This window comes from Bufo bufo, chromosome 5 (genome assembly GCF_905171765.1).
Source record: "Bufo bufo chromosome 5, aBufBuf1.1, whole genome shotgun sequence".
Lineage (NCBI taxonomy): Eukaryota > Metazoa > Chordata > Amphibia > Anura > Bufonidae > Bufo > Bufo bufo.
Genome location: NC_053393.1, coordinates 210,570,750 through 210,859,107, shown reverse-complemented (window position 1 = coordinate 210,859,107; position 288,358 = coordinate 210,570,750). Strand labels below are relative to the sequence as shown.

Below are 288,358 nucleotides of genomic sequence, written 5' to 3'. Positions count from 1 at the left end.
TTGGGAACTTGGGTCCACACCAGTCTGATGGGGTGTCATCCGATGCGGCCTGCACCCGCCGCACCCACCTCGCACTGCCACTGGCGGCCAGACTCCAGAGCGCCGACGCCCCCAGCAAGAGTGGCGCTCTACGAGGTGGCCTACTCTGCTAATGAGTGGCGCCGGCCCTGGGTGCAGCACAACAGTTTACAGTCTTACAAAGCTCTCCCTTCCCCCTCCCATAACTGGTCTTGTAGCACGTGCCTGAGTATTCCTCCTGAGCAAAATGCCAGCCTGACTTGAGTTTGTGGAGAAGTTTATCAGCTGTCCTTTAAATTATGGAGTCCTTGCAATGAACAATAGCAACACTTGTGGCCTGACACAAACAGAGACCCTATCTATGCAGCGTCCCACATCAGTGTGTAAATGTACATCTTATTTATGTATTTATCTAATGTATGGTATTTCATATTATCAGTCTGGCATTGTCATTCCACCCATTCGCCCCTAGGTGGTGCTGGCACCACACTATATATAGCTTTGGGTGTGTCTAGCTTAGGGCAGAATGTTATGTTAGAGTCAGAGTGAGAGAGGAGAAGCAAGTTAATGGAGGAGAGAAACAGGCCTAAATCAACATGTAGCTGTTTTCCTTTCCTCTGGGCCCTGATCAAGCCTGGAGAAGACAACCACAGCAACCAAGCACCAGACAGTGAGTCTATGTCTAAATATGAAGTAATAAAAAAGAAATTAGTCACCAGTCCGCAACAATGCTGTGCTGCAGGTCCAAAAGTGTTGTGGGATCAATCACGTTTAAACAGATAAAAATATAGAGTTCGGACCGCGCATATCATCAAGGTCAGTATGCAAACAATTTTTCTTTCTTCCTTCTCCCTTTTGACAGAGAGCCAAGGGCTGCAAATACCCTTTTAATGGATATCCTGCAACTAATAAAAGTTTAAAATAGTGTAAGTCCGTATGATTAGGTGACCTGCACTGCACAGATTATACTTACACAGCGCTATGTCAACCAAGGCGTGTATATAATCACTCCGTAGCTTGCTGTTCTTATTTTGGCGGAGATCCACGTGCTCATGCAATACCGCAGGATCTGCACACGGACTTAATTCAGGTATACCCCAGGTGAATCTGCTGTTTTTCGATTTCTTTTCCTAGAGGTTCTGTGAATAAAAGTGGCTTCTGCAATAGTGAAGCTCCGTTGGTGTGTGATTAAAAAAAAATTATTTGCACATACTCACAAACACGCTCTTTAAAATTGGCATATAAAAATCCCAGCGTCTTAAACTTTTGCCCTTGGCTATTTGCAGCCCTTGGTTCTCTGTCAAAAGGGAGAAGGAAGAAAGAAAAATTGTTTGCATACTGACCTTGTTGATATGCGCGGTCCGAACTCTATATTTTTATCTAAATATGAAGTAAGCCTAGTGAGGGTTACAGCTGAATCTAGCTTATGGACCTCATTAGCACAAGTGCCTGAGAGCAACAAGTGCCAGGACATGAATGGATAATTAGTGTGCAGAATTGTCCTTATTCACTAGAAGTCTTCCTGGATATAGTGGAAAACCTAAATCTTTTTAGGAGAGCATCCCGCAAATAATGTAGCAGAAGACTGATGCTTGCCACGAGGGAGAACGCCCTTATAGGATAGCTCAAAGTAAGGCTACTTTCACACTGGTGTTTTGGTTTCCGTTTGTGAGATCCGTTCAGGGCTCTCACAAGTGGTCCAAAACTGATCAGTTTTGCCCTTAATGCATTCTGAATGGATAATGATCCGCTCAGAATGCATCAGTTTGCCTCCGTTCTGCCTCCATTCTGCTTTGGAGCCGGACACCAAAACGCTGTCCGTCGGATGAAACTGAGCCAAATAGATCTGTCCTGACACACAATGTAAGTCAATGTGGACGGATCAGTTTTCACTGATACAAAATGGCACAATAGAAAATGGATTAGTCCCCCATTGACTTTCAATGGTGTTCAAGATGGATCCGTTTTGGCTATGTTAAAGATAATACAAACGGATCCGTTCTGAACGGATGCATGCGGTTGTATTATCTGAACAGATGCGTTTGTGCAGATCCATGACGCGAGTGTGAAAGCCTAAACCGAAACCAGCATGTTTAGTACTAGAGTGCTATAGATTAGGCTGAGAATAATTACAGAAGTCTTGCCTGTAAAGTGTCAACTTTAAAGAGAACTCCTCAACTGACAATTGCCTAAACCTGATAAGTGGAATACAATTTAACTTTTTTCTGAGTCATCACTTATGCCATATGAATGCACTTTATTGATGGACTGTAACATCTGCCTTGAGACTATTGATTCAAGTAAATGTTCAATTGTTTAACAACAACTGACTCTTCATTACTACTACTACTACACTCAACATTTCCACCTTACGGTGCTGGCGTCACGAACACAGGGGCCCAGCCACCAAAGCACCTACACCATCAAGGGCACCTCAACTTCCATCTGGCTGGTGTTCCCTGCAATCGAGAGTGTCCCAGATGATTTAGTGCTGTGTTCCTTATCACTGCACGCTGGCCCAAGGAGGCTCTGCTAACCGTGAGTACATGAACTACTACCCTCATCGGCCCACCGTATCCTCCCGTGTTTTCCCCTCCACCTCTCCAACAAGCACAAGGTCCTGCAGTGTATGTCGCTTTGCTCCTCCGCTCTCATCAGCATTCCTGAAAGCAATCCTCGTTACTCTGGACAGGATCAGGGTCTTGGACACAATCAGCTTCACTTAGGGTACTTTCACACTAGTGGCAGTACGGATCCGACAGGCTGTTCACCCTGTTGGATCCGTCCTGCCGCTATTTTCCAGTGCCGGCGGACTGCCGCTCTGTCCCCAATGACTATATTCGGGACGGGGTGGAGCTCCGGCACAGCACGGCAGTGCACGGCGAAAGGCCGCAGGACTAAAAGTACTGCATGTCTGACTTTTTAGTCCGGCAGCCTCTCGCCGTGCTGTGCCTGAGCTCTGCCCCCGTCCCCATTATAGTCAATGGGGACGGAGCGGCAGTCCGGCGGCACGGCGAAATAGCGGCAGGACGGATCGGACAGGGTGAACAGCCTGTCGGATCCATCCTGCCGCTAGTGTGAAAGTACCCTTAGCTGCCGCTCTGGTCACTGAGGTATGCCCCCACACCTGGATGCCGTCGGATCCTCTGCTGACATTTCCTCAGTCTCAGCTCCCTCTAAGATGGCTGCTTCCTTTCTCTTCCTCTCCAGGCTCTGTGTAACTCCACTTCTCCTGAATATAGAAATATAAGCAGTCTGTAGCTGTGTTTAGCTACGGCGGCATCTTGTGGCCAAACAGCAGAATGTCAGTCCAGATCATTTAATTTTATCTACACAAACAGTGTTCAGACAAGAAGAGCTGTTTCTCCATCTCACATAGGTGAGGAAAGAGCTGATTGCAACGCACTCCTTAAATGTGTTTTTTTGCCACATGGGACAATCTGCTCCCCACTTACAGAAACTGTAGGCAGGGCCGTTTCTGCCACCAGGCGAGATGAGAATCTTGCCTCAGGCAGCAGTGTTCACTATTTTTGAGGGGGCGGCATCCACACAGCAGTTAAACATTGCTGGTGGATGCTGCCAGTGTTCCCTTCAAGCTGCGCCCCCCCCCCCCCCTTCCCCCTCCTGGAGTGCAGGGAGCTGTAGTCCTGTCACTCACTGACCGCTCAGCTCCCTGCGCTACTGCCCTTCTTCATGCCGGCAGTGCACAGAATGGTGAAGCATGGAGACTTCTCCCTGCTCCACCATTCAGCCTGCAGGCACAGATCGCGCTGCCGGCCTGTGTTGGAGGAGCCCAGAATCTGCATAAGCTCCTCCCAAACAGGGCTGCAGAGCGATCTAAGTCTGCAGGGGAGAGAGGACTGTGAGCTTCAGGAACAGGACAAAGTGAGTAGTTACTGTGGGGTTTTTTTTGTTTGTTTTTTAAACAGAGAGAGGACATTGCTACTACAAAGGGGGCACAGAGCATAGGGAATTACTACTACAAAGGAGGCACAGTGGGCATTACTACCATAAAGGGGCACCAGGGATATTGCTACTACAAGGGGGCACAGAGCAGAGGGCATTACTACTAAAAAGGGGGCACAGTGGGCATTACTATTACAAAGGGGACACAGGGCTTTTCTACTATAAAAGGGGCACAGAAGGCATTGCTACTATAAAGGGGGCACAGAGGGCTTTTCTACTATAAAGGGGGCACAGAGGACATTGCTACTATAAAGGGGGCACAGCGGGCATTGCTAATTGAAAATAGATTGAAAAATTTTTGACCAGAAGAAAATTCAGAAAGAAATTAAATGTATAGGCCCCCAGAGCGTTTAGCTTAGGAGACACATGGGGGCACATACGGGTCAGGTAGTTAAATGTTAGGGTTTTTTGGTTGTTCTTTGTCTCTTTCTGCCCCCCCCCCCCCCCCTTATTTTATATTAACAGGTAATCTACCTCAGGAGAAATTTTACATGGGTGAAGTAAAAAACGGTTTCACCTGGCTAGAAGTGATGCTAGCTGAAGAGTCCAGGCCCCTCCTGATTGTGGTTGCCATCGGTTGCTGGGGGAGAAATCCAAGTTCTTGATTTGTTGTGGCTGTGGACGGCGGGAAACTGACCCCTTTATATTGCGACATCTGGCTTAGCTGGAGTACCAGTTTGAAGAAGAACCCTTCTGTGTTGGACCTGCGTCTGACCTGCGCCATGGAAGAATTGCTGCGCCAGCTGATCCTGAAAGCCGAATCCGCCGGCGGGGAGGAATAGCTCAGAAGCTGCCTGGATCAAGCGCCGCCGAGAAGGGAAGAGCCGGAGGAAGAAAGCCCTGCTGCGCCGGTAGTGACGGCTGAAGATGCGGCGGCCTGTCAGCAGAGAGAGGAGGAGTTGTCGGCTTTTCCTCGCAAAAGAGCTAGGAAGTCTGAGAGCGCCTATACTCCTCCTCCTGAGGCGGGGCGCCGGCGAAACAGAACAAAGAGTCCATGTCCACGCTGTTGTCTGGGCTGGTCAAGCTGCTAGCAAAGGTTGCAGGTTACTATGAGTAATGCTGCACTTAGTGAAAGAGGTGATGGTATGTGAGATATCACTTCTTGGCTATCATTTGGCTTCCAGTATTAAAGAAAAGATTTGGAGATTGGAGTATATTGAGATCATGTCCATTTTGCCATCTGCAAAGGAACATGTGGTGCGTGAGAGGAAGGATGACAAAAATGAGGATGACAGAAAGCGTGCAATGACAAGGTCTTTTAATTATTGGCTGCAGGCTTTCTGTATATACTCTGCGGTTCTTGCTGAAAAGCATCCAGAATACTGTAGTGGTCTTTTCCAACACCTTGAAATTATTCTAGAAGCATACTGCAATTATAGCGGTATGGCTTGGTATCAATACGATAAAGTGTTTCAGCAGAAACTGGCGGTACACACATCACTTAAATGGGGAGTAAAGGATATAGGTCTCTGGGTGAATTGAATGTTGCCTCAGAAACCGTTTCAAGCTAAGTCTTATAATTCTCCTCAGTCTGGTATGAGAAAAGGGGTATGTTTTGCTTTTAATGAAGCATCTTGCAAATGGCTTTCTAACTGTCACTACAAACATGAATGTTATTTTTTGTGGTGGCACTCATCCCATGCTGAGGTGTTTCAAAAGGAACTCCCAGTCTAACCAGCAGCAGCCCGGTACCAGGGAGAAAATTTCTAAAAGCATGGACGCCAGTGAAGCTTTCAGAAATGCTACTATGGCTAAGTCAGATCTCAAATCAAACGATTTTTGAAGGTTTTTATTTTGGTTTCATAGTACCTGAATTTGAAGGAATTGGTTGCTGCTGGGTAGATAATTTAAAATTGGTTGTTTAATTTAAAGAGATAGTAAAGAGTAAATTGCATAAAGAATTGGAACTTGGTAGAATAGCAGGTCCTTTCACTAATCCTCCTTTTGTTAACTTCCATCTTTCGCCTCTTGGAGTGGTTCCTAAAAAGGAACCAGGGGAGTTTAGACTTGTACACCCTTTGTCGTTTCCGGAGAAAGGCTCTCTTAACGATGTGGTGGACAGGTCTGAAGCATCTGTAGAATATGCGTCATTTGATGATGCATTGGCTTTAGTGAGGCGGTTTGGAAATGGGGCCTTGATGGCTAAAGCAGATGTGAAGTCAGCTTTTCGCTTATTGGCAGTTAGGCCGTCTGTATTTAATTCATTAGGTTTCCAATTTGATGGGAATTATTATTTTGATAAATGTTTACCAATGGGGTTTACTTTATCTTGTTTCTATTTTGAGGCGTATTCTACATTTCTTCACTGGGTTGTGCAATCATTAGTTCCGGATGGTGGTTTGTTACACTACTTCAACAATTTTTTGTTTGTTGTCAGTTGTCAGTTCGGTTCTAGTTTATGTTCAGAGTTATTGTTTACATTTTTGGAGGTTTGTGAATTGTTTAGTATTCCTGTGGCAGAAGAAAAGACAGTTTGGCCCTGTACTTGCATAGAATTTTTGGGTATAGTTATTGACACAGTTAACATGGAGTTCCATTTATCGTTAGAAAAGTTGGATTTGATTAGGTTTTTGTTGGTTTCTTTAATTAGGAAAGAGAAATGTACTTTAAAAGGTACTGGGTTCATAAAATTTTGCCTGCAGGATTATCCCGATGGAAAGGGTTTTTTCCAAGCATCTATACTTTTCTACTAGAGGTCTTAAATCTCCTCGTTCACATATTAGACTAATTAGAAGTTTTAAAGATGATATGGCTATCTGGTTAGAATTCTTAGAGAATTTTAATGGTTCTAGTTGTTGGTAAGAAGAGTTACAGTAAAAGGTCCGCAGAGGTATGGCCAGCAGCATGGATTAATAATGGAATACCATGTAATATTGTTCTCTTGGAATTTTTTCCTGTTCTTGTTTCTATTGACTTATGGGGAAGTTATTTTAGGAATAAAAGGATCTTGATTAATACAGATAATAAAGGCGTAGTATTCGCAATTAATACACTATCGTCTAAATGCGAGTTAGTAGTTAAATTATCGAGACATTTTGTTTTATGTTGTATGAATCTTAATATTTGGGTTAAAGCTAAATATGTACAAGGTAAATATAATGTTTTAGCGGATTCTCTATCTCGTTTCCAGTTTGTCAATTTTCAGGAGCTAGCACCAGAAGCGGAATTGGAGGGAATGCCTTGTCCTCTGCATCTTTGGGACCTGTTATGGGATTGATATCGGAGAATATTAAACAGTCTGTAGCGCCTAAAACATGGGCTACTTATTCAGCCGCATGGCGGGATTTGCTAATTTTCTCTAATTCAATGTCCAGTGAGAATGATGACCTGGGTTGTGGCATGTTATTTGTAGCCAGTCTATTTGAGAAATACCTGTCTTTTTCTTCAGTCGCTGGAATCTCGTTTTTTCAGAAGATGTTTGGCAAAAAACCTTTGTCAGCTTATTTTCCTATTAAACAGATGTTAAAGGGATACCGTAAAAGATTCTCTGTTATGGATAACAGAAGGCCGATATCTGTCAAATTGTTGGGTAGTTTATACAAAATTTTGCCTTCTGTGTGTTTTGATTAATTTGAAGAGTTACTTTTTAGAATTAGTTTTGTACTTGCATTTTTTGCAGCTTTAAGGATTGGTGAACTAGTTTCAGCAAGTCATTCAGTGTGTTCTGGTTTGGAAATGTCTGATGTTTCTCTAAAAGTTGATTCTGTTGAAATTTTTCTGAAGCGCTCTAAGACTGATCAATTTGGTAGAAGTAGAATAATAAGGTTGAATGCCTGGGAGAGTTCATTACTTTGTCCCGTTCAGTTGGTTCATGATTGGCTTTCAGTTCCTCCAGCTGTGTCAGGCACCTTTTTAATTCATAAGGATGGTTCTCCGCTTACTAAGTTTCAATTCTGTTCAGTACTTAAAAAATGCTTGGCTTCTCTAGGGCTTAGCTCGTTTAAAATTTCTTCGCATTCTTTCAGAATCGGCGCAGCAACTGAGGCAGCTAGGTGCGGTCTAGATGAAGCGATTATTAAAAGAATAGGGCGTTGGGATTCTGATGGAGCTAAATAATATATTAGACCGGATCTGTTATTATAAGACTAAATTATTTTCTTTTTCAGGAGGTCATATAATAGTTTGGATTATTGGCCATTCGTATGTATTCTGGGCTCAGAAGAGAGCAGAGAAGAGAATTTATACTGCGAATTTATTGTTTGATTACTCATCTGCACATGTATATTAGAGGAATGGGTTGGAGCAGTGTACTTCGAGAAATTCGGAACTTAAACATCCATGTTATTGTGGGAAATGAAAAGAGATTTGTCACTTTTAAGGTGCATGTTGCCAGGCACTGTTTTGGTATTTTCTGAGATAGTGCCTCGCGTAGTTTGGTCTTTCAAGGAGAATTTGTTTTGCGAAAAGATTCATAAGAGGATTAATAGAGCCATAGAAAAGTTTATTCCATTGCTTGGTGGTTTTTCTTACAGGCATGTTGATCTGGAAGGCTGGGTCTTAGGTCTTTTCAGATCAGATAATGTGCACCTGTCAGAAATTGGTATTGACATTTTTAATTTGGGTTTACAGGTTGCTATTGAGAAAGGGCTGCAATGCTTGTGGGGGGCCTCGCCTTGTTAAGGCGTGGCGTGTGGGATTCATCACTCAGCTATAGCTGAGTGGATTGTGGTTTTAAGGGTTAATGAGTTGGTATTTTTAATGGTTATTTAATTATTTATTTATTTGAAATTATTAATTGATTAATTTATGAGATGATAACTTATTGGGTGATTCATAATAAAGCATTGCAGCCTTTTTTATCAAACATTAAGTAGTCTGTTTTTTTATTTAATAATTTCGTTAAGTATTATTAAGGGCTTACTTGGAGTAATGTGCCTCCATGAACCTGTCATGGTCCATTATTGCTGATTGATGTGAGCAGACCACAAACATCACTGTATCTCACGAGGAGATCTAAAAGTAGGATCCTCCTCTTCAGGGGCAGACTATCAGGTAACCAGGGGTAAGAGGGGGATTCTGTTAATGTTTTTTCCTAGAAACATTTGTCCAATTTAAGCTCCTTTGTCCCATCATAAGTACATCTATAACATACCTCTAAATATAAATAATACCACAGTAATATGTGACCAGTTATTGCCACTATACACTGGACAGTACTGATCTATTGCAGTCAAAGAATTTATACAATTAAATCCAATGTCTCCTCTTCTTGTAGACTTCCCTTTCCCCGTGTTTTTAATTTTGCCCAGACCGGCATGAAGACACTAACAACTTTAACATGGCTCTGCAGAGTTTGCGGCCTGGGTTCCTCATCTTTATATAAGTGAAAAAGTAAAAGCAAACACAATGCAACGACACTTTGAAAACATAGGAGCACATATTAACACTGGTGTTTTAGATGCCGGTCTTAATAAAGCCCTAAGCTGGCGGTGGTTCCGATAAAGTTATGAAGAGGCGGAGGCCTTCCCATAACTTCGGCACATCCAGAGCCAGTTCTAAATGTAAGACAGCTTCCTAGCTGTCTTACAATTACACCATTTTCTATGCCCACGCCACTCCCACTTACTTAGAGCTGGTGTGAGCGGGACAAAGCCACAGATTGCTGCGCAACTTGCACCTAAAGTAATCCTAATTTAGGCATATTTCAGAGTGATAAATCACCCCCATAAACTATATGAACTAATGCTATATTCCCATATAAAATGAATATGGAGGTACTTAGCAATTATATTTTGATCATAATTATTTGTGCCTATCCGCCACAGCAAGGTGACCTCTTACTGGATGGAACCCTACTCTATGATACCTCTCCTCTGATTTAGGCTCCACATGAATACTTTGTCTGCTCTATTTGCTATCTCTCTCTGTGCCAGCAGGCCGCCAATGAATTCAGGGACTGCAAACCACAGCTATATATATTGCACTAATTAAAAACTGATTATGGGAAAAGATGGGTTAGTTAGGAGTGCACAAACCTGATGGAAGCAGCCACTCCTCCAAGTGCACACTGCAAAAAAAAAGACAGTTAGTCAGCACATCCTGAAACATGAATTGAATGGTGTGCGTTGCCATGGTTGAAACCACATACCTCCTATTATCCATCCTAGTCAGCGATTGGTGGAGCAGGCATATTCTGGCATTCACAGAATGTCAAACCAGGATCGGAAAATGGAGAGCGGAGAAGAAAGCTGCATTTGAAAAACAGAAGCAAGAAGAGTGAGTATGGCTTCTTAATTTTTAAGCCACTGCGAGTCATACATTTTAAAAAATAAATACCTCTGGACATCCCCTTTAAAGTCTCGATATTTTTATGGAAAATAGCCAGTTACCAACCTTTTTTGTCATAACAGATAATGGTTTCTGTTACATAAAGAAGGAAATGGCCTATAATATTGCCGATAATGTTTCTTAAATGGACTTTCAACAGTCAGTATTTGCAGTAGGAAATTGCAATGAAATTATATTGCACTGAAATCATCTCTTTCTCTACAGATGCAGCATTTACATGTTAAAGGAATTAGACTCAGAAAGCAGAACAGTTAAATAGGAAAAACCATGTTAGTGGAAATGCTAATAATAGATACGTGAAAATAGGTGAAGCTCCTTCTCTAATACTAAAAATCTATAAATACAGTATATACATTGGGTGGGACTCTGTCACCTGGTATACATGCTTACAGGTAGCATTGTAAAGGGAATCTTTCACACTATATGGACAAAAATATTGGGAGACACTTCTTAATCATTAAATCATTTTATTCAGACCAATTATCTTTCAGCTTCTCATGCATTATAGGGGTTAATCGGTTCTCTGCTCTGGCTCAGAGGGGTCCCAGGTGGACATATGGACATGGGTTAGGCTCCTGGGACAACCCTTTAGTAGGGCATAGGGGGAATAGCTGTTTTTCTTTTGGATTTGGACAATAGTATGTCATTGAAAAAAATACAAAATATTGTCCTTCTGTAGCGATCAACACAAATTATAAGACCTCCCATATAGATGGGTAATCGGTTGTCAGTTTACAGCTGCCTGGAGGGATAGATGTTATCTGCAAGGCAATCCTCATCATTAATAGGTGTAGAATCAGGATAACATTATGATAGCTCTATTGTTCTCTTGATAAGGCTACATGCACACGAACGTTGTTTGTTTCCGTTTCCGTTCCGTTTTTTTGGCGGATAGGATGCGGACCTATTCATTTCAATGGGTCCGCAAAAAATGCGGACAGCACACCGTGTGCTGTCCGCATCAGTATGTCCATTCCGTAGCCCCGCAAAAAAAATAGAACATTTACAATTGATCCGCAAAAATAGAATAAAAATAGAACATTTACAATTGATCCGCAAAAAAAACGGATGACATATGGATGTCATCCGTTTTTTTTTTTACGGATCCGCAATTACAAATTACAAATTATTCATATGAAGATAAACATAAAAAAGAGTACAAAAGAATGAATATAGAATGAATAAATATACTTATTCTATCAGAAGTTGAATCATGCTTTGATCTTTAAAAATAATGTTTTTTCTGAGAATATTTAAAAAAAAAATTATGTTTCTGCTGTTGATAATGAAGTCTCTCTCCTATACAAAATGTATTATGCAATTGAGCAATCAAAAGTAAAAAAACGCACCAAATCTAAAAAAAACGCATGAGAATCGCAATATAAACGCAATTGATATTTTATTGTCCCTTTTTTCCTTTGTATGGCAGAAAGGCAATATCACATGATATATATGATAATAATGGGTACTTTATACATTTATAAGTCACAGAAATGGATACAAACAAAAAAAAATCCATTCCACATTTTGTGGAAAACTAAGAATATGGGGGTATAAAAGAGTAAGAGGGACCCAGTCCTACTTATGGCCACTGAGGAAGAGGTTGGAATACCTCGAAACGCGTCTGGCGGATATAGGACGGGACCCTCTATGTATTTAATCTGTATTTAATCTGATATCTGGCACTATATCATATGAAGAAATCAGACAAATATATTTATTGAATTACAATAGTAACAAGCGGCACATTACAAGCAGGAATAACACGTGATCCACCCCTGCATCACATGATCGGCTCCAAATCACGTGAGACGCCGTCTTTGTAGCGACATCTGCTGCACAAATTCATTGGGGACAGAGAAGTAGTGCCGCATAGAGAAAAAAAGGACGGGTGAGTGGCTGCGCGGTGGGTGGGACGCCCCCGCCGCCAGCCAGCATACAAAAGAGTCTCTTGTGTGTAGAGACTTAATAACTAACCTACTAATATACTCACCACGGAATTCAATTTATATTATCCTGTGGAACACATCAACTTGTTTTCTCTTTCTACATAGAAATTTTACTTTTATGTACTCAGCTTATATGTATTCAGCAAATTGGAGACTATACTGACCAGTGATACAAATATTCATTCCAGGTGGATTAACTCAGCATTTAATTTTATGCACAATATTGTATGTATTCAGCTCTAAATTATGTATTCAGCTACTAAGCACTTATAATTCATGTTGAAAGTATAGGCACAAAGTCCATAAAATTTTAGGTGGTATACCGTATCTGTACATTTTAATTAAAAAATTCAGATGGTGAGTGCCTGTTTTTCTTCTTTCTATATAAGATGCAAATGTCTAGCCATCATACTGCTCAGGAAGGAGACAGGTTCTGTGTCCCAGAAATGAACGTGCTTTAGTCCGACATGTGCATATCAACCCAAGAACAAAAGCAAAAGACCTTGTGAAGATGATGGCAGAAGCTGCTAAGATTGTGGCAATATCCACAGTGAAATGAGTACTGTATCAACATGGGCTGAAAGGCCACACTGCCAGGAAGAAGCCATTACTCCAAAAGAAACATAAAAAAGCCAGATTAATGTTTGCAAAAGCACACAGGAACAAAGACCAACATTTTTGGAGACCTGTGGTCTGACAAAACTAAAATTGAACTTTTTGGCCATAATGACTATCGTTACGCTTGGAGAGAAGCTTGGAAGCCTAAGAACACCATCCCAACTGTGAAACACGGAGGTGGCAGCATCCTGTTGTGGGGTTGTTCTGCTGCAGGAGGGACTGGTGCACTTCACAAAATAGATGGCATCATGAGGAAAGAAGATTATGTGGAAATACTGAAGCAACATCTCAAGACATCAGCCAGGAAGTTAAAGCTTGGGAGGAAATCGGTCTTCCAAATGGACAATGACCCGAAGCATACTGCCAAACTGGTTACAAAGTGGCTTAAGGATAACAGTCAATGTTTTGGAGTGGCCATCACAAAGCCCTGATCTCAATCCTATTGAAAATGTATGGGCAAAGCTGAAAAGGCAGGTGCGAGCAAAGTGACCAACAAACATGGCTCAGTTACATCAGTTTTGTCAGTAGGAATGGGCCCAAATTCCGACCAACTATTGTGAGAAGCTTGTGGAAAGATATCCAAAATGTTTGACCCAAGTCATACAGTTTAAGGGTCCATTCACACGTCTGTGGTGTATTGCGGATCCACAATACACCCGGCCAGCACCATTTGCGGACGTGTGAATGGACCCTTGGGGCAGTGGTACCAAATATTAATGAAATGTATGTAAACTTTTGACTTTGCAGAAAGTAATAAAAATGCCTTAAAACATTCTCTCTGTCTCTCTCATTATTCTGGCATTTGGAAAATAATAATAATTATGATAATCCTAACTGACCAAAAACAGGAAAGGTTTATTCTGATTTCATGTCAGATATTGAGAAAAACATGCATATGTGTCTTTTTATATACACTCACCTAAAGAATTATTAGGAACACCTGTTCTATTTCTCATTAATGCAATTATCTAGTCAACCAATCACATGGCAGTTGCTTCAATGCATTTAGGTGTGTGGTCCTGGTCAAGACAATCTCCTAAGCTCCAAACTGAATGTCAGAATCGGAAAGAAAGGTGATTTAAGCAATTTTGAGCGTGGCATGGTTGTTGGTGCCAGACGGGCCGGTCTGAGTATTTCACAATCTGCTCAGTTACTGGGATTTTCACGCACAACCATTTCTAGGGTTTACAAAGAATGGTGTGAAAAGGGAAAAACATCCAGTATGCGGCAGTCCTGTGGTAAAAAATGCCTTGTGGATGCTAGAGGTCAGAGAAGAATGGGCCGACTGATTCAAGCTGATAGAAGAGCAACGTTGACTGAAATAACCACTCATTACAACCGAGGTATGCAGCAAAGCATTTGTGAAGCCACAACACGCACAACCTTGAGGCGGATGGGCTACAACAGCAGAAGACCCCACCGGGTACCACTCATCTCCACTACAAATAGGAAAAAGAGGCTACAATTTGCACGAGCTCACCAAAATTGGACTGTTGAAGACTGGAAAAATGTTGCCTGGTCTGATGAGTCTCGATTTCTGTTGAGACATTCAAATGGTAGAGTCCGAATTTGGGGTAAACAGAATGAGAACATGTATCCATCTTCTGATGGCTACTTCCAGCAGGATAATGCACCATGTCACAAAGTACGAATCATTTCAAATTGGTTTCTTGAACATGACAATGAGTTCACTGTACTAAAATGGCCCCCACAGTCACCAGATCTCAACCCAATAGAGCATCTTTGGGATGTGGTGGAATGGGAGCTTCGTGCCCTGGATGTGCATCCCTCAAATCTCCATCAACTGCAAGATGCTATCCTATCAATATGGGCCAACATTTCTAAAGAATGTTATCAGCACCTTGTTGAATCAATGCCACGTAGAATTAAGGCAGTTCTGCCCACGTAGAATTAAGGCAGTTCTGGTTTAAACTGTATTAGACCTTATTTTAGATAAATGCTTACATATTAGACCTTATTTTAAGTTTATATATTGGCCACAGCGCATTAGTACAATCATGCATTTCTAGGGAAATGCTTGAATTTTGCTAAAACCTACTGCCATCAATGACTGTTTTTCCACCATAAATAACACTGGAGAACCAATAATTAGCGAGCCACAGCGCAGGCACCATTAGACTAGGCCGTCTATCCCTGTCATTCAAAGGCAAGGAGGAAGTGTACTCAGCATCGAGGGCCGTAGCAGTGCTCCAAGAGCTATGAAGGCCCCTTGATGCTCCAACTGCCTAATCTGCATAAAGATAAAAGTACTGTTATCTCCACAATGCTGCAAGCTACACAGAAAAGAAAGATATTGTTTTCTTCAGCAACCCTACTAGGCAATAGAGTATGACTGGTTTAATAGGGTTGATCATGCTCACAGGGGCTTTTTAAAGAGCTTGAATGGGGTTGGATACAGTCCTAGAAGTCCTCAGAGTGTCATACACAACTTTTCAGGGCACTTTTGATTCAGACTGAATTAGAATCTGATAGCCGATTCAACCTAATTGGACCTGAAATGAATTCTGGGAAATTCGTACATCTCTATATGGCATCCATCCAAATGAATGCCCAACCATGTGATATGCTTAGACAAGTCCTCAAGTTTGATAGCTGCTCATCACGGTCACGTATGGATGAAGTCCTGATTAGCGGACCCCCCACAATGTTCTTATGCCCTTATGGCATTTATTACCAACATTTTCTTTTGTAGAAGCCATTGACAGGTGATCCTCTATTGTCCATAGGAATGCAGAAGAATATCATCTGTAATGTCCTTTTTACAATGTGCTACATAGTAACGTCAGACAGTGTCATCCTGTTTATACACAGAATATTTCCTTTATGATATTATACAGATTCCTTGGTCACATTATTCTCCCAGAACCTGTTTATTTCTGGTTCTTTTCCATGATCTGAATGCAAATGTTCTCTGTCCACAGTGTGGGCTTACAGCTCTCCGAGTGTATATTCTGTATTCTGACACGTGGTTGTGATGAATAAGACCTGAACGTGCTACGACTTGTTAATATATTGTATCTGCAAACTTAACATTGAGATTGGATGCAGGGCACCGTGGTTGCAGGCAGATTGTGTGAAGAATACATGTACAACTGGGCGTTACCATGGATGCAAATGACACCATTCAAAACATAACAATTACATAACAATAAATAATAAATAAAGACAAACAAAAATTCGTGGAATAAAAATGGCCGCAATGCTTTATTATGGGTATTCTTAAAATACATACTTCAATAAATAACTGAACCACAAATACAACCAACAGATCATTAAATAAACCCATTCACATTGTACTCATCACCGAAATCCACTCAGCAATAGCTGAGGGACACAGCCCCTCTAACAAAGCAAAGCGACAAAAGCATAAACAAAGGGAGGGAGGGCGGGGCAACGATCCGGTCTTGTCAACTGGCCCAGAAGCGCCGCCACATCTGCAATATAAACTATCACCAAAAAATTTGCACAAAAATCTTCGCATAGTAAATATAAATAAACTTTATTGACAATATAAAAATACATACATGATGGTAAAGAAGGCAGCACAAAGGTGGAATACAAAGGAGAGGAGTAGGACCCAAGGAGGGGCTGGGAGGTCAGCACACCAGAAGTCAGGGAAAAAATATATATTGATCAGATGCTAGTCAACAAGAAACCTCAGGACAATGAGCCCCAAACAAAAGGAATTGGAGGCAAAAGTGAGGATAAACAGACTTGGTGATTAAAAGAAAAAATAATAAGCATACCCTGAGTGGTGTGTCGATCTCTCAGCCGCCTCCTGACCCAATGCCGTTTCGCCAGTGATCTGGCTTCTTCCGGGGACCTGCAATATAAAGACAGGGCACTTCCCGCCACAGCAATAGCCACCAACCAGGGTCCCTGAATCCCCGCAGCGGCCAACCAGCTGAGGCCCCAGCTGTCACCAGGGCTCACAGGTAAACCAAAACAACTCAGCCTGAGGTAACCTGTAAGAAAAAGCGGGAAAGAGACAAGAGAACAAGAAAAAGGGGGGGGGGGGGAGAGAGAGATGGAAGCCATACTAATAATGTATTATACACATATGTGAGGTGCCATTGCCCCCATGTGTCCCCCAAGCGAAACGCTCTGGGGGGCCCTCTCATTCTGCTTGCCATGAGGTTGTGCCCCTGCCAAGTCTAGCAATGTCATTCGTCACCAGGGGCAGATTGGCCATAGACCCTACAGGGAAATTTACCAGTGGGCCGATGTCCCAGGTGGCCACCCAAGTCCTCCTCCCTGCCAATGGCCAGGTACATAATGAGCTCTCAGCGGTAATTAACGCTGTGAGAATCAGGTACTCATGTATCTAGCCAGTGACCGAACATGTCCTCCTGAATTCAACTGCTGTGGCCCTCACCTCCTAAGCCCCCTGCTCCATAGACAACTGGAGGAAAAGGACAGAAGATGGTAACCATTGATTTCGCAAATAAAGACGGCACTCGCATTCTTGTAGGTTTATTCAGTCACATATTCCATCATTGTGACGCATGCGTTTCAGCAAATTATATGCTTTCATCAGACATGTGTAAATACCTTACCACTAGCTCTGATATATATACAAAAAGAAATGACATCACATTGTTACTATAGGCTCCTCCCACAATCAGGTGTCTGGGGAGTATGTGGATCAACTCAATCAAACAGGTGAAACATATTATGTGGGATCTACTGGGATCCCTGCCCGCAGACACGTGCACCGCGACATCCCTTGAGCAGGGCCGACCTTCTTTGGTAACCATTGATGGTCACCACAGATGGCCAGCTTTTGAGGCAGTATACTGTGTTATTCTGCTGGGATGGCATTTTGCACTATGTTATTGTGTTGCCCCGCCTTCTGTTAATTTGGACCTGTTTTTTTTCCAGGGCCACTTTAAGTTCCCAGTCCGCCTCTGTCCGTCACTAAACTGTGTCAAAGAGTGTAGGGACACACTCCAGAGGAATGATAACACCTAGTTGTCAAATTTATGTATACATTTCCAGAAGGAATAACAGAGGAACGGTACAGTTGGGAGAGCTGACTAGAGCACAATAAAGGCATGGTTTGGCATGCTGTAAGGCATATGAGCTTTTCTATTAGGAACAAGTCAATTGATAACAGAGTTTAATCCATTGCAGCCCCTCACTACCTTCATATGGGCATGATTTAAGGTATCTTTACATGAGGCGATGATTGGTACGATTAAGTGACGAACGAGTCGTTTCTTGGTGTAGCGAACATTTCAATTATGACCGTTTAGACGTGCCCATTATCGTTCACAAAACCGTAGTTGCGCCATGTTGCCATTCTCATTATTTTCATATCTCTTTATTTTACTCTAAAATAATAAACCTGCTATTTGTTAGATGATTTTAAAGGGAACCCATCACCTTATTTTTGCTTCACCAATGAATAAAATGTAGATTTTTTTTTCGCAATTGCAAATTTTTTATCTATTTACTTTACATTATTATGAAAAGATGCTACTTTGAGCTCTGGAAATGAGATTTCCTTTAGAGAAGGGGTCTGGCCATAACAAACCTCACCAGCCTCACTGACTTCTATGGAAAAAAGATGTGTCCTGTAATTCTCCTTCTGATCTCTACAGAACAAATACATTTTAATATTTTAAAATTTAGTTTTAATGATTATTAAAATGGAAAAAACAGCCAGTATCAAAGCAGTATCACAGAACAAAATTCTAAACCTCTATTAAAACATTTAATAGATATCGCTAAAAAATCAAATACAAAACTCCCACAAAAATGTCACTTAATATTTTGTATACTAAAGGCACTACAGTATTGAATATTGGTTATTTAGGTAGATAACAATTATGCTGTAGCCAGGACACTATATGTGTCCGGCTCTTCTGTACTCACGGTTCTACCAATTGGATCTTTTCATCAGATGATTTCTTGATGAATGTGGTTCCACTGCATTAGGGCTTCTTTTGTAGAGAAGTGGGGTCCACAGTAAAGTTAGGTCCGCTGTCCCTATACGTCCCTTCACTACCCCTGCCTACAAGAGGAGCACCCGCCTCGAAAGGGGCGACCCCACTTCTCGTGGCTAAAGCCTTGATGTCCCTACAATAACCCTCATGTAATGCCCAACTTCGATAGGTTGGATCCCAGGATTAAAACGTCCCGACGTATTTCTCCAGTGCCTAGGATATACTGGTTCTTAGCCTACATGTACACGAACGTGGTTTGGTTCCGCATTTTTTGCGGTTCGGGTGCGGACCCATTCACTTCAATGGGGCTGCAAAAGATCCGTTGTACCTTTCCATAGTCCTGCAAAAAAAAATAGAACATGTCCTATTCTTGTCCGTTTTGCGGCATTGTTACAATGGACCAGCAAAAAAAAATGGATGCCATACGGACGTCATCAATATTTTTTTTTGCGGATCCGCAATTTGCGGACCGCAAAACACATACAGTCGTGTGCATGTGGGCTTAGGCTTGGGTTTCATGTAATAGAATGGCTGCAGGATTAATGGGGCTGTGCCAAGTTTGAAAGTTACAACCTATTCCTAGGATAGGGGAGAACTGATCAGGGATGGTCTGATTGCTGGACCCCCACCGATCCTTACAATGGCGGTCCCATGTTCCCGTCTTTATATAGCAGGAGGTTGAACATTATGCCTTGCTGCTCTATCAGTACGGGGACATGGGGCCGCCATTCTCGGGATTGTGGGGGTCCAAGCGATCAGACCCCCAACAATCAGTTAATCTTTCTTTATCACAGCCCCTTTAAATGTATATGGCACTAATGACATATGTAGATTGTATTACAAGTAGAAAGTGAAAGGCTATTTAAACAGGCAGCTGGTGGACACAGGTGCCTGTGATTGGTATTCCTGCCTCACTAGCTAGTCCTGGTTTTGCTTGTCTGGTTTTGATCTTTTTGTGTAACGGTCACGTCCACACACACAGGGGGAAGGATAGTGACCACTGCGCTCCACCCTCACCCTTGGCCCTGCCTACTTGCCTCACGAGTCCTGATGACAGGGGACAACTGGACGACAGTCCCTAACTTAGGATACGTGCAGGGAAGACAGACAAGACAAAATACGGAACATGAACGGACCAGGTCAGAACCAAGAGAGCTATGCAGTACAAAGGGTTAAGCAAAGAATGGTCAGGAGAAGTCGGGGTCAAATACCAGGAGAGTTGAGAAGTACAAGAGGAGTCATAAGAGAGTAGTCAGGTGGGAGCCGAGGTCACAATACCAGGACGGATGTGCAGTACAGGAGGAGCAGGCAAAAGGATCGTCAGGGAACAGAATCAGGTGAGTATTCAGTAGTCCAACAAATAGCCAGGAACCTAGAAATTAACAGGCAACCTGTGGCTAGCAGGCTGCCTGTATTTATAGTGGGGAGTGAGGGTCATGTGACGTGGCCAGCGTCACATGACCAACAGACCAACCAGTTGAGCACCGAGTGATCAGCTCGGCGCTCAAGGCAGACTTAGGAGCAGGGAGCCACCCAGCAGTAAAGCCGCCTTGGGAATGAAGTCAAACACAGATACTCATTCCCAAAGCTAAGCAACAGTTCTGCGGGCAATGGGGGACCAAGTGCACCTTCGGAACCCCGTTACATTTTGACTACTCTTTTACTCCTTTAGGTTTAGGCCCCTGCACTTAGTCAAGTCAGGGACTGTGGCCAAGTTGTGGACCACCATTTAGGGTAGGGACAGTGGTGCAGGTAGAGCACAGGGCTCCACTGTTCCCAATCTTTCATGACAATACCATCATGGGCACAGTAATGCAAAGTATTTGTTCCTACCATTCTCACCCCAGATATACTCGGAGAAGAAAAGCAGAAAGACAGGAACATTTATCATCCCAACAGTTTATAGTTCGAATCCTGTAAGTTGTTCCTGTGGAGAGACAACATTGTTGAACTTCTCCATTTGAATACATAACCTAACAATTACAGTTGCAAGAAAAAGTATGTGAACCCTTTGGAATGATATGGATTTCTGCACAAATTGGTCATAAAATGTGATCTGATCTTCATCTAAGTCACAACAATAGACAATTACAGTCTTCTTAAACTAATAACACACAAATAATTAAATGTTACCATGTTTTTATTGAACACACCATGTAAATATTCACAGTGCAGGTGGAAAAAGTATGTGAACCATTGAATTTAAAGGGTTTCTATCACTTCGTATGACATATTTAGGTGTCAGACACTAGCGATCCGCTAGTGTCTGCTCTAACAAACCATCCTAATATAATAGGTTTTGGGGCAGCCGTTTTGCTAAAATAACAACTTATATCTATATGCTAATGAGCCTCTAGGTGCTATGGGGGCGTCATTAGCACCTAGAGGCTCCGTCTACCTTCATAAACTGTCGCCGCCCAGCGCGTCCCTCCAGCCCGCCCATCATCTGCTGAATGCGATCCTCTCCGTGCGCGTCTCTGTTCTGCGCATGCGCAGTGAATGTCTGACCGCTTCACTGCTCAGACATCTCCACTGCGCCTGTTCCTCAGAGCACTATGATGTCATCGGCGCAGGCGCAGTGGAGATGTCTGAGCAGGGAAGCGGTCAGACATTCACTGCGCATGCGCAGAACAGAGACGCGCACGGAGAGGATCGCATTCAGGAGGAGATGAGCGGGCTGGAGGGACGCGCTGGGCGGCGACAGTTTATGAAGGTAGACGGAGCCTCTAGGTGCTAATGACGCCCCCATAGCACCTAGAGGCTCATTAGCATATAGATATAAGTTGTTATTTTAGCAAAACGGCTGCCCCAAAACCTATCATATTAGGATGGTTTGTTAGAGCAGACACTAGCGGATCGCTAGTGTCTGACACCTAAATATGTGATACCAAGTGATAGAAACCCTTTAATAACTGGTTGAAGCTCTTTTGGCAGCAATAACTTCAACCAAATATTTCCTGTAGTTGCAGATCAGACGTGCACAACGGTCAGGAGTAATTCTTGACCATTCCTCTTTACAGAACTGTTTCAGTTCAGCAATATTCTTGGGATGTCTGGTGTGAATCGTTTTCTTGAGGTCATGCCACAGCATCTCAATCGGGTTGAGGTCAGGACTCTGACTGGGCCACTCCAGAAGGCGTATTTTCTTCTGTTTAAGCCATTCTGTTGTTGATTTACTTCTATGCTTTGGGTCGTTCTCCTGTTGCAACACCCATCTTCTGTTGAACTTCAGCTGGTGGACAGATGGCCTTAAGTTCTCCTGCAAAATGTCTTGATAAACTTGGGAATTCATTTTTCCTTCAATGATAGCAATCCGTCCAGGCCCTGACGCAGCAAAGCAGCCCTAAACCATGATGCCCCCACCGCCATACTTCACAGTTGGGATGAGGTTTTGATGTTGGTGTGCTGTGTCTCTTTTTCTCCAGTGTGTTTCTTCCAAACAACTCAACTTTGGTTTCATCTGTCCACAGAATATTTTGCCAGTATTGCTGTAGAACATCTAGGTGCTCTTGTGCAAACTGTAAACGTGCAGCAATGGTTTTTTTGGACAGCAGTGACTTCCTCTGTGGTATCCTCCCATGAAATCCATTCTTGTTTAGTGTTTTACGTATCGTAGATTCACTAACAGGGATGTTAGCATATGCCAGAGACTTTTGAAATTCTTAGCTGACACTCTAGCATTCTTCTTCACCTCATTGAGCAGTCTGCGCTGTGCTCTTGCAGTCATCTTTACAGGACCCGCCACTCCTAGGGAGAGTAGCAGCAGTGGTGAACTTTCTCCATTTATAGACAATTGGTCTTACCGTGGACTGATGAACAGCATGGTTTTTGGAGATACTTTTATAACCCTTTCCAGCTTTATGCAAGTCAACAATTCTTAATCGTAGGTCTTCTGATAGCTCTTTTGTGCGAGGCATCATTCACATCAGGCAATTCTTCTTTGAAAAGCAAACCCAGAACTGGTGTGTGTTTTTTTATAGGGCAGGGCAGCTGTAACCAAAACTCCAATCTCATCTCATTGATTGACTCCACTTGGCTGACACCACACTCCAATTAGCTCTTGGAGATGTCATTAGTCTAGGGTTCACATACTTTTTCCACCTGCACTGTGAACTGTTTACATGGAGTGTTCAATAAAAACATGGTAATATTTATTTATTTGTGTGTTATTAGTTTAGCAGACTCGTGATTGTCTATTGTTGTGACTTAGATGAAGATCAGATCACATTTTAATGACCAATTTGTGCAGAAAACCCATATCAATCCAAAGGGTTTCACATACTTTTTCTTGCAATCTGTATGTAGCACAGAGAAGAACCCTTCTCCTTTCCTTTCTATCTTTCTCTGAAGACAAAATGCTGAAGACACTTGATTGCTGAGACATCGTAATTCACACTTGGATGTCATTTCAGAGATTTTGAGAAATTAGTAGAACTCAATCATAAAAACACAATACAAACTGTTATGATGTTAGTGTTGGCTTGGGCGAACCCAAACTGTTCCTTACCTCTATAATGGGTACTGCCTATGATGCTACGTTTTTACTATGTCCCTCCTTCCAATTACCTATTGTCATTATTATCTATTAGATGAGGTTCTACAAAGTAATAGTATTAAAAACAGTAATATTTATTTCCATTGACCACACTCCAACATATTCGTCTGAAAGCAATGAACATACAAAATGATGAATTTATTAATCAAAACAGAAGAAGATCAACAAGCAATGAGACAAAAGGACACACAGTTGGTGCTACTGGGGCCAACTGTCACCTTGGAGCATACCATGCCCTCATCATCTCCCGCCTAGACTACTGCAACACTCTCCTCTGCTGGCCTTCCATCTAGCACTCTCGCCACCCCTCCAATCTATCCTCAACTCTGCTGCCCGACTAATCCACCTCTCACCCTATTTCTCCTCTGCTTCTCCCCTCTGCCAACCTCTTCACTGGCTCCCCATTGCCCAGCGAATTCACTTCAAAGTACTAACAAATACATACAAGGCCGTCCATAACCTGTCCCCTCCCTACATCTCTGAGCTATCTTCCCCGATACATCCCCACACGCACTCTCCGATCCTCACAAGACCTCTGGAACTCGCTACCCCAACATATCAGACTCTCACCCACAGTGGAATCCTTCAAAAGAAACCTGAAAACCCACCTCTTCAAGACAAGACTACAACCAGTGACCCTGCTGCCTCTATACCGCCATGACCAACTTCACCCTCACCCTACTGTGTCCTTCTCCCATACATGTAGATTAGTAAGCCCTCACGCAGGACCCTCTCTCCTTCTGTACTAGTTTGTAACTTGTCTTGTTTATGATTAGTGCATTCTGTATTATGTATGTATACCTCTTCTCATATGTACATCAGGCTTCTTGCTCCTCATCAGCACAAAGCAGGTAGTGGTTGACTGGATGAGATGTCTTTGAATGCAGCTGAAGGGAGGTATTGTTACTCATTGAGGAGACACTATCACTGTGTCTCCTCAATGAGTAACAATACTTCCCTCAGCTGCATGTCCAAAAAACTTACTTTTCAGGCAATGCTCCATGGGAAAGAGGCCAAAATACCAAAACAGAAACTGTCTACAGCTGGTTGTCTTTGATTTGACTGGTATGAGCTAATTTGCTAGCATAATATGGCAAAAGATTAAGGTACTGAAAGAAAGCATGTACAAGGTTGTAGACCCTTCCACCATCATTCAACTGGAGGCTCCATCTAGGTTCCCTAGCCTACCTATACAAACTGTACTATAGACTGAGCAAAAGGCTCTGATATAAATGTATTGGTGGGGAGTTATATTTTAAGGAGTTATCCATAAAACTGATTGATGGATATCTACAGCAATGGCTCATTCTCGGGTTCACCTAATCTAATATGAGTTCAGAAGAGGAATGAAATATGAATTAAGGTGAGCCACCAAACATACACAACCTAGAAATATGAATTAAGCCTTTTTTATTTTGGTGTGGGAAAAAGTCAAGATGAAAATGTAAGAAATTCACTTTCAATGACATTCGGCAGCCAAGTTGTTCAATCTGCATGTTGTCTACTAATTCAGCATAGTTGCAACTCGTCTGTTCGCAAGGAAGTTCTGCACTAACTAACACCAATGCATCCCAAGCTGCAAGTTCCAAGAGGGTTGAGTTTTGTTCTGAATGTGTCATCATGCATTAGTTTGTTGATTTCGGGGCCAATAAAAATTCTGGCTTTTATTTTAGCATCAGTTTTCAGTGTGCTAAACTTCTCCTTCAACCTACTGAAACCATTTCTATCACGATCAAGTTGCAATTACAAAATTTTTCATTAAACCAAGTTTAATGTGAAGTGGTGGAAGATAAACTTGAAGTGGATCGACCAGTGACTTGTGTTGTGCATTGTACTGACCAACTGTGTGCTCGACTCTGAGAGGCCACTGTCTCATTTTGTAATGATTTTTGTCATCACGAACTGTTCGATAGGCACAAAAAACACATACAGTCAGGTTCATAAATATTGGGACATCGACACAATTGTAACATTTTTGGCTCTATACAACCACCACAATGGATTTGAAATGAAAATTAACAAGATGTGCTTTACCTGCAGACTGTCATCTGTAATTTGAGGGTTTTTACATCCAAATCAGGTGAACGGTGTAGGAATTACAACAGTTTGCATATGTGCCTCCCACTTGTTAACCCTAAGGACACAGCCTTATTTCACCTTAAGGACCAGGCCATTTTTGCAAATCTGACCAGTGTCACTTTAAAGTGGTGATAACTTTAAAACGCTTTGACTTATCCAGGCCATTCTGAGATTGTTTTTTCGTCACATATTGTACTTCATGACACTGGTAAAATGAAGTCCAAAAAATTTTTTTTTTTGCATAAAAAAAATACCTATTTTACCAAAAATTTGGGAAAAATTAGCTAATATCAAAGTTTCAGTTTCTCTACTTCTGTATACATAGTAATACCCCCAAAAATTGTGATGACTTACCATTCCCCATATGTCTACTTCATGTTTGAATTATTTTGGGAATGATATTTTATTTTTTGGGATGTTACAAGGCTTAGAAGTTAGAAGCAAATCTTGAAATTTTTCAGAAATTTACAAAAAACCCAAATTTTTAGGACACTACTGCTCTGAAGTCACTTTGCGAGGCTTTACATAATAGAAACCACCAAAAATGACCCCATTCTATAAACTACCACCCCTCAAGGTATTCAAAACTGATTTGACAAACTTCGTTAACCCTTTAGGTGTTGCACAAGAGTTATTGGCAAATGGGGATAAAATTTGAGAATTTCATTTTTTTGCCTAATTTTTCCATTTTAACCCATTTTTTTCACTAACAAAGCAAGGGTTAACAGCCAAACAAGACTGTATCTTTATTGCCCTGACTCTGCCGTTTACATAAACACCCAATATGTGGCCGTTAAACTACTGTACGGCCACACAGCAGGCGCAGAGGGAAAGGTGCGCCGTTTGGTTTTTGGAAGGCAGATTTTGCTGGACTGTTTTTTTTGACACCATGTCCCATTTGAAGCCCCCCTGATGCACCCCTAGAGTAGAAACTCCATAAAAAGTGACCCCATCTAAGAAACTACACCCCCTCAAGGTATTCAAAACTGATTTTACAAACGTTGTTAACCCTTTAGGTGTTGCACAAGATTTAATGGAAAATAGAGATTACAATTTCAAAATTTCACTTTTTTGGTAGATTTTCATTTTAATATTTTTTTTCCAGTTACAAAGCAAGGGTTAACAGCCAAACAAAACTCATTATTTATGGCCCTGATTCTGTAGTTTACAGAAACACCCCATATGTGGTTGTAAACTGCTGTCGGCACACGGCAGGGCGCAGAAGAAAGGAATGCCATACGGTATTTGGAAGGCAGATTTTGCTGGACTGGTTTTTCTACAGCATGTCCATTTGAAGCCCCCTGATTGCACCCCTAGAGTAGAAACTCCATAAAAGTGACCCCATCTAAGAAACTACACCCCTCAAGGTATTCAAAACTGATTTTACAAACGTTGTTAACCCTTTAGGTGTTGCACAAGATTTAATGGAAAATAGAGATACAATTTCAAAATTTTCACTTTTTCATTTTTGCTGATTTTTCAATTTTATATTTTTTTTCCAGTTACAAAGCAAGGGTTAACAGCAAACAAAACTCATTATTTATGGCCCTGATTCTGTAGTTTACAGAAACACCCATAATGTGGTTGTAAACCTGCTGTACGGGCACACGGCAGGGCGCAGAAGGAAAGGAATGCCATACGGTTTTTGGAAGGCAGATTTTGCTGGACTGGTTTTTTGACCACCATGTCCCATTTTGAAGCCCCCCTGATGCACCCCTAGAGTAGAAACTCCAGAAAAGTGACCCCATTTTAGAAACTACGGGATAGGGTGGCAGGTTTGTTGGTACTAGTTTTAGGGTACATATGATTTTTGGTTGCTCTATATTACACTTTTTGTGCAGCAGCAAGGTAACAAGAAATAGCTTTTTTGACACAGTTTTTTTTTTGTTATTTACAACATTCATCTGACAGGTTAGATCATGTGGTAATTTCATAGAGCAGGTTGTCACGGACGCGGCAGATACCTAATATGTATTCAATTTTTTTTAATTTATGTAAGTTTTTACCCAATGATTCATTTTTAAAACCAAAAAAAGTTTTAGTGTCTCCATAGGTCTAAGAGCCATAGTTTTTTCAGTTATTGGGCGATTATATTAAGTAGGGTCTCATTTTTTGCGGGATGAGATGACGGTTTGATTTGCACCTATTTTGGGGTGCATATGATTTTTGATCGCTTGCTATTACACTTGTTTGTGACCGGTAAGATGACAAAAAATGGCTTTTTTCTTATACCGTTTTTATTTTTATTTTTTTACGGTGGTCACCTGAGGGGTTAAGTCATGTGATATTTTTTATAGAGTCGGTCGATACGGGCGCGGCGATACCTAATATGTATACTTTTTTTTTATTTATGTAAGTTTTAACACAATGATTTCATTTTTGAAACAAAAAAAATGATGTTTTAGTGTTTCCATAGTCTAAGAGCCATAGTTTTTTCAAGTTTTTGGGCGATTATCTTAAGTAGGGTCTCATTTTTGCGGGATGTGATGATGGTTTGATTGTTACAATTTTGGCGTACATGCGACTTTTTATGGCGTCACCGTTCGGGTAAAGTAACATGACCGTTTTATAGATCAGGTCGTTACGACGCGGCGATACCAAACATGTGTAGGGAATTTTATTTTTTTAATTTTTAATCAGTGATAAATGTGTTTTTTGATTTTTACTTTTTTTTCACTTTTTTTTTACTTTTTTTTTTACCCAGACCCACTTGGTTCTTGAAGATCCAGTGGGTCTGATGTCTGTATAATACAGTACAGTACAATATATAGGGTACTGCACTGTATTTTACTTACACTGAACAGATCTATGCTTTCAGCACAGATCTGTTCAGCACCATGGACAGCAGGACGCCTGAGACGGCGTCCTGTTGCCATGGGAACCTTCCCCGTCTGCCACAACTTCGCAGACGGGGAAGGGTGAGGACGGGGCTGGCGGGGGGCTGTCTGGGAGCTCTCTCCCTCTCCCATCGGGGGGGCTGCAAAGGCACAGCAGCCCCCCGATCGGAGAGGGAGGGAGCTCCCTCTTACTGTTAACTTTTTCCATACAGCGGTCCGTACGGACCGCTGTATGGAAAGGGTTTAAACCGGCTGACATCGCATCCACCGATGTCAGCCGCTTATACCAGGGTGCCAGCAATTGTGCTGGCACCCTGGTATACCCACTGTACCCAACGATTATTCAATGGGAGGCCGGCGGGGGATCGCGATCCGCCTCCCGCCACCGCCCCCACCACCCGCAACACCCCCCCCTGCACCTCCCACGGGCTAAAATCTTTCAGAGGTGCAGGGGGGGTGATAAATATATATTTTCGCCACACTAAAGTTTCTGATCGCCGCGGTCAGGGACCGCGGGGATCAGAAACTGCAGAAATCGCAACAAACCGCAGGTCTGAATTGACCTGCGGCTTGTTGCGATCGCGGACATGGGGGGGTCACGGGACCCCCCCGAGCATTTAGCCGAGGTGCCTGCTCAATGATTTGAGCAGGCACCTTGTTCCGATCACAGCCCGGCCGGGCGGCAGTGATCGGAACAACACATGACGTACCGGTACGTCATGTGTCCTTAAGGACTCGGGGAAACATGCCGTACCGATCGTCATGTGTCCTTAAAGGGTTAAGGAACCCAAAAGTAATGGACAATTGGCTTCTCAGCTGTTCCATGGCCAGGTGTGTGTTATTCCCCTCATTGTCCCAATTACAATGAGCAGATAAAGGTCCAGAGTTCATTTCAAGTGTGCTATTTGCATTTGGAATCTGTTGCTGTCAACTCTCAAGATGAGATCCAAAGAGCTGTCACTATCAGTGAAGCAAGCCATCATTAGGATGAAAAAACAAAACAAACCCATCAGAGAAATAGCAAAAACATTAGGCGTCGCCAAAACAACTGTTTGGAACATTCTTAAAAAGAAGGAACGCACCGGTGAGCTCAGCAACACCAAAAGACCCGAAGACCATGGAAAACAACTGTGGTGGATGACCGAAGAAGAATTCTTTCCCTGGTGAAAAAAATACCCTTCACAACAGTTGGCCAGATCAAGAACACTCTCCAGGAGGTAGGTGTATGTGTGTCAAAGTCACCAATCAAGAGAAGACTTCACCAGAGTGAATACAGAGGGTTCACCACAAGATGTAAACCATTGGTGAGCCTCAAAAACAGGAAGGCCAGATTAGAGTTTGCCAAACGACATCTAAAAAAGCCTTCACAGTTCTGGAACAACATCCTATGAACAGATGAGACCGAGATCAACTTGTACCAGAGTGATGGGAAGAGAAGAGTATGGGGGAAGGAAAGGAACTGCTCATGATCCTAAGATACCACCTCATCAGTGAAGCATGGTGGTGGTAGTGTCATGGCGTGGGCATGTATGGCTGCCAATGGGAACTGGTTCTCTTGTATTTATTGATGATGTGACTGCTGACAAAAGCGGCAGGATGAATTCTGAAGTGTTTCGGGCAATATTATCTGCTTATATTCATCCAAATTCTTCAGAACTCATTGGACTGCGCTTCACAGTGCAGATGGACAATGACCTAAAGCATACTGAAAAGCAACCAGAGAGTTTTTTAAGGAAAGAAGTGGAATGTTATGCAATGTCCAAGTCAATCACCTGACCTGAATCCGATTGAGCATGCATTTCACTTGCTCAAGACAAAACTGAATGGGAAAATGCCCCAAGAACAAGCAAGAACTGAAGACAGTTGCAGTAGAGGCCTGGCAGAGCATCACCAGGATGAAACCAGCGTCTGGTGATGTCTATGCGTTCCAGACTTCAGGCTGTAATTGACTGCAAAGATTTGCGACCAAGTTTTAAAAAGTGAAAGTTTGATTTATGATTATTATTATGTCCCATTACTTTTGGTTCCTTAACAAGTGGGAGGCACATATGCAAACTGTTGTAATTACTACACCGTTCACCTGATTTGGATGTAAATACCCTCAAATTAAAGCCGACAGTCTGCAGTTAAAGCGCATTTGTTTGTTTCATTTCAAATCCATTGTGGTGATGTATAGAGCCAGAAATGTTAGAATTGTGTCGATGTCCCAATATTTATGGACCTGACTGTATGCTTTGTGTACCCTAACTGTAGGCCAAGCAGCAGTGCTACCACTTTCAGGTCAGCACAAATTTTCCATTCATGTTCTGAGTATTTGATCATTTTCAAAATTAACTCCATAGAAGCATGAATCTCTTTCATTCCAATCACATAAGCCAATGGAACTGATGGTTTTTCGTTACCATTGTGCAACAAGACAACTTTCAAACTTGTTTTGCTAGAGTCTATTTATAGCCTCCATTCATCGGGAACATGTTTACCATCTAACTCCATCATAAGACCATTTACATCAGTACAGAAACAGACATCGCTTTCCATTGCATAGTACGCAGCTAACTTGGTGTGTCGATGACGAAAGTGTGAAGTTGTGGTGCCTCGTTGTAGCAAATTTCATTCCTGAAGTCTAGAAGCTAGCAGTTCTGACTTTAGATAATGACAGATCTCTTACCAGATCATCTAAATCTGATCGGCTCAGCAAGTGCGGCTGACCCTCCAGTTGTTCTGGATCAGGAAATACATTTTGACAATCAACATCTTCTTCATCAGAATCAGAACCGTCTGTTTAAATTGCCATTCCTGCTGTAGGAGGGGCAGGCACTGGATTCTCTACATCGTGTGGTACTGGTTTAAGAACAGACTCAGTCAAGATACACAATTTGTGATTTGTTTCTCTTTGAATATCTGGCGATTTTAGTCATGCAAAAGTGGTGTATTTGCCACATATGTAGCAGAAATTGTCTGGATTGTTAAGGCTACTTTCACACTCGCGTTTGGTGCGGATCCGTTCAGATAATACAGAACGGATCCATTTGTATTATCTTTAACATAGCCAAGACGTCTTGAACACCATTGAAAGTCAATGGAGGATGGATCCGTTTTCTATTGTCCAGATTGTGTCATAGAAAACGGATCCGTCCCCATTGACTTACACTGTGTGTCAGAAAGGATCCGTTTGGCTCAGTTTAATCAGACGGACACCAAAACGCTGCAAGCAGTGTCAGTCTCCAAAGCGGAATGGAGACTGAACTGATGCAAACTGATGCATTCTGAGCGGATCCTTTTCCATTCAGAATGCATTAGGGCAAAACTGTCAGTTTTGGACCGCTTGTGAAAGCCCTGAACGGATCTCAGAAGCGGAAACCAAAACGCCAGTGTGAAAGTAGCCTAACACATTTCCGTTTATCCATCTTAAGTTTCAAAACTGATAGCACTATAACAGATCACTTTATCAAAATCTGTCCAGCTTGCCTTATATACTTACTTCTGACATCAGACATAACTGAATAGGCTTTGCATGTACTTAAAATCTAGACATGCCAGGCAAATTCCGAGTTCATATTTGGAATCAGCGCGCTCATTTTAGTATAAATCACGTTTTTCTCTCAGTAGCAAAATCATTGTTGCGCGTGTTATCATAAATGACCCTGATTTCCCTATGCAGATAAACTTTAGAAGATAAGATATTACAGGGTGGAGAATACATGAAGTAAAATAATGCAAACACAGGCAGGGCAACCTCAGATGAACAGCCCTGGGAGCAGAACATTGCATTGTATGTTTAAGTAGGATTTGCACTACTTTTTATTTGTTTTAAAGAAATGTTGGAATATAAGTATGGTCCGAAGCTGAATTTTTGCAGTTTTTGCCTGGAATTATGTTTTACATAACAATAAATGTCAAGATTTGTTTTACTGACTACTCAGTGCCTAAGGAGAAATGTTATTTCCAGCAGCACTATGGTTAGACACATGCCTGCTGATAACATTTGTTACCCAACCCAATTTACCAAAATGGGCAGGAAGGGTTAGGGTACTTTCACACTAGCGTTTTTCTTTTCCGACACTGAGTTCCGTCAAAAGGGCTCAATACCGGAAAAGAACTGATCATATATATCCCCATGCATTCTGAATGGAGAGTAATCCATTCAGGATGCAACAGGATGTCTTCCGTTCAGTCATTTTGACTGATCAGGCAAAAGAGAAAACCATAGCATGCTACGGTTTTATCTCCGGCGAAAAAAACTGAAGACTTGCCTGAATGCCGGATCCAGCATTTTTTTCTATAGGAATGCCTGCGCAGACCGAAAAAAAAGGTGAAAAAAATAAATGCTGGATCCGTTTTGCTGGATTACACCGGAAAGACGGATCCGGCACTTCAATGCATTTTTTTGACTGATCAGGCATTTTTAAGACTGATCAGGATCCTGATCAGTCTCAGTAATGCCATCAGTTGGCATACGTTCGGCGACGGAACTGCTTGCCGGATCACTCTGCCGCAAGTGTGAAAGTAGCCTTAGACTAAGGTGAGTGGAGGCCCCTAGGCAAAAAATCTGGTTGACCTACAGGGGCCAACAACTGGGGCAATTATTGTGAAGTAGTGTCTCTAGGAACTCTTGTTCCCAATAATTGCCCTATGTAAGGTGATACCAATTTCTTGATGAAAGCTCGTTCACATTGATGTACCAAAATTATTATTTCTGTGCAGCACATTAACAATACAAACAGTGATTTGCTGCCCAGAAACAATGATTCTCTATGGGGGCTAGTGAATGCCGTAGTGATTGCTAGCCCCCATATAGAGAAGATGATTGCTGCATGTAAATGCAGCTCTTATCTCCTCTTACAAGTATGCAGGCAATTGTAGGGAAGGAAGCGTTCCTTTACTGGCAATCGCCTGCTTGTTAGCAGAGGAGACAGCTGCTATGGCAGTATGCAGCTCTGCAGGGTGAGCGAGTGTGAGGTCACAGGGGTAGTTAATAAACCGAGGGTTGCTCTTGGTACTCACAGTTTATAGAAGACCCTGGGCAGGTGTACAGCAGTGATGGAGAGGCTGGCACATGGATCCTCTGGGGCACTCTCTGTGTATAGGGACCAGGCCAGGTGGTAGGTGAGGTGCCCTGGGTGTTGCAGGTTTAATTTGCCGGTGGCAAGATCCCTTTAAGTTCATGACGCCAGTGCCGGTAACGGTGGCACACCATTTTCTTGTAGTAATAATTGAGGAACACACGTTGCAGTGAACCAAAACTTCATTTTACTGAACAGTTTAACTATTTACAGTCTTTGGTCAGTTCCACATGTAAAAGGTGGTGACAGGCAGGCTTTACATCAAATGGCAGGCAATGTTCTTTGCAAGATACTCAGAGGGTTAAACACTTACAGATCAGGCTGCACTTTTCCTCAGGATCCTGTCTGTCTTTCTCCAAGGCCCGTATGCCCTATTGCTGGCTTTATCCTTGGTTAGGGAAAACTTCCTCTCGTATATGTCTTCTTGCTTTAAATATATCCTTCTGCCCTTCAGCTCTCTGTTTGGCTGGAATAAACTTGGCTCTGCACTGTACTTTTATAGGAACTTACTTTCTCAGGAGGCTGCTTCTTCTCCTGGTGGCAAGCTAGGAGCCTGGGCTATCTAGCTGAATGTCAGAAACTGCTTCTCAGCTCTTTTCTGGCTGAAGTCACTCTTGGCTCCTGATTACGCACCCCCTCTCTGGTCTGGACCTGGCTATTTATACTAGGGGGTTCCCTAGCTCCCTCTACTGTCTAGGAGGAGGAACTATACCCCTAACAGGCCTGGTACATAGGAGATAACATAAATAACATGACAATTCACATTAAAATGCAATATAAAAGACAACCATGTTCCACAGGAGGTGGAGAACAACGTGACCCAATTGACCCTTGTGTAGTGCCCACCCTTACGTAGTGGGACACTACACTATTACATTCAGCAATCCTCTCCACAGTATTGCGATCGCTAACGCCATTGCTCGTTCCTATACTTAATCACTATTTACTGGCAGTAGATCTTGATTACACAGCAAGATCTGCCGCTGGCAAACTGTCACGGCGGACAGGATATAAGATACACAGATAACTAAACAAACAATATTTCTAGGCGAGAAGATGGGGATAAGGTCACCTCCTAGCGAATCCCTAACCGCTCTCCCTATTCTGCTTTGCCCACATTCAGTCCCTGAAGGTGGGAATAATGTGTCCTCGTACCTGGGCTGAGAATACCCTAGAATCCCTGAGATGGTGAAAGGGGAAAAGGGGCAGCCTGCTCCCTCAGAACCAGGAGGGGACAGACGACACTAAAATAGCCTAGACAGCAAACCAAAGAAATCAGAAACCAACTGATCTTATCTGAGCAGGAAAAGCCAATCCTCCACTCCTTGCTTCCACAGCCAGACAGAAGCTATAACCCGCACAGAACCCTGGGAGTGAGAGCAATTTAAACCAACGACCCCACCCAGAGCACCTGAAGGGAGGCGGATCTAGCACGACTCCAAAACAAAACAAATGACTAGACACGTGCTGCCAATCTGGCAGACCTCCGCACATAGTCTGAGCAGGGCATGACAGTACCCCCCCTTCTACGGGTGACCTCCGGACACCCCGGACCAACCTTATCCGGGTGGGATCTGTGAAAAGCCCTAACCAGTAGGCTGGCACTGACATCCAGCACCAGAACCCACATCCTTTCCTCAGGGCCGTATCCCCTCCAGTGTACCAGGTACTGAAGGGAACCCCGAAGAACTCTAAAGTCAAGAACCCTGGAGATCTCGAACTCTAAATTTCCATCGACCAGAACAGGAGGAGGGGGCAATGGCGATGGTTCCACCGGTTTCACATATTTTTTCAATAAAGACCTGTGGAATACATCATGGATCCTCAGTCTGCGGAAGATCCAGCCGAAACGCAACTGGATTGATCACTGCAGATATTTTGCATGGACCAATAAATCTTGGACCCAGTTTCCAAGATGGCACTCTCAGTTTAATATTTTTAGTGGACAACCACACCAGATCACCCACACACAGGTCCGGACCAGTCACACGTCTCTTGTCAGCCATTCGCTTATACCTTTCACCCATCTTCTCCAAATTCACTTGGATCCTCCGCCAGATAGAAGACAAGGCAGAAGAAAATCTCTCCTCCTCTGGCATACCAGAGGAACTAGTCCCAGAAAAGGTACCAAACTGAGGATGAAAACCGTATGCGCCAAAAAATGGCGACTTACCCGTGGACTCCTGCCTACGATTATTCAAAGCGAAGGGACAAGAATGAGGACCAGTCCTCCTGATTCTCAGCCACAAAGCACCTCAAGTAGGTCTCCAGGTTCTGATTAGTACGCTCTGTCTGACCATTCGACTGAAGAGAATGAAAGTTGAATGCCAAGCCGAGAGCAGAACGCCCTCCAAAACCTGGAGACAAACTGCGTGCCCCTATCAGAAACTACATCCGAAGGAATACCATGCAATTTCACGATATTATCAACAAAAATCTGCGCAAGAGTCTTGGCATTAGGCAGACTAGTTAACGATATAAGGTGAGCCATTTTACTAAAACGGTCAACTACCACCAAAATTACTGTTCTCCCGGAGGAACTTGGCAGATCCGTAATAAAGTCCATAGACAAGTGCGTCCAAGGACGAGACGGAATAGACAAAGGAAGACGTGAACCAGCTAGTCGAGTATGAGCAACCTTTGACCGCGCACAGGTTTCACAAGCTGCCACGTAATCCTCAATGCTCTTACGTAACCCGGGCCACCAGAACCTCCGGGACACAAGGTCACAGGTGGACTTACCACCAGGATGCCCAGCAAGGACAGTATCATGATGTTCCTTGAATACCTTGTATCGCAGTTTTTCAGGAACAAACAACCTCCCTGGGGGACAAGAACCAGGAGCCCTCTCCTGGGCTTCCAACACCTCCATCTCCAATTCGGGGTATAGAGCGGAGACCACCACCCCATCAGCCAAAATCAGAGCCGGATCCTCTGAATCACATCCCCCAGGAAAACTGCGAGACAACGCATCCGCCTTGACGTTTTTATCCCCCGGGCGAAAAGTCACCACAAAATTGAACCTGGTAAAAAACAGTGACCATCTGGCCTGTCTAGGGTTCAGACGCTTGACAGATTGCAGGTAAGCCAAGTTCTTATGATCCGTATATACTATAATGGGGTGAGACGCCCCCTCCAACCAGTGACGCCATTCCTCAAAGGCCAACTTGATGGCCAACAACTCTCTATCTCCCACATCATAATTCTTCTCGGCGACTGATAGCTTTTTGGAAAAAAAAAGCACACGGGACCCACTTGCCAGGAGATGAACCCTGCGACAGTACCGCTCCAACCCCGACTTCTGATGCATCAACCTTGACCACGAATGGCTGAGACACATCGGGCTGCACCAGAATGGGAGCAGACGCAAAACACTCCTTAATAGTCGAAAAGGCCTGCAATGCCTCATCCGACCAGACAGAGACGTCGGCGCCCTTCTTAGTCATATCAGTCAGCGGTCTTACAATGGTAGAATAGTTCAAAATACATTTTCTATAATAATTAATAAACCCCAAAAACCGCATCAAAGCTTTCTGATTCTCTGGTCGGTCCCATTCCAGAACCGACCGGACCTTTTCGGGGTCCATACGAAAACCAGAGTCAGAAAGCAGATATTCCAAAAACGGAAGCTCCTGCACAGAAAACACACATTTCTCCAATTTGGCATATAATTTATTCTCCCGAAGGATCGTCAAAACCTGTCTCACATGATCCTGATGGGTCTTCAGATCAGGAGAGTAAATTAAAATGTCATCCAAGTAAACTACCACGAACCTCCCCACCAAATGATGGAAAATGTCATTGACGAATCGCTGAAATACCGCTGGCACGTTCGTCAACTCAAAAGGCATAACCAGATTCTCAAAATGACCCTCGTGCGTATTGAAGGCTGTTTTCCACTCATCCCCTTCCTTAATTCTTATCAGATTGTAGGCCCCTCTCAAATCCAACTTGGAGAACACCTTGGCTCCAACAATCTGATCAAGAAGGTCGGAGATCAAAGGAAGGGGAAACGGATCCCGGACCGTAATACGGTTCAATTCCCGGAAATCCAAACAAGGTCTCAGCGATCCATCCTTTTTCTTCACAAAGAATAAACTCACTGCCACCGGAGACTTAGATGGCCTAATATGACCTTTTGCCAAACTCTCGGCGATAAACTTCCGCATGACCTCTCTTTCGGGTTGAGAAAGATTGTAAAGCCGAGACTTTGGCAACTTAGCCCCTGGGATGAGGTTAACTGGACAATCATAGTCACGATGAGGGGGCAATTCCTGAGCCCCCCCCCCCCCCGAAAAGACATCCGCAAAATCTGAGAGATACTGAGGTAGAGCCGTAGTGGACACACCAGAGATAGATGTGCCAAGACAATTATCCGAACAAAATTCGCTCCAACCAATGATTTGTCTTGCTTGCCAATCTATAATTGGGTTATGTTTTGTCAACCACGGTAACCCTAAGACTATCGGAGCGGGCAAATCCTTCATGACAAAACAAGACATAATCTCCACATGTGAATCACCCACCCTTAACTAAATACCATGAGCAATATGAGTGAGACTCCTTTGAGAAAGAGGGGAAGAATCAATTGCAAAAACCGGAATCTCTCTTTCTAAAGTGCACGTACTTAGACCCAGATTTTGAAGAAAAAGAAAGTCAATAAGGTTTACCCCGGCACCACAGTCAATGAATACTTCAACAAAAAATGTTCTTGAGTCTACCGCCACCATAGCTGGGAGAAAATGAGTATTACAGGGAGCTTGCATACCTGCTTGCTCCACCACTCCATTCACGCTACCAAGAGTCAGGACGTTTTTTTTTTTTCTCTTTCTTGTCAACATGTGGTTTAACAAAACGACAAGCAAAAATAAAATGACCACTTTTCCCACAGTAGTAACATAGTTTATGCAATTTCCTAAAGTCTCTACTACCAGAACGGAAAGATACCTGACCCAGCTGCATGGGTTCCTCCCCTACCCCAGAGTTCCCTGTAACATCATCCTGGGAAGTAGTAGAGACGAAACCAGTCACAGAAGGGATCCCTTGCACGGAGGGAGCCTTACACCTCTCTCTAATAAGTCTATCTAACCGTACTGCCAAAGACATAGCATTCTCCAAAGAATCCGGGTACTCATGAAAAGCAAGGGCATCTTTCAATCTCTCAGATAACCCCTGACAAAACTGACTACGTAACGCGGGTCATTCCACTCTGACTCGGTAGCCCATCTCCTAAACTCAACACAGTAAACCTCTGCAGTATGTTCACCCTGTAATAAATTACGCAATTTAGATTCCGCCATCGAGACCTGATCTGGGTCATCGTAAATTAATCCCAGGGCTTTGAAAAATTCTTCCACCGACCGGAGGCCCAGAGAACCGGGCGGCAGAGAAAAGGCCCAGGATTGTGCGTCCCCTTTAAGCAGAGAAATGATTATCCCTACCCTCTGACTCTCATCACCTGACGAAGATGGACGCAGCCGAAAATACAATTTGCATGACTCTTTAAAGCGGATAAAGTCATCCGCACCCCCTGCAAATCTCTCAGGAAGAGCGACTTTAGGCTCCCCACAAATTTGACCTGCACCTGATGCCGGAGCATTCTGACACCGTGTGACCGAACTACGCAGATCCGCAACCTCCAGAGATAATCCCTGCATGCGGTCAACTAGCGCATCAATTGACGCCATCACAAAACCGCTGAGTAATGGCAGTCAAAGTAGGGCAGGTTATAATGTCACGGCGGACAGGATATAAGATACACAGATAACTAAACAAACAATATTTCTAGGCGAGAAGCTGGGGATAAGGTCACCTCCTACCGAATCCCTAACCGCTCTCCCTATTCTGCTTTGCCCACATTCAGACCCTGAAGGTGGGAATAATGTGTCCTCGTGTCTGGGCTGAGAATACCCTAGAATCCCTGAGATGGTGAAAGGGGAAAAGGGGCAGCCTGCTCCCTCAGAACCAGGAGGGGACAGACGACACTAAAACAGCCTAGACAGCAAACCAAAGAAATCAGAAACCAACTTATCTTATCTGAGCAGGAAAAGCCAATCCTTCACTCCTTGCTTCCACAGCCAGACAGAAGCTATAACCCGCACGGAACCCTGGGAGTGAGAGCAATTTAAACCAACGACCCCACCCAGAGCACCTGAAGGGAGGCGGATCTAGCACGACTCCAAAACAAAACAAATGACTAGACACGTGCTGCCAATCTGGCAGACCTCCGCACATCGTCTGAGCAGGGCATGACACAAACGATGATTCTTGAACCTGTTGAAAAACTTCAATTGCCCGATGAACGAGCATTTGCTCGTTCATCAGGTAATCAGTGGCAGTATTACACTGACAGATCAGCTAGACTATGTGCCAGTCTAATAAACCTTTAGCACATCTCAACTGAATTGGATGCAAATTTTGGAGATAACCAAGCTAAGACTTCAAAGAGAATGTGTAACTTCATTCCTTTTGGCAGCCATCAGGTGCATCTCCTAAAGGTGAGCAGCTCCCATAAAAACCTATATACAAATTATACATATAATCAGAAGTTGCAGGAGCATACCTAGAAAATAGTAGGGGCATGGATGGTGGATGGCATAAGATAACCTAAGAATTCCCAAGGTGGTAGCATGTGCCTCTTGTTTCCTCCCTATAATCTTTTAATCTGGCCATGTTAGCAGAGATCCAGCAGGAGAGAAATTTCTAAGAAGCTTTTGAGATAAATTAGTAGCCACATAAATATCGATACAAGGCCATCTGCCCATTCTGTAAGTAGTGCGTCAGCAGGATCAGAAAAATTGAATACAAACAAGCATGACGAATAATTTCCTATTGCTCAGTTATGCGCATGTTAGACATTGGGTGTGGAACCACTGTGTCAACCAAACAGACATGGCTTGGGGACACCCCTAAAGGCATTATCCTGGCGAAACACTGGTCTTCACCTTTTAATACTTAAATAGGGATCTGGACTCTGCTGCAGGGGAACCACCAGGCCACTACCTCTCGGAGTAGTCTATGTTATAGTGACAGCTGACCTACAGGCTGACCATTAACAACCCGAGAACAAGAACATGCACCCTACGGGCTAAGAAAAAACAACATTTCATGATCATCGCCACTTTTTACAGTGATCTATGTTCAAGAGCTAAAAGTGGGATTAGACGTGGATTGTGGCTCGTTTACTGAGTGCGACTTTTGCAAAAGTCACAAAAAAAAGTCGCAACCAACACCAGGCAACCCCCTGGTCTACTTTTACACCTAAAAGTGTAAACCACATTGCACTCACGCCACATATATTATCAAGCAAAGTAAAGCCAGACTTAAAAGTGACATAAAAACAATCTTTAATGAGAAATGACCCCCTAAGAACACACAAACGCATAATTCACTACAGACTTTAACCCCTTCGCACATTCTGACATACAGTTACGTCATAATGCCCCCGGGGATGTAGAGAGCGGGCACTCGCTTGCACTAACAAGAAACGGCGATCACGCCGCCCCTGTCAGTTTTGAGGTGCCGCAATCAACACTGATCGTGGCACCTGCGAGTGAAGACAGAGGGATGCGGCTCCCTCTACCTTCTGATCGGATCCCCCGCAGTAAAATCGCAGGGCTCCGATCAGTTGCCATGGCAGCCTGGACGCTGCTAAGGCCCCATTATAAAAAAAGTAAAAAAATAAAAAATAATAATATATCACCCCCTTTCCTACTTTTACATATAAAAATATATAGACAATAACAAAACTAAACATATTAGGTATCGCTGTGTTCGAAAATGACAGAACTATTAAAATATTGAAAAAAAATTCCTGTATGGCGAATGCCATAATGGAAAAAAAAATTAAAACGCACGATTCGCCATTTTTTGTCAAATTAAATGACAGTGATCAAAAAGACATACATACCACATACGCAAAAAAACAAGCCCTCATACAGCTCTGTAGACCAAAATATAAAAAAGTTATGGCTGTCAGAATATGGCAATACAAAGAAAATTTAGATTTTTTTTCAAAAGTTTTTATTTTTTTTAAAGTAGTAAAACAAAATAAACCTATACAAGTTTGGTATTGCCACGTTCGTATCGAGCCCCAGAATAAGTACGTCAGGTCATTTTTAGCGCACAGTGAACGCTGTGATGTAAAAACTCCAAAAGCCTTGGCAGAATTTTTTTTATTTTGCCATACAAAGAATTTTTTTTCCCATTTTCCAATCCGAGATCTGGTAAATTAAATGGTGGCATTAAAAAATGCATCTTGTCCCGCAAAACATAAGCCATCATATGGCTATTTGAATGAAAAAAAAAAAAAAGTTATGGTTATTGGAACGTGGGGAGGAAAAACGGCGTGTGCATGAGGCCTTACAGCATCATAGGTTACTGTGATATTGTGCACGTCGGGCCCCCCGCGGGACTATTGTCCTGTACTCATATGATCTTATAAGTGCGGGATTATAGTCCCGCAGGCGGCCCGACGTGCGCAGCATCATTGTGATATATGATGCTGTGTGCTCCCGCGCACACGACCAATGCCGCTCATGGACCGTATGTCTCGGAGGGCCTATGGTCGTGTGCAAGGGCCCTTAGGGTGCTGGGACGCATTCAGGATACCGTTTTTTTTTAGCTAGGTGAAATGAATTAAATCATTCCCACTATGCAGAACACCAGGGGTTAACGAGACTGCTAAACTGAAAACTGCATCCTGAATGCATGTCAGAACCGCACTGTGTGCCAGCACCCTAACTAGAGATGAGCCAATTTCATATTATGAAATTCGTTCACACTTCGTTTACTGGTAAAAGGTGAATTGCGTTATAGATTCCGTTACCACGGACCACAACGCAATTCTATGATGGAGTGCATAACGGAATGCCTTTAGAGACTTTCCGTTATTCATTCCGTCATAATAGAAGTCAATAGGCTGCAAAATGGATCCGTCCCGTTTCCGTTATGCAGGTGGGTCCTCTCCTGCATAACGGAAATGGGACGGATCCGTTATGCAGCCCATAGACTTCTATTATGACCGGATGAATAACGGAAAGTCTCTAAAGGCATTCCGTTATGCACTCCATCATAGAATTGCGTTACGGTGCGTGGTAACGGAATCGATAACGCAATTCACCTTTTACCAGTAAACGAAGTGTGAACGAATTTCATAAGCGGAAATTCGCTCATCTCTAACCCTAACTAATAGAAATGTTGGTGCTTTTGTGCACAATGATTTTGATATTTATGATTTTACTAGTGATCACTGCTGATAAAGCAGAGGTGAGTTTGCTATTGGGCACCATGATCATGATATTTGTGATTTTACTAGTGATTAGTGTTGAGTGAACTTGTGTTTTCAAGTTCGGCGTACAAGGTTTGGGTTCGGGTTATCTATAACTTATGGTCCGTGGTAGCGGAATCCATAACGGAATTCTTAGATAACCCGAACCTTGTACGCAAACACAAGTTCGTTATTCCCTACTAGTGATCACTGCTGATAAAGCAGAGCTGAGTTTGCTAATGGACACAATGATCTTGATATTTGTGATTTTCCTAATGATCACTGCTGATAAATTTGAGTTGTGTTTGCTATTGGACACAATGTGCAAGATATGTTTGATCACTGCTGATAAAGCAGAGGCGAGTTTGTATTGGACACAATGATCAAGAAAGATATATGTGATTTTCCTAGTGATCACTGCTGATAAAGCAGAGCTGAGTTTGTATTGGGCACAATGATCTTGATATTTGTGATTTTCCTAGTGATCACTGCTGATAAAGCAGAGCTGAGTTTGCTATTGGGCACAATGATCATGATATTTGTGATTTTCCTAGTGATCACTGCTGAAAAAGCAGAGCTGAGTTTGTATTGGACACAATGATCTTGATATTTGTGATTTTCCTAGTGATCACTGCTGATAAAGCAGAGCTGAGTTTGCTATTGGACACAATGATCATGATATTTGTGATTTTCCTAGTGATCACTGCAGACAAAGCAGAGCTGAGTTTGTATTGGACACAATGATCTTGATATTTGTGATTTTCCTAGTGATCACTGCTGATAAATTTGAGTTGTGTTTGCTATTGGACACAATGTGCAAGATATGTTTGATTTTCCTAGTGATCACTGCAGAAAAAGCAGAGCTGAGTTTGCTATTGGGCACAATGATCTTGATATATGTGATTTTCCTAGTGATTACTGCTGATAAAGCAGAGCTGAGTTTGTATTGGACACAATGATCTTGATATTTGTGATTTTCCTAGTGATCACTGCTGATAAAGCAGAGCTGAGTTTGCTATTGGGCACAATGATCATGATATTTGTGATTTTCCTAGTGATCACTGCTGATAAAGTAGAGCTGAGTTTGTATTGGACACAATGATCTTGATATTTGTGATTTGCCTAGTGATCACTGCTGATAAAGCAGAGCTGAGTTTGCTATTGGACACAATGATCTTGATATTTGTGATTTTCCTAGTGATCACTGCTGATAAAGCAAAGCTGAGTTTGTATTGGACACAATGATCTTGATATTTGTGATTTCCCTAGTGATCACTGCTGATAAAGCAGAGCTGAGTTTGTATTGGACACAATGATCTTGATATTTGTGATTTTCCTAGTGATCACTGCTGATAAAGTAGAGCTGAGTTTGCTATTGGGCACAATGATCTTGATATTTGTGATTTTCCTAGTGATTACTGCTGATAAAGCAGAGCTGAGTTTGCTATTGGACACAATGATCTTGATATTTGTGATTTGCCTAGTGATCACTGCTGATAAAGCAGAGCTGAGTTTGTATTGGACACAATGATCTTGATATTTGTGATTTTCCTAGTGATCACTGCTGATAAAGCAGTGCTGAGTTTGCTATTGGGCACAATGATCATGATATTTGTGATTTTCCTAGTGATCACTGCTGATAAAGCAGAGCTGAGTTTGCTATTGGGCACAATGATCTTGATATTTGTGATTTTCCTAGTGATTACTGCTGATAAAGCAGAGCTGAGTTTGTATTGGACACAATGATCTTGATATTTGTGATTTTCCTAGTGATCACTGCTGATAAAGCAGAGCTGAGTTTGTATTGGACACAATGATCTTGTTATTTGTGATTTTCCTAGTGATCACTGCTGATAAAGCAGAGCTGAGTTTGTATTGGACACAATGATCTTGATATTTGTGATTTTCCTAGTGATCACTGCTGATAAAGCAGAGCTGAGTTTGCTATTGGGCACAATGATCTTGATATTTGTGATTTTCCTAGTGATCACTGCTGATAAAGCAGAGCTGAGTTTGTATTGGACACAATGATCTTGATATTTGTGATTTTCCTAGTGATCACTGCTGATAAAGCAGAGCTGAGTTTGCTATTGGGCACAATGATCTTGATATTTGTGATTTTCCTAGTGATCACTGATAAAGTACAGCTGAGTTTGCTCCTGGACACATTGCTCATGATAGAGGCTGCGCTGATTTCCACAGCAACAAACACTTGAATAACAGATTCAGCACTGCTACATCCACACATCTGCTCCTGTGTGATGATTACCGTGCTCTGGATTTCTTCTCCGTGTGCAGCAGTTCCTGGAAAACAGACGGAACACGAGATCGCACTGACCTGTCATGTGACTTCCGGCAGTGGCCACTAGGTGGCGGTGTGAATCACCCAGCCGGGTGCTACTACGGTAGTACAAGTGCTCCAGCCGGGAGGGGGGGGGAGGATTTGGGAAGGGTAGTGGAATGGGACACACCCCTCTGTGATGTCACGATCCAGGCATGCCACATTCCCCTCGTATCGTGATCAGACAGGGAGACACGGACCCGGCTGAAACTGTCAAAAGTTTACCAACTCCAGGAGGATGGTGTGTGGGTAAGAAGGAGGCGACCGAGACTGCAGACAGGAGATCAGCCCCTCTCTGCTCTGGATCTTACCCCTGTCTCCAGGAATCTGTGATATCTGATGCACTGGATGTGAAGTTTACTTAACTATCGGGGATAATTGGAATAAGAAAAGATTTCCCCCAAGGATCTTGGGATTTCTGTGGACTTCTCACTGACAACCTGACAACAGGATGAAGAGACCTGGTCTGAGCCTGAGACACCTAGGAGCTGCTTTACTCCTAATCACCTTGTTTCCTTTCATGACTTGTGATACCAAAGACGACAGAGTTGGTAAGGACCTGTATGTATATACCTTGTACCCTACAGGCTATGCCACTGGCCTTAGGTGAGCGTGTCCCTTTAATTACCTGCGCCTTCACGTGACCGCCCGCTCCTTGGGAAGTCAAGGAAGGGGCAACAGGTGACTTTGTTCCTTCCTACAGATCAGATAACGGAGAAGTATACAGGAGGAAAGGAGACCCATTCTCTACGATGGGTGTGAAATGTAGGCGCATGGGGCACGTGTGTCCATGTGTCGCAGTCCTTCGAGAGAAACCGGAGCTTGGAGTCTGCTTCTTGGCATTTGAATGGATGCAGTTAGATGGTAGCATACGATGAAATTTATCAAGGTGGTGCACGACGTCCCTTTATCAGATCGTTAGTCCTTTGTCCCGTATTCTGAAATTGTTGCGCCACATTTTGGTGGAAAATTGCGCACAGAGAATGCACTGAATGACCCCTCTCCCCAAACTTGTGATAAGAGGGCTATAATAGAAGGTGCCCCATCAAAAAATGGCTAATCTTTTCTGCTAAAGTAGTCCTCCGACCGGTGTTAAAGGGGCGACTCAGTGGATATCATATCACCATCTATTAGGCTACATGCACACGACGGTATGTGTTTTGCGGTCCGCAAAAAAAAACGGATGACACCCGTATGCCACGTGTGTTTTTTTTTTTTTTTTTTTGTGGATCCATTGTAATAATGCCTAAAACAGACAAGAATAGGACATGTTATATTTTTTGCGGGGATACACAACGGACATACAGATGCGGATAGCACAGCATTTTTTGCGGACCCATTGAAACGAATGGGTCTGCATCCTATTGGCAAAAAAAAAAAAAAACGGAAAAGACACAGAAACCAAATACGTTTGTGTGCATGAGGCCTTATACTGTTGTTAGGACCCATTTACAGAAGCATCTCTGGTGGCACATTTCCTTTGACATGATGGCCGACTATAGATTGTATAACCGGTAGCCATTACCGTTCTGGTGAGCTATAGGCCTTATTCTACGTGATCATAGTATTATCGTATGAGCAGATCCACACGCAGAGCTCAATCCCATCGTTGTGGTTTAGGGGTGAATTCACACCTGGCAGATTTGTTGCAGACATCAAGTATTGGACATTGGAAAATTGTTCTAATCCGAGGCAAATTGTGCCATGTGTGATCATGACAGAAAAAGTGAATATGTGATGATTGGATGGTTCATGCTGCATATATGTAACATGGATTACACATGGGCGAGTCATAATATCCTTATAAAGCAAGTGAACCGGTCACCTCATTATAGTGCGGCACGTGGTGCGGTTTAATAATGACGCCTGTTTCTCTTATTGCCTGCATGTGTACGGACATGTGCACGGGAAGCTTCCCTGTCAGAGGCCATCATGGCCGGTATATACCCCTGGTGGGGACGTTATTGTAGGCCGGTGTGACACCGTGCCGCACGCCTTATATCAGGGTCCCTATTACAGCCCTGAGGAAGCTTTACTAAACTGAACTTAGAACGGTGACTATATAGTAGGCACCCTAGAATGCGGCCATGTTACGTAAATGTGAAATTGGCGTAACATGTTGGGATCCAACATTTTAAATTTTCATTTAGTAGTTGAACAGAAAGCAGGAAATACGATCTGTAAACGCGTCGTCACAAGTTTTTGTCAGAAGTCTCAGTTCATCATCAAATGTCTCAGACTGGTACAATGCGCCATTTGTAAAGACGCCAGTCAGACATGAGCCCCTACTGTAATGGATATCAGCACCACGTTTAAAGGAGACTGGGAAGGGTTAAGACTGGAAACCGTCTTCGTAAAGCTAAATTATAGAGCAGCGCATGAAGACACGTTGAGGCGGTATTTAGCTCATCTCTTTTCTAGGGGTGTGAACTGCATGGCTTTAAACATGCGTGTTATGTATCGTAAAAAACGGATAATGTGGCTTTGTGGATTATACGGTATTGTACATAAATGACAAAGGTGTGTGTACCATCATAAGTACAGCGCTTACACGTGCGTGCCCTATGAATAGAGCTGCGAATATCCACAAACCTCTCGGTAACATATGTGAGGTAAAGTAGTGATCATGGAGAAGGGGATTTTTCTAGACCTTCCTTCTGTCACAAATCCCGTTCAGTCATCCTGAAATGGATGAGAACAGTGAGCAATTGTATTTATCGTAACATATTCTTTGAGGGCCGTTATATGTAATTCTATCCAGTTCGCTTAAAGCAAACCTGTCGCCATGAAAATGAAGTGTAGTCTGATATATATGGGGTCATTTATCAAACTGGTGTAAAGTAGAACTGGCTTAGTTGCCCATAGGAACCAATCAGATTCCACCTTTCATTTACCAATGGAGCTCTGAAAAATGAAAGGTGGAATCTAATTGGTTGCTATGGGCAACTAAGCCAGTTTGATAAATGACCCCAATAGTATTATGGGAAAAGATTTAGTAAAACCCTACACATGCTCATTCTGGTTTGGAGTCCAGGAGGCTGTCCTATCAGTGATTGACGGCTATCTGTGTATGCACGGTCATAGAGGGAAGGCTGTCAATCACTGATAGGACCACCTCCTGGACTTCAAAGCCCAGAATGAGCAGGAATTTATAGGCATAAATTACAAGTTTTACTGAAGCTTCTTTTATAAAACTATATAACAATCTGCTCAGGACCATGACAGGTTCCCTTTAAGTTCCGAAGCCAGACAGGCCAGTGAAGAAGAGGATGATAGATGGAGTCTGGGTGTGAATTCTGCCCTCCTTATAAGATTAGCCAACCTGTGAACAGTTCTCACCATTACATAAGTCCTTCACTTTCTCCCCCTGTTCATTCCCTCTTATTGTCTGACACTGCGGTAAATCTTGAACTTTGCCAGAAGACCCTTGGCCAGGTGCCAGAGCTAAAGTAGCCACTCTTGCCATGTTGTAAAACTTCGAAGCATTTCCGTGACTGTGCAGTGGCAGAAACACACCTCTGTTGTGGGTGCTGAAGTCACGTTCCTGACCTGCAAGTTCCTACCTGCTTCCTACCTCGTATTGTCAGGGAGTTGACTCCAGCTGCTTATGTCCTGGCTCTGAGACAAAGCAGTTTTGAAGACACTTAAAACAGAAACTGAGCTAAACGCTTGACTGTGTTCTGGGATTTTGGTGTATTTATGTGTCTGTGCCAAGGAAGAACTGCTTAATGGCATGTGCCCACTTCTATATCCGAGACTGATTCTGAACCTTTCCATAAAGTAGCACCTGGCTAATTAATGTCTCAACAGTCCTGTTCTTCTACCTGTGTCTAGCATGTCTCTTTAGGCGTTCACACATAGACGTGGTGTGGCAGGGAACTTCTCCAGAAAAGAATTCCTAGAAGTGTATCTATGAAACATTTTTTCCCTATATATTGCTATACAGGATTCGAGTTCAATGTTCTCGGTAGGTCAATATGTTGCTCTTTGATCCAGGATCTAGAAGAACTCTGTCACGTGGTCAGGATTTGAGGTGAATTCCACACCATAATCCTCCTCAAATCTGCTAACATTCCACATCCAATGCATAGGATTTCTGTAACCTGTTCACATGCAGCTGAATTTTGTCCATGTCCTCGAAAAAAAACCTACATGAATATGTGCCTAGTTTCTGAGTTTTCCTGAATTTATGTTGTCTAGTTGTATAGAGAAGATGGCCCTACACGGGTTACTCCATTGGATGGTGATAATTCTCATGTAGATCCGTTATCCCGGCCCATTAGAATCCATTTTTATAAATGCAGATATGGCATTGGGGTTCATGTACAGTAAATCTAGACATGGTGGAATCTGTTGGCCAGGTTCTTGAATGCATGTTCTCCACTGTGGTAATTGTGGAGAACATGCAGAAACAAGCAGGATTATTTGGATTGAATTTTATCCATATGAGCTCCCGGTTGTATGTAGTTGCAGTACAGCATCTATACAACTCTATCAGCTCATATTATACCTTGTATGCCCTTGATTACATAAAAATGCCTAGAGAGGTGCCATGTTACATCAGAGGCATTCTTCCCTAGAATCAATGCTTTTACGGTCAATGCTGAGCCATATGGTGGCACACCGACTGCATAAGAAATAATAATAAGAAAATATATACATGTAGTCATCTAACGGATGATCTAATGTCCTGTGATGTCACTATGTACAGTGCTCATGATTGTTACTAGATAATACTACAATTCTCTAATGTTTCCTAGATCTGGTTAAAGTAAAAAAATGCATTGAATTTATGAAGTTGTCCAATTTGGGCTTCATTAAAGGGAACCTGTCCCCTGGATTTTGGGTATAGAGCTGAGGACATGGGCTGCTAGATCGCCGCTAGCACATCCGCAATATCCAGTCCCCATAGCTCTGTGTGCTTTTATTGTGTAAAAAAACAAACAACTTTATAGATATGTAAATGAGTCGTAGATAAGTCTTGTCTCCTCCATGAATGAGAGATGAGTCCAGCGTTCTCTGACTCTGAGCCCAGACACGCCCACTGTGAAGGAGCCCAGCACCGCCCCACATCTTCCGAATCTCCTCCTTGTTCCCCGACGTCACAAAGCTAGAGCGCCGTAATCTCGCGATGCGCGAGCTAGCGCATGCGCAGTTTGTTCCCTGAGGCTGATGCCAGCACTGGGAAGGAACACTATTCCGACACTGCGCATGTGCCAGCTCGCGCATCGCGAGATTACACCGCTCTAGCTTTGTGATGTCGGGGAGCAAGGAGGAGATTCGGAGTATGCGGGGCGGTGCTGGGCTCCTTCACAGTGGGCGTGGCTGGGCTCCGGAAACATTAGTAGCCTCATTTACATATCTATAAAATCTTTTTTTTTTACACAATAAAAGCACACAGAGCTATGGGGAATGGATATTGCAGATGTGCTAGCGGCGATCTAGCAGCCCATGTCCTCAGCTCTATACCCAAAATCCAGGTGACAGGTTCTCTTTAAGTTTTCTTGCATGGCAAGACCACTTAGGCTACTTTCACACCTGCGTTTGGTGCGGATCCGTCTGGTATCTGCACGGACGGATCCGCACCTATAATGCAAACGCTTGGATCCGTTCAGAACGGATCCGTTTGCATTACCATGAACAAAAAAAAACAAAAAATTTTTTTTTTTTTTTTGTTCATGATAATGCAAACGGATCCGTTCAGACTTTACATTGAAAGTCAATGGGGGACGGATCCGTTTGAAGATTGAGCCATATTGTGTCATCTTCAAACGGATCCGTCCCCATTGACTTACATTGTAAGTCTGGACGGATCCGTTTGCCTCCGCACGGCCAGGCGGACACCAGAACGCTGCAAGCTGCGTTCAGGTGTCCGCCTGCTGAGCGGAGCGGAGGACAAACGGTGCCAAACTGATGCATTCTGAGCGGATCCGCATCCACTCAGAATGCATTAGGGCCGGACGGATCCGTTCGGGGCCGCTTGTGAGAGCCTTCAAACGGAACTCACAAGCGGAGCCCCGAACGCTAGTGTGAAAGTAGCCTTACTGTTATCTCACATATATATATTCTTATTATTATAGCCAAATTTACCACCCTAACTCCTCCCACAGTTTTTACACTACATAGACAGTAATATACCGGAACGTGTCACCGAATGGTTCCCAAAATATCGAAGTTTTTGTGGTGAAATTGGTCCCATAGGAATGAATGGCAGAATGTTCAAAAGCTAGAGTGTGAGCTGAAAAATCAGGACATGATTTCTAAACTGCCACCACTCCCTCACTTTCAAGCCCACCTACACAAATCGGCTGCTAATATTTTTATAAATGTATGCTTTAATGTAACTGTGAAGCACTTTGGGCAACAACATTGCAATTAAATGTGCTCTATAAATAAATAAAAGTTGAAATGCATTTCTCACTCTATCAAGCTTGCCATGTGCACTTTTTAACCACCTCAGCCCCCAGTGCTTAAACACCCTGAAAGACCAGGCCACTTTTTACACTTCTGACCTACACTACTTTCACCGTTTATTGCTCGGTCATGCAACTTACCACCCAAATGAATTTTACCTCCTTTTCTTCTCACTAATAGAGCTTTCATTTGGTGGTATTTCATTGCTGCTGACATTTTTACTTTTTTTGTTATTAATCGAAATTTAACGATTTTTTTGCAAAAAAATGACATTTTTCACTTTCAGTTGTAAAATTTTGCAAAAAAAACGACATCCATATAGAAATTTTGCTCTAAATTTATAGTTCTACATGTCTTTGATAAAAAAAAAATGTTTGGGTAAAAAAAAAATGGTTTGGGTAAAAGTTATAGCGTTTACAAACTATGGTACAAAAATGTGAATTTCCGCTTTTTGAAGCAGCTCTGACTTTCTGAGCACCTGTCATGTTTCCTGAGGTTCTACAATGCCCAGACAGTACAAACACCCCACAAATGACCCCATTTCTGAAAGTACACACCCTAAGGTATTCGCTGATGGGCATAGTGAGTTCATAGAACTTTTTATTTTTTGTCACAAGTTAGCGGAAAATTATGATTTATTTATTTTTATTTTTTTTTCATACAAAGTCTCATATTCCACTAACTTGTGACAAAAAATAAAAAGTTCTATGAACTCACTATGCCCATCAGCGAATACCTTGGGGTCTCTTCTTTCCAAAATGGGGTCACTTGTGGGGTAGTTATACTGCCCTGGCATTCTAGGGGCCCAAATGTGTGGTAAGGAGTTTGAAATCAAATTCTGTAAAAAATTACCTGTGAAATCCGAAAGGTGCTCTTTGGAATATGGGCCCCTTTGCCCACCTAGGCTGCAAAAAAGTGTCACACATCTGGTATCTCCGTACTCAGGAGAAGGTGGGGAATGTGTTTTGGGGTGTCATTTTATATATACCCATGCTGGGTGAGAGAAATATCTTGGCAAAAGACAACTTTTCCCATTTTTTTATACAAAGTTGTCATTTGACCAAGATATTTATCTCACCCAGCATGGGTATATGTAAAAAGACACCCCAAAACACATTCCTCAACTTCTCCTGAGTACGGGGATACCAGATGTGTGACACTTTTTTGCAGCCTAGGTGGGCAAAGGGGCCCATATTCCAAAGAGCACCTTTCGGATTTCACTCCTCATTTTTTCCTGAATTTGATTTCAAACTCCTTACCACACATTTGGGCCCCTAGAATACCAGGGCAGTATAACTACCCCACAAGTGACCCCATTTTGGAAAGAAGACACCCCAAGGTATTCCGTGAGGGGCATGGCGAGTTCCTATAATTTTTTATTTTTTGTCACAAGTTAGTGGAAAATGATGATTTTTTTTTTTTTTTTTTTTTCATACAAAGTCTCATATTCCACAAACTTGTGACAAAAAATAAAAACTTCCATGAACTCACCATGCCCATCAGCGAATACCTTGGGGTCTCTTCTTTCCAAAATGGGGTCACTTGTGGGGTAGTTATACTGCCCTGGCATTCTAGGGGCCCAAATGTGTGGTAAGTAGGTAAATGACCTGTGAAATCTGAAAGGTGCTCTTTGGAATGTGGTCCCCTTTGCCCACCTAGGCTGCAAAAAAGTGTCACACATCTGGTATCTCTGTATTCAGGAGAAGTTGAGGAATGTGTTTTGGGGTGTCTTTTTACATATACCCATGCTGGGTGAGATAAATATCTTGGTCAAATGCCAACTTTGTATAAAAAAATGGGAAAAGTTGTCTTTTGCCAAGATATTTCTCTCACCCAGCATGGGTATATGTAAAATGACACCCCAAAACACATTCCCCAACTTCTCCCGATTACGGAGATACCAGATGTGTGACACTTTTTTGCAGCCTAGGTGGGCAAAGGGGCCCATATTCAAAAGAGCACCTTTCGGATTTCACAGGTCATTTTTTACAGAATTTGATTTCAAACTCCTTACCACACATTTGGGCCCCTAGAATGCCAGGGCAGTATAACTACCCCACAAGTGACCCCATTTTGGAAAGAAGAGACCCCAAGGTATTCGCTGATGGGCATAGTGAGTTCATGGAACTTTTTATTTTTTGTCACAAGTTAGTGGAATATGAGACTTTGTATGAAAAAAAAAAAAAAAAAAAAAATAAGCATTTTCCACTAACTTGTGACAAAAAATAAAAAATTCTAGGAACTCGCCATGCCCCTCACTGAATACCTTGGGGTGTCTTCTTTCCAAAATGGGGTCACTTGTGGGGTAGTTATACTGCCCTGGCATTTTCCAGGGGCCCTAATGTGTGGTAAGTAGGTAAATGACCTGTGAAATCCTAAAGGTGCTCTTTGGAATATGGGCCCCTTTGCCCACCTAGGCTGCAAAAAAGTGTCACACATGTGGTATCGCCGTATTCAGGAGAAGTTGGGGAATGTGTTTTGGGGTGTCATTTTACATATACCCATGCTGGGTGAGAGAAATATCTTGGCAAAAGACAACTTTTCCCATTTTTTTATACAAAGTTGGCATTTGACCAAGATATTTCTCTCACCCAGCATGGGTATATGTAAAATGACACCCCAAAACACATTCCCCAACTTCTCCTGAGTACGGCGATACCAGATGTGTGACACTTTTTTGCAGCCTAGATGCGCAAAGGTGCCCAAATTCCTTTTAGGAGGGCATTTTTAGACATTTGGATACCAGACTTCTTCTCACGCTTTGGGGCCCCTAGAATGCCAGGGCAGTATAAATACCCCACATGTGACCCCATTTTGGAAAGAAGACACCCCAAGGTATTCAATGAGGGGCATGGCGAGTTCATAGAAATTTTTTTTTTTTGGCACAAGTTAGCGGAAATTGATATTTTTAATTTTTTTCTCACAAAGTCTCCCGTTCCGCTAACTTGGGACAAAAATTTCAATCTTTCATGGACTCAATATGCCCCTCACGGAATACCTGGGGGTGTCTTCTTTCCGAAATGGGGTCACATGTGGGGTATTTATACTGCCCTGGCATTCTAGGGGCCCTAAAGCGTGAGAAGAAGTCTGGAATATAAATGTCTAAAAAATTTTACGCATTTGGATTCCGTGAGGGGTATGGTGAGTTCATGTGAGATTTTATTTTTTGACACAAGTTAGTGGAATATGAGACTTTGTAAGAAAAAAAAAAAATAATTCCGCTAACTTGGGCCAAAAAAATATCTGAATGGAGCCTTACAGAGGGGTGATCAATGACAGGGGGGGTGATCAATGACAGGGGGGTTGATCAATGACAGGGGGGTTGATCAATGACAGGGGGGTGATCAGGGAGTCTATATGGGGTGATCACCACAGTCATTGATCATGCCCCTGTAAGGCTTCATTCAGACGTCCGGATGCGTTTTGCGGATCCGATCCATCTATCAGTGGATCCGTAAAAATCATGCGGATGTCTGAATGGAGCTTTACAGGGGGGTAATCAATGACAGGGGGGTAATCAATGACAGGGGGGTGATCAGGGAGTCTATATGGGGTGATCACCACAGTCATTGATCACGCCCCTGTAAGGCTTCATTTAGACGTCCGGATGCGTTTTGCGGATCCGATCCATCTATCAGTGCATCCGTAAAAATCATGCGGACATCTGAATGGAGCTTTACAGGGGGGTAATCAATGACAGGGGGGTAATCAATGACAGGGGGGTGATCAGGGAGTCTATATGGGGTGATCACCACAGTCATTGATCATGCCCCTGTAAGGCTTCATTCAGACGTCCGGATGCGTTTTGCGGATCGGATCCATCTATCAGTGCATCCGTAAAAATCATGCGGACATCTGAATGGAGCTTTACAGGGGGGTGATCAGGGAGTCTATATGGGGTGATCACCACAGTCATTGATCATGCCCCTGTAAGGCTTCATTCAGACGTCCGGATGCGTTTTGCGGATCGGATCCATCTATCAGTGCATCCGTAAAAATCATGCGGACATCTGAATGGAGCTTTACAGGGGGGTGATCAGGGAGTCTATATGGGGTGATCACCACAGTCATTGATCATGCCCCTGTAAGGCTTCATTCAGACGTCCGGATGCGTTTTGCGGATCGGATCCATCTATCAGTGCATCCGTAAAAATCATGCGGACATCTGAATGGAGCTTTACAGGGGGGTGATCAGGGAGTCTATATGGGGTGATCACCACAGTCATTGATCATGCCCCTGTAAGGCTTCATTCAGACGTCCGGATGCGTTTTGCGGATCGGATCCATCTATCAGTGCATCCGTAAAAATCATGCGGACATCTGAATGGAGCTTTACAGGGGGGTGATCAGGGAGTCTATATGGGGTGATCACCACAGTCATTGATCACGCCCCTGTAAGGCTTCATTCAGACGTCCGGATGCGTTTTGCGGATCCGATCCATCTATCAGTGGATCCGTAAAAATCATGCGGACGTCTGAATGGAGCTTTACAGGGGTTGATCAATGACAGGGGTGTAATCAATGACAGGGGGGGTGATCAGGGAGTCTATATGGGGTGATAACCACAGTCATTGATCACGCCCCTGTAAGGCTTCATTCAGACGTCCGGATGCGTTTTGCGGATCCGATCCATCTATCAGTGGATCCGTAAAAATCATGCGGACATCTGAATGGAGCTTTACAGGGGGGTAATCAATGACAGGGGGGTGATCAATGACAGGGGGGTGATCAGGGAGTCTATATGGGGTGATCAGGGGTGATCAGGGGCTAATAAGGGGTTAATAAGTGACGGGGGGGGGGTGTAGTGTAGTGTAGTGGTGCTTGGTGGGACTTTACTGAGCTACCTGTGTCCTCTGGTGGTCGATCCAAACAAATGGGACCACCAGAGGACCAGGTAGCAGGTATATTAGACGCTGTTATCAAAACAGCGTCTAATATACCTGTTAGGGGTTAAAAAAAACACATCTCCAGCCTGCCAGCGAACGATCGCCGCTGGCAGGCTGGAGATCAACTCTCTTACCTTCCGTTCCTGTGAGCGCGCGCGCCTGTGTGCGCGCGTTCACAGGAAATCTCGCGTCTCGCGAGAGGACGCGCCGGCGCGTCCAGGAGGAATGAATCAACCACCTCCAGGACGCGTCTGTGCGTACAGCCGTCCGGAGGTGGTTAAAGGGCTTCTGTCACCCCACCAAACTTTTTTTTTTTTTTGTGTACTTATAATCCCTATCCTGCCATATTGCCATACATTATGTTATTAATAATTTTCGTTCAGTAGATTTAGCAAAAAACTTACTTTTATGATATGCTAATTACCTTTCTACCAGCAAGTAGGGTGTCTACTTGCTGGTAGCAGCCGCAGAAAACCGCCCCCTCCTTCTGTTGATTGACAGGGCCAGCCGCGATCTCCTCCTCCGGCCAGCCCTGTCAGCATTTCAAAAATCGCGCGCCTGTGTTGATTCGGCGCAGGCGCTCTGAGATAAGGAGGGTAGCCTCCTCAGCACTCCCTCAGTGCGCCTGCGCCGATGACGTCTTCTCTTTCGGTGATGTCATCGGCGCAGGCGCACTGAGGGAGTGCTGAGGAGGCGAGCCTCCTTATCTCAGAGCGCCTGCGCCGAATCAACAAAGGCGCACGATTTTTGAAATGCTGACAGGGCTGGCCGGAGGAGGAGATCGCGGCTGGCCCTGTCAATCAACAGAAGGAGGGGATGGTTTTCTGCGGCTGCTACCAGCAAGTAGACGTCCTACTTGCTGGTAGAAAGGTAATTAGCATATCATAAAAGTAAGTTTTTTGCTAAATCTACTGAACGAAAATTATTAATAACATAATGTATGGCAATATCGCAGTATAGGGATTATAAGTACACAAAAAAAAAATATGAGTTTAGTGGGGTGACAGAAGCCCTTTAAATTTGATCTATCAATTGGTTAGTGTAATGTCTACTATCTTTACTCACTCCAAACACTCCGCACAGTTACTCTGCCCAGTCCATAAAGTTACTCTGCCCAGTCCAATCTTTCCACAGTTACTCCAGCCACTCCACCCAGTTACTCCGCCCACTCCAGTTGTAGACTACTGGTGGAGGCAAGAACACTTCACACAATTTCCCCAGAAATTGTAGCTTTTCTAGTTCACATTGTTCTTTCCATTGTTCTCCTTTGTTATTGGAATTGGTGGATCTATTACATGATGGATACAAAAGATGCTGATAGACCCCAATGGTGCCTATGAAGTTTTCATCATGGAGGCTTACTTGTCTAGAGAAACATGAGCCCCAACGCAGATGTAAATAAAGCATTATATAGTTTTGATATTGTCTTTATATATACTGTATATAATTCACTAATACTTCTTTGCATCATGCATATTTTAATTTAGCCCATATCCTTTAAAAATGGTGAATTCTAAGCATCATGTAACCTTGTGTATGCTGCATGGGCGATCAGAATGGTCACCAGTGCCTGTTATGGCTAGCTATGTGCTTCCTACACCCTGCAATGAAATATATGTTTATGTTTGCGTTAGAAATTTGTTAAAATTTTCATTAATGTAGATTAGACTTGTGGTTTGGTCAGAATTGCTCATTCATTTATTATAGAATTTACCGGGAAGGAGACCACAGGTATTTCCTCCTTACTTGACCGCACCATCATGGGATGAAATTAGCTTGAAGTATTTATAGTTTTTTTTTGTCGTTGTTGTTGTTTTTGGAGGCAGAGGGTATGGAGCTGTATTTTTTGCTAATTTTGCAAAGAGAGGGCATGTTTGGACTGGTGATTTTCTGAAGTGATCTGGGAACTATGCTTCCTTTTTCCGTTAGCGGAATTACATAGAAACAAGCTGCTTCTTGCACCTTCAGCTCCGTTTAGTCATCTTTGATGTATTAGGCTCATCAGCACATATACATCAAAGTATCACAGGAGCAAAGCTAAATCTGTGCAACCCAGCAGTAAGTGCTATAGGAATGCAAAATCATGCAGGGGAATATCTAAGGCTACGTCTACACGACGACATTTATCATCCCGCGACAGATAGGGCACAACTACACTGCAACATTTGTTGCGCGACATTTTGTTGCACCAATGTTGCGCGACAATTTTTATAATGGCAGTCTATGGTGTCGCACTGCAACATGCGACATGCTGCGACTGCGACACAACAGTCGCAGAAAAAATCCATTTCGAATGTAGACGTAGCCTAAGAAGGTCCAGAGGTATCTTTAACCCATATATCTTGGTGCCTGAGGGTGCCACAGCAGAACCAAATAACACCGTTAATACTTGGTAAATGGTGGTGAGGATTTAGGACCAAGAGCTCTAAGTTACACCTCTGACGTGTGAGCCTTGTAGGATTTACTTCAGTTCTAGTGTCCTGGATTCATAGATTTTCCTCCAACCTATTACTAAGGGAATATTTTTGGTCTGCACACAAATCTATAGGACTATTAACACCAACGTTTTTTGGCACGAATCAAGGGTGTGTGATGACAAACTCAGAGCAGGTCCTATCTTTGGTCATGTGTCACGGAACAGGGACCTGGAGACAATAGCCTCCAGTGACCGCCGAGTTTGTGTCCGACACAGGCATATGGACCTGAATTTTTAACACCAAATCCCGTCTTCCATGTTATTTGTACAGTATGTTTCTGGTGGCTTTTTGTGTAATCTTTCTACAGACAGTGTGTAAAGGTGAATCCCATCCCTGAGCCGATCAGCAGAGCGTTAAGTGGCTGTATGTGCCCTGCAGCCTAGCACATTCCTTCCTGCAGCATACCATGTCAAGTGAGCTGATGACCCTTCTCCAAAGTTACTATATAAAGGTACAAGGAAAACACCTCCACATGCTGGGTCTTTTCCGACTAAGGCTACTTTCACACTGGCGTTTTGGCTTTCCGTTTCTGAGTTCCGTTCAGGGCTCTCACAAGCGGTCCAAAACGGATCAGTTTTGCCCTAATGCATTCTGAATGGATAGGGATCCGCTCAGATTGCATCAGTTTGCCTCCGATCCGTCTCCATTCCGCTTTGGAGGCTGACACCAAAACGTTGCTTGCAGCGTTTTGGTGTCCTTCTGACGAAACTGAGCCAAACGGATCCGCTCTGACACACAATGTAAGTCAATGGGGACGGATCAGTTTTCTATGACACAATCTGGCACAATAGAAAACGGATCCGTCCTCCATTGACTTTTAATGGTGTTCAAGACGGATCCGTTTTGGCTATGTGACAGATAATACAAACGGATCCGTTCTGAACAGATGCAGACGGTTGTATTATCTGAACGGATCCGACTGTGCAGATCCATGAAGGATCCGCACCAAACGCGAGTGTGAAAGTAACCTAACTGAATTTTTCACTTTAAAAATGTCCAAAATGCTAATTAGTCTTAAGACTGGGCGCGGATCACTTTTTGAAGCCAACACTCTGCTTCGGGACTGGTTCTTTGCCCCATATGAGGTAAACATATCTATGCCTTTGAAGGACCACATTGTAGTAAAAGAGGGAACCCTTTTGAGGGTAGGAAAATGGCAAGACAGGCCTAAAACTGCCCCCAAAATCCACATTTAACTGATGCAATAGACAACTGATGAACTTCTAGTCTGTACATGGTCTGCACATAAGTCCGTACTCGTAGACGTAATCTACTCCCTTGATCCTGCTCTTTTTATTACATCTATATTCAACCCTTTGAGTTCACCCCTTCAATCATTTCATGGCTGCTTACCTCTCTTTATGTCTTACATGTGGGTGAGGGGAAGCTAATTATATATGTCATCTTTCTTTGATTGATGGCTTTTATTGCACTGGTAAAACTGAGCCTATAAATGCACTTTCCCAGAGAAGCCATGTAGAAAGGAAAGGTGCGACACGCATAGGACAGTCTCATATTCCGGAAGGATTAGTGCTTACTAGTAATGTCAGGAGTACCAGTATAATTAACCCCCCCCCCCCCCCCATCCATAGTCTTATTTGCCTGAATAGGCATGTACGTGGTATAGACCAATTATACTTCCTAAAATGCCCAAAAAGCCCCTATTGTTTTGGAGACTGTATTTTAAAGGGGTTCTTGGGAAGGATTTAAAATAACTACAGGCAAACTGTCCTAAAATGTGAGCAGTGCTGGACTAGGATTATTTGGGCCCCCTAGAGGAAATTATTCTCGGGGTCCCACCCCCATATCATCAATAAAATCTAGTAGTTTTTCATTCAAAGAACTAGACCCTAGTGGCAAGTGACTTGGTCCAAAGGCAGCTCTAAATGTTTTTTATTTCTCCTGGACCTGGTATCACAGTTGGGGCCCACCAGAGAATCCTCTTCCACTTGGAGATCTCCATAGGGGGTGAGGGGGGCATTGCCTCACTTCACACTGTGCTCTGGCACTTGCATATGCTACACATTGGTGAGTGTTCCTGTTAGGCTGCTCAGCCTGACCGCATACCGCACATAGGATAGCTCCATTACTATTGTAAGCATAATGTATAGCAAGACCCCATCCCCTTACTCCCCTGGGAAGCTCTGCAAATGGAGACAACCAGTCCTGCTCACTTTCGAGGACAGTTTGCTTGGAGAATCCCTTTAAGTATTGAAAATAGGACAAATATTGGTGAAGTTTCCACTTTTTTCCAGGTAAAAATGTTTTCTTTGCAATTGGTATTAATTTTTTCTTCCACATTTTTTCTGGCAACCACCGAGAGAAGAATAAATGAGATATGGGTGACAATAACCTGCACTGGTCAGCTCGAGGGTGGTGAAAAATGCTGCTTTTTTTCCTGGATTGTTAACCCCAGCTGTGCCATCCATACATAGCTATGCTGGTTGCATTACATAACATGACAATACATAACAATATATTACATGAAAAACCATTTGCAGATAGCCCCTGCTCTGCGGTACTTCAGTAGCATGTGTATCATATTGCTTCCAAGGGAGAGCATCTCTGTTGGGTGGCGCTGTAAAGAAGCGCTCTATAGTGGCCCACCTAATGCCTACAACGCCATCGGAGGGATTGACTGAGACTCCATGTGCCTCCACAAAGGCTGCGTGCACACGGCGCTGTCACATAATCTGCATCAACACTTTGGCAAAGGACTTTAATAAAGCAGATGTTTCTGGTTATTGTCTATCCGACTTTATTTCACAATGTTTCGGAGCTCCCCAAAATATTATCTCCATCTTCCATCTAGTGCCTGCTGCCAACAAGATTGAAAGGGAGACCAATTAACTATTAATTGGCGCTGCCCCTGTGTGTTCTTCTTTTTTTTTTTTTTTTTTTGTATCCAAGCTGCTCTAATTATGAAGCCAATGAATTATTCATAAGAGCGACCAGTGTGATACAGTATATTAACAGCACCAGCCAAGTGCTCAAAGAGCAAGTTCTGTTCTTCAGAATGATTGCTCAAGGTTGTCCATAGGAAGTGAAAGAATAACTTTGTTATCTCTCACTTCACTTTGTTGTTCAGGTTGTTTGGAGGTAGAAATGTTCTTTGCGGTTCTCTGACTTTGTTTTCATAGGAAAGTGCTCATTTCAATGCCCTGTATACACAACAGCAGCCGTCAGCCTACACGCAGATACAGCGACCCTTTCCGTCCAATGCCGTTTCGACATGCAGAACTGAACAGAGCTGTCAGGGCTGCGGCACTGTTTGCGGAATACAATGCAGACAAATATGTTATCTTAATATAACCCATGGCCTGTTCCACATGGCCACCCACAAAGCTAAATTATTAATCTTGTCCTTTTCTGTTTGCATATAAAGTAACGCAGTGGAGCTTCTTCCATCAGGTTGTTTTATGCAGAGGTATTCACCACATTATAAATCCAATGACAAGGCGGTTTTATTTATTCTGCTATTAAACAGCCCCAGTTTGTCTCTGATGCTGAAAAAACACCTTCCAGCTACTGCATACATTTCCAGAAAATATTGTCTGGTGCATACATCGAAACTAGGCAACAGCAAAGAACAAAAATTTACGGTATACCAAATAATGTCATATAAATAGAACACAAAACAGGCCTCAAAAGCGTATTTCCTGTTATTTGGAACATTTTGGCTAGAATGGAATCTTGAAACACTAAGCTACCTTTATTTAAAATTGTTAAATTAAAGGAGTTCTCCTGAGGATAGGTCATCAATATCCGATCGGCCGATCGGCTGTATGAGGAGACGGCGCGCGCAGTGTGCACGTGCCGACTTCCATCTCTCTTCCTGCTTTGACATAGACATAGCAGCAGCAGGAAGAGAGAAGGAAGACGGCACGTGTGCACTGCGCGCGCCGTCTCCTCATACAGCTGATCGGCGGGCGTGCCGGGTGTCAGGCCCCCGCCGATCTGATATTGATGACCTATCTTGAGGATAGGTCATCAATATAGGAGAGCCCGGAGAACCCCTTTTAAAAACTTGCATGTGGGCTGTCATGTGGACATTTATATGTCTAAAGAGGTGTGCCTTTACAATGTGTATTATTCCCAGTAGACACAGAAGGTGCAGGGAATTGACTACTAACATAGAACACAAAGAGTGGCAGAAATAGAGGAAAAGTCAGAATATAATTGTATGCAAGTTAGTTAATTAGGAAAAATAGCCAGTACCTGGTTTAATAACTCGCTATGGTTGCAGATTATTGTCACTAGAACCAGGGGCGGACTGGCTATAGACCCACCAGGGAAATTACATGGTGGGCCAATGTCCAGGAGGCCGTCCAAGCCCTCCTCATGTCTCCCGAATGGGTACATAATGATCCAATACTCTCAGCATTAATTTTGGAGAATCGGGTACTTATGCACCTGGCCGGTGGCACTGTGTTATTTGGCTTTACTGAGCTAGTATTTTGTGCTGTACTGTGGTATTTAGTTCTGCTAGGGTGGTATTTTGTGCTGCACTATGGTATTTGGTTCTGCTAGGGTGGTACTTTGTGCTGCACTATGGTATTGTAGGGCCCGCCTACTTGTTATGTCCCGCCTTCTGTCAGTTTAGACCTGCTTACAACATGGGGCCACTTTTAGATTGTTCTCCAGACCCGCTTTTAGTTCCTAGTCCATCCCTGCAAGTTACAGACCTAATTCCAGGGGCTCCACTCTCCATTCCAAGGACAAGAATGTTTATCAGCACATGTAAAGATTTATTATGCTTAAAGAGGTTGTCTGGTTTGTACAATACATTTTCTACTCTTCTTCTACAATTCTTAAAGGGTTTTTCTAGTAAAAAAAGATTTTTTTAACACGTTCCTGTAACATGGCCTCTGGAACAAAAGATCCTACTAACCTGCTCCATGCCTCTCTGGTCCTGCGTGCTGCCTCTGCGCTCTCCATCTTCCGATCCCGGCACTAATTACATCCTGCTGACCATGGACATTGTCACATGAACTGCTCCAGTCAATGACTTGCTTCAGTGGTGACCTACTGCTTGTGGTCACTTCACTGCTGAAGCCAGTCATTGGCCGGAGCGATGCATGTGACCATGCCCATAGCTAGCCGAATGTACCAGAAGGTGGAGTGAGTGTAGGCAGTGTGGATCACCATAGCAGCATGGAGCAGGTAAGTTTAAATCTTCAGTTTCAAGGGCCATGCTGCACGAAATTGTTAAAAAATATTTTTTATCGGAACTCCCCCCTCCATTTTCAGGGGGACTGGTGAGTCATCCCCAAACCCCAACCCCCCCCCCCCCCACCTCACCACCACCATCATCAGAGAAGGATCAGGTGATTGGAATTTCAGCACCCAATCCTGTATTCCTGGGAGATAGGCCACCATCAGAGGTGTCCAGGGCTGGGACAAGGCCATTTGGTGCCCAGGGCGAAGATGGCAAACTGCGCCCCCCCCCCCCCCCCCCCCCCCCCCCGTTTTTAAGAAAGAATCAATGTTGTTTCAAAACAAGAATATACTTAAAGCAATAGAACAAAGGACTGTGGGACTTTGAAAGTCACAGACACTATAAAGTTCCCCCCCATCATCATGTGCCAGTATAAAGTCCCCCCCATCATCATGTGCCAGTTTTGTAATAAGCCCCCCCAATGTGCCAGTAACACTATTGTAAAAAAAAACAAAAAAAAAACACTTATACTTACCTAAGTGTCAGCGATGCGATGCAGCCTCTTCCTGTGTCCCACTCTGTAATGTAAGGCTCAGGCGGCACGATGACGTCATTGCGCCGGCCTCTGATAGGCTGCCGGCCTAGTGCCTGCAGCCAGGGGCGTACATAAAAATCACTGGGCCCCATAGCAGGAATCTAAATTGGGCCCCCATTCCCCTTTTATAGCCCCTCCCTTTGTTCCATGAACTATTCTTGCTGCTGCGTTTTATAATTTATGCCATCAGGGCCGGAATGGGATTACAAAACAGCCCTGGCACACAAAAGAGGTATAATAGATGCAGATGTATATTATATACAGCAGTGTACAGTTATGTGAGGTACGCGGTATAATAGATGCAGTGTGTACAGGTATATAGTATATTCCCTAGTGTTCTGATATGTGAGGTACAGGGTATAATAGATGCAGTGTGTACAGGTATATAGTATATACAGCAGTGTACTGATATGTGAGGTACGGGGTATAATATATGCAGTGTATACAGTATATACAGTAGTGTAATATGTGAGGTACGAGGTATAATAGATGCAGTGTGTACAGGTATATAGTAAATACAGCAGTGTATTGACACCTCGTACCTCACATATCAGTACACTGCTGTATATACTATATATCTGTACACACTGCATCTATTATACCTCGTACCTCACATATAGTATATACAGAAGTGTACTGATATCTGTACACACAGCATCTATTATACCTCATACCTCACATATCAGTGCACTGCGGTATATACTATATATCTGTACATATTGCATGTATAATACTGTGTAATATATGCAGTGTGCATGTATGTGTGTGTGTATGTATGTATATATATATATATATATATATATATATATATATACAGAGCAGTGTATTGATGTGACACATAGAAGGTATAATACTGTAGATGCAGTGTTTATAGAAATATGTGGTCAGTTATGCATTATAGTCACTGTGAGGTACATGAGGTAGTGGTAACTGTCTGAAGTAGTATACATGAGTGAGCAATGAGTAAAAACAGGGCATGGAGGGGGGGGGGGTAAATGATGAAAAGTGGAGGACCTCCTCTTACCTCTCCATTCCAGTCTGTATGGATCAATACAGAGCTGCTTGTGAACTTTTAATACTTGCTGTTAGGGGTTGAAGGACCTGTGATGATGTCATCACAGGTCCTGGCAGATGTACCTTTGAAACCTAGGAACTACACCATTTTTGGTGCAGTTCCTTTGCTAGATTCTGCAGGACCTGTGATGTTGAAGATGATGTCATCACAGGTCCTGGCAGATGCACTGTTCTAACCTGGGAACTACACTTTACACTGTGCAGTTCCCTTACAGGACCTGTGATGACATCATCAAAGGTCCTTTAGCTTTAGAAAGGTAAACAGGAGTAATTAGGGGGCGGGGCCTCTCCTCCACTTCGGTGCCTGCCTGCAGCCTATCAGAGGAAAGGGAAGGGACACGCCTCTCCCTCCCCTGCACCTCCGCTGGCACAGACAGTTTACAATGAAGATGAGCGCAATGGAAGCGCTCATCTCCCTGTGCCCGGCGGCGGCTGCTCACTTGGGGGGGGGGGTCATTTTAGTTGGGGGGGCACATGGGGGGGCACAGCATGATGTAGGGGGGGCCGTGGCCCCCCCCTGGCGACGCCACTGCTGCTGGCACTTCACCTGCGCCCCTCTCCTGTCCGCAAATGGTAGCGCCCAGGGCACCCGCTCCTTCGGCCCCTGCCTTGTACCGGCCCTGGAGGTGTCTAGCAGCAGCTTTCTCCACTCTCCCTATTGAGAACACATGCATGCTTGGCAGAACTGTATGTGTATAGGGAAGTCGTCTTAAGCGTTCGGCCGACATCTGTCTGTCATTAGGGGAGCAGAGAGCAACTTCAAAGGGTCCTGACATATCTGTGTAGTAAATGTACAGCTTGTGTAATACTTTGTTTCTCCCGTGGTGGCACTGCAGGAAAATTGAACACTTGTTGCCAGGTTCCTCCATAGATCACAGCTGATTGCTGGAAAGAGACTTTGTAACATAAAGTGATTATGAGATAAATGAGTGAGAATTATGGATTTTTAAGCTTTTTCTTTTAGTATTCTGTGTTAATTCAGCCATGTAATTACCCACCTACAAACATCGGTGACAGTATGAGGCCTGAAATACACTCATGTAAATGAGGCCTTTGATGGTATCCACTCTCCCGACCTTCTTTTTACATTAGAAGACGCTTCGTTTTTTTTTTTTTCCTTCCTTCACAAAATGGCATGAATATAACTTGTAAAATACAAGTTTCAGCAGCCCCTGTATTTAACCATCACAGTTAATAATTTTCAGCGTGCCAGACTTTCGTCTATTCTCATTGTTCTCTGTTAGAACAAAAGCGTGTTACCATGGTTACTCCCCATCATAGGATTAGATGCAGGTTTTGAACTCCTGATGAAGAGCAAAGATGTCTTAATGTTCTTAATTATGATTAGTATAATGCTTCCAGCTATTGTTTCATTGTCTTGATTAACCAGTCACTTGCCAGCTGGAGCCGTTCATATATTTACAGTATTTACGGATAGTACTAGTAGGTCCTTCAGAATTTTAATGTCAAAAACTATAACACCAAAAACTATAACACTTTTATGGACCAGTAGACTTAAGCAGATTGTGCAGCTCAAATTGTTCAAAGGCCCAAGTAAAGTATATTGATTGCTCTTTTGATTCCCAGTTCATCATAAACATTAGATTAATGTTTGCTGAAACTGCCATTTTAGCGGATCGGCCGACCACCTAGTGTGTATTAGGACCTCCCAATCCTTCCAAAATGGCAGATGTTGGCGGAGATAAGAATTGGATTCAGAATACATGAACGCCAAGCTAAGTGTGCATGTGTATGGAGCAGTCAGGAGACACAGCAGTGGGGGAATGGATGTTCAGAGGAAAGCTATCTAAAATGTATGGCCAGCTTAATTCCACTAAGAACCCATTTCATAGTTACATAGTTGATACGGTTGAAAAAAGACATAAGTCCATCAAGTTCAACCAAGGGAAAGGTGGGGACGCGAATCCCAGAAGGATTCATGTTTTTGTTCCACCTGACTCTATCATGCCTAATGAAGGTGACTATTAAAGCAGTGTGAACTATTCTGGCATGACTCAGCTTTCTTCTTTATGGCCATAAGAAAGAAAATATATATATATACATTTTTATATTTTAAGGCATTTTTATTTTTTTGTAAATTGTGTCACATTGTGAACATTACCTACCCCATTTTCCCCATTGGAGCATGGCACAATTATAATAGGAAACCTGTGTGAGAAAATCTTTCTGCCTCCATATGAAAAATTTGAAAAACAAAATGATGGACCTATAATTTGGCGGCCATATGGGTTATTGGCATCATGTTCCAGGCCCAGATTGCACGTATCCCTAATACAGCAATGTACAGCTTATGAGCCGATAGGCCAGACTGACACATAGGAAGTTTAGTGCATATATATATATATATATATATATATATATATATATATATATATAGAAAGAGGCTTGAGGAAGGCTCGTGACTAGAGCCGAAACGTTGCACCACTGGGGTGAATAAAGGGTTCACTGCTTTTATTCTTTGGAGTGCCGCTCTTTTTTCTGCAATATTATATATATATATATATATATATATATATCTCCTAAAGGAAAAGTATAAATCAGAGTTAATTCTGCCATGTTTGTATTCTCTTTTCTACAGGTATGGTGAAGCCTTTCGAATACATATGACCTAATATTGATATGAGGCCTAAACCAGATGGCAATCTTAGTGAATAAGGATTTATTATCTCTTTCTAGAGCAGAGGCAGCTATATATGAAATGAGTCCTTGATATATACTTTTGGTTAGGGCATGTATTATAAATTGTATTACAAAGGGGAAGGTGTGGCATTTTAATCCCTTGATTGCTAACTCAGTGAAGGCGTAATCCTTATGCCAGAAAACAACCATCGCGTGATCACAGGCCTTCTCCTTTTTAACTATATGTATCTATATATCATATATGCAGCATATCCATTTTCTTAAAAGCGACCATCCAGTTCAAGAAAAAAATTCACAACTTGGCGATGGTCCCTGACTTGACTAAGTGTAAGGACCTAAACCTAGTGGTTTAAAAGAGTAGTCAGAGGTCAAAACCAGACAGGCAAGACAAGGAACGAATCAGAATCCAAAAGCTAAGTAAAAATCAGGACAGAGTCCAAACCAGAGAGATACGTCAGAACCAATACAATATACAAACATAGAGTCAAATAACAGGGTCAATCCCAGGAGATAACACCAGAGCAATAGTCGACAGTCAGGAGCAAGGTCAGGGACAATCTGAAAGTCGGAGTACCAGGAATCCAAACAATAGTTTAATACACGCTAGTGAGGCTAAGACTACCAATCATAGACACCTGTTGCCAGCAGCCCACTGACATGAGGCATATGACGCCAGCCAGTATGATTGGCATGGTGCCCCTGCTCCCTGACCAGTCTGACTTTCAGGAGGACTGGTTGACACAGCAATGGAACGACCCCGGCTGTGCCTCAACAGAGAGGCCAAGCTTGTATATGACAGTAATGCTTTATCCAAGTGATATGCCACCCCATTATGAGAAGTGTGTCTTTATTAATGTAAGTACCATTTCCACTAATAAAACAGATATGTGGAGCCCTTTACAAACGGTACCTCTGTTAAAAACCTGATGGCAGTGGTTATTGTACATGTAGAATATGGATAATCCATAATTTGGCTGTGTACTTAAGGCTTTTAAGAAGTCCCATTCAAGTGAACAAGGCGAAGCTGCAATGCCTTGCACCGCTGATCCTAAATAGATGAACTGAAGGTGAATGGATCCATTGAGTCCTTCAAACTACTGATCTGATCTCAATGGCCTATTCTGAGGATAGGTCATCAATATCCTGATCCTAGAAAACCCTTCAAAGATTATTGTACTGAGATACATTACTGTTTTCTCAGCATCTCCACTTTGCATAGGCAGTGGATGCATGTAAGGATCGCTCTCTTCTTCTCATCCCATCCTATTTCTGTTTCAGCCCTGAAAATAAGGTTCTTCTGTACAAAATTTCACACCGTCTCAAGAGTGGCACAACTATCAGGCTGCAAGCAGCTACGAAAGGTCTTCTACTGAACAAATACACCTGGAGTCACATTGCAAACACTACACTAAATCGTCATCTGGTGTTGTTAGAAGGGTTTAGTGTGACTGTATTACATTTCCTAAACTCTTTCTGTCATTTCACTTACACACACACACACACATCTGGAGATCGCGTTAGTAATAGACGGTATAATACCAGATTCATTTTTTACTGTATATTTAACTATTCACTTCTGGTGAAATAACCCAATGATGATCAGACTTAGTGGATCCACAAAAGGTCCAAGAATATTGCATTGCAGCCATTAGATCCTCTGAAGAAAAGAATATTATGCTCTGTGAAATAAGCTGTACAATGACAGTAATGTGAAATATATATATATACAGTACAGACCAAAAGTTTGGACACACCTTCTCATTCAAAGAGTTTTCTTTATTTTCATGACTATGAAGGCATCAAAAGTATGAATTAACACATTTTTTGCTCATTTGTCAGTTTATCGCTGTCATGATTACGTGGGCCAGTGATTGGAAATGAGGGGCCTTCAGAAGTGTTGAAGGACCTTCAGAAATTAAAAGAATTTGTCAACCGATTTATCAGGATGATATGATGATTTGCTTGACAGATTCTTTTCATGGTCAAAAATTCAAAATCTTGGGAAGATTGGCCATTAGCATTTTTTACAATGTGCACTGACGCATATTAACGTGCACACATACGCCGTGGATCTTTTATTGCTCTACTCTCCATTCACATTCTTACTTTACATTTACTTTAGCGGATATAGAATTTTGAGCTATGCCTAGCCCAATAAAATATGATGAAACCATCTGACTGATGAAGCAGAACTTACGTTGGTTTATTGCGTTATTAGTTTGCCCTTTTAAGTGGGACCAGTGTTTTAATTAGTTTAATTATAAAGTAACACAGCCATTGCCGCTCTGATGTTGACTTGGTAAACATGAACCTTTACATGTGTGTTTGCTCAGTATCTACAGGTGATGTTTGCTGAGCTTGTAAAACAGAATGTCTTCTTCACAAATTAATGTAATTTGCGGAATGCAAACAGTAGACGTGAAGGGTTAACCTTTTAACTCCGGAGCCTCATTTATTGTGCGTTTTATATAAAATTCAATTGGGTAGTATATTTTGATTATATTAAAGGCATAAAACTGGTCAAATACATCAGTGTCGGCAGAACGTACCTGGAACCAGATGGACATCTGTGGGCCTCCCGACTGTCCCCAATATATATGAACGAAACGTTTGGCCAGCTTTATACTATACTCCAATAATCTGATCACAGCTCACTGCTGGCATCGTGGTGATCTGCTTTAATCTATCGGCAACCTAAGCAGCAAGTGTTCGTTCTACCTGCAGAGCCTCCACAGGGTAATTAAAGCATTACACAACTAGAAGTGTACAGACTGACCATGGTATTCACTGGCTGGTCAGGTCCTCCAAAGCAAGACAGACACTTTGTAGCCTCTCTACACTACAGTAGGCAATATAAATGAGTGCCCTAACGGTGATCCCTAAGCAGACAGTAACTTATAGTATATATTATCCATTTTCACATACTGTCAGCATATACATTTGGTTTTGTGGGTCCATAACTGGGTGAGATATGGTAGGGATGGTCATCTCTGATTCCTAGGTCTTTTTATTACTCTTTTCACCAATCTACCAGATATTCACAATGGCTTCCTTGTAGTCATATTTCATCCTTCATCCTAAACTTACTGTTTATATGCATTATCGTTATCTTACACAAGAAGTAACGAGGTAAAATAAATACTATTACCAATACTGTTTCAAGGGTTGCTGAGCTTTCTCAAAAGGTTTGATATGCCTTTGCAACATATTAGAGGTTTCGATCTGTAGGGGTCTGGGCGCTGAGACCCACACCGATCACTAAAACGAGGAGAGAGAAGCCCTTGCATAGCACTCTCTCTGCAGGAGCCAGAATCGAGATGGGCTCTTCCACTTTCTATTGAGTAGTGAGGAGAAACCACACCTTGCGAGCAATTCTGTCTCCTAGTACTAGTACTCAACACTCAGACCCCCACCGATCAAGACCATGTCTCGGTGGGTTTAGTACACATTACAACAGTATATACAAACCACAACTATGACTGCGGTGACCTGGCTGATGACCATTTTCCAAACTTGTCAACTGTAGACTGCCAGTTTTTTTTTTATGGCAGTCTGTAGTCCGCAGGAATTGTTTAGTATATATTTTTCCATGTTCTCTATTTAACAAGTTCCTTACTTTGTTGTGATTTAAGGAGAACACTTTTTTTTTCCTTGGGGAAATGTAAGGAGGCGCTTCTTTGACTTGAGCTGGACTCCAGTGCGTCTGATACTAAGTCAAATGAATTTCTATCAAGCCTAATAGACTAATAAAGATTATACTAATGTCTCCATTTGAGAAAGCCCTTTACAAGAAGCCAGGATTATAGAGGTGATTCACTGAACATCCTAGCAGTTCCTTTTCTTTTTTGGTTGGTGATGATTTTCTGCTCCAAAAAGATGTTTTCTCAGCTCCACACCAAAAATGGAAAAGCTTGGAGGCCAGTGATTATAATTTATCTTGCAGAGGTTGCAAACAGCGCACATGGTTTAAACACAGAGGGGATTTATTCAGTCCGCTGTTTACAAACAGGTTGAAGCAGGGCGCTGACGTCTGCCTCTGAATCAGCCGCTCCGTTGTTTCATTGTCTTCTTATAAACAGTCAATGGGCTGCTAAGATGCTACAAATAATAAGAAGTGTCTGACCGGAAAGAGTGTTGAAAGAAGACATTTTTGTTCTTTCCCATATCAATGGACGCTGCATCATTAAACGTGTGTTACAAAGAAAATCTGCTGTGCCCTTTCTCCCATTTTGTATAGACGGCCACTGGAATATTCATATCGCCTTTTCCTGAAAAAAAAAATGCTGATGATAATGTCGATCATATAATAAATTAAAATTGGGTGATATCTGGGTATTCTGCCACTCCGGCTGACAATATGAATTTTTTGAGTCTTCGTCGTAGAATGGTCATGTCCTGGGTGGTGCAAATGTGGGCAATTTGGGGTGCGCAGGTTAATTTTGTGTGCCTTCTGACTCCCCAGATTCATAACACAAGCAAAGATAGTCCCCGATTAGAGCACTGTCCATATTGACAGACATTTGAGATTAATCATTGACTCCAGGGCTGATCTCTCTAGGGCTGGATTCTCACAGCGTTTTGCAGTGTTTTTTTTATTATTTCTACCAGATGTTAAGTTGGCCATAGCCTTTAGATAATTGCGGATTTTGGCTAGCTCACCATCTATTGTAATGGGGGCATAATGACTTTCCTCTGAGGGTGTGTTTCAGAAGAAAGAAGGATCAGGCTGGTGGGTTTCAACATGTCCAGTTTTTCAGAGTGTTTCTAAGCCAGGTACTCTTTACTCAAATAAAAGAAATTAAAGGACCCTCATGGATATGGCCATCGATTAAAAGCACCGAATGAGAACAGTGTGAGTACCCCCTAGAGACATGGAGTGTATGACATGGAGAACCTAGGTGACCTGGAGAGCTGCTTACAAGTGGTTCCTCAGATACTGTATAAGTTGCCGTTAATGGGGTAGATTGCTGTGCACGTCTATATTACATAGTTAATACGGTTGAAAAAAGAAATACGTCCATCAAGTTCAACCAAGGGATAGGTGGGGACGCGAATCCCAAAAGGAAATGAGACTCCGATTTCTACACGTTTTCATAAGCATTAATGTTTTTTACTTTTAGGAATTCATCTAAACCCTTTTCAAAACTGTCCACTGTTTTTGCTGTGACCACTTCCTGAGGAAGTCTATTCCACAGATTCACAGTTCTTACAGTAAAGAAGCTATGACACTTCTGGAGACTGAACTTTTTCTTCTCCAATCGGAGGCAGTGTCCCCTTGTCTTTTGAGCGCATTTTATATGGAACAGCTTTTCACCGTATTTTTTTTGTATGGCCCATTTATATATTTGTATAGGTTAATCATGTCCCCCCCTCCTTAGACGTCTCTTCTCAAGACTAAATAAATTAAATTCTTTTAATCTTTGTTCATAACGAAGACCCTCCATGCCCGTTATCAGTTTAGTCGCTCTCCTCTGTACTTTTTCCAGCTGCAGTGCATCCTTCCTATGGACTGGTGCCCAGAACTGAACTGCATATTCCAGATGAGGCTGCACCAACGCTTTGTAAAGTGGTAATGTTACATTCCTACCCCGTGAGTCCATGCCTCGTTTAATGCATGACAATATCCTGGTGGCCTTAGAAGCAGCTGATTGACATTTTATGGTGTTATTTGATCTACCATCTACAAGGACACCCAAATCTTTCTCTATAAGTGACTCTCCCAGTGTTACATCACCTAGGACATATGAAGCACAGAGATTATTGCTACCAAGATACATAACTTTAAATTTGTCTACATTGAACCTCATTTGCCAACTTGATGCCCAATCACTCAGAGTGTTTAAGTCAGCTTGTAGTATATCGACATCTTCCATAGACTGCACAGTACTACACAGCTTAGTGTCATCTACAAAAATAGATATGGTGCTAATAATCCCCTCCTCAATATCATTAATAAATAAATAAAATAATGAAGGGCCTAGCACTGAACCTACACCACTTATAACCTGGGACCATTCTGAATAGGAATCATTAACCACAACTCTTTGGTAACGGTCCTTCAGCCAGTTTTCTATCCAATTACAAACTATACTTTCCAAGCCTATAGACCTTACTTTACCTATTAAGCTTCTATGAGGGACAATATAACTGGTCTTTAATTACCTGTGGATGACCTTGATCTTTTTTTGAATATAGGCACCACGTTTGCCTTGCGCCAATCACTTAGCACTGTACCAGTACCTAGAGAATCTTTAACAATTATAAATGGACAGTTATATTTTATAACAAAGCATTGTGTCTGATTCATTTGCTTTGACCCTTCCATACCACTAACTGCTCTGTGGTCACTGCTATGGGTCCAGAATTGTTTTCTGGTGGGCATATCACTATGGCTAGATCAATATCATTACTGTACTGTCACTACTTGATATATGCATATGCTACTGTATAGGCACTGGAGAGTTAAATATCTGACAGTTAGCGCCCCTTTCTTTGCACTGTGATATCCAAGTGTGGGGACCATCTCCTGTGAGCAACCCTTGTGTCTGTGGAACCTTAAAGGCGTTGTCTGGGTTCAGAGCTGAACCTGGACATATCCCCATTTTCACCCCCTGTGCTCTCCCTTGCCTTGTTTGTTTATATTTTCACACTGCTAGGCGGAGACCTTCACCTAGCAGTGTTGCCGGTGATGTCCCCGACACTGACGGCGGGGTTTAGCACCGCCCTAGCCGTTTTACAGCCTACGGCAGCGCTAAAGGCCGCCCATCAATGCCGGTGACATCACCGAACTCAATTCTAGGCGGATCTAAAATAAAAGCCTTTGAAATGCTCCGATGCTTATATCAGTCGGGCTGCCTAGTTGAAAAAGGGGTTATATCCTGGTTCAGCTCTGAACCCGGACAACCCATTTAGGTTTTAAATTGTTACTTCTTTGCATCCATGTTTACGGCTCCCGATAAAGTAAATATAGATAAATACAGAAAAAGTTTAGCGTTGTTAGTTGTGGTTGGTCTTTCATACCTGGATCTGAATAGGTTTGGAGTTGAATGTAATTAAACGTTTAGTAAATCCACTGAGGTATTCAAGAACCTAAATCTATATAGCTCCACCAGCTGTTTGTGCTTTTGCTTATTTCTCCGTCCACCTCACTTAGGTGGTCACACACGCTCAGTTCAATCCTTCAACTGCCACCATTCGGTCTACTGTTAGAAACTGTGACCGTAACAGGGCGAGAGCTACAGCACAAAGGACACACTCCCTGAGCTGTGATAGGAAGAGAGCTGCAGCAGAAAGTGCACACCCTCTGAGCTGTGATAGGGAGAGAAAGAACACGCAACCTGAGAAAGGACAGACCTCAGCTTGAAGTACTTCTAGCAGAGAAGTTGGAGCAATAAATGGGGAGCTCTCAGGATCCATATGAAGCAGAAGGCTTAGAAAGACATTGACATGTTCTATATGATGTCTGATTTTGATGTTTTACATTAATCATTGGATAACCCCTTTAAATCTAAGTTCTTTAGCTGGTGTAACTGGCAGCAACCCCAGTAAAACTGAAGGGCATCTCACTGTAAATACACTGCAGCTGTATTATTTTTGCATTTTTATTAGCTTTTTTTTTAGAAAGTGTTATTATGAGACATTTATACATGGCTGTCCACTAAATGTCCAAGTATGAGATGCAAGAAAACGTCACTGCGTTTGAGACATTTTATCAAACACTTGCTACAGAGAGTGATATCCAGGTGATCGTCTTTCTTTCTAAGCGTAACTCAGCACTTTTTAATAAGATTCATTCATTTGATCCCCGCTTGCTATTGATTAAACAGTACAGTGACCCATTACTTGCGACCTCCCCGATCCTTTGTGCTGCGTAGTCGTTTCAATTCAAGAGAAGCCATCTGAGGAAGCATTGCCTTTACAAAAAAATAGTGTTCACTGGAAATGGATCCTAATGGTAAATGTTAGAAGCCTTCACCCGTCTGTTTATTATATTTTTCATGCTTTCATTTGCAGTATGGGCAATTCTCTCTTTGCATATAATGGAGCCTTCAAATAACTGTTTAGGCCCTTGCAGACGAGCGTTGGTCACGCTGCCAGTCCGCAGCGCAGCTCCCGGCCTGAACTCCCAGCGCTGACGGGGTCACATAGCATTATATTGATTTATAATGCTATGTAACCCTTACAGTCCTGGAATGTATTGGATAACACTGGCATAATACTGTCAGTTATATACAATACATTCCAGAACTATAAGGGTTACATAGCATCATAAATCAATATAATGCTATGTGACCCCCGGCAGCACTGGGAGGTCAGGCAGGGAGCTGCACTGCGGACTCGCAGCCTGAACCAACGCTCGTCTGCAAGGGCCCTTTGGTTACTATAATATGGACAGAAATAAAAGGAGTGAAGAGAAATGATTAATAGTGATGAGCGGCATAGGCAATATTTGTTTTCGCAATATTTGTTTATTAATTTTTTGCATAACATTCTAGATAACAATTATAACAATAATTCTAGAATTCGTGATCTCCAGTCATTATTTTCGCATTGCGCAAATCGGCACTAATGATGCGCATATTTTTTGAGCAATACATGCAACTTCCCATTTTATCAGGTCTGAGTAGATATCACTGATTGGTGCACTAATTATTGTTGTGACATCACAGCACTATGTCTGTAGCATGTATGTATGGACAGCAGAGAAACACTAATTCCTATCACACTACCCAACACCCTGCACTGGAACCTATCAGCTACACTATATCACTATCTAACCTACACTGACTGACTACTATCTCCCACTATATATATATATGTATATATATCTCAGAACTGCAGAAAATGGCTGCTGGGGAGGTTCTTATATAGTAAAGGGGTAGGCAACTTTCCTATTGGTTGCTAGGGATGTTGCTAAGCTCTGACAAAGACATTGCAGCCTTCTCATTGGTCCACAAGCCAGAAGGGAGGTGACTGATGAAAAACAATTCTATAATATTCGCGATTACGAATATATAGCACTATATTCTGCCGATATTCGTAATTAAAATTTGCGATTAGAATATTCGCGATCAACACTAATAATTAATATTATTTGTATTTTAATTGCTATGAATAAGCAAAAAATCTATACTAATGAATTATAAAGAACTCTCTAAGGGATTTTTATTGGCCTAGCAGCTAGTAAATATGTAACAGGAGTTGCTCAAGATGCAGCAGGATGTGGTACAACATTTATCATCCTCTGCACGCCAGAAAAAGGGTGTCAAACTGTCACAACGTTTGGCATGGTTGTGCAGAGTTTTTGAACTTATTGGGGGTGTAAAGCCCCACTCACCACTTTTCCAAACAGTGGGCAGAGGGGTGGGACGTGTCCGGTGCAAGGGCTGCTGTAGCTGGCACATATAATGTTATCTAGCCGGCAGTTAAGTATGATTCTTTCAATAGGGGAATCAGCCTGTGGACAACCAATTTAGTTATGCAGATGTGCTTTTATTTTTATTTTTTGTGAGTTGGATTAAAAATTGGCAAAGATAGGAAACGGCACCTTTATAAAATATGGAAATAATAGGGCTTGTCCGAGAAAGAATCCAAATAGGTCTGTTGAAAAAATTGTAAAAAAAAGAAAATTTTAATAAACTTTGCTCTGTTCCCTCAACTCCTCTTGTCCCATCTCTTTACATTTATGCATTAATGTCACATTAGAAATTATAAAAAATCCAAACACTGCTGAGCAACAAATATGCCAATATGGAGGAAACATCACTTAGGCTGGCACCATTTGGACATTGGATCTAACCTTGATGGGGTCTGGTTACAGGAGCATTTTCGACCATATATTCTTCTAGATCTGGAGATTTATCCCAAAATTTAAACTTTATATCACATATTAACAATCTATATGTAACTATTATGAGTATTTTTTTTAAAGGGTGGATGGTTTCCTGGATATAATTTTTTGAACTCACTCCATGTATTTGACCTCCTGTCCTGGTTCTTTAAATCTCTCCTTTGTTTGATCTTTTAGCGCAAACGGTCAGACCACTCACTCCAACCAGAGAGAGCCCCCCTATAATGACTCCATCAGAGCATCACACAATTGAAGTGATAATTGCAGTGCTCTTATGTGGGCATCTTTATCTAGGTCTCTCAAGAGAACAATAGAGCCATCCCAATTAGGCACCTACTTTTATCAGAAGGATTACCTTGCATCTTTCCTTCACAGCAATAAATTGATGATGGATTGGAAATAGGAGGTCTTTTCATTTGTGTTGATTTAAAGTATACTCAGAAGAAGCTACCACAGCCATCAACATTAGCCGTGTTCCTGGTACAGTATTTGGCAAGTGCCTGAAGCTGTCTACTTCATGATAAATATTTACTAGCAGTGCCAAGTGCTGAACTATGCTACTTGGCAAACTCTCATTTGTAAGTACGCTGCTTGTCTTTCATTATGGCTATCATTTTATTTAAACTGCATTACTTAAAGGGGTTGTCTGAACTATATAGAAACTCGGGCAACCCCTGTAAATGGCCTAAAATAACAAAGGAATGTATTTACTCTATTTACTAATTTTCTCTTCTGCTTCTTCCTGGCTGCAGCGGTGACGTTCTGTGCACAAAGATCATTGCTGCATTGGCAGTGACATCCCGTGCATTGATTGGCTGCAGCCATGACCTATGCACAGAATCACAGTCATCACTGCAGCCAAGAAGGTGACGTCAGCAGGAGGAGGATCCAAAACAGGTGAATATCTATTCATTTTTATTTGTAAGGGGTTGCCCGAGTTTTTATATAACTCGTGCAACCCCTTTAAAAGATATGCAGTTATTCTACAAGATGAAAGGGCCTAGAACACCTATAACTTAGAGGTCTAATACTTACTCGTATCAAACAGACGCATATAAAGGGTAAGATTAGTTTTACTTAATGTACTGTAAAAGTCAATGAAAACGTGTAAATTTACATCTTTATTTAAAGCCCATGTTTCATTAAAACATCAAACAATCTTTGTGTCGTAGATAGCATGAACCGTTTAAAGAACTTAAGTGAGATATTACAAATTACTATCTTCCTTGGGTGTGGGCTCATGATATCAAAACAGGCTGTACCACCTGCCACTTCATGAGAATTGTTTTTCAAACATTTCCCGTCTTCTGCAGTTCTTACTGCTCATTGTACTCATACTCTTCATACTCATTATTTCTTGTAGTAAAATGATTCTTTCCATACTATATCCACAATAATTTGCTTGAAGGAAAAAGGTAGACTTGAGTTAGTCAATGATCAACTCTATAGGTTTCATACAGTTTTTTTTCCATGTTTACTTTTACTTCCCCAGAGAGAATGCTATAGCCAGGAAAACCCTAAACTTTGTTGTTCCAGGCACACCATTCAGTCAGAGTTTTTCAGGTATTTTAGGTATCTTCCACAAAGGTCACCAGAATCGCTGGGTCTGTCAACAGAATCGTACACATTGTAGTCCACAAATTTCCAACTGTTTAAGCTGGCCATCCATGTTTAGTGACTCAAGGCAAAGGACATACAATCTTCTTGGAAATGTTCTAGGAACCTTCTTTCACAGAAGATCATTGATGGGCTAGTATCTTTTGGACAAAACATATAAATACGGCCAACTTCTTACCAAGCAATGACAATCTGATATTGAAGGGTTAAAGTGATCTGTGTTCTTAAAGGCTATGTACACCTTCGGATGCAATTTTTTTAAGATTGCATGTTACAAATTTTTGGCTAAAAATCTTTTTTTCAATTAGCCTTTATTAAAAATATTGAGCTGTTCTGTCACAAAGGGTGAACTATTTTTTTCTAGCTGTGTGACTAGTACTTTCACTTTGTGCCAGCCATCTAATAAACCTTATCTCTGAGAGGTCATAAACACTTATTTAAGCCACATTCTTATCGGTAAGATAAGAACTGAGCTGTAATGAGTGTCTATAATGTTAGAGATTAGCGATAAGAAGCCTGTCCGCTCCCTGTCTGACGGAAAAGACAGAAAATATAAAGGCTGCTACTAGAGCATCTCAGCTCTGTAAAGAAAAAAGGACTTCATATATTTATTAAAGACCAATTAAAAAAATGATTTTTAGTTCAAAATGTGTACAATGCAATAATAAAAAATTGCCTCAAGTTGTATATATCCTTTAAATTTCACTTGATTACCTGTTTGTTTGTTTTATATCAGTTTTGATCAACCTTAGATAATGGATTTAGCTATTTTTGCAGTTGTAATTTTCATAATACATGAAATGGAGACTTTTTGCTGGAGATTGATATGGTTCTGCAACCTCATTTATCGTTCCAGTTCTCCATTTATTATGAGCTCAGGTTGAATATGTTTGATGAAGTGTGCAGCTTCATCAAACTCCTTTGGTTGTTGAGACCATTAGATATTGTACATTTTTTGTAATTCCTGCTTCTGCTTTCAAGGTATGATATATGATGATCCTCCAGGCAAAACGTCTTATACGTGATTTAAGACAAAAATCAAAGAACACCACGATCACCAATTCCATTCTGATCTCGTAGGTGGAACAGAAAACTAAATATCTCATACTGGTTAAACTAGGAAACTGGTAAAGGACACTTTAGGTGACTCAGTTTTCCTGTGTCTCAGTACTGTCTAGGAAACTAATATAATACAGTATAATGACAATTCAACAAAGCTTATTTTGGGTAGGGCCCAAAAAAATGTTTGGGGTGTGAATTGTCAGGGCCATACAATGCAGGCTATTGAATAGAAGAAGACACTTTGACTTTGAGCCTGCATTCATGGTGCCTACCTGAATATTTGATCATTAACATTGCATGCATATTTATACATACATACAGTCGACCGACTAAAATGTACCTAAACGTGTGGGCTAGGAATTGTTTTCTGTGGGACTTGCGGCAAGTAGCCAGAGCCACTCTTCAATTACTGTGGTATATATCTTATATCATAGGTTATGTCTTAATGTAAAGACAGTATAGGGCAGGGGCAGCTGCCATCCACATGGGACATAACTGGAGCAGAAAACAATAATCTAACGGCCTCTAAACCGAAAAGTCTGTATCCCCCTTATATTTAAGAAGATCTGTCACCTCACCTAACATATTTGTTTTACTAACTACATGTATTCCCCATGTAATAACAATTCTGAAGTATCTATTCTTAGGACTCTGTGTTGTGCCATTCATTAATTATTCCTGCTAGAATTTATGAATGAAATGTCAATCGTCAGCAATTAAGGTCTAGCTCGGAGTTACCAGTTGGGGGGGTGTCCTTGCACAGTCTGACACTATCCAATCAGAGCTGCCAGTGTCAGACTGTGCAGGGACACGCCTCCAATTGGTAACACCCAGCTAGACCTTTATTGCAAACTCCTGGCAATTCATTCATTATTATTATTTATTATTAAAGCGCCATTCATTCTATGGCGCTGTACATATGATGAGGGGTGCACATACATAATACAGACAATTGCACTAAGTATGAACAAGACGAGTTACAAACTGGTACAGAAGGAGAGAGGACCCTGCCCGTGAGGGCTTACAATCTTAAACTTCAGGTAGGAATAATAGAAGAATGGCACAACATAGAGGCATTATAAGGCCCCTTGCAGACGAGTGTGTCCGGAAGCGTCCGGGTGCATTGCGGCAAACCCGCGCGAGTAGGTACGCAATTGCAGTCAGTTTTGACTGCGATTGCGTTCCGATGTTCAGTTTTTATCGCGCGGGTGCAATGTGTTTTGCACGCGCGTGATAAAAAACTGACTGTGGTACCCAGACCCGAACTTTTTCACAGAAGTTCAGGTTTGGGTTAGTTGTAGTGTAGATTGTATTATTTCACCTTATAACATGATTATAAGGGAAAATAATAGCATTCTGAATACAGAATGCATAGTAAAATAGCGCTGGAGGGGTTTAAAAAAAATATATTAAAAATAAATAAAATTTAACTCCCTTTAATCCACTTGTTCGCGCAGCCGGCATCTCTTCTGTCTTCATCTGTGAGCAATAGGACCTTTCGTGACGTCACTGCGTTCATCACATGGTCCATCACATGATCCATCACCATGGTGAGGGATCATGTGATGAGCGTGGTGACGTCATCAAAGGTCCTATTGCTCACAGATGAAGACAGAAGAGATGCCGGCTGCGCGAACAAGTGGATTAAAGTGAGTTAAATTTTTATTTTTTTTAACCCCTCCAGCCCTATTTTACTAATCATTCTGTATTCAGAATGCTATTATTTTCCCTTATAACCATGTTATAAGGGGAAATAATAATGATCGGATCCCCATCCCGATCGTCACCTAGCAACCGTGCATGAAAATCGCACCGCATCCGCACTTGCTTGCGGATGCTTGCGATTTTCACGCAACCCAATTCATTTCTATGGGGCCTGCGTTACGTGAAAAAAACGCACAAAGAGGAGCATGCTGCGATTTTCACGCAACGCATAAGTGATGCGTGAAAATCACCGCTCGTGTGCACAGCCCCATAGAAATGAATGGGTCGGTATTCAGTGCTGGTGCAATGCGTTCAACTCGCGCATTGCACCCGCGCGGAATACTCGCCCGTGTGAAAGGGGCCTAATAGATGCTCCAAAATTGTTATAACTTGGGCAATGCAATCAGTAACTAAACCAGACATGTCAGGAGAGTTGACAGGCCCTGTTTAAAGTACATATCTGTTTAAGGTCTTTTGAAATGAATTTTCCCAGACATCAATATGAGTGCAAATAATACTACACCACAGTGAAGGTTATCACATGCTAATCTTGCATTTCGTTCACTCTAGTAACTAGTAAGTGGTGTTGTGGAATAGTATTCCTTTGGAATATTTACTTTTTCAGTGTTCTGATTGCTTCAGCCCTCACCAATGTACTTATATGCCAGTGGCACGAGTTGGTGGAGCTGTAGAAAGTATAGGTTTTGCAAGTGTATAATCTGCAGCACATGCTACTGTTTTCACCCTGCAATCTCCCTTCAGTATTAAAGGCACACCCAGGTCATTAAACATGAAGGCTTTCGTGCAAGAGTGAGTGATATTTTTCCAATCCATAATTACACCCTCCCATGTCAGTTCTGTTTACAAAGGAATTGTACGGCAGCGAGAATCGGATATCTGCCTTCTTGGTATTGAGAAGCTTTTACATTCATCATACTGTTTTTACTTTCTGACGTAAAATGATTTTGGTCATTAACTTCACATCATTTATCTTATGAACACACTCAGAATTATTTTTTCAAGGAGTTTTTTTTTTTTATGTCTATTACTGGTATATAAATGATGGCACAATAGAAAAGTAAATCCAGCTTACCTTTTGTTCCTACCCCTTGGTGCACAGAGAGGTATAGGTCGGCCTCAGTTTTCAACATAAAAAAGAAGGAATCCAGCACGTAGCAATTCTTTTAAAATACATCCAGTGAACACCAACTTATCTCTCACCCTTGTAGACATTTAAAAAATAAAAAATAGACATTTAAAAAAAAAATACGAATAAGAACTATATTGTTCGAAACGCGTCAAGAGGGTGAGAGGGAAGTTGGTGTTCACTGGATGTATTTTAACGGTTGAAAATAAAGACCAAAGCAACTTAAAAGAATTGCTACGTGCTGGATTCCTTCTTTTTTATGTATAAATGATGTGCTACTACTGAAGAACCTGCCTCTGATCTCCCTGTCTGGGAAAGGTAAGAGGGTAAGGAATTGTATGGCAGTGAGAATCGGATATCTGCCTTCTCGTTATTGAGAAGCTTTTACATTCATCACACTGTTTTTACTTTCTAACATTGTAAAATGATTGTGGTCATTAACTTCACATCATTTATCTTATAAACACACTCAGAATTATTTTTTCAATTAGTTTTTTTTTTTTCTTGTAATGTCTCTTAGGGTTATATAAAATATGGGCAATTACTAAAGAACTGGCCTCTGATTTGCCTGTCGGGGCAAGGTAAAAGGACAAGCTGTATGTTAAAAAAAATTGCCTCCTGATTGGCTGAAAGCAAACATGTGACAGGTCCCATTGCACCTTTCTTGTAATGTGATATGATTACTAATTTTACCAAATTGGGAATCGTTTTTTGGCAAGGTCTTTCAATGGGGCATTAGTACCCACTGACTCTTTTTTTTTTTAAACCTTATTCATCACATCATTAGTTTGCTTTTGTTAATATAATCTGACCTTCCACTAACTGTAGTCATTAGATTATAGCACCTCTTATTCCATATTCAGCAGAGCAGTGCTTGGCGGGTACACGAATACGATTATGCTAGATAGTGCATATATAGTGGATATAAAAAGTCTGCACACCCCTGTTAAAATGTCAGGTTTCTGTGCTGTAAAAAATTTGAAAAATTTTAGGTGGAGGGAAGGGAAAAAAATAAAAATAATAATGTGGTTGCATAAGTATGCACACCCTCTTATAACTGGGGATGTAGCTGTGTTCAGAATTAAGCAATCACATTCAAAATCATGTTAAAGAGGAATTAGTATACACCTGCCATCATTTAAAGTGCCTCTGATTAACCCCAAATAATGTTCAGCTGCTCTAGTTGGTCTTTCCTGAAATTTTCTTAGTCGCATCCCACAGCAAAAGCCATGGTCCACAGAGAGCTTCCAAAGCATCAGAGGGATCTCATTGTTAAAAGGTATCAGTCAGGAGAAGGGTACAAAATAATTTCCAAGGCATTAGATATACCATGGAACACAGTGAAGACAGTCATCATCAAGTGGAGAAAATATGGCACAACAGTGACATTACCAAGAACTGGACGTCCCTCCAAAATTTATGAAAAGACTAGAAGAAAACTGGTCTGGGAGGCTACCAAGAGGCCTACAGCAACATTAAAGGAGCTGTAGGAATATCTGGCAAGTACTGGCTGTGTGGTACATGTGACAACAATCTCCCGTATTCTTCATATGTCTGGGCTATGGGGTAGAGTGGCAAGACGAAAGCCTTTTTCTTACGAAGAAAAACATCCAAGCCAGGCTACATTTTGCAAAAACACATCTGAAGTCTCCCAAAAGCATGTGGGAAAAGGTGTTATGGTCTGATGAAACCAGAGTTGAACTTTTTGGCCATAATTCCAAAAGATATGTTTGGCCCAAAAACAACACTGCACATCACCAAAAGAACACCATACCCACAGTAAAGCATGGTGGTGGCAGCATCATGCCAAGGGGCTGTTTTTCTTCAGCTGGAACTGGGGCCTTAGTTAAGCTAGAGGGAATTATGAACAGTTCCAAATACCAGTCAATATTGGCACAAAACCTTCAGGCTTCTGCTAGAAAGCTGAAAATGAAGAGGAACTTCATCTTTCAGCATGACAATGACCCAAAGCATACATCCAAATCAACAAAGGAATGGCTTCACCAGAAGAAGATTAAAGTTTTGGAATGGCCCAGTGGGGTGATCTGTAGAGGGCTGTGCACAGGAGATGCCCTCGCAATCTGACAGATTTGGAGTGTTTTTGCAAAGAAGAGTGGGCAAATCTTAACAAGTAAAAATGTGCCATGCTGATTACTCATACCCCAAAAGACTGAGTGCTGTAATAAAATCAAAAGGTGCTTCAACAAAGTATTAGTTTATTTTATTTTTATATTTTTTCTTCCCTCTACCTAAAAGATTTCAGTTTGTTTTTCAATTGAGTTGTACAGTTTATAGGTCACATTAAAGGCGGAAAAAGTTCTGAAATGATTTATCTTTGTCTCATTTTTTTACATCACAGAAACCTGACATTTTAACAGGGGTGTGTAGACTTTTTATATCCACTGTATTTATATACGTATAAACTCTCCATGCAAATTGTACACCCTGTTTTATGTCTAGTGCAGGACCTCTGGTGCAGGACACATAGACCCGGAAAAAGCTAAAAAGAAACTGCTTGTGTCACGCATTGCCCCCCAGGTCCTGCTCTAGACATAACACAGTGCATCAGTTTTGCCTGCGGTATGCTTCAAGGTAACTACGATGAGTCCCTTGATCTTCTGAGAACTACATTTCTTGAAGATCTCTACCTACAACTGAGTCTGTAACAATATGACATTTCTTTTCTGGCAAAAAAAAAATGACAAAGTATTTCATTTCACCCACATAACTTAATGATTTATAAATAATTGCTGTATTACTTGATATAATGAAATATACTGAATTTTTATCAGTGTGTATATATCTGGGGAACATTGTTTTTTTGTACGATGAAATACTCCAGACGGACAATAGCATGATGGACAATGGAGCTTGCAGTGAAGTAACCTGATTACATCCAAGCACACAGGAAGGATTATGCGTGTTCTTGGAAAAAAGCAGCTGCCGTATGAATCTGCAGATCAGTGTGCAAGATCTGCTGTAACCATCGAAGAGTATTTGAGAAGATAAGTCACGTTGCGCTGTGATATGCTTCATTTCCCGTTTATATGACCCCTCAGAAAGGATACATTAAAGTGTAACTGCCGTTTAATAATTATTTTTTTTTACTGTAATGGTATAGTGTACCCTACAGTATATGTGCATGTGTGTTTTCAGTTTTTTATGATAAAAACTCCCACAAATGTGTGCACTTTTATCTTCAAAACAAGAGACGGATCAGCTCTGGGAGGAGGAGCTCAGCGCTGGATGTGCGTTCACAGTGTTGTAGGACACTGGCTCCTCCTCCCAGCCTTCATGCGTGCAAGGAGTCTGTGATGAATACCCCTATATCTTATTTTATAGAGGTATGGCATATAATTAACATACCCTAAGTGAAAATGCATTATACACATCGCGCTGCTGGAGGAAATCAGCACTGCTTGTCTTCCGTCACAGCAGTGTGATGTGTAAGTGTAGATCGCGCTGCTGGAGGGAATCAGGGCTGCGCTTGTATTCCTTTACAGCAGCGTGATGTGTAAATGTAGATCGCTGCTGGAGGGAATCAGGGCTGCGCTTGTATTCCTTTACAGCAGCGTGATGTGGCAGTGTACTTCTCGCTGCTAGAGGGGATCAGGGCTGCGCTTGTATTCCTTTAAAGCAGCGCGATCTGACAGTGTAGATCACGCTTCTGGAGGGATTCAAGGCTGCGCTTGTATTCCTTCACAGCAGCGCGATCTGACAGTGTACATCGCACTTCTGGAGGGAATCAGGACAGCGCTTGTCTTCCTTTACAGCAGCGTGATGTGTAAATGTAGATCGCGCTGCTGGAGGGGATCAGGGCTGCGCTTGTATTCCTTTAAAGCAGCGCGATCTGACAGTATACATTGCGCTGCTGGAGGAAATCAGGGCTGCGCTTGTATTCCTTCACAGCAGCGCGATCTGACAGTGTACATCTCACTTCTGGAGGGAATTAGGGCTGCGCTTGTATTCCTTCACAGCAGCACGATGTGTAAGTGTAGATCACTCTTCTGGAGGGGATCAGGGCTGCGCTTGTCTTCCTTCACAGCAGCGCGATCTGACAGTGTACATCTCACTGCTGTAGGGGAGAGCTGTGTTGGAGCTTGCTAGAAGGAACTAGGTGAGTATTTGGCTGTGTTACTAAAGTATAGGGGACACCTGGCTGCAAAAATTATGATATAGGGGGGCACCTGGCAGAAAAAAATATTGTATAGGGGCACCAGGCCGCAAAACTATTATATAGAGGGTACTGGCTGCAAAAATATCATATAGGGGGCACCTATTGGCACCTAAGGTCACGTGTCTGCATTCTTTTTATGTTTATTATGGTATAAAACAGAAACGTGAATACACTTTTACAATAGCATAGTGCACAGAAGTTCAAGGAAATGATAATACACAAAATACATCACATACATATTGGATGGGCATATGTAAGACTTGATAATATTCAGTGATGAAGCATTGAAGACCGAACAAAAATAAAGCATTGAATTGAACTAACTGAGACTGCGTCTATCTGTAACCAGCCCGAGGAAGGACTGCTGTGCAATATATCCTAAACAAAGAGACATCAGGTAGAAGCGAGATAGCCATAAGGACCCTAAGGCACAAAGTTTCTCAACCAGTAATACCCAACCCAACAAATAGCCAACAGACATGACAAATGACATGGACAAAGACATAGAAAAAAAAAAAAAGGGGGGGGGTGTAGGGGGAGGGAACAGTCCTTTCACCAGAGATCTTCAAGGTTGCCTAGTGGCCCAATAACGTGTCTGCATTCTGATTGGTCCTGCTTGTGTGCTAGTGCATGTGAGGAGAGCAAGGGCTTATGGGAAGTGAGGGAAATACAGGACGGTCTCAAGGAAGGGCAAACATCACCACAGGAAGTGCAGCAGATGCCATTTTAGGAAGAAGCTGAAATAGAGGCACAGAAAAATATGGTTGCTAAGGGCTGAATACAGACATCAGAAAGGTAAAATTAGCTGAAAAATGAATATCTTCCCTTTAGCATCACATATGTTAGGAATTTCATTTTTGGTAGTGAAATGGCAGTTACACTTTAAAGAAAGACAAATTTGCATTGCAGAAATGTAAAGTTGAAAACGGGATTCTAATCACCAACGTGAATCTCACTAATTTATTAAACCTGTTCAGTCAGAAAGTCCTAGAGGCAAAATAAGCCAGTAACATAGTAACATAGTGTGTAAGGCTGAAGGAAGACATCCGTCCATCCAGTTCAGACTGTTCTCCTGCAAGTTGATCCAGAGGAAGGTGAAAACTCTTAGGCGGTAGAAGCCAATTTTCCTAATTTTAGGGGGGAAAATTCCTTCACGACTCCAATCAGAATAACTCTCTGGGTCATAGTAAATATAATCTGTAATATTATTACACTCCAGAAATACATCCAGGCAGTGTCGGACTGGGGTACCTAGGGACCACCAGTGGAAATCATTCTAGGGGCCCACCCTACAGCTGCCATACACGGAAATATTACTTGTTAATTTTTTGGCCTTACATACATGAATCTTTGCATTTTAGTACAAAATACAGTGTACAAAACAGAATGGTATTGTGCACTGCACTATATCAGTGCTTATCATTAAAGGGGTTCTACAGTTTGTTTTTAACTGGTGATCTATCCTCTGGATAGATCATCAGCATCTGACCGGCAGGGGTCCGACACCCGGGACCCCCGCCCATCAGCTGTTTGAGAAGGCAGCGGTGATCAAGGAGCGCAGCGGCCTTCTCACTGTTTACCGCACGCCCAGTGATGTCACAAATAGTATCAATGGCCTGGGCGGGGCTAAGCTCAATTCAAGTGAACAGAGTTTAGCCCCGCCCAGGCCAGTTGATACTTGTCGTGACGTCACTGGGCCTGCGGTATCGGTGAGAAGGCCGCGGCGCTGCCTTCTCAAACAGCTGATGGGCGGGGGTCCCGGGTGTTGGACCCCAAAAGGATGGATAGATCATCAGTTAAAACAAACTGCAGAACCCCTTTAAGCAACTCATTGTAGTTGATAATGTATCTGTTATTTACAGTCAGTAGTAGTTTGGATAGCACTCACACATGGAGATTCCTTATCCCGGATGAACCACCCCTTCCCTCAGTCATCCTGAATAATATCCAAAGTAAAGCAAATGTTCGCCAGCATCTTCAAATGGAAAAGTGTACTGGACTAAATAGGCCACCATGTAACCATCCCTATAGGGTCTTTCTCAAGTGTCTTGACCATAGGAGTCAATACGTGGTGGCAAACGGCATATCCACTCCAGTAAACTTTTTCATTTGACATGCAATCCATGATCCTATGGGCACCTCAGCAAAACTGACCCTGTGGCTACAGTGGTGAGGCAAGCCTGACCCAACAGGCACCGCTGTAAGCCTGACCCTATGGGCACGGTGTTTAAATAGGCAAGCCTGACCCAATGGGCACCGCTGTGAGCCTGACCCTACAAGCAAGGCGATGCAGCAGGCCTCACCCTATGATCACCGCTGAGAGCAGCGTCATTTTAATGCCATGAACAGGAATATTTTAGAAGGTGAGACCAGAGGATTGACGCGTGGGTCTTACATGTTCATGGAAGGACACAGAACTAAGACAAAAACCTGAAAATGGCCAGAAAACACTTGTAAAAAACATAAAAAACTGCAGGAGGCGAAATTAGTGGTAGTGGTGGGGAGAAGAGAAATATGGATTGTTTTCAATGCAATTCTGCCCAAAAATTGCCCCGAGGTATCGGCACTGTCCATCACAGACATAAGACGTCTGCGGCATCTTCAGCCAAGTCACATTTGCCATATGAAAGTGGCGTCACGAGAGTCAATACGTGCAGGTAAATCGTCTGACACAAAACAAGCAACTGAAGTCAATCTGTATAGACGTGATTTACGGTGAATTCCATGAATCCAGCATTCAAAGGTGCTCCATCCTAGTGATAAGTACGGTAATGTAACGGTCAGGTCCACGCACACACAGGGGGAGGATAGTGACCACTGCGCTCCACCCTCACCCCTGGCCCTGCCTACTTGCCTCACGAGTCCTGATGACAGGGGACAACTGGACGGCAGTCCCTAACTTAGGATACGTGCGGGAAGGATAGACAAGACAAATAACGGATAGTGAACGGACCGGGTCAAAACCAAGAGGACAACGCAGTACAGAGGGATAAGCAAAGAATGATCAGGAGAAGCCGGGGTCATAAATACCAGGAGAATCGAGAAGTACCAAAGGAGTCCGCAAAGAATAGTCAGGTGGAAGCCGAGGTCAAAATACCAGGAGGGATGCGCAGTACAGGAGGAGCAGGCAAAGGATCGTCAGGGAACAGGATCAGGTAAGTATACAGGTATCCAACAAACGCCAGGAACCTAAAATTAACAGGCAACCTGTGGCCAGCAGGCTGCCTGTATTTATAGTGGGGAGTGAGGGTCATGTGACGTGGCCAGCGTCACATGACCGACAGACAGACAAGAGTGATCAGCTCGGCGCTCAAGGCAGACCTAGGAGCAGGGAGCCTCCCAGCTAGCAAAGCCACCCTGGGAACAAGGCCAAACACAGATGCTTGCTCCCGAAGCTAAGCAGCAGGTCTGCGGCTGATGGGAGACCGAGTGCGCCTTTGGCGCCCCGTGACAGGTAATATACACGCACAGAGATGGGGGGGGTATATCTCATTGCTGGGCGCCATTATTTTGATTTAAGGCATGACTCAGCTTGAAAAAAAAGATCTCACAATAAATATGGTGTACATTACGTGACACCGGCGACAACCGTCACCTCTGACAACTACGTGGACTCCAAAATATGGCGACAATGACCGAATAACACATAATAAGTAATAACATTAACCCTTGCCATTCCAACACCCTGCACAACCACTGATCCTTACACCACAAAGCCACGTTGCATCTGGTCTCTGGAATATAATAACTCTGCTATAAATTATACAAGTCAGATGAAGCAGAGCTGAGTGTGTCAAGCGAGTGATTGCATGACCCTAACTCTTTAAAATAAGCTCATGCAGTCGGTTCAGCAGCAGTGCAAAAAAGAAAAAAAAAATGATGTGCTAGATGACAAACTCGACTTAGCTACAGCACAAAAAAAAGAGCAAGCAACTTGCAGAAGACATTCAAAAGGAAAAGTGCAAGAGACACAGCACATAAGTCACAGGCGACGTGAAAGAGCCAGAAGGTTACCTCCGGGAGGAGATGAGGTACAACCTGGCACCGCCGTGCACACTGTCAGCACCAGGCACAGCAGCTGCTGCAAGCTGGGCACACTATAAACCCGCCCCTACGCTCTGCAGGCCTCAGATTTTGGGTGGGCAGCGGGGAACCTTACTGGCTGTGCAGCCTGTGCTGCGTAGGGATGCAGACAGTGTACGCAGAGCGCAGGCACGGCACGTATGAGGAGGTGGGGCCCACCATGGTGGAAGGGGGACCCAGCCGCACTAGGCACCACAACTAGTGCTACAAGGGAGCGGAGGCACTGGGCAGTGGCAGTATTGGCAAGTGAAGTAGCTAGGTGATCATCAATCAGTACTTATTGAAGTGGCAGGCAGTGGCTCCAGGGGCCCACCGAGGATTTCCCTGACTCCCCGGTGGGCCAGTCCGAGCCTGCATCCAGGTCCCTCTTGAACTCTTTTAGTGAACTCACCATCACCACCTCCTCAGGCAGAGGGTTCCATAGTCTCACTGCTCTTACTGTAAAGAATCCTCTTCTATGTTTGTTTACAAACCCTCTTTCCTCCAGGCGCAGAGGATGTCCCCTTGTCACAGTCACAGTCTTGGGGATAAATAGATGATGGGATAGATCTCTGTACTGACCCCTGATATATTTATACATAGTTATTAGATCTCCCCTCAGTCGTCTTTTTTTTTAATTTTGATAATCTTTCAGGGTACTGTAGTCCACCCATTCCAGTTATTACTTTAGTTTCCCTCCTCTGAACCCTCTCTAGCACTGCTATGTCTGCCTTGTTCACAGGAGCCCAGAACTGTACACAGTACTCCATGTGTGGTCTGACTAGTGATTTGTAAAGTGGTAGGACTATGTTCTCATCACCAGCATCTATGCCCCTTTTGATGCAACCCATTATCTTATTGGCCTTGGCAGCAGCTGCCTGACACTGGTTTCTACAGCTTAGTTTGACCTCACCAAAATTCCTAGGTCCTTTTCCATGTCAGTGTCACCCAGTGTTTTACCATTTAGTATGTACGGGTGACTTGCATTATTCCTTCCCATGCGCATAACCTTACATTTGTCAGTGTTAAACCTCATCTGCACTTCTCTGCCCAAACCTCCAATCAATCTAGATCCATCTGTAGTAGTATACTGTCCTCTTCAGTGTAAATTACTTTACACAGTTTAGTGTCATCTGCAAATATTGATACTTTACTATGCAAGCCTTCTACAAGATAATTAATAAATATATTGGAGAGAATAGGGCCCAATACTGACCCCTGAGGTACTTCGCTAGTGACAGTGACCCAATCTGAGTGTGTACCACTAATAACCACCCTCTGTTTTCTACCACACATAACAAATCGACAGGTTTGGTGTTGTTTTTGGCATATTACAGCCATGTTTTTCTAATCTTGGACAACCCTTTAAAGCTGCTTACGAAGATGCCCCAACACAGGACAGTGGCTTAACATTTCAGAATGATCAATCACATTGCCAGAAGTGCACCACTACCAATAATGATCTGTCAGCAGTGTTTGAGTAAAGACACATATACACTTGAAATAACTGTAAGATGAACACTTATTGAGCCAACAGCTATTTCTTCCGATACCTCCATAAATATGCATGCTTGGCTCGAACAAGCATGCATGTGTTGGGAATAGTAGGTGGTTGACAGTGACTTAGGTCTCCGAGAACAAAAAGAATCAGGCATGTTACAATCCAACCTGCCCAATTCTTCTGTCTCCAGATATCTTGTGGCAAGAAAGAGCTTTTAGACCCCCATACATCACAAAATTGGTATTTTCTTACTTCAAATCCACACTTTTTATTGTCATATACCATAATACATTATTTTTCACCCACATTTTAAAAATGTAAAATAATTATAATTCACTAGTTTTGTTGCTGAGCCATTAAGCCAAATACCCGGTGTATTATTTTCATGAATGGTATGCAAAAATGTGCTTGTTTGTATTGCAGACCGCATGCCATACTATATTTTCAGTTGAATTGCAGGGCAAGTAGGTGGAAATTGTCCAGAAATCCTTCATGTGTACGGTAATACTTCAGTGGGTAAAAGGGAAAATACTACTAGAAACATGATGCGGGACATTTATCAAGTCAGATATGTCATTTTTTTGGGCTTAAAAATGTCGTAAGTCATAGCCATTGCTGTGTTTTTGCAACATTTGATGATCCTCGCCACTTTTCAAAGTGGTCTACGTTTAAGGGGCAAAAGTGAGATTAGATCTGGATTAGGTCACATTTACTATATGCGACTTTTGCAAAAGTCGCATCTCTACGCCAGGCAACCCCCTGGTGCACTTTTACAAATATAGGTGTAAACCACATTGCGTTCATGCCAAATATATCATTAAGGTGCTCCATTTCATAAATTTGGGGCAGAGACACAAAGCAAAGACAAACAAAAGACACAAAAACAACAGCAAATGATAAATGAAGTTACTCTTCATGTGGCCTATAGAATGGCTTCAGAGGTGGAGCCTGGCAATCATTTGGATGTACAACCACGATTATTGTGGTCGAAGGCTTCATAACAGGATGGGTGGACGAGATACATATAGGAGTATCCCTTGATGTTAACGGCACTGTAGTAACAGGATTCAGATTTTCTGAAATGTGATGGTCTCCTGATAACCTAAATACCCCTTCAAAGATCATCAGTGCTATGACATGGAAGAAGCACAGGTAAGTAAATCATGGCCTCACAAGTGAGAAAACGTTTGAACGTATTAAAGGGAACCCGTCACCACGAAGAGTAGTACAATCTTCAGAGAGCATAGTATAGAGCAGAAGGAGCTGAGCAGAATGATATATAGTTTTATAGGAAAATATTCGGGAAAACGTGTAATTTATACATTTATATCTCAGCTCTTTGTATGCATAGGAGTCATGTCGGTGGTCCTACTCGGTGATTGACTACTTTCCCTGTATGCTTAATCATGCAGAGTATTATTTATTTATTTTATGCACTTATATAGCGCTTTATCCAACTGTCCCCAATGGGGCCCACAACCTAAGGTCCCTATCAGTGTGTCTTTGGAGTGTGGGAGGAAACCGGAGTACCCGGAGGAAACCCACGCAAACACGTGGAGAACATACAAACTCCATGCAGATCTTGCCCTTGGCCGGATTCGAACCTAGGACCCCAAGGCACCAGTGCTAACCACTCAGCCACCGTGCTGCCTGAGTAAGCTGTCAATCATATAGTAGGACCGCCCACTTCACTCCTATGCATAAAAAGAGCAGCAGTTTAAATGTAGAAATCACAATTTACACAGAATCTTTTCCCATAAGACTATAAATGATTCTGCTCAGCTCTTCCTGCTGTATAACATGCTGCCTGCAGATTACACTGCGTTTCGTGGTGACAGGTTCACTTTAATTACCCTTAGAATGCGTGAGAATGTGGAAATTCTAGTTTTCACATGCAAAGCGCGATATGGGTTCACAATCCTCGCTGTTAGATGAAGGGCTGTATGTGAATGTTCCTTATGAACAGTGAAAAATCTATAAAATATGCATATAGAGAGCCCCTCCCGTTGCCGTCCGTGCATGCTTGTTCATGTCTGTTCACGCTACCTACTATTACCTCTTTCTTCTCATGAAATACTATCCCAGTATAAATCAACCTTTTTGCCTCAGGTACCATTCCGTTTACTGCTCTTGTTTGCCAACCAAAACACATACAAGCGGCAGATTTGTACTGAAATGTTCACATTTTCAAGAACTGCAGGGAAATCTAGATTATTAATAAATAAAATAAAAACTTTTGCTTTATAGGGGTTGTCTAAGATTGTGAAATGGATGGTCTGGTTCAGTGGGAGAAGCAATGCAGTTACCTGTTCAGTCCATGACCGTGGATGGAGCTGTCTTCTGACCAGTGGCATAAGGGCCCCATAGCAAGGATCAAACCAGGCCCCCCAAACAGGACAGACGGGTTTCCGCCTAAACCCTTTTCAATGACCCTTGGGCCATTTATTCCATTGCCTCATTTGATAAAAGTTGTTCCTTTTAGAAGGTAAAGTCCTGACCAAGTTTTCACCTCCAGTAGATGAGGAGATAATCCCAACTAAGACTGGGCCCTCTCTGGGCCCCATAGTAGTCTCATGGTCTGTCACTGTGGTAGTTACACCCCTGCGTCTGACCACATGGAAACAGCTGATTGGTAGGGGGTGCAGGGTGGAAGATCTGATATCGACGGCCTATCTTGAGAATATTAGGCCATCAACATCAAAATCCTGGACAACCCCTTTAAAGTAGACCTGGGTAAAATGTTAAAATTTAGTTTTTAGTTAGTCCCATAGAGTTTGACATCTCCCCCCAAGAATGCTACCAAATAACTACTGACCTATACTAAGTCAGCTGAGAAGCACCAGCATAAACCTTCTGGGCATGCAGTGGCTGGGAGTTGTAGTATTTTCCGTTGACTCATGCTGGTGCCATGGCCAGCAGAGGCTTCAGCTGTAGCTTTGAAAATGTTGTATGACTAAGCTACATGTTTTTATCCTTTCCATAGAGCATTTTGTTCGGACAGCCTGTTGTCTTTATTGGATCTGCTTGGACCTCGGTGGGATAGCAATGGCTGTAGTGTTCATCAGTTTTGCACCGTTTTACCTGTGGGTACAACATTTTGAAACAGTGTGTCACAATAGAGTGAAAGATGATGAGCAGTCTTACCCTGAGTTAGTGACATACATCTGGCATAAAAAGATAGAAATACAGGAATCACATCTTCCACTGGGGCGTTTTCTTGCTGATCTTGTATTGCAGGCTACTTATGTAAGAGAAGGCAATTTGTTTTCAACCTGTACAATTGCACGCAGATCACCTTGCTGCGTTGTTTTTGTGGAATATTAAGTATTAAAAGTAGGTATATGAGGTTTATATGGGTGTAGCACGCTTATCTGCTCCTGGTTTTTCACCCAGGAATAATTGACATACAGTATTGAATGTAAAATGTCCACCTCACGCTTGAGAGTTCCATAGGTTGAAAAAGACACATGTCCATCAAGTTCAACCCTTCTCAGATCAGTTATATGACATTAATTGTTAGATGAATCACAATTCTCAATGCAGTTTGCAATTAGACAAGCATCTAGCCCCTTTTTTTAAATGCTGATGTAGTATCTGCCGTTACTACCTCTTGGGGTAGGACATTCCATAGTTTGACTGCTCTAACTGTAAAGAACCCTTTCCTGTATTTAAGCTTAAACTAACTCCTCCACACATAATGAATGTCCCTTAGTCCTTTTTAAAGTCCTCGAACTGCATAAATCCTGTGCCAATTCTTTGTATTGGACATTGCCGTTTAGTAAGGTGTACAATATGTGGGATTTCCCCTCTCAATAGTGTCAAAAATTGATAATTGCTTCTTTGAACCTAAAGCTGTTGGGACACTACTCTCAGCATGCTCTCACAGTGGAGAGCAAAGAGAAATCGATCTGGTCCTTTTTTTTTTTTTCTGATGCCCCCCCCCCCCCCCCCCCTCAATTAGGCTACTTTCACATTTGCGGTAGTCTTTTCCAGCAGAGGCGGCTGGATAAAAACTACAACAGGCTGCAGTTTTTGTCCGGCTGCGCCTCGGCTTATTTGCCGTGCTGTGGTAAGACCTCAGGGAATGGGGACGGAGCGGACTTCTGGCAGCACGGTGGACTAGCAGTAGCATGGATCCAGCAGGCTGTTCCCCTACCGGAACAGCCTGTCGGAAAAGGCTACGGCAAGTGTGAAAGTGGCCTTCCACTCCATGGCTTGTATTGCATTGCTTCTTGAAGAGGACCTATAACCTCTCCTGACATGTCTGTTTGGTAACCACTTGCATTCCTCATCTAATAACCATTCCAAAGCATCTATTCTTATGACTCTACGTTGAGCCATTCTTTTCTTATTCCTGCTAGAAGTTTATGGTTGAAGGTACAGATGGGACTTAACAGTTGGGGGCATGTCCCTGCACAGTCTGTCATCAGACAAGAAGGACACAACATAGAGTCAAAAGAGTAGATGATCTAGAATTGTCATTCCATGTGCCATATATTTATTTACCTAAACAGACCTGTCAGGGGTGGAGACAGGTCCTCTGAGCAAAGCGCATTAGCAGGAAGAGTTAGTGCGTGTTTGCTTATCCAGTGCTATAGGTCACAATATCTTTATGTCACTTTTAAGTTAGAGCCTTTTATGATGGTCTGTATGCACCCTGGGAGTTATGCAACAAGCCAGTAGTAGGGCAGATGATAAGCAGGTGACAAAGGGTTCCTTTTCCAGGTTTTACATATGCATGAAATTTCGTCTAAAGTATTTAATAGATGTGTTTATTATATCTCTTTTTTACTTTTCTAACTAATGTTGCTTTTCTCACGATCTACTTGTTGCGGGTTGTAGTGAAAGTTTTAAGAAGCGACAAAGCAAAACCTACTAGCTATGTGCATACATAAAACCAGCTAAAGGAAACTGCTCTAGCATGCACTTTCCTAGAAAAGCGAACTAATCCTTGTATACTTGCAAAACTTACCTTGCAATACGGCCAAATGAAATGACAGCTAAAAACATCAAAGAGTTAAAGAGTAACACTACAGATTAGTATAAACTCACTCTTCCTGGTTTGCGAAACAAGGAAGCACTCAGTGACAAGCAGCAGCTGCAAATGGAGACACAAATGATTTAAAGGGATTAAACTTCACAATTTTAACTTCATAACTTGAGTTTGGGGTATAGTTTTTTACTATATAAAAGACATACAAGAGAGCTGGAGAATGACTGAAATGATGAAAGGAATGAAAAATATCTGAAATTGAAGATTTGAGTAGAAAAATAATCAGTTAAAGGCAATGGTATTAATATTTTTCAATAAAACATGTTAATTATTCCATCAAAAATTAATGGTGCATTACTAATTACTGTCATTTTAAAACAATCCTAAAAAACTTATACTGGGTGTTTCCAATTAGTCAGTAAATATAGGTAATTTCCATACTGATTTAGTCACGTAACTCAGTGGTGTTGAATAAATGCTCCAGTCATGTTTTCTGTCCATATTTTTTATGTTGAATGATGTAGATACTAAAAAGTAGGCCACGATTTGATTAAATTAGACATCTCAGTAGAGTCTGGTCCTCATACTGTTAGGTCACACCCAGTGTGTGCCAGAAATTAGAACCTTTGAATAATATTTTGTAATGCTGTACTATTCTCTTGTGCAGTGGAATATGGACTATGGAGGATGTAGATAGATTGACAGATGATGCCAGCTGATGTTATGTTTGCATATATTTTCCCCAGATACTAACAGAAGCATTGCCTAGCCTAAAATAGCTGACACATATATTAACTGGTCTCCATATAATAAATAGTACCCACCCAGAGGTCCCCCTAAGGCCTCTCAGCTAGAAAAGGCAATTCTGTTTGTTTTGTTCTGATAAAGGGCTTTTGTCCTGGTAGAGCTTTTTGCAGATGTTATTCTAGTCATGCTAGGCAGGCTGTTTAAAAGGCTGAGAAAGCGGGAGGTGCTCATGCCGCTCTACAGAGCACCAGTGAGACCTCATTTGGAGTATTGTGCGCAGTACTGGAGACCATATATCCAGAAGGATTGATACTTTGGAGAGAGTTCAGAGAAGAGCTACTAAACTAGTACATGGATTGCAGGATAAAACTTACCAGGAAAGATTAAAGGACCTTAACATGTATAGCTTGGAAGAAAGAAGAGACAGAGGGGATATGATAGAAACTTTTAAATACATAAAGGGAATCAACAAGGTAAAAGAGGAGAGAATATTTAAAAGAAGAAAAACTGCTACAAGAGGACATAGTTTTAAATTAGAGGGGCAAAGGTTTAAAAGTAATATCAGGAAGTATTACTTTACTGAGAGAGTAGTGGATGCATGGAATAGCCTTCCTGCAGAAGTAGTAGCTGCAAATACAGTGAAGGGGTTTAAGCATGCATGGGATAGGCATAAGGCCATCCTTCATATAAGATAGGGCCAGGGGCTATTCACAGTATTCAGTATATTGGGCAGACTAGATGGGCCAAATGGTTCTTATCTGCCGACACATTCTATGTTTCTATGAGCAATGACTGGATGCAATTCTATATCTGCGGATGTGAAACACTCAGCTTTTTAATCCTTTTGGAAAGAAAGCTGGATTGCACATGTTTATCTCTCTCTCGTTATTCGCCCAAAATGGATTGCTCATCTCTAATAAAATGTTTCCTACTGAGAATCTACTACAGTACTAGACAATCAACAAAAACAATGGTCTATCCCAAAATGAACCTATCCTTTGCCTAATAGTTAAAGAAGGCCTTTCACTAGAATAAAACATCTAAACTAACTATACAGACATGTAGAGCGGCGCCCAGGGATCCCCCTGCACTTACTGTTATCCCCGGGCGCCGCTCCGTTCTCCCGTTATAGCCTCCGGTATCTTCATAGTTCGGCTCCACCCAGGGAGACCTGCCGGCGTCTCCTTCTCCCATGCTGTAGCGCTGGCCAATCGCAGCGCTCAGCTCATAGAGAAAAAAAAAAGCCTCTCAGGCTATGAGCTGAGCGCTGCGATTGGCCAGCGCTACAGCATAGGAGAAAGAGAGGCCGGCAGGTTCCCCTGGGTGGAGCCTAACTATGAATATACCGGAGGCTATAACGGGAGAACGGAGCGGCGCCCGGGGATAACAGTAAGTGCAGGGGGATCCCTGGGCGCCGCTCTACACGTCTGTATAGTCAGTTTAGATGTTTTATTCTAGTGAAAGGTCCTCTTTAAACAATTCAAGCTTCACATTCTCTGCCAGCTAAACAAGTCAGTTTGTTTTCACAGGATACTGGAACTAAGCACCTTGGATATGGTTTGTCTTTTGCAATTTTGCTTTATATATGACCTATATATATACTATCTATCTATCTTTTCTGTGGATGGTGCCAGCCTGCTGTGACCCTCAAGGCAATCTGGGGTCTTTTGTATTGTAGTGAATGTGTATTTTGTTTTCTATGCCTAGTCAAAGTTTAATTTCTAGGTTTGTAGGTGTCGATTAAAGCACACCTACTATGAAAACAAAGGCTGGTTGTGCAATGTTATGGTAAACAAAGCTAGAAGAACAGAACACAAATGACATCACTCTCTGTGATTGCCTCTTTTATTAGGCTTTTCACACACTTCACACACCTTGTTGTGGCCAGAATCAGCATGATCATGAAACTCGCTCAAGTGCTGTGCATAGAAATCAAACTTCAGTAAGCTGCACAAGTGAATGGAGAGCATCCGAGGAGCCATCGCCAGATTTCACAATTTAAACTCCATGCATTATTCTATAGATCTTAGACCTGATGAGGCTGGTGTACTTACTAATGCTCATAATGCAGCCATTCTAACGTGCATTTTCAAAGTAGGCAAATCGATCCCATCAGGCCTAAGAGATCGGTTTAATAGCATATGAAGTGTGTGTTGTAAAATTTGCTGACAGATCTTCCTTAAAGGGGTTCTTTGGTTTACAGTGCCCCTTCCAAATACCTTATGAGAAAATTTAGATTTAAATAGGTTGTCTAGGTTGAAGGTTTTGGGGGGAAAACTGCAGGGGACTGATAAAAAGAAAAGCTCACCAATCCAGCACTGTAACTTGGCGCAATCTGCAGCCATCACTGGCCTAAACAGTCTTTTGCCATAATCCGCCGAAACCAAGGATTAGACTTCACTGCAGCCAAAAGAATATGTCACAGCTGCAGCCCAGCTACCTTTAGCGGACATGTGACCTTATCCTCAGAGGGCAGAGTTAATATGAAGTCCTTGAGAATAAGGCTTGCTGTTCAAATCAGATAGCTGTTGGCCAACAGCTTTCTCTTCTGACCTCCCCCTATACACATGGACTCTGGGCTTGGCCAAGCATGCATATGTTCCCTATGAGGAGAGGGGTGTAAGCTGCTTCCAGACACCTCTAGTGGTGGCTTATATCCCTTGAGAAGTAAAGGATCAGGCATATTGAAATCCAACAGCTCAATTCTTCTGTCCTCTGCATCTGCTAACAGTGAGAATTGGTAGGACCTCTTGACATCAGATGGTCAGGCAGTCTAGCTGCATCGTTAGTAGTTCATACTGTTTCTATCTGGATGGAGACTGAACTTGTTTGTTGAGTTGTTTTACTGCATGTTTCTAAAGTTGAACAATCATTTTCTGTAGAAAATGATCATTACCCAGCCTTGGGACATCTGTTGCATTGGTATACATGTAGGCCATCACATGTTCAGGCAGTCTAGCTGAATCGTTAGTATTTCATACGATCTGGATGGAGACTGAACTTGCTTGTTGAGCTGTTTTACTGCATTTTTCTAAAGTTTCTGTAGAAGCTTTAACTTTATATTGTTGCTTCATCTTGTTCCATTTTTAGTTCTGACAAATCCTCAAAGCATGTCTTCTAGTGATCAGGTTGGTATTTACTATTGCCCTTTTACATTTCCTTACATACAAGTCTTTTTATCCAGTTGTGTAAAACTCATTATCCAACCTTGGGACATCTGTTGCATTTGGTATACATGTTACTTTATAGTTTATATTTGTGAGAGGGAACTTTTTGCGGAGTTTATCTCTGCTTACATATCAATTATTAATGACTGCATCAGGAGAGAGCAGTATGCGCAACACATGAGCACTTAGTGAAGCCTCGGCCTCATGCACTGATGCGTCCATGACGAGATAAACACCAGTAACTCTGCTTTTAAATGATATTGAGCAAACAATAATGCCTAAAGTCAAATCATCTAAAGGTCAATCAATACAGTTACGCTTTCCGTTTGATTGCCGCTACAGCAAATGTTGTTAACCCCATTGATTCTAATGAAACTGGGCGTTGAATGATTTCACATGGTATCTTAGATCTCGGATGTGTTATTTGCATCAGTGGTCAAATCTATGTGATCTATACTTTGTGTTTGTTGGCGGGACATTTATTATAAATATTAAACTAGAAGTGTTCAGGGGGCCTTCAGGCGAATGCCATTCATTCTAAAAGTCTGTAAATTGTATTTTATTATTGATCCTGTAAGCATTGGGTACATTTAGAGGTGACCAGAGAGAGCTTTATTCCTTTCCTAAAGCAACAGTCCATTTTAAACCCTGTTTAACTAAATGTCAGAAATGGAACTATATCCCCCCCCCCCCCCCCGAGAAACCCTTCAAACAAGGGTACGAGTAAAAGATAACCCTCTATTTTTTATCATATACCATTATACACCATAAATTCTGTAATATATATGGCGGTATTGTCAGTGCTCTTCTTAAATAATGGTGCTAGGTTCTACAGAAGCAGTACTTGGCAAGCTAAGCTTCTTCTCTAGTATATTCCAGGTCAGTACAGACAAGAAAATAATAAAAAATAACTGAAATCTTGCTTAAAGCTTTTTGGAATACTAAAGAAGAGGACCTAGCCATGTATCTGGACTCTGATAGACCTATTCTGTAATACAAAGATACAAATGTTTAAAGGGGTTATCAAAAGTCGAAAAGATCCCCCTCAATACCCAGGCCCCTCATATATATTATATTTACCTGCTCTCCGTCACCCGCGTTGCTCAGGATTCCTGAACTGCCACCGCTGCATCTCCTCGTTGCGCTGATCAAAACAACCAGCGTGGGGGGGGGGGGGAGCAGCCAATAGCAGGCCACGACGGGAACGAGCCTAAGGTAAGTAAGTATAATGTATACGAAGGCCCAGGTTTTAGACGTCAGATAACCCCGTTAAATGCATAAAGAGGCACCCGTAGGAATAACCCTCCTCTGTTTGTAAATGCACAGTTATATATAATTCCTATGAGATGGGCATCAATGTGAGATCCAGTGAGTCTGGGTCACATGATGTAACTGCCAAAACGGAGACAGTAAATACATCGATAAATCACTGACGGCCTTACCACTGGAACCCTCATGATCACCAGAATGATGATCCTGAGGACTGTTCTTGAGGAGGTGATTGAATGGAGTGGTTGTTTCTCAGGAGCCTAGCTGCTCCTTTATATACCTAAGGGCCCAACCGAAACAGCCTCCTTTCAGACTTGTCCACATTGCAGTGCTGTTTGGCTAATGGGGTGAATTTGCCAATGTACATGGTGCCTCAAGAAATATAATTTAACAATATGTGAAGTACCTGTCCACTGTTGATATCTCTACAAGGCTTATGTGGTCCATCCCTGTAGATCTCAAAAAGATGATATCTACAAAGCTTCCTTTATAAGAAAAAAGATGTCCATTGCTATCACTGTGCAGGTACATTGTGAAATAAGGATGTAGTCAGCAGGATCAGAAAGTCTGGCAGTGCTGAGTCTTTGACATTTAGCAGTGCTAGAAATATTCGGCTAATCCCCGCCAATCATCAACGGATTCCAAAGGATTATCTTCCATTGCCGTACACTGAAAACCGTTTTCTCTGCACAAAAGTTGCGTTCTTTCTTGGCCTGGCTTTTTAGTCCTGTCTTGCTTCAATATATGAAGACAACATGGACCTTTTTTTTTTTGTGTAGGACATAGGGTAAAGAACAAGACTCCAGTCTACGTATATGACAGTTATCAACTTCATTGACCTAACGAGAAGTGAAGTCTAAGTAACATTTTCAGATGAGGTTTACTTTTTTCTTATGGCTGACATATATTCATACTTAATCATGCTGGGATGTTATTTTAGGGGACGGTGGGCCTTATTTACCAAGATTGCCTTTCTTTCCCATAGCAACCAATCGCAGCTCAGCTTTTATCTCTAAAACTGCTCTGGTAAAATGAAAACTGCTCTGTGATTGGTTGCTATGAGCAACAAAGGTAATCTTCCTTTTAGATAGTTGTGATACATTTGCCATACTGTTCTTTGTGTTCTTCACCTTTCAGTTATGCATTCCTCCTTTATTAAAATGATTAGATAAAGCATCTTACAACCTGCTGTTGTGCATTTACCCCTCTGATCCCCCATTTTGTCTGGTTTTATGCATTCAACGATTTCCTCTATCAGAGACTGCTACTCTGACTACATATACACATAAAATGGATGGAGGGAATATACTAAGCAAAATTTAAAGAAAGTTGAGAAATTGAAAAAGATGGAGGACTTGGAGTGCGCCAAATCTTTTAAAAAAGTGTGTGATTTTTAGGTGCATCAAATTAGTATATATGTAGGTCATCAAGAAGTGAAGTAAGGAAAAGTGTTAATTTGGGCCATTTTACCACCTTTTTCCTTCAAGACTAATACATCTCACAATGGCTTGTCTACAGTCATGGCCAGGCTTCAGCTGCGGCCTACAGCAGGGGACTGGAAACCACCATCTTTTCTGTCAAGTCTGGAAGTGCCTTGAGATAATTATTCAAAGCCCTTCTTCATAAAGTCACACCCCTACATTGTAAAGCCAAAACCAACTGATGACATATTTTATAAAGAGCAAGGGGACTTGCAGATTTCCATGGAGATAAATATTTGATATGATGTTATTTCTGCATATAGACAGTTGGCATTCTTGATCTACAGTATAACACTTGGACATTTTTCTGCTTCTACGTAAGTGAGGGTGGAGGATTTTAACAGTGAGCCTAAAACTTAATTGAACATACAGTAGTAAGGGGGCGTTATGTAATAGACAGACAGCTGGAATTATTTTACTAAGAAAAATGCAGTCTAGGTCTTTCGGTGCGCAAGACTGAAGCATTGAGTCGTTGGTCTCTCCACAGGAATGTCATCTATGGTTCCATTAAAGAGCAGCTGAGAAGGTTTTAGTATCAGGAAGACACATTGTTGGATTATTGTTACAGCGTGATACACACTTACCAACTTTTGGAAGGTGGTCCTGCATTGTATAATGGGTTTGTTTGATTGATTTTATAAAGTGTCTTTATTTACTATCAGCACATATACATCATTTATTTTGTTTTCTATGGAATTTTTTATTTTTTTTTCAAGATTTTAAAACTTGACATGAAACACCACATGAAAATTGCACAGAACCCTTTTAAAGTCAATGGAGAATAATACCATGTGTTACACAATATGTTTAGCAGTATACTCAATTAGTGTATTTGGCCAAAATGACAGTAATTTGTTTGAGGGCTTTAAAGGGGTTTTCTGAGTGTTTTATACTGAGGATATCCTCAAGATTGGTCATCAGTAGGTGATCGGTGGGATCTGACGCCTGGCACCCCTGCCGATCAGCTGTTTAAAGAAGTAGCAGTGCTCCAGTGAGGGCTCTGGCTTTCTCCCAGTTTACCAAGCACTGTGCCGTACTGTACATTGTATAGCAGCCGTGCTTGGTAACGCACCTCAGCCCCCTTCACTTGATTGGGACTGAGCTGTACCCATGTGATAGATGAACGTGACGTCACTGGCCTAGTAAGTGGTCAGGGCGCTCACCGGAGTGCCACTGCGTTTTCAAACAACTGATTATGGAGAGTGTCAGAATTTGGACTCCCATCAATCAGATACTAATGACGTATCCTGAGGATAGGTCATCGGTATAAAATACTTAGAAAACTACTTTGATCCGGCCATAAACATTGGATTAATGTTGATGAGCCTGCTGGTTTTTTGTATGGGGCATCTGAGTTTTCACCCAAAGGCAGATGTCAGAGGAAAGAAAGATAAGGCTATTGGATTTCAACATGACCGATCCTCTTATTCTCAAGGAAGATAAGCCTGTACCAGAGGAATAGTTGTCATCTGACAATTATTGACAATGTATAACCAGTGTAGGAGCTTTAGCATGGAGCATACATTGAGGTGATTTAAAGGGTTTCTACCACCAGATTTTGACCTATTTAGCTGTCTGACACCAGCGATCTTCTAGTGTCTGCTGTACCTAACCGTGTTCTTGTATTACCGTCGTCTACTGCGGTTAACCTTAAAAATGTAGTTTTATTTATATGCAAATGAGCCTCTAGGTGCTATGGGGGCGTCTTTTCAGCACCTAGAGGCTCTGTCTACTCACCATGTCTGCCGCCCAGCGCGTCCCTCCAACCCGCCCCTCTCATCTAGATTGACAGCCTACTTCTCTCCATCTCGGCCGAATTCTCGCGCCTGCGCCGAATAGAGAAGCGCACGGCGCGAGAATTCGGCCGAGATGGAGCGAAGTAGGCTGTCAATCTAGAGGAGAGGGGCGGGCTGGAGGGACAAGCTGGGCGGCAGAAATAGTGAGTGGACGGAGCCTCTAGGTGCTGAAAAGACGCCCCCATAGCACCTACAGGCTCATTTGCATATCAATAAAAGTACGTTTTTAAGGTTAACCGCAGCAGACAAAGGTGATACAAGAACACGCTTAGGTACAGCAGACACTAGAAGATCGCTAGTGTCAGACAGCTAAATAGGTCAAAATCTGGTGGTAGAAACCCTTTAACATCTCTCCAATAATGGTATCTGCAAGGCTTCTTTTCTACTTGGTACAATGTTATGTTTTTTTGTGACTACAAGGACAGAAAGGCAAGCTTTCACTATAAAAATGCAGTTTAATCTAAAGGCTACTTAAGGAGGCCGTCCATCAGTGATTGACAGCAATCTCTGTATGTACAGTCATAGAAGGAAGGATGTCAATCACAGACAGGACCTCCTCTTTGACTTCAAAGCCCAGAATGAGCAGCAAAGTACAAGATTTGCTGTACCTTTTCCCATGAAACTATAAATCAATCTGCTCACCTCCTTCTCCTCTATAACAGGCTGCCTGTAGCTTACATTTCATTTTTATGGTGACAAGTTTGCTTTAATTAACTTTATTAATTTTGACTCTGATCCCACTATAACAGCAAAAATAGCTGTACAGATGTCATAACTTTTTATATCAAAAGTATCATAACTCCTGATGTAAGGAGAAGAATGCCAACGTGAACAGAGCCATAATTGTGTATGTGTCTCTTATAGATAGGGTAATGAACACATGTCCTCTAGTGGCATGGGTTGTCTGAGATAAATTAAAACTGGAAGCCCTAAACAAAAACAATTCACTGGCCTCAGTAGCATACAGGATGGGACTGCTGATGCCAGTTATTAGCTGCAGTGGTGATATGGTGTGTATGGGACATCACCACTGCAGCCAGGAAAAAAAAAAAATCTGGGGGGGGGGGGGCAGGGGATAAAAGTCACGAGTATGATATTTATTTTTGGTTATTTTAGGACATTTACTGCTATTGCCCCAGTTTTTATTTATTTCAGACAACCCCTTTTGAATAAATGAATACCTCCTGTGAGCATTGCTTAAGACCATATTTGCATATACATTTCATAAAAAGATATACAGTACTATGTTCTAGTAAATATAAATGTAAAATCAATAAAATTCACCTATCACTAGCTATGTATTCTGTAACACATGGCTACTGAACATAAATGAGTTAATCTGTACGTGTCCTACACAAGATGGTGAGGTCCAAGCAGTGCATGTCTGGGATATTTATTTCTAGCTTATCTTCCTAAGTGAAATTTGAGTATTTCTTCCCTTTGTGTCTGCAGCAGTTACAGTATATCTTTTGTCTTCTCCTGCACAAGAGAAGTTTAAGAGAGAAGATACAACAAGCATGTTTAGCTTGTGGGTTACCAGTAAGAATTAGAATATTTGTAATAGAAACCAGGTCAGTGCCCCATCAATAGGACTTAAACTTTTTCACGCAACTTTACATAAATCAGAGGGGCAAGCGACCACAAGAAATTACGTAATCTGCCTTATCAGAGAGAAATGTCTAGTTCTCATGTTATACCGCACAACAATGATTTTGCTACTGAGAGAAAAACATGTGATGTATACTAAAATTGCCGCGCTGATTCCAAATATGAACTCGGAATTTGCCTGACACGTCTAGATTTTAACCTCTAAAGGACCCTGAGATTTTCCATTTTTGCGTTTTCGTTTTTCACTCCCCGCTTTCCCATAGTCCTAACTTTTTTTTATTTTTCCATTCACATAGCCTTATGAGGGCTTCTTTTTTGCAGGACAAGTTGTAATTTCTAATGGCATCATTTACGGTTGCATACCATGTAGTAGGAAGTGGTAAAAAAATTCCAAATGGGGTAGAATTGGGAAAAAACACAATTCTGATAAAAGTTTTTATATTTTTTTACACTGTACACTATGTGGTAAAATTGACCTGTTATCTTCATTCTCCAGGTCAGTACAGTTACAACAATACCACACTTGTATAATTTTTTTGGAGTTTTAATACTGAAAAAAAAAATTAAAACCTTTGAGGGAAATTTTTTTTTTTATAACCATATTATGACCCCTATAACTTTTTTGTAGTTATGTGTGGCTGTGTGAGGGCTAATTTTTTGCGGGACGATCTGTTCTTTTCAGTGATACCAATTTGAAGTGTGTGCGACGTTTTGATCACTTTTTATAAAAAAAATTATTGGGTAGTTGAAGTGACAAAAAATTGCAAATTGGCTGTTTTTATTTTATTTCCCCTTTACACCATTTGCCGTATGCCACTAATATTATTATATTTTAAAAGTATGGGCATTTTCGAACGTGGCGATGCCCATGATTATTTTTTATTGTTTAAGAATTTTTGTTTTAAGGAAAGGGGGTGATTTAAACTCTTTTTTTGCAAATCTAAAAAACAAACAAAAAAAAAACAATTTTTTTGTTACTTTTTTTAAGTCACCTTGGGTGACAATAACTGTCAATCATTAGATTGTCTATTGTGTTCATTGATGTATATATATATATATATATATATATATATATATATACAGTACAGACCAAAAGTTTGGACACACCTTCTCATTCAAAGAGTTTTTCTTTATTTTCATGACTATGAAGGCATCAAAACTATGAATTAACACATGTGGAATTATATACATAACAAACAAGTGTGAAGCAACTGAAAATATGTCATATTCTAGGTTCTTCAAAGTAGCCACCTTTTGCTTTGATTACTGCTTTGCACACTCTTGGCATTCTCTTGATGAGCTTCAAGAGGTAGTCACCTGAAATGGTCTTCCAACAGTCTTGAAGGAGTTCCCAGAGATGCTTAGCACTTGTTGGCTCTTTGCCTTCACTCTGCGGTCCAGCTCACCCCAAACCATCTCGATTGGGTTCAGGTCCGGTGACTGTGGAGGCCAGGTCATCTGGTGCAGCACCCCATCACTCTCCTTCATGGTCAAATAGCCCTTACTTTCAAAGTTTTCCCAATTGTTCGGCTGACTGACCTTCATTTCTTAAAGTATTGGATGGGAGGAGTGAGCAGGAGCATGAGTGAGACGGGACTCAAGCAGAGATACTAAAGAGTCTGTAAAGCTGCATAGGAAGTTTATATCTCAGCACAAGTGCTAAAGTCACAACCATACAGGGTCAATACCTCTCTGTAATGTTCCCCATGATCCTGGAGCTGATTTGAGTGAATAAGAGTCTAGGAAGCAGATTTTCCTCTACTTTCGGTGTGCAGTGGATGGCAGCTAGTCTCCACCCACCATCTCTGGGAGAACTGCAAACTAGACATTCAGCATGCACAAGGGAAAACGGCTAAATATGCCAGATACAAGTCATATACTCGCCAGAAATCTTGTTATTCCTCATGTACACACACTGGACTACTGATTAATGCTGAATTTGTTGAAAGGGCTAGATACACTTTAAGAATATGGTGTCACATGATTAGCCACATGACCACCTCACTAATTGCCTGCCCTTCTTGAAGTGTTAAAGAGTTGATCAAGCTGAACGCATTTAGCGTGTTCAGATACAGGAGTATCTGCAGCTGTATCTGTACATTCACTGAAAGCATGAAGCTAATATTTAAAACCTGCACAGAAGAACAGGCAGAGAGGAGGTCCTATGGGTAAATCTCATGACCACGCCATCTTGAGTCCCATGGATGGAGACACTGCCATCTGCTTTGATTACACAGCCGGCCCAGTAGGGCCTTTTTAACAAATTGGTGGGCCCAGTGCAGGCATTTCATGAGTGGGAACCCCCTTGGTGTTACCGCATAGTAGTTTTGTCCCCCTAGTCCCCCAAACAGTTCAGGGGTATACCGTGGAGGCAGTTAGAGTTGCCAACCCCATTAAAGAAAATATTTAAAAAAATTGTTTTGAGAGAGGTAGGAATGGTAGTCTACAGCATTGTATAATAAACTACTTTAAAACTGTAATTTTAATTAAAGTGCATATAATAATTTGAAGGCATTTAGTGGGGTGTGTATTATCATGTAAAAATGAATTAAAAGCATCAAAAACAAGACGGTCAATTAAAATAAATACATGTAAAATAAATGTAGAAAACATATTTCTTATTCAGCATTGCAGTTATTTTATGTAAGGTAACAAAACCTCTTCCAGCCAGGTTCACACAGCATAGTTGGGGATGCGGGCGCCAAGTAGTACCCATAGTGGTAAGAACATTCTCTTAAATCTATTGCTTCCCTCTTCATGCATTAAAATAGTTGTGTTAAGCGTGTAGTTTAAACACTGAAATATGATCAGGTTGCAGTTCGGAACTGCTGCTCAGCACAAGTAGTACTTGCCTTCTGCCCTGGTCTTTCTTGAGATATCTACATTTCCTTTCTTGTTGAGTTAACTCTTTCACTGTAGATGTGGGATCTGCCCACAATTACATTTAGCAGCATTTCATAAAGAGTATATACTGTATTAATATGTTTGTTTGGGACCATTGAGGTTATTCTATTCTCACCAAGACAACCTTCTATAAGATCAGTAACCCCCAGCAGTCCCTGGGGAATTTTGTCACGCATGTCAAATCAATGGTTTGGTCTTGAGGTAAAGCTCATAACATGTGCAATTTAAAATATTGGAGTCTTCACATCTGGAGATAAGACTTTGGCCGCTCAGGCTACGGACCTTCCTCTGCACCTCTTATAGGGCATATGGACAAGAGTTGTCTTCAATATCATTGGACAACTTCATGTGATAAGTCAAAAACAGTCAAACAGCTACCGTATGCTACATAGTTAAGTGAAAGTATCATGAGTACAGTATGTAGTACCGTGGACTATGATTTACTACAGTGCTGAGTTAATATTCTTCTGCCTGCACCTCTCTGTGAACCTGACCTTGCAATTGTGCTAGAAAAATCTGTTTTGTGTGTTTTTATAATTATACAGTATTTCAATTAAAGGGGTTTGTCCGGTTCAGAGCTGAACCCAGACATATCCCCATTTCCACCCAGGCAGCCCCCCTGATATGAGCATTGGAGCATTTCATGCTCCGATGCTCTCCTTGCCACCTGTGCTGCTGTTTGTTTAGATTTTTTACACCGCTAGGCGGAGCTTCTGCCCAGCAGTGTTGCGGTGAGACTCTGGCACTGATGGCGGGCTTACCGCTGCCCTAGCCTGTAAAGGCTAAAGACTGTCCATTAGTACCGGTGACACCACCGGGCTCACTGCTAGGCAGAAGCCCAGTATGTCACCGGGTCTAAAAAAAAAAAAAAAAAAAAAGGAGGAGTGAAAATGGGGAGAAGTCCGGGTTCAGCTCTGAACCCGGACAACCCCTTTAATCACAAATAAGACATTTACACATTTTCACTATCTTGTGCTCAGTAAAATAGGCACGCTAAGTTTTGTATGTTTGTAATTTATACCGTAAAGGGGATGTCCAGGCAGTAAAAAAAAAAGGGGCTCAGAATTGCATAAAACATAGAAAAGACATACTTCACCAATGCTCCCCAATTCCCCTGCTATTCTGCACTTCGTGGTCCCATTTGACATGGAGGTGTGACCACTGAAGCTATTGCACTGGCTTTAAACATGGCTGCCTTTGCCAGTCCCAAGACCTGCAGGAAAGCCCTTTTAATAATTGTTAAGTGCAGTCCTTAATGTGGACAACTCTATTTATTTGTTACAGGAACTAGAGAGTCACTTACAGTAATGACTGAGGAAAACCGATAAGGAATATAATAATCAGCTTAGAAGCTTAATAGAATAAATGTCATAAGAATCAGTCTTCACCTGGATACAAGGGACAGTTAATAACCGCACAACCGGGACTAGTCTGTACCAGTCACACAACTCATCTCTGATCGAAAGTTAATAGATTACTAGACAGACAATCACATGGCCAATTAGAGGCCTACACATATACTCCTGTGATTAGTGCATAGATACATGCATTTCCCCCAGCCTATGCTATAAGGGGAGTCCCCACTGCACATTAGAGAGTCATCGCCGATATCTCCAACATCAGCAACTTCAATCAACTTTCATCTAATGTATAATGGCATGAAAAACTAGGTATTTGGGTGATTTCCTTATGTTACAAAAATACTCCAGTTTTCAGTTATTCTGTTTACTTCAGTATAATGCGCCTCCTGGTGTTTAATATTATAATAATGTGCATGTCCACCTACCGATGAGCATGGTGCAACATGCTTAGTTCCACCAGCTGTTTGTACTGTTAGAAGCTGTGACATTTACAGGGAGAGAGCTGTAGCAGGAGGGACACGCCACCTGAACTGTGATAGTGAGAGAGGTACAGCAGAAAGTATACACCCCCTGAGAGAGTTCGCACCCTCTGAACTGCCAGCTTGAAATAAATCTAGCAGAAATGAATACAGGGGAGCTACAGGGGCTGGTTCTAGCTTTGTTAGAAAGAGAAGTCATGTAACTATATGATGTCTGATTGTCATGGGATAAGCCTTTAAGAGCTGTCTTCTGTGTAAGAGGCTGTTACTTGACCTCTACGCATGTAAAAAACTTAAGAAGTCTAGTCCTTGTGCCTATAACACAGTCGAGATATTGTCGTCCTGCAGTGTCGTTTACTACCTTGTACTGCTTGATATCTATAGAATAGTCTGATTTTAACGAGTGACTTTCCTTATGTGCCAGAGTTATATTATTGTGTGCGTTCAGCCCTTTTGTCAAAAGTAATACCTCTGAAGTAAGGGTCATGTAAACTTCCTATATGTTTCTATAGGTGACGCCCGCCCATACCTTCCAGGAAAATGTCAATACATGTTTGCAGTGAAACCTATTATTTAAAGAGAGCTCCTTTAGTGAAAGGTGACTGGTTTACTGGTTGGGTGTGTGCGCTATTCTGTCTTCAGTGAAAGTCTATGGTATTTGATCCTAAGTTTGTTATATATACAAGTGCACACATTCAGTTCTAGAATGGAGTTTAATCAGCATTTCTTGGATTTCCCATTGTTAAACAATCACAGAGTGGTTTTAGCGATCAGTGGGGGGGTCCCAGCACTCAGACCCCCACCGATCAAAACTTTTTACATATCTTGTGAAATATCTTAAAAATAAATGACACTTTAAATATGAGAGCTAAGGCTAGTTTCACATTAATGTTAAAGAGGACCTTTCACTAGAATAAAACATCTAAACTAACTATACAGACATGTAGAGCGGCGCCCAAGGATCCCCCTTCACTTACTGTTATACCTGGGCGCCGCTCCGTTCGCCCGGTATAGCCTCCGGTATCTTCATAGTTAGGCTCCACCCAGGGGAACCTGCCGGCATCTCATTCTCCCATGCTGTAGCGCTGGCCCAATCGCAGCGCTCAGCTCATAGCCTGAGAGGCTTTTTTTTTCTCTCAGGCTATGAGCTGAGCGCTGCGATTGGCCAGCGCTACAGCATGGGAGAATGAGATGCCGGCAGGTTCCCCTGGGTGGAGCCTAACTATGAAGATACCGGAGGCTATACCGGGCGAACGGAGCGGCGCCCGGGGATAACAGTAAGTGCAAGGGGATCCTTGGGCGCCGCTCTCCATGTCTGTATAGTTAGTTTAGATGTTTTATTCTAGTGAAAGGTCCTCTTTAAAACCTTTTGGCAAGCTGTTTCGGCAGAGGAACAGCCTGCTGGAGTACATCGTGTCCAGTATAGCCATATACACCACCAGACCCAGTTCAATGGGAGCTGACGGGGTTCCTAGTGTCGGGATTCGGCTGCCACTAATGCTGGAAATAGGCCGTATCCCCACCGGGTCCTGTTATAGTCAATGCGGCCTGGTGGTACTCCGGCCCTTTCCGGCTGTGCCAGATACAATGATCTCTGGCAGGTTGTTCCTTTGCCGGAAGGTTTTAATGTTTAGCGTAAAACTAGCCTGAAGGCTCATGCGAAATCAGACTGGGTTCGGCCAACAGTATGGTAATGTGTACGGGGGCCTTTAGGATGTCTGTACTGTTAAGAAAAAAAAAGCAACTTGACAGTTCTTGAAGACCTATAGGCAATAAACTAATTATCTGTGATTTACGAAATGTAAAGTCTGATTAAAATGTATTTCACAATTCTGAAAAGTTGAGCAAATCTTCTACCTGCCAAGCTAATGCTGCAAGACCATACACATTTTTGTGCAGGTGCATGACATGTTTCATACTTCTCATCTCCTCCAGAGGTTTTGGCATACTATATGGAACAGGAAGTGTGTACAAGAATAAGTAGCAGAGATTTGACATGCTTACGTACAGCTGACTGTGCCCAGTTTACTCATCCTGTGTCACAGGTACACCACCATGTAACCTGCGTCATTACAAACCAGAAGGAACAAATCAGTGCAGACCTGAGAAAGTCACTGAGGTCAGATGATGCATCATTTAATGGGATAGAATATGCCAATAAGATTAATAGATTCATATAAAAGTGGTTCCTCAAGATAAGTGGTTCCGGGATAATCACTTTACATTGAAACCATTGCAACGTGAGCCCATAACTCTATGGAAAACTAGTAATTATTGTCAAAGCCCCAAAATGTTATCCCAAGATGCAGATTTAAGAAAAATAAGCAGATAACTAAGATAGATAAAGTAAGTCCTTGTATATATCAGTCAGTAATAGATATTGGAAGCTGTAAATTATTTTCTGTGTTGAGGGCTGGGGCTTCTTCAGGATCCTGTACAGTACACAGTGCACCTGAAAAATCACATGGAGCCACCCTTATCCAAAGAGGCATCTCATCCTAGTATAGACAGAGGCTAGTACAGGACATGGAGTACCTTACTGTACTGTAAAGAGGAGCTACTACACATGGTGTTTTACCAGTGAAATTGCCATGTTGATAGGTTGGATCTGAGTCTGAGGCATTGTATGTTGAGTCTAGTGTCAAGTTATGAAGGCCCAGGAAAGACCATTTTATGTTGAAAATATTGTATTCTGAGGCCATTGTATCTTCAGGGACCACTGTATTGCATGGTTGCTCATTGGTTAGTACTGTTGCAGTGCTCAGGTCCTGGGTTTGAATTTGAGCAAGGACAGTATCCTCATGAAGTTTGTTCTTCCTGAGTTTGCGAGGGTTTTCTCCCACACTCATACTAATAGGTTAATTTGGAATTTAGATTGTGAGTAGAGTGGTTGGCCATTTCCACTAGGTCCAATAGAGATGAATGGAGCAGCAGTGCACATACCGGACCTGTTGCTCTGTTCATTTTGTTGGGTCCTATGTGGTACAGGGCCTTGTTCTTGTGATCCGTGGGCATTCCAGTGGTAGAACCTCCACAGTCTAATAGTTATCCCCTATTTTGTGCATAGGGGATCACTTGATATAACCAGAATACCTTCTTTAAGGTGATCTCAATAGACATGAAGACTGCAGGTCAAGTCAAAAAGAGTGATTTTAGCAGAAAAATGGATGAAGTGATGGTTATGGTCAGTCTTTACACAGCATGTTGTAAAAAAGTTGCCTCACATTACAACAAAACGGGTTTGCTTTTTTCTGTACACTTGGATGAGGCTAAACTATATACTACTCCCAGAAATGCCCTGTTCCTAGAAACCACTACATGACCGATAGGGACCATGAAACAGTTTCTTCCAAATGTAGGCCAAATTAGACTATACCTTTTAATACTTGTATCTCTCCTTTCTCAGGATCACTGTCTATATGGGAAATGCCAATCAAATAGGGCTTGTTAACTTCCATTTATACGCCACAATTATTTTTAATATGAGGATAAACAATCGGTACGACGATCGTTCGTCTCCATATAGTTTGAATTTTTTTACACGGGGAGATGTGCTGCCAGGACACAGTGATTTTTGGTGCCACATATAAGGTGCAATCACCCGACAAACTATTGTTTTCTTGTTTATGGAGTGATTGGTGGCATGATTACATGGACCAATGATCATCATTATCCTTACATGGCCTGTGTATAAAAAGGCCCTTAGGGTTAACATGAATTCCTTTATTTTTCTTCACCTCTAAAATAGTGAGTTCGTCTGTATGTACTTCCCACCCTTTAGAACCACAGTCAGCGACCCCACTGGTGTCCATGGGTGCTTGAGGACGCCATAGGGAGTGTCGTTCCCTAGTGTTGATTAGCAATCCCTTGAGGTGATGTAGGTGCTTCCTAGATAAGTACCGCACTTATAAAAATAATTCACCAAACCCCGAAGAAATAATGAATTATAATGGGAAACTTTTTTCCATTTCTGTAACATGCAAATACTATAAGGTGTAAGGTATTTAGAGACTGGCGCCCTACTACATATTTCATAGAGGACCAGGGCAGACTTTATGGAAGAATATTCAACAATATAGCTCTGCATGAGCTCCCTAAACCAGTAAGTTAGTGACATTTTCCAGCTGGATACTGTATTTTCTTGCAGTAATTTAAATGTGAAACGGGAAGTAAAAGAATAATGAGTAAAGGCCATGGAGAGAGTGAGGGAAACGTTGAGAATTGGCATCTCTTGGGAGAATACGCAAGTTATTTGTTATTCCATAGCAACCTGGGTACACACGTCTCTGTGCCTGCTGGAATAATTAAGAGCAGGTGTGCCCCGTGCCAGAAAATGGGGGGAAAAGCGAAAGAAGCGAAGAGAGAAAATGGAGAGACGGTGAGAATCTGGCAGACTTGTGTCGATTTGCTAAGTGAAAAGGACAGGAATGGACTTGAACTTGGCAGACTTGAAGACATTTTCAACGTTAAAAAGGAAATGAAGCTGATTTTAAATATATACTGTTCTCATGTTTCAGTTTAACTCGTAAATGTACATTCTGTACTTTCTCAACTAGCTTTTTAATGCTGCCTGTGATTAAAAGCAAAAAATTTTAAAAAATGGCAAGTATTATAGATGTACATATCTACCTATCTATTCTGAAGAAGCAGTACTGTATCATAGAATGCCATTTATTAGGGACATCATTGAGGCGTATAATGTGTGTGTAGATATCCTGCTTTCTGTTTTTTATCATGTGATGAAATTCATATTAATCACTTTCTCTCTCGTCAATTATCTTGACATCTCTATTTTCTTAGCGGAGACATTTAACAGTAGGTTGCAGTGATGTGAAACAATCAGATTGTCACATTATGACCCCCAGCGAGAACTCTCTCCTATGAGCTACTGAATTACGAGAGTTCTTGCTCAGTTTTCCCATAATGGATTTTAAATACTGTGTGTGACAGACCCCACTGAGTTGTCATCTAACTAATGATTAGATTAATGGTAATGGGAAAGAAAAGAGCCACAGCCTTGGTATGTCTCATCCTGTATGCTATGTGGTAGTAGGAACCTGTGCAGGACTCCTCTCTTTAGAAGGACTGCACTATTACAGAGAGTGTGTCCCAAGGCTCATGGAAAGGCCATGGAAGGTGACTAACCACCAGTCTTTTCGGTTCTAGGTATCTGGCACCACTTTAATCTTGATCTTACTTGGGTTACTCTGGGTTAGACACTGTATGCAAAAAAAAAAAAGCCTTCTTGTTCCAGTTCCTACCTCACGATACACTAAAACAATGCTAGAAGGAAACCAATAAAGTTGTGCAGAATACATTTTGTCTTCATTTTTCTCCATGAAAGAAAATTAAATCTTTTTGTGACATTTCATCTCATATCAATGCACGTTTCATTGGCGCCTAAAGGATTATTGGTGTAAACCTCTCATCTTATATCTTCCCATTGAAATATAGGCTGTAAAAACAGGTTTTTCCACTTTCAATCTAAGCTAAGCATGTTCCCACAATCACTGTAAAAATACATTACTTGGTGGTTTTAATCATGTTTTCATAAAGTCATGATCTAAACTAGAACAGAGACAATGTTTGGTGGGCTTCAAGTTCCTTTAGGTATCTATACAGTTCGAAAAGGGTTCTACACATATTGACTTTCTTGTCTTCTACAACTTCCACATTTTGGTGTCTGAAACATGGCCAGCGTTATAATTTATAATACATTAAACCCCATTATTCATAGAGTTCCAAGGACACCAGGAGAAGATGTTGTATGGTTTAATTTTATGTATCCCTAAGAGTGAATTTTCTTCATCCTTTACCACATTCTTAACATAACACCGGTAGAGGTCTGGACAGAAAATAGTACCTATAAAATTGTCTACCAACAACAGAGAAACCACAAATGATGCTTTTGGACTATTTTTTTCAGTTGATAACTGCGTACATATAATGTTTTGTGGGATGATTGCAGCCCCACTCCAATGGTGGTGAGCTAACCCAATCTATATTTCTTTCATAAAGACTATCCTAGTATCTCCAAATGAGTCCAGTCCTGAAGGCACAGTATACTTAGCATATCCTGTAAGCTGTAAATAGCACTTTATGCTGTAAATGGCACACTAAAGTATACTTTTTCATATTGTGGCCGCTTCTTAGAGTCACACTGTAAAATATTTTTAGTCTGCTTTACAACTCTTGGGTTCTGAGGACATAACACATTGCAGTGGTTGTGATCATTTTTGAAAATGATCACTACTATGTTAAAAAAGTATACAGTGTGGTATACATTTTTTAACATGTGAGAATATGGGTCACAGATCCTACTGTATTGGCTCCATTTAACATATACATTGAGATCTTTACCCACCATGTACACCAGATAGAGGCCAAACTGCATGGCTCATATTGTAGGCAGGGACAACAGAAGTAGGGCGGCACCAGCAATACCAGTGCATAACAAAATACTGCCCCAGCAGAACCAAATACCACAGTGCAGCACAAAATACTGCCGCCTGCACCATGGTATGAAACTGTATGGCAATACAGTTGAATTAAGAAGAGCACCTACGGCTACTGGCCAAGTGCGTAAGTGCCTGATGCTACTACATTAATTAATGCTGAGAGCATTAGTTTGTTATGCATCTGACTAGTGGCCATGAGGAGGGCTTGGGTAGCCCCCTTGTCATCAGTTATGTCTTCCCCTGCCAAACTGTCATGTGAACAGACCCTAACATACACTCACATGGACTTCAGCATTTCCAGTCCTGACTGCGCGGACAAGAAGATGATGAGTTGACCAGTGATAGCACAGAGTCATATATTGACATATTAGAGGGGATATTGAACTGACTGGGATTTTACAGAATGTTCCCATGTTGCCAGAGTTCAACTTTAAATGTAATTTATTACGATGTGTAGGTGTATATATCAAAATTACTGCTACAGAGGCGGCCACGATCCGTTTCACTTAGCCAGTAGTCCGGACCCACCTCTAGTAATCTTCATCCGGATGGGCCTCGCCACTGCGCTGCCTCCGTTCCCTCATTAAAACCTGCCAGCAAGGCCACTCCCTCTGGCTCTTAAAGGAGCGCACACCCTGATCTCTACCCGCCAGTGGCTGCCAACCTTGGTATATTTCAGGCACCTACTAGTTGTACTGTGTCTAGTTGTCTGCACATGTACCAAACTCTGCACGTTTACCCATTTTTGACCCAGCGGACAATGCTCTCTGGATGTAGCAGAACAAATGGAGCAATCAATGTGGAGATCTCTGGATCCACGTGAAGGCTGGTTCTAGCTTTGTTAGACAGATATTGTCATGTACTATATGATGTCGTCTGATATTTTTTTTGTATGGAATAACCACTTTAACAGATTTTTTTTTATTTTCCATGATTAACTACAGAAAAGATAGAGAATACGAGATATATCAATTAGTGCAATTATAAGTTATGTTTCTATTGACCTAACAATAGAAATGCTCTACATTAAGCACACATGTAATTATCTAATTGTTTACATGGCTCCTATTTGAAGTTACCCATTTGGCGAAGATAATGCAAATACTTTACAATTGTCTTTTGCATGTTCTGTAGCTAGAAGTGCAAACAGCTTGTAGTGGATCTACCACTGTGCACAAGGAAGCCTTGGCTGGAGGATGAATAGGATTGTGAAGGATAATGAGCCTTTTGTTTCTGAACACCATCTACAAGCTCATTTTTTCTGCCTCAGTAACAGAAGTTCCAGGAGTACCTGTTGGGCTACTTTCACGTTTTGTGCGGATCCGTCATCCGCCCTGAACGGATCTAACAAACGGAAAGCCAGAACGCCAGTGTGAAAGTAGACTTAGATCCCACTGTTGTTTGCAAGTACCCGGCTTAAGTATAGTTAATGTGCCCCCTCATGATTATTTCTGATCTTTATATAAGATACTTAGCAATGGTTGATGCTTCTTGACTATTGATTTCCAACTTAAAAATGAAGTAAAGAGGACATAACATAAAACTTTCGGCAGTATAAAAATGGTTGTGATATAGAAACTGTTAACAAGCTCCTGTTGACTGATCTTATAGTGTTTTTGATATATTATATTCTACAGCTTTTGTACCTAATTACAATTATATCTGTAAAGAATAAATCAAGGCAACTGGACTTACTGTAGATTTTTTGAAAACGTTTCACTCGTTTTTCCAACGAGCTTTCTCAATTCAGAATTGAGAAAGCTCGTTGGAAAAACGAGTGAAACGTTTTCAAGAAATCTACGGTAAGTCCAGTTGCCTTGATTTATTCTTTACAGATATACCATGACCTGGATAAATGAGAACCTTCACAGACTAATTACAATTGTGCAGCCTTACCAGCCTAACATCCCAGAGATCAGTTAACATATGAGTACCTACTACTTGCCTCAGAGTTAAAGGGGTTGTGCATTGGGTAGGTACTAATGACTTCAGGCTCAGATCAGAGGGGATCCAACACCTGGCACTCCTGCCATGATCAGCTCTTTGAATAGGAGGCAGCGTTTGTGCGAGAGCTGCTTCCTTTTCACCATGACACAGCACTTCATCTCGTTGGCAGTGGATTTTACAAGTACTTTTAATTACACTGCGCCACCACTACAAGCGAGACGACGTGCAGTGTCATTTGGAAGAGAAGTCAAACAGCTGATGAGTAGGTAATCCATATCTACCCACTGCACAACAACAACAAAAATTACCATTCTAAACCTCCTCCGTTCCAGCGCTGCTGATCTTCCGTCTGGGCTTTGCATAACTGCAGTGGTGATGGGGTTGTCTACAGCATGTGACCTCTGCAACCAATCACTGGCCTCAGCGGTCCCATACCACATACCTCTGAGGCCAGTGATTGGCTGCAGTATACAGAACTTTATTGCTGTAACCAAGAGCCCAGAAAAAGCAGAGATTTTAATGATTAAAATGAAAGTTTTACGGAATCTTTTCCCACAGAACTATACATCAATCTGCTCAGCTCCTCCTGCTCTATAACATGCTGCCTGCAGATTGCGCTGCATTTTCAAGGTGACAGGTTCCCTTTAAATTTGCTCCAATATCTAACTTGATTGAGACTATTAATGCTATTATTCATATCCGGTGTTTTGTGCTGCAGTTTGAAATGTGAAAATACATAGTCAGTAACCGAGTATGTCCTGGTGCTAAGTTATAGTAAAAGTAAAGTCAGTGGACGTGTCAAAGTAAGACACTTTCCACACAGGGAAATTAAGAAGTCCAGATAACTGGATTGGAAAGTAAGTAAGGAGGCCTGGAATTGTTCATCACATAGGAGATGAAATGAGTCACATAGGAAGGTATGTTAAAGCAGACCGCCCAACACTTTCAGGTCACCATTAATGTACAGTGCGGCAGTAGCCTGACCTTTACACTGCCTGCATTTTGAAAGCAGAGGGCAAACACAGACTAACAGAAATTTAAAAGGCATCTGTCACTAGCAATCTTCTCTCAAGCTGTTTGCATACACACATAGGTGTGGATCTTCTGATTAAAATCTTGTTTTTCCTTTGTAAATCCAAGACTCCATTCCTGAGTTATGATACTTTTTATGAATATGCAAATTAGCCTTTAGTGCAATGAGGGTGTCACCTTTGCTCTTGTTGCACCTAAGCTCCACTCAATTCTGTGGCTGGCCCCTTCCTCACTGGTTTGATTGACGAGGTCGGGCAGTGAGGGGCCACAGAAATGAGTGGAGCTTGGATGCAACAAGAGCAATGGTGACATCCTCATTGCACCAAAGGCCTAATGTGCATATCAGGCATGGATGGACTTTTTGTGCATCGCAGTCACAGCATGTCGCATTGCGACACCATTGAAATACACTATATGAAAAGTGGCACAACGTTCTTGTCACTTGACACATCGTTGTGTAGCCGTAACCTAATGTAAGTCGTGCACAACACGTGACTAACTTGCGACTTGACTGTGTTTTCACAACCAAATCACAGGTCTAAACTAGTCGCAACTTTTCTGCGACTTGTCACTGTGTAGCCATACCCTAAGGCTCTTGCAACATTTAGATAGAAACCAGGAGACTTGGTACGTTTGGCGTCTGTGCAGAGTCAATAGTGCGTATCTCTTTGTTTTACAGTTTTACTGTTTCTTACAGTTTTATTTCTTTTTACAGTTTTATGGTAGAGCTTTTATTACAGATGATATTTCTGTGTGATTCATATTAAGGATTCCTTATCACCGTCAGAGTTCCTCTAGGGAAAAATACAGACTGTCTGGCAGCAGGCTTGTATGTAGGTCATAGTCTCCAGAATGTCCATCATAATATGCTTCTAATGTAGGTAGTGCGTATTATGTGATGTTGACAACCAGATTTTGCTTATTTTCAGTCTTTTTCTTTTTTTTCTTTTTGAAATCTCAGTCTGCTCTCTGCTAAACTCGATCTCAGGGGCTGTCTCCTGCTTCTAGAGTTAATATGCCTGAGACGTTTTGTTTTTTTGTTTTATACTGTTTAGCGTGTGCTAACTTGATTGTGTAAAAACCCCATGGAAACCAACTGTGTGTGCTGAAGAAAGAAGACAATTTAATTAGATATGGACGCTTTTATAAGCGCATTGCCATTGTAATATGTCCCCGTAAAATGTGCCTTTTATACATACTAGTAAGTCTATTTCACGCAAGACGCTAGAACATTAAAGACTGAGCACCACTTTATGCTGCTTTTAAGGTGCATTTACACATCCTAATTATTTTTACATATTAAAGGGGTTATCCCATGAGTAATGTAAATTAAAATCAGACATCATATAGTACATGGTAATCTCTTTGTAACAAAGCTAAAACTAGCCCTGTATATCAAATGGATCCATAGATCTTCCCATTCATTGCTCCGATTGTTGGTAGATTTATTTCAAGCCGTCGGCTTAGTAGGCGCTTCCTTTCTCTGGGGGGTGTCCTTTCTGCTGCTGCAGGTGTCAATTGAAGGAATGGACTGAGCATGTGCTTTCGTGTCTGTGAGCAGGACAGAGAAATTAGAAAAAGAACAAACAGCAGGTGGCGCTATACAGATAGAGTTCATTTAATAACTCAGTAGCTTTAACAAATTTTTTATTGCATGCAGTTGCAAAAGTATTCAGATCCAGTTGGTGGTTTGAAAACTATAGAATATTTTTCATGGGACAGGCCCTTTATTGAATAAAAAAAAAAAAACTGACCGAAAAACTTTTTATTACATTTGTAATATTTTTTTTAATTATTTTGATGTTATGCTCATATCCTACTCCCAGTTAAACCGTGTAGCAAAAACTCATGTAGTTACATGGAAACCATCATCATCTTTCACTTTTTGTTCAGTGATTTTATTTAGTACTTTAATCATTCGTAACTGTGTCCTGCATAATATCGTTCATGGTTGTGATCAAATATGAATTTTTGTACACCGTAAAGAGTAAGGACAACTAAACTAAGTTAAAAGAAAAAGTAATAAAGAAATATTACACAGGTACTACAAGTTTCATTTGCTTAGTATATACAAGGATTTTTTTATGCTTTTAGTGGTTGAAATAGAATTGAAAGAAAGCAGGTTAAAATACATTTTCCTGGTTTAGGTTAAAGACGCACACATTCCTTGGCAGACTGGTACAAAATATACAGTTTACAGTAAAAAGCTAAAAATGCCTACAATGCACTAAATCATAATAATTTAGGAGGCAATGGTTGCCAAACAACACTTTAGGTTATTATGGGGATTGTCCACTCAAATCCATTACCAGGAACTTGCTATTGTTGGGATAAACACATGTCTATCCTAACATAAGTAGTAATATAAGGGCAGACTAGATGGACCCTGTGGTCTCTTTCTGCTGTCCCTCTTCTATGTTTCTAAAGTTGCACTGCTTAATAGAAAAGTAAAATTTAGGGGGCAGCTAAAATTTAAGAGGTTTGCATTTGCTTGGACATAAATTGCTTTAAAAAACTAGCACCAAATTGTATGCGTTGCCTATTTCATTAGAGCTTTCTGTGCCTGTCTTAAAGTGAATCTGTCAGCTCCAAAACATGCCCCAAACTAGAGTGAGCGGTGTATAGTGTAAGTGACGCAGAGTCCGGTTATGTCACTTTTATCTCCATACTCACTTGTAGTCTCACAAACCAGCAGTTAAATGCATTGAGAGGACTCCTGAGCTCACACACATAATGGAGAGGACTGAAAGAGGACTCCTCTCAATGCACTTCACTGCTGGTTTGTGGGAGCACAGCGTCGCGATGCAAGAGAGTATGGAGATAAAAATGACATAACCGGACTCGGCGTCACTTACTCTATACACTGCTTGGTATATATATTTTTTTTTTCAGAGCTGACAAATTCCCTTTAAGTTGGTCGTACACATTAGTTTCATGTTGGCGGAACCCACCATCTAATATCCATGGGGGTGTCCCAACTTTCCCCTGATGGAAAATTTCAGTAGAAAGAAGAATTGGGCTGGTTTTCAGCATGCTTGGTCCTTTTGTTCTCAGGGAGATGAGCCACTGCTAGACCAGTCTGGATGCAGATTTCTGCCCTCTGTCCCCATTCTGGACCCATGCACACTTGGCAAAACCGAATGTGTGGTGGTCTGCAGGAATTACTGTTATCCAACAGCTATCTAAAGTGTATAGCAGGCCTTAGGCTTTAGGGTGAGATATGAGAATATTTTCATAAATAGCCTATTATTGATTCAGGAATTGCAATGAGGAGAACAGATCAATATCTGTTAAAGTGTAACTCCACCCAAAACTTAAAGTTGACTGCAGTGGTGCTGTCCACCAGGGTTCTCATACTGGAAGTGTGGTCATCAGTAAATTTTCATCCCTCGCTAACAAAATGGTCCAGGAGGCAAGATAGGAAACAAAAAATACTTCCTATTTTCTACATTTGGATTCTGTTCTCTATTGTGGGGACCCCAAGAATAAATAAGGCAGGAGCTTTTTCCTCCGTTCCCATTGACAACACATGCAAACTTGGCCAAGTCAATTGTATATGTATATGGTGGCGTCAGGAGAGATACAGTAACTGTCAGCCGAACGAGTGTTCAAAGCTAAAGAAGAGCGTAAGGTTTGCATAACTGGAGGTAGACCAAGATCACTGATGGACATCATGCTGTAGACTTTAGGAGATTATTTGTTTTATTGGACTGGCCATGAGAACAAATGCATAATCACCAATAAAACTGCCTATAAAAAAAAACGTACTGTGATACATAAGTAGTTTAAGATAAGAAATAAGAATAGAAATAAGTTATAAGAAATAAGAAAATACATATATAAGTGATGGCTTCTGTCTGGATGATTCTGTGAATAAGCATCACATCTTGAAGTTGAGCTTTTGGTGTCTTCTGTGCCAGATTTATAGCCATGTCAGTATTTCTGTGTTCCAGATTTTTTACAACCTTGGCAACAGATCTGTGTGTCGTGGGCTAAAAATTGGCAGGCCCAATCTAAACCCTGGAGTGTATTTAATATAGATGTTACATTTCAGAACATTCTGTAGATTCTGACACAAGGTAAACAAGAATAGATCCAGCTGAGATTTTTTTTTTTATTGCACTTGCCTGCAAATTCTGTGACATTTGAAAAATGTTTTTGGAGCAAACCGTTCTGAACCAAAAATATATCTTAAGTTCATGTTAATAAATCAGAAATAAATTTTTTTATTTTTTTTGGGCAATTCAATGCAGAGGAATTTCTCAAAATGGCACTAGCAATTTTCAGTTCAGAAGACCGGAAAGATAAAGACGGAGAATCACATGACCGCAGGTGAAGTGTATGTATACATACCTGCAGGCAAAAGCTGCTAGTAAGCAAAAAATGTTCAGATTTTTTTTTTTTTTACGTAAAACATTTTACAGTGCAGTTTGTTTTTAAAGAGACTGTTTTTTACCACCATCAGCCAGGCGCTTAGAGTTAAAGAGCTTGAAATGAGTTGCATACAGTTCCAGGAGATCCTAGATTTGTACCACTTTTGATTCAAGTCCGATTTATTCAATCGAATTTCGAGAAATTTTGTCATGCAAAAATTAGTAATTCTTTATCTATGTGGCGTTCTGACTTTGAAATATATTTTACAGAACTATTGTAGGTCTATCATATCTAACCCTATGCATTCATAGATGTAAATAGGCCACTATGGAGGCTATTCACTATTCAAAAAGTGAAAACAAAAAGTGGAGAAGGTGTCCACAGTAACAAGTCCATTCCAACTCTCATCCCTTTGTCCTTTTTTCTCCATCTAAACATTGAGGTATCCAAAAATGACTGAATCATAACAACTATACTGCACGGCTCAAGGGACCACTGCAATTTGAAGTTGAAATGAACTCTTCTTTATTGGAAATCATGCAACAACGGGGATACACACTTCCCCTTCTTCAGGTCAGGAATTTATAAAAAATTATAGACAAATATAATTTTAGAATCGATTCGCACATCCTTGCCCCTTATATAAAAAATGTTTACCCCTCCGGACAACTCTTTTAAGGAAAAAGGACAATAACCTGAATCTTGGCTTGGTACGTATGTGTAGAGGGAGAGTATTTTGTTTAAACCATCCATGGGACAGTGGGTCATATAGATTGAGCCTCTTTCTTACAGATCAGAAACGATGTTGAGGCACAGAAGGAAGTGAGAGAAGAAGGAACGGGAAAAATGAAGTGAACTGATGGTTAAGCACCAATGACTATGTGAGGATATATACCGTATGTCTCATCAAATTTAGTCTTTGGCTCGCATCTGCTTAACTTTAGTGTTACAAGGAAAACAAATCATGAGCTGGCACAGCATGATGTTTAAAACGTATTTTTCTCCGTGCTGTTTTTTGCAAAAGACAGTATTTGCTATGCTTTGTAAGGGATTCAACTTCCTGACATATCGAGATTGCGATCCAAAACCGCCTCTCAGTTGAGTAGTATTTTTCTTCCCCATTTTCAAGCGGTGTGCATTTCTTTTCATTACATATGAAAATATTTCTACTTTGGGGATTCAATTTGACCCACACGGTTTTAGCAGTCCACAGCACGTTTACGCATAGGTTGAGATATGGACATATCCAAAGCCAAGTGATACACAGAATGAATAAATAAATGACTTATTACTGCCTCAGAGTGAAACCCCTCAGTACTTATGGGATTACACAGTGCAACATAAGTGAAAAGATGTCCCTATTAAATATCCACCAGTATACCACAAACTACAGAATGTCACTAGACCTAGGACCTCTAGATATAATGATATTGTCTAGTTCTATTTCCCTATGGTTCTAGTTATCAAACTTTACCAATAATGTGGTATTCATACACACAGTGGGGGTCATTTACTAAAGGAGTTTTACACAACAGAATTTTTTAAGACAAACATACATCTTCTGCTATCCGTGCACCAGAAACTGAAACTCCAGCTACTTTTGTTTTTAACCCGTTAAGGACCCTGGGACTTTCCATTTTTGCATTTTCATTTTTCACTCCCCGCCTTCCCATAGTCCTAACTTTTTTATTTTTCCATTCACATAGCCTTATGAGGGCTTATTTTTTTGTGGGACAAGTTGTACTTTCTAATGGCACCATTTACAATTGCATGCCATGTAGTAGGGAGCGGGAAAAAAATTCCAAGCTTCAAAGGTTTTTATTGTATTTTTTACACTGTACACTATGCGTAAAATTGACCTGTTATCTCCATTCTCCAGTCAATTCGGTTTCAACGATACCACACTTATATAATTTTTCTTGCGTTTTAATACTAAAATAAAAATTAAAACCTTTGAGGAAAAAAGAATCTTTTTCATAACCATATTCTGACCCCTATAACTTTTTGGTAGCTATGGTGTATGAGGCTGTGCGGGGGCTCATTTTTTGCAGGACGATGTGTTCTTTCAGTGATGCCAATTTTAAGTGTGTGCGACTTTTGGATCACTTTATATAAAAAAAATATTGGGCAGTTGACAAAACTGTGACAAAAAAATGGCAAATTGGCTTGTTTCAATTTTTTTTTCCCTCTACGACTTTTGCCGTATGCCATTAATATTGTTATATTTTATAGTATGGGCATTTTTCGCATGCGGCGATGCCCATGATGTTTATTTATTTTTATATATATATTAAGTATTTTTATTTTAAGGAAAGGGTGGTTATTTGAACTTTTAGGATTTTAATATATATTTGTAAAAACTTTTAAAACTTTTTAAAACTTTTTAAAACTTTTTTAAGTCACCTTGGGTGACAATAACTGGCAATCATTCGATTGCCCATAGTATTCAGTGATGGCTAAATAGCCATCATTGAAGACTTCATTTGCACTATATCAATACAAGGCTGCCACCTAGTGGCCTGTATTGATATATACATCTAATTGACTCTGAAGCCTGCTTGAGGCTTCGGTCAATTAGCGCAAGGCAACAGATTCCCCGGTCTCAGCCGGGGAAAGCTGTTACCGGACCGGAAGCGCGCGACTTCCGGTTCCGGTCTGCGCAGATGCCGTGGTCACATTTGACCACAGCATCTGAAGTAGGGATCGACTGATTATCGGTTTGGCCGATATTGAGGATTTTGAACGTTATCGGTATCGGCATCTATTTTGCCGATATACCGATAACGTATTGGGAACACAGAACGCGCTGCTCTCAGCGCTCTCTGTGTTCCCTCCGCAGCACAGGGGAGAAGGAAGCAGTGTTTCCCCCCCCCCCCTGTGCTGCTGCTGCCGCTGCCGCCGCCGCCAATGAGAGGAGAGAACATAAGAGGAGGGGAGGGGCTGTGGCCACCGCTCCACCAATGAAGATAAGCCTTTCATTAATTCATATACAGGAGGCGGGAGCTGGCTGCAGAATCACATAGCCGCTCCCGACCTCTATGAGCAATAGCTTGCGGTCCGCGTAGTTAACTCCTCAGGTGCCGCGGATCACAGCTACCGCTCATAGAGGTCGGAGCCGGCTATGTGATTCTGCAGCCAGCTCCCGCCTCCTGTATTATGAATGATTGAGAGACTTATCTTCATTGGTAGCGCAGTGCGCCCCCCCCCCCCCAAGCCCCCCAGTTATTAATCATTGGTGGATGCAGTGCGCCCCCCACCCCCATCCCAATCCCAATAGTAAAAAACATTGGTGGTGCAGTGCGCCCCCCCCCACCCAGTATTACTCATTGGTGGCAGTGGCCACAGGATCCCCTCTCCCCCTGCTACTCCGATCGGAGCCCCAGCTGTGTAATCCTGGGGCTCCGATCGGTTTACCATGGCAGCCCAGGGACGCTATTGAAGCCCTGGCTGCCATTGTAAGCTCCATGCTGCTGTGTGCACAAAGCAGCAGGGACAGTGTGAGCTCTATTCACCCTGATAGAGATCTATCAGGGTGAATAGGACAAGGGTTCTAGTCCCTAAGGGGGCTAAAAGTGTTATTAAAAAAAAAAAAACATAAAAATATTAAGTATAAATGAAAAAGATTAAAAAATACACATTAACAATAAACAAAAAAAAATACACTTTACAATAAACATATTAATTTTCAGGCAGAGTTTGTGTAGGAATTTTATTTTTTTCTCAAAATGAAAAATTCCCAGAATATCGTTATAAATTATCAGGCCTGAAAGTTCACAAATTATCGGTATCTGTATCGGCCCTAAAAAATCAATATCGGTCGATCCCTAATCTGAAGAGTAAGATGTATGCGATCAGCCTTATGGCTGATCGCATACATGTGCCGCGGGTTTCTGCTATTTAAAATGGCAGAAACCCTGCGGCTAAGGCGCCCGCTGCACGTGCAAGCGGGCGCCATGTTTGGGGATCGAACCCATGACATACAGCTACGACATGGGTCCTAGTCACCAGCGTGGTGGAAAACACCAAACATTTTTTAGACTGTGACTTTTTGTTGCACAACTGATTGATTTGAACTATTGAGTGACAGCTGCACTCCGGATTGCATTCAACTGAGTGCAGCTGTAGTTCAATAGTTAAAATCAATCAGTCTAGCCGAGTCCAAAAAGTTTTGCTGCAAAATGACCTTAACTTTTGCATGCCCTTTGTGACTTTTTTGCACCCAAAACCTGACATAAAGCATTGGCAAATGACCCTGGCTTTACTATTTTCTGAGAGAACTACTGCAAGAATGTCAAATTTTCTATCAGAGTACAATTTTGGTTCTCACTGCACAATAGTCCCAGATATGTGGTGGACCGAGAGCTCATCAGTTGCCATACCCCAGGGATCATGTACAATTGACTAGATATTAAATAAACACGGCTTCCAAGAATTACATCAGTTAATGTATAACGTATTTTCTTATAATATATTAAAATGTATACTTTGGTCCGTCTGGAAAAACTGCTGGTCACAATGGGACCGCGACTAGCATTAGCTCTACGACATTAGTTAAAAGTGCATTGACATATCCTGAATAGCATGCATACATAAATGGCAAACATCAGTATGAATTGTCCAATAGTTAATGTGCAGATAGTGTTAAAACTGAATGTCCTTGTTGTAAAGCTGTAGGTGGATCCACTAACCGTTATTAGGCAAATTGTTATAAAATAATATTCCATATATATAAGTTTCAAGTAGGAGAGAAGGTTTTGTTGATTGCCCCACTCAGCACTCTGATGTATCGGTATGCAGTTGGCTGTTCCCCCTCCATTCTAGGTACAGAAGCTTGTGTACTCTGTGGTGTGCTCAGCGTCCATTCTTCTTTCATTTAGATGTCGATTACTGTAGTGGGGTTGGCCCATGCGCATTTGCCGATCGAGGATCGCTGAAGTCCACGTGAAGGTCTTTTCTGAAAAATAATAGTTAAAGAGGTTCTCCTGGGTTTTGATATTGATGGCTTTTCTCAGGATAAGCAGTGAGTATCAGATCAGCGGGTGCAGGTTGTCAGCTGTTACCTGGGGCCAGAAGTTGGCGCCGAACTACACAGTTCTATCCATTGTGCAGTGGACGGAGCTGGTAACTGCATCACTTCTCCCATTTACTTCAATGGGAGCAATGCTGCAGTTATCAGCTCCATCCATTGCAAAATGGATAGAGCTGTGTAGTTGGCGCTGAGCTAAAAGGTTTCAGCTAATTGGCAGGGGTGCGAAGTGTTGGATCATCACGGATCTTCTATTGCTAGCCTAAGCTGAGAATAGGCCATCAAAATCCTGTCAATCCCTTAAGGTCCATGCACATGGCGCAGCAGTGTTCAGTGAGTGTATTCAAAGCTCAAGACAAGGGGTAGACCCTGATTGAATGATTGCCACTCCAATGAAAGACGCTGTCAGTAGGGGACCAAATGTATGAAAATGTAGGGTTTTACTCTTTCTACTTAGAAGTAGTCTTGTACAGTAGAATTCCTGCATAACTTCGCATGTGACAGCACATGCCACTTTTTTTTCTCAGTGATTAGTAAATCTGGGGTGTGTGTTTTTTCCTGTCCCAGTTTACCTCCAGTGTTCAAGCATTTATGCCCCCCTTTTAATAATTTAAATATTCAATAACTCTAGGTGTCCACTTGTTTTTACACCTTCTATATATATATATATTAGATATTAATGCCATGTTGGCTTTGAGTGCTGTTATTATTTATGCATTTTTTATCTTTTTCTAGTCTACACCTCTGTCATCTGAAGAGTTTCACAAAATCGAATCTTGTCTCTTCGCCATAAGGGAATTGTAATGTTTTTGTACATGATGAATAAAACATGCAGTAGGTCTCTGATTATTACTTTTAGATTCAGCTGAGAGCATCCCTTTGACCATTTGCACATTTTACTAACTGCTGAGAAGGAAACTCTATGGTAAATTCTCATATATATTTGGTGCCAGTATAGGACTAGACAAACTTTGTAATCAGCTTTTTTTCTTCTCCTTCAATTCATATTTTTGCGAAACTTCATAAAGCTCCATATATATGAGAAATCTATAAGTGGATGAGCAATGATCACATCCCAGCATTATCAAACAAGATTTTTAGGCACGGCAGTTCCATTTTTGAGCGCAGGAGAGCTTTAACACCTTGTTGCATCTTTAAATAGGTCTACAGACTAATCAATATAACATCTACGGTGGTCCTACTCTTGGTGCTATTGTCCATCAGCAATTTGAAGCGGGGCCATGGTGCCCGGGTAATAATGGCATCTTCTTCTTTGTATACCAGGCAAACCACCATACATTGTATAGAGACTGTGCCTAGTATTGCATCTCATTAGCATTCACTTGAATAGGACTAAGCTACAGAAAAGGCTGTGTCACTAACCAATGTCATGTCACGGGCTCGAAGGAGAGGGTTCAGCACTCACTTGAGTGCTGCTTCTTCTTCAGACTGATCTGATGATGTGCCAGGAGCCAGATCCCCACAGATCTGATATTGATGACCTATTGTAAGGTTATTGAAAACCCTCTCAAACTATAATCTTTGAACCTACATGAAGACAAATGCATGTTCTATCAGAAAACTTCCTTTCCATTTTTAGGGAAAATGGACATCATGGAAGAAGCTCCCTCTTTTATCTCCTGCATTATTAGCAAAAACTAAGCTACATGTGGTTTTTGCCACAAGTTTGAATTTGAGCATTTTTAACAGTATAGTAGAACTTTAAAAATTACCTATATGAATCTTACTACAATATATATATATATATATATATATATATATATATATATAACCTAAATAACCTTTAAAAGGTTATTTATCACTAAAATATGTAAAAACGTACTGTACTCTCTGCAAAGTATCTCTTCCCATCAAGTGAAATGAATTGGTAACTGCATGCCAATGGTCAGGATTGGCATTACATAAAGATAAAATCTGAAGAGGCTTCCTTGCTTTACTCTTGTGTGGGGGTCTGAGCGGTTAACCCCCTCCTGTCACAATGTGATGGCATTTATTTAGCCACTAATATAATAGACATACAGGTATCACAGACATAAAAACTACAAATAGGCAACAGGAATGTAATGACAACCATTTACAAGTCACTATATCGTTAATTTGGTGTAAGTGTGAAATATGATAGAAATTAATAAGAGCGTGGCTGTTTAAATAAGGTGAATACAATTGTACAATACATTTTCCTCATTATTTCCGTAGTCCTTTCCAAATCCGAGATGTGATGTGAGCCTATTCTCTGTTTAGGATAGATTACATTCCTGGCATGCAGAGGAGAAGTCAGGCAGGAAGCCTAATTGCGCTACAGGTAGTGTTACTGACATTACTGTGAGCGTTGATGGACTGTGAGAAAACAGATGGGTTATGACTGCAAGAAGTCTCCTAGAAAGCATTTGGGACATGTAGGAGCAGGGAAAAGCTCTGCTGAGATTTCAGAGCTCTCTGTTTTTATATGGATCCTTCATGTGCATTGTTATTTGTAGATAGGAGCCGCCAGAACAGTGGCATAGCCCAAACATTTCATTGCTGAGTATCCGAAAAGGAACATGACATGCTTCACCCTAATATACAAAGCTTAGTTTATCCACCATCTTTGGTTTCATGTTAAAAAGGTTTTTTGAGATTTTAATACTAATGACCTATCCTCAGGATAAGTCTTCAGTATCTGATCGGTGGGGGTCTGACACCCGGGACCCCCACCGATCAGCTGTTTGAGAAGGCACCTGTGCTCTTGTGAGCGCCACAGCCTTCACCATGCTTACCAGCACAGTGCCATACATTGTATATCGGTTGTGCTTGATATTCACTTCAATGGGACAGAGTTGCGCTTAGGCCACGTGACAGATGAAACTTCATTACTGGCCTAGGCAAAGCAGCGAGAAGGCTGCGGCGCTACTGCGAGCGCCGATGCCTTCTCAAACAGCTGATCGGTGAGTGTCCCAGGTGTCCGATCACCACCGTTCAGATCTCGTAAAATTATGTCTCCTAGTCTTTTGCCTATATGCAGTTATCATAATGAGCACACAGTTCCCCAACAGTGATATAGTCTGGGGTCTCCCTAAATGACTGCATGGACATACTAACTGTATAAGCCTTTGTAATAGATACCTTATGACTATGGGAATATGTGAGCCTACTTTTTATTACATTCATTATTTTATTTTTTTACAAACTGGCTGTACTGTGGTTCAAAGGAATGCCAGGATGTGGCTTTATTTTTATTTTGGTTATAGATTATTATATGTAGTTTCACATGTTGGACAAGTTGTATTGCATGCATCTCATATTTTTGATAGACTGAACCTTACTTACATATTAACAGCATACGTGTGAATATTCTGTGTGAAACAGGTTGATGGTTTTCTGGATATATTTTTTTAAGTTACTCCATGTATTCTACTTCCTGTCCTGGCTCTTAAACTTCCTCTTTATTAGCACAACACAGCCTCACTTAACTCTTTCAGACCATCTTTCAGGTTAGATAAAGCCCCTTGTAGTGACCCAATTAGTGCATGACTCATTACACTAATCAATGCAATGCTCTTCTGTGGGGAACTTTATCTCGGGCTCCACCTACTACTATAATGAGGATTACTATGTAGATAACATCTTCCTCTCATAACATCACTAAACTAAATTATCTAAAGAGACTTCTGAGATGAGGCAACCTGACCCAACATGTAATCCTCCCCTGCTCCTATATCCATGAATTTTCTTTTACTATAAGCAGTGTAATTTTATGTTTCTAGTAAAAATCCATCATTTTTATTGCAGCACACATCCAGAATTACAATTCTCATATTGTTTAACCTTGTATATTAGGTAAGCAAAACATAGAATTCGCTGCGTTGTGCAGATTATTCCCATGTCGGGGACTAGTGCTCCTCCACATTCTCACCATAGATCTGGTGGAGACTTCATTGTCCATTCACTCAAGGTTTTAAAAACATCTGTTGACCTTCATGAGATCACCCATTTAATAATGTGCATATCATACAAGGCAAACAATGGCCTTAATGTTATTTAATGTGTCAAAACAATATTAAAGCTTGAAGAGCACAATGAGGTAAGAAAACCACAGAGTGATGAGTCACCGAGAAGTAAAAACTTGAGAATTATTTTTAGATGATGTATTCAGAGCATTGATGACCTGTCCATAAACTGCAGCTGGATAGGAAAGTGTCGCACATTCCAGATCTTAGGGAAATGTGAACCAGACACGTGGTTATCTCTGGAATGCTGGGCCTATCTGCACAAGCTTCATGTTAGACAATAAGTATTAGATGCATCTAAATATGTCTACTCCATTGGTTGGCCATTAGTTACTTATTAAACATTATAGATAAGCACTTCTCATCCTTATAGCCTTGGCTTCAAGGTGATCACTTTCATATTACTTTGTTGCAGGTGGAGATGACTCTAGTCTAGGTGAACCCATAAGTATAGTACGGTGTTAGTCCTCCTGTTGGCATGGTGCAGTTTTTTTTTAAGTTTGCAAAATAAGCAGTCAATGACACTTTTCAAATGCTGCCAATTCAGGTGACTGTGGAATATTTCCATTGAGTTTACCATGGCATAAATCTGAAGCAGACGTTATAACTCTTGTACTTTAGCCTGCCAGACTAATGTAACTAGCCTATTAAATGTACAGTCATTTTTTTTCATCCGTTAAAATATTTTCTCCGTTTCAGTTTAGACATTTACTAAAATATCAGTACACAGCTATGAGATATTAGCTGTTATAACTCACTGGTAAATTTATGTCTATACTATATGTACATATATAATAGATATAGATAGATATGAGGTATCCAGGATGGAATCTACTGCACATGTGTGCCTATGCTTTCCCCCATAGTCCTGGCTAGAGATGAGCAAAGTTCTTAAAAATTCGATTTGGCTGCTTTGCCGAATAAAAAAAAATAATTAGCTTTGTGCCGAATTACTTTGTAATTCGTAGCAGGTATAATTGCAGGGACTGGCGATTGTGCTGACCCCCATCATTGAACCTCTCAGATGCCGCGTCTGAGATCAATATTAAAGCGTTTTAGGGGTTGCTCATAAAAAATAAAAATAAAATCATACTTACCTCATCTGTTTGACCACGAAGAGGCCTCGGCCATCTTGCTTGAAGATCCAGTGCGAAATCTCGCATGACGCATGATGATGTCATCATGTCAGCCGGTGTGGTGACATCATATGTCATCTGCGCACAATTTTTCATGTGGGATCTTCCAGCAAGATGGCCGTGACCTCTTCGTGCTCAAATGGATGAGGTAAGTATGATTTTTTTTTTTTAAAGGGAGTCTTGTCACCTACCTGACCGGATTCAAACATTGACATTGTTCAGTGGGGCACAAAGACATGACACAGATTTTACCCGTGTTTAGTTCTTCTGATGCTTCAAATTGCCCAAAAAGTCATTTTTATCATATGCTAATGAGCCGTCACAAGTGCCCAGGGGCGGAGAGTTTTCTGAAAGTGCCCAAGTTCCAAGGTTATACCATGGAATGATCATTCCGTAGTTAAGACCCATAATAATTGGTTTATATTCTGACCTGACACCAGGAATGGAGCAGTTTTGCTAGCGCAGTATGCGCTGTATGACCCTGTGTCCTGAGCCTTGGCTGTCTTCTGCTCCTTTACTAGTGCTGGCAGCTCACTGTCTGGACTGGAATGCATCTCTCTGCAGCTGGGGAATGCTGAAGCAGCTGGTGAGCTGTGCAGGAATGATGTGTGAAATGTGTGGGCTTCGTGCCCCCACAATGGAAAGCTCACTTTTATTTTCCTGGCTGAGCTACAGAAGAGTCTTGTATTTTGGAAGACGAGAGGGAGCTGCCCACCTAAATCAGCACTAGTCCCACTTCCTTTCCTGGAGGCCACAGCAGCGAGATCCATTCACTGTTTGTGTTTCGGCCATTCAGGAAGTCCTCATGTGTAATATTGTCCCCCCTATCTACTATCCTGAGTTTATTTAGACTTTCACGGCTTCCGCTGCATGCTGAGGACAGAGACTAAGAATTCCATATGACCTCGAACACAGACACTACTCGGTTCTGTAGTGAAATTGTATGTACCATGAACCAGTCCATCTAACACGGTTAGCAATATAGTATAGTATTATGGAAAATGATTGGGGTTAAAAAGCCGCAATATATGTTCCCCTTTGTACTGGTTTCCGGTTGGCACCTATACTAGATGTAATAGAAGTAATACAGTTGGGCAATCAGATTCTCCAAAGGTTGACAGCTAAAACCCTGCAGATGCTGTGTTGCGGCAGTGGTGGTCACCATGTGGCACTGTGCCAAAGTAGAGTAGGTACCCACTCGAAAGAGGAGACTCCTTGACTTGGTGAGTGGGCCTATTTTTTATCAAAACGTGTACAAAGTGCCTTGTATACTTGTTTATTAATTATGCTGAGAAGCAATAGATCAATGCATGTGGATGTGCGATCCATGTTTCTTTTCTTACATATTTCTTACATTAGCTCAGCACTGGACCCCTCTTATAAGAGTTCACATGGCTTTGATAAGTGTTTGTGTTTCTCGCATGCAAATGATGTCATCAAAGGGGCATGATGACATCATAACTCCATCTACATGTATTTTATTACTGATTGTAAAGTACATGGCGATATATTGTATTACTGGAGGTGTAAGCAATGCGTTTATATTTTACTGTCTTAATTATGTAGAGTTAACATGCTTTTCATCTCACACTTGATAATCCAGAAAGTCTGATAATTTGGCACAAAACTGCAATGAAATGTGAAATTTTTGAAGTGCAAGAGCAGAAAACTGGGCAGGAAATTCATCAGGTTTTGTACACCTATTACATATTTTTACATTCTTGAAGAAATAGTGGCAAGCATTAGATGAGATGTATGAACGTCCATCTGTTCAAACTGAGAAGATGCAAAGAAGACTTTTCTCAATGACAGACAAGACAGTTTGTGCAGCTGATAAGCTCCACTGAGGACTTTCAATCGTTCCCATTACATTGTAATTATAGCGAAGTGAGTAGACATGGGGAATGCTGAGCTTCAGGGAAATACCTTAAGGTCCTTTTACACGGACCAATTATCTGACAGATGATCAGGAACTAAGCAGACCCTCCCGATCACTATCCGATGATCTGCAGAGGTGAGACCTGTGCTGTATGTGGACAAGCAATCGATATAGGGATTCATTATTCCTGCACAGCAGATCAATGTTTTGACAGAACAATCTCCTGCGCAGGAACGATGATTTTCGGACCGAACATTTGCTCGTTCATCGGGTGATTGCTGACACCTTTTACACTGGCAGATTAGCGGGAACGAGAGTTTCTACAAACGCTCTTCCTCGATAATCTGACATATCATTGGTCTGTGTAAAAGGACCTTTAGAAAAACCAGCTCTAGGTAAAGTCAGATTAAAATTTGCTAGGCTTGTACCTCAATAGTCATAGAGGGATTTTATGAACCGGAGATGTAAACCTGAACTTTTTGGACCCCAATGCAAAATCTGTCTCCCAAACATCATGCACCTTTTATAGAACTGGTCTCTTCATATGGGGCAGAGGGACCTTATGGTCACCTGTGGCTCCTGAAACTAGTGTGACTGTGAACATTACAAGCCCTACAGTTACTTGCCTGCTCATTACCCCTTTAAGTGCTATTATCTTCCATATCATTTTCCTTGTTAACTTTAGATTAGATTACAATTTATCTGTTACATGGCTTTGTACTGTTTCTACAATAGAGCGGGTTAATCATCTTGCATACTGTTTTTGCTTTCCGTTTGTGAGATCCATTCAGGGCTCTCACAAGCGGTCCAAAACGGATCAGTTTTGGCCTAAAGCATTCTGAATGGAAAAGGATCCGCTCAGAATCCTTCAGTTTGCCTCCGTTTGCTTGCAGCGTTTTGGTGTCCGTCGGACAAAACTGAGCCAAACGGATCCGCTCTGACACACAATGTAAGGCCTCATGCACACAAGCGGTTTTTTTTGCGGTCCACAAAAACTGGGTCTGTAGGTCCGTGATCCGTGTGCGTTTTTTCTTCCGTGGGTCTTCCTTGATTTTTGGAGGATCCACGGACATGAAGGAAAAAGTCGTTTTGGTGTCCGCCTGGCCGTGTGGAGCCAAACAGATCCGTCCTGATTTACAATGCAAGTAAATGGGGACGGATCCGTTTGACGTTGACACAATATGGTGCAATTGCAAACGGATCCGTCCCCCATTGACTTTCAATGTAAAGTCAAGAGTCCCTATTATACCATCGGATCGGAGTTTTCTCCAATCCGATGGTATATTTTAACTTGAAGCGTCCCCATCACCATGGGAACGCCTCTATGTTAGAATATACCATCGGATTTGAGTTAGATCGTGAAAACTCATATCCGACAGTATATTCTAACACAGAGGCGTTCCCATAGTGATGGGGACGCTTCAAGTTAGAATATACTACGAACTGTGTACATGACTGCCCCCTGCTGCCTGGCAGCACCCGATCTCTTACAGGGGGCTGTGATCCGCACAATTAACCCCTCAGGTGCTGCACCTAAGGGGTTAATTGTGCGTATCATAGCCCCCTGTAAGAGATCAGATGCTGCCAGGCAGGAGGGGGCACAGCCCCCTCCCTCCCCAGTTCTAAATTCATTGGTGGCCAGTGCGGCCCCCCCTCCCTCCCCTGTATTACTGTACATTCATTGGTGGCCAGTGCGGCCCCCCCCCCCCTCCCCTGTATTACTGTACATTCATTGGTGGCCAGTGGGCCCCCCGTCCCTCCCCTGTATTACTGTACATTCATTGGTGGCCAGTGGGCCCCCCCTCCCTCCCCTGTATTACTGTACATTCATTGGTGGCCAGTGGGCCCCCCTCCCTCCCCCTCCTAATTAAAATCCCCCCCCCAATCATTGGTGGCAGCGGAGAGTTCTGATCTGAGTCCCAGTTTAATCGCTGCAGTCCTGGTTGCCATGGTTACTTAGCAATTTTAGAAGCATTATACTTACCTTCAATGTCTGTGACCGGCCGGGCGCTCCTCCTACTGGTAAGTGAAAGGTTTGTGCGGCGCATTGCTTATAGCACAGACCTGTCACTTACCAGTAGGAGGAGCGCCCGGCCGGTCACAGACATCGCAGGTAAGTATAATGCTTCTAAAAATTGCTAAGTAACCATGGCAACCAGGACTGCAGTAGCGTCCTGGTTGCCATGGTTACCGATCGGAGCCCCAGCGATTAAACTGGGACTCCGATCGGAACTCTCCGCTGCCACCAATGATGGGGGGGGGGGATTTTAATTAGGGGGGGGGGCCGCACTGGCCACCAATGAATGTACAGTAATACGGGGGAGGGAGGGGGGGGCCCACTGGCCACCAATGAATGTACAGTAATACGGGGGAGGGAGGGGGGCCCACTGGCCACCAATGAATGTACAGTAATACAGGGGAGGAAGGGGGGGCCCACTGGCCACCAATGAATTTAAAACTGGGGAGGGAGGGGGGTGTGCCCCCTCCTGCCTGGCAGCACCTGATCTCTTACAGGGGGCTATGATACGCACAATTAACCCCTTAGGTGCGGCACCTGAGGGGTTAATTGTGCGGATCACAGCCCCCTGTAAGAGATCGGGTGCTGCCAGGCAGCAGGGGGCAGTCATGTACACAGTTCTTAGCATATTCTAACTTGAAGCGTCCCCATTACTATGGGAACGCCTCTGTGTTAGAATATACTGTTGGATCTGAGTTTTCACTCAGCTCTGAAAAAGCTTTTATGCAGACGGATCTGCGATCCGTCTGTGTGAAAGTAGCCTACGGCCACGGATCACGGACGCGGATGCCAATCTTGTGTGCATCCGTGTTTTTTCACGGACCCATTGACTTGAATGGTTCCGTGAACCATTGTCCGTCAAAAAAATAGGACAGGTCATATTTTTTTGACGGACAGGAAACACGGATCACGGCCGCGGATGAACAACGGTGCATTTTCCGAGTTTTCATTGAAAGTCAATAGGTCCGCAGAAAATCACGGAAAACGGAACAACGGCCACGGATGCACACAACGGTCGTGTGCATGAGGCCATTGTCCGTCAAAAAAATAGGACAGGTCAATGGAGACGGATCAGTTTTCTTTGACACAATCTGGCACAATAGAAAACGGATCCTTCCTCCATTGACTTTTAATGGTGTTCAAGACAGATCCGTCTTGGCTATGTTAAAGAAAATACAAATGGATCTTTTCTGATAGGATGCAGACGGTTGTATTATCTGAACGGTTCAGTCTGTGCAGATGCATGACGGATCTGCACCAAACGCGAGTGTGAAAGTAGCCTAAAGGTAATTTTTTAACAAAGATTGTATTAATTGGAACTAGGATAATTTGGTCACAGTTCAATAAGTGATGACATAGAGGAAGGAGATGACCTCAGTATTGGACAAGCCTATACTTACTGGCCCCAAAAATATTAACATACTATCTGCTGCTGTCACTTTATTAGGTTTTGGCAATTACAGCATTCTTTCCCCTATGTGTAATAGTAGTGCAGTAGTGTAATTATTTTACTGCAAATCGTGGGTGAGTCCACGTGACTCTGGAGCCTACGCATTAATCAGAGGAGTCTTGGTCTTCTTCTTCTGATCTTGTTAAATTCAAGAGCATCTTACAGTTCTCCGCTCGAAACAAGTGTGGTGGAATCATTAGATTTTAGTAATAAGACACTATGGGGCACATTTATTAAGACCGGAGCTTTAGATGCCGGACTTAATAAAGCCCCCAAAGCTGGCGGAGGATCTGCTGAAGTTATGTAGAGGCGCCGGCCTCTCCATAACTTTGGCGCATCCAGCGCCAGTTCTAAATGTAAGACAGCTTCCTAGCTTTCTTACATTTAGACCATTTTTTACTACTAAAACAGGCGTAGAATATGATAAGACGGGCCTTTCCCCGCCCACAATTTCAGTTCTGGCGTGAGCAGGGCGAGGTCGCAGATGGGGTTAGTTGCAACGGTTAGTTGCGCCGCCATCTGAGTCTGAAATACGCCTAATTTAGGCATATTTCAGAATAGTAAATGACCCCCTATGTGTATGGGTATACATACATATATTCTGTATACTTCTCATACTTTTTTCCCATGGAGCATTGCCTGAAATTATGTATCTATACAAAGCTGAGCCACTTCAATGAGAGCCAGTACAATATGCTGTATGAATAAATTGGCAAATGGGTGTTACCATTCCCCCCCCCCCTTGTTCCTAGAGGTGTGTCCCTCCTCAGTCTGTCAGTACTGGTTTGACGGTGTCAAAGTATGCAAGGGCACGCCCACCCCAACTAGTACCGCCCAGTTCTCAATTTATTCATAAATTATTACGAGAAATAACAGACTTGAAAGAAAAGAAGCACCAGAATTATTATTTCATGAGGAATACAATTCTTTACTAAAAAAAGTCAGGTCAGAAGAGGTATTGTGTGTTTATGCATTTATTATATGGCCTGTACATACTTCTTGACTGTGCGTTTAGCCGTAAAGCTTTATCTGTGACCTTTGACTATTGTATTTGTGTTGATCTATAGATAAGAAAGCCAGTGCCTCTTGCTGCAAGGGTGTGCTAAGGTTTGCATACTGTCATATACTCCTCTATTCAGCACTACTCCTTAGCCAAATATTACTGATGTCATTTTGTATTAAACAAGCCCAAGGAGTACAATTACTCCCTTTCCTACCTCCGATCACTACTTGCAGCATTATACTTTTCCATATCGACTATATGTGCATCTAGTTAATATGCAAATATATGGTTGGCATGGCCAAAAGTAAGGCCTCATGCACAACGACCGTGGTGTGTTTTGCGGTCCGTAAATCGCGGATCCGCAAAACACGGATGGCGTCCGTTGTTCGTGTTGGATAACCCCTTTTAAATTGTAAATCAAACAATGCAAACATTTTACTATATGGAAGACTGAGTAGATTTTAGTAATATGCATTAATCTTCTGACTCTTACCTGATGGAAGGTTTCCACACATAATGTGCCTTTGCTCTCAGGCAAGAGCTCATAAACCAATTATTTGCCTAGAAGCCTTAACCAATTGTGAGCTGCCATGGAGATTGGGGTAAAAACAAAGAGATTAAATAAACCAGTAGAATTAGTAGTTATTGTGTCAGCTTGCTCCTGGGGACAAAAACCTGCAATAAATATTGTGTCTTTCGAGCCGCCTTTCATAGTAGATGAGTGACAAAGTGATTGCGTGACAGAGGAACAGATTGATATGACAGAACCCCAGGTGTTTGCTGCCAGTTCTAAAGCTTTGCCTATGATCACTATTAACAATTTAATAGCACCAATCTGCACAACCTAACCTTATTCGTATTTAACATGTTACATGTCTCTACTCTTTACAGTATATCCCCCAACCTGTGAATATATCATTTACATGTGCAATACATATATGCTAAGAATTATTTCAGAATAACAGATCCACCAGTTCATTAGGATTTCTGTTTAGTAAATGGAGACTATTGGATCACCAAATATGTGTGCCATGTCTTCACATGGCCATCTTGCTTTAGTTTTACTTAACAGGACCATGTCATCTCCTTTGGTGTACAGTATTTCTTTTTTGATGTAGGAATGATGAAGCCTAATATAAGCAGCATAGAAGAAACCTAGAATAGAAGATTGTTAGAGCCAGGGTCGAACTGACACATCAAACATAGAGTAGAAGTATATTATGGTCAAGGTCAGACTGACACATCAAACATGGAGTAGAAGATTGTTGGAGTTAGAGTTGGACTTACACACTAAACATAGAGCAGAAGATTGTTAGAGTTGAGGTTGAACTTAGACACCAAACATGGAGTACATTAGTGTAACGGTGGCCATACACAGAGAGAGAGAAGTAGGTTCATGGATGAACATCAGTTGAACAATCAAACATCTGGTGAACATTTATTTCACAGATACAGCCACACGCATTTTATTCCATATTGGCTGCTACAGTTGTTCAGACTGCCCATACACGTTCAACAAAACCGGACGAGGGTGAAAGATATTTCTGGGAGTGTCCTTTCAAAGAAATAGCTTTCATTTACGAATGATCTTTCTTTGAACAAAAGATCTTTCGTCTGACTATGGCCGACTTCTTTTCCAACAATAATGGTCTATCATCGGTTTGCTAAAACGATTGTTGGTTGTTACATTTCAACCAACGAATATTTGTTTTGGTTGAAATCATCTGTTTTGATCAACGTTACACTAATGTGCCAGCATCAAACTGACCCACTGGGCTCAATAATGAGCCTTAACTACCACAAGGCCACAAAGGATCAGCAGAAAACCAACTCATGTGGAGTTAACTTTGGAGTCAGTCACTTAAATTGGAGTTTATTAATGAATAATGTTAACAATAAAGATAGGATTAGCACAAGATGTGTATAGTAGGAGAGAGGGCGTTACAAGTTGTTTCCCTCTGGTGGGCCCATGTAACCTCATACCAATGGTTAGAGTTCTGTATATGGGCCAATGGACAATAGAAATTATATATCTGGCTGAACATGTTCAATGACATTGATCTAGAGGGTGAGTCAAATCTGGTTCAAAAGTTATCAACACAGAAAGTTGCAACAACAACTGGGCACAATCTCTGTGATGCACAGCTATCTGACGTGTTCATTGTGTTGTCCCTGGTGCTGAACACAGAACTTTGAACTTTAAAATTTAGAATTTTCTGTGTTGCTAACTTTTGAACCACAAGACATATTGCAAATCTGTTTTGGCAATTGATTTCTGAGAAAATTCAGGTCTTCTTTGATATGTTACATGACCCCCTTCCCATTGGAAAAATCTGCCCTTAATCCAGTATGGCAGCTTTTAAGATGGCAGCCATGTTCCGGACATACCCTTAGAGACATGCCCCCTCACCCATTACTTGCTAGGGTATTCAGATATTTAATTTTCCATTTTTGTTTCTGAAATAAAAGGGTATCCTGACTTTTGACTCCCCCTGCCTTTGTTTTATTCAGATCATAGAGCTTCTAGCCAACTTTTCATATGTTTGTTATATAATTAGAGGTGATATGTTCTCATTGTTCTACATCATATTGGTTTCAGTTTGAAACAATTCAAATTGCATGAGATGATTGTCATTTCACTTATGTTTGTTTCACAGCATTGATTATTATTTCTAATGTAGAGCAACTCAACCCTGCATACTGTCTATAATATAGTATTTTACCCCAAAGAATAATCAATAAAATATATACCATAGGAGATAAAATAATACTGTATATTAAAGGGAACCTGTCATCAACTTTATGCTGCCCAAACTAACAGCAGAATAAAGTAGAGACAGGTTAGTTGATTTCAGCAGTTTGTCATTGATAAGTTTTAAAAGTAAGTGGTTGCCGAGAACCAACATCACAATCATTGCAGACTGGACCTGGAAGAGTCACGGCCACCTGAGAAGAGTCCTGGTTATCCATGAATTCCTGCTCTCCCTGCCGATGATTGACAGTCTTCTACATAGTTTTCTCCCTTTCTCTATAGGAGAGAACTGCCAATCATCAGCAGATGGATGAGAGTGCAGGAGATTATGAATAACCATGATACTTCTCAGGTAGATTTGACTCTTTTCCAGGCCCGGGCTGCAGTGATTATGATGCTGGTTCTCAGCAACCACTTACTTTTAGCTCATGAGTGACACACCGCTGAAATCAGCATTTCTGTCACTATTTTATGCTGCGCTCAGTGAGATCAGCATAAAGTTGATGACAGGTTCCCTTTAAATCTGTGATCAGAGTGTATATCTGGAGATTTATATTGTACTGTATATGGGGCCTTTTTACCCGTCATATAGTAGTCACGTGGTTGTGTGGCAGGGTTGTGAAGGCTTCAGATCACTGCAGATTAGATTATAGAGTAACAAGCTATCTTAACTACTTGTGTTAAAGAAGATAAACACATAGTCAAATGATTATTGCACAGTGTGATACTTGCTTGATATCCAATAAAAATGGGCCATATTTATAGAGCAAGCTGTTACGTACAAAAAAGAATGCATGGCTCTGTCTTATGTTACATTTCTTGGCAATATCCCGGCAGTACAGTGCATATGGCTAATCTGTTGGGATTTACATGGATATGATTTAAAGGGATAGAGACATTTATAGTCGGTGTTTTGTGACTGTAGTTATTATGTTTAAAGAAACACTCCAGGCATACATTGTTTTATGTCCACTGCAGGGTCCAGAGAGCGGTGCATGATGTAAGTATTCTGTTCAGGATCAGTGTGTCATGGACTACATAGGTACAACATAGTGCGGAATATTTGGAGTGATCCTTTAATTGTAGAAAGCTTTACAGGAAAGCTTGCTGTGTGGAAGCACAACATACCCTATAGAGATTTTGCATCTTATATGCTGTAATTCAGGTTGTAGTCCTGTTCTTAAAAAGGTCAAAAAATTTCGCGAGGTAAGTGATCCTTCATCTATTTGTATGGTTCATACTCAAACAGCTTGACCAAGTTCTGTCATTTACACAATGTTCCTAACAAATTGGGCATCGTGTCACGTAGTCCACTGGGTCTTTCACTGTAGTGCCCCTAGTACCTGGGCAAGAGATTCCCTTCTAATAATGAGATTCCCTTCCAATAAGATAAAAAGGATTCTGTCCAACTGAAGCTTCGTTGGTGCCCATAGCTCAGATTACTAATAACCGTCTTAATTATGGACAGTGCCCCAGTGCAGGGTCTCCCTTCCCATAGGCACTGCAATATTTGGCCTCCTGTACTCTCATGTACATATAGTATAGATCTGTAATATCATGCTATGACCCATAGTATATTGCTGTCTTTGTCAACTAGATGGCATGGCATATGAAGAGTCTATGTGGAACTGTAGCAGGGTCACATGGCAATGACACATGCAGTTCCCCTTAGGAAATAATGAAAAAGGAACAAGCATTGGGTAACATCTGCCCGTTAGAAGTTTGGATTTTTAACAACTATTGACTTTGTCCAAGGATTCTGGGGGCAAGCATGAGCTAGCACTTAGAAGGGGATCTGGAATGGTCCCTACTACAAGGGCTTCTTCATTCTTTTTCTTCTTCTGTCTACGTTTGTCGATTACATGAAACATTTTCTAAATTCAGAGAATTCCACGTATAGGAGACATTAATTTTATTTAGACAGTTAAAATCATCCACATTTCACTTATGTTTTATTAATATTTGTCCTTCAGATTATAATAGGTTAGTTTCCCAACAGTCTGTAAACCTTTGGCTCCTGACTAGTTTTATGGTTTGTAAACTTCTTTTTACATTAATTATAGCAATCACCTGATGTTACCTTCCTTCCTTCTTCATATCCCTTTCACATTTGATGGCCATGGCAAGAGGAAGCAAATCATAATTCTCCACTTATCTGTTTCGTGAAAAGCCAAAGATGCTTCCTGGTCTGAACATGACTTTTTCTTCATTTCACATGAAAGTTTAAGAATTGTCTACTATGTAGTTTGGCAGGTAGTTATAAATCTGACACTATGATTCCACCTAGTAAAGGAATGCAAAATGTAGCCCTTCCCAACACCTGTCAAAGAGGATTGACATATTTTTTCAAAGTAGACTGATTTTGGATGATACTCCTTCCCACTACCCAACTCCTCAGACATTGACAGTATTGTATAGATTATCTTCGAAAGTTTATCACCATGACTATATAAAGGGCCTGTTATGACAGTTAATAAAAAAATTCCACCAAAAAAAAAAAATTCCACAAAAAGCTCATGTGCAGCCATTACAGATTACATGCCGCATACAGTAACACACTGTATAACATATAGGGCTTTATTCATCAAAGCAGATAAGTGACCTTGTTCCCCATAGCAGCCAGTCATTTCCAGAGCAATCTAAAGGGGTTGTCTGAAAAAACAAACCCATACTTAAAGGGAGTCTGTCACCAACCTGACCGGTTTTAAACCGATCACATAGTTCAGTGGGACACAAAGACATGACACAGATGTTACCTTTTGTTTAATTTTTCAGATCATCCAAATCGCCCAAAAAGTAGTTTTTATGATATGCTAATGAGCCGTCGCAAGTGCCCAGGGGCGGAGAGTTTGCTGAAAGTGCCCAAGTTCCCCTGCCTCATTCGCGCCTAACTCCGCCCCTCAGTAAACTCCGGCCAGCTCTGTGACATCATATATCCCTATAGGCCGTTCGCGCATCGCTGCCGGGCCCGGGCATGCGCAGTGTTCTGCCCACAGTGGGAAGAGGCACAGAGTTGCTGGCGTAAAATCGGCGCATGCTCACTGCATATCTCTGTGCCTCTGCGATGCACGAACGGCCTATAGGGAAATATGATGTCACAGAGCCACAGGGCTGGCCTGAGCTTACTGAGGGGCGGAGTTAGGCGCGAGTGAGGCAGGGGAACTTGGGCACTTTCAGCAGACTCTCCGCCCCTGGGCACTTGCGACAGCTCATTAGCATATCATAAAAACTACTTTTTGGGCGATTTGGATGATCTGAAAAACGAAACAAAGGTAACATCTGTGTCATGTCTTTGTGTCCCACTGAACTATGCGATTGGTTTAAAACCGGTCAGGTTGGTGACAGATTCCCTTTAATTACGTAATTTTTAGTTCATAAATGGGCAGGTGGGAATTAGGCGGTTCACATCACCGTTTTGCTTTCCATTATTCTGATCCATCATAAAAACAGATAAATAAATAAAAAAGAACGGATCAATTTTTTTGAGCATATGCTCAGTTAGCATTAATTTGCACTAAAAATAACTGATCCATCTTTTTTGAACATTAGTTATGATCAGTTTGCATCAGTTTATGTCACTTCCTTCAGAGATCAGGTATTTTTGATGGGAGAAAAATGACAGTATGCAGGACTTATTCACCCGTCCAAAATAACTGATCCCTGATGGAAGTGACACAACCTGATGCAAACTGATGCTAAAAATGATAGATCAGAAGAACGGAAAGCTAAATGATGTGAACTCAGCTTTAGGCCTCATGCACACGACCGTTGTCTCGGTCCGAAACGGCGGCTCGGATGCGGACCCATTCACTTCAATGGGGCCGCAAAAGATGCAGACAGCACTCCGTGTGCTGTCCGCATCCGTGGCTCCGTTCCGCGGGCCCGCTAAAAAAATATAACATGTCCTATTCTTGTCCGCGCTATTGCCGGCGCCCATTCCGTTCCGCAAATTGCGGAAGGCAACACGGGCGGCTTCAGTTTTTTGCGGATCCGCGGTTTACGGACCGCAAAAAATGGCACGGTCGTGTGCATGAGGCCTTAGGGTATTTTCACACTTGCGTTATAGTTTTCGGGTATTGAGTTCCGTCCTAGGGGCTCTATACCGGAAAAAACTGATCAGTTTTATCCAAATGCATTCTGAATGGAGAGCAATCCGTTCAGCATGCATCAGGATGTCTTCAGTTCAGTCACTCTTATGGTATTTGGCCGGAGAAAATACCGCAGCATGATGCGGTATTTTCTCCGTCCAAAATACCGGAACCCTTGCCGGAATGCCCGATCTGGCATTATTTTCCATTGAAATGCATTAATGCTGGATCCTGCACCAAGTGTTCTGGCAAAACAGATCTGCGCATGTGCAGAAAATGCAGAAAAAAAAATACCGGATCCGTTTTTCCAGATGACACTGGAGAGACAGATCGATGTTTCAATGCATTTGTTAGATGGATCCGGATCCGTCTACAAATGCTATCCTTTTGCACACAGATTTCCGGATCCGGCAGACAGTTCCGGCGACAGAACTGCCTGCCGGATCTTCACAACGCAAGTGTGAAAATACCCTAAGGCCTCCTGTACACGACCGTATGGCTTTTTCAGTGTTTTGCGGTCCGTTTTTCACGGATCCGTTGTTCCGTTTTTTGTTTCCGTTTCTGTTCTGTTTTTCCGTTCCGTTTTTCCGTATGGCATATACAGTATACAGTAATTACATAGATAAAATTGGGCTGGGCATTACATTTTCAATAGATGGTTCCGCAAAAAACGGAACTAAAACGGAAGACATACGGATGCATTTCCGTATGTGTTCAGTTTTTTTGCGGACCCATTGACTTGAATGGAGCCACGGAACGTGATTTGCGGGCAATAATAGGACATGTTCTATCTTTAAATGGAACGGAAAAAACGGAAATACGGAAACGGAATGCATACCGAGTACATTCCGTTTTTTTTGCGGAACCATTGAAATGAATGGTTCCATATACGAACCGTATACGGAACACAAAAAACGGCCAGTAAACGGGGGGCACAGAAGATACACAGTCAAAAATGGGGGGGCACTAATAATTTTCACCAGCTAATCATACTACTGAAAAATACTAAATAAGTATATATAAATAAGATAACAAAATACTCTGTACAAGCTGTAACACATAAGAAAGGATGTTACACGTCTAGATCCATCTGCTCACTTGCATCTATATTCGCTTTATGGAAAACTATGGAAACAATATAGTATAGGGTTCTACACAAATTGCAGATGCTGAGGCAAACAGCACGGTGAATGTATGCTGCCCCATAACAACCAGATGCCTGTCCAGCCAAACCGAGGGACGGACTGAAATGTCCCAGTCCCCATGGCTAGTTAATCACATTACATATAATCCAGTAGACTGTCTGAAGTACTGGTAGGGTCTTCTCTAAAGATGGTTCTGCGCCCTTGTGAGTCCCTGGTAATAGTCTTTGACGTTTGACCGCACGGGGCAGTAAATGATTTGTTGTCATTGGGGCCCTCAGATCTGTTACACACACTGGTGCTGTGGCTGACTGGCACCTGTAGCAGGCTATGCCATCCTGCAGTGTGCCACCAGGACTCCTGATACCCATACCCTGTGAGAAACAGGAGAGAGCCTACCCCCTAGTCCTCTGCTGCTCCCTATTTGCAGTGCTCTCGCCTGTTACTGTCGCGCACAATGCACACTTACTTATGTCACATGTTACCCCTGTATAATGCACCCTGATACCCCTTAGTTATATTATATAACTAAGGGATATCAGGGTACATTACACAGGGGTAATATAACTGAGGGGTATCAGGGTACATTATACAAGGGTAATATAACTGAGGGGTATCAGGGTACATTACACAGGGGTACTATAACTGAGGGGTATCAGGGTACATTACACAGGGGTACTATAACTGAGGGGTATCAGGGTACATTATACAAGGGTAATATAACTGAGGGGTATCAGGGTACCTTACACAGGGGTAATATAACTGAGGGGTATCAGGGTACATTATACAAGGGTAATATAACTGAGGGGTATCAGGGTACATTATACAAGGGTAATATAACTGAGGGGTATCAGGGTACATTACACAGGGGTACTATAACTGAGGGGTATCAGGGTACATTATACAAGGATAAAAAAAGCACAAAACACAACCATGGGTGTCAATAGCCAATTAAATATACACTACAATGGTGTGGCTATATAAGCAGACTTCCCAGCATTATATATGACTAGACAAGCTTTTAAATACAAGGAAAAAACAAGAGAACTAAAGCTCAGACATCCAATAATGAAAAATAGTATACTTTATTAATTACAAAAAATCAATAGATAATAAATACCATAAAACAAGGGGGATAGGGAGCACAAACACCATCCCAGCATTACAATGTCGACATATATAACATCAACAATAATAAGCGCGAAAATTTATGAAAGTGAGTCCTAATATAGAAACATCATGGCATTAACGGGCAATGTAACTATAACAGGTGATGTCCCCAAGAGGTATTCACACAAGGAACCGCAACCAAAAGCGGCTGTATGAACCCACCGGGGCTATATCCTGCCTATATAACAAAAGCCATGAGTATGGGTGGAAGTGACATGGACTCACCGAGAGATAACAGCGACCTGAATGCCTGGGATGGCGTTACCCCGAGGCGCGTTTTGGCGTACCTTCGTCAGGCCTATCAGGCATTATAATGTATACTATTTTTCATTATTGGACGTCTATGAGCTTTAGTTCTCTTGTTTTTACATTATACAAGGGTAATATAACTGAGGAGAGCTATCATGGGACATTATACAGGGGTAATGTAAGCTATATTACCACCGTATAATGCCTGATAGGCCTTCTGAGTTATATTACCCCTGTATAATAATGTACCCTGATACCCCTTAGTTATATGACCCGGGATCATATAACTAAGGGGTATCTGGGTCCATAATTATACAAGGGTAATATAAGTTACTCAGGAGGCCTATCAGGCATTATACGGTGGTAATATAAGTTATATTACCCCCTGTATAATGTACCCTGATAGCCCTTGGTTATATTACCCCCTGTATAATGTAGAAAAACCTATAAACGAACGCTGAGAGTTGATAAGCTGTAAAAGTATTATTTATTGAAGTACATGATTAAAACATACAAAGGGAGATAACAGACAGTTATATAACTGAGGGGTATCAGGGGACATAATGGGTAATATTATAACTAAGGGGTATCAGGGTACATTATACAAGGGTAATATAACTGAGGAGGACTCAGTGCTATCAGGGGACATTATACAGGGGTCCTCAGTTATATAACCCTATGTATAATGTACCCTGATACCCCTAAGTTCTAGGGGTACCGGGGTTGAGGAGGGGCTGGGCGCAAGCAGGCAGGCCATAAAGCGAGGTAGTGGGGGTACATACTTTTTTTTTTTTAAACTTTTTATTCTTACTTTTCTTAGCTTGCCTAGGAGCCGGCCAGGGCAGGGCCAGGCAGAGTTCTTGGGAGAGTGCCTCCTCTCCTGTCCAAGGCTGGGGCCTGGGCACAGACAGGCTCACTAGCAGTAGCAGAGCTGCAGAAGCAAGCGTTTGTGCGGGAGGGCAGGCACGCAGCTTTACGTGGTGATGTCAACTCTGCGGCTGCCGCACTCCCAGCCTGCGCCCGCCCTGCAAGCTCTGCCTCCGCTGGGTCCGAACGCCGCCCCCACCCCCATCTGTCATGTCTATGTTGTCTGTTGTTGTGAATGAGTAGTGCGGGCGCAGCAGCGAATCAGCGGGGGGGGCACCCGGGGGGGGCAAGGAATGACCTGGGGGGGGGCAATTGCCCCCCTGTAGCGACGCCACTGTTTGTGACTATAAAGAATGTCTAGAGGAGCAAGGGATGCAAAGTAGCTGTCCACCAGGAAGATGGAAAACTCTCTCCTAGGTTTGGTCAATATCTGACCTTTTAGCAGGTCTTCCAATATATCAAAGCATACAGGCCAAAGCAGAATCTTCTCAATAAGGAATCAGTGCAGAGTGAGGTACTGTTGGCTGGGTTTAGAGCATGGGTACTCTTGGTCCCCCTGCAGATTACACTTTCCGGATTTTTACCATGTATCATCACTTTTCACTTCATACCCGCTTGCTACTTTGTGTTTGTCTATCACATAAAATTCCAAGAAAACACATTTAAGTTTGTGTGTGTACCGTGAAAAAAATGTGCAAAAGTTCAAGGGGTATGAATACTTTTTCAAGACATTGTATTTTAGAAAAAATATATATTTCAAATTTTGGCACAATACAGAAAATAAATATCAAAACTGGTGCCAAGAAAAATGGATGCAGTTGCCCACAGCAGCCAATCAAACTTTAGGGCTCATTTTTCAGAGGCTCTTTTTATATAACAGCAACACCCTGATTGGTTGCTGTGAGTAACTGCTCTACTTTATATTTTTTATATTTTCTGTTTTAATTTCAGATCTTTTTTAAGTAAAATTCTATAGCAGTAGCCTCCTGAGAGACATCTGTTGTAGTCATGTATTCTACCTGCTAGTAATTAGTCACTTTGCGTAATGTCCTGTCCTTACTGCCTATAAATCTAGCCAAGGAGTTCATTCTGAGTCTCCAGCTCTCCCCTCTCCCATGAATTGGAAGTTACACAAAAGACAGTTCAGAGAACAGTTAATATTTGTACTTTGATGACTGATAAGAGGATAACTAAGGGCATCCTTGAAAGTTCTGCCATGGCCTGTGGTTGCATCAGCAAGGCAATGAGCAGCTTTGTGTGATCAGAGAATATTGATGTCAATAAACCTTGTGTTATACCACCAAGGACTTTTCATGATGAAGCCTACACATTTTTTCACTGCAGTCAACCTACCTAAATGATATATTTATAAGTATGCCCAGCAACTGCATAGCAATGAATATATTTAGGCAGGGATGACCAACCTGCAGCCTGTGGAACACATGCGGGCCTCAGTGCCATTCTGCGTTGCCTCCAAACATCTGGTCATACATATGCTTGTATGTTTCTTTCCATGTCAGATAGAAGTGACATGTAATGTGGGAGCAGGGCCAGGTAAGCACTTTGTGGCCTCACACAAACTACGATGTAGACAGAAGCATGTATGCCTGGTATCTTTCTTTCTGTATTGTGAGTGGGAGAGGAGACCATGCTCTTGATAGGTTGGACTTCTGGAAGTAGAACCCTGCACCTATTTTTGATACCCCATAAATTTCCCAGACGATAATACCCTTTTCGTTTTTGTTGTAGGCCTTGAAAGTGGTGCAGTGTAAAAATGTGTCCCTCAAACCAAAAAAAGTTGAGCCTTTCTGCTTTAAAGGAGTTTTCCAGGAGCAAAATATTGCTCACCTAAGATAGGTCATCATTATCCACGATCAGCTGTTAGAAGAAGCCACAGTGCTCATTTGAATGCTGTAACCTCTTTCTGTGTGCAGCTTAGTCCCATTCCAGTGAATAGGCCTGGGCTGCAAGAACAGCCACTATACTTTGTATGGCACTGTGTTTGATATGATCCGAGCGGGCCACATCACTCCTTTCAAACAGCTGATTGGTCATCAATATTGAAATCCCTTTTTAAAGGTAATCTATTACTAACTTTATGCTCTCATATCTGACTGCAGCATAAACTGGTGACAAATACCCTTAGAAGATAACTGGGTGATTTAGCTGCTTTACTAAGGTCAGTGTTCAAGAGCCTCCACATGAGCCGAGCTCTTGGAGTACACGCAACACAGACCAAGCACTATAGAGACTTTTTGTTCTCCTAATTGTCCCTCACCGCTGACTGCAATAGGAAAAACGCAGTCAATAAGTGGGGTGGCGGGGATAGCTGGGTGCTCATGACTATGAGTTAGCTCATGCTAGAGCTGATTTTAGAAACATGACGGAGTCAAGTAAGAGACCTATTGTTTTGCTAAGGGTATCTGTCAGCAGTTTATGCCGCCTTCAGTTAGGGTAGCATTGAGCCAGCAAATTATTCTCTTTATTTTTTGTTACACTGAACTACATTTAATCACCAGCTGTGACTACATAATAAGAAATGCTATAAAACAGTCATTAAACATAGATCAGAAAACGCTCACGTAAAATACATTTTTACATAACGGGCAAGGACAATCCAGGGAATTTGCAGGGCCTATTTGTAACCATACCTTTATACTAGCTGGTACCGGCCCACCCCTAAGCTGCTAATCCACCACTAGTGGAAAAGAGGTACATTTCTGAGATAATGTGCCTTTGGGTTTGATTTTGTCAGAGCTACAAAATGATACTTATTGGCTTTCATGTGCCAACGTAATAAGACGACAGGACTGGTTAACTCGTAACGTTCGGATATATGAATGTATGATATGATATTCTATAGGCAATGGGATCATGCATTTTCTCTTAATTATGGAGAGTAGAAAGACCCCTTATCAGGTGTATATAGTTATTCAGGTAAGTGAGTCACAGACATACAGACTCCACTTTGAATGATTCATGTGAAAGTGTCATCAATCTTGGGCATGATACTCCTTTTTTTTTTTATATATATATATATATATATATATATATATTTTTTTTTTTTATATTCTCATAGCGAAATAGAAAGTAAAGCCAATAAGTCCATAAAAACATTGTTGTCTTAAAATTGAAGGTCAATATATGAGTCATTACCTGTGTTTGAGATTCCACATAGCTGGTCAAAAGCAAGGAAGTTTAAAGGTTTCGAAATACGGCTGCAGGAGCGATCAGCTGTTTGTCTCCCGGCATCCCTTACAAGCCAGGACTATCCCCTGCAGCAGAAATGGATCAGATGATTCACCATCCATATAAAGTAAGGGCATCTAGAGTCGTCCAGAAAGGGAGGTGCTCCTACAGAGCGGCTCTCCATACTGGCTCATAGGGATCCTAATGGGGTATATGCACAGAGGTTGCCTTAATGAGATAATCTCTTCAAGCAGGTTTCTAATTATGTTACTGTACATAAAGAGCCATAACAACGCATTTTTACAGTTAATATATAGTCATGCCCTGCATAACAGTTAGGAAATGCAATACATTACGTTCACTTTAATATTAATATCCTTTCCTGCTAATTAAATTTGATGCCCCTGCACCTCTTACACAATTCAGCTCACTTGGGGTTGACTGTTACAGTAAATGTAGACTACTCCACCTGCTGGAGTGTGTTTATATGGAGGGTTTATAACTATACCGATGCAGTGCCTTACAGTACATAGCCAACAATATTAGTATACCCTGAGTATACCCATTTCTATTAGGGGATTTATTTATTAAGTCCTACCCACTGCTATCAAATTCGTAAAACCAAGCATAGAGTCCCTATTTCCGTATAATAGCAGAGGAACGGGCCATACTGAAGAGCTTAGTAACTTTCAGCATCTGACACTTTTAACATTTCATTTGTTAAAATTCCTGCCTTGTCTAGTCAGCTAGTGTGCTGATATTGAAATTTCTGGGTGCGTAAATAGTTCATCCACATAGTAGAATGCTATACAAGCTCACAAATTAGCTGTGCCACAATATCAGCACAAGAACTGATCATGGGGATCTTCATGGCTTTAGGTTTCCATAGCTGAGGAACAACGCACAGGCCAAAGATCAACATGCATAACATGCATAAAGTGTCAGCTGGAGAGAGATCAAGATGGTTCCATTAGACTCTTGCATGGTGGAAATGCGTTCATTCCAGTGATAAATCACATTTGATCATCTGGCAAGTCTAATGGACAAATCTTGGTTTGGCAAATGCCTAAAAACTTTTTCCTGTCTGACTACATAGTGCCAACTGTCAGGTTCGGTGGAGGAGAATTAATGAGACAATGTTAGGTTACATACTGTAAATCTGCCCATATATATGAAATAAAGTCTTCCAAAATGGAAGATTTTGGATATTTTAGCAAACATCATTTGAAAAACCTTCTGTCTGTTGAAGATGTAGTCGGTCAGGTTGGAAAATTATAGAAATTAGAAAGGTTAGAAATAACGTGTATGGCATGATCGGTAGAAACTGGCTGTTCATTTGCCACTTTGTACTAGCCGCAGGAGTCCGTTCTTCCTTAACTCTAGTCTCTCGTATTGTTGGTGGGTTCATTCGCTTCAGACCAGTCATACTCTGGAATTCCTGTATACCACAGGATGTTATGAGGGTTGAATTAGAGTTCAAAAGTAAAAAAACCATGGATTTCTTTTTATGCCACACCTGGAGTGAAGAAAATGGTTTTCTCCCTAATTCAAGACTTAGTTGAACTTGATCAGGATTTGGTTGAACTTAATGGTATCTTTTTATCAACCCATGTTCTGTTTTGCAGACAAAATGTACTCCACTATAAAATGTGCTAAGATACTGATTTCATTGTAGACCAGATGTGGAGGTCCCTACAGTATGTCTTCTTTGTTCACGTTGGACACTGTTTTAGATATTACAAGCGCCAAAAGGTTCTTTGACTTTAAGGTCCTCTAGACCTAAATGGATAAAGATGCACCTATTTGAACTAATACATTTTGGAGTGTTGTGATTCCTTCATATAGATAGATAGACATAAATCTCCTTTTTTGTTTAGATCCAAATCCAACCTAAATGGCAGTTATTAGCAAAATCCTAATTATTTCTTATTGGCATGTTATCCTTGATCACTATTTAGTGAATGCTTGGCCGGAAAAAAAATACTATAATAAAAGATTAGCACCATGCTGTTCAATTAACTCAACATATTATAATTTTCTTCATTGAATTGCTCAGCACTTGTTGGAGTCCTGAGTAACACACAGCTGCATCATTCCATTCCTTTGAGATAGTGAAGGAACCCACTACACAGCCCCAGGGATGGAAGACTACATATTGTCTTTGGAAATGCGAAGAGAATGACAAAATAAGAGGAGCACAGCTGTAAGGGAATCGCAAAGGAAAGCATAGATGATACATACAGTTGGCAAGGCCTCTAAATGGACAGAAATTGACTGGAACTTAATTTGAAAAAAATAACTCTGGATCGTGTGCTAATTTTTTGGCAGCCACATGCAGAGGAAACCACGCCCTCTCATGGCATCCAGTGTTCGCTATTGACCGCCACGGGTGAGCAACGTTTCATCCACATGCGCCTTTTGAGATAGGTGAATGTTTTTTTTCTTCCTGCAGTTTTTTACTCCATTGATTGTTTAAGCCACATTTTGAAAATTGGGAAAAAATTGGATGAATGAATAATAGGATTTTTTTTATAACGTTAGAAAGATGCTCGACTGTCGGAATGGCTCAGTAAGGGCTAATCCATGATGTAGGGTAGTATTTAAAGGCTAGGTAACTGTTAATTTATATCCCATATATTATAAAGTATTTCAGGTCAGTAGTACACAATGATATAGTATGTTGTGAGCACGCCTGGAAATAATCCAGAATTCCAGACCTTTAGGGAAGAATTATAGGTCAGTTTAATATGCTGAAGGAAGTTTCACCGTATCACATATGAAAAAAGTATCATGCTCAGTTTTATGATGCTAAGCAGTTAATACATGAATAAATGTAGATCTGTTTTACATGTCAGTTGGATTAGGACTATTCCTTTAAATCAAATAAACCATTTATAGTATCAAAGTGAGCAGACTGCAGTGAACTTCTGCTTTGTCAATCATGGCCATATGCTGATACAGTCCAGATATACTGGGGTTTGTGTAACTTATCCCGTGTCAACACCCCCACTATTTCTTTGGAAATCAGGGCTCCCCCATAAATGTGTAAGCTCGGGAAAACATATCATATATTAGCCTGCAAGCACAGCAGTGGTCCAGCCAGTCTGGTATCTTCATTTCCTCTGGTGGAGGTTGCAATCAGGTACTTGCATTACAAGCGAATTGTGTTTTCCTGGCCTGGATTCCTCATCAGGGCACGGAATAAGGAGCTGCGCTGATGTTCATTTATGTGCAGGGTCTGTTTCCTGTTTTGGGTCATTAAATCTGGGAGAAGAATGAAATGAAAATCTGTGTGGGATCAGAATCCTCTCTATCTGGTTCTGCAGTTACGTTAGTAAAAGTTTGGAACAAGAATATATATATATATATATATATATATATATATAAAATTATTTTATTGCAGACCCTTTGACTTCAAAGGGTCTGTGGTCCATATTTTGCGGCCAGGTATAGGATATGTTCTACCTTTTTGCAGATGGAACATACGGATGCAGAAAGCACATGGGTCATATGTGTACTTTTAGCAGCCATGTGTCCATTCTGCAAAAAGTTTGAATATGTCTGCAAAATGTGGACCCTTGAAGTAAGTGGGTCGGCAAAAAAAATACTGACAGCATATGGACCACGTCCATATTTTGCGGATCTGCAACTTGAAGACTGAAGAACAGGCACGTTCGTGTGCATGAGGCCTCACTCTGCCTTAAATAGGTTATTGAAGTGCAAACCTAGGACAGTAAATGGAATATATGTCCCAGGAGTAGGAAAACCTACTGCTCAAATGATTGTGTCATTCACAGTCCTGTGCTACAAGACGACATTAGATAATGTCCAACCACTGCACCATGTGTTCCCACCAAAGATGGCCATACATTAGATCAAGGATCAGCAACTTTCAGCCCCCCAGCTGTTGTGAAATTACAATTCCCAGCATGCTCCATTTATTTCTATGTGAGTTCTTAGAAAAGCAGAGCAAATTTGCATGCTGGAAGTTGTAGTTTCACAACAGCTGGAGTGCTGGAGGTTGCCTACCCCTGCATTAGATAAAGGTTGGCTGAAGCTACCTTCTTCAGTGGGATAGGCACCCACTTTAATGTGTATGGAGACCTCTCACTCGACAACACATGTCATGGGAGATAAGGACCAGGCAGTTGGATTTCAACTGCCCAGTCCTATTATTTTTGTGGATAAAAGCTGCTGTCAGAGGAGCCACCTCTTCCTACTGAGAACACATGAGTGGTCAGCCGAGCCGAGTATGCACGAGTATGGGGAGGTCTGGAGAGACAACTGGTGGCCAATAGCTATCTAAGTATATGGTAAACTTTAGGCTACAATGATGCTGATTATGACTTAAACTGAAATCCAGGATCACATCAATATCTTTGTTGTCTGTCATGTGGAACTCCATCAGAAGTAATATGCATTAGGCTATTGTCAGCCGAGACTGTTGTTTTCGGTGGGACTAGCTAACAATCTATTATTTATGGGAAGCTCCCAACACTCCCCCAATGGATGATGTTGGGAGAGAGAAAGAGCTTTTGTTCTCCCAGAAGATAAGCTAATTCAAACGATGTCTGGCAGGGGACTCTTTCCTCACTCCCCATTGAAAGCACATACTGTACATGGTCGGCCAAACTGAGTCTGTGTGTGTATAGGGGAGTCGGAAGATAGAGAGCTGTTGAGGGTATTTGGGCACCTTTAGCCAGACTACACCTTTCACAGTTATTGTTCTAGATCTTCGTTCTTTAGTCATCAGTTATCAGTCATCTAGTGTTCCATACTACTCACTCCCTGCTATTCTATGTGTAAAGTTGGGCATAAACAGCAACTATCTCTCCTGACTCCTTAACATCTTCTCCATACACATAAATGTTTGGCTCAGCAGAACGTGTATGTGTATTCTATGGGGAAAGCCACTGCCAAACAACTCTGGTGGCAGCTTATCTCCCAGAAGTACAGCAGGATTCGGTAAAAATAGCTATTCATTTCGCTCAATCCTTCTCACCCCCCCCCCCCCCAAGATCATCTGTTGGGGGAGAGTCAGGAGCTCCCCACCTACATTAGAGTGTTGGCTGAACCCACCATGCTTGACAGGTTCGGCTAACTGAACACTAATGTGTATGGGGACTTTATGACCACTCCTTCCCTGTTCTTTTATGTGCCTAACTTATTTCCATCTATGACCTTGTATTTTTACCAAATTCTATGACCCTGAGAAATGCGGTAAAATCATTTTACAATATGTTATACTGATACTATAACCTATGGGCTGCATTCTGATATATTCCCAGTATAGACAAGTCGACTAAGTCTCACCATTTAATTTACAAGCTTTTGCCGGTAAACTACTGTACTTAACTAGAGGAAAAAGTTTCACTTCACTGGAGACCTGAAATATGCAATCATTATTGGCAAAAATTCTTCCTAGACGAACACCAACTTTAGTACGCGGTACACCACTCTTCTGTCAGTATCTGAAAGCTCATTACTTTGGCACAGTATGCACTATTTTCTTTATGTCTGAGCCTTCGAGTCACGTTTCTCCTATAGGGAACAAGAAGGGAAATTGTGTTATTTCAGGTGGCCTGGCTCCTATGTACAATATTCATGTAGGGCTGCCATGACTAATAAACAGAGAAAAGAACACCACACCGTTCTACATTTAACATAAAATACTATGTTTAGGACGTCTTTATTGTATGCACTTGTGTAAATTAAATAGTTTAGGTAATTACTTTAAACTGCAAAAATGCACCTATCAGCTGTTAAACATTTGGACAAAGTACATTCCTTAAGTGTATGATGTGTACAGTCTGTAGAAAGGGGCCTCTTTAAGATGTAGTCTGCTTTGGAAGTCAAATACCTCAAAAATAATCAGATCACAGGGTTTCCTGCTGGTGGGACCCCTTGATCAGCCGTACTCTGTGAGAGACTCAGCTGCAAGTGTTCAGTTTCTCTACAATGCCACCACAGGGGAAATGAGGCATTACACAATGTCCACTGAAATGTATGGGCTATCATACACAGGCATGCTGGATCCTCCAGAGAGAGAGACACTTCAACAAATAGATGAGGATCCTGAATGAGGACCTACATCTATTAACTACAACTTCCCTAACAGAAGAGGTACTACAGATTTTTAACACTTTTTGGTCGTCGTCGTCGTCCCCCCTTCATTCACTGGACCAGTGGAGGGAAGCATATTTACTTGCTCGCTGCCACTCCGTTCCAGGTCCTTCAGTCCACTGATGTGTTTGCCACACTCTGATCCTGCTTGCAAACTTCTGGCACAGGTGGGGTCACTTGTGCCATTGCAGTGTTGGCCTCAGTGTTGACATGTCCTCAAACATCTGAGGCCAATCATTGGCTGCAGTGGCACATACTGCCATCTGCATCATACGTTTTCAAGTGGAAACTTGAGTATAGTGAACACAGCTGTGGACTAAATGAGCCAGAACCTAGTGGTAGGGAGCAGGTAAGTATACTTCCCTCCGCAGGTCCTGCTGGGAGGGGGACAAAAATTGTTAAAAAGCTGGAGAACCCCTTTAAATACTGAGGAACAGGGAAACAAAACATGGCATTGTACCCCTTTTAACTAGTGGAGGTTAATATAGTGTTGCTGCAGTCCTTTATGGCATCACAACTCTTGGATGTATCTAATCAAAGAGCCAGTATCAAGTGGTAGACCCAGCTGTATCTCCTGTTAAGAGGTGGTCTCATCCAGACAGCTCCATTATCACAAGGGCATGGGCAGGGTTGATTACATAAGGTTACAGAGAGTTTCATTATTCTGCTTATGATACAGATGTCTTTTAATGATAATTGTACAGATGCCTCTTAATATTAAATTAACTGGTATTTTATGTTAATGTCCATTTAATAATTTTGTTTGCCGACTTTTAAGCTGTACAGGCTTCCTGGTTGTAATTGTAAATATCATTTTGACTTCCTGAATATTTCAGTAGTAGCTGTACATATTTGTTGTTGTTCAACTGGCAAAATTGCATGCTTTTAAATGATAGCACGTCTAATAATAATATACCTGCCGCTGTAACAAATACTTCAGTAATTGAAGACTTTTTAAAGGGAACCTGTCACATTGAACATGGTGGTTGAGCTAAAGGCAGCAGGTAGTAAAGCTGTCACGGCCTATGGTGAACGCTGTGACACTGTTGCCACACTTGCGGTTGCCCGCGGCAACGTGTTGCTGTTAGAGCATGCGGTGGCAGTGTCTCGGCCTTCTGGGTGATTGCCGTAACATGGTTGCCACGCATGTTGTTGCCGGTGGTAACATGTTTGCTTGTGTGTGCACTTCCCCTTTAAGTGGCTTCCTTCCTCTGTCTGGTGTTGGAAGGGTTAACTCCCTTCCTAGTGTTTTGTGAACACTGGGTTGTGTGTTTGTGGGTGTGGCTGCTTGGGCTATTTAGTCTCTGCTGGAAGCCTGTAGCTGAGTGTTCATCCAGGATTGGTGTGTGCTGGTGGTTCACTGCTCCTGGCTTTACCATCTTTCCAGTGAGGGCCACCCTTGTGGTCATAGATGTTCAATGTCATCCTGGTGTCTCCTTCCCTTCCTGTCCCTATTTGTATGGAGTGGGTTATGTTCAGGGTGTTTATATGTCTAGCTTGGTGTTACATGTCTGGTGGTGTTTGGTGTTATGTTTACTAGACTTTCCCCTGTCCCATGTTATTGCAGCTATGGTGTCCTGGGTTCCTGTGTGGTTTGTGGTGTGTGCTGTATCCTTTAATGTTGGTGTGGACACCAGCACTTGTGCACTGGTTCCAGTCTGTGTGTCTGTGGCAGGTAAGTGTGTTATTGGTTTCGCTTACCTGCCATCTCCTTTTGCTGTATGTGTTTCCCTTTCCCTGCTTCTAGGCTCCGTGTTGTGGATGAACAGGTTGTCTCTCCCCTGCTCTTAAGTGAGGGATTTCCAGGGCGACTCAGGATATTAGGTATCCAGGGTATGAGCCGTCCCACCATCAGGGTCTGCTCATACGGTTGGGAGTTAGGGAGAGGATTAGGGATGCAATAGGAGGTGACCTGCTCCCTGATCCCGGCGTCCTGGCCTAGTTGCTACCATTGTCCTTCTTACATTGTATGGTGGGGGGTTTCCCCTATTCCCCGCCGTGACAAAAGCAGGAGGAGATGAGTAGATTGATATATAGTTTAAAGGGGTTAACGCACAGAAAATATTTTACAGCTTTCAAACCAGCACCTGGATCTGAATACTTTTGTAATTACATGTAATTGAAAATTTAGCATAGCCAAGTAGTTATTCAATAAAATGCACGTGAATAGTGCCACCTGCTGTTTGTTCTTTTTCTTATTTCTTTGTCCTTCTCACTGAGAAGGCCGCACATGCTCAGTTTCATCCTTCAACTGCCTCCTGAGCTGTGATAGGGAGATCATGGACACGCCCCCTGAGCTTCAGTAGAATAGACACTCCCCTAGAGCTGCCATATTGATAACAGAGCAATGAATGGGAAGATCTCTGGATCCATGTGAGGTACTCAACTCGGTAAAGGAAGAGAGCATATTTAAAAGAAGAAAAACTACCACAAGAGGACACAGTTTTAAATTAGAGGGGCAAAGGTTTAAAAGTAATATAAGGAAGTATTACTTTACTGAGAGAGTAGTGGATGCATGGAATAGCCTTCCTGCAGAAGTGGTAGCTGCAAATACAGTGGAGGAGTTTAAGCATGCATGGGATAGGCACAAGGCCATCCTTCATATAAGATAGGGCCGGGGGCTATCCATAGTATTCAGTATATTGGGCAGACTAGATGGGCCAAATGGTTCTTATCTGCCGACACATTCTATGTTTCTATGTTTCTATGTACAGAGCTGGTACTATATGATGTCTAATTTTCATTTTTTACATTTAGTCATGGGATAACCTCTTTAATGAGAAAAATTCTGTATAACTTGGTATACTTGGTAATACTAAGTGTAGTTTATTCATTTATACCTGTGCTCATTATGGGCTTTGAAGTCAAGGAGTTAAATAAGTTTTTTCGGTAAACATATTTCCATATCATAAAAAAAAATCCTGACATCCTGCAGTTTACATTTATGATAGACTGACACTTGCTGTCCTGAAGAGATCACCTTTCAGGAGTCATCCTATTATTATCATAGGCAGGATTACAATGGCGGGTAGCATCTACAGTATATATAATTACACAGGATCCATCATTCACAATGGCGATAGTCACGGCTCAGTTCCTCCCCCTCCATGCACAGTGACCGCTACACAGGTCACAGAGAATTACTACAACACTCTGCCATAGAAGTTGCTGAGTTAGCTGAGTTATGGTCCATGTGGCTACTGTAAAGCATATCTGAAAATGCAGTCTCAAAATAAAAACAGATTAGAAAAAATAAGTGTCTGGTTTTAATCAGTATAAGAACTATAGATGATGAATTCACTGTAAGTAAAAATCTACAGTGTTTGAGGAAGTCTTTAGATAATGATAAGTAAATCTACACCTACACAAAGACTCTCCCCTTTGTTTTATTGACTTCAAGACCGGAAACTGAAGCCTTTCTTCAGAACTTCTTCTTACAAAGTTTTATTAAGCCTTGTCCTACACAGTAATTTAAATGTCAGTCCAAAAAAGTAGTGGGTGGTAAGAAACAGTTTCAGTATAAAACCGTTTTCTTTTTCTACTATGCTTGGAAAAACATGTCTGTGATCCTGTCAACCATAATGTCACCACCATTTCTGGAGACATAAGGAAATAATTATGCATACATGAAGCAACCAAATCATGGTCTTGTAAAAGTCTACACTGAAGAAATATATTGCATCGAAACTCTAGGAATTTTGCTATTAATCAACACAGAGTTTTAGATCCTCGATCTAAAGCTCTGCTCTTCCTATGCTTAGGAGTCCAGTGGGTGGGCCTACTCAGTGATTGACAGCCTTTCCTGTATGAGTGGGCATGCAGAGATAACTGTCAATCACTGATACTGACCATTATTTTTAAACATTTTGCCACACTTTTCTGCAGACGAGCTGTCATTTTCAATGTGACCGGTTCCCTTTAAGAAGTCATTTTTATTATATATGAGAATATAGGAGTAAAGATAGTGTTATATGGCTTATAAAGACTGTACCGTAGTGCAATGATTGATGATCATTTGGTTGGTGTTTGTTATCTTTTATGTTTATGTATTCTTTCATCAGATTTTATTCCAGTTCTTTAATATATTTTCTGTTTCATTTCATGTCCATCTTTAGAAAGTTGTGGTTTTTGGCTTCCAGTAGACAGGATACCAACATAATTTTATGGCAGAACAGACCACATCTAAATCAGCACATTTGGCCTTCCCTCCTAACCCCAGAAAATTTAGTCTAGTAACTAAAACTTGAAAACAGGGTGAATTGTAAAATGGTCAAAAATAGAAAAGATTACTGGTAAAAGAGGCACAGAGTAGCCCATGAAATTATGAGAGTATTGTAGATACTGAAGCATTTTCCTTGACACCATACTGTGCACTGTGCAATGGTCCCTTTACCCGATAAACGAGCGTTTTGCTTATTCATCAGGTAATCGGCGGTGCATTTGCACAGCAAGATGAACGCTAACCAGCGTTACTAGTAACGCTGGTTAGCAATGATCGTTTCAATTGTTGGCCAGTTTTAAAGGGCCCATTAGCCTCGAAATTTGTGTTTGAGTTCACATGTCTATAGATAACGTATGTTTATCAGCCCTATTTCCAGCACCAGAGCGACTCCGGAATTAATATTCGGTGTTGACCAAAGTAGATTCTAAAGTGTCCCCCTGCCAGGACTGACAGTGGTTAGCTGTAATCAATGTGGAAACCTGACAGTGAGGCCTAGTTCACACTTCAGTGTTTGGTCAGTGATTTCCATCAGTGATGTTCAGCCAAAACCAGGTGCAGGTCAGAAACGCAGAGCAAGTGCTGATCTTTCCATTCTACCTTATCTATGGAGGCTCCATTCCAGGTTTTGGTTTAAAAATCACTGATGGAAATCACTGAAGTGTGAACTAGGACTAGTCTTACATTTCCCTGCAGCGCCACCACAGGGGAAATGAAGCATTACAAAAATCCAATGAAATCAGTGGGTTGCCGGTGTAATACAGGACAAGACAGGTCCTCCAGACCAAGAGACTCTCTTTGTAACCGCTCTCCATTCTGACCAAGGCATGAGGAACCTGAACAGAAAACCCTCCCTTCACTATTAACTCAGAATCGCATAATAGGGTGAATGGAAATGGTTTCGAAAAGTGGACAACCCCTTTAACCATATTAGAGCTAAAGTGAAGGTGGGCACATCTGTATTTTATTTCTCCCATGCAGACCTGTCGGATGTATTGTGGGTCTTTTTTTAGTGTAGCCACCGACATTTAAATAGTTCTGAAAATACTATCTTTCCAAAGAAGATATTGCTGCAAAACAGAAATATCTTGCTTTGTCTCCTACAGTTTCTACATCTTTAATGTGTTAGACCTGCCCAAGTCTAGGAGCAGAACTTTAGTGTGAGGCTTCAGGGCCCAAAAGTCTTTTCTATGACATATGACACTCTTCTCATATGTGGCAGAAGGGACTTTGGGCAACCTCAAACCCCAGGGCACATATGCAACTGTAACTTCTGCACAACCTATGATAAAACCTCTGTCTGGAAGCAACAACCCATCAGCAGAAATAATGCGCTGTAGGCCTGTAAATAAGTTTGTATCCAAGAGGACAAACCTAAAACCAGAATCTTTTCCATAAGAAAAAGACACCTATCTGCTGTTTTGGGGTCTTTGCATCTCATCAGTGCAGAGCATGGTTATCTCTTTAGGCCCCTTTCAGACAAGCGTGTCCGGATGCGTTGTGTCTGCGATCAGGGAAAATTTTGCGAGTAGGTACGCAATTGCAGTCAGATTTGACTGCGATTGCGTTCCGATGTTCAGTTTTTATCGCACGGGCGCAGACGCAACGCATCCGGACCTATTCCGGACATGCTCGTCTGCAAGGGGCCTTAGGCCTGTCACTGATAAGTAGTCCATGTAATCAGTCTACTGTCTATTCTTGTCACAAGCTACACTACTACCATTGAGGTGATTAGAATGATTGCTTCTAAATAGTTCATCCATGTTGCCTTATGTGCCTTATTATCTCCTCGTTGCGTTTTCTTATAAATATTTGCTCTTCATGGAACATTCACAAAGGTTAATGGTTACCAACAGAGTGACAAGCGAGGACAGTGATCTGAACCTTGGTGACAGAAACAAAGAGTACATGGCGGCTGAGAGGTTGTCTTGCTGATAGATGCATCTGCTATCCCTGATAATGGCTTTATTATATTTGCATGTTTGGAAAGTTGGCGCAAGTCGCTACAAGAAATGTGCGTTGTAATGTTAGCTAGATGAGCTAGTCTTGGTATGACTAGGTATTGATGCAACAGGAAATATAAAGGTGGAGGAGTGCAAAGTTACCTTATGTACAAGGAAATGAATCAGACAGCAATTATAAGCTCTTAAATGAAAACAAACAGCCGTTAGTACGTTGCCTTTTTATGGTGCGTCGCGAGTTCCAATTGTGAAGTGGGTACTGTTCACATATGGCATGAACAAACGCAATTCTAAGCTCTTGTCTGTCACTCTCAGTCAGCCTACACCGATATGTTAGAGAATGGCATAAATAATTCCCTATTGTATAACTGTTGTCAGAATGGCTTAGCATTGGCCTTGCTCCCTGTGCAAACCTAATAATACGATTCTAGAGATTTTAAGAAATGTAAATGATTCTGTTATTTATCATGAGACCATAAATTGCTACATTAATAAAGGAAGACATGAATATAAGATATTGGAAGGGTTAGGCTGCTTTCACACTTGCGGCAAAGCTAATCTAGCTTGTTCTGTCCGAAAACAGCCTGCCGGGGTTCTCCGGATCCAGTATAGCCGGATAGTCCTGCATGCCCTCCAGACCTCATTGACTATAATGAGATCCAGCAGGGATCTGATCGATCCCTGGCATAAATCACAGGCTTCAGCCAGACAAAAATCACTGCACTCATCACTTCTTGTCCGGCCAAATCCCATCTTTTATAATGGGGACTACAAACATTACCATAATAGAAAGAATATACATCTTTATTGTCAGACCAGTACCTATGTGTGTACAGTTGTAGCATATTTGGAACCATTCAATGGAAAAGTTTGTATTTGTGTTTTCTTGTGTATTTAAAGGGGTTTTCCAAGAATACTGATGACCCATCCTTTGGATTTGATCCGACACCCAGGACCCCCGCTGATTAGCTGTTCGAAAAGGCAGCAACACTCACAGTAGATCTACGGCCTTCTGGCTGTTTTCCCTAGACGACATGTTCTCAAAAGTGAAATCTAAATCAAATCAGTACTTGTTGAGACTGCCCTTTGCCTTCAAAACAGCATGAGTTCTTCTAGGTAAAGTTGCATGCAGTTTTTGAAGGAACTCGGCAGGGAGGTTCTTCCAAACATCATGCAATACCATCAGGGAGGCATCTAATTGCAGCAGAGAAATGACCCCAAACGTACATGGTCATTAAGATGTCCCACAGCGCTCTGATCTCAACATCATCTAGTCTGTCTAGGGCTATACGAAGAGACAGAAGGATTTGAGCAAGCCTACATCCACAGAAGACCTGTGGTTAGTTCTCCAAGATGTTTGTAACAACCTCCCTGCGAAGGTAAAAGGAGGTCACAACAAATATTTGATTTACATTTCTTTTTAGTTTTTACTCACTTAGCATTTTGTTAATTGATAAAAAGAAACTATTAACACTTCTATTTTTTTTTTTTAAATAAAAACATTTTTACTTTGCAGCATTTTTCTCATACCTGCCTAAAAGGCTTGCACGGTACTATGTGTGTGTGTGTGTGTGTGTGTATACATATAGATAGACAGAGTTCTGTAATATTCTATATTTCCAAAGGTATTCTCTTTTAGAACCATTACTTCTAGAGGAGTCCAATGATATAGCAGTACCAGTTAGAACATATAGGTTACCAGCCAGCAAAAAGTACTTCCGTTCAATCTCAACGTTGCATAAGGTACAATAACCCCTTAAAAAAAGCCAACTCATGGAAATCACATAAACCTACAAGAAACGGATTCTTTAAATGGCCATATGTATAAAAAGAACAATAATCTTTATTAAATAAGTCACAATAATATAAAAAGATGAAAAACACAACCACTAAAGTGCTGTACCGCGCGTTTCAGCAAAACATCTTCTTCTGGGGGTGCGAAGAAACGAGCGCCAGGGTGTGCGGTCCTTCTGAGGTTGACAGTAACAGCATGGGTAAGCTTTGTCTCATTGTATGATTTTGCTTTCCCTTCTGTGTGAGGGGTATTTGGATTTTTTCACCAGTCTTATGTTTGGTTTTGGTGAACTGTATCTGGCACTAGGCACTTTAAACTTATGGTCCATAGATGTCATGTCTGAGAATTATATACATTATGGTGTTTATATCGACCCCACACAGTTCTTATAGGTGACGTAATTATTTATTTACCTCTTGTCCCTCAGTGGTACCGCACTTTAGTGGTTGTGTTTTTCATCTTTTTATATTATTGTGACTTATTTAATAAATATTATTGTTATTTTTATACATATGGCCATTTAAAGACTACTTCTTGTAGGTGTATGTGATATAGCAGTACCAGTACACTGCTCTGAAAAACGTGGTTGTGGCTGTGCTCACCTGAAAGGATGTCACAGTAGGAAGCACAAACTGGGGCTGGGAACCTAGCACCAATTACAACACTGAAATCATTTAAAAAAAGCTTCATGAATAAGGACCTAACCACAGGGGTCTGAAATACGTAGAAGCTGTTAATGGATATTGAATTTTAACCTGCACTAAGAAAATAAAGACTGTAACTTTTTGGAGAAGCTGGACCTTTTTTTAATTTATTTCATTGCAGTACTCTGCTCTGTATTAGGAAACCATATAGGCTTACGTGTACATAAGAACCATATACTGTAAACTGTTAACACTACTGTTTTAGAAAGCATTCTCACTTTGCAGCATTTTTTCTACACGTTTGCATTGCACAGTACTGGATATGTGTGTGTGTGTGTGTGTATATATATATATATATATATATATACTGTCTGTATTTATTCTCCTTTTAGGCAGTGAAAAAAAGGTCATTTCCAGCTGTGATTCTGGTTCTTTAGAGATGCCAGTTCAATAATTGAGTCTCTGTATACACACAGTGATCTATAAACTTCCTGTGTAGCCCAAGCAGCTGTGCAATACACGCATTTCTAGTGAAGGATACAGGCTTCAGACTTATTGCATGAGGACGGGAAAGAATTAACTTATGACTTGGCCTTTAATATTGTTGTATAATGGACATAGAGGGTCAAGATAGCTGTCTTAAGCTGGGTATACTCAAAAAAAAAACATTTTTTAAATGATCGTCTAAAATGGACATTTATTCACCATGAAATTTAGCAACAGGACTACTTACAGTTGTATTATTCCCTCTTTACCTGCATAACCTTTTGTAGGTAAATCTACAATATCTGTAATATGTGTTTTTCTGTAAATATATAATATATATTATCTTTACAACCATTGACATAGACCATTATCAACAAGTTACACAACAGTCTCTGGTTACGGCTTTCTGTAGAGGAAAACTGTACCCTGCCTAGGAGACCTCCTACATTAATAATGTATTCACCTTTGTTATGCTTCTCATCCAGTTACCATTTCTTTCTGTTTAACACTTAAGGGATCAAAGTTCATTCTCTGTCAAGTCAGAATGATTATTAGTAGAGAAAGGGAATATTACAATTCAGTGTGCTCCGTCTTACTTATTTTACTGGACCTCTGACAGGTTTTAGTTGGTGCACAAAAAAAAAAACTGTGCTAGCTTTAGAACCCAGATTATTTCTTGGGATATAGATCTTAAAAGTGCTCACTTACTTTAAGATGGCTACAAAGTCTAGACCGTTCCTATGATTGCAGTCTGGCAGTGTAGTCTGGACCTGCCCATATAACAGTACTCAGGTTACGTAGTTTTGACCTCCACTAATCCAGCAGTCTGAATATGTCATCTGGACCATCCCCTGCAGTCTTTTTATGTAGTCTGGACCTCTACTAATACAGCAGTCTGGTTATGTAGTCTGGACCGCCCCCTATAACAGCACTTGGGTTATTTAGTCTGGACCTCCACTAATACAGCACTTTGGTTATGTAGTCTGGACCTCCCCTGATACAGCAGTCTGTTTATATTGCCTGGACCTCCACTAATACAGCAGTCTGGTTATGTAGTCTGGACCGCCCCCTATAACAGCACTCAGGTTATTTAGTCTGGACCTCCACTAATACAGCACTTTGGTTATGTAGTCTGGACCTCCCCTGATACAGCAGTCTGTTTATATTGCCTGGACCTCTACTAATACAGCAGTCTGGTTATGTAGTCTGGACCGCCCCCTATAACAGCACTCAGGTTATTTAGTCTGGACCTCCACTAATACAGCCCTTTGGTTATGTAGTCTGGACCTCCCCTGATACAGCAGTCTGTTTATATTGCCTGGACCTCCACTAATACAGCAGTCTGGTTATGTAGTCTGGACCGCCCCCTATAACAGCACTCAGGTTATTTAGTCTGGACCTCCACTAATACAGCACTTTGGTTATGTAGTCTGGACCTCCCCTGATATAGCAGTCTGTTTATATTGCCTGGACCTCCACTAATACAGCAGTCTGGTTATGTAGTCTGGACCGCCCCCTATAACAGAACTCAGGTTATTTAGTCTGGACCTCCACTAATACAGCCCTTTGGTTATGTAGTCTGGACCTCCCCTGATACAGCAGTCTGTTTATATTGCCTGGACCTCCACTAATACAGCAGTCTGGTTATGTAGTCTGGACCGCCCCCTATAACAGCACTCAGGTTATTTAGTCTGGACCTCCACTAATACAGCACTTTGGTTATGTAGTCTGGACCTCCCCTGATATAGCAGTCTGTTTATATTGCCTGGACCTCCACTAATACAGCAGTCTGGTTATGTAGTCTGGACCGCCCCCTATAACAGAACTCAGGTTATTTAGTCTGGACCTCCACTAATACAGCCCTTTGGTTATGTAGTCTGGACCTCCCCTGATACAGCAGTCTGTTTATATTGCCTGGACCTTCACTAATACAGCAGTCTGGTTATGTAGCCTGGTGCAGTGTGACAGAGTATTTTGTACCATGCCCTATAACAGCAGTCTACTTCTATAATTGTGGACCTACATCTGTAACAGCATTCTGGCTGTATAGTCTGGACCTCCCCCTATAATATCTGAATGTTTGGATGGTAAGGACATTCCCTTTGCAGCATCCTGGATTTGTATTCGGAGGGGTCCACTATAACAGCAATCTTTCTATCTCAACCAAATAATTTTTCTTACTTTAGTATATTTCCCAGTTGCTTAACTTCGTGTATTCCCTTACAGTTTGCTTGGGAAATGATAACAAGTTGACACAAATGTACACGGTTGACGAACACTACAACTTTATGAAGAGGATGTACAATGGATGCCAGGTTGTACTTGGAAGTCTGGAACTCACCCACTTAAAACGGAATCATGACCTATCTTTCATAAAGGTATGTTACTGAAACTCTTCTATTAAGTTCAGTGATGTTCGCATTTCTTTTATTTAAATGCTATTGTCAATGGGTCATAGCTCTGAAGCTGGCCATACCCATTAAACTGTGGTCAGCTGAACCAGGCAATTTCTGTAGGACCAGCCAACCATCTAATTTGTACAGGTGCATCTCAATAAATTTAAATATAATGAAAAAGTTAATTTATTTCAGTATTTTAATTCAAAAAGTGAAACTCAGATATTCTATAGATCCATTATACACGGAGTGATCTATTTCAAGCGTTTATTTCTTTTAATGTTGATGATTATGGCTTATAGCTAATGAAAACCTAAAAGACAGTATTTCAGAAAATTACAATATTATGTAAGACCAATTTAAAAAATGAGTTTTAATACAGAAATGTTGGTCTACTGAAAAGTAAGTACAGGATATCCCCTCAATACTTGGTGGCGGCTCCTTTTGAATGAATTACAGCATCAATGCAGTGTGGCATGGAGACAATCAGCCTGTGGAACTGCTGAGGGGTTATGAAAGCCCAGGTTGCGTTGATAGCGGCATTCAGCTCGTCTGCATTGTTGGGTCTGGTGTCTCATCATCTTCCTCTTGACAATACCCCATAGATTGTGTATGGGGTTTAGGTCAGGCGAGTGGCTGGCCAATCAAACACAGTGATACTGTGGTTATTAAACCAGGTATTTGCACTTTTGGCAGTGTGGGCAGGTGCCAAGTCCTGCTGGAAAATAAAATTAGCATCTCCATAAGGCTTGTCAGCAGAGGGAAGTATGAGGTGCTCTAAAATTTCCTGGTAAACAGTTGGGCTGACATTGGACTTGATATAACACAGTAGACAACACCAGCAGTTTGACATGGCTCCCCAAACCATCACTGACTGTGGAAACTTCATAATGGACCTCAAGCAACTTGGATTGTGTGCCTCTCCACTCTTCCTCCAGACTCTGGGACCTTGATTTCCAAATGACATGTAAAATTTACTTTCATCTGAAAACAGGTCTTTGGACCACTAAGCAACAGTGCAGTCCTTTTTCTCCTTAGCCCAAGTAAAACACCTCTGACGTTGTTTCTGGGTCATGAGTGGCATGACACATATAAAGCGACAGTTGTAGCCCATGTCCTGCATACGTCTGTGTTTGGTGGCTCTTGAAGCACTGACTGCAGCCACAGTCCACCCCTTGTGAATTTGCCCCAAATACTTAAATGACCTTTTCTTGACAATCCTTTCAAGGTTATGGTTATCCCTGTCGCTTGTTCACCTTTTTCTACCACACTTTTTCCTTCCACTCAACTTTCCATTAAAGGGAACCTGTCATCAACTTTGTGCTGCCCATACTAACAGCAGCATAAAGTAGAGACAGGTGAGTTGATTTCAGGGGTGTCATTTAAAAGTTAAAAGTAAGTGGTTGCCGAAAATCAACATCACAATCATTGCAGACTGGGCCTGGAAAAGAGTCCCGGCCACCTGAGAAGAGTCATGGTTTTTCATAAATTTCTGCTCTCCTCGTCCACCTGCTGATGACTGACAGTCTTCTACCTAGTTTTCTCCCTAGGAGAGAACTGCCAATCATCAGCAGATGGGTGAGAGAGCAGGAGATTATGAATAACCATGACTCTTCTCAAGTAGATTTGACTCTTTTCCAGGCCCGAGCTGCAGTGATTATGATACTGGTTCTCAGCAACCACTTACTTTTAGCTCATGAGTGACACACCGCTGAAATCAGCATTTCTGTCACTATTTTATGCTGCCCTCAGTTCAGTGAGATCAGCATAAAGTTGATGACAGGTTCCCTTTAAAATGTCTTGGATATAGCACTCTGTGAACAGCCAGATTTTTTTTATTTTTTTTAGCAGTTGTGGCTTACACACCTTGTGGAAGGTGTCAATGACTTTCTTCTGGACAACTGTCAAGTCATTCTTCCCCATGATTGTGTAGCATTCTGGACCAGACTAAGGGACTTTTGCAGGTTATCTGACTAGAGTGTGAAACCACAAGTCTACAATATTAAACTTTTTCACAATATTCTTATTTTCTGAGATATTGACATTTGGGTTTTCATTATCTGTAAGCCATAACCATCAACATTAAAAGAGATAAACACTTGAAATAGATCACTCTGTGTGTAATGAATCTATATTATATGAATATTACTTTTTGAACTGAATTACTGAAATTAACTTTTCAATGATATTCTAATTTATTGTGATGCACCTGTATTACAAGTCTGGCCAAAGATCGTTCAGCAAATGATAGGGAGAGAAAGAATGGGCATGTCAAATTTTAACCTGCCTGCTCCTTTGTTCTCATGAGAAATCAGCCATAGGTAGAGATGACTGAAGTTATAAAAAATTAGTTTTAGTTGCTTCGCCTAATTTCACTAAGAAATGTAAGGCTACTTTCACACTTGCGTCAGAGAGATCCGGCAAGCAGTTCCACCGCCGGAACTGCCTGCCGGATCAGGCAAAACGTATGCCAACTGATGGCATTAGTAAGACTGATCAGGATCCTTATCAGTCTTAAAAATGCCTGATCAGTCGAAAAAATGCATTGAAATGCCGGATCCGTCTTTCCGGTGTCATCCGGCAAAATGGATCCGGCATTTATTTTTTTCACCTTTTTTTCAGTCTGCGCATGCGCAGACCGGAAGGACGGATCCGGCATTCTGGTATTCTGAATGCCGGATCCGGCACTAATACATTCCTATGGGAAAAAATGCCGGATCCGGCATTCAGGCAAGTCTTCAGTTTTTTTCGCCGGAGATAAAACCGTAGCATGCTGCGGTTTTCTCTTTTGCCTGATCAGTCAAAACGACTGAACTGAAGACATCCTGATGCATCGTGAACGGATTGCTCTCCATTCAGAATGCATGGGGATATGCCTGATCAGTTCTTTTCCGGTATAGAGCCCCTGTGACGGAACTCTATGCCGGAAAAGAAAAACGCAAGTGTGAAAGTACCCTAACGCATACCTTTGTATGTAGCTGGAGCAATGATGGGTTATGGCCGATTGCGCCGCCCTCGTCATTGAACTCCCTTAGATGCTGCGTTCATCGCTGATGGCGGCATCTGAGACTACAACTTAGGCCTTTCAGGGGTGTCAGGGTAAAAAAAAAATATTCACCTTATCCATTGGCCTATTTGCACGCAAATAGATAAGGGGAGTATGTATTTTAATTTTTTTACCGCCATTTCAGGAAAAATAAATTAGTTACCACGTTGCTGCAAATCAAATTTTTCCTGAAATTCAGATCGGTCAGTTCCTTTGGCTTTGATTTGCTCAACACTAGCCATAGGTGTTATACAATGGCTTATTCCCCTCTCTCTGTTGAGTGTAGGAGAAATAGTGGTCGATCTACAGCTATAGCCACTGACACCCTTTAGTCAGTTTATTGGAAAGTGAGATAAAACCAATGCAAACATCAGGAAAACATACAAACTCCATATTGATGTAGTTCTTGGTCGGATTCAAGCCCCGGACCAAGGTAACAGTGTTAACCATTGAATTGCCATACTACCTGGACACACAGAAACAAGCAATACACAAAATTAGTAATAAATGAACATGTTGGGTAAGAGATTCTCTTTCTAGCAGCTCTGTGCTGTGGCTAATGGGTGAAAATGTGGATTCCCCTTTTGTTAACTAAGAATTTAATAGCAGGTTATTTGAAAATGGGTTTGTACACTAAACATGTAATCTGATTTATCCCAATGTTTAAAGTGCAGCCCTAATCTATCTGTGATATACCTCATACAGATTTATTATTGATTTTATTGATAAATTTCATTTTTCATGACTTGCATATAACCTGATAACTTGCTGCACATTTTACCTTGATTGTTACTTTACGTCCATGCAGGAAATACAAGAAGTTGGAGGATATGTTTTTATTGGTGTTAACGCTGTTAAGACCATTCCTCTGGTCAACCTTAGAATTATCCGAGGTAACAGTTTGCATAAGAACGCTGCGCTCTCCGTATTTTCAAACTTCGCGGATAGGAACGAAAAAATTGGTTTGGAGCAGCTGCCTTTGAGAAATTTACAAGGTATGCAAGAAGGTTCCTTTAGATTAAGCCCACACGGGATGTCATTTGTGGTGGAAAATTTGCTTGTATAGTACGTAGATGAAATTTCTGCATGCAAATCTGCACTGGAAAATCTCTAGTGTTTCAGTCCCATGTGGACATACCCTTATTGTTCTATAATAAAGTATTACGCACTCACTTCATTGATGATTTACATTTAATATTAAATCTTTTATCTATCTATCTATCTATCTACCTATCCAAATCAAATTCAAATAAGCTTTATTGGCAGGACTAAATATCAGTTTACTCATGAAGTGTTGTGTTTGAAATATGCCTTTAAATTACTATTTTTATAGAAATTATTCATGGTGGAGTTACCATAAGAAACAATCCAATGCTTTGCAACGTAGATTCCATGAATTGGAAGGACATTGTTAATCCAAACCATGTAATTGCTGTGGAAAAGAGTACCCGCACAAACTGTACGTATTCCTTTCAATAACTCGTGCAATCTCCTATTTCATCAAATTAGTGGATTGTCTTTCAATAACTAGTCATAGCTTACTTAATCACTTAAAGGGTTTTTACCAGGATTTTTTAACTGATGACCTATTATTATTATTATATATTTAAAAACTCCATTAATTCCATGGCGCTGTACATCAAGAGGGGGTTACACATACTTAAAATGGTTTTCCAAGATTTTACTACTGATAACCTATCCTCAGTATAAGTCATCAGTATCTGATCGGTGAGGGTCCGACACCTGGGACCCTCACCTATTAGCTGTTTGAGACTGTGCTCCTGGGTTCTCACAGCCGACTAACCACAGTGCCGGCATGTGACGGATGAACGTGTTGTCACTGGCCTAGGGAAGGCTGAGATAAGGTCGCTGCATTACTGCCTTCTCAAACAGCTGATCAGCGAGGATCCCGGATGTCAGACCCCCACTGATCTGATACTGATGACCTATCCAGAGGATAGATCATCAGTAATAAAAGTCTCGCAAAACCCATTTAATACAAATGATACAAATACAGTGAACAAACTGTTGACAGACTGGTGAAGAGAGGGAGAGGATAGATTAATGGGAGTCAGACACCCAGGTCCCCCTGCCAATCAGCGGTTTGAGATGGCGCTTGCAGTAGCGCCGCAGCTTTGCCAAAGCCATGTGACGTCACTTTCATCAGTGACATGTCCTAGATGCAGCTCAACCCCATTGAAGTGAATACCAAGCATAGCTGCTGTACAATGTATGGCGCTGTGTCGGACCCCCACCGATCAGATAAAAAAATCCTGGTAAGCCTCTTAAACTTTTATCAAGACCTAGAAGTATGGACAATCTTCTGAGGCTTGAACCTATAGTATAGAGTTTGCAGAGAAACAAACTTCAATTTATTGTTACACTTTTTTTATATTATGTGTTTTTTATAATGACTAATAAGGGAACATTCCCGCTACAGCCATGTGACTGATTTATCAGCCGTCACACAACCAGAGCCACTGAAGTCTGTAGTTCTATTCCACACTTGAATAACGGCCATTAAAAAATAGGACACGTCCTGTTTTGTCTGTTTTCACGGACTGACAGCCCCCATACAATTCAAGTGTTTTTCAGAAAGGCAGTTGTGAAAAAAACACTATTAAAAATGGACTGCCTTTCTGTTTTTTAACAGTCTTTTTCTTTTTTTTTTCTTACTGTCATGTGAATGTAGCCTAGAGTGAATAGATGTGAAAATTGATGTTCCTTGTTGAATGAAAGAAAATGTGGGCTTTTACTAAAACCTCTATCACGCCAGTGATTCTGCCATGTCCGCTGTGCGTTTGTGACAAGCTGGACTGGCTGCGGGCTCTCCCGCTGAGGTCCTGAACGTATGTGCGCCTGAGTTTTCCTGTCCAGCTGCATTATGTAAATTCCTGAGGATAGGTCATCAATATCTGATCGGTAGGGGTCCAACACCCAGCATCCCCGACGATCAGCATTTCTGCAGTTGCTATGGTTCCAAAAGTTGGCGCCAGAAGTACATAGTTGCATCCCTTGTATAGTGCACACAGGGGTGCTCCCACTGAAGTGCATGGGATATTGATGGTCTATCTTGAGGATAGACAATCAATGTAAAAGTACTGGAAAACCCATTTGATGTCATCTTTACTATGAGCAAAGGAAAACTAAAACTTTCCCATCTTATGCCAAGTTAGGTTGGTAAAGTGACACAGATGCTACTATATTATACAGTCTTTGCTGTTGCTGATTTTATCATAAAAGGTACTCATACACCCAAGAGGAAAGTTGACGATTTCTGTAGAATCTGCGAAATTAGTCATGTACATGGGAGCGTCCTTAAAATGATATACCGGTATATACAGAATTTGTCTTTAAATTGTCATTTTAATTATAGGTCCTGCATGTGATGAGGCTTGCAATGGAACGTGCTGGGGACCTGGTCCAGAGAACTGTCATACAAGTGAGTATATTGACCTGCTAGTTAACATCGCCAACATTTTCTGTGTAGAGGACCACTCATCATTAGAACGAACGAATGAAGATATTCTGCATTATGTGAATTTTCTATGCATAAAAAACAGTGACCAAGTCGTGTGTTATGGCTAGCATATAGAAAAAATATAATGATTTGTGCCTATGTGTAGTGTATATCTAAGCACGCATTTGTAGGTAGTTATGTATGTGAATGTATATTTATGTAATATGTGAACCCTTTCTGTTATAAAAAAGGAAATGACTTTTTTTTTTTCTTTTTTTTTTTTACCTTCAGCTACAAAACTCAGTTGTGCCCAACAATGCCCTGGACGTTGCAGGGGACCAATGCCCAGTGATTGCTGCCATAGTCAGTGTGCCGCTGGATGCACAGGTCCTAAAGAAACAGACTGCCTGGTAATATAAAAAGCTGTACTTGATTGCAGTTTTAGGGTGGTTTTAGATGCAGTTGTTTTAAGGAAAGTAGAAATTGTTCCTGTATGTTTCTCATTACTTTTGCCACAAAACTGTTCAACTGCACTCGACACACATGTTCAACTCCTTTTTTTTTCAGGCATGCAGAAGGTTTCGTGATGGTCAAACATGCATGGAAAACTGTCCTCCGCTGTATATGTACAATGTGAATACATATCAAATGGAACCTAACCCTTTAGGGAAATACAGTTTTGGCGCCTCATGTGTCACAAAATGTCCACGTAAGTAAAACTTCTGCCATGCCCGGATCTCAGTAATAACTAATAGTGTAGGTTAACGTACAAGAGGGAAGGGTTGTTTATATCATGTCAGTCAGTACAGAAGGAATTAGAGGAGCAGATCTTCCTTAAAGGCCAGTGTAAAGAGGTATCTCTAAAGAAAAAGAACCATCGCACTGGCGCCACCTTGTACAGTTGGCTCCCTATGTGTCAAAATCCAACTTTTTAACAAGCCTTGGAATAAGACAAGAGAAAATGCCAAGCCAGATATCCATCTGTAGACAGCTGTTTGAGGGTGCTTGCCCCTCATCAGTACGAATTAGGATTCTAGCTGGCTGGGTGCGATGCCTTGAATGCAGCTTCTGTAGGGTGCTGGATCTCCTTAAAGCTACTGGAAGTGCTCCATGGTATGGATGGAGACTTATTGGCAATGCTCCATTGGACAGGAATATGCAAAGAACCATTTCCTTTTTGCATATTCCTTTCCCATGGATCTCCTCTTTGCATATTCCTTTCCGATGGAGCAATAAGTCTCCATACCATGGAGTACTTCCAGTAAGTGTCCATACAGGACTGGTCTCTATAAGGAGATCCAGCACCCTGCCTGAGCCTCATAGACCAGCAAAGCTATAGAAGTCCTGACTGACTGTCCATTCAGATACTGACATTTTGTTGGCTTCCTCCTCAAGTTTATGGCCGTAAAAAGGATCTTCAATTTATGGACAATGATTTTATATGCATTGATTTGTTGAGTACTTGCCAATCTAAAAAAATTATAAAAAATTTACAGTAGTTGGTATTTTTATTTTATAGATAATTATATATCGACAGACCATGGATCTTGTGTTCGGACTTGTAGTTCTGGTTCATATGAGGTAGAGGATGAAGGCGCCCGCACCTGTAAAAAGTGTGATGGACCATGTCCGCAAGGTAAATATTCTAAGTGTTCATGTTTCCTCTCATGTTGTTGTTATAGACAACCATAAAAATACATTTTTGTATTCTAGAATTTTTATTAAACCATTGGAATTTTTATACTACAGAGAATTTTTAGATGAGCTCCCAGCCCTTTGATATCAGGGATTGTCTCTAGTATAGATCCCACATAGTGCATGGAAACCACCAACGTGAACCCAGCATTCTTCACTAAGAGAAAACTTGAAATTTGACTTAGTTTCTGTTAGATAATTTAGCAACTATGATGAAAGCTCTAAGAATTTTATAGCTATTATTTATTTATTTCGTTCTCCCATGGGGTAACTTGTGCTACAACTTCAGAAATAAATTTGTCATTGCAAAATTTACTTTGTCGATAAAAATTTTAAAAACACCTTTTCAGGTTGGATAAATAAATCAAATATAGGGATGTTTTTATGGTGTTTTTTGCACATGCCTTATTCAGCGCCTTTTCTGCTGAAAAAAAACACCAGCTCTAGATGTTAACTAAAAGAATTATGAAATGCAAGATGCACACACTATTTTTTCACTGGCATATTCTCACGTTAGTGGCATTTTTATTTTTTGTCTCTGACAGTCTTTAAAACAGTAGAATGCTAAAGCAATTGTGTTTTTTCAGATACTTTTCCACTTCATTCTCTATAGGGAAAAAAGCCTGAAAAAAATGCCTCATCTCAGCACAAAAACAGCACTAACAAATGCCTAAAAATGCATATGTTGTGCAAAAAAATGCATGTGGTTTTTATGGAGTTTTTTTTTGGGGGGGGGGGGGGGGGGGGGGGTAAAAAAAAACTCCAGAGCAAATTATTGTGTGAAGGAAGCTTTAGGGTAGTTTCACACCCAGATTTGCTTTTTTTTTTAAAAAACATTGCAGTTTTGATGCAGTTTTTGGAACCAAAGCCAGGAATGAATTAAAAACTGCATCAAAAACTGCATGTTTGTTGTCAATTCCCAATGTCTGGTCTTTTGTTTATAAAATGTAATCTTTTTATTCATTTATTCTATGCCTAGTAACAATTAGACAAGGAATAAAATCAATGTTTTTGCATCTTTCACGTTGAAAAAACAGCTTTTTTCAGCATGTTTTGTGCCTCCAGATGTTACATTTAAGTCTGTAGTAAAATCGAACTGCACTACAATGTGTTTTCCTTTGTAGCATTTTGGCAACATTTTTTTTTTCTTTTGCTTTTATGGGTCATAGATAGGAATGAGCAAATTTCTGTTTTCAAGTTTGGCGTACAAGGTTCAGGTTCGTGTTATCTAAGAATTCTGTGCTAGCGGAATCCAGAATGGAATTCTTAGATATCCCGAACACGAACCTTGTACACCGAAGTTAAAAACAGAAGTTCGCTAAACACTAGTCATAGATAAAGATGAGCGAATTTCTAAAAAATTCGATTTGGTCGGTTCGCCAAAATTTCCGAAAAGATTTGATTCGATCCGAATTTATTCGTGGCGAATCGCGTTAAAAAACAGCTATTTCCTGGCTGCAGAGAGACTGTATAGTGGTGCAGAACACTGTGCCTTGCAGTAACACATATAGGGAGTCTGCTGTGATAGTGAAACAATACTGTGAGTCAGTATGACATGCAGATGACAGGCGACGCTCTTAGAATTACTGCACACTTCACTTATTTGGGCAGTTATGAGGCCAAAACTGACCAAATAACTTAAGTGTGAACTCAGCCTTACAGGTCGATGTTAGCGCCAAGATGAAGCGCAGTCCTTTTACACTGTCATCAGCTGATTCCACATAGATGTCTATTCTATTCTAGTCTATTCTACCTGTTCTATTAAATGCTTATACAAGTAGAGCCCTCCCGACAGAGTGGAGAGGGTGTCAGCTCATTAACCCCCAAAAAATGGATCCTCTCTGTTGAGCATCCGCCTTCACTAGGTCAGCATTTGGTCAGTTATCCATCAGTATTGCTAAAACCCCCAAAAAACAGGAGTAGATCCAAAGCAGAGATGACACGTGAATGGAATCTTTGCATGCCTTCTGTGTTTTGTACTCGCTCCTATTTTTGGCTACCAAATCGTAAGCCAATTCTGATGCAAAATAGGGACCATGTCATACAGGCCTTACAGCTGCTACATAGACAGGATCTGTTGTGCATCTCATTTTTCCTTCCTTCTGACAGATCAGAAGAATGGTCAAATAAATGATGGTGTCAACCAGGCCAAAAAAGCAAAATAGTGGCCCAGTCATGGAGTAGGGAGGGTGGGAACAGCATGAGAAGACCACAGAGTGGCCCAATGACATAGTGTTGAGGTGGCAGAAGCATGAGGAGACCACAGAGTGGCCCAGTGACATAGTGGTGAAGTGGCAGCAGCATGAGGAGACCACAGAGTGATCCAGTGACATAGTGTTGAGGTAGCAGCAGCATGAGGAGACCACAGAGTAGTGATGTGGCAGCAGCATAAGGAGACCACAGAGTGGTAAAGTGGCAGCAGCATGAGGAGACCACAAAGTGGCCCAGTGACATAGTGTTAAAGTGGCAGCAGCATGAGGACACCACAGAGTGGCCCAGTGACATAGTGTTGAGGTGTGTCTGGGTCCTCTGCCTTATCTTTCTCATCGCCCTGTAGCTGCTCTTGATGGTCCTGCTCCTCCTCTCCTGTCACCTATGTAGAAAAACCACCCATTTCTCTGCACATTGCTTGTGCTCGAATGTCCTCCTCCTCTAGTTCAGCCCAGACAGGGTTCATAGGGCAGTGAGATGTAGTCGTCACGTCTCCTCTTCCCTGGCCAGCCAGATTTAGCAGCATCTGTTCCAGGACATGAAGCAGTGGAATGACATTGTTCATCCTGTAGTCCTGGTGACAAATAAAGTGGCCTCCTCAAAGGGCCCAAGCAAACGGCAGGTGTCACGCATAAGCTGCCACTGGTTAACATCGAAGTTAAGTCTCATTCATACGTCCATGTCCGTGCTCAAATCTGTGCGAAGGTGGTCAGTGATGCATCTGTGAAGCTGTCCGTAAAGGATCCGTGTTGGATCCGTGTGTCCATTTTTTTGCAGTCCGTGTGCCATCGACCCTGCACAGCTGAATTTTTTTTAAAAGCATCTCTTCCTAATGATCCGTGAAACATGGATACAATACGGATGGCATCTGTGTTGCATCCATGGTTTTCACGGACCTATAGACTATAATGGGTGTGTTAAATCCATGAACACAGACAAAATACAGCATGCATCCGTGCTAAAAAAAAAACAGACCCACGGACCATGCTAAAACACTAATGTGTGAATACACACATTAAAATGAATGGGGACGTGTTCTGTCCGTGGAGAACATGTACAGTACACGTCTGTGGAACACTGACATGTGAATAAGGCTTTACACAGGGGAGTACCTCTGTCCGCCTGTATCATCAAGAAATCGTTTATGGCTTTTCTCTGTTCATATAATCTGTCCAACATATGGAGGGTGGAATTCCAACTGGTGGAAACCGTCCCATATCAGTCTATATTGGGGGATGCCGTTCTGCTGCTGCAGCTTAAGGAGGGTGTGCTTTGCGGTGTATGAGTGGCTGAAGTGCATGCAAAGTTTCCTGGCCATTTTCTGGATGTCTTGCAGATGGGGTGAAGACTTCAGGAACCGCTTTACAACCAGATTGAACACGTGCGCCACGCAGGAGCGCATGGCTCAGCCCTCCTTGACACAGCTCCGACACCATGTTCTTCCCAGTGTCGGTCACCATGGTTCCGATTTTGAGTTGTCGAGGAGAAAGCCAGAATTCAATTTCTTGATGAAGGACGCGGAGCAGTTCATCCCCTGTGTGACTCGCACAGGCAAACTAGGTGCAGAACAGCGTGACACTGTCGAGCCCTGCACATGTGGTATGCAGGAGGGACACTGTGAATTGTCTCTGCAGTGGAGGCTGAGGACGCGGTGGAGGATGAGGAGACAGAGGCGGACATTGTCGCAGGGACCACATTTACCCAGTGGGCCATAAAGGACATATATTGTCCTTGACCGTATTTACAGCTCCACACGTCGGCGCTGCCGTGCACTTTGGCAGACACTGACAGGCTCAAGGACTGGCCCACCTTCTTTTCTACATATGTGTGCAGGGCTGGTACTAGGGTTGGACAATATACCAACGATATAGTGCGGTATTAAGAAACGGCGATATGGCGCTATGGCTGTTTCTTAATTACTGCAGTATTTTTAGTGACGTCATAGTGCTGACTGCCTCTAAAAGGTCCGGGGCACCTTACAGCCGGCACAGTGGAGAAGGAGGGAGTCCCTCCCCACTGTGATGCAGCTGCTGCTGCGCCACCAATGAGCAGTGAAGAGAGGAATAGGGGAGGGGCTGTGGCTGCTGTGCCACCAATGAGCAGTGAAGAGAGGAGTAGTGGAAGGGCTGTGGCCACTGCACCACCAATGAGACTTACCTTCTTAATACAAAAATAGACTGCGGTTGCCGGCCACATCACATACCCTGCACCCGGTCTCAATAACAGGAAGCAGCGATCCCGCGAACCGCAGAAACGAACTAATTGGCACGGTTCGGCGGGATACCTGTCATTGAGGCTGGGTGTCAGCTGTGTGATAAGGCCGGCACCCTCAGTCTATATTTGTATTAAGAGGTTAATTAAATTAGTTGGTGGAATGCAGTGCGCGCCCTCCCCCCCCCCCCCCCCCATTTTTATAAATGATATTCATTGGTGGTGCAGCGGCCCCCCATTATTACAAATTATAATCATTGGTGGCACAGTGCGCCCCCCCCAACCCCCCAGTACTTGAATTATTGATGGCCACAGGCACCCCCCCATTGTTATATTTATTGGTGGTCACAGGGTCCCCTCCCCTCGTCATTGGTGGTGCAGTGGTAGCTTCTGATCGGAGCCCCAGCAGTGAAATTGCGGGGCTCCGATCAGTTACCATGGCAGCCAGGATACTGCTGAAGCCTTCCATAGCTACCATGGTAAGCTCCCTGCTGCTGTGTGCACAAAGCCCAGGGCAGCAGGGAAAGAGTAAAGTCCTATTCACTCTAATAGAGCTCTATTAGGGTTACTAGGACAAGGGTTCTAGCTCATAAGGGGGCTAATAGTTATTAAATAAAAAGTAAAAAAAACAAACACCAAAATATAAAAATTTGAAATCATCCCCTTTCTCAATTTTACATATAAAAATATATAAACAATAAAAAAAAAATATAACGTATCGTAAACACACAGTTCGCCCTTTTTTGTCTCCTTGTTTTCTCAAAAATAGGACAGGACTGATCTATTATGGGCCGGACGTTCCATGAAATGCGGAATGCACATGGCTTTTTTGGCGTTTTATTTTTCTTTTGAGTGGTATTGAGTATTGCAATACTTTTTTATGGGACCGAAATCTAATCAAAATTTTGATATTGTGAAAACCCTAGTCCTCTCAAATCCATTAGGTGACAAAAAAAATGGCATCTAGCGACTATAAACCCCCGGAGCCAGGAGACCGGCGCTGGATAACACTCGCTGCACTCTGGTAGCTGCTGCGCAGAGAGGCCGGGGCGGGGGCTTAGATAACAGGCACTGCGCTCTGGGGTTGCGGTAATATGGCTGTAATGTGTAGGCGCTAAGACCCATATGGAAAGCACTGGTCTTCAGTAAATAACCCCCAATGTTTTATTTGGCTGAAAGACATGTTTATGATGCCAGGGTGCCCTTTCTGACAATGTGCACCTATGATGGGTGCACTCTGAACAACTCACTTATCAAGGTTTTCCGCTAGCATGTCCCATTGTCTAGGGAAGTGTCAGAGATAGCTGATCGCTGTTATCTCCAGCACTCCCATAAAGAATGAATGGAGCAGCAGGGTGCATGCCCAACCAGCCGCTCCATCAGATTGGGGTGAACAGTGACCCTGTTCTTGGTGGGGCAACTAACACATATTACTGTATGTGGGCATCAAGGAGACATTATACTGTATGAGGGCAATAAGGAAACACCAGTACACGATTTGAGTGTTTTTTATTCTAAATGGGCATTTATTGTGATATATATCGTTATCGCAATAAATTTCTTAATATCGTTATCGTGCGAATATTTTTGATATCGCCCAACCCTAGCTGGTACTGCCTTTTTCGCAAAGAAATGACGGCTTGGGACCCTCCACCTCGGCTCGGCACAAGCCATCAGTTCTCTGAAAGGTGCAGAGTCCACTACTTGGAAAGGGAGGGACTGCAGCACCATTTGGCCAGGAGCACGTTCAGCTTCTGCGCCTTTGGATGAGTGCATGTATACTGTTGTCTCTTGGCAATCGCTTCGTTGATCAATTGCTGACAGAATGACTGATGAGGAGGAGGAGGAGCAGGAGCATCAGGACCAGCAGATGATGGGAAGGACAGACAGCTCCCTTCGGCTGAGGTGGTGGAGCCTTGACTGCATCAAATTGGGAGCTTGCCACTGGGTGATGCAGCAGCTGTGGCAGACTAGACCACCGCATCAGAGCCACGGTTGGCTACGCTTAATTTTTTGCCCACCTGGCTACACTTAATTTTCTGCCCACAAATTCGGCAAATGGCCATGTACACCTCATCCGGCGACCTAACAAAAAATTGCCACACCGCCGTTTATGGCATTTTCACCCCAACACTCCGCGCTGACTGCCTGCTACCACTGCCTCCGTGAACCCCTGCACCGCTACTTTCCGGACCTTAGGCTCCTGCGAAGCGGGTGGTCTACCCCGAGCATGTTTGTCTCCCGACCTCTCACCGCTGCCACCCTGCTGACTCACTGCTGCACTGCCACCCTGCTGGCTCAGCCACTGCCTCGCACACAAGCTGCCACCCTCTTCTCCTGATGATGATGATGATGATGAAGCCCCTTCTTCACCCGGCTCCCGTGCGATCGACTACATCATCATCCTCTACTGTCGGCACGTCACTGATGTCCCCCTCAACTGTCTCAGGGCCAGGAGCCTGACTGTTCGCAACACCTGCTCCCCTGGGACTCTCATCATCACCACTTACCCGCCTACCAGAGGAAGCGGCAAATGTCTCTTCCACATCTTAGCTGGGCAGTAGCTGCTGACTGTTCTCTAGTAGCTCATCCTCACTGAAAAGTGGAGCTGAGCCTATGGCATATAATGCATCTCGCACTGAGGGAACTGAAAATGACAGAGGAAGGTTCAGGACAGGTGAGGGTACTGGGCCTGCTCCCAGGCCAGCCAACTAAGCGTCGTGTCAGGGGAACCCACCGACTCTGGGCTGGGGGTTTCTGATGTAACTTGCGACAAAGTCGAAGACCGAGTCAACCATTCAAGCACTGCTGGGTTGTTGGTCAAGACACGACCGCTAGATGAAACCGGGAGCTCAGGCTTCTCGCTGCGACTCCTGCTGTTTCCCCCCCTTCTTCTGCTGCTTTTGCCCACTTACCGAACCCTTTGAAGGGCCTGTTACCTGTCTGTCTGACATACTGTATAATAAAAGAATTAAATTAAAATAATACCCCCTCAAAAAAGGCTTTAGAACAATGTTACTCTAACGCTGAACGGCAGTCAAGACCTATATCTATCTATCTATATATATATATATATATATATATGTGGCGAAACCAACCTCGCCACTGGGTTTTGGAGAGGACTGGCTGCTGGCCTCTTGCCCCAGGATTATGGGCCATATACTAACTTTTAAACCCCTGAACCGATTCAAGTGAATTTTGGATAGGTTTGTCCCCACGTTATACTGTTTGAATTAATGTAAGTTATATGTATGGCCAATGTAAACTCACAAAGTTGTAACAATCTATAATAATTGTAACTTGTCAGCTTGGGAGGAAAATGCTGGGTGTGTTTCTATTGTGCCATTGTCCCATTGTGTGTTTAAATGGTGATGTCTGTCCTGTTGTATCTACATGTGTATTGGCGATCTCCCTTTGTTCTGAGAGATAATTGGATTGCTCCTCAGGTTGTCTCCAGACAGAGGGGAGGAGACCATGATGCATTGTGGGGATATGTTGTCCTATGTCCCAGTCTTCATTCTGGTCCTCTGGGGGCGTGAACGATTGGTTGCTGTAGTTGCATTGTATGTGTTGTTAATTACTGATTGGTTGTATTTCAAACCCCTGTGGGCAGTACTATGTTTTTGGTTTGAGAATAAAAGAGGCTGTACGTGAAGTACAGTCAGTTCCTGTTTCACCTTCAACATAGAGCCTGGTCTCATGTGTGTGGGGATTGCTATACGTGTATACTCCCCTGGCTATAACTACTAGCTCTTTTAAGGGCTGTTCCTGATCTCTGGTTTTAGGAGAGGTCCACCCACTGGAGCCTGGAGCCTTGTCGTAGGTCCAGGGTGGGTAGGAGACGGTGAGACCTCAACCAAGCTTCGGCGGTTCGTGGGGTCTGCAGTGCGTACGGCGTCAAGTGGAGTGCTTGGAGTCCTCGGAAAGCACTAGGAGCATTCATTCAACGGAGGTACCCGGTCGGTGTACCAGGTGATCCGTTACATTGGTGGCAAGCAGTGGGATGGCGTCCTAGTGTGAGGAGAAGCAGCTCGGAGACACCGTTCGTGGAGTTACAAATTGAGGGCAACGCTAGTATCCGTACAGCGCCCCTGGGAGCAGAGGTATCCAGCGACTTGGAGCAGACAAGTATGGAAGGCTCTGAAGATGACTGGCTGGCCGAGGTGAGGCAGCGAGTGGCCCAGTATGGAGGTAATGTGTCCATGGATATATACCAGGCCATCTGGAACCAGGTCACAGCCAAGCGACATGCAAGGATGGAACGAGAATTCCGAATGGCGAAAGAGAGCGAAATTGCCCAGCGGAAGGAGTGTTACAGCAGCCGAGCAGAGGCTGCATCCGAGGAGGTTAGCAGTCTCCCCCTGAGGCGGCCAGAGGAACCCGAAGTAGGGGTCCTCATAGACTGGTCCTGTGAGGAACCACAACAGGCAGGTGGAGACGAGACCGAGGTCTCTCCACCGGGATGCTGGGCAGCTGGCCCAGACGCTCAACAGCAGCCGGAGTTGCCAGGTGTGGACGCAGATGGTTCTTACTCGCAACTGTTGAGGGACCTCACAGACTGGTCCTGGGAGGACCCACAGATGGCAGGTGGAGATGGGACCGAGGTCTCTCTACCAGTCCTACAGGGATGCTGGACGGTTGGTCCAGATCTCCAGCCATCTCCGCAGGGATACCAGGAGGAGGAGGTAAGCGAGCCCTCCCCTTCCCAGGTACTTCCCAACCGAGTTCTGGGGGCAGGGGATGAGCCTGCGATATCCACTGATCTCTCTCCCCAACCACAGGGGGACAGCACCCCTAACTCCGATGGTGCAGATGGGACCACGGTCTCTGCACCAGACCTACCGAGATACTGGACGGCCGGTTCAGATCCCCCACCAACCCTGCAGGAATGCCAGGAGGAGGAGGTAAGCGATTCCTCCTCTCCACAGCCGATCTGCAACAAGGTCCTGGGGATAGGATTCCCTGACCACATCCCAGCGGAAGAGCTGGCATCTGGGCAGAGCGCAGTCGGCCTCTGCCCTCCCCTATCCTCTTCTCCAGAGCCGGACTTCCCACAGGCTACCCCAGCAGAAGAGCTGGCATCTGGGCAGAGCGCAGTCGGCCTCTGCCCACCAAGTACCTACAGCTCCAAGCTGGAGAACCACAAAGAGGCGAGGAGTAGCAGATGCCCACTCAACAGCTGGGGACATACAGAACAGAGCCAGGCCCCAAGATTCAACAGGTCCAGTATTGGGTTGTGGTTGGACTGCCAGACTAACTCCGGTACTGACCGTGAGGTCAGGTATCTGGTTAGTCTTCCCTGGGAGGGGGAGATGTGTGGCGAAACCAACCTCGCCACTGGGTTTTGGAGAGGACTGGCTGCTGGCCTCTTGCCCCAGGATTATGGGCCATATACTAACTTTTAAACCCCTGAACCGATTCAAGTGAATTTTGGATAGGTTTGTCCCCACGTTATACTGTTTGAATTAATGTAAGTTATATGTATGGCCAATGTAAACTCACAAAGTTGTAACAATCTATAATAATTGTAACTTGTCAGCTTGGGAGGAAAATGCTGGGTGTGTTTCTATTGTGCCATTGTCCCATTGTGTGTTTAAATGGTGATGTCTGTCCTGTTGTATCTACATGTGTATTGGCGATCTCCCTTTGTTCTGAGAGATAATTGGATTGCTCCTCAGGTTGTCTCCAGACAGAGGGGAGGAGACCATGATGCATTGTGGGGATATGTTGTCCTATGTCCCAGTCTTCATTCTGGTCCTCTGGGGGCGTGAACGATTGGTTGCTGTAGTTGCATTGTATGTGTTGTTAATTACTGATTGGTTGTATTTCAAACCCCTGTGGGCAGTACTATGTTTTTGGTTTGAGAATAAAAGAGGCTGTACGTGAAGTACAGTCAGTTCCTGTTTCACCTTCAACATAGAGCCTGGTCTCATGTGTGTGGGGATTGCTATACGTGTATACTCCCCTGGCTATAACTACTAGCTCTTTTAAGGGCTGTTCCTGATCTCTGGTTTTAGGAGAGGTCCACCCACTGGAGCCTGGAGCCTTGTCGTAGGTCCAGGGTGGGTAGGAGACGGTGAGACCTCAACCAAGCTTCGGCGGTTCGTGGGGTCTGCAGTGCGTACGGCGTCAAGTGGAGTGCTTGGAGTCCTCGGAAAGCACTAGGAGCATTCATTCAACGGAGGTACCCGGTCGGTGTACCAGGTGATCCGTTACAATATATTTTTTTTTTTTTTTTTTTTAGGATTAATTAACTCCCCCCATAAAAAATTATCACAATTCACCGCAGAAGGTCAATTAAGACGTATTCTTTTTCCTATAATTACACCTCCAAAAAATAAATATAACAATCGCAATTCACCGCAGAACGGCTGATGGGACGTACATATATTTCCTTTTTCTACACCACGTAAATGGCTGTAGTACAATGTGAATCCCCCGCTGAATGCCAATTATGACTTTTTTTTTCTCCTTTTTTTTCTATTTCTACACCCCAAAAAAAGAAATATATAACAATCCCAATTCACCGCCGAACAGCTAATGGAACGTACGTATATTTCTTTTTTCTACACCACGTAAATGGCTGTAGTATAATGTTACTTCACAGCTGAATAGCAATTAAGGCATATATATTTTTTTCTGATTAATAAACTCCCCCCCCAAAAAATAAAATAATCACAATTCACCCCAGAACGGAAATTAAGACATATTGTTTTTCCTATTTCTACACCCCCAAATAAGAAATATAACACAATTCACCACAGAACAGCTAATGGGACGTAAGTATCTTTACTATTAATACACCCTATAAATAGCTGTAGTACAATATAACTTCACCGCTGAACGGCACTTATTACATATATTTTTTCTTTTTTTCCCCTATTAATACACCCCCGCAAAAAAAGGAAAACAATGTAAAAGCAACGCAGGATGGCTAATAGGATGTATTTATGTATCCTATTAATACGCCCCATAAATAGCTGTAGTACAATGTAACTTCACAGCTGAACGGCAATTATGACCTATTTTTCCCTTTTTTTTCATATTAATAAACCCCCCCCAAAAAAGTAAAATAATGTAAAATCAATGCAGAACGGCTAATAGGCCATACATATTTTTCCTAATAATACACCTCGTGAATGGCTGTGTCACACAGAACTTGCACCCCAATCACAAGCAAGGTTTGCTGGAATTAGTGATGTGTCATATAGTGCAAACAACCTAAAAGCAGCAGTATAACTGCAATTTGGATCCCCAATTAGTGCAGCAAGGTGTAATAGTAATCGCTCCTATTACCCAGGCTGTACACTCTCCTATTGCACCCTGTTCTCCTATTATAGTGTAGTCCCCAACCTTTTTTGCACCAAGGACCAGTTTCATGTAAGACAATTTTTCCAGGGACCGGGTGGGGTGGGGGGGTTCTGGGACGGGGCTTAGGGGGTGGGCGGGGTTTATGGGGGTGCTGGTCGGCGCTGACTGATTCACGCGCACGACAAAACACAAGGTGCATATTAAAATATATAACACTATATAACGATTACATTTATTATTTAAATGTGACTCCAAAAAAAAAGTATTGCAACACCAATTCGATACCATGAAAAAAAAAAATACTCACACGTTAACCACATGTTGCATGTAACGTGTGAGTATTTTTTAATTTTTACTTTTTGCAAAGTATCAATTGCCCATTATGTGAGGAGGTACTTGATGGGGTCACTTACTATTAATGTGAAGCAAATAGAGGTCTAAATTGATAAAGCCTTGTGCCTCATATTAATAGTAACACCAGCAAGTACTTCCTGACATAATGGACATTGAGCAGCATGGGTTTAATGTGTAGGCTGGTGTTGGGTACTACAGTATGATAAGGTTACTGTCTATTAATGTGAGGCACATGAAGTCTAAATTGATGAAACCATGTGCCACATATTAATAGCAACCCCGTCAAGTACCCCGCTTAACATAATGGACAACATGGGGTTAATGGCATCAGGTACATGCTGTTAATATAAGGCACATTGTTTTATCAATTTGGACATGCATGTGCCTCACATTAATAGTAAGAAACCTCATTATGTGTACCTTATATTAATGGTTAACCCAATGTTGCCCATTATTTGATGATGTGCTTGGGGGCCACATACTTTTAATCTGAGGTACATGGGGGTACTAATGTAATAGCACCATGTACATCAGATTAATAATAGGTGACCCAATCTGTGGGACAGTGTGTGGGTACCTGCGCTTTCCAGATCACTAATGGCTGGGGACTGGTCTGAGAACACAAGAGTCAGGAGGAGGAGGCTGCCGCTGCTGCCGTTTGACGAGCACACTAGCTGAGACGGTGCAGCGGTAAACCCTCCCCTGTCCCCCCTCCTACTTTAATATTAGACATATTCATTGGTGGCAGTGGTGCGGCGCCTCAGAGCCCACTCATTGTATTGGGCTCTGCAGCGGCCGCGTCATGGGATGGAGGGATTCCCTCCCTCCGTCTCCACTAATGTTGGCAACATGTACGCGTCGGGCGCGCATGCGCCTGGCGTCTGCGCTCCTCTCTCCTCTGCGGCCCGGCAACATATCTCCCAGGGCCCGGTCTTGGGCCGCGGCCCGCGGTTGGGGACCGCTGGTGTAGATAATACCTCCCTATCCTTTCCCTACACCTTGACTAATCTTTCCCTGAACTTGTAAATAGTTTTTCAGCACAATAAAGTCTTTTCTAGCACTGTGCCTAGCACCTTCTGACGTCTCTCCCTGCACTGGAAAATGGCAGAATCCAAGTAGGCTGAGGCTATTTATAGGGCTGTGACATCACAGGGCTGGCTGGCTGCTGATTGGTTGCATGCATGGCATTGTGGGTGATCCCTCATTCCCAGAGTTCCTTGCTCCATGTCCTAACATGTGCAGCAGCCATTTTATGAAGAAATGCTATTCGTTACCACGGAAATTTTGATTCGGTTCAAATCAAATTTTTCCTGAAATTCGGATCGAATTCCACTTCGTCATCTTTGATTCGCTCATCTCTAGTCATAGATATTGTGTTTTTATGGCATTTTTCCAATAGGCTTCTCAATTAAATGTGCTGCTCCGTTAAACGCTAACTATGCATATTTTCTTGTTTTCTTTCAGAGAAAATTTGTGATGGTATCGGGTTTGGAGCTTTAGAACATACTTTAGCCATAAATGCCACCAACATTGGTAGTTTTGAAAATTGTACAAAAGTTAATGGAAATATATACCTCTTGCCGTTAGTTGCCGTAGGGTAAGTCATATGCTAGTACAGGTGACATAGACAACTAATTTTTGCATTGGTGTTTGAATCTGAAACTTCAGGGGTTGATCGGATGTTTTTCAGAGCTGCTTCACCTGAAAGCAGCTCATTTGACATGGATTTTATTACACTGCCTGAAATAATTAAAATCTCTTTGCTGTGCTTGAAGGAGCCACAGCCCTAGTTCAGGCCAGTTTCAAGTGAGTGGGTGCTGTCCATGATATACAGCTCTTGTGATGACCACAATGTTTCATAGACCAGGTCAAGAGAAGCTGGCCTTAGCATGGTTGCCCATCCAGTATTTTTCCCTACACCACTGCATCCAGCTGTACAAGGGTCTGTGGCATTGTGGCATTCTCTGTTTGGGCACCGTGTCATGTAGAAGAAGGTGTCTTTGATTTTGTCTTCGATTTGCATATAATAGGGTGAAGCTGTCCATTACTGAGCTTTTAAAAAAAAAAATCGGATTTATTCAAAATTTTCCACAATGGAATTAAAATCTGCATTGCGGGACAACAGACATGTCACTTATTGAAGTATATTCTGCATGAAAACCCGAGTTGGTACACACACATGGATTAGCACTTGAATGGGACTAATCCATGTGTGGATCTGTAGCATGGCAAACTGCAAATAACCAGCAGAAATCAGATTCTTCATCTTGAAAAATCTGCTTTGTGAGCATGGCATTATGTAGGTATTTAAGCATTGTATAGCATTATTTTTGGAGGAACTTAGACATATATATATATATATATATATAGAAGACAAAAAAATCGGACTGCACTCCAAGCATTTCTTCAAAAAAGTTTAGTTTTTATTCACCCATGAGGTGGCAAAGCGACGTTTCGGCTCAAGCATGAGCCTTTCTCAAGCATTGGTGAACAGTGAATAGCCAGTATATAAAGGTGTGTCAATACATATAATCAAGCAACATAATTGGTACTTTAAAAATAATATATATATAAAATGTACAAATATGTGCAAAAACCGTATAATAGTCATGATTGTTAAAGTGACTAGTGCATTTCATACAATAAATCTCCAAAATACAATAGATTACATATAAAAACACCATAGGACATATAATTGGTTACATCTGTAACTCATCAATACGTCATTCATGCATCAACTGTAATAGTGCACATGTGCAAATAAGGAAGACTAATGAATTGCTACCTGGAGGGATGATGGCGCCCACATATACAATAGCGCTGCTCAGCGCGTCCTCAGGAGACCAGCGCGCATGTCCCAATCGTTTGACGTCATCTAGGGAGACCGACCGGTGCATAACAGTGCCGCCTACTGATAACATCAGCGGCGCACCCGATAACATGTCACCGCCTTCTCCCATCAATGCCTCCACATAGCGACGCATGCGCAATAGTTCCGGCAAGCTGTTTTCCGCCATATTGGGTAAGGGAATCAGAGCAGATAAATAACCATACAATCTGTCGCTTATCGTCCTATTCGTTCTGCACATACAGTTGTTGTGGTTGAATACCACCATGTTGCAGGGTGGATAAGTGACCAACTTTTCCAAAATGGTACACTTAGATCCACTCATCACCTCAATGCCAGCGGCACGTCAGTGTCGTCATCATTGTAGGATCATATCCTGCTTAAATATACAACTGTGAGGGTACTCCTCATTATAATAGACCGATTAAAACAAGCGACAGTGTACACTATAGAAAAGATATAAGTTACTCAATATAAATTACATCGCTCATTCCCAATTTTTTTCAAACTCGTCCTAACGGGGACATACGCATGGAATCCAGAGAAAAAAAATATATATATGTCTCAACACAATTATTTTTTCGTGGGCTCATCATCCACCAATCAGGTTCATCAGTTTTCTGAGGTGCCATCTGTGCAGATGTATCTGGAAAGATAATACAAAAGTGTCAGTGTCATAAATTAGTGAGAATACCCATTACATTTATGTTAAAATCAATTTATTACTCAAAATTATATGTTTACATTTTCTGTTTTTTCTTTTTCTTTTTTTAAAAACCAATGAATCTGTCAACCGCAGGAGGTATTATGGAGCCCATACCAATGCAACATAGGGGCAAAACAACCTCATCACAGACCTCCTCCATATCTATAATCTATATTTAAACCTTTGGGGTGCAGACTTTGTAATGTCTGGATCCAATGCATTTCTCTTTTTTTGAGTAGAGACACTCGATCTCCACCCCTCCGTGGCATTGGAACCTGATCCAAGATCCAACATCTGAGATCTTTTTCTTTATGACCCAGTAACCCAAAGTGTCTGGGCACTGGCAAATCTTTGCGTCCCTTTCTGATTGTGTAACGGTGATTATTCAGCCTAGTCTTAAAATCCGTGGAAGTTTCGCCTACATACAGAAGGTGGCATGGACAGGATAAGACATAGACCACAAATGAGGAATCACACGTAAGGTGAAACTTAATTGGGTAAATTTGTCCCGTGTCAGGATGTGTGAATGTCCTAGATCTACAGATCAGGCTGCAGTTGACACAATGCAGGCATGGGAAACAGCCCGTGCCAGATGGTGCCAACGTTGTCTGTCTGACAATGGACCCAGGTCCCACATCCGCTCTCACCAGTTGATCTCTTATATTTTTACACCTACGGTAGGCACATAGGGGAGATGTTCTAAATTCTGGTACCGTTTTTAAACAGCTGCCAAGTATTGGCCAGTGTCTTTTTAGGATCTTATTGATCACACCGCTGTGTTCTGAATAGGTGGATACAAACGTAATTCTTTTTTGCGTCTTCCTATTATCCTTACCCTGCAATAGGGAATCCCTGTCCACAGCCAGCACTTTTTGTTTCTGCTCCATGAGCAGTTTCTCCGGATATCCCCGTTGCTTAAATTTAACAACCATGCTGTCAACCGTTTTTTCTAGGGCTTCATTATCAGCTACAATTCGCCTGGCTCTTAGAAATTGGGTTATGGCAGATGCTTTACCATGCTGCGTGGATGACAGCTCTCAAATCTCAGCATCACATTCCTGTCAGTGGGTTTAGTATATAGTGATGTAGATAGCATTCCATTCATAACCATGACGTTAGTATCAAGGAACTGAACTGAGGTATCCGAGTAGGTCACCGTGAACTGTAGCTCACTGTCCGCACTATTCAGGTAGTCATGAAACTCCAACAACTGTTGTTCAGTTCCTGTCCAGATGAGGAAGATGTCGTCTATGTATCGCCACCATCCCAAAATATATTGGGCATGGCGGGACACATAGACGACATCCTCCTCGAACCTGCGCATAAAAATATTGGCGTACGTTGGGGCCACATTGGACCCCATCGCCACGCCGCGTTTCTGGACATAGTATGCATCTTGGAAAAGGAAATAGTTGTATTCCAATACAATGGTAAGAAGCGAGGTAACAAAGGCACTGGCTTTGTTACCTCTAAGAGCCAGGCGAATTGTAGCTGATAATGAAGCCCTAGAAAAAACGGTTGACAGCATGGTTGTTAAATTTAAGCAACGGGGATATCCGGAGAAACTGCTCATGGAGCAGAAACAAAAAGTGCTGGCTGTGGACAGGGATTCCCTATTGCAGGGTAAGGATAATAGGAAGACGCAAAAAAGAATTACGTTTGTATCCACCTATTCAGAACACAGCGGTGTGATCAATAAGATCCTAAAAAGACACTGGCCAATACTTGGCAGCTGTTTAAAAACGGTACCAGAATTTAGAACATCTCCCCTATGTGCCTACCGTAGGTGTAAAAATATAAGAGATCAACTGGTGAGAGCGGATGTGGGACCTGGGTCCATTGTCAGACAGACAACGTTGGCACCATCTGGCACGGGCTGTTTCCCATGCCTGCATTGTGTCAACTGCAGCCTGATCTGTAGATCTAGGACATTCACACATCCTGACACGGGACAAATTTACCCAATTAAGTTTCACCTTACGTGTGATTCCTCATTTGTGGTCTATGTCTTATCCTGTCCATGCCACCTTCTGTATGTAGGCGAAACTTCCACGGATTTTAAGACTAGGCTGAATAATCACCGTTACACAATCAGAAAGGGACGCAAAGATTTGCCAGTGCCCAGACACTTTGGGTTACTGGGTCATAAAGAAAAAGATCTCAGATGTTGGATCTTGGATCAGGTTCCAATGCCACGGAGGGGTGGAGATCGAGTGTCTCTACTCAAAAAAAGAGAAATGCATTGGATCCAGACATTACAAAGTCTGCACCCCAAAGGTTTAAATATAGATTATAGATATGGAGGAGGTCTGTGATGAGGTTGTTTTGCCCCTATGTTGCATTGGTATGGGCTCCATAATACCTCCTGCGGTTGACAGATTCATTGGTTTTTAAAAAAAGAAAAAGAAAAAACAGAAAATGTAAACATATAATTTTGAGTAATAAATTGATTTTAACATAAATGTAATGGGTATTCTCACTAATTTATGACACTGACACTTTTGTATTATCTTTCCAGATACATCTGCACAGATGGCACCTCAGAAAACTGATGAACCTGATTGGTGGATGATGAGCCCACGAAAAAATAATTGTGTTGAGACATATATATATTTTTTTTCTCTGGATTCCATGCGTATGTCCCCGTTAGGACGAGTTTGAAAAAAATTGGGAATGAGCGATGTAATTTATATTGAGTAACTTATATCTTTTCTATAGTGTACACTGTCGCTTGTTTTAATCGGTCTATTATAATGAGGAGTACCCTCACAGTTGTATATTTAAGCAGGATATGATCCTACAATGATGACGACACTGACGTGCCGCTGGCATTGAGGTGATGAGTGGATCTAAGTGTACCATTTTGGAAAAGTTGGTCACTTATCCACCCTGCAACATGGTGGTATTCAACCACAACAACTGTATGTGCAGAACGAATAGGACGATAAGCGACAGATTGTATGGTTATTTATCTGCTCTGATTCCCTTACCCAATATGGCGGAAAACAGCTTGCCGGAACTATTGCGCATGCGTCGCTATGTGGAGGCATTGATGGGAGAAGGCGGTGACATGTTATCGGGTGCGCCGCTGATGTTATCAGTAGGCGGCACTGTTATGCACCGGTCGGTCTCCCTAGATGACGTCAAACGATTGGGACATGCGCGCTGGTCTCCTGAGGACGCGCTGAGCAGCGCTATTGTATATGTGGGCGCCATCATCCCTCCAGGTAGCAATTCATTAGTCTTCCTTATTTGCACATGTGCACTATTACAGTTGATGCATGAATGACGTATTGATGAGTTACAGATGTAACCAATTATATGTCCTATGGTGTTTTTATATGTAATCTATTGTATTTTGGAGATTTATTGTATGAAATGCACTAGTCACTTTAACAATCATGACTATTATACGGTTTTTGCACATATTTGTACATTTTATATATATATTATTTTTAAAGTACCAATTATGTTGCTTGATTATATGTATTGACACACCTTTTATATACTGGCTATTCACTGTTCACCAATGCTTGAGAAAGGCTCATGCTTGAGCCGAAACGTCGCTTTGCCACCTCATGGGTGAATAAAAACTAAACTTTTTTGAAGAAATGCTTGGAGTGCAGTCCGATTTTTTTGTCTTCTAAAGTGGGTAAGCACCTTTTTACCATACTTGGACATTGCACCCGTCTATTTTTCCACACTATCCAGGGTGGTGCTGCCAGTGGTTTTTTTGCTATATATATATATATATATATTACTGCACACTAAAAACGGTTCCTTTTTACTGCTTATGTAAAAATAATTAGAAAAGTCAGGAGTCCAGAGGAGTTTTCTCCCTACAAAATAAACATGGTTCGGGATGTTCATTGTCTCTATTAAGGCAGAGTTATTGAGGAAAGCAGAGGGGTGCATTACAGAACCTCAGTGCATATTATCTTAGTACGGTAGGTTGTCAATGAAATGTCTGAACTAACCAGATCCAAACTGTTTTCTGTTTTAGTGATCCTTTTACCAACACAAAAGGTTTGGATCCAGCTAGCTTGAATATTTTTAGATCTATCCGAGAAATATCAGGTTAGTTCTCATGGTACAGCAATTTTATTGTTAATTTCAATCTTTTATTTCCTTAAAGGGGGTTGTCCGAGTTGCCGTATTTTTTTCCCCATAAGACACTAAAGTGGGGGGGAAATGCCCCTGCGTCTTATGGGGCGACTACTAATGAAACGCTTCCATTATGGAAGCGCTCATTAGTACCGGAGGACCAGGAAGCGGTTAAGGCTCTGTACTCACCGCTTCCTGGTCCTCGGCTGTCAGCTGTGCAGGGCTGCGCACAGTGGGAGGGCACTCTATGACCTCACGCTGTGCGCGCCGGTTCACTGCATAGCCGGCGGCAGGATGAAAAGGATTGCACCGGAAGAGAGGAGCGGCGGCGTCCGGAGTGGGAAAGGTAAGTGCTTTTTTATTTTATTCCAGGTTGATGGGGGCTAATATAAGGTTTATGGTGGCTGGTGACAAGCCATGGGGCTGGTGACAAGCAATGGGGGCTGATATGAGGCTGGTGACAAGCAATGGGGGCTGACAAGAGGCTGGTGAAAAGCAATGGGGGCTGACATGAGGCTGCTGGGGGTTAATCAGAGGTAATGGGGACTGAAGAGAGGCTGCTGGGGGATGGTGACAGGCAATGGGGGGCTGATACGAGGCATATGGGGGCTGATGAGAGGCATGGGGCTCTTATCTGAGGTATGATTGGGGGTCATTCACATAGGGGTCTGAGCTGAGGTCTGATTGGGGGTCTGATCTGAGGTCTTATTAACATTGGGGGTCTTATTGGGGCTGTCAGCTGAGGAAATGATTCTGAGGGCCTACGCTCATGGACTGCAAAAGGCTCCTGTTCAAGAATCTAGCAGCTTGTTTGCTGAGAGTTTCTTTACTGCCTTCTGGTGTAATTTTATTTCACCAGTACATTCATTTCCATCTTAGTAATGTCCCCTTCAGTGTCCCTCAGTACATTAATGTCCCCCTTAGTGGACCGCAGAACAGTAATGGCCCCCTTTTATGCTGCCAAAGTAGTTTTCTAGTATGTGCTTCAATACAAAATGTAAAAAAATAAAAATAAATGGAACTCGCCTAACCCTGTTTCCACAATGAGCAGTCCACTTCTTATCGCCCACGTTGAAGTGTGTGGCATGGGCGACGCAGTGCAGTGATGTCATTGCACCGCTTGACATCCACTATGTGCTTTCAACCTCCATGAAGCCCATACACTGGAGGACCTGCCTTTTGTGAACTCTGGTAGGTGTGTCCTAAAGCAGCCTCTGACTTACCGGAATATGTGGCGGGGCAGGGAGCCTAAGGCATAGACATCAACTGGATCCACATCCTGAGGATGTGGGTACTGTTGAAATAGTGCTTGTCTGGGATTAGGGATGGGCCCAGGCTCCACACCTTATTTAGGCCAGATTTCCTGTGATAGATTTTCAGTTACACCATATATTTATATTATATATACTATGCATAAAGGCCATCTTCTTTGAGAAGACCACCATCCCCAGAATTTCAATTTCAATGAAATTCTCAAAAAGTTTTCACCGTTCACTGAATATTGAGGAATTTAAAAATCACAGAAGAATCTCTTCCAGAATGGTTGCTCTTCTTAAAGAACTGGTTCTTTTAGAGATATTTTATATATTTTAGTATTTTTTTTCTCATTTACATATTACCCTGAAAATGTACTAATATAACAATGACATCTCCCTTACTGTTCTTGCAGGTTATTTAATGATTCAGTGGTGGCCGGCAAATTTCACTGATTTGAGTATTTTTGAGAACCTGGAAATAATCAGAGGCAGAACTAAACAATAGTAAGTAAATTATACTGTAATATAGTATTAATCTGATATTTACAATCCATAACAAATATGCTGAATATACCAAATGCTAAATGAGGTACAGCTTCACGTTCCTGGTGGTGTGGTCTGACCACTGTAAACTTCATAGTGGTCCTGTCCTGTGTTGCCTGTTTGAATGATACCAAGGATGAGCTTGTACACGGCTGCTCCATTCAAACTCATTGGGACTGCCAGAGACCGCTGAGTGCTCGACCTCCACTCTGCTAGGACCCCTGCTTTCATGATCAGTGGGGGTCTCTGCGGTTGGACCCACCAGACACCGATCACCTTTCCTATTTGATTGTAGGAAAACCTCTATAATCGGCAGTGTTGGGTAAATGCATTCAAGGGTGCACTTGCCATACAGGTGACTGCTAGGGAGCCATGTGAGAGACAGGGTCTAACCCTAGTATGTCTTTGGTACTGGTTGTGGTTGGCGAGAACCTATGCAGTCCATTTCTATGGGGCTGTGCACACGAGCGGTGATTTTCACGCATCACTTTTGCGTTGCGTGAAAATCGCAGCATGCTCCTCTTTGTGTGTTTTTCACGTAACGCAGGCCCCATAGAAATGAATGGGGTTGCGTGAAAATCGCAAGCATCCGCAAGCAAGTGCGGATGCGGTGCGATTTTCACACACGGTTGCTATGTGACAGTCTATAAACTGTATTATTTCCCTTATAACATGGTTATAAGGGAAAATAATAGCATTCTGAAAACAGAATGCTTAGTAGGTGATCAATTGAGGGTTAAAAAAAATAAAAAAATTAACTCACCTTCTCCTCTTGTTCGCGTAGCTCCCGGTCTCTTCTTTACTTCTCAAAAGATGAACTATCGGCTAAAGGACCTTTGGTGACGTCAGATCACATGCTCCAATCACATGGTCCATCACCACGGTGATGGACCATGTGATTGGAGCATGTGATCTGACGTCACCAAAGGTCCTTTAGCCCATAGGTTATTAAAGAAGTAAAGAAGAGACCGGGAGCTACGCGAACAAGAGGAGAAGGTGAGTTAATTTTTTTATTTTTTTTTTAACCCTCAATTGATCACCTACTAAGCATTCTGTATCAAGAATGCTATTATTTTCCCTTATAACCATGTTATAAGGGAAAATAATACAATCTACAGAACACCGATCCCAAGCCCAAACTTCTGTGAAGAAGTTCGGGTTTGGGTACCAAACATGCGTGATTTTTCTCACGCGAGTGCAAAACGCATTACAATGTTTTGCACTCGCGCGAAAAAATCGTGGGTGTTCCCGCAACGCACCCGCACATTTTCCCGCAACGCCCGTGTGAAAGAGGCCTTAGAATAACATTTAGACCCATAAATATCAAATATGAGGTAATACAAGAACACAATTTATATAGCTGAATGTAAAAAGCCAAAAACCAATCCACAATGTGTAATATGTGTGCAAGAATTTTCTGGTTAAAAAAAGAATAATGTGAAATTCTAAGCAGATTTCAGAAAGTTGAGGAATGAATTGTCCCCCATGCTTGAAATACTGAGTAAAAGGTGCACACATCATGAGTCCTAAAGTCATAGTGAAAGTTATACATTTTATCTACATATAGAAAGATCATCATTTATGGCTTTATATTCTAGTGGAAGTTACTCGCTTGCTGTAACACGTACCCCCATATCGTCACTGGGATTACGCTCTCTCAGGGAAGTGAGTGATGGCGACATTGTAATTAGACAAAATCCCAATCTCTGTTATACTGACTCAATGAATTGGACAACTTTATTAAGAGCAAACCAACAACAGAAGACGATCTTGGAAAACAGAAACGCTGAGGAATGTGGTAAGCATCCAAGAGATGGTAGAGCCCCGACCCAATGGTCACCAGCGTAGAAAGAAAACACTATTTGTGATCATTGATAGATAGATAGATAGATAGATAGATAGATAGATAGATAGATAGATAGATATGAGATAGATAGATAGATAGATAGATAGATAGATAGATATGAGAGAGATAGATATGAGATAGATAGATATGAGATAGATAGATATGAGAGAGATAGATATGAGATAGATAGATGGATAGATATTAGATAGATGGATAGATATTAGATAGATGGATAGATATTAGATAGATATGAGATAGATAGATAGATATTAGATAGATAGATATGAGAGAGATAGATATGAGATAGATAGATATTAGATAGATAGATAGGTAGATAGATAGATATGAGATAGATAGATATGAGAGAGATAGATATGAGATAGATAGATATGAGATAGATAGATGGATAGATATTAGATAGATGGATAGATATTAGATAGATATGAGATAGATGATAGATAGATATTAGATAGATAGATAGGTAGATAGATATGAGATAGATAGATAATTTGCTAGATTGATAGCTAGATATTAGATAGGTAGATATATATGAGAAAGATAGATAGATATTAGATAGATAGATAGATAGATAGATATTAGATAGGTAGATAGATATGAGATAGATATTAGATAGATAGATAGATAGATAGATAGATATTAGATAGGTAGATAGATATTAGATAGATAGATAGATATTAGATAGGTAGATAGATATGAGATAGATAGATAGATAGATAGATAGATATGAGATAGATAGATAGATAGATAGATAGATAGATAGATAGATATGAGAGAGATAGATATGAGAGAGATAGATATGAGATAGATAGATATGAGATAGATAGATATGAGAGAGATAGATATGAGATAGATAGATGGATAGATATTAGATAGATGGATAGATATTAGATAGATATGAGATAGATAGATAGATATTAGATAGATAGATATGAGAGAGATAGATATGAGATAGATAGATATTAGATAGATAGATAGGTAGATAGATAGATATGAGATAGATAGATATGAGAGAGATAGATATGAGATAGATAGATATGAGATAGATAGATGGATAGATATTAGATAGATGGATAGATATTAGATAGATATGAGATAGATGATAGATAGATATTAGATAGATAGATAGGTAGATAGATATGAGATAGATAGATAATTTGCTAGATTGATAGCTAGATATTAGATAGGTAGATATATATGAGAAAGATAGATAGATATTAGATAGATAGATAGATAGATAGATATTAGATAGGTAGATAGATATTAGATAGATAGATAGATATTAGATAGGTAGATAGATATGAGATAGATAGATAGATAGATAGATATTAGATAGGTAGGTAGATATATTAGATAGATATTAGATAGATAGATAGATATTAGATAGGTAGATAGATATGAGATAGATAGATAGATATTAGATAGATAGATAGATATTAGATAGATAGATAGATATTAGATAGGTAGATAGATATTAGATAGGTAGATAGATATTAGATAGGTAGATAGATATGAGATATATAGATAGATAGATAGATAGATAGATAGATATTAGATAGGTAGGTAGATATATTAGATAGATATTAGATAGATAGATAGATAGATAGATAGATAGATAGATATTAGATCATGCACATTTCACGTTTGGCCAGTACCAGGTTGGTTGACAATTATCTGATGTATGGCCATTTTAAAGTGTTGTCCCATGAAAGATATTCCTATTTTCAAACCTAGCCTTATTAGAGAAAGATTGTCATGTACTGTGTGATGTCTGATTTTGATTTTTCACATCAATCATGGGATAATCCCTTTAAATCACCATTGATTTCCTGTCTTGTTAGTAGGGCTATATTACATGCTAACAAGTACTCAGAGCAGTAAATACAAAGGGGTTCTCTGAGTTTTTAAAAAAAATAAAAAAGGTTTCCGTAGGCAGGAATTTTCATAGTAATAATTAAAAATATATACGTATATATTTGCCTATTTCACCCTACCACCAGAACTGGTGATCTGATGCTTAGTTTTTTTTTTGGCTCCAGCAATGGCATGTCCTCTGCAGCCAATCACTGGTCTCAGTGGTCATATGCAGTATACTACTAGGTATACAAGCACTTCATCACTGCACCAAAGATGATGATGTCATGGCTGCAGTAACGGGAGAACATTGTTGCAGTGCTGTTTTTTTTCTGGGGGAACCATTTTTTTAAATTATTCAAGCAACCCTTTTAATGTGGCAGGTACCCAATGTTTACAGTGTGTGCAGTCTGCAAGCATTCCCTGCATCAGTAGGTCCCTGCAGTGAACACTAAGTGGATAACCTAGGAATATGTTAAATAATCAAAGGTCGTGGGCTAAAGGTGATACTTTTATATAGATTATCAAAATCTAGGATATTTGTAATATTCCAAATGAATTTACAGTTCAGTGTAAATTACTGTATATTATGTAGATTTTGTCTACCCAGATGTTGATGACTACGGTATATATTCACTTTAATAATAATGTGATTTATTTTGCAGCTGCTGAAGAAAAGATTTGTCATCCCTCTTGTTCTAATGGTTGTTGGGGACCTGGACCCTCGCAGTGTCTTTCCTGTAAAGCGTTCAAACGTGGAAGAGAATGTGTGTCATCCTGCAATAAGCTTACAGGGTAAGTCTGTGTCTTAAAGGGGTTCTCGGGAAAGATTTAAAATGGCCACCAGCATCCTGTCCTAGGGTATGAGCAGGACTGGTTGCCATCTCTTGCAGAGCTGCCCAGGAAGGGGAGTGCCACATTACGTGCTGGCACTTGCATATACTACACATTGGTGAGCGTTCCTGTCAGGCTGTTCAGCCATGATGGCATATCATAGGCAGGATCTTATCATTATAATTTATTGTAAAAGCAGTGTAATGTGTAGTGAGGCCTCCCCCCCCCCCTCACCTACCCTAGGCAGCATGTAAGTGGTGGCAACCAGTCCTTCTGATATTCTAGGACACGTTTTAAATAATTCCTGGAGAACCTTTTAAAGCAATATGCTTACAGGGTAAAGTCTATAATAGTCATACATTTTGCTTAATACAGATTTTTTTTTTCACTTTTGTATATATTGAGTCACCTAGCCAAAGCGGATCATTTGGGGCAAATATACAGTAATAAAACAGTAAATGTTAAAAAGCCCTGTACAAACACTAATACCATAAATACAGTTTGATAGGAAATAAATGTATTTATTTTATGCACTTATATAGCGCTTATATATTCTGCAGCGCTTTACAGACATTAGCGTCACACTGTCCCCAATGGGGCTCACAATCTAAATCTATTCTGAGTGACTAATACATGGGTTCAGTGGGATATCGCAGCTATTCTATAGGATGGATTTTCCATCCTGCATTTAGTTTTTTCCTATTTAATCACATACAGTACAGACTGCCACAAAACCTTCTCCTCGCACTTTGTAATTTGAAAATTAGAACACTAATTTTAGCTCATCATCCTGACGACTTGCGTAATACCTGGATGAAGTTTCAGAAAAATGCTCCCGGTTAAAAAAAAAAAAAAAAAGGCCAGAAAGCCCTAAATGAATTAAACGCATAACTCTTGATTGCCCTAAAACTGCCTTTAATCTCCTTCTTAGCCAGACCGTTAGCTTTCCTGGAAAACTAGCTTTCCGCTTCTTCACAAGATTTATTAAATGCTTAGAAGAATAATAGGACAGCAGGTTTTCTGTTTCATATGGGCTTACAATTCCTAATCTCTCCGTGCGCTCTTCCCTCCTCTCCCAAATACACATCCGGCACCATTCTAATAACTAAACGAGTATATACCAAAATAAAACAATTGGCTACAATAAATTCACGGAACATTTTCACCCAGGATTGACGTTTTCATTGTATCAGGCAATTTGTTTGTCATTTAATTTAAAAAAAATGGCATTGGCATTATCCGTGTGACTTAATAATCCTTCTCTATGGGGATTGTATTCTGTAGGCTATGGATTTTGATTCTGATATCCCTTTAGTATTGCTTTTTAAAGGGCATCTGTCAGCAGATTTGTACCTATGAAACTGGCTGACCTGTTACATGTGCGCTTGGCAGCTGAAAGCATCTGTGTTGGTCCCATGTTCATATGTGCCTGCATTGCTGAGAAAAACTATGTTTTATTATATGAAAATGAGCCTCTAGGAGCAACAGGGGCGTTACCATTACACCTAGAGAATCTGCTTTCCCTCTGCAACTGCCGCACCCTCTGCACTTTGATTAACGGGACCAGGCAGTGTAAATGTAATCACACATGGCCCAATCAAAGTGAAGAGGGCGTGGCAATTGCAGAGCGAAAGCAGAATCTCTAGGTGTAATGGTAACGCCCCTGTTGCTCCTAAAGGCTCATTTGCATATATTAAAACATCATATTTCTCAGCAATGCGGGCACATAGGAACATGGGACCAACACAGATGCCTTCAGCTGCCAAGTGCAGATATAACAGGTCAGGTAGTTTCATAGGTACAAACCTGCTGACAGATGCCCTTTAATTGACTCTAATTTCCAGTGTTACGCTTAGACTTGTGTTGTTGCTGATCTGCTGGGTATCTATCCTGTCCTGGTTCATACAATTCTTTGAGTCAAGGCCACAAGTAAATATCAGACAATGGGAGCTTGACTACGGTGTGAGGTTTGAGCAAGATTCCATTTTCTGCGTTTAAAGGAAAACTAAACGCAGTATACAGGAGATAAACTTACCCTCATTGTTCGTCAGTCTGCAGTATTTTCTGAATGATTCTGACACAAACAGTGTTGTAGAAATCCTGCAGAGAACACCGGGGGTTAATCTCCTGATCTTTTCCATCTTTGGCTGATGGGCTTAACCATGTGTGTGAGTTAAAGGAGTATTCCGGTTACGTTAAGCCAGGGATACTCAACCTGCAGCCCTCCAGCTGTTGTAAAACTACAACTCCCATCATACTCTGCTGTAGGCTGATAGCTGTAGGCTTTCCAGGCATGCTGGGAGTCATAGTTTTGCAACAGCTGGAGGGCCGCAGGTTGAGCATCCCTGCATTAAGCTATCCCCTATCCACAGGATAGTGGATAACTATAAGTTCGGTGGGGGTCTTACCACTGAACCCCCTCTGATCATGAGAACGGGGGCCACATGCCCCCTGAAGCCCCTCTGAATGAACGGAGACGCTAGTTGGGCATATGCACAGCCACTCCATTCATTTCTATATCTGCTAAGCTAACCTTTGGATAGGGGATAACTTTTTTTGTCTTAGTGTAGACAAGGCAAATGTGGGAGGCTACTGATCCAGCCAGTTGTCTTACAGTCAGACACGAGACATAGCTGATATATTGGGACACAGAGAGAAGATCTCTTTTTTATTTTTCTCAGGTTAATTGTAATATCAGATAACGTAGGAGTAAAGGAAATATGGAGATAAAGGGAGGAAGTGCTGGGATATTAGTGTGCAGTTTTTGTGTGTATTTTCTGAGTTAAGTGTTCCTTCAAATGACCAGTGCAATTAGTAAAATTTTAAAAGCGTATGAAACTGTCGGATGTCATCTAGAAGGGGAAATGGCCTGTGGAGCAGTGCTCAGACACATGGGGCTGTCTCAAGTTCAGACAGAGAACAAGACAGATGTTTTGCAACACAATCTTTCTATTTGGATGCCTAAGGCCTCTTTCACAAGGGCGTCATGTTTTTGGGCCGGATGCGTTCAGGGTGCGTTCAGTGAAACTCGCACTATTTTGCAAGCAAGTTCAGTCAGTTTTGTCTGCGATTGCGTTCAGTTGTTCAGTTTTTTCCGCGCGGGTGCAATACGTTTTGATGTGTTTTTCACGCGCGTGATAAAAAACTGAAGGTTTACAAACAACATCTTTTAGCAACCATCAGTGAAAAACGCATCGCACCCGCACTTGCTTGCGGATGCAATGCGTTTTTCACGCAGCCCCATTCACTTCTATGGGGCCAGGGGTGAAAAACGCAGAATATAGAACATGCTGCGATTTTCATGCAACGCAGAACTGATGCGTGAAAAATAACGCTCATGTACACAGACCCATTGAAATTAATGGGTCAGGATTCAGTGCGGGTGCTATGCGTTCACGTCACGCATTGCACCCGCGCGGAAAACTCGCTCGTGTGAAAGGGGCCTAAGGCCTCTTTCACACTGGCGTTGCGGGAAAATGTGCGGGTGCGTTGCGGGAACACCTGCGATTTTTCCGAGCGAGTGCAAAACATTGTAATGCGTTTTGCACTCGCGTGAGAAAAATCACGCGTGTTTGGTACCCAAACCCGAACTTCTTCACAGAAGTTCGGGCTTGGGATCGGTGTTCTGTAAATAGTATTATTTTCCCTTATAACATGGTTATAAGGGAAAATAATAGCATTCTGATTACAGAATGCATAGTAAAACATCGCTGGAGGGGTTAAAAAATAAAAAATTTAACTCGCCTAAGTCCACTTGTTCGCGGCCCGGCATCTCCTTCTGACTTCATCTGATCTCTGTGCAGCAACAGGACCTGTGGTGACGTCATTCTGGTCATCACATGGTACGTCACATGATCTTTTACCATGGTGATTCACCATGGTAAAAGATCATGTGACGTACCATGTGATGACCGGAGTGACGTCATCAAAGGTCCTTGACCTATAATTAAAGCTCACCACAGGTCCTATTCAGTAAATGAGACAGAAGGAGATGCCGGTATTGCGAACAAGTGGACTAAGGTGAGTTAAATGTATTTTTTTTTTTTAACCCCTCCAGCGCTGTTTTACTATGCATTCTGTATTCAGAATGCTATTATTTTCCCTTCTAACCATGTTATAAGGGAAAATAATAATGATCGGGTCTCCATCCCGATCGTCTCCTAGCAACCATGCGTGAAAATCGCACCGCATCCGCACTTGCTTGCGGATGCTTGCGATTTTCACGCAACCCCATTCATTTCTATGGGGCTTGCGTTACGTGAAAAACGCACAAAGAGGAGCATGCTGCGATTTTCACGCAACGCACAAGTGATGCGTGAAAATCACCGCTCATGTGAACAGCCCCATAGAAATGAATGGGTCAGGATTCCGTGCGGATGCAATGCGTTCAACTCCCGCAACGCATCCGCGCGGAAAACTCGCTCGTGTGAAAGACTGTATGGCTTCTCCTCAGTAAAAATGCACACAGCATCCTTGCTCTGCAGGACAGGCTCAGTTGGACTCTATATTATGAAGATATTCTTGGATTTCTTGGATAAATTCAATGTTTTTAGAGCACAGCGCCTCTATACATATGAAGTCTGGGTGCCACAAGTTTTTTTCCAGATGGATTTGTATGTAATCCAAAAGTAAAAAATCTCCTTGTTCCTCCAGTAAAACCTATTGGAGCAGGGAACCCTGCAGCCACGCTAGGACGAGGACAGGCAGGAGCAGCGATGTGTGCTCCTGTCAGTACACCGCTCACTGTATGGCATGTTGTAGAACACAGAATCCATACAAATCCGGCTGGAAAAAAACTTGTGGTGCCTAGACTTCACATGTATGGAGGCACTGTGCCCTAAAAACATTGTCTATGGTGTACGGATTTAGTATGAACTGCCGTGAAACGCGCTGTAGACAGGAGTGAAATTCAAGGGCCAAATTTGGTAGAAAAACAATAAAATCATATAATTAAAAAAATAATAATTGAAGGTTTAAGCCACGAGTGGATCCTAAACACAGAACAAATATAAGGCAAACATTTCCACTTTTCTTTTTTTAATCCAGTCCTAATCTTGACAAAAAAATGAAAAGACATGAAAAGATACTGATACTGAAGTGTGAATGAAGCCCTACTTTTGAGCAAGGGTCTCGAAGTGATTCATAATATTTCCAGCGCCCTGTAATTTTGAGTCCCGTTTTACATTAATTAATGGCCATTAGTTTTGGCCACTTATTTAATATTTGCACTTTAATGTAGGTTCAGTTTTATAGTAGAAAAATATATTTGCAAATTTCAGCATCTGTTATCCATGTGTTCTTCGTGTTATCTATGACAAATGCTAAATTGCACCAAAATATGGTTCAGTAATATAATTATTAGTGTTGAGCGAGCATGCTCGGCCGAACTCCTGTTCGGCTCAAGCATCGCTATGCTCGGCACATCGCAGTGTTCAGCCGAATAGTGCGTGTGCTCGAGTACAATTTAATACAATGAAAGTCAATGGGAGACCCGAGCATCAAACCAGGCACCCCCTGCTCTGAAGAAGAGAGGGTTTCTGGTTCACAAAAACAGCTAGAAATTGATGGAAACTCCAAAAGTTAGAAATTGATGGAAACCCCAAAATCTGCCTAGTTTTTCAGCTGAAAAACCATTTGCATGGAAAATTTGCGATAAACATTCATGATTAGAATATTTGCGATCTATGCTACTCATGAACAGCGCCATCTATTGGATTGATAGTCTTGTCATAAGACTATGAAACCAATAGATGGTGCTGTTCATGAGTAGTGTAGATCGCAAATTTTCCATGTAAATAGTTTTTCAGCTGAAAAACAAGGCAGATTATGCTCATTTGCATGTCTTTCCCATATGCCCATGTTTATGCAAATGAGTTTACATGACAAAACTGTATAGAAAGGTTATTAAATATTATGTTAGGACAATCAGAAAACTTTTTGTCACCCTAAGGATATTGATCTAAGTGCGCAGGTCAACCCAAGCCATCCAACAGATATAAAGCAACTTTGAGGCTTACTGGCTCTCAGTCAGATGAGAGCTGGTTTTGAATGTCTCATAGCGCACAAGGCTGCCATTGTAAAGTGTACTGACTGTATCTGTCTCATGGATAGATTGTTGGCTTGCACATACCCGGCTTTTGGCATATAGCCTTTGTGTGGTTGTCTATTGTATGTCATAGGTAATGGGTGTCCAAGATACATCCAGACATCCTCCCAATGCTGTTTCCAAACTATTTTGGTGGGGTTTCCATCAATTTTTTCAACTTTTTTTGTGAACCAGACACTCTCTTCTCTTCCGAGCAGGGGTTGTCTGGGGGTTCTCCCATTGACTTCCATTGTGCTTGGGTGCTCGGTAGAGCACACGAGCATACCGATGTGTTCGGCCCGAGCACACGAGCACTTTGGTGCTCGATCAACACTAATAATTATATTGCTTCTTCCACATAATATCTAAACATAACCTTTTTTTTTGTAGTAATCCAAGAGAATTTATTGAAATTGGTGAAATGTGTGTTTCATGCCACCCTGAGTGTCTGCAGTTGAATAACACTGTTACCTGCGATGGACCAGTAAGTATATTATATGCTAATCTAGAATAAATGTATTATTTTCAGCAATATAATGAGCTGGCCTTGGACACAGGATTGGTGTCGGCCAAACCTCAAATTTCAAAAAGACTGGCCAACCATCCAATGTGTTTGAGGGTAACCTGGCAGATGTCGGGGGAATAGTGTTCGGTCAATACATCTAAGGCTACTTTCACACTCGCGTTTTGGCTTTCTGTTTCTGAGATCCGTTTTGGGCTCTCACAAGCGGTTCAAAATGGATCAGTTTTGCCCTAATACATTCTGAATGGAAAAGGATCCGCTGAGAATGCATCAGTTTGGCTCCGTTCAGTCACCATTCCGCTCTGGAAGAGGACACCAAAACGCTGCTTGCAGCGGTTTGCTGTCCGCCTGACGAAGCGGAGCCAAACGAATCCGTCCAGGCACACAATGTAAGTCAATGGGGACGGATCCGTTTACTCTGGCACAATATGGCACAATAGAAAACGGCATGGCACAGGTGCCAGTGGCGGCACACATAGCCCTCTCTGTGGGCACCCACACCCTGGAAAAAGTCTATGGTGTACCAGTATGCCTTAGGCTTTTCCTGCCATTAATCAGTGCAGGACGCACTATGAACAACATAGGCAGTGCATTGAATGTAGGCAGGCTATTATAGCTAAATGATAAAGTAGGTTCCAGGCTTCGGGACTTCTTCAAAGAAAGATCTATCGTCCACGAACATTCTTTCTTTCAATTAAAGATTTATCATCCGACTATCGGACGAAAATATCTAACACGGCCATCTTCTTTTCAAACAATAATCTGTCATCAGTTGGCTAAAACAATCGTTTGTTGTTAAATTCAACCGACAAACATTCATTTTGGTTAAAATTGTCCATTTTGATCAACTTTAGACTGTATGGCCACCTTTACAGTCACTGATATCAGACAAAGAACCAATGATCATTCTTAGGGTCCATTCACACGTCCGTTGTTTCTTTCCTGATATGTTCCGTTTTTTGCGGAACAGATCTGGACCAGTTCTGTACCCATTCATTTTCAATGGGTCCTGAAAAAAAATCAGACATTGAGCTGTCCAATTTTTTTCAGGACCCATTGAAAATGAATGGGTACAGAACTGGTCCAGATCTGTTCCGCAAAAAACGGAACAGATCAGGAAAGAAACAACGGACGTGTGAATGGACCCTTAGAATGTTCTTGGAATGTTGTGGGAACGTTCCTTCAGGACAGGATCTGAACAGTCAACTTCTAGATGATGATGGCCTGTCATTGGTTGGCTGAGGGAGGAAGAAGTGGGACCCACTCCAAAAACATGTTTTACAGTTTTATTATTGTTTTTATATATTTATATATTTTTTACTTTTTAATGAACATTCATTTTAATGAACTTCATTTGACCACCCATGGATCCAGCTTTTTTTCTCATTTTATCACATTGGTTGGCTTGAACCAGTGATGGCTAACCTCCGGCACTCCAGTTGTGGTGAAACTATGACTCCCAGTATGCTCCATTCATTTCTATGGGGTTCTGAGAACAGTTAAGCAAGTGTGTATCTTGGGAGTTGTAGTTTTACCACAGCTGGAGTGCTGGAGGTTAGCCATCACAGGCTTAAACCATGGCTTGTTAATTTTTACCTTCTCATACAACCCTTAAGGCAAGGACATTGACCTGTAACCTTATTCTAGTGTTCCGTAAACTTTAAGCAGGTTTTTCAGTAATTTTTTAGCAAGTGCCCCTAAAATAGAAGAATCATAATTTCCTGCTCCCTTCCGCTCTGGTCCTCTGCCCTGCCTTCGCTATCTCTGTGTTCCTGTCCCTGCACTGTTTTCTTCCATGTGACTATGCCCATGCACTACTCCACCCAATGATTAGATTCAGTGGTCACATGCTTCTGAGGGCCACATTACCTCTGAAGCCAGTCATTGGCTGGAATAGTGCATGTGACCATGCACTGCCAGAAGTGTGCAGGGTCCGGAAGATGGAGTCCGATGGAGTCTGTGTCTAGGGGCAGGCTGAAGACACTTGCTAAAAAACGGTACTCCCAGAAAACCCCTCTAAGTAGAGCACACAGTATTACATGAAATGACGTTATTTGTACATTATTGACCTGACTGTAATTATGTTAAATTATTTCATAAGCATGCCATTGAAACTTTCTGGGAAGTTAAACTTCCTGCCTCGCTGGGTGGGATTGGAATAGAGAAGTAAAAGATTGGACAACTGATTTTGATTACACTTTTTATTTTCTTTGCAAATATTATTTCATATCTGGCCTTAATAGGGCCAAGCTAAGAGAAGTGAGTTGGAGGAGGGCTCAGTAAAGCATCATCTGTGCTCATCTGAAGCCACAGACTGCAGGCTCCAGGCTTCAGGACTTTCCAGAGTTTTCCCACCACATAAGTGTTAATCTAATAGATTTTTTTTTTAAGTATGGTTTCATTTTTGGAAAAACAGATGAAAAGATAGAGGCGGTTTCTCTTGACCCCCTTATCATATGAAAGCAAACATGACTCTACAAATTCAAACCATATAATAATGTGGCTCCCATGTGTACCGTCATGATGTAGTTGTAAAGCTATAGAGTAGATTCTGAGATGCCGCTGACTGCTAATTATAGTAGGAGCCTTGAAGTGCATTCCCCTCTGCTGCACACATCTTCTTCTGCTGCTTTGTTCTTATTTTGGTAAGAAGGTGACCACTGAGGAAAAGGGAGGAAGGCTCTGCCATGATCTTTATGAGGAGCCCTGCTGAGACCACTGGAGAAAGCTGAAGGACCCTACAGTGGCTACTAGGAGTGTTGTATAGCTACAGTACAGGGTGAAAGTTACTATTGAGGAAAAAGGGGGCACTGCTTTAACTGCTAGAGGAAGGAGAAAATGTTGAGGCATGGGAGAAGCCACTACCGTGACTCGTGGAAAATGGGGAGGCACTGATTTGACTACTATTAAATTGGGGAGAGGGGGTTCTATATTGTAATTACTGTATGGAAATGTGAGACAATGTGGTGATTACTGTCACATGGACTTTATAATAGTTGGGAAACCTATGACTATTGATGTCCATATACCTTGGGGGTTAGAGTAGATACTGAAGGGGTACAGCCACACCAACCGGGGTACAGCTCTGCTGTGTTCACTGTGCAGAGGGAAATGCAAGCAGCATGAAAGGTCAAGTCTACAAATCTGGATGTAGTGCATATTTTCTTGTTTCTTTTCTTTAAGTAAATGTCTACTCTTCACAGTACTATCTGCATGTAGGGTTTCTTGCAGCACTCAGGTCCTAGGTTCAAATCCAACCAAGGACAAAGTCTGCATGGAGTTAGTATGTTCTCCTTGTATTTGAGTGGGTTTCCTCCCACACTCCAAAAACATACTGGTAGGGATTTGAGATTGTGAGCAACAATAATGTCTGGAAAGCGCTGCGGAATATGTCAGACCTATATAAGTAGGTACAATAAATAAGTATACAGGCGAATATATATAATATCTGATAAACATGTTTCGAGCATTTCTAGTCTTTTTCATTAGCGTTATATGAACTTTTTATTACCAAGGGTTTTGTAGATATTGCTCATTGTGTAACCTTTTTAACCACAATAAGAAACATTGCATTTCCCAAATACATTCATGAATCTGATGTCTGAGAGCCGTGGTGAACCTTCTGCTATCTCATCCTAGAAACACTCTCCCGATTGCTTTTTGTGTTTTTTCTCGGAAGTTGATAAGACAGCAGTGCTCATCACTGGGAAGTATTAAATCAAGACAGGAACTGGATAATATTACATATTGCTTCAGATACAGCAACATTCTCGAAGACCGAATGTAAGGCTGAAGACAAACATCTGGACAAATATGAACCACCAGATGTTTGAAGCATTATCTGCATCACAGTGCGTCCGATGACGGTCAGCAGTATTAACCATTTCAGGCTTTTACTTAGCATTATCCTATGAAGGGATTTAGGCTGGGTTCACATCAGCACTTTTATTTCTATTGTTCTGCTCTGTTACAGGAGCAAAACGAAGAAAATAATGACGGATACCATTAACTATAACAGGATCATTGGGTTTTCGTTACAAATTTCGCCATTTTACCAGACAGAATAACATAGCATGCCGTGCTATTTTGTCCTGTAGTTTTGAATTTTGAGACTGTGGCCACACATGAAGACTCCATTGCAAATGTGAAGTTTGCTTCATAGTTTGTTGACATTTTTATAAATTCAAAGTTTACTTTTTATTTTTTTAAAATATACTAAAGAGGCAATTGCAATTGAAGAGTACTTATACTGTAGGTAAAAAAACCTATGGAGATGCAAAGTATGTACGGTACATTAGATGTAGTGGTGCCAAAAATGTGTCTAACCTGAATATTTTCAAATCTTCTTCTTCCATACGCAACACAGTTGCCAGGTTTAATTTTTCAAAACGGTCATCAATTCCGGATATAGAATTTAATAAATTATAGTGAAAAAGGGAACATGTTAAGCATATATACATGGGAGAATTTTGTAGACATGTTTATTAAAGTGGCACCATCATGACAGAGCAGCTGTAAATCAGGGCACTTATTGTGAATAAGACATGTAGGCAGTGTTTGTGAAGGGCTCTGTTAGTCGGAGTCTCTCCCACGTATAGTGGTGCCAAAAGTTCTTAGCATAGTCATTCCAGATGAGCGAATTTCATATTTTGAAATTCGTTTATGCTTCGTCTACTGGTAAAAGGAGAATTCCGTTATGGATTCCGTTACCACGGACTGTAACACAATTCTATGACGGAATGAATAACAGAATGCCTTTAGAGGCATTCCGTTATTCATTTCGTCATAATAGAAGTCTATGGGCTGCAAAATTAATCCGCCCCGTTTCCGTTTTGCAGGGGCGTCCTCTCTTGCATAACTGAAACAGGACGGATCCGTTATGCAGGCCATAGAGTTCTATTATGACGCAATGAATAACGGAATGCCTCTAAAGGCATTCTGTTATGCATTCCGTTATAGAATTGTGTTCTAGTCCGTGGTAACAGAATCCATAACGGAATTCTCCTTTTACCAGTAAACAAAGCGTGAACGAATTTCATAACCTGAAACTCGCTCATCTCTAATAGTCATCTTAAGACATCCTGAAATATTGCGACAGGCACAGCGCTCCCAAATATGCCTCTAGATATAGTGACAGCCAGCCAGCCCCACCAGTATAATTCACCTCCAAATCATATGGGATGAAAATGATCTAGGCAGGAGGAAGCATTACTAGCAAAGGCTGTGGGCAACGCTGCCACCTGTTGGCTCTATGTGTTATATACAATGCATTTAGAAAGTTGTCAAGACTCTTTAACTTTTTCCACATTTTGTTACAGTATGTTGGGACTGCTAAAATAAAAAAATCTAGTTTTTCCCTATAAAGCTGCACTCAATACCCCATAATGAGTAAACCATTTTTGAAATGTTTTCAAATGTATTAAAAAGAAAAAAGAAAAATTTCCCATGGACATAAGTATCAACACCCTTTGCTTTGACACTTGAAATTTAGCTCTGGAGGCCTCCTATTTTTCCTGATCATCTTTGAGATGTTTCTACACCTGCAGTAAATTCAGTTGACTGGACGTGATTTGGAAAGATACAGCCTTGTCTATATAAGGTCTCACAGCTGACAATGGCTATCAAAGCAAAAACCAAGTCATGAGGAGGAAAGAACTGCCTATAGAGCTCGGAGACAGGATTCTATGGATCGGGAGGAAGTTCCCAAGAGCACAATGGCCTACATAATTCTTTAATGGAAGGAGTTTGGAACAAACAGGACTTGTCCTAGAGGTGGCAGCCCCACCAAGCTCAGTAATGGGGGGAAGAGACCTGGTAAGAGATGTGACCAAGAACCCAATGGATTAAATCAAGATTGGCATTAATTCTAAGCATTATGTCTGTAGGAAACCAGGCCCGAATATCATCTATACAGTAAAGCATGGTGGTGACAGCATCATGCTGTGGGGATGTTTTTCAGTGGCTGGGACAGAAAGTTTGGTCAGGGTTGAGGGAAAGCTGAATGCAGCAAAGTACAGAGATATTCTTAATGAAAACCTGATCCAGAGTTCTCTGTACCTTAGATAGAGCCGAAGGTTTACCTTCCAACAGGACAGTGCCTGTAAGCACACAGCCAAGAAAACACAGGAGTGGCTTAGGAACAACTTTGTAAATGTCTTGAATGGTCCAGTCAGAGCCCTGACATGAACCCAATTAAATGTCTCTGGAGAGGCCAGGAAAATAGCGGTCCACCAATGGTCGACATCCAATCTAACAGATCTTAAGAGGATCTGCAGAGAAGAAAGGCAAAAAAAACCAAATCATGTATGCCAATCTTGTGGCACCAAACTCAACAAGACTGGAGGCTGTATTCGCTGCCAAAGGTGCTTTAACTGAGTCCTGAGTAAAAGGTCTGAATACTTAATTCAATGCAAGATTTTCCTTTTCAATATATTAGCAAAGATTTAGAACCTCCTGTTTTCACTTTGTCATTATCGGTACTCAGTGTGGAATGATGGGGAAAATCGTAATTGTAAAAAAATTTTTTAGCACAAGGCCACAACATAACAAAATGTGAAAAAAGTGAAACGGTCTGAAGACTTTCCGAATGCACTGTGATTCCTGTGTAACAAATACAACTGCATTAACCTGCCCAAGGACCTTAACCCTTTCATGTCCAGGCAACTTTTTGTGATTTTGGGCATCTGGTGGTTTAGCGTTTAGCGTATTTATTTGTTGGACTACAAAAATTATTTTTGCGATATTTTTTTTACTTGACACTTAGGACTTTTTTTTTTAGAGGTTTTTTTTTCTTTTTTTTAGGTTTAATTTGGAGGAAAACTGCTAATTATTATTAAAAAGTTTTTTTTTATTATAGCTTTTTGTTTCTTAAATATTAAAACTGACACAAAAATATATTATCGCAGTGGGTTACCTATTTTGTGCCGATCGTTTTCATATATAACATGTATAGGTTTGAGAGAACGGGGGCGACTATAGTGACAGTTTCTGTTAGCAACGGCATTAAAAAAAAAAGTAACATTTTATTTTTTTTTACTTATATTTTTTTTAAAAATATTTGGTACATAATCTGTCCCCCAGGAGGTTATTAAAAGACCTCTGGAGGACACAGAGTTTTTTTTTTTTACTTGTTTTTTTTTCACTGTTTCCACTGTAAAGCCTTGTTCACACGTCAGTGTTTCACGGACGTGTGCTGTACGTGTTCTCCATGGACAACACATGTCCCCATTCATTTAAATCTTTGTATTCAGACATCAGTGTTTTAGCACGGTCCGTGGGTCAGTGTTTTGAGCACGGATGCATGCTCTATTTTGTCCGTGTTCACGGATCCATCACGTCCATTATAGTCTATGGGTCCGTGAAAACCACGGATGCAACACGGATGCCATCCGTGTTGCATCCGTGTTTCACGGATCATTAGGAAGAGATGCCTTGAAAATTATTTTTCCGCTGTTCAGTGTCAGTGAAACAAGGATGCAACACGGGCAGCAAAAAACGGACCCACTGACCCAACACGGATCTGTCACGGGACTAAACACGGATTGAACACGGTCCGTGTTGCCACTGATCCAAAACTGACACGGACGTCTGCATGAGGCATAACTGGGGCATCCACAGGAGCCCCAGTTACAGGGGAAAACAGCCCCTGAGGGGAAATGACACAGGGTCCTTAGACCCTGCAGCTCTGCTCCTGCTCTAGACACCCCCGGCGGTCACGTGACCGCCAGGACTAACAGAGGAAGCGGCTCCGCACTAATCAGAGCTGGGATTAAAGCGCTGCCAGCACGTGTATATACGTGCTAGCTGCACGGGGCATGTGCAAATAGCACGTATATAGCCGTATGGCAGTCGGGAAGGAGTTAAATTCGCTAAAACAACTTTGGCCAGATTGAGAAGGTAAAAATGTGCCTGGCTGCAAAAACCAAAGCAGTCCAGCATGGCAGGAACCCCACCAATCTGGTGGCTGAGACTGAGGCAGACACCCATACCCCTCTTGTGAGTCTGCTGCAGCTTTCCCCTCCTTCATGTCTAGTATTTACTGTTTTACGCTACTTGGATTTATTACTATAAGGAGGAAAGATGGGCTACAAGCTGGTAGAGGGATAGGAAAGGAAGCATGTTGAAAATAGGTATGCTTCTGGGCAAGACACATACATTTTGATCACCAATAAGATCCTAGAGTACACAGTGTCACACTGCGCACACACATGAACCTTCCTGCCCTCTTTACTATTTGCTACTTTACCCTCTCACGTACCTACCTTCCTTAAGATTACGGAACTTACGCAACAACATAAATAGACCACTATAATGAGTTATTGACAAGCCAGCCCACCCCCCTCTTTACCATTATCCCTCAACTTCCCTCGCCCTTCTCCCTCCACCTCCACTTATAGGTTAAGGTTATTGTAGTAATGATATTCAGTTAATCAGTTACTTCATATTATTGTTCACTTGTGACTAGACGCAGGACTTTACTTATTTCTGTAGACCTGATTTACAAAATATGTAATGCAATATCTTAGTTGACTCTGCTTCATGAAGTTCTCTCTTCACTTAGTCTATGTATCTTACAAACTGTAAACCTGTAAGTTTGTAAACCTTGTATTTGCCTATGTTAATGCTCTATATATTTAATAATAATAATAAAAAGAACTTTGAAAAGAAAAAAGAAAAGAAAATAGGTACCGCATTACTATGGTATAAGGGGTTTTTCTACCATAGTAAGTTATGACATATAGCTACAGTATATTCATGAGTAGAGGTCTCATCGCTGGAAACTCCAGTAGAACTTCTTGAAAATATACTTCACCAATGATAAGTTATTAAGCAACAGACACAGCAATGCATGATAAAACTGCCAGCTCTCCACACTCGTGTGACACTTGCTGTACCTCCACCAGAACGTCCACCTCCCTTGTTTCACATGAGTTATGTATTATTTAAGTTCTTTATTTGATCTTGTTTTTTTCTAGGATGCAAATCAGTGCACAAAATGTGCTCATTACATTGACGAAGAACACTGCGTGAAAAACTGCATACCTTCCTATTATGGCGACAATGATGTCCTAATTCCAAAATATCCAGATGAAGCTGGAGTTTGTCAATTCTGTAGCTTAGAATGCAAGACAGGGTAAGTATAAACAGAACATGCTCCCGCCTGCTCTGGAAGCACAACTGTAAATTATGGAACATTTTTATTATATCAGTCAGGATTTTCCTACAGCAGGTCCAGTGGTTCTGACAGATAAGGGGTATAGGGTATTCTGTGTAGAACATTTTTATTATCAATGTTACTATTTTCATTATTTTCACCCTCTAGTAGAAACATTGCAATTTAAAGACTATGGAGGTCATTTATGACCAGATATACGCCACATGTACGCCAGGTCTAAAAAAAAAAAGTGGTCGTGAAAGGGGATGCGCCGGGAGGACCCTCTCATTTACCATTTTCTACTCCTGGTTTAGGCGTGGAAAATTGTCTAAATATAAGACAGCAAGGAAGCCGTCTTAAATTTAGAATCTGTGGTGGATGCAGTGAAGTTATGGAAAGGCCAGCGCCTCTAGATAACTTCGGTCATCTACCGCCAGCTATAGGGCTTATTAAGACCAGCGTCTAAAACACCAGTCTTAATAAATGTGCCCCTATGTACATGTTCACAATCAACTTTGTTACTGCTCCAGTGCATCTAAAGAAATTAAGCCAGTTTTCAAAAAGTCTTTATTACAAATCTCCTACTGTTTGTATCTACATCTCCTATGCAGATGTATCTCTCCATGGCAACAGACTACAAACAATCTATGTGTAATCTGACTGTTAGGGCTCGTTCACACGAACGTGTGAAGCCCATGCCCGTGCTGTGGACCGCAAATCACTTGAATGGGTCCGCAATCCTTCTGTTCCGCAAAAAGATAGAGCAAGTCCTGTCTTTTTGTGGTGCGGAAGCACGGAACAGAGCCCCGGAAAGCACACCGTAGTGCTTCCGTAGTGTTCCGTTCTGTTCTTCCGTTCCGCATCTCCGGATTTGCAGACCCATTGAAATGAATGGGTCCGCCTCCGTGATGCGGAATGGCCACGGAACGGTGCCCGTGTATTGCGGATCCGCAAATCAACAACCGGCAGCACACGTACGTGTGAACGAGCCCTTAGGGTTTGTTCACACAGCAAAAAATACATGAAAATCCTTGGCCCTTGGATTTCTGCTGCAGATTTTCTGTTCACAGATTTAGCTCTATCCAGTGGGACGAGTGGCTTCTCGTCATGATTTCCAGGCTAAACATGGCCGAGAATGAACATGCTCATCCATTTTTTTTCTCTGTGTTTTGGATTCCAATTCCACATGTTGAATCCACAGCATGTGAACTACTAAGCGGAGTCCCATAATAACCAATGGGCAGTTAAAGGAAAAGGCGCCAAAATCTGCAGCAAATAGTTCATTGTGAACATGCCCTAAGGTTTCTAACAAAATTTTTTTTGCATCTTCTGGGAAAGCTGAGTAAAAACTAAAATGGTCTCCATTACAGTTAACTCAGGGATTGAACCCAGCTTTCAAATTCTTCATACATGCAATGACATATGGCTTTTTCTCCTCATAAGGTCTCATACTCCTAACCGTATGTATTTTGTGGTCCACAAATCGGGGATCTGTAAAATACGGATACCGTCCGTGTTGCATCTGCCTCTTTTATGGACCAATTTACTTCAACGGGTCCGTGGTCCACATTTTGCAGCCAAGTATAGGACAAGTTCTATGGATTTGGAGAACGGACGTACGGATACGGAAAGCACAAAAGGTCCATTTGCATTCTGCATCTGTATGATTGTTCTGAGAAATGTGGAACATGGACCCATTGAATTTTTTGGGTCTGGAAAAAAATGTGCATGGCACACAGAGCGCATCCCTATTTTGTGGATCTGAAAACGGATACGGTCGTGTGCATGAGGCCTAAGTGAGAAAAATGGGTGTAGCTATAGAGGGTGCAGGGGTAGCCGTTGCATCCAGGCCCTGATGCCTGAGAGGTTTAGGTGCTACTCTTCCACATAAGATGAGTCAATATTATAAAAACTGCACATGGTAAGCGGGGCCCAGTTACAGATTATGCATTGGGGCCCAATAACTTCAAGTTGCTCTGACATAACATACTCCAGCAGTAAGTTGATTATGGGATATTTCTCTAGCTCTTCTATATTAAGACAGACTTAGGCTACTTTCACACTTGCGGCAGAGAGATCCGGCAAGCAGTTCCGTCGCCGGAACTGCCTGCCGGATCAGGCAAAATGTATGCTAACTGATGGCATTAGTAAGACTGATCAGGATCCTGATCAGTCTTAAAAATGCCTGATCAGTCGAAAAAATGCATTGAAATGCCGGATCCGTCTTTCCGGTGTCATCCGGCAAAAACGGATCCGGCATTTATTTTTTCACCTTTTTTTCAGTCTGCGCATGCGCATACCGGAAGGACGGATCCGGCATTCCGGTATTCTGAATGCCGGATCCGGCACTAATACATTCCTATGGGAAAAAATGCCTGATCCGGCATTCAGGCAAGTCTTCAGTTTTTTTAGCCGGAGATAAAACCGTAGCATGCTGCGGTTTTCTCTTTTGCCTGATCAGTCAAAACGACTGAACTGAAGACATACTGATGCAAACTGAACGGATTACTCTCCATTCAGAATGCATGGGGACATACCTGATCAGTTCTTTTCCGGTATAGAGCCCCTGTGACGGAACTCTATGCCGGAAAAGAACAACGCAAGTGTGAAAGTAGCCTTAATCAGGATAAATTCTTACCACTATACATCTTTTGACTAGTGCTGCCATCTACTGGTTATTTTAGAATGGGCAGCTACAGTCGGTAATGGCTTGAACATCTATCTTCACCTAAAATGGACAGATAGCCATAGGAATCCATACCATAGAAGCAGCCTAGACAGCTGCTAATGGGACCATTAAAATAGGGGGGACAAGCTTATCCCTATTTACTAAGGGATACTTGAAACAGGATACTGACTTCTTGCAATCCAGTTTGAATGGGCATCAGAGGGGAAGCTGAAGGCCAATCTGTCCGTGTTAAAGTGTATAATCAAGAGAATCAGCACCAATATTGTCCTATGGGGTTTGGTTGCGCTACGTAGACCCCTGTATTGCTCTTATTGGAGTACATTTTGGGGTAAGTCAGGGAGAAGAAATAGAATAAGGTACATTCTTCTGCCTCATTTTATTTTTTTACTATTCCAGTTTTTAGAACATTGACCATCCCGTCATTTGTACCTTCCAGTACTGTTAGATTCTTAGAGTTCTAAAATTTAGGGCTGCAAAATATAAAAGTATGTAAAATATGTGTTTTTCTTCTTACTTTAACAGGTGTACAGGTCCTGGTATTAAAGGCTGTAAATCTTCTGGGTAAGACGTCTGCATTATTTTGGTAGACACTAACATTCTGTAAATGTCTTCATAGATACTGAGATGTCTTTAAGTTGACATGTCCCAATCCTAAAGTTTTGAATTCCCAAAATACAATACAAGAAATAAAGGGCATCTGTCAGCAGCTTTGTACCTATGAAGCTGGCTGACCGCTTGGCAGCTGAAGGAATACGTGTTGGGCACATGTTCCTATGTGCCCGCATTGCTGAGAAAATGATGTTTTAATATATGCAAATGAGTCTCTAGGAGAAATGGGGGCCTTGCTGACAGATGCCCTTTAAACCGGAACGGTAACGAAAACATGTAATGCAAAATCACAGCAAAATAAGCAGAGCAAAGTATTAACAGGGTTGCTTATCATATTTTTTTTATTGAAGCTGTGAAAGGTCATATATTTTGGTTCAATAGTAGAGTTTTCTTTTAAATATCTGTTATATTCACAAATCTTCCCAATTGTGAAGATTTCGAAACCAATTGACAGGGTGCAAAAACTGATAGGTTCCAACATTCCCAGCTTTAAAAGATGCAAAATTATGCTTAGGCTAGTTTCAGGCTGTTACGGCAGAGAGCAGCCTACCAGAGTCCTCTGGATCCAGGACGGTACCGGAATGCCCTTCTGCCTCATTGACTATAATGGGTCCGATGAAGATCCAGTATGCCGGGATTCAGCCGGACAAATACTCCTGCTCTCGGATCCGCCAGACCCCACCCCACTGCCGGAACAGCCTGCCAAATCTCTGCCGACAGTGTGAAACTAGCCTTAAAGGGAACCTGTCACCGGGATTTTGGGTATAGAGCTGAGGACATGGGTTGCTAGATGGCCGCTAGCACATCCGCAATACCCAGTCCCCATAGCTCTGTGTGCTTTTATTGTGTAAAAAAAACGATTTGATACATATGCAAATTAACATAAGAGTCATATCTTACTTGTGTGACCAGAGAAGAGTCATATTTTCAAGCTCAGGTTAATTTGCATATGTATCAAATCGGTTTTTATACACAATAAAAGCACACAATGCTATGTGGACTGGGTATTGCGGATGTGCTAGCGGCCATCTAACAACCCATGTCCTCAGCTCTATACCCAAAATCCCGGTGACAGGTTCCCTTTAAATGTTTTAGAAGGTTCTTCGCCCATGGTTATAGTGATGCTGTATGCATAAAGCAGGGGTGGCCAACCCGCTGCTCTTTCCTGCTTCAAGTGCGGCTCTTGCAGTGGGGATGGGTAGCAGCTGCGCAGCTTAATAGAGAACATGGCATGCGCCGCTCTCAGTGCCTACCATGTTCTCTTCACTAGCACAGTGGAGAAGGAGAGAGTCCCTCCCTCTCCCCTGTGACGCGGCTGCCGCTGCCACCAATGGGGAGATAGCAGGGAGGAGAAGGGGAGTGGCTGTGGCCACTGCACCACTAATGAATGTAATTAATTCAAGTATAGGAGGCAGCGGGTGCCGGCGGCGGTATCACATACCCGGCACCTGGCCTCAATAACAAGGTATAGGATCCACCGAACCTGAGGGGTTAATTGCCGCGGTTCTGTGGATCGCATGCCCTGTTATTGTGGCCGGGTATGTGATACTGCCGCCGGCCCCCGCTGCCTCCTATACTTGAATTAATGTGTTAATTACATTCATTGGTGGTGCAGTGCACTCCCCCCCACCCCCAGTATTATAAATTCTAACCATTGATGGCGCAGTGCCCCCCCCCCAAGTATTAGTATCATTGGTGGCAGTGGCAACAGGGTCCCCTCCCCCCTTTTCATTGGTGACAGTTACGATCGGAGCCCGAGCAGTGTAATCCTGGGGCTCCAATCTGTTGCCATGGCAGCCAGGACGCTACTGAATCCCTGGCTGCCATGGTACGCTCGCTGCTGCTGTGTGCACAGAGCACAGGGCAGCAGGGAGAGTGTGAGGTCCTATTTACCCTAATAGAGCTCTATTAGGGTGAATAGGACAAGGGTTCTAGTCCCTAACGGGGCTAATAGTAAATAAAAATAATAATAAAAAGTAAAAAAAAAAAATACTAAAAGTTTAAATCCCAATTTTACATATAAAATTTACGAACAATAAAAAATAAACATATTATATATCGCCATGCCCGAAAAAGTGTGAACTATTAAAATATAAAAATTAAAAAAATCCTATGCGGTGAACACCGTAACAGAAAAAAAAATCACAACCGTGCGATGTATAGCTTGTGGCTCCTGGTAGTCATACGTTTTTTTTTCTGGCTCTTTGTGTCCGTAAGGTTGGCCACCCCTGGCATAAAGGGTTCCACTGTGCTCCTATTTGTGGATGTACTTCAAAGCTGCAAGGTCATTCAGTACCATTTTCGGTGTCAGAACAGCATCACAGAGCCTGAATTGGAGCCACGCTATGAAAGATGTTTGGCTTTCATGCAAGGATTATGTCAGATTTTCCATCTCTTAAAGCCTTAAAAATGTACAAGCAGCAATAAAAAATTCGAGCAGCTCACAAACTATAGGACCCTTAACAGTTAGGGAAAGAGTGAAGGTCAAATTGACACATCCGAAAAAAACCCTTGACAAGCCCCTGTACAAATTGCATTCTGATTATCCCTTTCAACTCCGTCGGGTTGAGTAATATTTATTCATCTTTGCAGACAGTTGGCAGCATTATTCAAAGTGTTAGCAAAAATCTCTTATTCTCTTGTAATCTCCACTGTGGGGGATTTGCTACTAGATTTCCAGCAGAACTACAACATATTAATAATATGGACATAATAGTCTCTCTATTTTACTGTAGCAAAAAAAAAATATCAATTACCTAATATTAATGTAAATGTGAATCTTCAAAGAGTGATTCCCCCCATGAAATGATCCCTACCCACATACCCGGAGGTTTTATGAGATACCTCATTGCAAATAAAGCTTTTAAAGGGAGGGAGATTAATATGTAGTCAGGCCCTGGAGATTGACCATAAAGGATTGTTGACAGCGTTGTATTTGTTTGTAACCAAATATTTTTTTCTTTTTTAGATCCAGTGTGGCGTATATTGCTGCCGGTGTCGTTGGAGGCATTCTGGCAGCTGTTGTGTTAGGATTGGTTGCATTTTTCTTTATGCGAAGAAATCGTATTAACAGAAAGCGGACTCTTCGTAGATTACTGCAAGAAAGAGAGGTGCGGACATCATTGATTTCATGAAAATGCAATATATAAAAAATACAAAAACAAACTAAAAAACATTTTTTTATAAATAAAATATCATGTATGTACTGTAAAAGTAGTTGAGGTGGTGAGGAAAAAGATACTTCAATACCCATAAACCAAGTTAGATTATACACATGACTGGCTGTGTAGCTGCCTCGGAATTAGGTGTACCATGTAGAAATAATTTATTTACAAGTAACAACAATGTTGCATAACAACTTACATACAATCATAATGAAGAAATAGGATATGAATAGAAATACATAGAAATAGCACAGTCCAGGTCTAGGAGACAAAAGCCTGTCATGGGGGCCCTTGCAAGTAAACAGTTTAAGACAAGGCCATTCACCCCTCTTGCTGACCAGACAAATTTTTACTTTTTTTTTTAGTACTTGAGGCTTTGAAAGCCATAACTTTTTGATTTATTTATTTAAATAATTTTTACAACTTTTTTCAGTGATACATGGGGCTTTAGTGTATTCCATTTTTAATATCGTAATAACATTTTTAAATTGTGACCCCTGCCCGTCACTGTTGTTTTTATATAGCAGTTGGAGGTGCGGTTAGAATTATACTATACTGTATTAATATTTTTTTGTTTTGTCTTTATTTTTATTTTTTACACTTTTTGCTACCCTTAAGGTCATTTAAGACCTTTGGAGGCATTCTAACATTAGTTTTTTTTACATTGCTGATTTCATATTATTTTCAGTTACACTGGGAAAACAGCCCCTGGACGCTTGACCAAGGCTGTGGTGCCGTTTAGGGTGTGCTAAAATCCAGCAGCTCATGCAGTTACTCAGCCTTCAGTGATCACGTGATTCATTGAGAGCTGTGTATACAGCTCGCTAGAACAAAGAGAAAATCGCTTACACAGAGCACCCTGCCTCCTCACTGTTGGAGACAGAATTGTTAATCAACTTTCTAAGTGAATGTATTTTCTACTTCTGCCCCATTACCTTGTTATTATATTTAGTATGGAGTGTGATCAATATGGGTATGGGTTTAAAGTGCAGACTCTCAGCTTTAATTTGAGGGATTTCACATCCTAATTAGGAGAAGGGGTAAGGAATTTCCAAATCAGTGCACTGGTGAGCAGTGCACAGTGGTGGATGATCACACAATTCTTTCCATGGTGAAGAAAACTCCATTCACAACATATATCCAAGTGAAGAACACTCTCCAGGAAGTCGGTGTATCAGTATCTAAGTCTACAATAAAGAGAAGACTTCACAAGAGCTGGTTCACCACAAGTTGCAAACCATTAATTAGCCTAAAAAATAAAGGCCAGATTAGACTTTGCCAAAAAACATGTAAAGCCAGCCCAGTTCTGGAACAGCATTCTTTAGACAGATGAAACTAAGATCAACCTGTACAAGAATGATGGGAAGAAGAAAGTATGGAGAAGGCTTGGAATGGCTCATGATGAAAGCATGATGAAGGCATGGTGAAAGCAGTGTGATGGTATTGGCATGCATGGCTTCTGATGGCACGGGGTCACTAGTGTTTATTGATGATGTGACTGGAGACAGAAGCAGCTGGATGAATTCTGAAGTGTACAGGGATATACTTCCTGCTCAGATTCAACCAAATTCAGCAAGGTTGATTGGACAGCGCTTCACAGTACAGATGAACAATGACCCAAAACATCCTGCAAAAGCAACCACAGCCAAAGAAGTGGAATATTCTGCAATGGCTGAGTCAATCACCAGATTGCAACCTGATCGAGAATGCATTTTACTTGCTTAAGACAAAACTTAAGGCAGAAAGACCCAAAAACGAGCAACAACTGAAACCAGCTGCAGTAAAGGCCCGGCAAAGCATCACAAAGGAGGAAATCCAGCATTTGGTGATGCCCATGGGTTCCAGACTTCAGGCAGTCATTGCCTGCAATAGATTCTCTACAAAGAATTAAAAATGAACATTTTATGTTCATTTCTCCAATTACTTTTGAGCCCCTGAAATGAGGAGGCCTTGTAGAAAAATGGTTGAATTAAACCTGGAAGTCTACACCTTATTAGGGGGACTACTGTATTGAGAATAAATTATCCATGAGAGCTAATAAATGGATTTCAATTTTATATAAATGAATCTTAATCATTGTATAACAAGTTATACAACATTGTAAGAACTTCATGTTTCATTTTCTCACAATTTTAAAGATATTAATTTGATGTCAGTGAATGAGAACACAGTTGTTTACATTCAGAGACAACAAGCCAGTACATTCTGTACATAGTCCTGCTTTCAGCTGAGACGTGGAATGCTATCGGTCTAGTCAAGGCTCTGTGAGCTAAACAGCCTGTACTCCAGAAAGTCCATATACAATACATACCATATAGATCAGCTCATCGGCCTTCAATCTTGTCCACTCTCCCATAGTTAGGAAGCTCTCCGAATCATTAAAATGGTAGAAATTAAATTTCCAGAAAAGATTTTCTGCTCTGGCACTTGTAAAATTTGACCTTTTTAATTAAACAGAATTAAAATACCCATAATGAGTACAAGAGAATAATATGCGTTTCCTAAGAAAGTCTTGTTCTTAGTCATGGCATACACTTGTGAGGTCGAAAACACTTCACGTTCTGTCAGCTCTGTTGAAGGAAAATACCTAACCACTTATTAACTCTTATCATATCATTAAACTTCTGGTACCATTCACAGCAGATAGAGCATTGTCTAGACTGGTTTGTAATTGTATCCACTGCTCAGCTGAGACCAGGACGAGTGTTCGGTTTTAATCCCTACTCTTTTTATACTTAGGAGTCCAGTGGGCGGTCCTATAGAGTGATTGACAGGCACATTTTGTATGCACAGGGGGAAGTCTGTCAGTTACTGAGTAGGACCACCCCCTGGACTCCTAAACATAGAAAGAGCAGTGAAATAAATACCGTACATAACATAAAAGTCGAACTGAATATTTTTCACAAATAAGTTTATCAATCTGCCCAGCTCCCCCTGCTCCATATCCTGCTGCCTGCAGATTGGATTGGGCTTTCAATGTGGCAGGATTGCTTTATTTTATACGGTGATGAATTTAATTTGTCTGAAAACAAGAAACCCCTTTCAAAGGAACCTGTCAGCTGCCTGGTTCCAGACAAATGTTGTAGGATTTTGATACTGATGACCTATTCTTTGGTCCAACACCCGGAACCTCAGCCGATCAGCTATTTGAAAAGGCCCCGATGCTCCTGTGAGCCCTGCAGCCTTCTCTGTACTCACCAAGCACAGCGCCGTACATTGTATAGTGCCTGTGCTTGGTATCGCAGCTCAGCCCCATTCACTTCAGTAGGTCTGAGCACGATACCAAGCACAGATGCTATACAATGTAGTGAGCTGCAAGAAGGCAGTGTCGCTCCCCGGAATTCCGGTGCCTTCTCAAACAGCCAAGGTGTTGGATCCCCACTGAACAGCTAATGATGACCTATCCTAAGGATAGGTCCTCAGTATAAAAATCCTGGAAGACCCCTTTAATGATATCTTCTATACCATTACTTCAAAATAGCTCCACTAAAGGAGGTAGAAAACTGTCCTGTCTCTACTGCCACCTACAGGTTGGCTGTGAGAGTTATTTAGCAAACCTTATCCCAGGGAGCATTATTCTATTAGCTCTATCTCAATAAGGATGGCAAAGAACTAGGCCACATAGTAGTGACAGACCCACTGATTTTAGTGGTATCTCCCTGCAGTGATAGCAGTCAGTACTTATAGAGTAAAGTTAGTGAAACCACGGCACTCAATGATTGAGATGCAAATAAATTTGTCTTTATACAGAGAGTTCCAAATCTGACCATCATAGGGACGACATTGGTTTTTCGGTCCATCCTGGACCTTGGTCATGGCCGATTAAAAGGCGCTGGAGAAGGCGTAGATGCTCCACTACACATCTGCTAGTCTCCCGCTAATTCTAATTGGCCATGACCAAGGTCCAGGATGGACTTAAACACTAGGGTCAGCCCACTGATGGTCATATTTGGAGCTCTCTGAATATAGACAAATCTATTTATATTACAATCCTTGCAGGCTGTGGTTTCACTAATTTTACTTCTTTGAGATTGCTTCCTACCACTGGGCACCACCTCCACCAGGGTGCAAATCGGAGACTCTCTACAATACTTACAGAGTACTAATCTTCCAAAGCCTGCAGCAATTGAGATGATACAATGCTGCTCGCTAACTCCGTCCTCCCCGCCTCTGGATGATGACTGGCAGGTTTGTTTCCCTTTGAGCCATCTTGAGATAAAGCTTATAGTGCAATGTTCCCAGGAAAAAAGTTGTTAAATAACTGTCACAGCCAACCTGTAGGAGGCAGTAGAAACAGGACGGTTTCTACCTCCTTCAGGGGAGCTATTTTGAGGTAATGGTGTAGAATCCTTGTCAGGAACCAGGCAACCATTTTCATAATGTAGTAAGCTTGCTAATCTACTTTATGTCTGTGTTTAGGTCTATCTTATGTATTATGACTATACAAATATTTCTTTTGTGGTCCCCATACAATTATATTAAAAATAAACCTGATATATTCGATTAACACTTGTCACACATTCTACTGGGGAGAAGTTGTATGATGTAGTCTGATATGATGTGGAGATGGTATTATAATAATTCAATGTTTCATTGTAGTTAGTGGAACCTATTACTCCCAGTGGTGAAGCTCCAAACCAAGCACTTCTTCGAATCTTGAAAGAAACTGAATTCAAGAAGATAAAGGTCCTTGGGTCAGGAGCATTTGGGACTGTATATCAGGTATGATGTGAGGGAATGATCATTTATCTTTATTTTATTTTCAGTTTATATATAGCGGTGTAGAGATGTAGGTAGGCTTTCCCGCACCCAGGGCAAGGATTCAGAATTTGACACCCAACTCTATTAGTTCAGAAATAGGGACAACATGAGCGACTCAGCAACTTTTGTATACTAAGTCACGCCTCTAACTCTGCTCAGTGCATAACTATAATCAACCAGTCCCACCCAGTCCCCTTAGGCTTATGGGTGAATAACTTAAAAACATAACTTTTAATAATTTAGGAGTAAAATTTGTTGCAAGACTCTTTTTTGCAATTATTTAGTGGCAAGTGCATGACGGGGGTTTTTGACTCCGGCCCCGACACATTTACCATCTTTTACACCTGAAAACAGACGTAAAAGAGGAATACAGGGACCTGAGTAGTTTTTAACTCCAGGCACACAGACTGCTGGAGGTGTGCCTAATTTATAAATTAGGTTAATCCTCCAGCAGTGCAGAACAAAGATCGGCATTAAAAGCTGGTCTTTGTAAATTACCCCAATATGTACACCTGGTAAAATCTATCATAGGGTACACAGCAGTACCCAGTACACCCTGCGATAAATCGAAGAACCAACTGGTCATACCACATCCAGGGTTACACTGGCATGTTGGTGTGATGTCTGCTGGAACCAAAACAAGGTTTCTGTGGGGATAAAGCAAACAAGAAGAACCACATAAACAAGGGATGGTGACTGTCCCTGGGAAATCCCCAGCAGGGGACGCTGTGCTGGCCCTGTAAGACCTAGCCACCCTAATACTAATTAATCTAGGGCATTGCTTTACCCTTAGTACTACCACACAGTAGTTATGTCCACACTGTGCCCCCTCAAACTAGTAATGCCCACACTGTGTCCCCTCACATTTCTAATGCTCACATTGTGCCCTCTCACAGTACTGTACTAATACCCACATTGTGCCCTGCCACAGTACTGATGCCCACATTGTTCCGCCTCCCAGTAGTAATATCCACATTGTGTCCCCTCACAGTGGTAATATCCACATTGTGTCCCCTCACAGTGGTAATATCCACATTGTGCCCCTTCACAGTAGTAATATCCACATTGTGCCCCCCCCCTCAAAATAGAAATGCCCAAATTGTGCCCCTCACTGTAGTTAGCCCACATTATGCTCCCTCTCTGTACACATTATGCTCCCCCCCCATAGTAGTTATGCCCCTCACAGTTATGTCCACCTTGTAGAGCGGCAGTAAGGCCCACATTATGGCTATTGTTCCCCATCCAGCTCCATTAATAAAGTAAATAAATAATAATAAAATACTTACTTGTTTCTCACTTCCTTTCTGGGATTCACGTCTCCACCTATCCCTTGGTTGAACTTGATGGACTTATGTATTTTTTCAGCCATATTAACTATGTAACTATGCACAACCTCAGCAGTCCCCAGCAGAAGCAGCATGACGTGGTAACACACATCGCGCTGCTGTCTGTGTAGGAGGAGTCTGATTCCCGGGCCTGTACCGCTTCTCCCACACAGCCCAGTATTGCAATGTGTGGCCTGCTGGGGTGCGGCGCAGCTCAGCGGAACAGTGAAGCAGGGAGCAGATGGCTCCCTGCTTCACCATGTAAATGAACTGCCTTGGTGCACCCTCAACATTCTGCGCATGTGCCCTGCTCACCCTCCCTTGCTGTGCCCGTGATATAATAATTCAATAAATACTACAGTACTTGGCTATCTATGGCAGTCCAACAGACAATGAATTGAACTTCTGCATGCATGCTTGACCTGCCGCTCCATTTATTTGAGCGCATAGGTCCCTCAGTCTCTCAAACGTTGAAGGTCCAGCAGTTGGATCCTCGCTAATCAAATGCTCATCCCCTATTCTGTAAATAGGAGATAAGTTGATATCTTAATGCAACTTGGCATCTGTTGGCAGTCATAAGCAGATGTGTGTAGTTGCAGAACAGCCAAAACAAATACAAAACATATATGGGATGTACATGTTGCAATATTTTGGATTTTCATTTTTATCCATAGGTTCATTTGGATCCTCTCCTCTAGTCATGATTAATAATGGATTGATAGATCTTATTTAATAATGGATTGATAAATCTTACTAGTCCTTACAGTGACCATTGTCCTTGGTCCAGTGGCCAATGTCCAGTGTCTTAGTAGACAACTGCCCTAGTACACAAGTGACTGTTCATTGTGGAGGTGTGAAAACAAGGAACCTGGAAATGTTAAATATTCCAAGAAGGAAAACCTGAAAACCTATGATTAATACAGTATAAGTATATACATACTTAACAATTGTGTTTTTCACTAATGTATTTAATCTCTGTAATTAGGGTCTTTGGATTCCAGAAGGTGAGGGCATCAAAATTCCTGTTGCTATCAAAGAGTTACGTGAGGCCACATCACCTAAAGCCAACAAGGAAATTTTAGATGTGAGTATCAGTTTACCAATGGATTAAAATTATTTTGTCATCCTCCAAATACAGTATTACATTTGTACCACTTTTTAAATGTGTTAGTCTCCATAGCTTGCTAAGGTTTGCTTTAAATTCTGTGCATGGCATTCAACACTAGCTGGTATCATTGGTGGTAAGGCTAGGTGTTACATGAACTCTTTCCAAATAGCTATTCATTAAAACTGAGCTCATGTAGAATCTGGTCTGGTGACAAATGAAACAACTATTATGTAGATCTTGGTAACCACAATTCCCCTGGGCTGTTATTTTTTTATTTTATTTTTAACGAATGGTATTTTTTAGCAGATTGGGACAAAATACCAGGCATAGTTTTATTAGATCACAATGTACCTTCATCATCTCCAAGGTAAACAAATGGGAAACAAAACTCTGTTTCTTCTCGTTTCTGGAAATCTGCATAGGTTGGAGAAGTTGCAAACATTATGTTTCGAGTGGAAGACTTGATGGCATCACTCCATGTAAGATGTAACCGTGATACACAATTACATGGAGAAAGAAAGCCCCTTTGTTTAGTCAGTATATTCAGCTTGGCGGACACTCTAAGGGGTGTCAGGGCATCCTGGATGTTGTTCTACAATAGATAAAGAGCTGTAGACTGTAGATCGGTGCAATGGTAATATAATACGTACTGTAATGTTATTTAAATTAAAATTGCATATGTGCTTAACTAATAAGGTAAAATATCTAGTTCCTAATAGTACAATCCCTGTCCTGCTAATGTTTATGGACATCATAGAGAGAGAGAGAGACATCAGTTAAAAAAGGCAGCACTGCACTCTTAGGTACAGTGTATATGTTTCGGTCCTAACCTGGTGGACCTTCCTCAGAAGATGACTAAAATGGAAGTTTGCTGCTGTAGAAAGGCAATTGTGCAAATCTGTGAGAGCCTGGAGAGACTCCTCCTCTATCCAAGTGAGGGACCACTGCAAAGAGGAAATCCAAGTCTTGAGGACTCAGCGACCATATATTATATGGTCCTTCATGTAATTTTATTTGCTTTGATGCCTGCAGCTTCCCCCTGCAATGACGACTAATTGCCTGGGCTGAATATTGAAAGTGATTTTTCCTAATGGGGTAAAAAAATTTTTTGAAGATTGCTCCTTTAAAACGATAGCATATTAGTATATATTATTTTTGTAGTAGAACTCTGCGTTGTGCCACTCCTCTCATGGAAAAATTTAATAAATAGACAATTTCCCCCATTGATAAGTGTGCTTACTCACTCTGATAGTGTCCATTAAGTGCTCACAGGATCAGACTTTGTAAGGACACACAGTATTAAAAGTGGATTGGTAACACCCAGTTGTCAATTTAGTTATCTATGTCCGGGAGGCTGAACAAGGGAGCAACAGAATGCAGATTTCTAAGAAAGGGTGCTGCAGAATTGTTATTTCATGGGGTATACTATAATTGCTAAAACAGACATGTCTGTGACGTGCCATTCTAGCACATGTGACTGCTGAGGCCAGTGATTGGCTGCAGTGGTTGCAGACTTATGGGACCAAGCCATTTCCGGTGCAACCAGGAATGGGGCAGTAATGTGGGAACAGCAGGGCTGCAGACAGGAGTTTTGGGTTCTTTTTTAAGTAGGCATCTTTTTCAACCATTAGGGTTGTTGGTTTCTAGGTTGGACAACCCCTACAAAAGCCTGATATCTTGATGCTGTTGGAATGAATACTTCTAAAAATAAAACTCTAAGGGTCCATTCACACGTCCGCAATTCTGTTCCGTATTTTTCTATGGGTTCCGCAATTCCTTTCCCGAAAAAAATAGAACATGTCCTATTCTTGTCCGCAATTGTCGGCGATGTGCGGTCCCCAAAAAGCGGAACGCACATTGCCAGTGTCCATGTTTTGCGGATGCGTGTATCCACAAAACACACACAGACATGTGAATGGACCCTTAAAGCGATATTCCCATCACATACAATGGGGGAATATCGCTAAGATATGCCCCCATTGTCCGATAGGTGCGGGTCCCACCTCTGGGACCCTCTGGGAGAGCTGTGGCTGGAGGACCCCGGATTTCCCGTGGGTCCATCAACCACCAAGTGCTGCTCCCCGCTGCTCTTATAGAAGTGAATGGGAGCGCACTGCGCACGCACGGCCCCTGCTCCCATCTATTTCTATGGGGCAGACAGAAATAGCCGAGCCAGCGCTCGGCTATTTTTGGTGGCCCCATAGAAATGAATGGAGGGTGGCTGCACATGCGCAGTGCACCCTCTGTTCCTTTCCCCGCTCCGTTCTTATTGTAGGTGTGGGTCCCAGAGGTGGGACCCGCATCAATCAGACAATGGGGCATATCCGATCGATATGCTCCCATTGTGTATCATGGTAAAACCCCTTCAAAGAAAGGACTAGAATGAAGAGCCACTACAAAGAGCACCTCTCAACAAAGGATCCAGCATGTCTACACATTACATGGACAGACCATTGAATTCAGCAGACACCAAATTGTACCAGTTATAAACTTTTACCATCTATTTTACTTATATGTAAAGTACATTTCTCTTCAAATGCATCTGGCTTTAATACACTTCCCTTCCAAATAATACTCTTTTCTTGAGAGCCCACCAGCATTTCCTGTATTTACCAAGAGCTCAGCACTGACACATGGTTGGAACATCTGCCAACAACCTAAAGCTGCCTACCCTGTTTTCAAGAGAGTAGAACAAAATGTGAATGGCAAGTGTTCTTGTCATGTGTGCCAGGATCTTGCAAGCCTTAAGGGTATAACCACTTGAGCGAAACTACATGTTGGAAAGAATTCAACAGCTTTTGCCATGTAATCCAATGCAGAAATCCAAGAGTGACCCTTGTATTTCTGGCATTGATGGATCTAACTGTGGATTAGCCCTGAACAGTTTTCACTGAGATATCACACAGATTCTGCATTAAGAGATGACATTTCACTTCTTGATGCCCATTTGAAATCCGCAGTGAAAAAATTGTGGCCTAAGACCCTTTACCACTGCATGGAACCGGTTTAACTGTACCCAAATACCTGCCCGGTTTTGAATACTAGGTGAAAATTGCAGATACAGTTGTACTTTTTTTTGGTAACATCTGAAGTTCCAAATGACTCGAGCTGGTTCTACCTATAAAGTAGTTACCTAGTAATTGGTCCAAGAGAATCATCACTATACTGCTACCAACTATATTGAGGGCTTACCATGACTTCAGTCGGAAAAAAAAAAACTGGTACCAAAAAAAATGAAGGGAGTGACAAAAGCTGTGAGCTGACAATGTAAACTAAACCACTGAGTCATTCCAAAAATGTCTTTATGAAGAAATGATCAATTATCATCAAATTCTGGTATACGGTATAACACCAACAAATCAGTTGTTAGCATTTGAGTAAGTAAAAGATAAAAACCCAGTGATTCATCTGATTAGTTTCTCTGGACAATATTATTATTTTACTCTAGTTTTCTTAAAAGGTTTGTCCAACCTAATAGTAAAATTAATGGGTGTGTAAAATAAAATAAAGTCACAAATTTTTGAAAGTCCTGGCATTCTAGCACCACTGTTCTCGTCTATGCTGGACTGAAAGTGATGATGTACCATTCCCAATCTCATGACCTCTGCACACAATCACTGACCTCAGCAGTCACGTGTGCAAGTGGGTATATCACTACAGAGGCTTAGTGGTCACGTGCCATTCTTGCACACGCAACCATTGAGGCCAGTGATTGGCTGCAATGGTCACATGAATGGGAAATCACATCCAGACTGATGGGGACTGGAGCAGTACTGCTGGAATGACGGGACTTTCAAAAGGTGAGTAAACATTTATTTTTTTATTTTTTACACACCCCTTCTACTTAAATATTATTTTCTTATAAATATATTCCCAAATACCTTTTGTTAGTTATAATGGCTCGTTTTGTCTAGGAAGCAATCATCGGGGGAAATAAAATGGCCGCCGTCCTGTTAGTACAGACAGAACCTGTCCTAATCAGCAGGACAAGTTACTTCATAAAACTGAGCTTAAGAGCTGCCTCATCCTCCTCTCTGCTGTACTTGTCAGAGACTATGATTAGTGTTGAGCGAAGTCGCTTCGGTCAAAACTTAGTTTGAATGCTGTAAGGAGATCCGTCTCTGTGCATTATTCAAATGTATGGGCTCCGCCAACATGAAATTAATTATCCCCGAAAGTGATTGATACTTCTTTTAATAACTTTGGACATCGATTATTTAACTTGAAAACAATTTTAAAACTGGGATCTAAAGTTGGCTTTAGTACCTAGGTACCAGTAGGTACCAAAGCTAACTTCAGATCCCAGTTTTAAAATTGCAGAGCAGATAGGAGGATGAGGCAGCTCTTTAGCTCAGTGTTGTGAAGTAACTTGTCCTCCTGGATTAGGACAGATTTTGTGTGTACTACAGACGGTGGTCATTTTATTTCCCCTGATGATTGCTTCCTAGACCAAACGAGCCATTATTTAGGAATATATTTATAGTAACGTAATATTTAAGTAACATAGTATATAAGGCCGAAAAAAGACATTTGTTCATCCTCTTCAGCCTGTTATCCTGCAAGTTGATCCAGAGGAAGGCAAAAAAAACTGTGAGGTACAAGCCCATTTTCCCCACTTAAGGGGGGAAAAATTCCTTTCCGACTCCAATAAGGCAATCAGAAGTATTTTCGTTGTCTTAATTCCCGGAGAACCCCTTTAATTACTTTATGTTAATCTTACTTTAAAGCGCTTTTCTGGGAGTACAATAATGATGACTTATCCTGATGATAGGTCATCAGTATCTGTTTGGTGGGGGGTCTGACTGCCGGAACCCCCACCAATCAGCTATTTGAAGAAGGCCAGTGAGCACTGTGGCCTCCCCAGAGTTTACCAAGCACAATGCCATAAATTGTATAGTATAGTATAGTGGCTGTGCTTAGTCGCTTCACTTGAATAGAATTGAGCAGTACTGGCCACATGATTGATGAATATGACGTTCCTGGCCTAGGAAGAGGCCACAGCATTCACCAGAACAACCACTCTTTAAACATTGGATTGGTGGGGGTTCTGGGAGTTGGACACCCACCGATCAGATATTGATGGCCTATCTTGAGGACGTGTCTGGCAACAGTTTTCTACCGTCTCCATATAGAGTATACATGGACACCTGATCATGTGTATGTGGGGGACGTTCGGTTCAAAGCTTTCTAATCTATATAGTTGGGTTATGTTTTCTGGTAATCATCTGTGCAGGCTTTATGACCACCTAGAACTCTGTTCTAAAAGAGTTAATTTGGAAGTCTGCCCTGGCAATTTGTAATGGTTCAAATGTAATCAATAGACGTCTGCAAAGTTTCAAGTGTTTTGGGCAGGTTTTATACAGCTTTACATGTATTTCCCGGCATCTGTACCCCCTAGGCTCCTACAATAGCTGTTGAAACAGCAAAACTTGAAGTACACTTTTTGCAAGCATGTCTTTGCCAGCTTATGTTGGCTATAAAATGAGTCTACTAACGCCTGAGTTAGAGCCGCAGGAAATAGACTTCTATTTTATTGGGACAGGAAACTTTTTCTGTTTCTAAAATAACAGGTTTATGGAAGATTTTCTTTCAGGGTTATTGTTCAGCTTTTGTACAGAAAGTAAGTCAGTCAGATGTTATCGATTGTAGTCCATAGACCTATAGATGGAACTACCATAATATGTGGAAAAAGAGATTTATGGAGAAATTGGAAAGCTACAGATAACTGGAATCCAGAAATGGTGCTGCTTCAGCAAGGCATAGTTGCTGGCGATCATTTTTGTTTAAAGTTGTATGGGCTGGATTTTTTTGGACTGGGAGACAGGTTGGTAGTCGGAGTCTTCCAGTCCACACCCCTAATCCATTACACGTTCCCTGGCCCCAGGTAAGGCCAGCTGGGTTAAACAAGGAGGGATAAATTAACCCTCAGTGTATGAGTCTGGGGAAGGAAGTGACCCTACAGAGAGGGAAGCCTGAGAGGCTTGTGTGGTCACAGCCAGGTGGGCAGCTAGAACGTGCGGCTTAGAGAAGTTGGACCTCTCCCCATGACTTATTTTTGGTGAGCTGACCTGCTAAGGGTTGGAGTCTGAGACCCTGTGGGTAAACTGCGCTTTAGAGGTGAGTCAGGGAGAAGACCTCTGTATTAGCTAGGGCCCAGACAGGCAGGTGTTTATTTTGGTTTGGATTTATGTGTGTGCTGGTGCTAAAGTGCCAAAATAAAGCACCATTTGGACTTGAACGCCGTTCTCAGAGGAGAAGTCTGTAATTGCGACCCTCTGTGAGAGAGCTATCCCTTACAATTTATATATATATATATATATATATACTAACATGTGGAGAACTAATATAAGAATAGGTTACAGAAGAAATGAACTTGAGTCCATTGACTACAAAGTATCGTACTATGATCTGATAACACATCTCTGTGAGGAATATGGATTAATATTTACTGTCATCCATGTCCCCACACCAGCCATCAGCTGTCAGATAGCAGAGATAGTGAGCTCCACAGGGGGGCCTTGCTTCAAAGCCAGCATATGGCAGAGAACCTCTAGCAGTCCACTAGTGTTTACAACTTTTCACACTTCCATCCGGTCAGCCAGGAACCAAGATGATGTGACAGGAAGAATCTCTCAGCAGGAGGTCTAGTCCATTCCCCAGTTCAATCAAATCTAGCAGACAGCATGGAACCGGCGATTTATAAGGAATTATGAATCGCCAGGCCATCACAGGCACAAACCGGATACATATTTGTGTCCCTGTGGCCTCGATAAACAGGCCCATGGTCTTAGTGTGGTGGTGGGAGGCAAGGGAAGGGAGATATACATATATCCCCACAGAAACCAAATAACCGTACCATGCTTGGACTTTACTGGTACCCGGAACCATCTCCCTGTGACCTAGTCTGGAGCTATGAACTCTAAAGGGTTTTGTGGGTCATTTGCTGCCAGTCCAGGAGAGGGGGGGGGTGGACCCCTCCCAGAGGCTGGGAGGGGCCGGCTACAGGTTAAAAGGCTTGTGCCAGCAAGGGGGCGGGTCTTTCTCCGAAGGAGGGTCACATCGTGCCATGTGTTTAGAGGGACCTGCAACCAGCTGACATCACTGCCCTCCATGTGACTACAGCAAAGGACTAATCATAACCCAAACGAACATTCATCTACCCGGTTACTGATTTGTATTCTGTGTTATCCTGTTCGTACCATATTACCTGTATTTGTAACCTCAGACCACTGTATATATTCCTTGTGTATATTGTGTTATCTAGTGTGCCCTTAAGGCGATTAAATATATCATTTAATCTTGTGCTGTCTTGTATCTCGATCACGAATCCCCACGTCCGTGTTTCGGCCTAGTCATAAGCTACCGCGGGTTGGTTTTGTCACCCTATATAATCCCGTTAGCGGACCGGACTTATATCAAACAAGAAGCTGGTGGCAGATTTCCCGCGCTGAGGAAGCTCTGTTTCACTGGGGCTTGTTGCCTCTCTGTGCCCTTGTGTACAGGAGGAGTCGGTGTAATCTGTACCAAGCTGGCGTAACGTCACATCTTGGTAACCAGTGACCAGACCGTATCTCGTGAGCTCAACGTAGTCGACGTCTGACATCAGTTGGGGCACGAGGGGTACGGTATTCGTCACAATCTGCTATTGCTATGATATACTAATAATGTTAATTATATGGAATTTCGCACAATAATTGTGGTAGCTACAGTAAATTGCACACGTGTTCCTAAGAGCAGCAGCACACATACCTTGTTGTACACACAGAAGCAAGAGTTGGAAGATGTTTCTTAGGAATGTATCCTGGTGCCAGCCCTGCCTGGAGCTTCACAGATGTCTGTGTGTTATGCAAACAATTCATGACTGCAGGACAAGTGCCAAGAGATCCGTGGCACCACATTCACAATTAGGATTGCACTCTGATAGCATCACGTAAATATGTTAAATAGTTCAACCTATGTTTCAGTCACCAGATATATTCCACTATTTCATCGAAACCTAAGTGCAACCCTCTATAGATAGGATTAACTAACTGTATGAAAAAACAAAAAGGAGATCAGTTAATGAGATGTCACATAAGTGGGATAGTCCATTTGGCTGCTTGTCATCAATATAGGATGCCCAAACCATCAATCTTGAGGGTTCTGTGATATGGTAGTTTTATGTTTTTAACTGTTTGGTGCATCTTCTTTTTAGGAAGCGTATGTTATGGCCAGTGTGGATAATCCTCATGTGTGCCGTTTGCTGGGAATTTGCCTAACCTCCACTGTCCAGTTGATCACACAGCTCATGCCTTACGGCTGTCTTCTTGACTATGTTCGTGAACATAAAGACAATATTGGCTCAAGACATCTTCTCAACTGGTGTGTGCAGATTGCTAAGGTAAAGTCAATCTTAACCAGTTTTTCTGTATCAAAGGAAGTTTGCATGGGCGAGTGTTTGCTGCTCCACTCGCTATGTGTCTGTCTGTCTGGGGTGTGCATATGTGAACAGGAGCTAAGTTCAGTGTATCTCACCCCAGGTTCAGCACTGCAGTTGCTGTCCAGCTGCTGACTAACTAGCTTATCCGCTCCCCTATAAACACCTGCTTGTCTCTCTTACTCCTTGCCTCATCAATACAGGTACTGCTAGGTTCTGCTAGTCTGTTTTACTTCTGAGCTGTCTGAGCTATAATCTGTTTACCTGTCGATATACTGACAGTTGCCTTCCTGGACTTTGACCTCAGCCTGTTCCTGACTACGCATTAGCCTGATTTCTCTGGGACTGCGCTCTGGTGGCCCTGATGCCCTGTACGGTAGCACTCAATATTCACAGATCCTGCAGGCTATTCCTGGCTGGAACAGACTGCCGGATCTGCTTACAGCAAATGTGAAACAGCCCTTAACTTGTTGAGAGGACTTTGTCAGGTTTGGAGGTACTGGTTCTCTTTATGGAGAGCGCCCGCCTGGTAGGCATAAGGATTATTATAGACCAAGCAATGCTCCTCTGGGAAAAAGGTATGCAAATTACCTCTCTTTTCAAAAAGAAAAGAAAGCTGAGCTTTAAATGCCACTAGATATAAGGGAGATATCCTATTAGTCAATGCTTAACCTTTTAAACAGGCTTTGTGACATAACTTGGATTATAGCTAAGCCAGAACCTCATCTGCAAACAGTTGTAGTAAATTAGGTGTTAATTTCTGAGATGTCTACACTACAATCTAGCCACAGTTCTGATACCCTAGGACCAACTAGGTTATCTCTAACTCTTTTAATTCTTTCTTTTTATCTCACTAGGGAATGAGTTATCTTGAAGATCGACGATTAGTCCACAGAGATTTAGCTGCCCGCAATGTCCTTGTAAAGACACCAAACCATGTTAGAATTACAGATTTTGGGTTGGCCAAGCTTTTGGGGGCAGATGAAAAGGAATATCATGCAGAAGGTGGAAAGGTGAGATGGAAGAAGTATAGCTGCCATGATTACTGTGCCATAAAACACTGGCTGATCAGTTGTGACATATATCTAATTACATTAAAGGGGTTGACCACTTTCTCTCTGTTGTTGATCAGTGTGTTTGTAAGATGACTATATGGCACTTACTAATATAGTCTTTGTTGATATTCTGCACCATTTTCTATATTTCATAAGTTTCCCTTGTTAGTCAAGTCTGTTATGCTGTCCACATAGACGTCCTGTCCATAACATGGCTTTTGATGGAGGCATGTGACCAGGCAAATCACTCAGCCTCCTCTATTAAAGCTCACTGCACCTGCAATAAAACTCTTACCATTACAAGTGCAGATTGCAGATGTGGTGTCTTTGGAGAAGGCTGAGTGATGTGTCTCGAGTTATTTTTGCCTAGTCACATGACCCTCCATCAGCGGCCATATTATGGACAAATCTTCTGTGTAGACAGCACAGAAGGTTTACCCAAGAAGGGGACATGACATATGAAATGCAGCAAATGGCACAGAATATCAACAAAGGCAATATTAGTAAGTGGCATGTAGTCATTCTACACATTGGTACAAAAAGTGGCCAACCCCTTTAAATTTCAATGAACTCTTTAAACAGCTTATCCTGGAAAATAGTTTGAGGTCATAAAATTGAAGTTTTATGTCAATAAAACCAGAACATGAAATACTACAGTAAACCACAGTGTATATCTAACTCCTACTTTCAAAGATGTCCACAAAGCTAAAGTTGGTCATACATTATGAGATGATAATTTTTTGGTGAGCATTTGTTTGTCTGACTACTACATATATCCAGTTGTCCACCAATCTCACAAATATGGAGAAAGCAGAACAAGTCACTGTCCAACCCCTCCAGCAGTGGCTTACCTTTAGCAAAACAAAAGAGCAGGGTTGTTGAAATCCAACATGTCCAAACTTTGTTTCCAGTAACAAGTGCCATTGAGGCACAATCAGGAGACCTCCATACACTTTAGTTTGTTAGCAAGATCAGCTGCCATTAATATTGGCTGGTTCTTTCCACTTAAGAGGGTGCAGTTACTCATTTTATTAATGACAAAATTATACATTTGTTAAGGAGTCAGATGTTCTTTTTTGACCCTTTAGATCTGCCAGTAACACTTAAGACCTCAGAAATGTCAAGTTTTAAGTGATTTTATTCCTTGACTTGCACCTAATGTAAAAAGCTTTGAATATTAGGCATTCACCTAGCGTTATATACAGCATGTACAGTATCAACCCTATTAAACCAGGCATACGCTCTGATATGGTTGATAATGATGACCAGAATGAGCCCCTTCTCTCTGCAGTCAGTATTACCAATGCAGAGAAATTCTTATCTTTAATTATATGTAGATGAAGTGCTGAGAGCACGGCAGGCCTGCCTTAGCCCCTCGGAGCACCACTTCACCTCCACCATCTCCCAGTTGCCACTCCCCCTCCCAGTCAGAATTATAAGGCCAAGCATCAGAGCAGTGAGGATGCCTCACCCTTAAATCTCACTGGGTGGAGGAGTGGCAGCAGAGATGGATGTGAAGCGGTGCTCCGAGGGGCTTGGTCAGCCTCTCAGTGCTCTGAGTGCCTCATTTGCATACAGCAAAAAATAAAAGTGTATCTGCATCGGTAATACTCATTTTAGTCACCATCCTCAAACATACCAGGCTTGGTTTAATAGGGTTGATCGTGGTTGACAGATGTTCTTTTTGTCACATTAGCTTAGAAGTTGAAAATTTGTGTTTTATCCTTTAGGTCCCAATTAAATGGATGGCACTGGAGTCCATTTTGCACAGAATATATACCCATCAAAGTGACGTGTGGAGCTACGGTGAGTTTGCTTCATTGTATACAGACACTTATCATTGGCATATTTAATTCAAATATAAGACTTATAGTTCAAATTTGTTTTCAGGCGTCACAGTATGGGAGCTTATGACTTTCGGGTCTAAACCATATGATGGAATTCCAGCCAGTGAAATTTCAACAATTCTAGAAAAAGGAGAGCGTCTTCCTCAGCCTCCCATATGCACTATTGATGTGTACATGATTATGGTGAAATGTAAGAAAATCTGCTTTTTATTTACGTTAATATTTTCTTGATGTTGGTAGCAATGTTATTGAGCTGTTTTGGCTGTGATTTTATGACGTCTGAGTTATAATCTACTCTTTAATGTATTGTATATATCATGCAGTATAAACACTCTATTAGTCATCTGTAATATACTGCAGCTATATAAAACTAGATTATGGTCAGGCATCTTCTGAGTAAACATTTTTAAACCCCAGAAATGTCTCAGCATGAATACATTTTTGTTAACTAGTTGATTTCTTGAACTGAGGATGAGTAGATCTCGGCAATCCATTTGTATTTAATAGACGCTACAATAAAAAAGTGATGTATTGTGCTGTCATACAATGAGGGAGATTTATCAAAACTGGTGTAAAGGAAAACTGGAAAAATCTGATTTCACCTTCCATTTTTCAGAGTTCCTTTGGAAAATGAAAGGCAGAATTTAATTGGTTGCTATGGGCAATTAAGCCACTTTTCCTTTACACAAGTTTTGATAAATCTTCCCCAATGTTTCCGCTGCATACCCATCATTTCTAAAAGAGAAGCATTGTTTTAGTAAGATGTGTTTTTGGTTTTACTATATGTAGGTTGGATGATAGACGCTGAAAGTCGTCCAAAATTCCGTGAGTTAAGCGCAGAATTTAGTAAGATGGCTCGTGACCCGACACGCTACCTTGTCATACAGGTAAGAACTCTGAATAGTATTGATTGGTATCAAGAAAGTCTTTTCTTAGTACAACATCACGAGAGTCTTCTGTAGAGATCCAGTTGTAACTTAATGGACAAAGAGTTTTTGGCTGCCACACAGATGCCTCGGTACTGTACTGCCCTGCATGCCACCTGCAAGATGTTAGTAGTAAAGATAAGGCCCAGGCCACACTGGCATCATGTTTTTTCAGCCAGGGCATAGGCGTGCCAAACCTCCCTTGACAGAAAGGAACTAATGCAAGTGTGAACATGGCTAATACTGTGTCAAATGATTATAAATAATATAATATGACAATGTAATATTTTTGTAGGGAGATGATAGAATGAATTTACCCAGCCCCCCTGCCTCTAAGATCTACCAGACTTTGAATGATGAGATGGGAGATATTGTTGATGCTGAAGAATATTTGATTCCGCATCAAGGATTTTTTACCAGCCCCCAAACATCTCGAACGCCGCTCCTGAGTACAATGGTACGGTTATATTTATTTTATGAATTTAGACAAAGTCCGTGGTATGTAGTATATGAGTCTTGAATAATGTTTGTACTATTATTTTTAGAGTTCAACAAGCAACAATTCACCCATCATATGCATTACTCGAAATGGGGTAAGTCTATATGTGCTGAACATACTGCCAATGATTGGAAGTGGAAATAAATCAGTGTCTATCAACTTACTGTATCATGGTTACTGGAAGATTATCTGCCGGTGTAAGTGGTGCCTTTATTCTAGATGAGATTGAAACTGCTGGGTCCCTGTCTAAAAGCTCTACTTGGGCCCATGATAATTTCATGATGTACAGGATCTGTGTGTAGAATGATAATAACTGTGTGTTTTGCTCCATCTGGCTTCATAGTTCAAATATAGTTCAAATATACATACATATTTGGGGTCATTTATCAAACTGGTGTAAAGTAGAACTGGCTTAGTTGTCCATAGCATCCAATCAGATTCCACCTTTCATATTCCAAAGGAGCTGTAAACAATGAAAGGAGGGAACTGATTGGTTGCTATGGACAACTAAGCCAGTTCTACTTTACACCAGTTTGATAAATGACCCCATTTGTGCCTTTGAACCAACCAATTATGGTGCTGACATGTTAATTTTGTGGGAGCCTTCAGCCTCATTTATTTGCAGTGACCAGATGTAATGCTTACTTTAAACTTCTAGTTTGCCTTTCTACTTACTTCACACAGGATCTGCCACTCAGAGAAGACAGCTTCATCCAGAGATATAGCACCGACCCAACAGTCATTTTGAATGACAGCATTGACGAAGAATTCCATCCTATTCCAGGTAGGTAACAGTGTACTAGATAGATAGATAGATAGATAGATAGATAGATAGATAGATAGATAGATAGATAGATAGATAGATATTAGATAAAATAAGGAAAGCTGCAGCACTTCCAATGTGATGAAAGAAAAATGAAGTCCTTTATTCACCCATGCACACATTTTTCTTTCATCACATTGGAAGTGCTGCAGCTTTCCTTATTTTATTTATTTGGACGGTTGGTTGCGTCTGTACTGCCGACACTCCAGACTGAAGTACGGTTAGTGTTGCCTTGGATTTTTTCTCTTTTAGATATTAGATAGATAGATTAATAGACTTTTGGAAAATGAGGAAGCAGCACACTGTAGATAGAAGGGTGCACAACCGGCCAGTGTGGACCAGCACCTGGGTCCAGTAAAATGGAAAGGAAAAAAAGCCAGCAGCACTCCAGATAATTGAAGAAAACGTGTGGTTTATTGACCCAAAAATGAAGCGAAGTTTCAACAGCTCATTGCTGTCTTTATCAACCCTTGATAAAGACAGCAATGAGCTGTTGAAACGTCGCTTCATTTTTGGGTCAATAAACCACACGTTTTCTTCAATTATCTGGAGTGCTGCTGGCTTTTTTTCCTTTCCTAGATAGATTAATAGATAGATAATAGATATTAGATAGACATTAGATAGATTGGTAATAAATATTAGATAGATAGATAGATAGATAGATAAATAGATCTGAGATAGATAGAAAGATAGATAGATATGAGAGAGATAGATATTAGATAGATAGATATGGGAGATAGATATATAGATATTAGATAGATAGATAGATTAATAGATATTAGATAGATAGATAATAAATATTAGATAGATATTAGATAGATAATAAATATTAGATAGATAGATATAAGAGAGATAGATTAATAGATAATAGATATTAGATAGATAGGTAATACATATTAGATAGATAGATATTAGATAGATATAAGAGAGATAGATAGATTAATAGATAGATAATAGATATTAGATAGATAGGTAATAAATATTAGATAGATAGATATTAGATAGATATAAGAGAGATAGATAGATAGATAGATAGATAGATAGATAGAGCAACCCCACTAGTCAGTCTTTTATAACATGTCTTATTGACATATTTTGGAAGACTAAGTTATGTAGATGTTGACCAGTTATGATAACATGTAAAGATGCCCTCGTCTAAGCTGCCCATTGCAGCATAAAGTACAAATCAAAGTTCTAAATTAGCGTGCATTGTATTTCAATTAACCGTGAAGAGTCATGTTGTGGGTCTATTATCAGTCCATTACAATCCAACTATAGCAGCATGGATGCTAGTACACCTTGGCCCATTGCACATGTGCTGGATGCCGGATGAACTAGCTTGTAATGACTTCCTTTGGGAAGTTCTTTAAGACCAAGAGTGTCTACATGACTCTGCTTGGGTAATTAACATATACCACTCAATATTTTATAACTTAGGTTTCAAGGGACAGTTTACACAAGGGCGTTTTTACAAGCCTATCTTACCATTAGGTCTAATGCAATGATGGTTGCCGAAAATCTGGTGACACATACCCTTCAACTAATCTCATTAACTATCTCATGAAGACAACCCCTGTCTATATGCGTTACTAGGACATATGCATGTTATGTGGCTCCCCCGTCCATATCTTCATCTAAATGGTTTCTGCAGGGGAAATGCATAGCTGGCCTCTCCAAAATCATAGAACAGATATATATTTTCCATGCACTTGACTCCTGTCAGTGAAGTAATGATACAGTTCTAAAGGGACAGCTTCATACATGTATTATATTACTATACTTCTTCATTCCAGAATATGTCAACGAGACGAATTCAAAGCCACAGATCTCAACCATCGCAAACCCAGTTTACCATAATTTCCTTCCCGGGGACACAAAGCCTTCAAATGGCATTCATAGGAATTCCAATGGGAATGGTGTGAACAATCCAGAATACCTGAACTCAGGTCAGACCTTCGTAAACCACTCAGAAAATGACTATCCTGCCATCTGGGAGCAAAAAATTGGCCAGCAAATAAGCCTGGACAATCCTGACTACCAACAGGACTTTTTCCCAAAAGAAACCAAAATCAATGGATTTAAAATTCCTGCGGCAGAAAATCGTGAATATTTGGCATTGGCACCAAAAAGCGACTATATTGAAGCTTCAGCATGACCACTAGCTGGTTCAAACATTCCTGGCATTCTGCCAACTGGGGCACAGTGAGTTCTCAGAGGACGCTTGTAGACAATGGACCCTAATGAATTGAATGCATATTGCAGTACTTGGGCACTTACACTTGTACATTGAATATATTGGGATCTATAGCTCCCAGTGAATCATCCTCAATGTTCCTCTGTTGTTTTGTTCTGAAAGACAACACCTCTAACACTTTTATATATAAATATATATTGAGAGATTTTTTTTTTAATTTGCAAAAAATGCTTTTTAATTCCTGTGTTTTTATAATGTGTCAAGATATCCTTTCACCTTTTTGTTTTCTGTGTTTTGTCCAAGTTAACTGGTATTTGTGCATAAAAGTCAATATACAGAACCTGTTGTCATTCTAAGCATGAAATCTAGTGTATAAGGTATATTTTAATATTTAGCAGTCTTATGTCGGGGAAAAGAGAGGCTACCGTAAAAAAAAAAAGTACATAATCACAACTAGATGTTTTCCAATGGCATTTCATATGTCTGTGTTTTGGAACTGACTCATTGGATAATATGTATATATTGGAGTATAATAAGTGTAAAATTGTTTAAAATCGGATTCATGTATGGCACTGAATTGCACAGCGATTTTCAAACATAGCAAACCTCATTATCATATGTAAGGCAAAGCGTGACCGATTTACCAGTGGTCGTCAGGGCAGACAACGTAGCATGGTGTACCACATGTTCAGATAGGAGGGCTATCACCACCTTAAATGGGTTTTCCAAGAGTCTGATTGGTGTGGGTCCAACTCCTGGCCCCTCGCAGATCAGCTGTTTGAAGAGGCCATTGAATTCCTGTGAGTGCTACGGCCTCTTTATAGACCAGTGACATCACGTTCATTGGTTACATTGCCTATTCGCAGCTCAGTCCTGTTGAAGTGAATAGGCCAAGCACCACCATTATACAATGTATGGCGCTGTGCTTGGTAAGGTGTGAGGAGGCCACAGTGCTCATGGCCTCTTCAAAAGGCTGATTGCCAGGAATCGGACCCCCACTGATCAGATATTGATGATCTGCACTAAGGGTATGCCATCAATATTGAACTTCAGGAAAACACCTTTGAAAGATTAATTACAGTGTTGCCTGCTGATTTTCTGAGACTTTTTAACTGATGACCTATCCTCTGCTATTTGAGAAGGCACCGAGGCTCACAGTAGCGCAATGGTCTTCTCTCTTATACATTGTACAGCGGCTGTGCTTGATATCGCAGCTTAACCCCACTCACTTGAATGGGGCTGATCTGCAAATAAGCCATGTGACCAAAAAACGTGACGTCACTAGCCTAAGATAAGCTACAAGAAGGCCTTGGCGTTTATAGGACTTCCGCAGCCTACTCAAACAGCTGATTGGTTGGGATCCTGGGTTAAAAAGTCATGGAAGGCATAACTTGTAACTAAGGGGTCCAAATTTGAACTGTAAAACAGGGCCTCCCCGTGTATCATGTACTATTTTAATACTAGTGTTTTCTTATGTGGCAGAGGGGGCTATAGGCACTCAGGTACCAAGGTCCAGGTTGACTGCTACCTCAATACCCCTATAGCTATGGCCCTAGTATACTAGACTGTGTGTAAAGGACTGGGTTAACAAGGGTTATATGAGAATGGAAGAAGAGTTTGATCCTTTTTCAATGAACCATGTCCATGAGCTGTGTCTGGCATGCAGCAGATCTCCATTCAGTTAAAAAGGCCTGAGCTGCAGAGGTAGCAGACCGGGTCCATAAACAAATATATGGTGCTGTTGCAGGAATCTCATACAACCCTTTTAACGACAAGGCTTGTGGGTCAGCCAAATTAAAAGGACAGATTTGCTCCTAATTCTCCCTTGAGGAAGAACTACAAGCACCTCACTCACCACTCAAGATTTGCTCTTGGGACCCAGATGCTTTTGTTGTACAGGTGCCCTCTGTTGTCAAGGTCCTTGAAGATAGTGGTACTTTCTTGTGCTGGTATTTCTTAAAGGCTATGGACATGTTTGGGGCCTTTTTTTTTCAATTATTGCATTGTACTCATTTTGGGTTAAAAATACTTCTTTCAATTGATCTTTATTAAACAATTTAACAGTTTTCTCTGTACAGCTGTCAGTTTCTGTGTATTTGCAGACTATTGCTTTTGCTTTATACTGAGTCCCATCATACACAAGATCTGATGGCTGAGCCTGTAGCCCTTATCTCTGTACTCCTGACAGCTCATAAATATCCATTTTAGCTCAATTCTTATAAAAGTGATTAGAATATGGCTTAAAGGGTTTCTACCACCAGATTTTCACCTATTTAGCTGTCTGACACTAGCGATCTGCTAGTGTCTGCTGTACCTAACCGTGTTAATGTATTACCTTTGTCTGCTGCGGTTAAGCTTAAAAACGTAGTTTTATTGATATGCAAATGAGCCTCTAGGTGCTATGGGGGCGTCTTTTCAGCACCTAGAGGCTCCGTCCACTCACTATTTCTGCCGCCCAGCGCGTCCCTCCAGCCCGCCCCTCTCCTCTAGATTGACAGCCTACTTCTCCCCATCTCAACCGAATTCTCGCGCCTGCGGCGTGTGCTTCTGTATTCGGCGCAGGCACAGTGACTGTCGGACCGCTCCCTGCGCCGTAACCAGAGCCGAATACAGAAGCACACGGCGCAGGCGCGAGAATTCGGCCGAGATGGGGAGAAGTAGGCTGTCAATCTAGAGGAGAGGGGCGGGCTGGAGGGACGCGCTGGGCGGCAGAAATAGTGAGTGGACGGAGCCTCTAGGTGCTGAAAAGACGCCCCCATAGCACCTAGAGGCTCATTTGCATATCAATAAAACTACGTTTTTAAGCTTAACCGCAGCAGACAAAAGTAATACATTAACATGGTTAGGTACAGCAGACACTAGAAGATCGCTGGTGTCAGACAGCTAAATAGGTGAAAATCTGGTGGTAGAAACCCTTTAAAAGAAATGTGTCATCAGAAAAAGACCTATTGTTTAAATCACATTTTTATGTTAAACATATTTTTAAATAATTTTTGTTCAAGTCAATATCTATATACCGTATAAACAAAAACATAAAATCTTACAGTTTTCACACTCAGCTAACTAAGCCTAATAGGCTCCACTTCTTGGTCTGTACAGATCACTTTACTGCAGTTACCTGCTTATCTTTCATTCTATTCCTGCCTCTAATGATATTACCTATGTGTACAGATAAGACATGATCCACCATTCATAATAGGTGATTGTGAAAGCTTCTCTATTCTTTCCTTGTACAATGACCTCTGCACAGGTCACACAGCATGCCTAGAAAACTATCCCATAGATCATGGCCCTTGTGGCTGCCATAAAGCACTTTTCTTAATGCTTTCTAAATGCTGTTAAAAACAGCTCAGGCAAGAGGGCCGCCCCCATAATCATGTTCAGGAAGTAAAATAAATAAAAATCTACAATCAGAAAATAAAATCAGATTAGAAAAAAAGGATATCTGCTGGCAGAAAGAAAGTGTAAGGCTGGTTTCACACGAGCAAGTTGAATGCATTGAGCTGAGAGAGCTCCCATCCTGACCTACGTAGCACTGATAGGATCGCATATCACTGACATAATGCTGTCAGAGTTATCCAATACATTCCAGAACTCTGAGGGTTACACATCATCATAAATCAATATAATGCTACGTGCATAGGTAGGTCAGGACAGGATCTCTTGCAGACACACACTGCGAGTTCAATGCATTGAACTTGCTTGTGTGAAACCAGCCGATAGTCTGCAAAAGCGATAGTCTGCAAACAAACAGAAACTGTACAGAGAAAACTGCTGAAAATGTTTAACCAAGACCAATTGAAATGATACTTTGCATAAGTTTGTGTTGGGCAATAGTACCAGATTCTTCTTTTTGTAGAGACTATTAAATAGCAAAATGTTCTGTGTTGCTTGTAACACTAGTGGTCTAGGGGTACCACTGGCAGTATGCCATCAGGCTTCACCCTAGCATTGGAATGTGATTTATTAGCTGCTTATAATTCATTTCTGAAATTTCCTCCAAGTCAATGCCAATACTCTAAGATATACTGTATTGCATTATTGATTTCCAGGAGTATTGCTGGTTCTTCCTCCTGTGGTTTTTAGTATTATGGCTTGGCCATCACTTTATTTTCATCTAGCCGTATGTCTTTACATTCCTTTTTTAATAAAATTTACCTTTGTGTCACTGAGTCTCCATCACGTCTGTTGACTACTGCTCACTAGTAGACTACCAGTTTATAAATTGGAGTAGTGCAAAATGGTGTTAATTACACTAGTCATTAAAGGGGTTTTCCAAGATTTTTATACTGATGACCTGTCCTCTAGATGGGCTATCAGCATCTGATTGGTGGGGGTCCAACACCTGGGATCCCCGCGGATCAGCTGTTTGAGAAGGCAGCGGAGCTCACAGTGAATGGGGCTGAGCAGCGATACCAAGCACAGCCGCTATACAATGTACAGCGGCGAGCACAGGGGCGCAGCTGCCTTCTCAAAACAGCAGATCAGCGCGGGTCCAGGGTGTCGATCAGATACTGATGACCTGTCCAGAGGATAGGTCATCAGTAAAAAAAAAAAATCTCAGAAAACCCTTTTAAATTATTATTATTATTATTATTATTATTATTAATATGTGCTACAACATAATTGTTTTTTTCTACAATTGATTTACCTCCTGTTAGAATTTAATGTTGTTTTTTTAAGATAAACATATACTTTCGCATATTAAAAAATATTTATTTATGTTTATTGTTCATCTTGTAATTATTTTAGACACTGTGAACACCATCTTGCCTTGCTCCTTTTTATTTCCTAGCGAACTTCACTTTGCACTTTGAACTGCACTGTATAAAGCGGAATTTAGATCTGTCTTCAGTAAACTCATAAGCTCCCCCTTGTGGTAGCTGAAGGCAGACAGAAGTTTATCTTTTAACTCGATGGGAAGCAGGGGAATAGGAGTTGCATCTCTTAGGGGTTGTTTACGTCATGTTTAACATATATATTGGGGATAAAGGATGCAAAAACATGATAGACTACACTTTTTCTTCCTGCAGCGTCCATCAAAAATGGATATATATATATATATATTTTTTTTACAGTATACACCTTTTGGTGATGAATGCCCCTGTATAACATTCACCTTAGGCATGTGTATATGTTACATTTGGGACAAAAATGTGATGTGAACACAGGCTTATATAGATATAAAATGATTCAACATACATAAAAATAATAGGAAGACTTTCATAATAGGGAGAAGCTTTCCGATATATGAAAGTTAATGATTCTATATGCTAGAATTCTATAGACTGTATAAGTATATACAAGTAACTTACTGTATGTGTATACTGCACTGTGTACAGTGTGCTTGTTACATGTTTACAATTATATAGCTGCACAATATTCATTTATCACCACTAATACCAGCCATAATATTAGCGCAGGGGTCAGCAACCTTTGGCACTCCAGCTGCTGTGAAACTATAACTTTGCATGCACACTTGCTTGGCTATTCTTGTAAATCCCATAGAAGTGAATGGAGCATGCTGGGAGTTGTAGTTTCAGAACAGCTGGAGTGCCGGAGGTTGCTGATCCCTGTATTAGCTAGCATATCATTATCAGCATTAGTCTACAAGATTCCTTCAGTTTTCTTTTTCCCTAAAATATTACCTCTTATTCACAAACAATGGGAACAGTCCAAAAAAACAATGGGAACAGTGCAAAAAACAGCAGCTGCTTGGAGGATCACAAGGTAAGTATTCTCTCTTTCCCGCACAGTGCTAGCTCCCTTGAATGCCCACATATTAGACCTCATTCTGAATGAATGCCTACATATCAGACCTGATTATGAATGAATGCCTACATATAAGACCTCATTCTGAATGAATACACCCAAAATTATTAAAAGAGCTTAGTGGTGAGCTGGCAAAACCGTTAACAGATTTATTTAACCAATCATTAGTAACAGGAGTCGTCCCGGAAGATTGGAAATTGGCAAATGTCGTGCCCATTCACAAGAAAGGTAGTAGGGAGGAATCGAGCAACTATAGACCAGTGAGTCTGACATCAATAGTAGGCAAATTAATGGAAACCCTATTAAAGGATAGGATTGTGGAACATCTAAAATCCCATGGATTGCAAGATGAAAAACAACATGGGTTTACTTCAGGGAGATCATGTCAAACAAATCTTATAGATTTTTTTGACTGGGTGAATAAAATAATAGACGGTGGAGGTGCAGTAGACATCGCATATCTAGATTTTAGTAAGGCTTTTGACACTGTCCCACATAGAAGACTTATCAATAAACTGCAGTCATTGAGCATGGACTCCCATATTGTTGAGTGGATTAGGCAGTGGCTGAGTGACAGACAACAGAGGGTTGTAGTCAATGGAGAACATTCAAAACAAGGTAATGTTACCAGTGGGGTTCCACAGGGATCTGTACTGGGACCGATTTTGTTTAATATCTTCATAAGTGATATTGCAAAAGGCCTCGCTGGTAAGGTTTGTCTTTTTGCTGATGACACAAAGATATGTAACAGGGTTGATGTTCCTGGAGGGAAACGCCAAATGGAAAAGGATTTAGGAAAACTAGAAGAATGGTCAGAACTCTGGAAACTGAAATTTAATGTGGATAAGTGCAAGATAATGCACCTGGGGCGTAAAAACCCAAGGGCAGAATATAGAATATTTGACACAGTCCTGACCTCAGTATCTGAGGAAAGGGATTTAGGAGTAATTATTTCAGAAGACTTAAAGGTGGGAAGACAATGTAATAGAGCAGCACGAAATGCCAGCAGAATGCTTGGATGTATAGGGAGAGGTATAAGCAGTAGAAAGAGTGAAGTGCTTATGCCGCTGTACAGAACACTGGTGAGACCTCACTTGGAGTATTGTGCGCAGTACTGGAGGCCATATCTCCAGAAGGATATAGATACTCTAGAGAGAGTTCAGAGAAGAGCTACTAAACTAGTACATGGATTGCAGGATAAAACTTACCAGGAAAGGTTAAAGGACCTTAATATGTATAGCTTGGAAGAAAGAAGAGACAGAGGGGATATGATAGAAACTTTTAAATACATAAAGGGAATCAACTCGGTAAAGGAAGAGAGCATATTTAAAAGAAGAAAAACTACCACAAGAGGACACAGTTTTAAATTAGAGGGGCAAAGGTTTAAAAGTAATATAAGGAAGTATTACTTTACTGAGAGAGTAGTGGATGCATGGAATAGCCTTCCTGCAGAAGTGGTAGCTGCAAATACAGTGAAGGGGTTTAAGCATGCATGGGATAGGCATAAGGCCATCCTTTATATAAGATAAAGCCAGGGGCTATCCATAGTATTCAGTATATTGGGCAGACTAGATGGGCCAAATGGTTCTTATCTGCCGACACATTCTATGTTTCTATGTTTCTATGAATACCTACATATTAGACCTCATTCTGAATGAATGGTTACACGTATTAGACCTTATTATGAATGAATGCCTATATATTAGACCTCATTCTGAATGAATGCCTACATATCAGACCTTATTATGAATGAATGCCTACATATTAGACCTCATTCTGAATGAATGCCTACACGTATTAGACCTTATTATGAATGAATGCCTATATATTAGACCTCATTCTGAATGAATACCTACATATCAGACCAGATTATGAATGAATGCCTACATATAAGACCTCATTCTGAATGAATACCTACATATTAGACCTCATTCTGAATGAATGCCTACACGTATTAGACCTTATTATGAATGAATGCCTATATATTAGACCTCATTCTTAATGAATGCCTACATATCAGACCTTATTATGAATGAATGCCTACATATCAGACCTTATTATGAATGAATGCCTACATATCAGACCTTATTATGAATGAATGTCTATATATTAGACCTCATTCTGAATGAATACCTACATATTAGACCTCATTCTGAATGAATGCCTACACGTATTAGACCTTATTATGAATGAATGCCTATATATTAGACCTCATTCTGAATGAATGCCTACATATCAGACCTTATTATGAATGAATGCCTACATATCAATCCTTATGAATGAATGCCTATATATTAGACCTCATTCTGAATGAATGCCTATATATTATACCTTATTCTGAATTAATGCCTACATATCAAATCTTATTTTAAATGAAAGTCTATATATTAGACCATATTTTTAATGAAAGTCTACATATCAGACCTTATTAGGGATGAATGCCCACATATTGCCACAGCGCATTAGCAAAATCAAAGTGTGTCAAAGCAGCAACAGGGGCAGTGATAGGGGACTGTCCATGTAACTAACTCGTGGGAGGAGCTATAAACAAGCTGGGTGTTTGGGGCAGTGATAGGGGAGTGTCCATGTAACTAGCTTGTGGGAGGAGCTATAAACAAGCTGGGTGTTTGGGGCAGTGATAGGGGAGTGTCCATGTAACTAGCTGGGTGGGAGGAGCTATAAACTAGCTGGGTGTTAGGGGCAGTGATAGGGGAGTGTCCACGTAACTAGCTGGGTAGGAGGAGCTATATACTAGCTGGGCGTTATTAGCAGACTGCTGAAGCTGTGACAGAGAAAGAAGAAGTGCATCATGGGTTTGGTTAGATATAGAAACAGGAAGTGCTACATGCAGGATGTGAACAAACCAGAGTGATTTGGTTACATGGTGAAAATGGGTCAGAGGAGTCCAAATAAAAAATAAATTAAAAAGAATGGAGAAGATGTACATGAGGTAACCAACTACTACATGAGCATATCTGTTAAAAACCATACAACAATAATCCGGAAAACCCCTTTAATCATTACTGAAATGAATGGTAGTGTTGCCCTTAGCATTATGGCCCAATTTAGAGACAGTGGATATTGTATGAGCTTGGGTATTGCAGGAGTACGAATATTACATGCTCTCGTAGTAGTTGAAGCCATATATCAGCCTGCATCCCATCTGTAGACTGCATACGTCCAAATATTTAGGGATTGCTATTTATGCAGTTCCCTTATACTGGATGGAAAGGAACTCATACCTGGGAGCATATGGTTCTTACCACTTTACATGCTGCTGTTTTCTATGCTCTGATTATTTTATCAATGGGGCATCATAGATACTTCCTAGTTTTTGTCAAACCTGTATTTCCAAGACTGGCCACGTTGAGAGTGCACCCGGCCTTATTCTCCTGAGCAGCTGTGTTTTCTTGTCGAGGATTGAGCCGATCATATGATCAGCAGCTGGATGGGAGACATGCGGCTTGTGCCTCCTTCAATATGTATTCTGTAACGTTTGCAACTCACTGACAGTTGAGGAGCCTCTTAGTTTACCAGAGGACTATAAGCAATGCTAGGGAGGACTTCTAAAGCAAATAGTTTATCCTGCATAGCAAGAGCCTCAATGTGGGTGGTTAACATACCCAAATGTATTTATTACAGAGTGTCCGCACTGAGGTTCAGCTTGTGGTCTCCAAACCCATTATCCATGAAGGCTACCTGGTATGGAAAATAAGCTTTATTTACAGGGGGCCTAAACTTTTACATACACAGGCTCATATGGCAAGCACTAAATGTACTGGAAATGTGTTATGACAAGATTTGGTTTACGATATAGAAACTGCAGGGAAACGATTTTTTTTTTTCATTATGTCCTTAGAACACTAGTAAATCACACATACTGTAGATTCCACCTTTTATCTTTTAGAGCTCCTTTAGAAAATGCAACGTGAAATCTGGTTGCTATGGGCAACCAAGCCAGTTCTACTTTACACCAGTTTTGATAAATCTCTCCCATAGCCAGTAGAATGCGACAGGTGAATGTCCACTTTTTAACACTATGTTGCATTAAATGTTTTTTTATTTATATGTATGAGTAAAAATACTTGCAGAATGTTGTGAGCCAGCCATTTTGTAGACATTTGAAAGTAAAAGTACTAGTCACACAGCTAGAAAAACAGTTAACCTTTTCTGACAGAACGGCTCAATATTTTTGATAAAGGCCTATTGAAAAAAAGATTTTTAGCCAAAAATGGGCAAAATGCAATCCTAAAATGCCCCCTTTAAGACTTTAAGTCTCATTTATGATGTGCAACAAGTTAAAAAGTCATACTTTATAACTGTCACACATGAGTGATCTACACTGAAATTCTGACCAAATTTTCATTCCATATCCGGCGCTGGGAGACGCAGTGCTTAAAAAGTCGCAAATATTTTCGCAAGTGACCCCAAAAAGTAGCCAAATCCCTACTTGTGACTCTTTGAGCCAGAATTCTGGCATGCAGGGCTTCCCTCCTTCATTTTTCTCTTTTTATATTTATATTAGCGCTTTGTCTTGAGATGCTTTCTTTAGAAAACATTTCATCAAGTTAAGTGTCTAGGATCTATTACCGTGATTTGAACATCTAAATGTTGAGCCCTAGCCTTTTAATATGGGATGAGATTTTTCGGCTATACCCGACAACCCACCTCCCCTTCTACCTCGCCGGACCTGCAGAGGGAAGCATACTTACCTGCTGAGGAGCAGGTAAATATGGGTCACATAACACATGAGGGACATGTCCCTTCTTCATCCAGTAATTGCCTGCACCAGCATATATGACCCCCATCAAACCGGAAGTTTGTGAGCAAGGACTGGAGCATGGCAATTAACTAATGGAGTCGGAACCCGGTGTGGGGAGTAGGTTAGTGTGCTCCCCTCCACAGGTCCGATGAGGTGGGGGAAACTGGACAACCCCTTTAAATGTGATCAGCCTATGCTCTCATTGTCTTTATTGTACATCACTGTTATTGATTTCTGTAATTTATTACCTCCTGCACATTTTAACTAATAGTATTCTACTATTAATGGATCACATTAAAGCACACAGCAGCTCTCACCTTCCCCTCCACCAGCCAAGCACGGATGATGCACCTGGATGCGTTGCAATAAATCAGGAAAAAATGGAAATATCCAGCTCGAAGATGATGAGAAAATCATAGCTTTATTGCGGTATAAAATCGTCGCCATACAGGACAAGTTCAGTAACGCATTTCAGACCATAAATAGCGGTCCTTCCTCATGACACATCAAACTTCTGACAAAACCGCACCTTATGGGCTGTTCACAAAGCTGATCATGCAATCGATCGGTCACATGATCACGGAAAACAGCACACATGGTGCAATCAAACACATCTGATCAACTTAAATATAAGATACACGAAATAAAATAAAATCACATATACTGATAGACACCCTAAACAGGTGTACAATCAATGCACATATATGAAAAAACAATGGCAAAAAAAGTATATACACTCACCTAAAGAATTATTAGGAACACCTGTTCTATTTCTAATTAATGCAATTCTCTAGTCAACCAATCACATGGCAGTTGCTTCAATGCATTTAGGGGGGTGGTCCTGGTCAAGACAATCTCCTGAACTCCAAACTGAATGTCAGAATGGGAAAGAAAGGTGATTTAAGCAATTTTGAGCGTGGCATGGTTGTTGGTGCCAGACGGGCCGGTCTGAGTATTTCACAATCTGCTCAGTTACTGGGATTTTCACGCACAACCATTTCTAGGGTTTACAAAGAATGGTGTGAAAAGGGAAAAACATCCAGTATGCGGCAATCCTGTGGGCAAAAATGCCTTGTGGATGCTAGAGGTCAGAGGAGAATTGGCCGACTGATTCAAGCTGATAGAAGAGCAACGTTGACTGAAATAACCACTCGTTACAACCGAGGTATGCAGCAAAGCATTTGTGAAGCCACAACACGCACAACCTTGAGGCGGATGGGCTACAACAGCAGAAGACCCCACCGGGTACCACTCATCTCCACTACAAATAGGAAAAAGAGGCTACAATTTGCACGAGCTCACCAAAATTGGACTGTTGAAGAGTAGAAAAATGTTGCCTGGTCTGATGAGTCTCGATTTCTGTTGAGACATTCAAATGGTAGAGTCCGAATTTGGCGTAAACAGAATGAGAACATGTATCCATCCTCTGATGGCTACTTCCAGCAGGATAATGCACCATGTCACAAAGCTCGAATCATTTCAAATTGGTTTCTTGAACATGACAATGAGTTCACTGTACTAAAATGGCCCCCACAGTCACCAGATCTCAACCCAATAGAGCATCTTTGGGATGTGGTGGAACGGGAGCTTCGTGCCCTGGATGTGCATCCCTCAAATCTCCATCAACTGCAAGATGCTATCCTATCAATATGGGCCAACATTTCTAAAGAATGCTATCAGCACTTGTTGAATCAATGCCACGTAGAATTAAGGCAGTTCTGAAGGCAAAAGGGGGTCCAACACCGTATTAGTATGGTGTTCCTAATAATTCTTTAGGGGAGTGTATATATATATATATATATATATATATATATACTCAGTGAACAGAGATATATAAAAATATACCTAGACACATAGTAGCTCACCTAATAATGTAGAATTAAATCATGCCTTGTTGAGACCTAAGGGCTGTCTCGAACCAAGCTGAAAAATCCAATAAGCCTCCCGATTAAGGAGTTTCCTCCTATGATCGCCACCTCTGGTTGGAAGAAAGACCCTTTCAATTCCCTGTGCCACTAAATTGGAAGTATCACCGCCATGCAAAATCGCAAAGTGTGTACTGACAGCAGACACGTTGCGATTTTTGAAGTGTGGGACATCAAAAATATGTTTTCAAACTCTTGTTTTGATTTTGTTTGTGGTACAACCCACGTATTGTAATTTACAAAACTCGCAAGTTATCAAATATACCGCAAATTTTGTATTGCAATTCAAATATGACTGTATGGTGAATTCCTTATTGTTGGCGGTGGATTTAAAATTCCTTGTTGTTCTAGTGTGTTCGCAGCAGATGCACTTAGCATGGCCACATTTATAACTTCCTTTGTTTTTAAGCCAGGTCGATCTCTGTATTCTCTGTTCCGAAAACAGACTGGGCTCAAAAAATTCCCCAAGGTTGGAGCCCTTTTTGCCACACATTTCACCTTTTCCGTGACAATATCCATCCACTGGTTATCAGACGATAACAGTGGAAGATATTTCTTAATAATCTTGCATATGCGATCGTATTCCAAGCTCCTCTCCACGCCTGTTTTAAAAAAATCGCTCCAATGTGGAAAAATACCCATATGAGAAGAATGAATGCCTGCGAATAGTCGTTGCTTAAAACGTTCTAGCCAGATAAATGCTATCAATATACAGACAGTTTCGGGTGCATTCTGCAGTGTCTGTATGCCTCGGGGGAAGGTGTATGTCAAACTTATTCATAGGCCCCCGTTTTATGGACAAAGGACAAAAACGTCTCCTATAGGCCTCCATTGGTCTGGTATAACTTTTTTCTGTTGCTGTACAGAATAGCATAGTCAGCAATGTTATTCTTAATACCCAATATACATTTTTTTAACATAAGAGACAATGGGTGAAATCTGCCACTACATGCCTATGCAGTGGGATACGTTGGGGACATCAGTTGGAGGTATACATCAGGGACAGTTTTTGAAGTTTTGAAGCCAATATCGGGATTGAATAGTAAAGGGAAGTATAAAGCAAATAAGCGACTTCTCTTTTATGCTCTTACATGTGGTTGGCTGCCATTTCTTCATTCTGGAGGCAGAAAGCGAGAAAGCATAGTATTTTGTAAGTGCAGGGTGCCATCTAGTGGACAGAAGTGGGCCCAATCTACAGTTTACACTGCACACTGTACTTTATATCAAGCTACAGTAAGTGGCTTTCAAAGGTTGTATGAGATTAGAAATAAAAACTTTTTTTATGGTGCTTTTTACAAGCATTTTTTGTGCATTTTTTATTTTTTTTTGTAACACTTTGAACATGCTTTTTTTGGAAATCCTATAGAGAAGACTACAAGAAAATCAATATCATATTGAGAAGATGCTGCATTAATAAGTACTCACCCTCCCTACAGCACCATGCTGCAGACCGCTCGTGAGCTTTCCCATCTGCATTCTGGTGATCGCTCCCCAGGGGTGCATGTACGTCCCTAGCTCTTAAAGTGCCAGTAGGTGCACAGGCTGATCTGTCCCCAGCCAAAGGCAGTGCTCCTTCCTCTATGGAAAGGTGCCATAGCTATAGTTATCTAGTCCTGCAAGTGTGCACTACTACATTGTCCTAACCTCTCATGCCCGACCCCTGCCTGTTTACCGTATTGTCACTGTGCCGCCTTCCTTGAGTTATTGCCTTATTACTGTATTGCATGTACTCTGACTGTTCTGACTTCGGTTGTCCCCTGACCCCACTTCTGCCTGTCTCCTTGGTGTCTTGACCTGCTTGGATCAGCAGATTCTGAACAGAGAATACTCCTAAAAGCAGCAGATTGGAGGTCTCTGCCGTGAAATCCAGATCCCTGCACAGGGGTGAAAGGGTGAAAACCAGGGGTCCACCAAATAATGCCCTCACGAGTAGCTGTAAGTCCAATCCATTCAATGGCATACCTCCCAACTTTTGAAAATCATAAAGAGAGACAATATTTGCGGCGCGCATCACGGCAGTTTTTTTCATACTAGGCCACTCCTCTAACTCGGCCAAAAGCATAATTACTGACTCCGTCACAACTGCAGCAGCTGGGGATCGGCTAGGTGAGCATAAGTTCCTCCATTTTTTTACAGCATGTGGAGCCCCTGGGATATTCTTTTATTTTCTTGCACTTCGATATACACTCACCTAAAGAATTATTAGGAACACCATACTAATACGGTGTTGGACCCCCTTTTGCCTTCAGAACTGCCTTAATTCTACGTGGCATTGATTCAACAAGGTGCTCATAACATTCTTTAGAAATGTTGGCCCATATTGATAGGATAGCATCTTGCAGTTGATGGAGATTTGAGGGATGCACATCCAGGGCACGAAGCTCCCGTTCCACCACATCCCAAAGATGCTCTATTGGGTTGAGATCTGGTGACTGTGGGGGCCAGTTTAGTACAGTGAACTCATTGTCATGTTCAAGAAACCAATTTGAAATGATTCGAGCTTTGTGACATGCTGCATTATCCTGCTGGAAGTAGCCATCAGAGGATGGATACATGTTCTCATTCTGTCTACGCCAAATTCGGACTCTACCATTTGAATGTCTCAACAGAAATCGAGACTCATCAGACCAGGCAACATTTTTCCAGTCTTCAACAGTCCAATTTTGGTGAGCTCGTGCAAATTGTAGCCTTTTTCCTATTTGTAGTGGAGATGAGTAGTACCCGGTGGGGTCTTCTGCTGTTGTAGCCCATCCACCTCAAGGTTGTGCGTGTTGTGGCTTCACAAATGCTTTGCTGCACGGTTGTAACGAGTGGTTATTTCAGTCAACGTTGCTCTTCTATCAGCTTGAATCAGTCGGCCCATTCTCCTCTGACCTCTAGCATCCACAAGGCATTTTCGCCCACAGGACTGCCGCATACTGGATGTTTTTCCCTTTTCACACCATTCTTTGTAAACCCTAGAAATGGTTGTGCGTGAAAATCCCAGTAACTGAGCAGATTGTGAAATACTCAGACCGGCCCGTCTGGCACCAACAACCATGCCACGCTCAAAATTGCTTAAATCACCTTTCTTTCCCCTTCTGACATTCAGTTTGGAGTTCAGGAGATTGTCTTGACCAGGACCACCCCCCTAAATGCATTGAAGCAACTGCCATGTGATTGGTTGACTAGATAATTGCATTAATGAGAAATAGAACAGGTGTTCCTAATAATTCTTTAGGTGAGTGTACATTTATATGTTAGCACATAAATCATCAGATTATAGATATTTTAATGTCCAAATTGCACAAAATACTGAAGTTATGGTCTAATATACAGGTAGAAACTATACAGATAGTTTAGTAAGGAGAAATTTAGTACATATATTAATGCACATTTATGCATTAATTCCCTAGGTCAAAAAGATGGACATTTAAGGATCAAAGAGGGAAAGAGGGACGTCGGTCAAAAAGAGGGACACTTGGGAGGCGGGCAATGGCATACACCCACTGCATTACAGTTGTGTATGTAGACGTTTCAATATATTATGATAGACTTTAAAGTAATATTTTCCTGCAGTGTCTTTGACCTTAACCCCTTAAGGGGCAATTATTTTATGATTGCATTTTACTCATTTTGGGCTCAAAATCATTTTTTCAATTGGTCTTTATTAAAAATATTCAGCCGTTCTATCACAAACGATTAACTGTTTTTCTAGCTGTGTGAATCCTACTTTTACTTTGTGCCAAATTACAAAAAGTTCATAAACACTTATTTAAAGGGAGTCTGTCACCTCCATATGGCCATATACAGTGCTTACATGGCTCTGTAGCACACCTATACAGGATTGTAATGGTACCTTTGTCTTTGTCTTTAGACTTGCACCAGCAGGAAAAACGAAGTTTAATTCATATGCAAATGAGCACTCGCAAGTGCCCAGGGGCGGCGTTGAGTGTGTAGGTGCCCAGGCTGCTCTGCCTTTGCAGTAAGCCAGATTGGGACTGATGCACACTGGCGCAATATTAATAGTTTTTGTTTGTGACGCCAATTGCAATGTGCGCAGGTTATAGTAGCAGGGCCCTTTAAGATGATATAACTCACGTACCAGGTTAGAATGCCAGAGTGGGGTAATGTCTCTGTGTAGTAGTAGGTATAGTGTCAACGGTGTCTCCTACCTTGGTACGGCTGGACTCCTGGATCCTGGCTCACTTGCAATAAAATGAGTGTTGTTAGTAGGAGTAATTGAGGAACTTGGTTGTAATAATGAATGAGATCCAGACTTGTAATAAAGCTCAACTTGTCTTTACTTAATGCAGCTTGAATCCATACGAGTACAGCAATAGTCTTGGGTCCCAGCAGGTATTGGCAATATGGGGCAGGAATCAATATATATTCTGCTTCTTATCATATGCCTAGTGAATCTGGCAGGTATCTATCTTCTGCTCTGTCTGTCTTCTGCTTGATATGGGCCTGACTAGCTGGAGGAGGGATTTGGCTTCTCCGGGTCTTTGGATTAACACTCACAGTTCTGCTCACAGGGTATATTTCGTTCTGGAGATCTGTAGTTCTGGAGGTGCTGCTTGCTTGTCCACCAGCACTGAGGCTGAAAGCTCAGTCTGGGAAGAGGGATCTTTGGCCTCAGCCTAGGCTGGATCCTAGGTTGGGATCCCTATGTCTGGGAGCTCCTACCAACGCAGCCTACCCCAAGCAGGGGGGCTGGTACACTAACTAGAACTTCCTCTCCTCCCCATGAGGTAGGATGTGGGAACATTCCACTCCTCCTCAAAGAGGGGGGAGCTAGACTGGAATGAACTATTCCAATCTAGCAATACTAAACTGGCTAAGGTCTGCTGAACATATTGCTGCCACCTGCTGGCGTACATGGAAATTAAAGCAAATACATTATACAGGCCTGGAAAATACATATAATGGAAGAATGTATTGTTAGATCACACAAGATGACAATAAATGTACACCTAACATGTTGTAGCGGGGAGAAAGAGTTTAGTGACATACTCCGGGATGTTACACCTTCTTTTCACTTTACTCCTCCCCAGCCTCTGCCTTTGCCCGCCCTCCAAGTCCGGACCTATCGATGAGGCAAGAGACTTGGAGGGCGGGCAAAGGCAGAGGCTGGGGAGGAGTAAAGTGAAAAGAAGGCAGAGCATCCTGGGCACCTACACACTGAACGCAGCCCCTGGGCACTTGAGAGTGCTCATTTGCATTTGTTTTTCCTGCTGGTGCAAGTCTAAAGACAAAGACACCATTACAATCCTGTATAGGTGTGCTACAGAGCCATGTAAGCACTGTATATGGCCATATGGAGGTGACAGACTCCCTTTAAGGAGTCCTCTCCTGCATAATTGAAACTGGACAGATGCGGAATGCAAAACGGAAGACCTCTTAACCGCCTCTGGACCACCTAACGCAGGATTGCGTTCCGGAGGCAGTCGATTCATTCCTCCTTGACGCGCCGGCGCGTCATCTCACGAGACGGGAGATTTCCTGTGAACGCGCGCACACAGGAGCGCGCATTCACAGGATCGGAAGGTAAAAGAGCTGATCTACAGCCTGCCAGCGGCGATCATTCGCTGGCAGGCTGTAGATGCGATTTTTTTAACCCCTGAAAGGTATATTAGACGATGTTTTGTTAACAGCGTCTAATATATCTGCTACCTGGTCCTCTGGTGGTCCCTTTTGCTTGGATCGACCACCAGAGGACACAGGCAGCTCTGTAAAGTAGCACCAAACACCACTACACTACACCCCCCCCTGTCACTTATTAACCCCTTATTAACCTCTGATCACCCCATATTAGAGTCCCTGATCACCCCCCTGTCATTGATCACCCTCCTGTAAGGCTCCATTCAGACGTTCGTATGTGTTTTGCGGATCCGCGAATCCGCAAAACACATACGGACGTCTGAATGGAGCCTTACAGGGGGGTGATCAATGACAGGGGGGTGATCACCCATATAGACTCCCTGATCACCCCCCTGTCATTGATCACCCTCCTGTAAGGCTCTATTCAGACGTCCGTATGCGTTTTGCAGATCCGCGGATCCAACTCACAACTTTTGCTGACGTTGGTTCCAGTTGCGGCATTAACATCCGGACAGAATACAGTCTTTTGCAATTTAGAGGAATTCTGTTGATCCACTGATAATAGGTTTGGCTGGGTTTAGTTTAGCTTGAAGGTTCGGTATCAGTAGTTCTGGTAGGTGCCTTTGCTTCAGGTCCCTAGTGAACCAGAGTTATTTGGTGAGGTTGCCTGTAATGCTTATTGGTATGCATAGTCCTATTATTTCTGCATCTTCCAACCCCGTAAAACAGGTAGCTAATCTGTATTCTTCAATATATGGTGAGGCTGCCTGTAGATAGATTGTCCTCCACCATGTGCAAAGGTGCCCATTAAGCCTTTAGTAATGGCTGTTATCACCGATGTCTCTCTTTAGCTTGGTCTTCTTCTTCCAGTGACGAAAACGCTATCCTCTGGTTGTAGGACAGGCATCCTCAAACTGCGGCCCTCCAGCTGTGGCAAAACTACAACTCCCAGCATGCCCGAACAGCCTACAGGTATCAGCCGACAGCAGGGCATTGTGGGAGTTGTAGTTTTACAACAGCTGGAGGGCCGCAGTTTGAGGATGCCTGTTGTAGGATGTAGGAACTAAGGCTGCGTTCACACGGGCGAGTATTCCGCGCGGGTGCAATGCGGTAGGTGAACGCATTGCACCCGCACTGAATCCTGACCCATTCATTTCTATGGGGCTGTTCAGATGAGCGGTGATTTTCACGCATCACTTGTGCGTTGCGTGAAAATCGCAGCATGCTCTATATTCTGCGTTTTTCACGCAACGCAGGCCCCATAGAAGTGAATGGGGTTGCGTGAAAATCGCAAGCATCCGCAAGCAAGTGCGGATGCGGTGCGATTTTCACGCATGGTTGCTAGGTGACAGTCTATTCACTATATTATTTTCCCTTATAACATGGTTATAAGGGAAAATAATAGCATTCTGAAAACAGAATGCTTAGTACAAGGTCAATTGAGGGTTAAAAATAATAAAAAAAAATTAACTCACCTTCTCCTCTTGTTCGCGTAGTTCTCCCGATCTTTAGTTCTTTAAAAGATAAACTATGGGCTAAAGGACCTTTGGTGACGTCAGATCACATGCTCCAATCACATGGTCCATCACCGCGATAAAAACTGAACATCGGAACGCAATCGCAGTCAAAACTGACTGCAATTGCATTCCTACTCGCGCGGGTTTGCCGCAACACACCGGGACGCATCCGGAACTAATCCGGACACGCTCGTGTGAACGCAGCCTAAGAGGATCACAGAAGGAAAATGCTCTCCTGCGCCTCATACCTTGGCTCTACCTCATTTCTGCAGCTGGCTTCACTCACTACTCCATGGTGTGTAGCCTCAGTTTAAAGGGCTTCTGTCACCCCCCAACCCCCAATTTTCAGTTTTTGACTTATTATATTTGTTAATGTAAGCAGATTCCATATATGCCCCTCTTACCTCGGGCTGTGCAGTAATTACAGTAAAAAAACTTACTTACCGCGGTGATGGACCATGTGATTGGAGCATGTGATCTGACGTCACCAAAGGTCCTTTAGCCCATAGTTTATCTTTTAAAGAACTAAAGACCGGGAGAACTACACGAACAAGAGGAGAAGGTGAGTTAATTTTTTTTATTATTTTTAACCCTCAATTGACCTTGTACTAAGCATTCTGTTTTCAGAATGCTATTATTTTCCCTTATAACCATGTTATAATGGAAAATAATAACATCTACACAGCCCCGATCCCAAACCTGAACTTCTGTGAAGAAGTTCGGGTCTGGGTACCACAGTCGGTTTTTTATCACGCGCGTGCAAAACACATTGCACCCGCGCGATAAAAACTGAACATCGGAACGCAATCGCAGTCAAAACTGACTGCAATTGCATTCCTACTCGCGTGGGTTTGCCGCAACACACCGGGACGCATCCGGAACTAATCCGGACACGCTCGTGTGAACGCAGCCTAAGAGGATCACAGAAGGAAAATGCTCTCCTGCGCCTCATACCTTGGCTCTACCTCATTTCTGCAGCTGGCTTCACTCACTACTCCATGGTGTGTAGCCTCAGTTTAAAGGGCTTCTGTCACCCCCCAACCCCCAATTTTCAGTTTTTGACTTATTATATTTGTTAATGTAAGCAGATTCCATATATGCCCCTCTTACCTCGGGCTGTGCAGTAATTACAGTAAAAAACTTACTTTTATTATATGTAAATTTCTTCACTACCAGCAAGTTAGGCGGACTTGCTGGGAGCCGTCGCATCCTCTGTTTGAAAAAACGCCCCCTCCTCCACTTGATTGACAAGGTCAGCGAGCGCTCTCCTCCTCTCGCTGGCCCTGCCTGCAGCCTCAAATCCCGTGCCTGCGCCGTACCGGTCGTCATTCGGCGCAGGCGCTCTGAGAGAAGGACGACCGCTCCTTCCTCAGTGCGCCTGCGCCGATGACGTCAGCCCTACACCCGGAAGAGAAGACCTCGACCGGTACGGCGCAGGCGCGGGATTTGAGGCTGCAGGCAGGGCCAGCGAGAGGAGGAGAGCGCTCGCTAGCCCTGTCAATCAAGTGGAGGAGGGGGCATTTTTTCAAACAGAGGATGCGACGGCTATCAGCAAGTCCGCCCAACTTGCTGGTAGTGAAGAAATTTACATATAATAAAAGTAAGTTTTTTACTGTAATTACTGCACAGCCCGAGGTATGAGGGGCATATATGGAATCTGCTTACATTAACAAATATAATAAGTCAAAAACTGAAAATTGGGGGTTGGGGGGTGACAGAAGCCCTTTAACAAACTGCTCTGCTCCTCTCATCTCCTCACTGTTCTCTACCTCAACTAAACTGCTCCACCCTAATCTGTCCCACTAGGCCTGACCTAAGTATTTATATGACCTAAGTGCTATCCCCATCTAGTGGTGGGATGTATAAATTACACCAGACCAGCCTATGAACAGGGATACAACAGGTGTTGCAATACAAAATGACATGCAGTATGATTATGCCGTTTCACAGTAATTTTGCAGTTCCCACATGTCCTGAGTAGGACGCTGAATTTACATCTATGAACAAGTTGTCACATGAAAAAAAACATAAGTAGGAGATGGACTTTCCTAGCATTACAATTAGTACAATAAGACCAGGCTTGTCAATGCCTTGAATGTCCAAAGCAAAATTTCCCCTTTTAGAACACAGGGCTCAAGCACATGACCATATGTATTCTGCAGTCCGCAAAACGTGGATCCACAAAAATTACAGATGACATCTGTGTGATGTCCGTGTTGCATTGTAAAAATACCAATTCTTGTCCGCAATAACAGTAAGAATAGGACATGTTCTATCCTTTTTGCAGGACTGCAGAACAGACATACGGATGTGGACAGCACACGTTGTGCTGTCCAGATGTATTGCTGACCCATTGAAATGAATGGGTCCGCATCCAATCCGCAATAAAAAGGGGATCAGATGCAGACAAAAAATACGGCCGTGTGAATAGGCCCTAAGGCTGGGTCTACATGGCAATATGTTGTGTGATACGAATATTGTGCAACATTGCATCTAATGATTGTCCATGATGTTGCAGTGAGACACACTATATGCTGTGACTGCGACGCAACAATCGCACATAATCCAACGCTTTTGGCCACAGGGCAAACGTGGCACTGGACTGTGCTATCACAGACCAGAATGCAAGTCACGTGTGACTGTGACTTATTTGTGACTTTTCTGCAATTTGGTTGTGTTTTTACAACAGCAGTGCTGCACAGAAGCCTTACAAATGTTATACTGTCTTAGGGCTCAGGCACACAAACGTGTGCCAGCTCAGCCCATGCTGCGGACTGCAATTTGTATGGGCACCAACCGTAGGGCCACCGTATGCAGACACAGGTGCACGTGCAGCAAGCCCCTGAGAAGCTGAAGCAGGGGATGGGAGTGGTAGTGGCCCTGGTTGATGATGTGTCATGGTGTACTCCCTCAGGAGTGCCCTTGATGTTAAATTTCTATGTGGGTGCAAGACAGCAGTTATCACTACACAGAGCAAATTCTCCCCAGATGGCCAGCATGAGCTAAACATACGTTTACAGCAATAGTCCTCAAATTACTCAATTACTCTGTCTCTTGCTACAGTCTCTAGTACTAGGATCTCTGGCTAGAAACCTTAATCTGTCACAATGTCTGCAATTCGCAAAGTGTCATGCAGTTCCAATAATACAACTGGCCAAAATAGTACAGTTTGCAGTGTGTCTTAACTTATTATCCATCCACTGCAGCAAGGCCTGAAAATGCTGTATCGTGATCACTTTGCTGACTAAAATGTTGTAACCTCAGTGTCAACCAATCTGAGGGTGCAGAGAGTGTCTTAACATGTTATCCCTTTGCAGAAGCAGGGTCTGTAATGCTTCATGCTGGTTACCTTGCTGATGCTTACGCTGTAGCCTTACAAAAACTTAAACGTGTTCACTCTCACTGTGCAGAAGTGGCAGAGGACACAAGGGGATCTGTTAGTCACCAGAAGCATTAAAGCTGAATGCCTGGGAAAAGGAGCGCCTGCAGTCTGCTCCCTATCTCTTTTAGGCCCTTCCCCTAACAGCTTAATCCTTGAATAACTAAAATATTCTCCTTGAACTAGGGGGAAAGGCGAGTCCACGCACTAAACTCTAGAGAGGGCTGGGCCACAGTCTAATCCTTGAATAAATAAGATCTTCTCCTGGAACAAGGGGAAGGGCCAGCCAACACCCCAAGTTCTAGAGAAGGCTGGGCCAGGATAGTTAACTCTGGCCATGTCTGTCTCATGCTGGAACATACTGAGTTTGTCACATTATAAAGCAGTATATAATATTACAGTACATTACCAAACAATTGCAGATACCCCTGTCCACTGGGGTACTGTACACACCTTGTCATAAATCAGGCAAATCCTCTGGCAGCACAGAGGGGAAACAAAGACCGGTGTAAAAAGCCGGTCTTTGTAAATGACTAACATTGTGTTTTCACTGAAATCTGAGCACAGAGTATAAATCCGTCCACAGTGATAATCAGCTTGAATGTGTATTTTAATTTAACCGCCTCCGGACCGCCTAACGCAGGATCGCGTTCCGGAGGCGGCAGCGCTGCGCAGAGTCACGCATATACGCGTCATCTCGCGAGACGCAAGATTTCGCTCAAAGCCGGCCCGAGCATGCGCATCGCGGGCCGGCAAAAGTTAAAGGACAATTTCGTCACCAGCCTGCCAGCAACGATCATTGGCTGGCAGGCTGGCGATTTTCAAAAAAACGAATCACAAGCCATATAACAGATCATATTAGTAAATATGATCTGTTATATGGCTTGTCTGCTCCTCTGCTGGTCCTTTTCGTCGGTTGGATCCAGCAGAGGAGCAGACTTCACAGTGAGTAGCACCAACACCACACTTTAGCCCCAGATCACCTCCCTGCACCCCAATTAACCCTTTGATCACCCCTTTGATCGCCCCTGTCAATCACTTAGTGAAAGACAAAAAGTGATCAGTGTAAACTGTCACTTTTTTTTTTCACTAGTACTGGCTGTTAGGTTTTAGGATAGTTTAGGCCCCTTGGTTAGGTAGTTAGCGATCGGTTAGCGCCCAGCCCACCGCACCGCAGTCACTGATTCGCTGATTAGCGTATCGCTAATCAGCATTTGTACTTTTATAGTATCTGTAAGTGATCAAAACTGATCACGGTCAGATCTATAAAAGTATTAGTGTCACTTTAGTTCGCCCTCCACCCAAAACGCAGTGTTTGCCCGATCAGGCCTGATCGGTCGCCCACACGTGCGTTCACCCACGCCCGCCCCACCGCAGTGACAAAAAATATATATTTTTTGATCACTGCACATTCACTTTACAAGCACTGCGGTGATAAAAAAATCAGTTTTGATATTTTTTATCAACCGCGCCGGCCTCCGGTACTTCGCTAGCCTCCCCTTTGTAAGACAGGCTTGCTTTTTTTATTGGGTAGTCTCAGGGAATACCCCTAAATTTAGTAGTCCAAAATGTCAAACAGGGGGTATTCTTCTGAAGAGGCCTACAGGATTCTGAAGAGGCCTACAAGATTCGTCAGATGAGGGTATGGGAACCCTCATCTGACGAATCTAGCGGGTCAGAATATGAACCTGTAGAAAGCAGTGGCTCTCTGACCCAAAGTTCGGACGAGGAGGTGGAGGTCCCTGATAGAACCAGGCGTACCCGGCCCCATGTCGCTAGACCACAGGTTGCGCAGGATCCGCTTCAAGAACAGCAGAGTGGGGCTGGCGCTGCCGGATCACGTGGTGAGGCATACACCAGCAGCGCAGCCCTCCCTGGATCTAGTACCAGCACTGCCGTACAACATGGTGAAGTGGCGAACACCAGAAGGGCAGTTGAAGCTGGTACGGTGGCACGTGCAGTAGTTACCCCGTCGCAGCCACCGCACAGACAGGCCCGTAGAGCCCCTAGAATCCCTGAGGTGCTGGCAAACCCTGATTGGCAGTCACCAACTTCAGCCGCACCATTAGTTCCCCCTTTCACCGCCCAGTCTGGAGTTCGGGTTGAGACGGCTCAGATCGGTTCGGCCCTGGGATTTTTTGAGCTGTTCTTGACTGCGGAGCTCTTGGACTTAGTCGTGGCAGAGACAAACCGGTATGCCACACAATTTATATCCGCCAACCCGGGAAGCTATTATGCCCAGCCTTTCCGGTGTAAACCAGTCCAAGTTTCCGAAATTAAAATTTTTCTGGGCCTTCTCCTCAACATGGGTCTAACTAAAAAGCATGAATTGCGGTCATATTGGTCCACGAACCCGATTCATCACATGCCCATGTTCTCTGCTGCTATGTCCAGGGCACGATTTGAGGCCATCCTCCGTTTCCTGCATTTTAGCGACAACACCACCTCCCGTCCCAGAGGCCACCCAGCTTTTGACCGGCTCCACAAAATTCGGCCCCTCATAGACCACTTCAACCAGAAATTTGCAGATTTGTATACCCCCGAGCAAAACATCTAAGTAGACGAGTCCCTAATACATTTTACCGGGCGCCTTGGCTTCAAACAATACATCCCAAGCAAGCGTGCCCGGTATGGGGTCAAATTGTATAAGCTCTGTGAAAGGGCCACAGGCTATACCCACAAATTTCGGATCTATGAGGGAAAAGATCAGACCCTGGAGCCGGTCGGTTGCCCTGACTACCTGGGGAGCAGTGGGAAGACAGTCTGGGACTTGGTGTCACCCTTATTTGGCAAGGGGTACCATCTTTATGTGGACAATTTCTACACAAGTGTGGCCCTCTTTAGGCATTTGTTTCTAGAACAGATTTGCGCCTGTGGCACCGCGCGAACTAGTCGCGTGGGCTTCCCCCAACGGCTCGTTACCACCCGTCTTGCAAGGGGGGAGAGGGCTGCCTTGTGTAACCAAGAACTGCTCGCGGTGAAATGGAGAGACAAGCGTGACGTTTACATGCTCTCCTCCATTCACGCAGACACGACAATACAAATTGAGCGAGCAACCCGTGTCATTGAAAAGCCCCTCTCAGTCCACGACTATAATTTGCTCATGGGAGGGGTGGACTTCAATGACCAGATGTTGTCTCCGTATTTAGTTTCCTGACGCACCAGAGGCTGGTATAAGAAGGTGTCTGTATATTAAATTCAATTGGCTCTGTACAATAGTTTTGTTCTCTACAGTAAGGCTGGGAGAACAGGATCCTTCCTCAAATTCCAGGAAGAGATCATCGAGAACCTCCTGTATCCAGAAGGTTCCGTGGCCCCATCCACCAGTGTAGTGAGCCGTCTACACGAGCGACATTTCCCCGGTGTCGTTCCTGGTACCTCAACCCAACCGTCACCCCGAAAAAGATGTCGTGTCTGTAGCAGGAGTGGAATAAGGCGTGACACCCGCTATTTCTGTCCTGACTGTCCTGACCACCCTGCCCTATGCTTAGCATAGGGATTGCATCTCACAGGACAGGCACACAGGGCTATTAGGGCCCTTTTACTCACAGCTGCTGCAAACCTCTCCTTTCACCTGGGATAAAGTGCATAACGTACTTCGCCACATCTTTGGGCGATTTGCGCTTTGCACATTGTCCCATGGGGAAGGAGAGGTTTGTTCTATAAAGGTAAAAAAAACTAAACAAAAAAAAAATTACCGGTAAGTAAAAAAGTTAACGTTCAGTTAAAAAAGTTAAAAAAAGTTTATATGTTCTGTTCAAAAGTTAATAAATTTATTGCGTTGCGGCCTGGTTTTTTCTTTTTTTTTTACCTTCCAGGTGGACCAACCGATCGACTAGCTGCAGCACTGATGTGCATTCTGACAGAAGCATTGCGCTGCTGTCAGATTACACGCAAGTCGGTGTATGCGGCGCTGCAAGACGAGATTTCTCCTCTGCAGTAAAAGATACGTTTGCCGAGGCATATGAGCTGAGGAGGTGGCGGTGTTCATATACTTTGGCAAACACTTTGTATATATATAAAAAAAAAAATCCCGGCAAGGATTTATTTATCCACATCGATTGATGTGAATGGAGAAATCTGGTTTGCCAGGGCATACGAGCTAAGTGGGTATGGATGTTGGGCGGAGCGCCTATGTCCTGGCAGACGCCTTTCCCCTGCTTTTTCTTTTTTTGGCAGAGATTTTTTCATCCACATTGATCGATGCGAATGAAGAAATCTGTGCCGTTCATTTTTTTCTTTCAGCCCAGAGGCTGAACGGAAAAAAAAAATCTCATTACCCGTATGCTCAATATAAGGATAATAGCAGAAACTCCTAATGCTGGGCATACATGTAATGATTGCGGAGACCCTCAAATGCCAGGGCAGTACAAACACCCCACAAATAACACCATTTTTGAAAGAAGCCACCCCAAGGTATTCGCTGAGGGGCATATTGAGTCCATGAAAGATTGAAATTTTTGTCCCAAGTTAGAGGAAAGGGAGACTTTGTGAGAAAAAAATCAAAAAAATCAATTTCCGCTAACTTGTGCCCAAAAAATTTTTTTTCTATGAACTCGCCATGCCCCTCATTGAATACCTTGGGGTGTCTTCTTTCCAAAATGGGGTCACATGTGGGGTATTTATACTGCCCTGGCATTTTAGGGGCCCCAAAGCGTGAGAAGAAGTCTGGTATCCAAATGTCTAAAAATGCCCTCCTAAAAGGAATTTGGGCACCTTTGCGCATTTAGGCTGCAAAAAAGTGTCACACATGTGGTATCGTCGTACTCAGGAGAAGTTGGGGAATGTGTTTTGGGGTGTCATTTTACATATACCCATGCTGGGTGAGAGAAATATCTTGGTAAAATGCCAACTTTGTATAAAAAAATGGGAAAAGTTGTCTTTTGCCAAGATATTTCTCTCACCCAGCATGGGTATATGTAAAATGACACCCCAAAACACATTCCCCAACTTCTCCTGAATACGGAGATACCACATGTGTGACACTTTTTTGCAGCCTAGGTGGGCAAAGGGGCCCACATTCCAAAGAGCACCTTTCGGATTTCACCGGCCATTTTTTACAGAATTTGATTTCAAACTCCTTACCACACATTTGGGCCCCTAGAATGCCAGGGCAGTATAACTACCCCACAAGTGACCCCATTTTGGAAAGAAGACACCCCAAGGTATTCCGTGAGGGGCATGGCGAGTTCCTAGAATTTTTTATTTTTTGTCACAAGTTAGTGGAAAATGATGATTTTTTTTTTCTTACAAAGTCTCATATTCCACTAACTTGTGACAAAAAATAAAAACTTCCATGAACTCACTATGCCCATCAGCGAATACCTTGGGGTGTCTTCTTTCCAAAATGGGGTCACTTGTGGGGTAGTTATACTGCTCTGGCATTCTAGGGGCCCAAATGTGTGGTAAGGAGTTTGAAATCAAATTCTGTAAAAAATGGCCGGTGAAATCCGAAAGGTACTCTTTGGAATGTGGGCCCCTTTGCCCACCTAGGGTGCAAAAAAGTGTCACACATGTGGTATCTCCGTATTCAGGAGAAGTTGGGGAATGTGTTTTGGGGTGTCATTTTACATATACCCATGCTGGGTGAGAGAAATATCTTGGCAAAAGACAACTTTTCCCATTTTTTTAAACAAAGTTGGCATTTGACCAAGATATTTATCTCACCCAGCATGGGTATATGTAAAATGACACCCCAAAACACATTCCCCAACTTCTCCTGAGTACGGAGATACCACATGTGTGACACTTTTTTACAGCCTAGGTGGGCAAAGGGGCCCACATTCCAAAGAGCACCTTTCGGATTTCACCGGCCATTTTTTACAGAATTTGATTTCAAACTCCTTACCACACATTTGGGCCCCTAGAATGCCAGGGCAGTATAACTACCCCACAAGTGACCCCATTTTGGAAAGAAGACACCCAAAGGTATTCGCTGATGGGCATAGTGAGTTCATAGAACTTTTTATTTTTTGTCACAAGTTAGTGGAATATGAGACTTTGTAAGAAAAAATAAATAAAAAATCATCATTTTCCGCTAACTTGTGACAAAAAATAAAAAGTTCTATAAAACTCACTATGCCCATCAGCGAATACCTTAGGGTGTCTACTTTCCGAAATGGGGTCATTTGTGGGGTGTTTGTACTGTCTGGCCATTGTAGAACCTCAGGAAACATGACAGGTGCTCAGAAAGTCAGAGCTGCTTCAAAAAGCGGAAATTCACATTTTTGTACCATTTTTGTAAACACTATAACTTTTACCCAAACCATTTTTTTTTACCCAAACATTTTTTTTTTATCAAAGACATGTAGAACAATAAATTTAGAGCAAAATTTATATATGGATGTCGTTTTTTTTTGCAAAATTTTACAACTAAAAGTGAAAAATGTCATTTTTTTGCCAAAAAATCGTTAAATTTCGATTAATAACAAAAAAGTTAAAATGTCAGCAGCAATGAAATACCACCAAATGAAAGCTCTATTAGTGAGAAGAAAAGGAGGTAAAATTCATTTGGGTGGTAAGTTGAATGACCGAGCAATAAACGGTGAAAGTAGGGTAGGTCAGAAGTGTAAAAAGTGGCCTGGTCTTTAAGGGTGTTTAAGCTATGGGGGCTGAGGTGGTTAATTTGGATGCATTTCTTCATGAGATCACAAGCCACCTATGATTTACAAAGGTAAAGGGATGAAAGCCTTTAAAGGGCTTCTGTCACCCCCCATTGTGCAATTTTCATTAGCCGACATTAGCTATTTGCTAATGTCAGCTGAGTGCAATCATACATGTCCCTACCAGCAAGTTGGGCGTGTACTTGCTGGTAGCCGCCGCATCTGACGCTTCTAGACACGCCCCATCTCCTCTTGATAGACAGGGCCAGCGAGCGCTCTCCTCCTCCCGCTGGCCCCGTCTGCTGCTGAATTCCCGCACCTGCGCCGTAACGTTCCTCAATTGGCACAGGCGTACTGAGTGAAGGACGCGCGCTTGCCAGCTCCTTCCTCAGTGCGCCTGCGCCGATTACGTCACACTACACCCAGAAGAGAAGATTGCTGATTATCGCTGATGCCGGCAGTCTTCTCTTCCGGGTGTAGTGTGAACGTATAGGAGATATTTTTAAATATTTTAATAGTTCGCACTTTTTCGGCCGTTGCGATATGTAATTTTTTTTATTGTTTATATATTTTATATGTAAAATTGGGCAAGGAGGTGATTTAAACTTAATATTTTGGTGTTTGTTTTTTTAACTTTTTTTTTTTTTTTTACTTTTTATTTAATAACTATTTCCCCCCTTAGGGGCTATAACCTGCGATCTTTTCATCCCTTGTCCTATTCACCCTGATAGATCTCTATCAGGGTGAATAGGACTTTACACTCTCCCTGCTGCTCTGTGCTTTGTGCTGTCATGGGCTCAAGGAAAACAGATTGCCGGTAAGTGTAATCACACTTTTCCCCCTCGCCTATGACAGCACCCCTGGATCTAAGCGAGATTAAATCAGGATGGGACAACTGCCTGAAAGACCTTACGTGCAAATATTAGACCCTCATTAGAGGGTAACTGAAGTCTGTAGTGCCTGAAAAACATGTGAGGAGAACTCCAGGTGGCAGCTCTACAAATCTGTTCTATAGAGGCAGAGGCTCTTTCTGCCCAGGACGTGGAGACTCTGGTAGAGTGGGCTCCAAATCCAGTAGGCGGGCAGAGTCCCTTGGAGAAATACGCTAACTGAATAGCCTGTTTTATCCATCTGGCAATGGTCTGGGATGAAGCAGCCAAACCCTTTCTCTTGCCCTTAAAGGAAAGAAGTAGTCTAGAGGAAGATTTCCAAGGCTGAGTGAACTCTAGATACTGTAATAAACATCTTCTAACATCTAGACAGTGTAATTCTGATTCTCTACTATTTTTAGGAGAAGCACAGAAAGAGGGTAAGACTATCTCCAGAGAACGATGAAAAGAAGACGACACCTTTGGCAAAAATAAAGGATCTGGCGAAATTATCACTCGATCCTCCAAAATATTTAAATATGGTCTTTCAATAGAAAGAGCCGAAACCTTACTCACTCTCCTAGCAGATGTAATGGCTAGTAAAAAGGCCAGTTTTAGTGTTATTAATCTTAAGGAGATTTCCTGGATAGGCTCAAAAGGATCTGACGTAAGGGCTTCAAGTACCAGGTTTAGATCCCAAGGTGGAATTTTAACTCTATGGACTGGAGATAATTTTGAAACTGCAGTTATAACTCTTTTTATCCAAGGATGAGCAGCCAGCTTAAATTCAAAAAGAGCACTTAAGGCCGATATCTGTACTTTTAAAGTACTAGGCCTCAACTTCCTCTTCCAGCCCTCCTGCAGAAAATCTAACACCAGAGGGATATCAGGGCTTTCTAGAACATCCACTGGTCTATTTGCAAATACACAAAAGGCCCTCCAAACACGTAAATAGATCTCCGAAGTGACCCTCTTACGACTTGCCAATAGAGTGGTGACTACTTCCTCCGATAAACCTTTTTTCTCTAAAATCTGCCTTTCAAAAGCCAGGCAGTCAAATGCAGATTCTCTACCTCTGGGTGAAGGATTGGACCTTGAGCTAGAAGTCCCGTGAAGACTGGAAGAACCCAAAGGGAGGCAATCGACATTTTTCTGAGCCAAGAAAACCAAACTCTCCTGGGCCAGAAGGGGCTATCACTATGACTATAGCACTCTCTTCCTTTATCTTCTTTAGGACTCTTGGTAATAACTTCACCGGGGGAAATGCATAAAGAAGCCCTTCTCTCCAGGATTGAGCTAGAGCATCCACAGCTGTTGGACGCTCCCCTGGGCAAAGAGAGAAGAATCTCTCTACCTTCTTGTTGGTCCTAATGTCAAAGAGGTCTATCTCTGGAAGACCCCATAGGGAAACTATTTTGTAGAAGATCTGCTGATCCAAAGACCATTCTCCCTGACGAAGAAGATGGCGACTTAAAAAGTCTGATGTTGCATTGTCCCTCCCTCTTAGATGTACTGCAGAAATCTGCTAGACAAAAAAAATTCTGACTGAGGGACATAAGGCTCGGAGATCTGGTACCTCCCTGTCTGTTGATGTAGGCAACCGCTGTCATGTTGTCTGAATAAATTCTGACATTTCTGCCTCTTATTATTTGGAGACTCTCTTAAGGCCATCAAGATGGTGTTTAGTTCCCTGAAATTGTGAGACTGGGACTGAACTCCCTGATCCCAAGATTCTTGAAGAAGAAGATATTCTAAATGAGCCCCCCAACCGTAGGGACTTGCATCTGTGGTCAAAGGTATGACTGCCTGTCTCTGCCACGTAAACCCCCTTCCGAAGGTTCGATAGATTCATCCATCACTCCAGTGAGACAAGCGTCTAAGGTGATAGACGAATCCACGAGTCCAGAGAGAAAAGATTTCTGTCCCAAATCTTCAGAATCTGCAGCTGTATTGTCCTTGAGTGAAACTGGGCCCATTCTACCCCCGGAATGGCTGCTGTCATGAGCCCCAGAACCGACATTGCCTCTCTCAGAAAAACTGGCTGATGTGATAACAGGTACTGAACCCCGGATCTGATCAGACAAGCTTTGTGTAGGGGTAGTAGACACATCTGAGAAGTGGAGTCTAGGAACATCCCCAAAAAGGTGCACACCTGACTCGGAAGCAAACTGGACTTTTCTAGGTTTAGACCCCACCCTAACTTGTCCAACACCTCCCTGAACCATGAAATCTGTTCATCTAGCTGCTTGTATGACTGAGAGAGAAGGAGAAAATCATCCAGATATGGAATGACTACTAAATCCTTCTCTCTCAAATGGGCCATCATCTCCGCAATAATCTTTGTAAAGACCCTGGGGGCCTGAGACAAACCGAAGGGGAGAGCTGGAAACTAACTGCACATGTAGGATCCCCTCCTCCAACTGAATTGCTACCCTTAGGTATTTCTGATGACTGGGATGTATAAGGACATGGTAGTAGGCATCCCTGAGATCAAGAGACGCCATAAAACTGTTCGGAAACAGATTTAGAATCACAGACTTGATTGATTCCATACGAAATCTTTCGTACACTAGATACCGGTTCAGAAGTTTTAAATTTATTATTGTGCGGTAGGAGCCATTTGGCTTTTTTACAAAAAAGGGAGTTGAATAAAACCCCTTTGTTCTTTCTTGTACTGGGACCTTTATCAGAACATCCTTTTCTAACAGAAACCCCTCCTTCCTTCTATCCACCTTTATTAAGCTGAGAACGGAAGTTTTTTTTAGGGGGTTGCTGACTGGTGGAAGGAAAACCTTTTTTTGTCTGAGGTCTTCTCAAGCAAATCATCCAAGACGGGCCCAAACAAAAATTCGCCTTGACATGGAATGGCGCACAGCTTGGCTTTGGAGGCAGAATCTCTCTTCCAATCCTTTAACCAAATGGCTCTCCTTGCTGAATTGGATAGGGCAGAAGCTCTAGCAGAAAATCTTAAAGAATCCGCTGAAGCATCCGCCAAGAACTCAATAGCATTAAATATGGTGGAAAAGGAAGATAGCAGCTGCTCTCTAGGAGTTCCCTCCTTTATATGATCTTCTAGCTCCTTCATCCAAATCTTTAGGGATCTGGCCACAGAAGTGGCCACTATGGCTGGTCTAAAGGCTCCCGCTGTAGCTTCCCAGTTCTTTTTAAAATAAATTTCAGCCCTTCTATCCATGGGGTCTTTTAGGGTACCTGTATCCTCAAATGAAAGAGCCGCTTTTTTGTATATTTTGGCAACAGGGGCATCCAATTTTGGGGCCCTATCCCGACAGGCAGACACCTCCTCCTCAAAAGGGTATTTACGTTTAATACAAGAAGGGACAAAAAATGTTCTGTCTGGTTTGCTCCATTCCCTATTAATCACAGCAGCAATATTTTCATGCACGTCAAAGCCCTTTATCTTTCTAGGACACAGACATGGAGTCTCGTATAGATTATGGAGCTTTATAATCATCTAACCCCATGGTAGCTCTGACTACTCTGAGCAGGGAGTTAATGTTCTCAGCCTGAAAAAGCGGTCTTCCCGCTACATGATCATCAAAGGATTCATCCGATGAAAGTCTTTCTCCCTCTTCCTCCAATCCTGAGAGTATATCCTTATCACTGGAGGGGGGAATAGACGCAGCTGCAGAGGTGCTGGGGTGACCCTCTAAGAGACTGCTAACCGACTCCTTAACTTCATCCCAGATCATCTGCTTTAGACTGGTCATAAGAGACGGGGCCTCATCCTCTAATAACTTGCTTACACAGACTTGACTGATAGGCTTCCCCCAGCCCGAGGGTAACTTCTTCTTACACATAGCACACCCTCTATCTTTAGATTTTGAGACCCTTCTACTCTCCTTGGAGACCTAAACACAGAAAATGAGCCCCATGAGAAAAACAAATATTAAGAGGTTCTGGGG

General features: G+C 42.0%; 1 protein-coding gene across 1 annotated transcript; it reads left to right on the top strand.

Annotated features, from left to right (window-relative positions):
- Positions 1-45,114: 45,114 nt before the first annotated feature.
- On the top strand, positions 45,115-255,812 carry EGFR (epidermal growth factor receptor). The gene is made up of 28 exons (XM_040433365.1): positions 45,115-45,502; positions 174,382-174,533; positions 178,406-178,592; positions 178,931-179,056; positions 180,974-181,039; positions 181,349-181,467; positions 181,625-181,766; positions 182,577-182,693; positions 196,304-196,436; positions 202,397-202,470; positions 204,167-204,257; positions 205,895-206,094; positions 208,680-208,809; positions 215,324-215,417; positions 224,432-224,589; positions 227,822-227,860; positions 230,877-231,018; positions 235,672-235,794; positions 238,144-238,242; positions 246,461-246,646; positions 247,540-247,695; positions 249,468-249,543; positions 249,628-249,774; positions 250,374-250,471; positions 250,806-250,967; positions 251,056-251,103; positions 251,694-251,793; positions 253,626-255,812. The coding sequence occupies exons 1-28, from the start codon at positions 45,403-45,405 to the stop codon at positions 253,985-253,987; spliced, it is 3,627 nt and encodes a 1,208-aa protein (XP_040289299.1). The 5' UTR covers positions 45,115-45,402; the 3' UTR covers positions 253,988-255,812.
- Positions 255,813-288,358: the final 32,546 nt, after the last annotated feature.

What these genes read in the sequence shown, in the direction of transcription:
- EGFR (XM_040433365.1), top strand. Translation starts at nt 45,403, where the DNA reads ATGAAGAGACCTGGTCTGAGCCTGAGACACCTAGGAGCTGCTTTACTC. An exon ending in ATCTATCCGAGAAATATCAG is followed by an intron (nt 202,471 to 204,166) that starts GTTAGTTCTCAT and finishes CTGTTCTTGCAG; the next exon opens with GTTATTTAATGATTCAGTGG. An exon ending in AGCTTAGAATGCAAGACAGG is followed by an intron (nt 224,590 to 227,821) that starts GTAAGTATAAAC and finishes TTACTTTAACAG; the next exon opens with GTGTACAGGTCCTGGTATTA.